General features: G+C 58.0%; 9 protein-coding genes across 26 annotated transcripts in view; 6 read left to right on the plus strand and 3 right to left on the minus strand.

The window, feature by feature from the left end:
- Positions 1-3,050: 3,050 nt before the first annotated feature.
- On the plus strand, positions 3,051-93,890 carry FARP2 (FERM, ARH/RhoGEF and pleckstrin domain protein 2). Of its 2 annotated transcripts, none has more exons than XM_068966687.1 (26): positions 3,051-3,239; positions 34,863-34,967; positions 37,618-37,660; positions 39,093-39,171; positions 41,301-41,398; positions 46,038-46,152; positions 54,024-54,171; positions 61,729-61,824; positions 63,459-63,622; positions 63,952-64,020; positions 64,620-64,677; positions 66,434-66,659; positions 74,106-74,302; positions 76,560-76,649; positions 77,205-77,338; positions 82,304-82,385; positions 83,226-83,475; positions 84,248-84,378; positions 87,408-87,476; positions 87,969-88,058; positions 91,076-91,158; positions 91,825-91,934; positions 92,115-92,299; positions 92,896-93,003; positions 93,107-93,258; positions 93,489-93,890. In XM_068966687.1, exons 1-26 carry the CDS (start codon positions 3,051-3,053, stop codon positions 93,556-93,558), a joined length of 3,141 nt encoding a protein of 1,046 aa, XP_068822788.1. In that variant the 3' UTR covers positions 93,559-93,890. The 2 variants fall into 2 exon arrangements, with proteins under 2 accessions (XP_068822788.1, XP_068822789.1); XM_068966688.1 differs by having other exon boundaries at positions 92,136-92,299.
- Positions 93,891-94,119: 229 nt separating this feature from the next.
- Positions 94,120-103,861, minus strand: STK25 (serine/threonine kinase 25). Of its 5 annotated transcripts, none has more exons than XM_068994244.1 (12): positions 103,780-103,861; positions 103,216-103,339; positions 99,396-99,626; positions 98,837-98,893; positions 97,968-98,076; positions 97,315-97,472; positions 97,043-97,228; positions 96,436-96,581; positions 96,189-96,303; positions 95,949-96,020; positions 94,682-94,818; positions 94,120-94,583 (listed from the first exon to the last, which is right to left on the minus strand). In XM_068994244.1, the coding sequence occupies exons 2-12, from the start codon at positions 103,243-103,245 to the stop codon at positions 94,544-94,546; spliced, it is 1,281 nt and encodes a 426-aa protein (XP_068850345.1). In that variant the 5' UTR covers positions 103,246-103,339; positions 103,780-103,861; the 3' UTR covers positions 94,120-94,543. The 5 variants fall into 5 exon arrangements, with proteins under 5 accessions (XP_068850345.1, XP_068850320.1, XP_068850338.1 ...); XM_068994219.1 differs by having other exon boundaries at positions 103,763-103,840; XM_068994237.1 differs by having other exon boundaries at positions 103,767-103,833.
- Positions 103,862-127,366: 23,505 nt separating this feature from the next.
- On the plus strand, positions 127,367-139,273 carry BOK (BCL2 family apoptosis regulator BOK). The gene is made up of 5 exons (XM_068965427.1): positions 127,367-127,498; positions 128,002-128,253; positions 130,774-130,902; positions 137,787-137,950; positions 138,667-139,273. The coding sequence occupies exons 2-5, from the start codon at positions 128,031-128,033 to the stop codon at positions 138,790-138,792; spliced, it is 642 nt and encodes a 213-aa protein (XP_068821528.1). The 5' UTR covers positions 127,367-127,498; positions 128,002-128,030; the 3' UTR covers positions 138,793-139,273.
- Positions 139,274-148,065: 8,792 nt separating this feature from the next.
- THAP4 (THAP domain containing 4) lies at positions 148,066-183,271 on the minus strand. Of its 6 annotated transcripts, none has more exons than XM_068963966.1 (7): positions 183,152-183,232; positions 181,434-181,629; positions 180,064-181,235; positions 162,168-162,327; positions 160,872-160,981; positions 160,060-160,163; positions 148,066-148,295 (listed from the first exon to the last, which is right to left on the minus strand). In XM_068963966.1, exons 3-7 carry the CDS (start codon positions 181,205-181,207, stop codon positions 148,176-148,178), a joined length of 1,638 nt encoding a protein of 545 aa, XP_068820067.1. In that variant the 5' UTR covers positions 181,208-181,235; positions 181,434-181,629; positions 183,152-183,232; the 3' UTR covers positions 148,066-148,175. The 6 variants fall into 6 exon arrangements, with proteins under 6 accessions (XP_068820067.1, XP_068820068.1, XP_068820069.1 ...); XM_068963967.1 differs by having other exon boundaries at positions 181,425-181,629; XM_068963968.1 differs by having other exon boundaries at positions 181,425-181,506; positions 183,152-183,170.
- Positions 183,272-183,845: 574 nt separating this feature from the next.
- ATG4B (autophagy related 4B cysteine peptidase) lies at positions 183,846-200,099 on the plus strand. Of its 2 annotated transcripts, XM_068963714.1 has the most exons (13): positions 183,846-183,909; positions 190,959-191,060; positions 191,188-191,259; positions 192,334-192,432; positions 192,794-192,895; positions 193,377-193,449; positions 193,938-194,017; positions 196,279-196,472; positions 196,755-196,833; positions 196,986-197,131; positions 198,050-198,106; positions 198,368-198,461; positions 199,078-200,099. In XM_068963714.1, the coding sequence occupies exons 1-13, from the start codon at positions 183,900-183,902 to the stop codon at positions 199,149-199,151; spliced, it is 1,182 nt and encodes a 393-aa protein (XP_068819815.1). In that variant the 5' UTR covers positions 183,846-183,899; the 3' UTR covers positions 199,152-200,099. The 2 variants fall into 2 exon arrangements, with proteins under 2 accessions (XP_068819815.1, XP_068819816.1); XM_068963715.1 differs by lacking the exon at positions 183,846-183,909 and having other exon boundaries at positions 190,955-191,060.
- A 2,185-nt stretch (positions 200,100-202,284) lies between these two features.
- On the minus strand, positions 202,285-209,509 carry DTYMK (deoxythymidylate kinase). 6 transcript variants are annotated; one of them, XM_068965532.1, is made up of 5 exons: positions 209,365-209,509; positions 208,247-208,355; positions 206,117-206,207; positions 204,540-204,665; positions 202,285-202,507 (listed from the first exon to the last, which is right to left on the minus strand). In XM_068965532.1, exons 1-5 carry the CDS (start codon positions 209,492-209,494, stop codon positions 202,316-202,318), a joined length of 648 nt encoding a protein of 215 aa, XP_068821633.1. In that variant the 5' UTR covers positions 209,495-209,509; the 3' UTR covers positions 202,285-202,315. The 6 variants fall into 6 exon arrangements, with proteins under 6 accessions (XP_068821633.1, XP_068821636.1, XP_068821632.1 ...); XM_068965535.1 differs by having other exon boundaries at positions 204,536-204,665; XM_068965531.1 differs by having other exon boundaries at positions 204,540-204,737.
- Positions 209,510-216,592: 7,083 nt separating this feature from the next.
- On the plus strand, positions 216,593-232,014 carry ING5 (inhibitor of growth family member 5). Its single transcript, XM_068964341.1, has 8 exons — positions 216,593-216,629; positions 218,723-218,794; positions 223,996-224,162; positions 225,941-226,052; positions 226,215-226,308; positions 228,309-228,444; positions 229,200-229,261; positions 230,898-232,014. Exons 1-8 carry the CDS (start codon positions 216,593-216,595, stop codon positions 230,938-230,940), a joined length of 723 nt encoding a protein of 240 aa, XP_068820442.1. The 3' UTR covers positions 230,941-232,014.
- A 4,376-nt stretch (positions 232,015-236,390) lies between these two features.
- D2HGDH (D-2-hydroxyglutarate dehydrogenase) lies at positions 236,391-262,138 on the plus strand. 2 transcript variants are annotated; one of them, XM_068964371.1, is made up of 10 exons: positions 236,391-236,405; positions 237,901-238,268; positions 242,566-242,623; positions 243,783-243,922; positions 244,617-244,810; positions 245,827-245,995; positions 247,757-247,900; positions 249,613-249,755; positions 252,062-252,227; positions 261,072-262,138. In XM_068964371.1, the coding sequence occupies exons 2-10, from the start codon at positions 237,911-237,913 to the stop codon at positions 261,329-261,331; spliced, it is 1,632 nt and encodes a 543-aa protein (XP_068820472.1). In that variant the 5' UTR covers positions 236,391-236,405; positions 237,901-237,910; the 3' UTR covers positions 261,332-262,138. The 2 variants fall into 2 exon arrangements, with proteins under 2 accessions (XP_068820472.1, XP_068820473.1); XM_068964372.1 differs by lacking the exon at positions 236,391-236,405 and adding an exon at positions 236,845-236,929.
- A 7,055-nt stretch (positions 262,139-269,193) lies between these two features.
- Positions 269,194-275,446, plus strand: part of GAL3ST2 (galactose-3-O-sulfotransferase 2) — a 17,719-nt gene continuing 11,466 nt past the window's right edge. The window contains exon 1 of the mRNA XM_068963086.1: positions 269,194-269,267. Coding sequence (XP_068819187.1) covers positions 269,239-269,267 — 29 coding nt within the window. The 5' untranslated portion in view covers positions 269,194-269,238. The remainder of the gene's footprint in view (positions 269,268-275,446) is intronic.

Genomic DNA, 275,446 nt, shown 5'->3' on the forward strand with positions numbered 1-275,446 from the left:
TAGAGGAAGCAGTCAGGCTGAGGCAAGACTGTTGAACAAGCAACTTCATGCTCCTACGGGGAGGGTTCTGTCACAGCTGCTCACTCCAGAGTGAGACCAAGGTCGACTGCTGTTTGCAACGCGGCGGTTCCATCTGATTTTCTAAGTTCCTTCCTTCCTGAGTTTTCTTAAGCTAAAAGATGAGTACTCATTAAATGGGAGGTATGTGTCCATTGCTGATGTGTGATAGCAAGCAGAGCCCTCCTGGAGCGTCCGCAGGAGGGTGCCTGTGGGCTCAGGTCCTTTCAGGAGGGTTGTCCTCCGGAGGTAAGCCTCCAGGTGTGAGGGTGTCTTGTGATCCTCAGTCTCGGCTTCAGCCGGGTGTGTGTCTTCCTTTGACCAGGCGGCTATGACTGGGACAGAAGCTTGCTGCTCAGAAGACCTATAAACATGCAGAGGCCATGTTTTAGAATTCCTTGATCCAGGAAAAGTGTTTTTCCATCTATCTAATATGGGTCGGACACGACTGAAGCGACTTAGCAGCAGCAGCGACGTGTGTTTTGTTCTTAAGAGAGATAAAAGAGCGGTTGATTAACAGTGCGCTTTTAAAACTGCACGGATCAAACACACAGCTTGATGAACCACACGGACAGTGACCAGTCGGGCAGGGGAGCTGTGCTGGCCACACCTGCAACCTCTCCGCTGTGCACACCCTGGGGCAGCCCCCCAAGGGGACCCCAGCCCCGACTCTTCTGGGATAGCCTCCCTGCATGTTCTTCTTGCTGTGTCTCACCTGAATGAGTACAGTAGCTTAGTCTTGCTTGATTTGGGTTTTTTGTTGGCTTTTTTTTTTTTTTTTTTTTTGAGAAGTAGGTGTTTAAACATGACTTTCTTGTAATAAGTCAAAGGGAAGAACCTGAAGAAATTTTTTCCATCTAAATGTTTTATGAAAAAATATAAATGAGAATTATACAATGGAATACACAACAGAAGTGATTTAAAACAATACTTTGGTTGTGTATGTTGCTTCAGAATTGTAGCTTTACTTAAAAGGGGAAGGATCGCTTGGTGCCCACCGCTTGTTTCAGAAGGGCCTCTTCTGGTAGTGGGTGAGCTCTGTGAGCCCACCTCGTCTCCCTCTCACCTGTCTGCACACCTGGGGCAGCTGGCAGGAGGGCTCATGTTCCTTCACACCCTTCCTTCTGCGGGAGCTTCTCACGGTTGTGAAGCTGGAATGAAAGCGCTCGCAGTTATGGTTCTTGGCACCTCGTGGATCTCACACTCGGTGATGCGGAAGCAGGTTTCTGCCACGTTGATCAAGCCCGTGGCCTGTGCAGTGCCTCGTGTCCTGACGCAGTGCGTGTTTTTTGACGCCCATGACGTTAACCGCAGTAAGAATTACTTCTCCCAGGGCCATGCAGCCTGGAGGGAGAGCTCTGAAGACGGCCGGTGACCGCCAGCCTGAACTGCCCTTGCAGCTCAGCTGGGTCCGAGCGCGGGGTGAGCCGTTGGCTTGTGTCAGGGGCCGGCTGGGAGCTGTGTCCGGCAGGATGACCAGCTGCCTCGCCACTCTGTTCGTGCTGTGCACGTCTCGCTTTCCCAGCACTCTTGACTCATTTTCTGTTTGCTTATTGATAAACCAGACGTGCAAGTCAGTTCTCAACCGGACGGTTGGGAAGGCCTTAGCTGAGTAGGGCTTAAGCAGGAGGCAGCAGGTCACTGAGAAGCTTTTCTGTCTTAATTCAAGAGATAAAAATTTCATGAGTTAATTTGTCTTGATAACAAAATTAACTTGAAAGAAAGAAGGCCAGGGAACTCAGCAGTGAAGCTGGCATGAAATGGAGTGGCCCAGGGGCCTAGTGAGGTTAGTTCTCCAAAGCACTTACTGCAGGCTAGTCGAAGACTTTTCCAAGATGATTAACCAAACTAAAATAATTTTTGTGGCATCTGCATTCTTTCTTGATTAAACATCTGGCATTTGTTTTTGTCTTACCATGTTTAACCATTAAGTGTGTTTCTTTAAATTGACTTTTATACACGAATAGGCATACTTAAGGGAATTTACCGTTAAGTAGAAGGTAACTATTAATAAGGACGAATGAAAGCAAGCCTGTATTACTAGATTCTAGCAGATACTTAGCCTAGTCTTTCATTGTTAAAGACAGTGATGAGATGGGCTGTTTTCAACTTAATAGCTTAGAGCTGGAGACCTTTCCCCACACAGCAGGGAGGGTTGGAAGGGCACAGGCCCCTCCCGGGGCACCTCTGACCCTCTCAGACCCTCAGTGTCCTCATCGGTGAGGAGGGCGCGGAGGGCGGAGATGACAACGAGGTTATTGCGGGGGTGAGTCAGGGCAGTGCAGGCAACAGCAGAGGCGGGGGCTCCCCGCGGCGTGTGCCCTGCTGCCGTCGGGGCGGGGGCTCCCTGCGGCGTGTGCCCTGCTGCCATCGGGGCGGGGGCTCCCTGCGGCGTGTGCCATGCTGCGGCCTGGCGCCAGGTCTAGAGTCTCCTCCGAACCCCCAGTGACACCTCTGCAGCCTGGAGATGCAGCCGAGAGACCAGGGCTCGCAGGGCTGGCAAAGGCAGCCCCAGCACCTCCATCCACCTTCCTTGCATTGTCCCTGCATGTTGGTGGGGTGGGGACCCATGACCCAAGTTGTGCGTACCCACCTACCTTTGCTAGAAGGCCCTGGGCCGTGCACACAGCGTGTGGGCAGCACCTGGACCTCTGGGCCGGGGGTGGGAGGAGGTGGCTGGGAAGGAGAGGCAGGTGGCTGTAGGCCACCCCGCTCCAGGGGGCCCCTTTGGATGGCATTGCCCGGCCTACACACCCAGGAGACATTGGTCCCGGGGCTGCTGCTGGCGGGCATCTGTGCTCCACCCGCCCGTGTATGAGGAGAAGATAATCTTTCTAAACTGTTTGGAGGTAGTTTAAGACTCGCAGAGGTGCAAAATCAGTGCTGAGAATTCCGGTCTACCCAGTAATTTTCTTATGTTTTAAAACTGAAGTGACTGAAGATGATTGGGGTTTTCCGTTTGTTTCAGCACACTCCTTCTCAGCTGCTGAGGAATGGGGGAGCTGGAAGGAACATACAGAGTCCTGCAGACCCCGGGGGCACGCCTGGGCACCGCAACCCCCGCGGGCGTCAGCACCCTGGAGCCCGGTCAGGGCCCCCCGGCGGGGGTGGCGTGGCCAGCGGCTCGGACGCACCTCCGCGTGCAGCTGCTGGACGACTCCGTGGAGCTGTTTGACGTTGAGGTAAGAAGCCCACTGGCCTGTGCCTCATGCTAGCTGAAAGTCACGGGCCGGATTCCTCGTTGCTGGTAGTAGACTTTGCCTGTTTATCAAGTTGCCTCAAGTAGCTGGGTAACAAAATGCTTGGAAACAGTGAGCCTGGAGAGTTACTTCTGCTGACTTTCCTTTAAGCTTCTGACACAATGTGGGCATTCGGGAGGCTGGCTGAGGGCTGTGCGGTGCGGGCAGGAACCAGCTTGCCCGCTCCTGAGTCTTGGTGGCCCAGTGGCTGGGTGAGAGGTGCCCCTCAGCATCGCCGTGTGTCCACTTCCTTGTCTGCATGTGGGGGCGACTCTGGGCCCTGCTTCTCGGGGTGGCTGGGTGAGGGCTGACCGCTCGCACATGAGGAGCCTGGCACAGACCTCGTTTTTCTGGGTCAGCAGTAAGAACACTTTTACTTTGAAAATTCCCTGTAGTAGCTTGCGCTGATAATATTGGCAAAAACAATTGAATATAGCAAACGCTTGAAAAGATTTTTTTCTGATTTCCTAAATAGCATTAGAGTGAATGGTCTTTTAAAAAATTGCTCATTTTCATAAGTGTGTGTGTGTGTGCTTAGTCACTGAGTTCTGTCTGACTCTTTGCAACCCCACGGACTGTAGCCCGTCAGGCTCCTCTGTCCATGGGATTCTCCAGGCAAGAATACTGGAGGGGGTTGCCATGCCCTCCTCCAGGGGATCTTCCCAACCCAGGGGTCAAACCTGGTGTCCCACATTGCAGGCGGACTCTTTACTGTCTGGGTCACCAGGGGAGGCCATGAATACTGGAGTGGGTAGCCTGTCCCTTCCCCAGGGGATCTTCCAGGAGTTGAACTGGGGTCTCCTGCATTGCAGGTAGATTCCCAGCTGAGCTACCAGGGAATGCAGAAATAAATTATTTTTTCTAATATTTTTTATTAGTGTAAAGTAATACCTTTGACTGCATTCCCCTGCTCTTAATGTGACAAACTAGAGTGAGAATGAACTCTACCTTGAGCAGAGGCTGGCTTGTGCTTGGGGGGAGGTCGGGGGCAGCACAGAAGGCGGGCAGGCGTGAGGGGCTGGAGGAAGCTGGAGCCTGCCTGCAGAAAGCGCTGTGAAAGCAGAGGTGAGGCAGGAGCTGAGGGCGGGGAGGAGCAGGCACTCCCACCCCAGCTCAGAGCCCAGGGCTGGCCGGCCGCTCTTGCTCACATGTTCTGTGGCAGGCATCCGGTGCCTGGGTGCCTAGTGTCTAGACCCTGCAGGTTCTTAGGTCTCACCTGAGGAAGAAAGCAAGTATCACTTAATCGGGCAGGTAACTGAAACTGGCAGGACCTGCCCGTCCGCCTTCAGTGACACGCCTGTGTTGCAAGAGGCTGCCTTTGCAGGACAGGGAGTCTGGAGAAGGCACCTTTGCGCCCCGGGGAGCGGGCGGCTCTCTGCTCCCTCTCACCTTCTCACCGTCCTCCGATGAGTCACCTGGAGGAACCGGTTAAAGTCTGGGAATTAGCTGGGCTTCCAGGTCTCTTCCAGCCCAGTGTTTGGAAGAATCTCCACCATGAAGCTGCCCTGTGGTGAACGCACTCGCTGTGGTCCAGGCTTCAGAGGGGGCTCCCGGGTGCTCAGTGGTGAGAAGTCTGCCCGCCAGTGCGGGAGACGCAGGTGCGACCCCTGGGTCAGGAAGGTCCCGGGAGGAGGGCATGGCGACCCACTTCAGTGTTCTTGCCTGGAGAATCCCACGGACAGGGAGCCTGGTGGGCAACAGTCCGTGAGGTCACAAAGGGTCAGACACGACTGAGCGACTTAGCATGCACGCAGGTTTAGAAGAGCTTTAGGTGTTTGAAAGAAAGGAAAGAAGGAAGGAAGGAGAGAAATGAAGAGAGTTTTGCATTATTTAGGGTTTACTTTCGGAGTGTCTTTTTTGGTCCTGGTTAATAGTCTTTATCAACTAAACCTGAGCTCAAAAAAGGAGAAAAGCAGCCATCTATTGCTGAGTCACAAATAAGATGTGATTCTTCTCTGAGAAATTCACTTGTAAATCAGAGACTTGATTGTATAAAGGTTCAGAATATATCGAATTTGTCAAAGTCTTAATAAATTGAAATTGCTGTTTCCTTTAATCAGATAGAACCGTCATGTTTGGTATTTGGAGATACTTGGCGGAGTCCAGAAATTGAAAGAGGCACATTGCTGTTGCGCGTCATGAGTTGGGTAGGGTACTTTTTAAGTTGCGCCTGTGGTGCCTAAAGTCCGCCTTTCAGGAGAAGCTAAAGTTCAAAATGTATTTTTGTAAATGAGTTGTATTGTTAGTGCCCTATCCTCCACAGCTGTGTCAGTGAGCTTCCCTGAGTAACAAACCACCCCCGGACTCGATAACCTGAGTGAACCTTGAATGCTTCCTGCACGTCTGAGCGCTGGCTTTGAGGGTCTTCTGGCTTGGCCCGGCCAAGGGGCTAGCACAACCTCACTCCTGAGTCTAGGCCCAGCCAGAAGCTGTCTGCATGTGGCCCTCACCCTCCAGCGAGCTGGCGTGACATGGGGATGGGCGTGTGCTCTGGGTGGGAGCCGTGAGGTCCTGGCTGGGGTTCACCCCTGTGGCTTCCGCTGTGTCCCCCTGCTCAAGCAGGCCACCAGCCATCCAGGCTCTGGGGTGGAGAGGTGTGCGGAGTGGGAAGCACTCGTGAGGCCTTCCCAGCAGCTGTTGCCAGCGGTCAGGACCGCGGTCTCTGTGAAGAAAGTGTCCCGGAGCTCTGGTGTTGGTGTCTTGGCTGCTGACACACCTCTCGGGCTGCTTGGGAAGGGCTGCAGAGAAGGTGTGCCTGCCTGCCCCCTTCCCCCGCGGGTCCAGGACGCAGAGTCGAGGCTGGCTTGCACCCGGACCCCCTCCCTGCCCCCCATCACCACCCCCTGTGCCCCCGCTGGCACCACCCCCTCACCCAGCAGGCTGGGCCCTGAGAGGCGCGCTGTGGCCTGCTGGTTGCTCCGCGCTGGGGGCTTGTGTGGACGTGGGTGCCTGGTGGGAGGTCCCTGGCCAGTGGCCTCTCTCGGTAGCTCAGAGGTGGTCTCGTGGGCCTGCAGCCAGGCTCTGCTGCTAAAGGCAGGTCAGGGCAGCAAGGCTGCGTCCACATGTGGCCCAGTGTGGCCCAGGGCCAGGCAGGGCGCAGACGAGCTGGGCAGGGGATGTGCTCTCTCCCGGGGGGGGGGGCTTTGTTTCTCGAGGTGTGGCAGCGTCCTCTGGCCTTAGGGACTCGCTTGCGGTTTGTGGGGGTGCTCTCTGGCCGCCCACGCCTACCCCGTGTGCTCGTTTGGTTTACTTCCCACTGAGTGTCCCGCGGGCATGTCTGTGGGCCCGCAGGGCTGATATGCTGACCTTCCCTCCTGGTGCAGACGGTGGTGCAGCGGGGCAAGGCCCACGGGGACGCCGAAGGTTCCGTCTCAGGGGCCGAGGATGCAGGTAGCAGTTTGGTTACTTTTGAAGCGTTGTCTCTGCCTCTGTGAGAAGCCCCCCGGGCCGAGTCTCACGGGCAGCCCCCGCCCTGCTCCCTGCCCCCCAGGCCGCAGCTTGTCCCCTCCCCGTGGAGCCCCGGCTCCGCCCACCGCCCACGGGCCCCCTGCATGTCCCTGGACCCCATGCTGCTGCCCGGGCGCCCCACAGTCAGCCTCTCCGAAGCTGGGCTGCTGTCTCCAGAGCAGCGTTGCACACGCCGAGCAGCTTCACTGAGGTGTTCAGAGCAGCATTGCACACGCCGAGCAGCTTCACTGAGGTATGGCACTCACAGCCGCACGGCGGCCCGCGTGGAGCGCACAAGGTGGCTCTGCCACAGCCGCGCACAGCCGCCGCCACGGCCAGCTCCCCGAGGTCCCAGCCTCACGGGGACCCCCGCGCCCTGCAGCTGCCACCCGCCTCCCCGCCAGTGCTCCACCCTCGGCCCTGCCTCTGAGCGTCCGGGACGCGCGTCTTGTCCCCCGAGACGTGAGCGCCGTGGGCTGCTTCTGAGGGTTGTGCGGGGCCCTCTGTGGCTGGCTTCCCCGAGGCGTGGTGTGTTAGGGTCTCCTCTGTGGGACACGGTGGGCAGTACTGTTTCCCTTTTGCTGGTGGAATCACACTCCATGGCGCCTGTGGGGAGAGAGAAAATCAGCCAAACGCCGCACTGTGTCTTGCTCCCGCCCGTGACAGCTGAGCCCACTGCCCCTGGGCGTGCGTGTCGCCACCTCCTCGCATGCCTGCAGGTCACATTTGCTATGTAAACACGTGTAAGCCCCGCCCGAGAAGCCGTGTGTTGCCTTGTGGCCGTGTCCACTGCGCAGCCACGAGAGCAAGCAGTGTGTCTGCCTTCCCTATGGCCCCTCGACTTTTCTTCCCGTTTCCCCGCTCACGCCTTGCCTACCGCAGCTTTGGCGAACCGTGTGAGCGGCAGGACGGTACCGACAGGCCCGTTTTCTGCTCCACCGTCAGCTGGGGTCGTTCCCCCCGGGCTGCGGCGGACACTGCTGCTGTGAACGGCCGTGTGCACATCGGGGGCACGCTTGTCCGTGTGTCTGGACCGTCACCTGTGCGTGAGCACTCAGGGGCCCACTACCTTCCAGGGGGGCTCCCTGTCTCCCTCCCACCAGCGAGGCCTCCAGTTTCTCCACGTTCTCACCTGCACTGAGTATTACCTGACTTTTTGAGTCTAGCCGTCCTGGTGGGTTTGAAGTGGTGTCTCACTGTGGTTTCAGCTAAAATTTTTAAAATTCTTAATGGCTTAAGAAAGGAAGCTTTTGAGCCCCAAATATGAGAATTGTACCATTAAAAAGTCCCCTTTTGGAGTGGTTCCTTGGATTGACGGTGAGTCATTGTGAAGCTCAGCGTCTTGCTGAGCCCATGACCTCACGTGGAGTGAGCGGCTCTACGCCCCAGAGTGGTGAGGACCGCAGGGGAAGCAGGCCAGAGACAGGGCCTGCAGGCCTGGGCACTGAGGCTGGCAGACAGCAGGGGCTGCCTTGGGTGATATCTGAAAATACTGAAGTTCCATTTAGCGTGGTCATGCAAATCCCATGGGCGGAGGAGCCTGGTGGGCTGCAGTCCACGGGGTCGCTGGGAGTCGGATACGACTGAGCGACTTCACTTTCACTTTTCATTTTCATGCATTGGAGAAGGAAATGGCAACCCAATTCAGTGTTCTTGCCTGGAGAGTCCCAGGGATGGCGGAGGCTGTGGGCTGCCGTCTATGGGGTCACACAGAGTTGGACACAACTGAAGCGACTTAGCAGCAGCAGCAAATTTATAGAAGTAGGACCATTTACTGACACTGTATTTTCAGCTCATGTGTCATTATAAGTAATAGCTGCCAGTATCTATGAGTAGCTTCACACATGACGCTCACTTGTGCAACAAACTTAAGTTTATTACATTCAGGTAAGATGATGGAGCAAGATGTACTTTATGGTTCTTACTAGTTACTAGTTCAGACACCTCTGTTTCGTGTAGAAGGGCGGGCAGAGGAGGCATAAGTCTGTCTGACGGAGGCAGGGTGGAGCTTCAGCTGTGACTTATTTTAAGCAACATCGGGCATTTATCGATAGCATTCCTAGCTCCCCGGTCGGTCAGCAGCCAACTTCTTGATCTAGCAAAGCCATGACTTGTTTTCAGTTAATTAACTGAATTCCATGGTTTTAAATTAGAGGTCTGGCCTCAGCTCCGGAAAGTCTTTGTTCTCATCCATGAGAGGAGCTGTCTGGAGGCCGCACCAGGCCCCTGGCCGTGCACACAGAGGCGGGCAGTGAACAATGCCCAGCTCCCTGCCCTGTCGGCGGGCACCCTGCAGGGCCTCCCCCAGGCCGTGGGCGCAGCGTCGGGGAGGGGCACAGAGCAGGCCCTTCGCTAGCCAGTCAGGGCCCGAGGTCAGCCGTCACTTCCCTGTTGCCTGGTCTGTGGGCAGAGTGCTACTTGGGGACTGAAAGAACCATCTGGGGCGCGGTTGGGCAGGGGCACCTCTTCCCGGAGTGAGTGCCTGCTTCTGCTGCCAGCTGGGGGTGGGGGCCCAGTGAACACAAAGCTTGCTCATGTTCCCTGTTTCCTAACACACTCAGAATTTCCAGAATGGGCTTCCTTTTCTGTGAATTGCAAAAGCTTTGGCTTGACTATGGGACAAGTAGGAGGACAGATGCTGGTCATGAAGTCCCATTCTGCAAGACTTGAAGTTGCTGTTCCAGTAAAAACTTGATGTTTTCTTTCTGGCCAGGAAGACATAGCCAGAATTCCAGAGAGTACCACGGCCAGATGTCTGTCGCTGGTCCCGCACGCACACCCTGAATATGGCAGAGAAACTGCCTCGGAACTCATTTTGGTCTGATCTCAGGAGAAGCCAGTAATTCAGCTTCTGAGGTGGGGATAGTGCAGGCTTCTCCCAGAGCCCTGTGTCTCCAGCCCACGCAGCCTCCGTGTGGTCCTGCCAGCTCTGGAAACCTGTCATTTGGTTTTAGAAAGCTGGTCTCCATTTTCAACCCTGAAGCCCAGGAATGTGGCAGGATGAGATGGGCCAGGGGTGTGGACGTTTCCCCAGCTGTGGCATCGAAGCACCAACACACATGCGTGCGCACGCCTGCACACGCGCACGCCTGCACTCGTGCACACCTACACATGTGCGCACGCCTGCACTCGTGCACGCCTGCACACACGCATACCTGCACTCGTGCACGCCTGCGGGTTGGCACGTGCACTCTGTTGGACGGGCCAGCGAGGATGACCAATGGCAGAGGGAAGAGAACCTGGAGGCGGCGCCCAGGGAAACCCGTCCCCGCGTTGTGTTGTGGAAAACAGCCACTGTCTCAGTGTCTCAGCAGAGGGTCCTAGGAAGGACACGCGCTGACGGTGGTCTGCACCTGGGAGCTGATCCCTGAGGACCTGAGACGCCCAGTGGGCCTGTGTCCTTGGCCACCCTGGCAGGAGATGGGCAGCAGAGGTGGAGTGGATGCCCGGTGACGCGTCTGGCCTGTGAGCCCCTACCCCGGCTTCACACACTGCCCCCAGAACCCTTGCTCTCCCCACGTGGCACTCATTTCTGACCAGGAAAGGCAGCCTTTCCTTCTGACCAGGGGAGCCCGGGAGAGCTGAGCTGGGAGAGCTGAGCGGACGCGGCTCCAGATTGCTCTGCAGGTGGTCGCTCTGTTCAGCCTCCACCCCGCCCTCCCCAGCTGCCTGCAGGGAGGCTCTGCCCACGTAGGGTGGGTGCCCCGGCTGCCTGGGCCTCTGCGGGGTCACGTGGCCTGCAGCTTGTCCCCCCCGCAGTTCCCTTTCCCTAAGGGGGGCAAGCTGCCTTCTCTCTTCCTAAGGACGCTGGGTGGGGCAGCTTGGGACCAAGAGGTAGGTCTCAGCCGGGGTGGCTCGCGGCAGCGTATGTTCCAAGTGTGGGTGCAGCTCTGCTCAGGGCCTGTCCTGACGTGTCGGCGCCTGTCTGCGCCTGTGGGGGCCGCGTGGACCAGCTGGGGCAGGAAGGCCTGGGGTCTCCGCGCAGGCCTCTGCTCAGCCGCCCAGCACCCTCCCCTGCCCCCATCTGAGTTAGAGCCTGCTCTGCTCATGGTGACACTGTCCGGGTGTTAAGGGTAGGGCTGCTGAGGAAAGCCTTGTGTGTGTTGCACACACGTGTGCACGTGCTCAGGTGTCCCCAGCGTGGCCCCTGCAGCTGAGGGGATTTTCTAGGTCATACTGGTTCCATGATTCCTGCTCTGTCTTAAGGGACTTAACTGAGTCACTGATTTCCTTTCAGTTGGAGGAAGTCGCCGAGGTTCTCCAGAAAGCTGAGTGCAGGCACCAGCTGTCGTGCCCTCTCACAGAGCGCATGCTGGGTCTCCGCTTGTACGGTGTTTACAGCTTGTGTTTTTTGAGTTCATTTCACTGTTTCCCTACCAGCGTGTCCCCCAGGATTAACCTTGAACCCCAGGCTCACCCCAGTGAAGCGCTCACAGCTGGCACCTTGGAGACCAGCCAGGATGGCACGCGGGGCTCCCAATGCTGCCTGTTTGGGTCACAGCCGACACCAAGTTCGTGCAAGTCGTGTGTGTTCGTTGTAGAACAATAAGGATGTTGGAAGGCCCACAGCCAAGGGTCGCCCCGGGCGGGGGCAGCCACACACGGCGTCTAGGTGCCCCCAGCCTCTGCCCGTGCCTTAGCTCAGCACACCTGGAATTGGACCACACACGCTTGTAGGCTCTCTTCAAACTTAACATACTACCTGCGTGTTTCCATGCAACTTCTCCTGAAGGTTTTAATGCCTGTGGAGCTTTCTGGCTTTCAGTTTCTTCAGTGATTCCTCATGCCCGCTCCGCGTTTTCCCTTTAGACAGGTATCTGGAGTCGGGGTTCTGCATCAGCCCGGGGGGGTGTGGCCCCCGGGGCCACAATGGGCAGGAGCCCCTCACACAGCCCTGCCCAGCGGCGGGTGCCCACGGCGGTTTTCATACCATCTCCAGGTTAAGAGGCAGGAGTGAGGTTTGTAGACACAGTTTTATCAGGCTTAGCCGTTTGGGATTTTGTTTTGAGGGATTTTGTGTGTGGGGGGGTGTGTGTGGCCAACACTGTTTTCAGTGGGATGCATGCCCCGCTGTTTTCTCCTTGCACAGTTTGGTGGGACCGGGTCTGTGCACACCGCTGTCGTCCCCGTCACACTTCCACCTGTGGTGCTGAGCTTCCGTCCCCAGGAAACACTCACACACCCCCGCCCCCTGACCTGTGACTCTTCTCCTGTGAGCACCTCGTGAGCATGGCAGAATCATGCGCTTGTTCTCAAGCACGTGGGGTCAAGGTTCGCTCCTTTCTGGGCTGATGGTGTCCCGCGGTGTGGACGGACCACACTTTGCTGAGCCGGTCAGAGGCTGAGGGACAGTTGGGCGGCTTCCGTGTTTTATCCTCTCTGGACGTGGGGTGCAAACGTCGCCTCAAGACACTGCTTCCGCTTCGTCCATTTCCCCCACGCTGGGAGTGCTGGGTTGCGCTGTTCTGCTATAATCGTTGGAAAGTGAAAGTCGCTCAGTCTGACTCTCTGTGACCCCAGGGACTATACAGTGCATGGGATTCTCCAGCCAGAATACTGGAGTGGGCAGCCTTTCCTTCTCCAGGGGATCTTCCCGACCCAGGAATCGAGCCCAGGTCTCCTGAACTGCAGGCAGGTGCTTTACCAGCTGAGCCAGCAGGGAAGCCCAGGATCACTGGCATGGGTAGCCTATCCCTTCTCCAGGGGATCTTCCCGACCCAGGAATCTAGCCGGGGTCTCCTGCATCGCAGGCGGGTGCTTTACCAGCTGAGCCATCAGGGGCACGCTGGCGGGCCCTCCACACTGGTCTCCACGGTGCTGCACCGTTCGCTTTCTCAGCCACAGCGCAGAGGGTTTCTCACTGCTCCATGTCTTTGCCAACGCTTGTTCTTTTCTTTTCCTTTCAAATTTTTCCTTCCGTTCTTTCTCTGCTCCTTCCTTGCTTTTCTGATAGCAGCCATCCTGACAGATCGGGGATGGCATCTCACTGTGGTGTTGCTTTGCATTTCGTGATGATCAGAGACGCTGAACATCTTTTCGTGGGCTTATTGGCCATTTGTGTGTGTTTAGATATGATATTATTTGTGTGTGTATATATTATTTGAGGATATATATGTTATTTGTGTGTGTATATATATTATTTGGATAAATGTCTGTCCAAGTCCTTTGCCCATTTTTTAATTGAGTTGTTTGGTTTTCTGTTGTTGAGTTTAAAAGTTCTCTATATATCCTGGATCTTAACCCCTTATCAAATATGTGATTTGCAAATTTTTCTACATCATATTAGAAGTTTTAAAAAAAACAGGAATTTGATGGTTGGAGAAATACTAAATATATTGTATTTGAAGTAAAAAGAACAAGTCGGGATATTGGAGACACAGCAGCTGACAGCTTACAGTGGAGAGGCAGGAATGAAGGACAGGACACGTCCGCACGAGGCATGTCTACCCCAGGACTGGACGCCTGCACAGGCCATCAGCGTGGCTCTGAGCCACGCCCAGGGGCCCTGGCTCTCAGGAGGTGACGCTGTGGAGCCCGGGCACAGGCTCGCAGTGGACGGTGAGCCGATACACCAGGGAAGCTGAGCCCTCAGGCAGTGGGGATGGGGCAGGAGTGTGGGTCCCCCTTAGACAGGAAGGCCTGGGGACGGACCAGCACTGTGGGGCACAGAGTGTGCACAGGACTCCGGGGAGGGGTCCCCAGGGAGGCCCTGGCCCTCCCGTGCTGGCAGCCCCAGCTCCTCACAGGGAAGCACGTCAGGCAGGTGGCTGGGCTGTGGGCCACGGAGGCTGCTTTAGGCCCTGCTGCTCCGTGACTCCTGGGTCCCAGTAATTCTGGGCTTTCATTTGGGGCGAGATTTTGACTAGTCATTAAAGAGAGACATAAAGAGCGTCCGTAGGCACCTCCACGCTGTTGTTGGACTGCTTTGGGGTGTTCTCTGCACACGTGTTGTGGTTTTGCACGTGTAACTGTGTAGTTTGTGTAACTTTGGGGTGTTCTCTGCACACATGTTGTGGTTTTGCACGTGTAACTGTGTAGTTTGTGTAACTTTGGGGTGTTCTCTGCACACATGTTGTGGTTTTGTGCATGTAATTCTGCAGTTTATATAACTCGACTTGATTTTCCCACCATGGCCGTGAGGATCCAGCCAGCCCGCAAGGGCTTTTTTCTGGTGAAAATCAAACTGACATTTTCTTGCTCAGCCCTCGGTCCCAAACCCCCTCCTGGGTTGAGCTCTCTTCAGAAGCCTCTGTGTAGACTTCCATCCCAGTTTCACTGTCCAGCCTAAGATATCTTTCTTTAAAGTAACTCTGACATTCCTAATTATGAAAAATACATCCTTTCTTACTGTTCTAAGTTTAGACATTTATAGTGTTTTCTCATAATTATATTTTTTGCATATGTTTAATCCACTAATATTTGACCTTGTGCTTTTTTGCATATTTTGATATTTGAATCTAATGAAGTTAGATTTTTGTAGCAGAAGAAAAGCTTTTTTTTTTTTCCTGTTGAAGTAATTCTCAGTGAGTTCAGTTCAGTTGCTCAGCCGTGTCCGACTCTTTGCGACCCCATAAATCGCAGCATGCCAGGCCTCCCTGTCCATCACCAACTCCAGGAGTTCACTCAGACTCATGTCCATTGAGGCAGTGATGCCATCTAGCCATCTCATCCTCTGTCATCCCCTTCTCCTCCTGCCCCCAATCCCTCCCAGCATCAGAGTCTTTTCCAATGAGTCAGCTCTTCGCATGAGGTGGCCAGAGTATCGGAGTTTCAGCTTTAGCATCAGTCCTTCCACTGAACACCCAGGACTGATTTCCTTCAGAATGGACTGGTTGGATCTCCTTGCAGTCCAAGGGACTCTCAAGAGTCTTCTCCAACACCACAGTTCAAGAGCATCAATTCTTTGGTGTTCAGCTTTCTTCACAGTCCAACTCTCACATCCATACATGACCACTGGAAAAACCATAGCCTTGACTAGACGGACATTTGTTGGCAAAGTAACGTCTCTGCTTTTGAATATGTTATCTAAGTTGGTCATAACTTTGCTTCCAAGGAGTAAGCGTCTTTTAATTTCATGGCTGCAGTCACCATCTGCAGTGATTTTGGAGCCCCCAAAAATAAAGTCTGACACTGTTTCCCCATCTACTTCCCATGAAGTGATGGGACCAGATGCCATCATCTTTGTTTTCTGAATGTTGAGCTTTAAGCCAACTTTTTCACTCTCCTCTTTCACTTTCATCAAGAGGCTTTTTAGTTCCTCTTCACTTTCTGCCATAAGGGTGGTGTCATCTGCATATCTGACGTTATTGATATTTCTCTCGGCAATCTTGATTCCAGCTTGTGCTTCTTCCAGCCCAGTGTTTCTCATGATGTACTCTGCATATAAGTTAAATAAAGCAGGGTGACAATATACAACCTTGACATACTTCTTTTCCTATTTGGAACCAGTCTGTTGTTCCATGTCCAATTCTAACTGTTGCTTCCTGACCTGCATATAGGTTTCTCAAGAGGCAGGTCAGGTGGTCTGGTATTCCCATCTCTTTCAGAATTTTCCACGGTTTATTGTGATCAACACAGTCAAAGGCTTTGGCATAGTCAATAAAGCAGAAATAGATGTTTTTCTGGAACTCTTGCTTTTTCAATGATCCAGAGGATGTTGGCAATTTGAGCTCTGGTTCCTCTGCCTTTTCTAAAACCAACATCTGGAAGTTCATGCTTAACCATTAGCAGCATTATTATTAGTTTTTGTCTTATAATTGAGGAAATTGAGATACAGGGAATTTTTAAGTTATGCAGTACTGGGAGTTCCAGCCAGGACAATTAAAACAAGGGAAAGAGTAAGAAAAAATGAAGTGAGGGAATCCATATTGGAGAGGAAGAAGTGAAGCCATCTCTTGCTCACAGATGACATTATCTTTAATGTGGGAAATTCTAAGGCATCTACCAAAAAGCTATTAGAACTATTTGTTGTTGTTGTTCAGTTGCTCAGTCATGTCCAACTGTGACCCCATGGACTGCAGCACGCCAGGCTTCTCTGTCCTTCACCATCTCCCGGAGCTTGCTCAAATTCGTGTCTATTGAGTCAGTGATGCCATCCAACCATCTCATCCTCTGTCGTCCCCTTCTCCTCCTGTCCTCAATCTTTCCCAGCATCGGGGTCTTTTCTAAGGAGTCAGTACTTTTGCATCAGGTGGCCAGAGTATTGGAACTTCAGCTTAAGCATCAGTCTCTCCAATGAATATTCAGGACTGATTTCCTTTAGGATTGACTGGCTGGATCTCCTTGCAGTCCAAGGGACTCTCAAGAGTCTTCTCCAACACCACAGTTCAAGAGCATCCATTCATCCGTGCTAAGCCTTCTTTAGGTTCCAGCTCACACATCCATACATGATTACTGGAAAAACCATAGCTTTGACTAATGGACCTTTGTCAGCAAAATAATGTATCTGCTTTTTAATATGCTGTCTAGGTTTGCCACAGCTTTTCTTCCAAGGAGCAGGCATCTTTAACTTTCATGGCTGCAGTCACCGTCCGCAGTGATTTTGGAGCCCAGGGAAGTAAAGTCTGTCACAGTTTCCATCGTTTCCCCGTCTATTTGCCATGAAGTGATGGGACCACTGCCACGATCTTGGTTTTCTGAATGTTGAGTTTTATGCCAGCTTTTTCACTCTCCATATTTAAAACTGCTAAACAAATTCATTAAGGTTGAAGGATACAAGATCAATATAGAGAGATCAATTATATTTCAACACATTAGCAATGAACAATCCCAAAATAAAATTAGGAAAACAGTTGACTTTACAATGGTATCAAAAAAGAATAAAATTCTTGGGGAAAAATTAAAAGAACCTGAAAACTTATATGCTCCTTGATGGTCAACTGCTAATTTCTTAAAGGGGAAATCTGTAGTTTTAACCCACAAAATAAAAGCAGTGAAAATGCAGTGAGGGGCTTTGCTGGTGGTCCAGCGGTTAAGAATCTGCCTGCCAACGCAGGGGACACAGGTTTGATCCCTGGTCTGGATTCCACATGCTGCAGGGCGGCCAGGCTCAAGCACCACAGCTCCTGAGCCCGTGCTCTGGAGCCTGAAGCTGCAAGTGCTGAAGTCTGAGCATTCTAGAAGACTGTGCTCGGCAACGCGAAGCCCCCCGCAGTGAGAGGCCTGAACACCGGGACAGAGAAGAGCCCGTGCTCGCCTCGCCTGGAGGAAGCCCAGGAGCAGCAATGAAGACCGGACACGGCAGACATTTCAAAAATAAATAAATTCTTTTTTTAATTGCAAATTCTCAAGCACAATAAGTTTCTAATTAAATTAACATCCAGTGATTTTTTTAAAATTTATATAGTCAAATTATTCTCGCTTTTGTATTTATCCATTTTCCTTTATTTTAAAACTTAAATCACAGTGGCATTTATGTTGAATCCAGCTATAAAAATATTCATCATTTTTAACATTGCATTTTTTTCCTAAAAAGTAAACACAATAATATGTGTAACACCCTAAAACAATTGACTCTGTCCATTTGCCTTTGTGTTTGTCTACTAGAAGTACTGATTCGTGATAGAACAAGAGCGGCGTTTTCTCTGAAAAGCTCTATTAATTATGGGGCGGGAAATGCCTCCATGCAACTGAAACGAATTCAGTGAATCTCACTCTGTGTCTCTGAAAAACATGATCTTTAAAGATGAGTTTTAAATGCCAGAATCAAATGTCAGGAGGAACTGAGCTGGGCTTTCTTTTTCCCTTCAATGAATGGCTAAAGATTAAAATTAAAGATTTTGGCTTGGAGAGCATATTCACTGGCATTGTATTAACAGGCGGTGCTTATTACAGTGTCTTGTAACTGCCTATTTGCAATTGTCCCTCGTGCTTCTAGCCGAGGCAGGGAAAGGGAGCTTGCAGCTCAGCTGTGGGAGCCCAGGGGTCCTGCCATATGTCTCACCCCCATTCCCCATCCCTCTGGGGCGACCCGATCCTGACGACCACCAGGGCCAGCTCAGCTCAGTCCCAAACACATTGGAGCTGCAGCGAAACTGGTCGCTAAAAACGAAACAGAGCCTTGGGCACTGACAACTACAAGGCCACTGAAAGAAGTGAAGCACCCACATAAACCAGGGGAAAGATGTTCCATCTTCGTGGGTCAGCTGACATACAGCTGCTACCAGGGCAGTACCCACCAATGACCTACAGATTGTCCGTGACCCTGTGAGACCCCTGCTCTTTCGCAGAATTTGACAAGCTGGTGTTAAAACGTATGTGGGAATTCAGAGACCTAGAATACCAACAACAATCTCGAAAAAGAAGAGCTGGAGATCCCACACGAGCGGCTGGACTGTGACAGCGATCCAGGCCACGCCCTGTGGCTGCAGACTCATCCAACCACAGGCAAACCGTGGACGCATAACCTGCAGACCCGGAGGGCCCCTCGGGGCCTTGAGCATCTGCGGATCCACAGGGTCCGTGGATACCAGGGACGACCGCATAGTCAGTGGAACAGAATTGAGAGCCCAGAAATAAATCCTTCCGTGAAGTCAGACCTCTGCCTCACCATACACAAGAAACCCTCAAAATGGGTCAGTGACCTCAATGTCAGAGTTACTAATAAAACTGTAGAACTCCTGGGAGGAGACGCAGAAGTAAATTTTCACAGCCTCAGGTTAGACAGTAGCTTCTTAGACATGACACCAAAATCACAAGTGACAAAAGAAAAACAGATAAATTGGCTTCGTTTTAAAAAAAATTGTGCTAGAAGTACCACTACTGTGGCAGTGAAAGGAGTTTTCTTTCTTCATTTTCAGTGATTCCAGCAAGAGGCTGAGGAAATGCAAGTCTGCTCTGCCGTCCTCAGGAGAGGGTTTCCCCGCCTTCCCCTCCTGGACATGGCCCTGAATCTGGGCTGTCTTCCAGCTCCGCAGGAATGCCTGTCTGTCATCCACCTGATGCCCACGCGGGCCTCACCCATTCAGTTCAGGCTGCCTGCTGACCTCTAATTTCTGGAGGGAACTTTTATTTTCCCTTTTATTCTTTAGTTGTTGTTTTTCTTTTCTTCGAAATCTCCTTTTATAAATACATTGACTTCTTCCGTTGACCTTTTGAAGGATCTTCATTTTTCATTTATGTGAAGTTGTTCTGGGTTTGGTTGCCACCTCCGCTCTGTTCATCGGGGATTCGTCTTCCTGCTTCCTGGGTCCACACCTCTGTTTCAGGAGTTTGGCGTTAAATATCTGCTCCTTCCTGGTTGTTGGTGCATAAGTTCCAGGGTGATCAGTATCAGTTCCAGTGGCATTTTTAAAGCCCGCAGTTGGGTGTTGCAAGCAGGCCTCTGCTCTGCGGGGCTGTGGGGGTGAGCAGGGGAGCAGTGGGCTCCCCAGGTGCACTCACGTCAGGACCGGCACACCAGCTGGGCCTCCTGTGGATGCGGAAGAAAGAAGAGGAGCGCCCAAGGGGCTCGCCTCGCCTGGAGACCCACGGCTGAGCTTCGTACACCCTCCGTCTTATTTTCCTCTGCTGCCGAGTTAAAGACAAAGAATAAAAACATCGCGGGTGGATCGCCCCGCGACTGAAACCCATCAGAGAGACAGCAGGTTGCTTCCTTGGCTGCCGCCAGTGATAGAACCTGTGTGAAGACGTGGGGAAGCGCAGGCCTCGTTCACCGCCCCGCACTGTGTGCTGAGCCTCAGCTCTGCTGGGGCAGCGGGACGGGCCTTCCCGCCTCCTGCAGGGAGACGGGCTCCCTTCTCGCTCTTCCCTGCCCCCACCGCAGCCCCCCACCCTCGGGGACCGGTCGGGACACTCAGCCCCACCCCTGGTCCTGGAGCTGCTGGGAGATGGCTGGGCCGGAGTAGGGGCCCGTGGAGCAGACGTCTGAGCGGGCCAGGTTTAAGCCTCGCCTGGGCCAGCAGCGTCGTGCTGACGCCTGCGCTTGGACTTAGGCGCTCGCTGTGGATCTGGCTTCCCCCCAGTCTAAGCGCTCCGCTCTAGGCTGTGCCGTCCGCTGTTTGAACTGGGAGACGGGAGACGGTTCACTGCCAGCGGAAGTCACTGGGAATGGGGAGGGCGCACCGCAGAGCCCAGGGCAGCCGGCGGCCCCGCCCCGCCCCGCATACGTGGCCCCAGCTGCGGGGCGCCGTCTTCCCGTGAGGTCCCCGGCGGGTCAGAGGGCACGGCCTGCAGGTGCATCCGGGTCACAGCGCAGGGGGCGGGCCGGGAGCGGACGGGAGGCCGGAACAGAACCGCAGGACGGTAGCAGGTTCGGGGCGGGGTCTGGAGCCCGTCTCGCTGAGTGGCTGGAGGATCTGCCGGAGGAGGAGCAGGGGCACCAGCGGGCCCACGGCCGCGAGAGCTCTCGGGGTGGTCTCCGAGGACACACTCCCTCCCCGAGGAGCAGGCTGAGGTGCCCTGTCCTTGCGCTCCAGTGGGGCTCCAGGACTGCAGCCGTCAGCGCAGGGGGCAGGGCCCCTGCTCACACGGCGCCTGAGGAACCCAGAGACCCTCCGGCTCGAACGAGCTTCGGAGCAAGGGCACAGCGCCTGGCAGAAGCGCTGCTGGCCTTTCAGAGGGTCTGCGGTGCGAGGGGCTCCAGCTGCCTCTGGGTCACGAAGTCACGGTGGCTGTGCCCTGTGATTCACAAGCAGAAGTCTGGGACTGATCTAATTATTCGACGGAAAAACCATATGTCCTGGGGCTCACAGTGGAGACGTGGGTTTGGTAACAGGAGCAGAGACGGAGGTCCTGTCATTCGGCAAACGAGCTGCAAAGGGCACATGGAACAAACAAGTAGAAGGACGGAGTCAAGCATTTTCAAGAAGCATTTTCCCACACTGCGCAGACAAAGAATAAAGAAGTACTTTGTTAGTGAAGCTTCTGTAGCCCGTTTCCATCCAGACAGAATTTTTAATGGTACTTTTGTTGATGTAAATTTTTAACAATATGCTTATGTCTAAGCTTGCAGACGAGCTCTGCTGTGGAGACCATTTGGAAAAACGGAAACTCTGCACCACACACTTGTAGCCGGTATTTTCTGTATTATGTTGTTAGCGCCGTGTCTCTCCAGCTTGGCGTTCGCGTCCCAGTCCCGGCTCAGGCTGTGGAGTCGGTCTCTGTGGTGTCTTGGGGGCGCAAGTTCTCAGGGCGCCTCCACATGGTCAGACAGCCCCATTCCCTCTGACCGCCCCTGTGGGCACAGACCGTGGGGACCGCAGTCCGACTGATGGTCAGTGTCTGCATTCTTAGGGACAGAAGGTGAACCCTGAGTGCGGCAGCCGTGAGGGGCCACAGCTGCGTCGGGGGCTGGCTGCTCTCGCGGAGCTGGCCCGGCAGCACACCAGTTAGCTTCCCTTTCATCGTCTTGACCGTCGATGCCAGGACGGAGGGCCCTCGGGCGTCTGGGAGCAGCCTGGACGCCGGGAGTCTGCCTCCTGCTTCCCTTTCCCGACCTGTGTGCAGCCGGCCTGATCCCTCACACGCTTCTTCTCCTCTTGTTCGCGGTGGATCACTCCATCTTTTAACAAATGGCACTGGGCTGGATGTCAGTATTTACGGTCACAACTGAAGGATCTCAAGGCAAGAATATGGAAGTGGTTTCCATTCCCTTCTCCAGTGGACAACTGCCGGGGTCCAGACCCGGTGGATCCAGGGTGATTCGAAGGTGGGGACGGAGTCGGCGTCTTTGGAAAAATACATATTTAATCACAGATATAGAGAGATTAGAAACGGATAGTGTAGTAGGAAGATTAGTGGAGAAAAAGAGGCTGAATAACTTAGTCTACGTGGAATAGCATCCATGCTCCAGATGGGAATTCAGCCAGAAAAACGGAGCAAGAAAGAAACGACATGAGGGAATCGGTCTTTCCGGAAACTGATCTGATTTCTTTATTTTTGGGTTTGCTTATATGCCTTTTGTTACACATAGGGATGAATACAGAGTCACGCGGGAGTCAGCAGTCCTGACCTTTATCAAAATCAGGTGCTTCACATAAATGTATAAAAAAGGTACATCATCTTCTGGCCATGAGTGAGACCTGCTGACATTTTATGATCCTTTCTTTCTGATAACCAAAAAACTTATTTCTTCCAAGGGTGTTTTTTCTTAAACCAGGCACCACCCTCCAAGTAAAGTTACATTCCTATAGGGTGAGGGTGTAGTGAGTTATAATCAAGAAAGGAATTTATTTAACCCAAGGTTAACATGATTAGTCTTAAAGGTTAATACTTATTTCTTCTATATGTTAGTTATATTCATTATAAGGGTAGGGAACATGGAGATTTAGCAGCAAACATCAGCCCAACAAATGAAAATCCTTTCACCAATGCTCCCCTTAAGATCTATTTGGTCTTAAGATAGTGATAAAGTCACGTTTTTACATAATGAGGACACAGTGATTTATAACAAAGCACAGTGATCTATTACAAAAGAGAAAATCCATTAACTCAAAACGTCTAGTATTACTAACATCAAAAACTACTATATTTCCTTTGCTATATTCCAAATACATTGATTAATATATTCCCAGGTGCCTAAGGATATGGAGGCCCTGGCGGCAGTCATTGACTCAACAAGAAGGAAAAGCCCTGAGCTAATCAAGACTCTCAAAATACTCCAAAACTCTCTGTGCTGTTTATGGTTAAGAGGTAGTAAACAATCATGTGGCAGGAGTATGGATAATCCTGTCACACAAGCTAGTCTGTCAGCAGAGAGGTTTGACCTGAGACATCCTTGTCCCACCCAGAGCAGGGAATTAGCAGCAATTATTGACACAACAAATGAAAAACCCTTCACCAATATAATTCCTAACCAACCCACTATACTAATAATTTCTAACTCCCCAAAAGAATTTGCCTTTAGTAAGTCTAAAACATCTTGTGCCTCTCAGGTTGGGAGGCTGTAAACAATCACATGTGGCCGGACGAACCTATACAGGTGGGCTAGATAACCTTCAGAGGAGTCCGTAAGCTGAAACACTCTTGTCCCTCCCAGGAATTTTTATTGCCTTGGAGCTGCACGTTTACTCCTTCTCCGAGAGAAACGGTTATGGGGGAGACCCCCCTGTAAAGTCAGAGGTGTAGGTGAGAGCATAAAACAGACTCTGGTTTTAGGGTTAGATGCTCGGGAACAGGGGGTTTCCTGAGGCTTGATCACGCCTTTGCGTATGCCAAGCCTCCTTCCTCATGACCTTTGCCATGGGCAGAGCTCCTCACGCTGGCTCCCAGCAGACAACGTTTTGTCAGAACTCTCCACCATGACTTGTCCATCTTGGGTGGCCCTACAGGCCTTGGCTAATAGTTTCATTGAGTTAGACAAGGCTGTGGTCCATGTGATCAGTTTGATTACTTTTCTGTGATTGTGGTTTTCATTCTATCTGCCCTCTGATGGATAAGGATAAGGGGCTTATGGAAGCTTCCTGATCCCCATGAACAGTATGAAAAGGCAAAAAGATAGGACACTGAAAGATGAACTCCCCAGGTCAGTAGGTGCCCAATATGCTACTGGAGAAGAGTGGAGAAATAGCTCCAGAAAGAATGAAGAGACGGAGCCAAAGTGAAAACAACACCCGGCTGTGGATGTGACTGGTGACGGAAGTACAGTCCAATGCTATGAAGAGCAATACTGCATAGGAACCTGGAATGTCAGGTCCATGAATCAAGGCAAATTAGAAGTGGTCAAACAGAAGATGGCAAGAGTAAACATCAACATTTTAGGAGTCAGTGAACTAAAATGGACGGGAATGGGTGAATTTAATTCAGATGACCATTATATCTTGTAGGAAAGACTCTTTTAGAAGAAATGGAGTAGCCCTCATAGTCAATAAAAGAATCTGAAATGCAGTACTTGAGTACAATCTCAAAACGACAGAATGATCTCTGTTTGTTTCCAAGGCAAGCCATTCAGTTTCACAGTAATCCCAAGTCTATGCCCCAACCAGTAAAGCTGAAGAAGCCAAAGTTGAATGGTTCTATGAAGACCTATAAGACCTTCTAAAACTAACAAACACCCAAAAAGGATGTCCTTTTCATCAAAGGGGACATGAATGCAAAAGTAGGAACTCAAGAGATACCTGGAGCAACAGGCAAATTTGGCCTTTGTACTACAGAATGAAGCAGGGCAAAGGCTAACAGAGTTTTGCCAAGAGAACACACTGGTCATAGCAAACACCCTCTTCCAACAACACGAGAGACAACTCCACATATGGACATCACCAGATGATCAACACCGAAATCAGATTGATTATATTCTCTGCAGCCAAAGATGGAGAAGCTCTATACAGTCAGCAAAAACAAGACCAGGAGCTGACTGTGACTCAGATCATGAACTCCTTATTGCCAAATTCAGACTTAAATAAAGTAGGGAAAACCACTAGACCATTCAGGTATGACCTAAACCAAATCCCTTATGATTATACAGTGGAAGTGACAAATAGATTCAGGGGATTAGATCTGATAGACAGAGTGCCTGAAGAACTATGGACAGAGGCTCATGACATTGTACAGGAGGCCGTGATCAAGACCATCCTCAAGAAAAAGAAGTGCAAAAAGGCAAAATAGTTGTCTGGGGAGGCCTTACAAATAGCTGAGAAAAGAAGAGAAGCTAAAGGCAAAGGAGAAAAGAAAAGATACACCCATTTGAATGCAGAGTTCCAAAGAATAGTAAGGAGAGATAAGAAAGCCTTCCTTAGTGATCAATGCAAAGAAATAGAGGAAAACAGTAAAATGGGAAAGGCTAGAGATCTCTTCTGGAGAAGGCAATGGCACCCCACTCCAGTACTCTTACCTGGAAAATCCCATGGACAAAGGAGCCTGGTAGGCTGCAGTCTATGGGGTCACTAAGAGTTGGGCACTACTGAGCAACTTCACTTTCACTTTTCACTTTCATGCATTGGAGAAGGAAATGGCAACGCACTCCAGTATTCTTGCCTGGAGAATCCCAGGGACAGAGGAACCTAGTGGGCTGCCGTCTATGGGGTCCCAGAGTCGGATGTGACTGAAGCAACTTAGCAGCAGTAGCAGCAGCAGAGATCTCTTCAAGCAAATGAGAGATACCAAGGGAACATTTCATGCAAAGATGGGCTCAATAAAGGACAGAAATGGTATGGCCCTAACAGAAGCAGAAGATATTAAGAAGAGGTGGCAAGAATACACAGAACAATACAAAAAAAGATCTTCACGACCCAGATAACCACGATGGTGTGATCACTCACCTAGAGCCAGATATTCTGGAATGTGAAGTCAAGTGGGCCTTAGAAAGCATCACTACGAACAAAGTGGAGGTGAACTAGTGGAGGTGATGGAATTCCTGTTGAGCTATTTCAAATCCTGAAAGATGATGCTATGAAAGTGCTGCACTCAGTATGCCAGCAAATTTGGAAAACTCAGCAGTGGCCACAGGACTGGAAAAGGTTAGTTTTCATTCCAATCCCAAAGAAAGGCAATGCCAAAGAATATTCAAACTACTGCACAATTGCACTCATCTCTCATGCTAGCAAAGTAATGCTCAAAGTTCTCCAGGCCAGGCTTCGATAGTACGTGAACTGTGAAATTCCAGATGAGTCAAGCTGAATTTAGAAAAGGAGAGGAACCAGAGGTCAAATTGCCAACATTCCTGGATCACCGAAAAAGCAAGAGAATTCCAGAAAAACATCTGCTGCTGCTGCTGCTAAGTCGCTTCAGTCGTGTCCAACTCTGTGCGACCCCATAGATGGCAGCCCACCAGGCTCCCCCATCCCTGGGATTCTCTAGGCAAGAATACTGGAGTGGGTTGCCATTTCCTTCTCCAGTGCATGAAAGTGAAAAGTCAAAGTGAAGTAGCTCAGTCGTGTCAGACTCTTAGTGACCCCATGGACCGCAGCCCACCAGGCTCCTCCGTCCATGGGATTTTCCAGGCAAGAGCACTAGAGTGGGGTGCCATCACCTTCTCCGAGAAAAACATCTACTTCTGCTTTATTCATTACACCAAAGCCTTTGACTGTGTGGATCACAATAAACTGTGGAAAATTCTGAAAGAGATGGGAATACTAGACCACCTTACTTTACCTGCCTCCTGAGAAACCTGTATGCAGGTCAAGAAGCAACAGTTAGAACTGGACGAGGAACAACAGACTGGTTCCAAACAGGAAAAGGAGTACATCAGGGCTGTATATTGTCACCCTGCTTATTTAACTTCTATACAGAGTACATCATGCGAAATGCCAGGCTGAAAGAAGCACAAGCTGGAATCAAGATTGCTGGGAGAAATATCAATAACCTCAGATACGCAGATGACACCACCGTTATGGCAGAAAGTGAAGAAGAAGTAAAGAGCCTGTTGAGGAAAGTGAAAGAGGAGAGCGAAAAAGTTGGCCTAAAGCTCAACATTCAGAAAACGAAGATCATGGCATCTGGTCCCATCACTTAATGGGAAATAGATCGGGAAACAGTGGAAACAGTGTCAGACTTTATTTTGGGGGGGCTCCAAAATCACTGCAGATGGTGACTGCAGCCATGAAATTAAAAGACGCTTACTCCTTGGAAGAAAAGCTATGACCAACCTAGACAGCATATTCAAAAGCAGAGACATTACATTGTTAACAAAGGTCCGTCTAGTCAAGGCTATGGTTTTTCCAGTAGTCATGTATGGATGTGAGAGTTGGACTATAAAGAAAGCTGAGCACAGAAGAACTGATGCTTCTGAACTGTGGTGTTGGAGAAGACTCTTGAGAGTCCCTTGGACTGCAAGGAGATCCAACCAGTTCATCCTAAAGGAAATCACTCCTTGGTGTTCATTGGTAGGACCGATGTTGAAGCTGAAACTCGAATATTTTGGCCACCTGATGTGAAGAGTTGACTCACTGGAAAAGACTCTGAAGTTGGGAAAGATTGAAGGAGGAGGAAAAGGGGATGACAGAGGCCGAGATGGTTAGATGGCATCACCGACTCAATGGACATGAGTTTGGATAAACTCCGGGAGTTGGTGCTGGACAGGGAGGCGTGCTGCAGTCCATGGTGTTGCAATCAGACATGATTGAGCGACTAAACTGAACTGAAGCTGTTTTCCCAGTTATTTTGTGGTTTATTCATTTACAGACATCTGAGTGCCTGTTGTGTGAATCAGTCTCCACAGAGAACCCCCTGGTGATGCTTTTATAAATTAAGTATCGGGAACCATCCAGCATTTGTTCCCAAAGAGAGCCTGTTCTGTTGGAAGTCTGCATGTGTGGTGAGTTGTTAATTACTGAGCACGATTCAGAGTACAGTTTCTGCTCTCTGTGAGCCTGTGGTCTAAGGAACCTCTCTGTCCCTCACGTCGAGCACTTAGTGCATTGGTTGTTGTAGACTGCAGGGGACCAGCGTGTGCCTGGGCATCGTCCTGCCCCCAGAGGCCCGTGTCTGCTCAGGTCCAGCCTCCGGGGAGTCTGTTCTAGGTGGAGCGCCGCGCTGGACCTGGGCTTTTCGGGTGTGCTGTGTTCTGGGTCACCTTTCTGAAAGGGCCTTTGACTGGAGGAGACTGATCAGGGTAAGGTTTAAGGAAAGGCATTTGGGCCCAGGGCTGGAAGTCGTTCCAGGCAGTGTCCAGCAGTGGAGCCGGGTGCCTCGGGCGCTGTGCGTCCTGATGCCATCAGGCAGGAGTGATGTCTCAGTGTCTCTGGAGGGATCAGTGTAAAAGCTGAAAGGCCACTTTCCCCAAACTCCCAGAGCTGTTTGATGCCTGCTTTCCCTGTGGCGACCTTTGTACTGAGGAGTCACCTACACAGTTGGGCGCGCGGCCCTTGGAGTGCAGCCTGGTGGCCCGACACGTGTGCACGTGCCCCCCTCCCCCGGGAGCCCGCCAGAGGCCCCCTTGTGCCCTTACAGCCCCCGCAAAGCCGCTGCTTCAGTCTTCAGACCATGAAGTGGTTTTGCAGATCCTCAGTTTGCTGCAAGTGAGATCATACAGCGTGGGCACTGACGCTTTCAGTAATCGGCTGCACAAAGCCGTGGTTTCTTTTTGCTTCATCGCTGGGTCATATTTCATTGTGTCAACAAAACCACATATTATTTATCCACCCTGTCTGATGTTTCCGTTTTTGCTGTAAATAAAGCTGCTGTGGACATCCGTGCTCACGTCTTCTGTTTGCATTGACAGATGTTTCTGTGGCGTGTGTGCCCGGGGCTGACCGTGCAGTCACAGGCACGTGTGGGGCTTCAGTGGAGCCTGTCAGTCACTTTCCCCGAGAGACCCGCAGCCTCACATCCTCAGCCGTGCATCCCTGCGTCCTTGCCGTTCTCCAGGCCCCTTGCCTTCAGGGTCCTGGGGGCTCTGGTGTAGCATGGGCTACCCTGGGTCGGTGCAGCTGGTGTTTAGTTGCTCAGTGCTGTCCGACGCTTTGTGACCCCGTGGACTGTAGCCTGCCAGGCTCCTCTGTCCATGGGATTCTCCAGGCAAGAGTCCTGGAGTGGGTGCCAGACCCTCCTCCAGGGGGTCTTCCTGACCGAGGGATCACTCCTGCATCTCCTGCATTGTCAGGCAGGTTCTTTCCCACTGAGCCACCTGGGAAGCCCCCTTCTCACTGTGTATTGGCTATGAAATATGTTCTTTGAGAGTGCCTATTCAAATGTCTTGCCCACTTCTCTTTAGATGGACTGTCCACCTTTCCCTTATGATTTGTGGACCTTTGTTGGACTTCTGTGTTGCAAACGTCTTCTAGTTTATCAGTTGCCATGTTCATGCCCTGCCGGTGTCCTGTGATGTGCAGACGCCTGGTTTTCAGGCGGTCCATTTATCCAGCCGTTCTGCGGTTCAAGCGTCTTGTGTCACGTGGCTCAACCCTCCAGAACCAGCGGGCATTCCTGGTTCACTGTGCCCCTTCCGAGGAGAACCTGCGTTCCCCTGCAGTCCGCACATGTGTTTACAGGTTGTATCTGTGTCTGTGTCTCCGCGCAGTGGCGCGCGTGCGCTGTTCCATAGCTGGCTGTGTTCTCCTCACAGTTCAGCTTGATGGTCCTCTCACTTCGTGCAGAGAGCGGTTTGGCAGCCTGGCCTGTGCTGCAGTTTGGGGTGCACTAATCGTCTGCTGTGGGAAGCACTGTGGTGACGAGCGTTGTTCCACACACGTAGTTCAGCACCCGTGAAATACTTCTTTTGGGGCCGTTCTGTGTGCCTTGCGGGATCTTAGTCCCCTCCGGGGATGGGCCCGTGCCCCTCAGCAGTGATGGCGTGGAGTCCCACCCGGGGAGGTCCCGAGAGACCTCCTTGGAGTGGGGGCTTGGAGAGCACTGCGGACGTTTCAGTCTTGGTGGCTGGCTGCCCTGTTTGCTCCCCCTGCCCCACGGGGGCCTGTCTCCTCCGCTCCCTGACGCGGCGCCTGCACGCTCCCCACCCATCTGGTGGACAGGAGGCGGGTCTCACTGCAGCTTCTCTGCGTTTCTCTGACTCTGTCTGAACGCCACCTAGGTTTCTGCTTTCTGTCAACAGCCTGTCCTTTTGCCCATTTTCTATTTGGATGCAGTTTGTGTGTTTGAGAGAAATTAGCCCCTTGTGATGTGAGCTCTGAAAGTTTCCTGCTCGTCTTTGAAGAAGTCTTCTGACTACGGTTTCCTTGAGTGCAGGTGTTTCCGTGTCAGGGTCCAGGCTCTCAGTCCACCTGCGGCGGCTGCTGGCTGTGGCAGTGGTCTTCTCCCATGCAGAGTGCCACGCAGGTCCGCCTCACTGCAGGCCCTTCCTGGGTAGGTGCTTATGTGTTTAGGTATTTTATTCATCTTGAAGTTAGTATGTGACATAAGGATACACCTCTTTTTCCAGATGGATGCCCAATAACATTTATTGAACAGTCTGTTTCCTCCCACTGGTTGATCTGAAATGTCACTGTTACCAGACATTCGCCTGTTTTATGTATTTGGGTTTATTTCTTCACGTCTCACTCTGTTCCCCTGATTTATCTGTGCGGACGTGCACCTGATGTTTTCATTACTATGGTTTCTCAACAATTTGACTATCTGCTAAGGCTCATCCTCTCTTACTTTTCTTTTTCAGAATTTTCTTGACCATTCTTGCATTCTAAAAAAAGTAATATATCAGCTGTGGAATGAGCCGACCTTTTCCTTAAAGAACCCTCTTAGTCCTTTTCTTAGGGCTGCCAGGAGTCTGGGGCCGCAGAAGGAGAGCTGACCTTCCTGCAGGTATCTCTCCAGGAAGGTGGAACTCTGTCCACCTCTGCCCCGATTCTGTCTCCTAATCATGTTTTTAACTTTCCTCCATGAGGCTCTCTTTTATCGGAAGTTGATTCCAAGATGTTGCAGCTTTTTCATCGCTGTTCCAGACACGGCTGTCTCTTCGTCTCTGTCCTGAAAAGGCCACTGATGTCTGTACAGTGATTGCCTCATCTCGTACCCGAATCCCATTTTTTTGCAGCGCCTTTCTAGTCGATGTTGAGCCGTGAAGCTCGTAGGGCTGACGTCACAGGACCTTGGCCTGGAAGGCCTGCGTCTGTGTTCTCTGTGAACTGTATCTTCAGGGAGATCACTTTGAGTTCACTTTTCTGTCCTGACAAAGTGCTCGTTCCGTGGTTCTCCGTGAGCATCTCTGCTTATGATGAAGGACAGGTTTTTATTCCTTCAAATAACAGTTCTCATTTTGGAGCCTCAGCACCTCCTGAGCACACAGGGAAAAAATCTGGTGGTTAAATGTGGCTGTGTTCCTCTCACCCCACTTATATGTATTACATCCTAACTGCACAAATGACATGCCAAGCTGATGAAATATTTAGACTTTCACATCTAGGACTAGTTAATAATTGAGGTGAGCGTGGCAGGCATACCCCATCCCCCACTTCTGCTCAGCCCCTTGAGACGCAGCACACAGCCTCCACGGCTTGTCTCTGCTGTGAGTTGGTGGGGTGTGCTGTCTCTGTGGTGTGTTGGTGGGGTGCGCTGTCTCTGTGGTGAGTTGGTGGGGTGAGCTGTCTCTGCTCTGTGTTGGTGGGGTGCGCTGTCTTTGTGGTGAGTTGGTGGGGTGAGCTGTCTCTGCTCTGTGTTGGTGGGGTGCGCTGTCTTTGTGGTGAGTTGGTGGGGTGAGCTGTCTCTGCTCTGTGTTGGTGGGGTGTGCTGTCTCTGTGGTGTGTTGGTGGGGTGCGCTGTCTCTGTGGTGAGTTGGTGGGGTGAGCTGTCTCTGCTCTGTGTTGGTGGGGTGCGCTGTCTCTGTGGTGTGTTGGTAGGCTGAGCTCTCTCTGTGGTGTGTTGGTGGGGTGTGCTGTCTCTGTGGTGAGTTGGTGGGGTGAGATGTCTCTGTGGTGTGTTGGTGGGGTGAGCTGTCTCTGTGGTGTGTTGGTGGGGTGTGCTGTCTCTGTGGTGTGTTGGGAGGTGCGCTATCTCTGTGGTGTGTTGGTGGGGTGTGCTGTCTCTGTGGTGTGTTGGGAGGTGCACTATCTCTGTGGTGTGTTGGTGGGGTGTGCTGTCTCTGTGGTGTGTTGGGAGGTGTGCTGTCTCTGTGGTGTGTTGGTGGGGTGTGCTGTCTCTGTGGTGTGTTGGGACGTGCACTGTCTCTGTGGTGTGTTGGTGGGGTGTGCTGTCTCTGTGGTGTGTTGGGAGGGTGACCTGTCTCTCTGGTGTGTTGGTGGGGTACACTGTCTCTGTGGTGTGTTGGTAGGCTGAGCTGTCTCTGTGGTGTATCGGTAGGGTGCGTTGTCTCTGTGGTGAGTTAGTGGGGTGAGCTGTCTCTGTGGTGTGTTGGTAGACTGAGCTGTCTCTGTGGTGTATTGGTAGACTGAGCTGTCTCTGTGGTGTGTTGGTAGACTGAGCTGTCTCTGTGATGTCCTGGTAGACTGAGCTGTCTCTGTGGTGTGTTGGTAGGGTGCGTTGTCTCTGTGGTGAGTTAGTGGGGTGAGCTGTCTCTGTGGTGTGTTGGTAGACTGAGCTGTCTCTGTGGTGTGTTGGTAGGCTGAGCTGTCTCTGTGGTGTCTTGGTAGGGTGCGCGTCTCTGTGGTGTGTTTGTAGGCTGAGTTGTCTCTGTTGAGCTGGTAGGGTGCGCTGTCTCTGTGGTGTCTTGGTAGGCTGAGCTTTCTCTGTGGTGTGTTGGTAGCATGTGTTTTATGAAAGGGAGTCACAGTATATAGAGACGGAAGCTCCTTTTCTTGACTGAACTGTTGGCTTGAGTCTGTTCCATGATGGTCCATAAGAGTTCCGTGTTCTTCTCAGAGGGCTGTGTAACTTGATTATGGATGCGTCCATCAGTTCTCGTCTTAGAGTTCTCTGCCCGTCCGTCCTTGCCTGTTAGCTCTGCAGCTGCTCTGGGTTACCTGCCGAAGGAAGCTAAAGTGGAGCTGCTGGGGCGAAGGTGAGTATGAGGTGCTTTCACGCCATGCGGGCAGTCAATGTGGTCTCCCGGCAGCCACGCCACTCGCTGGCAGCGCCATCATAACCTGTTTGATGGTTGCAAAGGGATCCCTCGCTGTTTTCATTTCCTTATCGCCAGAGGGCTTGAGTTCCTTTGTGTGCCTGAAGCCATGCGTGTTTCTTCACACAGGTCATCAGAGCAGCGTGAGACACGAGTTTTTCAGCGTGGTTCAGGATTGTAACTTTGATCGGCATCTTTCTTTTCAGAAAATGTTATTTTTGTTTCATCGAATCTGTCTCTCCTTTGTGCTCTGCTTAGGGGACTCTCCTCACCCGGAGGCTGTAGACACAGCCTCCTCTGTGTTCCTCCAGCCTTTGGTCCGCTGGAACTCATCTTTGTGAGCAGAGTAGGGGCTGCCCTCTGGCCGTGTGAGGGGTGGCCAGACACTGCTGGGGTCCCCAGCAGACGTGGACACGAGACTCATTTTTAGTAAATGTCAGGATCCTTTGATGAAATGTTTACTGAGGCTAAAAATGGTTCCTATAACCTTACAGTTAAATAGATTTAACTAGATTTAAGAGCCTAGATCTGATAGATAGAGTGCCTGATGAACTATGGAATGAGGTTCGTGACATTGTACAGGAGACAGGGAGCAAGACCATCCCCATGGAAAAGAAATGCAAAAATGCAAAATGGCTGTCTGCGGAGGCCTAACAAATAGCTGTGAAAAGAAGAGAAGCGAAAAGCAAAGGAGAAAAGGAAAGATATAAGCATCTGAATGCAGAGTTCCAGAGAATAGCAAGAAGAGATAAGAAAGCCTTCTTCAGAGATCAGTGCAAAGAAACAGAGGAAAACAACAGAATGGGAAAGACTAGAGATCTCTTCAAGAAAATTAGAGATACCAAGGGAACACTTCATGCAAAATGGGCTCGATAAAGGACAGAAATGGTCTGGACCTAACAGAAGCAGAAGATATTAAGAAGAGGCGGCAAGAATACACGGAAGAACTGTACAAAAAAGATCTTCATGACCCAGATAATCATGATGGTGTGATCACTAATCTAGAGCCAGACATCTTGGAATGTGAAGCCAAGTGGGCCTTAGAAAGCATCACTACGAACAAAGCTAGTGGAGGTGATGGAATTCCAGTTGAGCTGTTTCAAATCCTGAAAGATGATGCTGTGAAAGTGCTGCACTCAATATGCCAGCAAATTTGGAAAACTCAGCAGTGGCCACAGGACAGGAAAAGGTCAGTTTTCATTCCAATTCCAAAGAACGGCAATGCCAAAGAATGCTTAAACTACCGCAAAATTGCACTCATCTCACACGCTAGTAAAGTAATGCTCAAAATTCTCCAAGCCAGGCTTCAACAATATGTGAACCATGAACTTCTTGATGTTCAAGCTGGTTTTAGAAAAGGCAGAGGAACCAGAGATCAAATTGCCAACATCTGCTGGATTATGGAAAAGGCAAGAGAGTTCCAGAAAAACATCTATTTCTGCTTTATTGACTATGCCAAAGCCTTTGACTGTGTGGATCACAATAAACTGTGGAAAATTCTGAAAGAGATGGGAATACCAGACCACCTGACCTGCCTCTTGAGAAATCTGTATGCAGGTCAGGAAACAACAGTTAGAACTGGACATGGAACAACAGACTGGTTCCAAATAGGAAAAGGAGTACGTCAAGGCTGTATATTGTCACCCTGCTTATTTAACTTCTATGCAGAGTACATCATGAGAAACGCTGGATTGGAAGAAACACAAGCTGGAATCAAGATTGCCGGGAGAAATATCAATAACCTCAGATATGCAGATGACACCACCCTTATGGCAGAAAGTGAAGAGGAACTAAAAAGCCTCTTGATGAAAGTGAAAGAGGAGAGTGAAAAAGTTGGCTTAAAGCTCAGCATTCAGAAAACAAAGATCATGGCGTCTGGTCCCATCACTTCATGGCAAATAGATGGGGAAACAGTGGAAACAGTGTCAGACTTTATTTTGGGGGGTCTCCAAAATCACTGCAAATGGTGACTGCAGCCATGAAATTAAAAGATGCTTACTCCTTGGAAGAAAAGCTATGACCAACCTAGATAGCATATTCAAAAGCAGAGACATTACTTTGCCGACTAAGGTCCGTCTAGTCAAGGCTATGGTTTTTCCTGTGGTCATGTATGGATGTGAGAGTTGGACTGTGAAGAAGGCAGAGTGCCGAAGAATGGGTGCTTTTGAACTGTGGTGTTGGAGAAGACTCTTGAGAGTCCCTTGGACTGCAAGGAGATCCAACCAGTCCATTCTGAAGGAGGTCAGCCCTGGGATTTCTTTGGAAGGAATGATGCTACAGCTGAAACTCCAGTACTTTGGCCACCTCATGCAAAGAGTTGACTCATTGGAAAAGACTCTGATGCCGGGAGGGATTGGGGGCAGGAGGAGAAGGGGACGACAGAAGATGAGATGGCTAGATGGCATCACCGACTCGATGGATGTGAGTCTGAGTGAACTCCAGGAGGTGGTGATGGACAGGGAGGCCTGGCGTGCTGCGATTCATGGGGTCGCAGAGTCGGACACGACTGAGCGGCTGAACTGAACTGAACCTTACAGTTACGAAAGAATGTAACTAAGCGCACTCTGAGAATGTCAGATGGAGGCCTTTTCAGCTTCACTGGACGTCAGTGTCTGGGAAGGGAGAGCCTGTGTCATTTGTTAGCCCTATGACAGTTTGTGAACCTCAACAGAAGGGAGAGGGAAGCAAGAATTTCATGTAACCAAGTTTTGCCTGTGGGGTGAACCTTTGTTGTTGAAGCCATGTGATTAACCCTCCTCCTGCTTTCTGTCTCATCACAGCCTAAGTGCGATGGCCAGGTGTTACTGACGCAGGTGTGGCAGCGCTTGAATCTGATAGAGTGTGACTACTTCGGCCTGGAGTTTCAGAACGTGCAGTCCTGCTGGGTACGTGCCGTGGTGTGTTTTTGAAAAGAGGCTCTGGATGAGCGGCGGGATGCTGACGGCGGTGCTCCTGGGCCAGTGCCCCAGGACCGGCTGGCACAATGCGAGCAGGGCACGCTGTGACCCTCAGACTGTGCCGTCAAAACGCCCTCTGTTCAGCTACAAGGGAACCTCTTCTGCACAAGTTACAAAAGCAAGTAGCACATACCTTCTGCGATGCTTGTTTCAAGAGTTGTTCAGTCGCTCAGTCGTGTCCGACTCTCTGCGACCCCATGGAGTGCAGCACGCCAGGCCTCCCTGTCCTTAACCATCTCCTGGAGCTCGCTCACACTCGTGTCCACTGAGCCGGTGATGCCATCCAGCCGTCTCATCCTCTGTCATCCTCTTCCCCTCCTGCCTTCAGTCTTTCCCAGCATCAGGGCCTTTTCCAATTCGTTGTTTCAAGGCTAGATTTGAGCAAACTGCTTCACTAAACTGGTTATGCTCACTTTACTTAATGGATGAACAGTCAAAGTGTGGAGCTTTAGTGTTTATAGGAACCCAAGTGACCTGCTAGTTCAGAAGCACACCGGCGTCACGGAGCCGTGGCCGCCCCATCACGCAGTGGTCCTCTCGTCAGCTTGCTGTTCACAGAGGCAGTGGGCGCCTGACATGGGCTTGGACTTAGCAGATACCCCCTACATACACACACACCACATCACACACACACACACCACACACCATGCACACATACCACACTCACATCACACACACACTCACACCACACACCACACGCATACCACACAGACATCACACACACACCACATGCCATACACACACACCACACCCACACCACACCACACCCATACCACACCACACACACACACCCCATACTCATACCACATCACACACACTCAGACACACCACACACACACCACACACCATCCACACACACACAGTCACACCACACACCACACCACACACATACCACACAGACATCACACGCACACCACATGCCATACACACACACCACACCCACACCACACCACACCCATACCACACACCACACACACACACACACACACACACCCCATACTCATACCACACATCACACACACTCAGACACACCACACACACACCACACACCATCCACACACACACACTCACACCACACACACACCACACAGACATCACATGCACACCACACGCCATACACACACACACCACACCACACACACACCACATACCATACTCATACCACACATCACACACACACTCAGACACACCACACACACACACACCACACGCCATACACACTCACACCACACACCACACCACACACCACATGCCATACACACACACACCACACTCACACCACACACACACACCACACCACACACACATACCACATGCCATACACACACACACCACACTCACACCACACACACACACCACATGCCATACACACACACACCACACAAACATCACACGCACACACCACACACACACCATACTCACATCACACACACACACACACCACACCACACACACACACCATATTCATACCGCTCATCACACACACACTCAGACACACCACACACACACACCACACACCATACACACACACACACTCACACCACACCACACACCACAAACACACCACACGCCATACACACACACACCACACTCACACCACACACCACACACATACCACACAGACATCACACACACATTACACGCCATACACACACACACCACACACATACCATACTCATACCACACATCACATGCACACACTCAGACACATCACACACACACTCTCACACCACACCACACACCACAGACACACACCACACTCACACCATACACCACACACACTACACAGACAGCACATGCACACCACACAGACATCACACACATACCACACACCATACACGCACACACCACACTCACACCACACACACACAAAAACCACACACATACCATACTCACACAACACATCACACACACACTCAGACACACCACACACACACACCCCACATACCACACGCCACACACACACACATCACACACACATACCACACAGACATCACACAGACACACCACATCACACACACACACACCACACGCCATGCACACATACCACACTCACACCACACACACACACCACACACCATACTCACACACCACACTCACACACCACACCCACACCACACATCACACACACTCACACCACACACACACACCACACGCCATATACACACATGCACTACATACACACACCACACAGACATGACACACACATACCACATTACACCCACACCACACACACATCCACCACACACACACCACATGCCATGCACACATACCGTACTCACACCACACATCACACACACACACCACACACACACACACCACACACACACACTACACGCCATACACACACACACGCAGAGCTCTGGGTCCCCTCGGCCCAGCCACAGTGCGCTCTGTGGCCGGTGGTTTGCAGCCCTCCCTGTGGGACTTGGTGTCTGTTGTACCAAGATTCGACCTGGGGGGATGTTCCTCCTTTAAATGTTTGTCTTAAATATAAATATTTTTGTATTTTGTAATATACTGATTAAACAGAGAAGTAAGTTAATGAATTTGATATCTTTTCTTAAATTCTCTTTAGATCTGGCTTGAACCTATGAAACCCATCATTAGACAAGTACAAAGTAAGTCCTTTTTTTAACTCTTTAAAATTCTGCTCACCTAAGATGCTTTTCCTTGACTGTTCAGATTCAAGGCACAGACAACCGAGGTCATCACCTCGGGGTGGCAGTGAAGCGCCTCCCGCAGCAGCTGTACCTGGAGGCTGCTCTGCCAGTTAGCTTCAAGCTGTGAGACGTGGAGGGCGGGCCATCACTTAACTCAGCTAGTTCTTGGTTACCTGCCTCACCTGTGGGAGAAATAGGATATGCTGGTCAATATTGCTCCCATTTTTGGCCAATATGCAAAATAAGTGTGCAGCTTCTAGTTCTGAAAGGACTTCAGGGTGACATCTCCAGTCATTTGAACTCACCTGTAACATTTTTAGAACTAAGTTGAGGGGGAGAGGATTATGGAAGGAACTTCTGTTCACTTAGAAGCCAAGACCATTTCAATTGCTGTAGCATTTTAGCAAAGCTGCTGCTGCTGCTGCTGCTAAGTCGCTTCAGTCGTGTCCGACTCTGTGCGACCCCATAGACGGCAGCCCACCAGGCTCCCCCGTCCCTGGGATTCTCCAGGCAAGAACACTGGAGTGGGTTGCCACTTCCCTCTCCAATGCATGAAAGTGAAAAGTGAAAGTAAATTCGCTCAGTTGTGTCCGACTGTTAGCGACCCCATGGACTGCAGCCCACGAGGCTCCTCCGCCCATGGGATTTTCCAGGCAAGAGCACTGGAGTGGGGTGCCATCGCCTTCTCCAATTTTAGCAAAGCAGTTCCTCTTTTCTGTTGGTGAAAATTACATGACTGGGTTATTATAAAACTTCAATAAAGCTTAAATACTCAGATGAGCTAATATCTTATGCTTTTTCCGTTATAGTAATCAGGTTGTCCTAGTTTCGTATATTGAATGATAACATTTTTCTTTCTCTACAGTATATAAGGATTTAAAGAATAACAGCCTTTTAATTTTTTATTTATTTTTATTTTTTGGCTTTGCCACTCTGCTCATTGGATCTCATTTCCCTGACCAGGGGTTGAAACCAGGCCCTGGCAGTGAAAGCCCGGAATCATAGCCACTAGGCCACCTGGGAGCTCCCAGGCTTTTTAAATTATTGCTACTACTATTAGTATAAACACTGTAATTTTTTATCACTTTTTTACTCCTAAAATAAAAAGAATATGTTTTAAGATTTTAATATGCAGTCTTTTTTTTTAGGGTTTCAAACTTTCAGTAACCTCTGCTTAATACAAAAGTTCTCATTTTTTTCTTTGCTACGTGTGACCAGTACTTAGGGCTAATAACTCCATGCGCAGGAAGTGTCTTAATGTCCTCTTACTTGAAAAGACTTGCTCTAACAGTCCATTTGAAAGCACCAGCTCAGTTGTGCCAGAACATGCGGAGAGATAGCAAATACGGAGAGTGACTTATTTCTGGACTGTACGTTTTTCTCTCTACAGGACCGAAGAGTGCAGTGCTTCGCCTGGCGGTGAAGTTCTTCCCACCGGATCCGGGTCAGTTGCAAGAGGAATATACACGGTAAGGAGCCTGAGTGACAGGAGCCGCCGTGAGCGGGCCCCGCTCGCCCTCTGCAGCACCTGTGTGTCCCTGGGCGCCTGGTCAGGGCCCTCCACGCAGAGAAGCAGCCCAGTGCCCGTGTCCAAGCTGGGACCGGAGTGTTACAGCTAAAGGAAGCATTGTTGGGGCTAGCTCCTCACAGACCCAAATGCAGATAGGGTTTAGAAGAAAGTTTGTGGTACAAATTTGAGAATTAAAAGTGGGGTGTTAGGGTACTGCTGAACAGACATTCTCCAGATGAGCCTAGATTTGTGTGTGTGCACGAAGTTTGGAGAAGGGCATGGCAACCGACTCCAGTAGTCTTGCCTGGAGCAGCCCACGGACAGAGGAGCTTGGTGGGCTGCAGTCCATAGGGCCGCACGGCGTCAGACACGACTGGAGCGACTTAGCATGCTTGCACGGAGTTTGTAGGCGCTCTGCCCGTTCCTTTACTGTTTTACCAGCGAAATGACTTTCCCTGGGAGAAGGACCAAGTGTGAGAGCCTTTAGGGGTAGACAGAGCAGAAATTCTCCAGGGGGTCTCTTTCCTGCTGCTTTTTTAAATTCACAGTTGATTGTTTGCAGAGATGATTGAAAGTGTTTGCAGTGGTTTGACCTGGGTATTAAGACTATGGAAGTGGTTTTTTCCCTTGTGTTTTATGTACCGACTTTATCACGAGGAATAAAGCAAAAAACCTAAAAATCAAGTGAAAACCCAGACGTGGATGCAAGTGAAGAGAAGACTGCAGTGATGGCGCAGTGGCCACGGGGTGGCTCCCTGGCCCAGCGCGGGCTTGCACCCAGCCCCTCTGGGCCTTGGACCCGCTGCCTGGGTCTCTGCCAACTGTTCCCCCCGTCACGAGCCACACGCTGGGCTGCAGGGAAGCTTAGACCACGCGGCTCCAGCCTCAAGTCTTCACAGGAGGGAGGCCGACCCCAGGGACAGCAGAAAATATGAGTGAGCTTATCCTAACAGTGTATTAAATGCCTGACGTTTACCATGAAGTCCCTTTTCGGGAGCCATTTTAAATATGTATGCCTCGACAACTGTGAGCAACAGGAAGTGTCAGCCTAATTCTGTCCTGAGGCCAAGCCGAGTTTATGCAGAAGGTCTTTGTTTTATTTATTAAAAAATGACATATCTGTGGTAAAAGGAAAAAGCTTTAAGACAAAGTTACGTGGAGTAAAAAGTCGGCATGCCTCTTCACCGCGTGCTACCCTAGTCCCTGAAGCACTGACACGGGGCTGTGTCCTCCAGGTGGAGTGCCCGCGCCGGGCCTTAAATGAGTGCCTTAGAAAGCAGCGTCAGACTGCACACGCGGAGCCGCGGGTGGGTCTCCTTCTCTCCCCTGCGTGCCCACTGCCTGCCCTGGACGTCCTTCGCGTCAGTGTGCGTGGCTGCCTCCAGCGTTGGTGAAGCAGCCTCTTGTCGGGGCGGGTCTGGGTTGTGACCAGCTGTTCTCTGCTGTAGAGCTGCAGCTAAGTGTCCCTCTGCACACATCTTCGTGAGCTCTGGAAACATTTCTGTAGAGAAGTTCATGGGGTGGGATTGCTTGAGGAGGGGGACGCACATTTCCGGTGTGAGCCCAGAAGGCGCTGGTGCTGCCGTTGGCGTGGGAGCCCCGAGAGGGACGGGGCGGCGGCGCGGCTCCCCTGCTGTCTCCAGCGCCTGGAGCACCCGTGTGCTCGGGGCTGCTCACTGCTGGAGTGAGTGGGTGTGTAAACCGTGTCAACCCAGCCCCTGCTACCCTCACCCCCTAATTCAGGGTGCCTGTGTCTCAGGCTCGAGCCAAGACCGGCCGCTGCCCGCCTCTTTGAGACTCTCAGCCACGCCTGCCGCTCTGCCCTCGTCGGCTCTTCCTGCTGCTTCTCGCAGAACCGCGCGTGCGGTTCCGTCTGTGTAACACGAGGAGCGCGGGTTTCTGAGCTGCCCCCTTGAAAGCGCAGCTCCGGGCGGTCTGGTGCCCGGCGTGTGGTGCGCCGCCCGGCGTGTGGGGCCAGGCCGCCGGGCCCCGTCTGCTCCTGCGGCAGGGCTGTGTGTCTCCCTGCGGCGTGGGGGGCGTGTGTCCCAGGAGCCTGGGCCTGATTCCTGTGCTTGTGTCTCCTCCTAGATACTTGTTCGCCCTGCAGCTTAAGAGAGACCTTCTGGAGGAACGTCTGACCTGCACGGACACCACGGCTGCCCTCCTGGCGTCCCACCTCCTGCAGGGTGAGTGTCCCCACGCGACCCGCACTCACGGGACCCGCTGCGCCCAGGTTCTTCTGAGGGGCTAAAGGCTAGCTTCCTGCCTGGGAGGGAGACGGGCCGTGCAAGACCCCAGCGGTCTCCCTTGGCCTCAGACCTCCAGTTTGGGCTCCAGGCTGTACCCCGACTCTGGGGTGACATCACAGCCCCCGCACAAGGCAGGGGGAGGACAGAGGAGACCCTCCAGTATCTCAGCGGGTGATGCTTCAGAGCATGAAGCGTTATGTGACTTCAGACATAAGCTGGGAGGAGCGTGAGGGGAGGCTGTGGGAAGCAGGTGTGTGCTGCCCCTGTGCAGGACAGAAAGGAGGAGACCCAGAAGGCTCCTGGACTGAACCACGTCTTCTGTGTAGAGTGGACGCTCTGGAGTGTGGGCGCTGGACCACATCATCTGTGTAGAATGGACACTATATGGGCTCTGGACCGTGTCTTCTGTGTAGAGTGGACGCTCTGGAGTGTGGGCGCTGGACCGAGTCTTCTGTGTACAGTGGATGCTCTGGAGTGTGGGCGCTGGACCACGTCTTCTGTGTAGAATGGACACTATATGGGCGCTGGACCGTGTCTTCTGTGCAGAGTGGACGCTCTGGAATGTGGGCGCTGGACCGAGTCTTCTGTGTAGAGTGGACGCTCTGGAGTGTGGGCGCTGGACCGAGTCTTCTGTGTACAGTGGACGCTCTGGAGTGTGGGCGCTGGACCGAGTCTTCTGTGCAGAGTGGACGCTCTGGAGTGTGGGCGCTGGACCGAGTCTTCTGTGTAGAGTGGACGCTCTGGAATGTGGGCGCTGGACCGTGTCTTCTGTGTAGAGTGGACGCTCTGGAGTGTGGGCGCTGGACCGTGTCTTCTGTGCAGAGTGGACGCTCTGGAGTGTGGGCGCTGGACCACATCATCTGTGTAGAATGGACACTATATGGGCTCTGGACCGTGTCTTCTGTGTAGAGTGGACGCTCTGGAGTGTGGGCGCTGGACCGAGTCTTCTGTGTACAGTGGATGCTCTGGAGTGTGGGCGCTGGACCACGTCTTCTGTGTAGAATGGACACTATATGGGCGCTGGACCGTGTCTTCTGTGCAGAGTGGACGCTCTGGAATGTGGGCGCTGGACCGAGTCTTCTGTGTAGAGTGGACGCTCTGGAGTGTGGGCGCTGGACCGAGTCTTCTGTGTAGAGTGGACGCTCTGGAGTGTGGGCGCTGGACCGAGTCTTCTGTGTAGAGTGGACGCTCTGGAGTGTGGGCGCTGGACCGAGTCTTCTGTGTAGAGTGGACGCTCTGGACTGTGGGCGCTGGACCGTGTCTTCTGTGTAGAGTGGACGCTCTGGAGTGTGGGCGCTGGACCGTGTCTTCTGTGCAGAGTGGACGCTCTGGAGTGTGGGCGCTGGACCGAGTCTTCTGTGCAGAGTGGACGCTCTGGAGTGTGGGCGCTGGACCGTGTCTTCTGTGCAGAGTGGACGCTCTGGAGTGTGGGCGCTGGACCGAGTCTTCTGTGTACAGTGGACGCTCTGGAGTGTGGGCGCTGGACCGTGTCTTCTGTGTAGAGTGGACGCTCTGGAGTGTGGGCGCTGGACCGAGTCTTCTGTGTAGAGTGGACACTCTGGAGTGTGGGCGCTGGACCGAGTCTTCTGTGTAGAGTGGACGCTCTGGAGTGTGGGCGCTGGACCACGTCTTCTGTGTAGAATGGACACTATATGGGTGCTGGACCGTGTCTTCTGTGCAGAGTGGACGCTCTGGAGTGTGGGCGCTGGACCGAGTCTTCTGTGTACAGTGGACGCTCTGGAGTGTGGGCGCTGGACCGAGTCTTCTGTGTACAGTGGATGCTCTGGAGTGTGGGCGCTGGACCGAGTCTTCTGTGTAGAGTGGACGCTCTGGAGTGTGGGCGCTGGACCGTGTCTTCTGTGCAGAGTGGACGCTCTGGAGTGTGGGCGCTGGACCGAGTCTTCTGTGTACAGTGGACGCTCTGGAGTGTGGGCGCTGGACCGAGTCTTCTGTGTAGAGTGGACGCTCTGGAGTGTGGGCGCTGGACCGAGTCTTCTGTGTAGAGTGGACGCTCTGGAGTGTGGGCGCTGGACCGTGTCTTCTGTGCAGAGTGGACACTCTGGAGTGTGGGCGCTGGACCGAGTCTTCTGTGTAGAGTGGACGCTCTGGAGTGTGGGCGCTGGACCGTGTCTTCTGTGCAGAGTGGACGCTCTGGAGTGTGGGCGCTGGACCGAGTCTTCTGTGTACAGTGGACGCTCTGGAGTGTGGGTGCTGGACCGAGTCTTCTGTGTAGAGTGGACGCTCTGGAGTGTGGGCACTGGACCGAGTCTTCTGTGTACAGTGGACGCTCTGGAGTGTGGGCGCTGGACCACGTCTTCTGTGTAGAATGGACACTATATGGGTGCTGGACCGTGTCTTCTGTGCAGAGTGGACGCTCTGGAGTGTGGGCGCTGGACCGAGTCTTCTGTGTAGAGTGGACGCTCTGGAGTGTGGGCGCTGGACCGAGTCTTCTGTGTAGAGTGGACGCTCTGGAGTGTGGGCGCTGGACCGAGTCTTCTGTGTAGAGTGGACGCTCTGGAGTGTGGGCGCTGGACCGTGTCTTCTGTGCAGAGTGGACGCTCTGGAGTGTGGGCGCTGGACCGAGTCTTCTGTGTACAGTGGATGCTCTGGAGTGTGGGCGCTGGACCACATCATCTGTGTAGAATGGACACTATATGGGCGCTGGACCGTGTCTTCTGTGTAGAGTGGACGCCCTGGAGTGTGGGCGCTGGACCGAGTCTTCTGTGTAGAGTGGACGCTCTGGAGTGTGGGCGCTGGACCGTGTCTTCTGTGCAGAGTGGACGCTCTGGAGTGTGGGCGCTGGACCGTGTCTTCTGTGTAGAGTGGACGCCCTGGAGTGTGGGCGCTGGACCGAGTCTTCTGTGTAGAGTGGACGCTCTGGAGTGTGGGCGCTGGACCGTGTCTTCTGTGCAGAGTGGACGCTCTGGAGTGTGGGCGCTGGACCGTGTCTTCTGTGTAGAGTGGACGCCCTGGAGTGTGGGCGCTGGACTGAGTCTTCTGTGCAGAGTGGGCAGTCTGGAGTGTGGGCGCTGGACCGAGTCTCCTGTGCAGAGTGGACGCTCTGGAGTGTGGGCGCTGGACCGAGTCTCCTGTGCAGAGTGGACGCTCTGGAGTGTGGGCGCTGGACCGAGTCTCCTGTGCAGAGTGGACGCTCTGGAGTGTGGGCGCAGGAAGCAGGGCAGAGAGAGGCTCCAGCATGTTAGGACATGGTGTATGTGCCTTCCTTGGTCCCTCCCTGACACACCATCTCCAAACAGCAAGTGTTCTCAGAGGTTTGCCATCCTGCCAGGTGGGTCTTGTCCACAGTTGGCAACACAAGTGTTGAAGCATCTTTATTGTTGTTTGGTTGTTAAGTTGTGTCTGACTCTGTGTGACCCCATGGACTGCAGCGGGGACCCCGTGGTCGAGCGCCCACACTCCAGAATGGCCAGGCTTCCCTGTCCTTCACTGTCTCCCAGAGTTTGCTCAAACTCATGTCCATTGAGTCGGTGATGCCATCCAGCTGCCTCATCTCCTGTCGTCCCCTTCTCCTCCTGCCTTCAATCTCTCTCAGCATCGGGGGCTTTTCCAATGAGTTGGCTCTTCTCACTGGGTGGCCAAAGTATTGGAGAACAGCTTCGGCATCAGTCCTTCCAGTGAGTGTTCAGGACTGATTTCCTTTAGGATTGACTCGGTGGATCTCCTTGCCGTCCAAGGGACTCTCAGGAGTCTTTTAGTGCTTGCTTGTCCGGGTCATCTCAGATGGAAGCTGGCTCTTCCGTGCACACCGCCATTTGGCGGTGCCTCCTGCCTGAGGGCTGTGTGTGCAGTTCACGTGTCCCTCAGTGACTGGTCCACCTCGGGCCTGTGCTTCGGAGACTGGAGGCCGGTGAGCACGCACGCGGCTAGATGTGCTGTAGGGTTCTACCTGGTCCTTGGCTTCAGAGACACGTCAGGCAGCTTCCAAGGCGCACCGTGCAGCAGCTGAGACTCAGCCGCAGGCGGTCCTGGTCTGGGTGCGGTGTGCGCAGTGGAGGGAGCAGGCCCTGTTGTGCACACACCTGTGCCGCGGCGTGGTCCTGTGCCTGCAGGCCTTCTGTGAGGGTGGAACTGTCTCCAAACAGAGTGCATGCTTATGACTGGGCTTTAGCCACTGTTTTTCAAATAAGTGAAGCCTTAAAATACGTGAAACTAGAGACAGTCGTTGTTTCTTGAGAATTTGAGAAGTCCTGAAGGAAAAAACAATTTAAAATACATTATCCCAAAACGAAACACAGGACCTTATCCTGGGTGCAGTGGTCTTGAGACAGCTGACAGAAAGCATGGACGAAAATGTAGCCTACAGCAGCTCAGGATCTGCCACCCGCGTTGCTCACCAGCATCTTTCCTGTTCAGGACTCAGGAGAAATTCCCTTCACCTGTGTGTCTGCCTCTACTAGCATAAGATATTTGGGGAAATCAAGTTCAGGATTTTGTTTGAGGGGTATATTCTTTTACTACAGAATCAGAATAATTTTTTTGCTTTTAGTTCGTGCATTTACATGCTTGTATTTTTACGCAAGCGCTAAGATGGCCTACTGTTCCTCTCTCGCCTCAGCGGAAGTCGGGGACTACGATGAGGTGCTGGACCGGGAGCACCTGCGCACCCACGAGTATGTGCCGCAGCAGGAGCGCGCCCTGCACAGGATCCTGGCATTTCACCGCGAGCTCGCGTGAGTGGGGCATCGTCAGGCTCGGGCAATGCTCGCGCCTGCCCCTCCCTGGGGCAGACCAGGTCCTGTGGCGGCCACGCCGGGTCGGGGGTCCAGGGTGGGGTCACCTGTGCCGCAGCCCTGGGGTGAGGTGAGGGTGACCGAAGAGGGACTAAGATGGAGAGGCCAGGCCAGACTGGGGAGCTGCTGGCGGGGAGGGTCCTGGAGGCCTGGCCCCGGGGAGGGAGCCTGCAGACGCCCCGACGCCCTGTGGGTGAGGCTCCGCTGCAGGCCCTGCTGTCAGCTCGGCGTGGGGGTGGGTTTGAGTGACGCAGACTCAGGTCAGACCACTGAAGGTCCCCCCCCTTCCTGAGGGAGGCACTTGCCCACGTGTTCTGCTTGCAGCCACAGGGGCCTTCTGCGCGTCTGGTCGGGCAGCACTGGCCTCCAGACCTGTCAGCTGTGACCCATGGGCTGGAGTGACAGGTGGAGCCCACTCTGCGAGGACCGCAAGGATGAACTGCAAAGATGAACTGCAAGGATGCGCCGAGCCCACAGCCTGGGGCCGTAGGTGGCCAGCACCCGAGGCCGTACAGGCGGCCAGCACCCGAGGCCCTAGTCCCGGTTCAAGCTGTGGAGCCAGAAAGAGCCTCGTAGAACCTGAAACCATGAAACCCCTGGAAGACAGCAGACGGTGTGCTCTTGGGCGTGGGCTTGCGCAATACAGCAGGACCCTTAGCAACACAGGCTCGACCTGGCAAGTCCACTCACACACGGGCTGTTTTCAGAAGCAGATGCTCCGTTGGGTGGTCTGAGGCGGGTTGAATTCTCAGACGCAGAACCATGGATACCAAGGGCCGACGGCGGGTGTGTGCAGAGGGTTGGGGCCCCTAACCCCTGATTTGTTCAAGGGTCAACTATCGATCTGGGTCTGTCTCCTCAGGCAAGAGGAACAAGCAAAAATTAGCAAATGGGACCTAATAAAACCAAAAAGCTTTTGCACAGCAAAGGAAACTTATCAACAAAACAAAAGGCTACCTACTGCATAGGAGAAAATACGTCTGGTAAGGAGTCAGCGTCCAAAATACACACAGAAGCCCTACAGCTCAACGTGAACAAGCAAGCAGCCTGATTGAAAACTGAGCGGGGGACCCGAGGAGACGTCTTTCTAAGGAAACACAGGCACGTGAATGGTGCTCGGCGCCACAGGCAGCAGGGAGGCGCACCGCAAAGCCACAGTGAGACACCGCCTCACACCTGCCAGAGGCTGCTGCAGAAGACAGGAAACACCTCAGCAGAGGAGTGGGCAAAGAAGACGTGGGGTGTGTGCATGCGCGCGCGTGTGTGTGTGCACATGTGTACACACACACCGTGGAGCACTACTCAGCCACAGTGAGAAAGAAACCCTGCTACCTGCAACAGTGTGGACGGACCTGGAGGGCTAGTGCCGAGTGAGAGAACCCAGACAGAGAAGAACAGATGCTGCGTGGCCTCACTCACATGTAGGATCCTGCGAATACAGCGAACTAGTGGGGAGGGCAAAGCAGGGACAGACGCGAGATGCAGGCCACAGACTGGTGCATGCCAGTGGGCAGAGGGGTGGGGAGGGGGCGTGGGGCGGGCGGGCGAGAGGGACAGCTGCTGCGTGTAAAGCAGGTGAGCTACAGGCGGCACTGCACACACAGGCAACATAGCCAGCTGCTCCGTTGTCGGTCGCGCCTGACTCTTGGCGACCCGAGGGATGGCAGGCTTCCCTGTCCTTCACCACCTTCTGGAGCTTGCTCAAGCTCGTGTCCCTCGAGTCAGTGCTGCCAGGCAACCATCTCGTCTTCTCGCTCTCCTCCTGCCTTCAGCCTTTCCCAGCATCAGGGTCTTTTTCTGATGAGTTGACTCTTCACATCAGGTGGCCAGACTATTAGTATTGGAGCTTCAGCTTCAGCATCAGTCCTCCCAGTGAACACCCAGGACTGATCTCCTTTAGGATGGACTGGTTGGATCTCCTTGCAATTCAAGGGACTCTCAAGAGTCTTCTCCAACACCACAGTTCAAAAGCATCAATTCTTCAGCTTCCTTTATAGTCCAGCTCTCACATCCATACATGACCACTGGAAAAGCCATAGCTTGACTAGATGGATGTTTGTCAGCAAAGTAATGTCTCTGCTTTTTAATGTGCTCCCTAGGTTGGTCACAGCTTTTCTTCCAAGGAACAGGCGTCTTTTAATTTCCTGGCTGCGGTCACCATCTGCAGTGATTTTGGAGCCCAGGAAAATAAAGTCTGACACTGTTTCCGTTGTTTTCCCACCTATTTGCCATGAAGTGATGGACAAGATGCCATGATCTTAGTTTTTTGAAGGTTGATTTTTAAGCATGCTCTTTCACTCTCCTCTTGCACTTTCATCAAAAGGCTGTTTAGTTGTTATTCACTTTCTCCCATTAGGGTGGTGTCATCTGTGTATCTGAGGTTACTGATATTTCTCCCAGCAGTCTTGATTCCAGCTTGTGTTTCCTCTAGCCCGGCATTTCGCATGATGTACACTGCAAGGAAATCAAACCAGTCAGTCCTAAGGAGATCAGTCCTAAATGTTCATTGGAAGGACTGATGCTGAAGCTGAAGCTCCAATACTTTGGCCACCTGATGCAAAGAGTTGACTCCTTGGAAAAGACCCTGATGCTGGGAAAGACTGAGGGAAGGAGGAGAAGGGGATGACAGAGGATGAGATGGTTGGGTGGCATCACTGACCTGATGGACGTGAGTTTGAGCAGGCTCCGGGAGCTGGTGATGGACGGGGAGGCCTGGCGTGCTGCGGTTCATGGGGTCGCAGAGTCAGACGCGACTGAGCGAGTGAACTGAACTGAACTCTGCGTATAAGTTAAATAAGCAGGTGACAGTATGCAGCCTTGATGTCCTCCTTTCCCAACTTTGAATCAGCCCATTGTTCCATGTCTGGTTCTAACTGTTGCTTCTTGACCTGCATACAGATTTCTCAGGAGGCAGGTAAGGTGGTCTGATATTTCCATCTCTTGAAGAATTTTCCGCAGTTGGTTGTGATCCACACAGTCAAAGGCTTTAGTGTAGTCAATGAAGCAGAAATAGATGTTTTTTCTGGAACTCTCTTTCTTTTTCTATGATCCAGCAGATGTTGGCAATTTAATCTCTGGTTCCTCTGCCTTTTCTAAATCCAGCTTGACTCATCTGGAAGTTCTTGGTTCACGTTTGCAGCCTGGCGTGGAGAACTCTGAGCGTTACTTTACTAGCATGAGAGATGAGTGCAATTGTGTGGTACTTTGAGCATTCTTTGGCATTACCTTTCTTTGGGATTGGAATGAAAACGGACCTTTTCCAGTCTTGTGGCCACTGCTGAGTTTTCCAAATTGGCTATCATATTGAGTGCAGCACTTTCACAGCATCATCTTTTAGGACTGGAAAAAACCTCAACTGGAATTCCATCACCTCCACTAGCTTTGTTCATAGTGATGCTTCCTAAGGCCCACTTGATTCCACACTGTAGGATGTCTGGCTCTAGGTGAGTGATCACACCATCCTGGTTATCTGGGTCGTGAAGATCTGTTTTATATAGTTCTTTGTATTCTTGCCTCCTCTTCTTAATATCTTCTGCTTCTGTTAGGTCCAGACCATTTCTGTCCTTTATTGTGCTCATCTTTGCATGAAATGTTCCCTTGGTATCTCTAACTTTCTTGAAGAATCTCTAGTCTTTCCCATTCTATTACTTTCCTCTGTTTCTTTGCACTGATCACTGAGGAAGGCTTTCTTGTCTCTCCTTGCTATTCTCTGGAACTCTGCATTCAGATGCTTATATCTTTCCTTTTCTCCTTGGCTTTTCGCTTCTCTTCTTTCCATAGCTATTTGTAAGGCCTCCCCAGACAGCCATTTTGCATTTTTGCATTTCTTTTTCTTGGGGATGGTCTTGATCCCTGTCTCCTGTACAATGTCATGAACCTCTGTCCATATTTCATCAGGCACTCTATCTATCAGATCTAATCCCTTGAATCTATTTCTCACTTCCACTGTATAATCGTAAGGGGTTTGACTTAGGTCATACCTGAGTGGTCTAGTGGTTTTCCCTGCTTTCTTCAATTTAAGTTTGAATTTGGCAATAAGGAGTTCATGATCTGAGTCACAGTCAGCTCCTGGTCTTGTTCTTGCTGACTGTATAGAGCTTCTCCATCTTCGGCTGCAAAGAATATAATCAAACTGATTTCAGTATTCGCCATCTGGTGATATCCATGTGTAGAGTCATCTTTTGTGTTGTTGGAAGAGGGTGTTTGCTAGGACCAGTGTGTTTTCTTGGCAAAACTGTTAGCGTTTGCCCTGCTTCATTCTATCCTCCAAGGCCAAATCTGACTATTACTCCAGGTATTTCTTGACTTCCTACTTTTGCATTCCAGTCCCCTATGATGAAAAGGACATGATTTTTTGGTGTTAGTTCTAGAAGGTCTTGTAGGTCTTTATCAGTTCAGTTCAGTCGCTCAGTCGTGTTCGACTCTTTCCGACCCCATGAATTGCAGCACGCCAGGCCTCCCTGTCCATCACCAGCTCCCAGAGTTCATTCAGACTCACGTCCATCGAATCCGTGATCCTATCCAGCCATCTCATCCTCGGTCGTCCTCTTCTCCTCCTGCCCCCAATCCCTCCCAGCATCAAAGTCTTTTCCAATGAGTCAACTCTTCGCATGAGGTGGCCAGAGTACTGGAGTTTCAGCTTTAGCATCACTCCTTCCAAAGAAATCCCAGGGCTGACCTCCTTCAGAATGGACTGGTTGGATCTCCTTGCAGTCCAAGGGACCCTCAAGAGTCTTCTCCAACACCACAGTTCAAAAGCATCCATTCTTCAGCACTCAGCCTTCACAGTCCAACTCTCACATCCACACATGACCACAGGAAAAACCATAGCCTTGACTAGATGGACCTTAGTCGGCAAGGTAATGTCTCTGCTTTTCAATATGCTATCTAGGTCAGTCATAATCTTTCTTCCAAGGAGTAAGCGTCTTTTAATTTCATGGCTGCAGTCACCATCTGCAGTGATTTTGGAGCCCCCAAAAATAAAGTCTGACACTGTTTCCACTGTTTCCCCATCTATTTCCCGTGAAGTGATGGGACCGGATGCCATGACCTTTGTTTTCTGAATGTTGAGCTTTAAGCCAACTTTTTCACTCTCCTCTTTCACTTTCATCAGGAGGCTTTTTAGCTCCTCTTCACTTTCGGACCATTCAATTTCAGCTTCTTTGGCATTAGCGGTTGGGGCATAGACTTAGATTACTGTAATATTGAAAGGTTTGCCTTGAAAACAAACAGATCATTCTGTCGTTTTTGAGATTGTACCCAAGTACTGCATTTTGGACTCTTTTGTTGACTATGAGAGCTACTCCATTTCTTCTGAAAGGGTTTTGCCCACTCTAGTAGATATAATGGTCATCTGAATTAAATTCACCCATTCTGGTTCATTTTAGTTCACTGACTTCTAAATATATAGCCAGTATTTATAACAACTATAAATGGAGTATGTAACCTTTAAAAATTATGACTCCTGTGACACACCTGTAGCCTATATAATATTGTACCTCAGCTGTATGTCCTTTCCTAAAAAGACGGGCATAAGTGTTGGGGAGGCTGTGGAGCTGAAGCAGCCCTCGCGCACTGCTGGTGAGAGCGCACATCGGTGCGGCAGCCGTGGAAGGCACACTGGAGGCTCTTCAAGAAACCAAAAATGGACCCAGTTCTGTGATGGCCTCCACGGGAGAAGAATCCAGAAAAGAGGAGACATACGTATATGCATCAGATTCACTGTGCTCTGCGCCAAAAGCTAACACAACACTGTAAATCAACTCCAATTTAAAAAATCTAAAATTAAATAAAAAATTCCATTCCTGGGTGTTTTTCGAAAGAAAACAGAAACCCTGACTGGACAAGATGCGTCCAGCCCCGTGCTCACAGCTGTGCTCCTTGCGATGCCCAGAAAACAGTGTCCACCAAGAGATGAGCAGGCGAAGAAGACGCGTGCACGCAGCAGGGCCATCGCCTTGCTGAGGGCTTATTAGATTGTCAGTTGATAAGTGTCTAGTCAGATTCAAAGGACGCACATTTTCATCAAAGGATGGAAATTCCAAGAATGGCGTAAGCCAAGCAGTCGTGTTATTCCTAAAAGATCCAAAAACTCAGGCTTTCAGAAGCAAGAAGGAAAAAGAGCTGTTTATGGAAGTTGCTCGTGGAGGCTTTGGGCTGTCCTAAGCACCCTGCCCTGGAGCTGCTCACTGTCTGCGGACTGTGTGCCAGGCAAGGATAACGCCAGTTGTTTTGGTGGTTCTATTTTTGTTCATTTGCATAATTTAATTTTTATAAAGGTATATTCTAATGATTAGCATTGTACCTTTTAAAGTTTTGAAGTGGGTTTAATGAAAGTGAAGTCGCTCAGTCGTGTCCGACTCTTTCCGACCCCATGGACTGTAGCCTACCAGGCTCCTCTGTCCATGGGATTTTCCAGGCAATAGTACTGGGTTGCCATTTCCTTCTCCAGGGGATCTTCCTGACCCAGGGATCGAACCCGGGTCTCCCGCATTATAGACAGACGCTTAACCACTTGAGCCACCAGGGACGTCCGTTAAATACCATTCAGTTCAGTTCAGTTCAGTTCAGTCCAGTCGTTCAGTCGTGTCTGACTCTTTGCGACCCCATGAAATCGCAGCACTCCAGGCCTCCCTGTCCATCACCATCTCCCGGAGTTCACTCAGACTCACGTCCATAGAGTCCGTGATGCCATCCAGCCATCTCATCCTCGGTCGTCCCCTTCTCCTCCTGCCCCCAATCCCTCCCAGCATCAGAGTCTTTTCCAATGAGTCAACTCTTCGCATGAGGTGGCCAAAGTACTGGAGCTTCAGCTTTAGCATCATTCCTTCCAAAGAAATCCCAGGGCTGATCTCCTTCAGAATGACTGGTTGGATCTCCTTGCAGTCCAAAGGACTCTCAAGAATCTTCTCCAACACCACAGGTCAAAAGCATCCATTCTTCGGCACTCAGCCTTCTTCACAGTCCAACTGTCACATCCATACATGACTACTGGAAAAACCATAGCCTTGACTAGACGGACCTTTGTTGGCAAAGCAATGTCTCTGCTTTTGAATATGCTATCTAGGTTGGTCACAATTTTTCTTCCAAGGAGGAAGCGTCTTTTAATTTCATGGCTGCAGTCACCGTCTGCAGTGATTCTGGAGCCCAAAAAAATAAAGTCTGACACTGTTTCCCCATCTATTTCCCATGAAGTGATGGGACCGGATGCCATGATCTTCGTTTTCTGAATGTTGAGCTTTAAGCCAACTTTTTCACTCTCCTCTTTCACTTTCATCAAGAGGCTTTTTAGTTCCTCTTCACTTTCTGCCATAAGGGTGGTGTCATCTGCATATCTGAGGTTATTGATATTTCTCCCTGCAATCTTGATTCCAGCTTGTGTTTCTTCCAGTCCAGCGTTTCTCATGATGTACTCTGCATAGAAGTTAAATAAGCAGGGTGACAATATACAGCCTTGACGCACTGAGATACCATTAAATACCATTAAATACGTGGTGTGTCCCGTCTTTAGTACTTGTCTCTGCCTGTAATGTTTGGACATCACTTTGTCTGTATGAAGATAAAATTATAAAGCTGAGCATCTCAGGAGTGCAAAGAAAGTATCTGCCCCCTGGGGAGTACCAACCGGAAGGAAGGGGACAGCTTCTGTGGCCGCTGTGCAGTGTTCGTTGTGGGTAAACATCTGTAGGGCGTGGCCGGCCCCTCTGAAGACCAGAGCCCCTGTGCTGCTTGTGTGTCCGCTCTGTTTCCTGGTCTCTCTGTCTGAGTTTCTGCTCTCAGGAGCGCTGTGAACTTGCTGTCTTTCATTGCAGGGGCCAGACGCCGGCTGAGTCAGACTTCCAGGTGCTGGAAATTGCCCGGAAGCTGGACATGTACGGCATCAGGTTTCACTCGGCTTCTGACCGGGAGGGGGCCAAGATCAAGCTGGCCGTTTCACACACGGGCGTCCTGGTCTTCCAGGTAGGTGGCGGGGTGCCCTCCTCACGTGTGCTGGCAAGTCTTTGTCGCCGAGTCACCTCACACTGGGAGGCGTTTGGACTGTGCGGTCCCGCCTGTCCCGCTTAGAGAGGTCGTTTCCCAGCCCTGGACTCTGTCCCGGAGCCCACTCTTCCTTCTAATGCTGTTTGGAAGGTCGTCCCTCGGAACCTCACCCGGGGGCTCAGAGCACCCTGCAGGCCGGCGTCTGCCCCGGGGCTGGGGGGGCTGCTGAGCGTGGGGTCTCCGCCGCGCGGGCCACAGTCCCACTGACTGCAGGAGCCCGAGCCACGTGGAGAGCCTCGGGCCGCGCCCGTGGTCCTGGGGCCGTCTGCACCCGCTGGGTGTGAGCGCGGGAGGAGATACGTGAAGGGCCCCGAGCCGTGTTTCTGGTGACGTATCTGCGTGCTGGGCCGGGTGGTGTGAAGCACCCGGAAGCAGCTGCGGGCACCCGCCTGGGCTCCAGGGCCCTCCGTGGCGCGGGGCTGCCTGGGCTCCAGGGCCCTCCGTGGCGCGGGGCTGCCTGGGCTCCAGGGCCCTCCGTGGCGCGGGGCTGCCTGGGCTCCAGGGCCCTCCGTGGCGCGGGGCTGCCTGGGCTCCAGGGCCCTCCGTGGCGCGGGGCTGCCTGGGCTCCAGGGCCCTCCGTGGCGCGGGGCTGCCTGGGTTCCAGGGCCCTCGCTGGCGCGGGTCCCGCCCAGGACCTCGGCACCTCGGGGAACGAGGCCTCCAGCTGCAGCGCCTCCCTCCGAGACGGGCTTCACGCAGCCCCTGAGACAGCCGGTCTGAGCCCAGCCTCCCCAACCAAGAACGCTTAGTTTCGCCTTCTCTTCCTTTCTCTTTTAAAATCAGGCATCAAATTTCAGTTTCCTGTCGGAAAGAATGCCAGGCTTGCACTTAGAGCGTCAGCGGTGTGGCCTCCTCCTGAGCGCCCAGGCCCCGCCGTGCCCAGGCCCCACTCGCACGCCCTCTGCCGGCGGCCCCTGCCCGGCACACAGGGGCAAGCACAGCCCTGAATCGAGGCTGTCATTCTTCCAGAAAAGAACAAGTCATCTATGACCAGAAGAAATTGCAAAAGCAAAGGATTAGAGACGTTGGGTTAAAGGCGGCAGATTGAATCCATTTCCACTCCCTCAGAATCCCCACTGGAATAAAGTGAAGGAATTTTTTAAACTTGAAGTCAGTAAGAGCCAAGAATGGAAGGGAGACGACAGAGAGCAAGGGCTATCAGCGGAGCTGGGAGCTCGGAAGGCGAGGGGGATGGGCGCGGGAGCGGGGCCGGAGGCAGGACAGTTAGAGCGGCCGCCCCACCCCGGGCGGGGGCCTCCCCTTGGAGGTGGAGGGCAGTGCCTGCAAGTGGGCTTCTGACCCCGGGGTCCCCACTCCAGCCCTGGGAGCTGCCGGCCAGCCCTCAGAGCCTCCTCTTCAAAGACTCATCGCAGACGATCTGAAAACACTGAGAATCAGACGAGCATGCAGAGTCCCACGTGCTCATCACACGAGTTCCCCCCAGGCCCGTGTTCTCACTCCCTGCCCCTCCACACACACACACACACACACACACACACACACACACAGATCACATATACAAATAGCAGCACACAGACACAGAACACATATACACACACTGACACACAAATATACACACAGACCACATCCACACACAGACACATATACACAGAGACCACATGTACACACACACAGAGATACACAGACATACCTACAGATACACAGAGACAAACACAGACATACAAACCACATATACACACACATACATACTGATACACAGACACACACAGACAGACACAGAGACACACACATGTACAGAGATACATATATACAGAAACAGACCACATCCACACAGAGACACACTTATATACAAACACCCACAGACACACACACACATACACAGAGAGACACACAAGCGGGACGTACACACGCACAGACACGACACACACAGGTGCACATGTGTGCGCTGGGTCGCTGCCAGCACGTCTGACTCTTCGCAACCCCATGGACTGCAGCCCCCCAGGCTCCTCTGTCCATGGGATTCTCCAGGCAAGAGTGCTGCAGTGGGCTGCCCTGCCCTCCTCCCGGGGACCTTCCCGACCCAGGGATAAAGCCCACATCTCTTAGGTCTTCCACACTGGCGGGCGGGTGCTTTACCACTAACACTGCCTGGGGAGCTGTACACGCACAGACAGGCACACGCATATGCAGAGAGAGAGAGACGTGTGCACACGTACACAGAGACACATACAGACACGCACGTTCTGAAGCCTTGAGGGTACGCTGCCCTCGCAGGGCCCTTTCCCCTGAGAGCATCTGTGTGCCCCCCAGGAGGAGACCACGCCCTGTCGGGGCTGCTGCGCAGCTGTCACTGAGGCCCCTCAATCTACGGGTCTGTCCCCCTTGTCACCTGGCCGGTCATGTCCACGCAGCTCCTGTTTTCCTGCAGGACAGGATGCAGTCTAGAAGTAGCCATAACGTTCAGCTCTCGTGCTGCAGCTGCCTGTGACCCGGAACACTGGATCAGTCCGGGTACCGTTTTCCTGTGGCTAGAGTCAGGGACGGTGCCCAGCTGGGCCACGTGCAGGGGACACATGACCCCTCGGGGGTGTGACCTCGGGCACCACCTGGCCTCTCTGGCGACGCGAACGCTGACCCCATGCTTTCTGGCTCTCCGCCTGCATCGTTACTGCTCTCTCTGTTTCAGCTAATAAGCATCCTTGGAGAGACACTGGGCCTTGACTAGTGCCCCGTAGACCAGCGTCCCCTGGCGGTGCCTGGCCAGGGCTTCCCAGACGGTCCCCGACTTGGCACACCTGGGGCCTCCTGCTGAACTTAGACGGTGACAGGGAGAACCAGGGACTTGAGGAAAGCCTTCTTTCCAAGGAAGATGGTATTTGCAGGGCAGGTGTCAAACTTGTGGGAAGAAGAGACTCAGAGAAGCAGAAACTCGGGCCTGGAGGGGGTGCGAAAGCAGGAAAGCCTGTCTGCCCCACGCCTCGTCCCCAAGGAGTGGGCACAGCTTCAGCATGAGCGTAAACTCTCTCTTGTGAGTTTTTACTCTGGCCTGGTTTGTCATGGTAAAATATTGGTAATTAACTGTTAGAAGGCTGGTTACAACGCACACGGCGCTGCACCCACGTCACAGGGTCACTGGCCACCTGTCCCGAGGATGCAGGCGCTGTCCTCATAAACGGGACGGCCTTTGAGATGCGCTGCTACAGGGAGAGAGTGCTCAGAGCTGTGTGTGCAACTTGCTGCCTCTTGTGGGGAAAAGGGAGGAAATCACACACACACACGATTTATTCCCTGTGGAAAAGCTGGCGTCGGCACCCCTCAGATGGTGACTAGAGTCAGCAGGCTTTCAGAAGAGGAGAGAAAGAAAGTGAAAGTGAAGTCGCTCAGTCGTGTCTGACTGTCTGCGACCCCATGGACTGTAGCCTCCCAGGTTCCTCCGTCCATGGGATTCTCCAGGCAAGAGTACTGGAGCGGGTTGCCATTTCCTTCTCCGGGAGATTTTCCCGACCCAGGAATTGAACCCGGGTCCCCCGCACTGTAGGCAGACGCTTTACCGTCTGAGCCCCCGGGGAAGACAGAGGGGGGAGGGGAACGCTAAGTCTGGACCCAGGGTGGGGCCTTGTTAGTGTGTGACTGTAGTGCGTGTTCTTTCTTTTTTAATTTAAAAGTGCATTGTTGCTAAAAGTGTTAACCGCTATCTGAGCCTTCAGAGAGTCATAATCCCTTTGCAGAAGTAATGTCGAAGATCACTGATGACAAATACCTTAGCAGGTATGATAAGAGGTTTGAAATACTGTGAGAATTCCCAAAATGTGGTACAGAGAAGTGAGTGAACGCTGCTGGGAAAACGGTGCCCGTAGACTTGCTCAAAGCAGGGTCACCACCAACCTTGAGTGTGTGTGTCAGGCCTTCTCGAAGAAGCCTCAGAAGCACAAGCCCACACCTTGAAGCAAGAGCCCGTCAGGCGCAGGGACACAGGGGCCCGGAGAGGCGCAGGCTGGCAGCAGGAGGCCTGGGAGGCTGAGAGCTCCGCAAAGCAGAGAGAGACAAAGGGTGAGAGACGGAGAGAGAAGGAGAGGGAACTCCAGCAGCGCCCAGGCGGCCCAGCATCCCAGGATTCTACAGGCTGGATCCAAATGGCAGCAGAGGAATTGCTACAGACGTTACTGGAGGAGAAGCGTCCAAACCTCCAGGCGCGGGTTTCCAGATGGAAGGTGCCCACAGGCTTTACTCCTAGTGAATGGAGATCTGGCAGGACTTGTCCATCTGAGACGTCAGAACACAGAAGATCAGAGGGCTTCCTGGGGAGAGGCGGGGAGGCATGAAATGCCGCCGGGCTGGACACTGCTGGATGGAGGTTCTAAATGTGAAAAAAAGTCATTTCCAGCGCCTGTGCAGCCAGACTCCTACCCAAGAAGAAAGTAAAAGAATTTCCAGACGTGCCGCTCTTCAGAAAACTCAGTCCCCATGAAGCCTTCTGAGGCCGAAGGTGCAGGAGAGGACGCAGGTAGGAGCCGAGGACACAGGCTGGCGTGTTGAGGAGTGGAGGGGGTGGCCATGCCCGGATGCGGAGAACCTGTGTCAGCAGAAGGACGCAGGGGCTCCAGGGAAGACTGCCAGGAAAGAAGCGGACCTGACCGAGAGTCCCCTGGGGCCCCAGAGGTGAGGACTCAGCGCCTTCGCTGCTGTGGGGCGTGTGTGTGCGCACGCGCTCAGTCGTGTCCAACTCTTTCTGTCCTCCGCGGGACTGCAGCCCGCCAGGCTCCTCCGTCCATGGGATTTTCCAGGCAAAAATACTGGAGTAGGTTGCCATTTCCTCCTCCAGGGGATCTTCCCTTCCAGGGATCGAACCCATGTCTCCTGTTCAATCCCTGGGTCCCAGGTTCATTCCCTGGTCAGGGAACTGAGATCCTGCAAGCCCTATGGCACAACCAAAAAAAAGAGCCGGTCAGAGATGTCATGGTGAGATCACATTGAAGAGTTTTAAAGGTCTGCAGGGAAGTTTTGAGCTGAACCAGTGACGGGCACATAGAAAATTATGGAGAGACAGCAGCACTGGGAGAATTACACAGAAAGGAGGAAAAGGCAGTTGCGACCCACCCCTGCCCAGTTTGCGAGCAGCGCTCACATGACCAACAGCACAGGTCAGATTTGGGGGGCCCGTAGGGAGGGGTGGACGCGGTCCCGTGGGGTGTGGTCCAGGCAGACAGCAGCGTGAGCCAGCTGTGTGGACGCGCAGGCGTTGTCGGACAGACCCTCTTCCCGCCTCCCGTGAGCCCCTGCGTCCAGGGCCGGGAGCTGAGGTGCGGCCTTTCCTTCTGTTGATGTTTTAAGGTTTGCTGGTTTTGAGGATGGAGTTGAGAAGCCTCCCGTGTCTCATTCTGAGCCGCAGGTGGAGTGACTGCGTGTCGGCCGCGCAGGGAGGTGGGGGCTGACGTTTGAGTCGGGAATCTCAGGGACATCTCTTAGGAATGCAAGGAATTGAGACGGAATTCACAGAACGTGAAGTCCACCCTTCAGAAGTATAAGTCAGCGTTTTCAGTATTAATATACTCGCAGAATCGTGCAGCTGTCGCCCCGATTCCAGAACACGTCGATGCCGCCCTCCGGGGCCCTGGTCCCGCCGCCCCCGGCTTCGCTGACCCTCTGCCTCTGTCCGCGGACACGCGTCCTCTGCCCCTGGACACGCGTCCTCTGCCCCTGGACACGCGTCCTCTGCCCCTGGACACGCGTCCTCTGCCCCTCCCTGGGACCGGCCTCGGCGCCTCTGCGTCCCCTCGTTTCGGAGCCTGTCCGTGTTGTGCGTGTTTCCAAACCTGCCTTACGGCTAAAGTGCTGGGCTTGTATCTTGAATGGAGAGCATTCTTCATCTTGCCGTCCCCCCATCCTGAGTTTGTGGAAAAGAGTAAATGGTCACGAAGACCAAGGACAGAAAAGAAAATGCCAGAGAGTGTTTCCACACATTCAGAGTTTTTATTCTGAAAAGCTTTTTCAAGTTCAGACAAGTACAAGCAAGAGTGTACCACAAGCCCCTTCACCGGGGACCCCCACCCGGGTTCCCCAGGCGCGCCCGCCTCATGATCTCAGATGCTGCCACCCAAGCTGAGCTGCTGCGCCCAGCCAGGGTCTGCCCGGGATCGTCAGCGGGAAGTGTCTCCCTCCTCTCCTTGTCCTCACGGCTGCGGTGCCCCAGAAGGTCCGGGTCAGTCATTCGTGACGTGGGCCTGCCCAGCCCGGCTGCTGCTGAGACTAAGCTGCCTGGGCAGCGAGTCACGGGCCGGGGGGCGCGCCGTCCGTCCCTGCCGGGGGCGGCATCCGGCACCTGCTCGGAAGGCGCGGACAGGCCTCTTCGCTGCAAGCTGCCTTACCACAGGCTGTGGCTTTGCTGGTTGGCCGCGCTGGGTCTCTGCCGCTGCGCTCGGGCCTTCTCTGGCCGTGGTGAGCAGGGCTCCTCCTCGCTGCTGTGCCCAGGCTCAGGAGTGGCGGTGCGTCTCAGCTACTCGGCATACGCGGTCCTCCCAGACTGGGGATGGAGCCCGTGGGCCCTGCTTTGGCAGGTGGGTTCTTATCCACTGCACCACCAGGGAAGCCCGCAAGGAGACTTTTGTCCTTTGTAGTTGGTATTTGTGGAGAGATACGTTAAGACTGAACTTCCCTCACGGTGGCCGAAAGGCCGCTTTTAAAATGCCGTTATTCAGGCTGCTGGAGGGGCTTTCTCATCATGTGGACTGTCTCCTGGTCTTCTGCTACTCGGGTTGTGATTCGGGTTGTCTGTTTTATCTCGTCTCTGTGGACGCGTGCACTGTCTCCTGGTCTTCTGCTACTCGGGTTGTGATCCGGGTTGTGATCAGTTGTTTGGTCCGCTGTTATTGTTTCTATTGGTCTTTAAATCGCCCCTCAGGTGACGTCTGTGCCTTTCAGCATCTCCCCACCCTTTCTCAGCACTTATTTACTTTTTCACACAATAACATGGTCGAGGTTCCTTTGTTCCTTGCCTGCCCCACCCTGGAAGAGCAGACAGTCCCAGTCTCCAAGGTGAAGAGTGTTTAGAAGCCGGGGTCTGGGCCCCAGCGCTCACTCTGTCTGAGGAGTCCGGAGTTCAGCCCCAGCTCTGGGTCCATCAGGCACCCCTGGGATCACTCCATCCACCTCTCTTTCCTTCGCTGAGAAACTCAGCTCTGCTCCATCCCTCCACCCCCAAGTCCCTCCAGAGCGCTGTCCTTGCTGGGATGGCTGCAAAATGTTCACTGTTAACACTGACCAAAAAAAGTTTATCAAAGCTTTATCAGAGCAATAAAGTGTTCTTCTTAAAACAGATTAGTATGTTTAGTATTGACATTTTAATTGTCGTTTTGAATGTGCCAACTGTATAATGAGTTCTAAATATAATTTGCTTCTAAATATAACGCTGCGCTTTCTAGCAAGGCTGTAACTCACACCTCTGTCTCATGAGAAAGCGTGTGTGTGCATCTGGATTACATGTGTGCCGTTACTCAGCGTCCATCTCTTGGATTTTAGAGCAGCACCAGAATCAACACTTTCAACTGGTCCAGGCTCCGAAAGCTCAGCTTCAAGAGGAAAAGGTTTCTCATCAAACTCCACCCGGAGGTCCATGTGAGTACCATCACGAGAGCCCCTGAAGTTGAGGGACCATCCCCTCTGCTCAGTGGTTAATTGCTGTGTGTCATTTCAGCATAACGCACAAGGGAATGTGAGAACAGGGTAGGTGGCTGGGGGTGGGCTCTGGGGAGACCTGCCCAGTGGGGCCCGCCTCAGGGTGTGCTGGCAGCCCGGGGTGGCCGAGTGGCCTGAGAGCGTCCACGGCTGACGGGCTCCCGGGCTGCTGAGAACCATAGCTCCCCTGCAGCCGCTCCTCTTTTGGGCGACAGCGCTGCAGTGCAGAGGGTTTAGCTGTGGTCCGAAGCCCCGCAGCAAGTCAGTGCTGGGCTTCTGTCCAGCAGGAACGGAGGGTGTTTCCAGAATTCTGTGTCTTTGACTCAGAAATTGACCCTTCTGTGGTTCTAACTGAGGAAGCCTTGACTTTCAGAAAATAAATGTTCCTTTCTTTTGTGACTCCGTAAGTTAATAATTAAATATAAATTTACAGAGTCGGGCACGACTGAAGCGACTTAGCAGCGGCAGCAGTAAAAAGGGACAGACGTAAATGTCTATACAGTCTGATGGGAGGAAAAAATCCAATACTTGAGACAACTCTTAAGATGCTCACGGTGTTACACGTCCACTGTGCCAGGAAGCTGGGAGACAGATCAGCCAGCCGCTGTGGGAGGGGGCCCTGTGGGCTGCAGCTCAGCCTCACCTTGGAGAGCCTGGGCCAGTCCCGGGAGGGGCCGCCCCTAAGCTTCTCAGAGGCCGGGGATTAGCAGGGGTTTTGTCAAACCAGGGTCACTGCGACCTGCAAGTGTGTTTATTTTGTGCAGAAAGTGTGGACAGATAGCTTAATTGTTTGTTATTCAAATATTTCTTCTAAATGAAAGAGAAGTGTAAAGAATGCCAAGAACACTTATAAAATGCAAGTAAAAGGCTAGATTTTTCCTCTATAAGTTAAAAAAAATGTTTTTGGCAGTTATTCCACAGAGACAGGGAAATAAGAGAATTAGTGCAAAATTCTGAACTGTGTCTATTTCTACACCTGGCAAGGTTATGTGTTATACCGATTCCTAAGCACTTAAGATTTTTAGGATTAAATATAGGAGTTAAAGTATTGCTATTATACTCTATTGGAAAGTAATTTGGTAATGAACATCACAATGTCCAAAAATGTGCGTTGTTTTTGAGTTCAGTATAACATTTCTAGGAATTTATCCTAAGCAATAACCATGAGAGATACGGCAGTGCTTTCTTCATGGTGATGCTCGTGGGCCTGAAAACCTTTGTGTCCTGCTCATGCAAAACACCCTCAGAAAACCCACAGGAAAGTGAGTGGGTGACGACAGGTAAATGTGTCAGCCAGCACAGAAAGATGCCTTGGTTTCCTCTAACGTGGGAAAAGGTTTCAAAGAGAAGCTTCAAAATGTTAGCCCTGTGACTTAGATGACCGCACTCCTCTGATATTTCTACAAAGAAATATTCCACTGTATTTTTCTCCTCTCAACTATAAACGGAACCAGCAGTCTGTATACAACTTTCAGAAAGAAAACCTCCCTAATTTCTAACTTTGGAGTAGCCTGCGGCCTTCCTAAATGTTCTTCCTGCTGTGGCCACTCGAGCCTTTGCCTTTCCACTCGTAGGGGCCCTACCAGGACACCCTGGAGTTCGTGTTGGGCAGCAGAGACGAATGTAAGAGCTTCTGGAAGATCTGTGTGGAGCATCACACCTTCTTCAGACTCTCTGATCAGCCCAAGCCGAAAGCTAAAGCAGTCCTCTTCAGCAGAGGCTCCTCCTTCAGATACAGGTGAGCGGCCGCACTGGGCAGCTCTTTCCTCGTGGCACTGAGAACCCAAACGTCCAGTCAGGGTGCCCGTGGCTCACGGACAGAGAGTTCCGCACAGGCTGCAGCCACAGAACCGCTGGAAGCGCGGCAAATAGAGCAGTGGGGAAAGGGGCCTCCTAACGGTGTCTGGAACAGTGGTTATGCTTATTAATGGAAAGCATACTTTTTAAATGCACATGTAAAGTTAAGACAGAGGCTGGGCAAGTCTTACTTTTCCTTTGCTTCTGCGAAGAATTAGTGCTGTGTATTCCCGTTTATTCTTTCCTGTAAAATCTGAATTTTATTTGCAGTGGAAGAACTCAGAAACAGCTTGCTGACTATGTCAAAGGCGGTGGGATGAAGAGGGCTCCGTATGAAAGGTGAGCGCTCTCGTCCTCACGATGCAGAGTGTGGGCGCTTAAGCCAGCGTTCTAAGTGTCTTAGGCTTTGCCTGAATGAAAGGCGCTTCCGCTGTGTCGACGTGCGTCTTGACACTTGGGCTCCGCCTCTTCTGCTCCGTTTCACGGTGATGGCTCACGCTTTACTGTCACTTAAGTTGTTCAGATGCAGGTGACACTTGCTCCAGTTTGCCTCGCTCCTCCTAGACGTGGTGTTTTTACAGAGCACGGTGTTCACAGTGTTAGACTGTGGACCTGAAGCTCTGTGAGTGTGGGGCTCTCCCCTAATGCCGCCTCTTCTGCACGTGGAGTTTTGCTTGCAGTCTTGTTTTCCATCATCCTGCCGTTTCTAGTTAGATGCCTCAGGGCGTCTTACAAACCCCAGCCTGTTTTCATGGGAGCCCTTCCTTACGGGCGCAGCACGCGCTGCTTTAGAGACGGGCTCGGCACCCTAACGGTGTGTGCTCCAGGAGCTCCTCTGATGATGGCATTCTTATTAAAATGCACTGAAGATGGAAAAAAAAAAGCAGTGGGGTCAGGCAAGCAGGGCGTGGGGCTCACCGCCTGTCCTCTGCTTGCAGGAGACACAGCAAGACCCGGATGTCTCTCCGTGCCCTCAAAGTGGACTTGCCGCGGCAGGTTAGTGCTTCTGCGTAAACGCCCCCGATATAGTCTTCAATCCCCTTTTAGGGAATAGCCTGGCGTGGCTGCAACGGGAATCCTAAAGTTAGCCCATCATTTACGTGGCAATTCCAGTCCTGGGGCCCTGTTTGCAGAAAGGAGTCCTGAGTGAAGAGGAAGCTCTGTGGGCGGACACGTGTCACGGTGTTGCTTGTGAACCTGGAGGCCCTGGCGACCGCCGTCCGGGCTGGTCTGGGTGTGGCCGCCTGTCGGGTGACTCTGGAGCCACTCAGAGTCTCGTTTCAGCAGAGTGGAGCCTGAGCAGGACACGTTCAGGAAACATCAGCAGTGACACTGGCTGTTTGCACAGTGACCCGTGGAGAACCTCTTCCTGGTTTAGAGAGACGGCTGGGTGCTCGAGGGACTGAACCTCGCAGCAGCAAACGTCGTCTCCCAGCAACCGGGTCCCAGGCAGTTTTCATCTTCTTGGGCTTCTCATTTGACTTGGTTTTCTGCAGTGGACACAGTGCTTTTTGTTGTCAGGAAAACAGCTAAGAAATACAACTTCTATAAAAGTGTGAAGTGCTGATAATGCCAGCTGGGGCGGGGAGGGGGGCAGGGGGCGGCGATTTGCTCAGTGAAGCTGTGTTCACTCAGTGGACATTTTGCTATTACATTAAAGGTAAAAAGCAAGGAGCAAATGTGTGCACCAGCATGTCTGGCACGGCCACGGCTACTAAGCCCGGCGCACACAGGCCCCTCGCGCGCTGCCCAGGAGGCGTGAGGCCGCGGTGCCGGACGCGGGCTGGGAGTCGCCAGCTCCGTGTGCCGGTCAGTTTCGCGGTCGTCCTTCCCTGCCTTCACCCCTGCGTGCCGACTGCCACGTGCGAGCCTGTTTTCATGTAGGCGCCTGCTCTTTTCACGTAGTAGTTTTCATAACTGTGTGCAGCTGTGTAGTTTCATATTTATCGGTTTTATTGCTGCACTGCTTGTTTTTGTTGCGCCTTATCATTCATACTCTAATAGTGTTTACAGAGCTGCAGGTGTGCCTCAGATAGTAACACTTCTGTGTCCCAGATTTTTTTAAATTGGGTTTTTAAATAAAAGCATTCTTTAACTCTTAGGGATATGTTTTCTATTTAGGAATTCCTTGTTAAATCTTTGAAATTAAAAGAACTTACCTTGGGATGCACCCACGCGTCTCATCCCCCAGCAGCCCTGGCGGGTTGGGGGCACCTTGCTAGCTGAGGGGTGGCTCAGCCCATCTGCAGCCACCCAGCCCCAGGGGATGCCAGTGTCCAGAGACACCCCAGGGGACTTCAGGGTGACCCGGGTGCCAAGGAGACTCGGGACTTGAGTGGCAGAAGTGGTGTGGTACCGAGCACGCAGAGGACAGTGAGTCACAGGGACCGCAAACAGGCGGTCCTGAGCCCGCTTCAGGCCGCTTCTGCGTTCACAGAGCCGCGGCTCTGTTATTTGTAGAGGAGCGATCTGACCATCACCGCTGTAGGAGCCGTGAGAGGCGCGCGGGGTGCTGAGCCCTCCAGCGTGGCCGGCCGCCTCCGCTGTAGGAGCCGTGAGAGGCGCGCGGGGTGCGGAGCCCTCCAGCGTGGCCGGCCGCCTCCGCTGTAGGAGCCGTGAGAGGCGCGCGGGGTGCGGAGCCCTCCAGCGTGGCCCGCCGCCTCCGCTGTAGGAGCCGTGAGAGGCGCGCGGGGTGCGGAGCCCTCCAGCGTGGCCCGCCGCCTCACGCTCCTGTCTTCTCGTTCTGCCCCAGAGCATCTCACTCTCCGAGGGTGTGAAGACTCCTGCGACGCCACTGCCCACAGCTGCCTCCTTCTGCTCGGCCCCTGCGTCCCCTCCAGTTCCCCCGGGCCCACGCGATTCCCAGGTCGGCGGCAGCAGCTCCGAGACGGGCCCCCCCGCGCCCGGCGCCCGGCGGCCAGCTGCAGAGAGGAGCTCCGTGGCCATGGCCCAGCTCCCCCGGCTGCCTGCGCTCCAGCCTCACCAAGGTGTCGGCTTCGGTTGGGGCGCGAAGAGCTGTGGCCTCCACAGTCCTGAGGGGCTGAGCTGCCCCACCTCAGGCCCAGATTCGGGGGGCGCGGGCAGGGGGCGCCCGGCTGCAGGGCATGGTGACCGCGGTGAGGGACCCCTGACCGGGGGCTCCTCCTCCAGGGGGGGGCACCTGTGCGGCCCACCGGGCCATGGTGGCGGCCCGGTTTTCACATTGACAAGCGCCCAGCTGCAGGTGTCCGAGGAATTCATAGACGACGACCCTGCAGACATCTCCTTCTTTGCCGGGGGCTCGGAGGCTTTCTCCTTCCCCTACGGCGGCCTCAGCCCAGGCTCCGGCCCATCCAGCCCCGAAGGGTCTTCCCTGGAGGTGGTTCCTGGGGACGGGGGCTGTGGCTTTGAGTTTGAGGAGGGCAGCCTCGGTGACGCGCACCCCTTGGACACCTCGGAGCTGCTGGAGGTGAAGGCGCAGGCCAGCCTGATGCAGCGCCTGCTGAGCCCATCTGACACCAGCTCTCTGCGGAACAACCAGTCCGAGGCCAGCTCGCTGAGCAACGCGCCCCTGCCCGGTGGCCTGTCCGCACACACGCCCGGCTCTGCCCCACCGTCCGGGGCCAGCTCCATGGCCAACTTCCCCGCCTGCTCCGTGCGCTCCGAGGCCAGCTCGGCCTTCCAGTTCTCAGACATCGTGGACCAGTTAGAGCAGCTGAGCTACCCGCCCACGGCGGCTGAGGACTCGAGCAGCTCGGACACAGACTCGTGGGGCTCCGAGGCTGCGGTCCCCCTAGACGTGAGCCTGTTCTTCAGTAGCCCCTTTGTGCAGGCCAGGGCAGACAGAGTCGTTTTCGATTTGCAGAGTAACGTGAAGAATTTGATTCCCGGAGAGCCAGTGGGTGAGAGCCTGCCCTGAGCGCTTCCAGGCGACCCCCGCCCGCTCTGGGGCGAGGGCTCAGGCGGCCGGCTTTGGCGTAGGAAGTGATTTGATGGTCACGGCTGGGTATTCTTCATCCCCCCCGGTTCTCTGTTCCCTCTCATACGTCAAGAAATTAAAAGGTGCGCTTGTTACGGTGCTGAAGGCTGTGCAGCAGAGTGGGGACAGACGCGTGTCTGCAGCCAGCCCTCGGGACCAGCCTGTCTCTGCAGCTTTATTCTCCAGCGTTTGCTCTCATTCGGCCCAACCGTGCGTTTCAAGTGGTGCTGGTTCGGGTTCACACTGCCCTTGAGTGGAACACATGCCTTATGCCTGTCGCTGCTTTTTCAGTTGAGACGCTGCCCAGGACTAATTAGGTCATGCTTTTGTCTGATCTGACTGTGCGAGACCCTGAGGGAGCCCCCCGAGACTTGGGGCAGGGGTGCCACAGCCTTAGGGTCCAGGGTGCCTGGTACCCGAGGAGTCACCTTCGTGACTCTGACCCCAGGGCCGCTCTGCCTGGGGGAGGCGGTGGGTTAGCCTGCGATGGAGACGGGGCCGTGTCCTCTATGCCTGCCTTGGGGGGCGCTCTGTGATCCGTTCAGGGAAGGCAGAACCAGGAGCAGCAGCTAGGGCTGACGGGCACCTGCTCCCTGTGGAGACCCGGCGCCCGGGGCCTCGCTGAGCCAAAGGTAGGGGGCTCTACCTTTCATACAAATGCCAGCTCCTCCCTCAGGCCAGGTGCCTGCTGGACACAGCTGCTCCGGTTCTGACCGAGCCCACCCCCGACGCGTGGTCTTGAGGCCCGGCCGGGCGTGTGTGTGGACAGGTGAGGTGGCCGCTCCCCCCACCCCGAGGACGTGCCTGAGATCTGCGCTTCTTTCTGGCTGCACCTGGTGGAATAGCCATGTTTACAGGTCAGTTTTCTGAAAGTCGAGTCTGCCTCAGGGGCAGGGCCTGTTGGCGGTGCCGGGAGGGGCTGCCCAGGCGTCTCTGCAGGTGTGGGTGCCGTCCGGCAGCCTCCGCCCCGTGTCGGTGCTTCGCCTGAGCACTCCTGCTGGGAGTACGGCCCCGCCTGGGCTTCCGGGAACGCTCCCTTCCCTCAGTTCTCACTCTGGCCAGGCCGGCCGCGCAGACGTGGGTGCCGTGCGTCCCCATGCCTTCTCAAGTCACTGGGATGCCCGCAGCCCTTCTACCAGGTAACCCATGTTTCTAAGACTGTGGTAATGATCGAGGTGTGGGCAGTAAAAGCTGTGCGGACAGCCTGCTATGAAAGCCATTCACTGTCCCCACGGTCATCTCGGCCAAGTCACAGCGGTTTCCAGCGCAGACACGTCTCCCAACGCCACATGGGTGGCTGAGCGCCTGGCGAGCGGTGGTTGATCCTCTGGGCACGCAGGCCGCAACCCCACGGCATGTGACGCGGACACCAGGTCTGCGTCTGCAGGGCCCACCCGGTTCAGAGTAACCAAACCCACCTTAGAACGGGGAGGGACACGGCCAGGCTCCGGCAGCGCCCAACATGGGCCTTCTCACATCCGTTCTTAAGGCTGTGGAGGTGCGCGTGGCCGTGCCAGCCTCGCCCCAGGCCAGAGCGTGTGCCTGCCGGCCGCATCTCCTGGTGCCACCTTTTGCGTGAATGCGTCTATGTCCCCAGGAGTGAGGAGGAAAGGGCTGGCATTTTCCTGTGAATCTGAACTTGCTTATTCTTTAAAGACATGTTGACGTTTCCTGGCTTGTGGTTCTTGAAAGTTTGTTTCCCGTTGAAATTGCCATTTATGCATTTGCAGATATGTACTGACTCAGACATCTTTTGTTTACTCAGTAAAATAAGGGAGCGTTTGCTACAGATTTTAGGCCTTTTAGCCCCCTGTGCTCTGCTCGCCTGTGGTTTTGATTTACATGCACTGAAGGTCGTCTCGTGTGCCGAGCCCACCCCTGAGACAGCCCGTGTCTCCTCTGGTCCCACCGATGTCTGTCTGTCCGTGACTGCAGGCAGCCGGCCCCACGCTGCCCTCAGACTATCTCACTGTGGCCGTGAGGGGTGATTCCCCACAGGAGGCCAGCGGGGGAGCCTCTTGCCTTCCTGAGCAGCCCCGCCTGGGCCTGCCGTGGCCCCTGTGATCAGCACGTGAAGGGGTGCAGGCAGCCTGCGGTCTGCCGCTCTGGGCCCGCACGAGCCCCCACGGCGGGGAGGAACCACGTGACCCTCAGGCACAGAACACATGCTGTTGGCGTCTTCTGAAAATGAGGCCTTTATTGCCTCCCTGCAGTCAGATAGACACCTCCCCAATACAGTCCTTGGGCTGAAGTGAGGCAGCTGCTCAGATTCTGGGCCCCCCTTGGCCGCCAAGAGCTCTCTGCGCCTCCAGGAGCCACCCGCCTCTCCAGCCCCCAGTGTCCCAGGCAGCTGCCCCAGTCATCCCGGGCAGCTGCTCCTGGGGGCTGGCTGAGGAGAGTGCCCACAGCACGAGTCTTAGGGAGGGGCGCCTCCTCTCCGGGGTCAGGGGGCGCCTGGCACCCAGTGTGGTGGGGGTGGGGGGCGCCTGGCACCCAGTGTGGTGGGGGTGGGGGGCGCCTGGCACCCAGTGAGGTGGGGGTGGGGGGCGCCTGGCACCCAGTGAGGTGGGGGTGGGGGGCGCCTCGCAGCTCTGGAGCGGCCTCTGTTGGCCCACGCTCCCTGGGAGCCTGCGGCAGGCGGTCACGGCCCTCAGAGGAGAGGACAGTGGGTCACAGGGGTGTGGGTCCTTCCTGTGACTCCACCCCCGTCCCTGACTGGTGCCTTGGTTCCGGCACCCCCAGAGGTTAGCCTGATTGGTCCCCAGGGCAAGCGGTCAGGAGCGTAAAAGCCCTGTGGCCTCACTCTCCAGGAGTGTCCACTCGGGCCTCGCCTCCCTCCCAGCAGCATCCCTGCAGACTGCCTACTGTACAGGACCTTGCCTCCAGTGCTCAAGTGCTCCAGAGGATCGTTAAGGCACAGCTTCTCAAGCTTTAGACAGAAGGTGTCACTTATTAGAGCCTGCTCCCTGGGCCAGCAGGAGTGTCCCACAGAGAAGAGCCCACACATAGCGGGCGTCGGCCGGACAGTCGGCCCAGAGTGGGACTGAGCTGTAGGCTGGGGTGCTTGCTTCCCTCAACAAGGAAAGAGTCATATGTACTTAGAAGGAAACTCCCTGGACACGCCGTGCACACAGATGTCACCGCTGAGTGTCGGCGCCGCGGGCGGACTGCGGCGTCAGCCTCGGGAGAAGGATGGACACAGAGCAGGAGGAAGGGGAGTGGCGCTTGGAACTCTCAGAGCAGCTTTTGCTTCAGGAGCCGCATTTTGCTTGAAAGTGACTCAGAAACCCCTGGGCCAGACGTGGAGCCAGGCCCGGCTTCTGCAGGGTCCTGTTTGCCTGGAGTGTTGGGAGGCCGGGCTCCCCTTCTCTTCCGGGCCGAGGGGCCGCCCTTCCAGCCACCCAGGTGCCGCTGCAGCTTGCGCCCTGCGCCTTCTTAACCTTCACACTCCACCTTGACTTCTCCAAACCGGAGCTGACTCTCGTTCCACTGTGAGGCACAAGGTTTCAAGATAATTTTATTACTGGGTTTTGAAGGAGAGCATTTAAAGGTACAAAGTGAAAGTAGCCAAGCTTCCCATCTAAATGTGGCGTCTCTCTTTTGTAACCCTGTCAGGAGGTCAGGAGAAGGTCCCAGGAGAAGATGACACTGCGGGAGGATTCTTAGGAACAATTGGAAATAGAGCCACGCTCTTCCAGAGTGGCTTCCTGCTGACTGTTTCAAATGAAAGTTTTACATTTTCAGTGGTTTTTCTGAAGACACTCGGGGCTTGGCCCTGCAGCTGTGAGAGCAGAGCCTGCCGTGGCCTCTGGGGGGACAGCAGCTGTCCACCCGCTCCAGTCATTTGCTTTTGGGCCCTGTCACAACATGCCATTTGCAGACGTGGCCCGTCTGCAGGACCTGGGGGCCCCCGAGGCCGCGGGGGAACAGGAGCGCACCCCATGTGCGAGCAGTTGGTCCTGGAGCAGGAGTCCCTCCACTCAGCTGCGCTGCCCCGGCCAGTAGACGCCCTTGCACACAGGGGTCGGCGTTAACAGATATGTAAGGTTCTTCACCATGCCAGTTAGGGCCACACATACCCTGTGGAACCTAAAACGTGATGTTTGGCACCTTGAAAATACTTGAGCCGCCCGTCTGCCTATTAGCCTGTGCACTAAGGCAGGTCTGTGTGGACAGGATTTTCCACGGTCAGTGCCTGGATCATCACAGGGTCCAGAGCAGTGCTCACACACCCCAGGCCCTCCTGGAAGTGGCGGGCAAAGCCACAGCCCCACGGGGGACTCCACGACAGGGACAGTGGCCCGCACACTCCACAGCCTCGAGTGTGGGTGGTTACACGCTTCCTGCCACGTGCCTGAGGACAGCTCCCCACAGATGTATTCGCCTTATCTCCTGGCATCTGAGTTGACAAAACGGATGTCGGTGGAACCTGCAACGTTTCACTGTAGCCGACAGATTGAATGAAAGTAAACGCCCAATGCCAGGTTGCGGTGGCCGTTCGACTGGTCACTAGAGGACGTGCTGGCGGCGTTTGCAGAATAGCAAGCGCAGCCGTCACCCGGCAGTCACGGGGCTGGCTCCAGGGCCCCGAGAGAGCGCAACCCCCCGCAGGAAGGGCCCCCCCCCGCCGTGCGCCCGGACACCGAACTCTCTCTCCGTGAGCACAGCCCCCACTGTGCTGGCGGTGCTCTGAACAGGCGTAGACAGTGTACATTCACCTGCTGCCTTCCGCGGCTTTCTGGAACGTTCTCCCCCGAATAAATTCAGTCCTCACTGGTTGAACCCTCAGATGTGGAGCCCACAGATACAAGGGCAGCTGTGCCCACAGTGACAATACCAGATGGTGGCTCCAACCACCCCAAGCCAAACAGGGGATTCCAAATGAGCCGCCCGCCCCGACCTAGCGCCGTCCGCCCGTCGGTGCCCCTGCTGAGCCCACCCCTGCCCACCCTGGCCTGCCTGTGGGAGGCGTCAGTGCCACCACCAGCCCCTCACCTGTCACCTTCTGCTGCTAAAAAATAAAGGCTCTGTGCGAGACCTTCTGGTAAACCGCACTGCGAGCTTCCTGTGGGCGGCCTCGTGGAGGAGGGCTGCGCGGGGCGGGAGGCTGCTGGGCCGCCCTGTGGACTCGCTCTCAGGACCAGTGAGTGTGAGCGCCGGCCCTCAGGCCGGGAGCGCAGGCCTGGGGAGAACCGGCGCTCGCCTTGCGAGCAGATCCTGCAGCTTCTTCCTCTTTGATTGAAGAACGGCTGCTCTACAATGTTTTGCTGGTTTCTGCCGCATGAGAACGTGAATCAGCCGTCAGCGTTCACATGTCCCCTCCTTCTCGAGCCTCCGCTTCTATGCTCTTTTCTGACGTTTCAGTGGGTCACGGTGTCTCATCACGCGGCTCCAGGCTAAGGAGGGACAGAAGGGACTCTGGAGTGTGGTCTTCACAGCTCGTCTGGGGGGCGAGCCTCTTCTCCAGCCAAAGCAGCCGTGTTTGGGTGTTTGGGCAGACGTGACCTTGTGGGCTTGGCGTGGCAGGAGGGGACGTGGGGAAGTCACGTCATTTTCAGGTGGCTTAGCCGATGTTAAACATGTAATGAAAGCAGCTTTTAATAAACGGGTTCTGTTTCTGTTCTGCGTTGTCCGGGTTTTCCAGTGTCAGCGAACATTTGTCTGTGTCTATATCCATGTGGTGTGAGCAGCCCAGGGGTCAGCTCTACCAGCCGGCCTGGGGAGCCCGTCCCCGGAAGCCCTGGGTGGGGTCCCGGCTCCGGCTCCCCAGGGCTCTGAGCTTGTCAATGTGAAACCGGGCCGCTGGGAGGAGAGCCGCGCTGCGGGGCTGCAGGGCTACAGCACGGGAGCTCTCTGCACCTGCCTCCTTCTCACTGCACTTGTTAGGGTGTCTTAGGTTGCTTTTAATCACCAATTACACATCTTCTCTGAAATTCTACTTTAAGGTAATTGTCAACTTTGGCATTTAATAGTCATTAATTTCTCATAGGAAAACATTATAAATAAACCTTTGAGGATTTTTCTAAATAGGTGAGATAATTTTGTATTGCAAAATGTTGGATGGCATAGAACAAGGCGCAGACTTGGCCTCAGTGTGATCAGGAGCAAACAGCACTTGAAGGAGGGAAGGACAGTGAGCGTTAGCTGCTTTTGTGGTATGATTCTACAACGCCAGAGTAAAGTCCTTGTTGGTGAACAATTCAGGGATGTAGAGAACCGTGCCGGTAACTCTGAGCGACCCAGCTTTCTGGGGCAGGGTCAATGAGTCGGCCTCAGCACACCTGTCCTCCTCCTCGCCCGCCTGCGGCCCCCTCCCTGCTCTGTGGCGGCCCACCTCCCGGGACCCCGAGCCCCAGGCCAGGCCGCCCTGGAGGCCCCTTGGGAAAGTGGGGTCACACTGAGCCGTGCCTGCCGCCGCCGTCCCCGGAAGGGCCTGGTGGTGGTGCTGCCCTTCGGGTCCGCCCTTCCTTATCGCCCCCCATCACCCGTTCACTTCCAGGCCTTTCCGTGGAGAGTCCTCAGCCTTCTCCCTCCACCCAGAGGAGCCCGCCGGGCCTGAGCCCCCAGGGCCCAGCCGCGCAGGGCCCCAGCCCCCTCCTGGGCCCCGTCCTCGCTGACGCCGCTGGAGCCAGGACGGACGACCGGGAGGAGCCGAGACGCAAGGTGGGCGCCCCCGGGATGCGTGCTGCTGGGAAGCGGGGGTCAGGGGCGCCCCAGTCTTGAGACCCTCCCCTCACCTCGGGGCTTCCGCGCCACGATGGGCCTCCCCGCTGTTCTCACGGTTCCTGGCATCCGTTGGTTCCGAGTGTAGGGCTGGATCCCGGAGACCTCAGCCTCGCCGCTCCCCGAACCACTGGCTTCAGTTTAACAGTGGAGGAGCTGGGAGGAGGCCCGGGGGTCAGGGGAGCAGGGGCTGGTGGCTGACGTGGTCCTGGAGGGGTGTCCTGGGGCTGGGCCTGTGGCAGAAGGTGAGGCCCCCGCCTGCAAGTTCAGTGTCGGGCAGGCACGAGGTTGGCAGGCAGAGCCGGGGATCAAGGAGAGACGCCGCTCGCAAGCGAGGCCATGGCCTGAAGCAGGGGCACCCTGGCCTCAGGGCCCCCAGCTTTAGGCAGGGAGCCCCAGTTTCCCTGATGACCCCTCGGCAGGGCTGGGGCCGCCTCCGTGTTCCTAGCCCACCTTGGGCTCTGGCATCAGCATCTGGCTGCCCAGCTCACAGGTTGTGGTGGGGGTGGGGGGCTGCCCAGTCCTCTCCGGAGCCCAGTGCCAGCTTGCTGCCTGAAACCCCTTCCCTACCAGCGTCTCCCACTAACTGTGCGGAAACTGGCGAGGCCCCACAGTACTGGGACGCCTGAAACGGAGCTGGCGCTCTCTCTCTAACGGGTGCCCCTCTGCCTGTTGGCCGGCTCCCCTCGGGCTCTGCGGGAACAAAGCTCGGCCCCTCCCTCTGCCCTGACCTGGGCCCTGACCTTGGGGTGTTGCTGGCGTCCGCCCCACTGAGTTTCCTAGAAGCTGCTCTTCGATCTGGAAATCGGGGCTGGCCCTGGCTACCCAGGCTGGCGTCCATGAGCCACTGCTGCCGCCCTGCTGCTGGCAGCCCCTCGTCACTAACTGGTGGCACCCGCTGTGCGGCTGTGACCTCGGCAGTGATGCTGCTGCGGTTGTTTCCGGGCACCGCCACCTCCCAGCAACGCTCCCTCCTGGACGGGGCATTTCCCTGCAGGCTTTCTCGTCCTGACTCGCTGCCCATAGGGGAGCTGGTCTCAGGCCCCAGGAAGAAGCCCCGGCCCTCAGCCGCCCTTTCCCAGCACGCCTCAGACCCCACCACATTTCATCCCCAAGCTGACCGCCTGCAGCCTTGGACTTTCACCCTTGCCGTACTCTTTCACCTCCTCCACCTGCCTGGGCCCGGACCTCCACAATGTGTGGCCCCCCCCGCCCTGGCTCACCTCCCTTGCACCTCCCGAGCAGCCCCAGCCCCCAGACTCACCTTGGGGCCAGCACACCACCATGTGCTGAGGTAGGCACCAAAGACCCTGCCTTCCCGCCGGCGACCACTTCTCTCACCTCGTACCCACCCCCACCCTTGACCTCTGAGCTGGCCCGGACCACCCACCCTCTACCCCACCTGCTCCCGTCCCGTGCACTTTGCTGCCCAGATGGGTCACTTCCTCAGCAGCTAGAGTTGCTTCCTACCTGTTTCCTCCTGGGAGGCTCTCTGCTCAAGGGCAGGGACCTCTGCACTTGGCACGTCCCAGGTACCTGTTGCCACAGTTGACACTGGAGGGTCAGCCCCGAGTCTTCCACCTGGTGGAGGAGCAGAGGGTGAGCGTGCAGAAACAGTAGGGCCGGGCGAGCACCGGTGGGAAAGCATGGAGGAGGGGCCGCCAAGCAGACCTTGGCTTGCTCGGGGTGGCATGGGGCCCTGCAGGGGCAAGGCACAGCCCCCAGCCCAGGCAAGCACGGGGCCTGCTACTCGGGTGCAGCCCTGCCCGTCCCGCTCTGGAGGGCTCTCGCTGGGGCTTGTCCCTGCACGTTGATCTGACCCACTCTACTGTAACGTTTGCTTGACGGTGGCGGTCTGGAACCCAACCCGCAGCTTCTCTGAGGTGTGCCTGCATGTGTGTGAACCAGCTGCAGTCCTGGGAGCGACATCGGAACAATAATCTCATCACAGAATGAGTAATTAGTTTCAGGGTATGCCAGTGTTTAAGCAGCGATTATTTTCTCAAAAAGAATAACAGAATATGAGAAAAACATCTGAGGGAGATAAAACTGGGCTTATATTTTCACTTAGAAGTGACTCAGGAGTTACACGTGAAGATCACACGACAGTGCTAATTTCAGCAGAAGAGATGGCGTGTTAGGACGGTCGGTAACATGGCCGGCAGACGTTCACTCACGCTGTCTGCGCTTCTTGCAGTGCGTGCCTACGGACGAGGCATATTTCATAGCAAAGGAGATTCTCGCTACAGAACGAACATGCCTGAAGGATTTAGAAGTTATTACCGTGGTATGAAACCTAAATCCTCTGTTACTTTGGTTTTCTGACTACTTCTTAAATCTAGGTCAGAGACAGAACCCCTCCTGATAAGCTGCTCTTGGCCGTGACGAAATCCGTGTATGCATGTCTATGTGTGCGGAGTGTGTGAAGTGTGAAAGTCGCTCAGCCGTGTCCAACTCTTTGCAACCCCATGGAATTCTCCAGGCCAGGATACTGGAGTGGGTAGCCTTTCCCTTCTCTGGGGATCTTCCCAACCCAGGGATCAAACCCACGTCTGCCACCTTGCAGGCAGATTCTTAACCAGCTGAGCCATGTATGCTCTGTTAAATATATTTGCCTTCAAACATGTCTAGTCAGGTCAGCACTGGGTCCAATCTTTGTAAACCTGGCAACACATCCCTGGAAGCTTTTCATCCAGAATCGTTCTGTCATATTGTGAACACTGGGTGGCCAGCCGAGAGGTTGGCCGCAGCACTGATTTGAGCTGTCCTCATGGGGCTCTGCAGTCAGTGCCACATGACCTAAGCTGTGAGGTTCCTGGGTCACCCTGAGCTCTCCCGGCAGTGGTTCCGGAGCGCGGTGGTCAAGGCGGATGCCATGCCTGCAGATCTGATGACCTTGCTCTTCTCCAACATCGACCCCATCTACGAGTTCCACAGAGGCTTCCTTCGTGAGGTGGAGCGGAGGCTGGTGCTCTGGTAATGCCCTGCACACCCCCCGCCCCCCCGCCCCTGGCACCTCCCACCATCACCGCTCTCAGGAGCTTTCCAGCTTCAGGAAATATTTCACAGGGGTCATTATTTCATTGCAACAGATGTTAGTAGACACATAAGTTGCTTTCATTTATCCTGTTCCGGAAGAGAGAATTTTGTTGTTCATTCACTCAGTCATGTCCAGCTCTCTGAACCCATGGGCTGCAGCACACTGTCCTTCACCGTCACCCAGAGTTTGCTCAAACTCATAGTCCATTGAGTCGGTGATGTTATCCAACCATCTCATCATATGTCACCCCCTTCTCCTCATGACCTTAATCTTTCCCAGCATCAGGATCTCTTCCAATGAGTCGGCTATTCACATCAGGACGTCAAGGTATTGGAGCTTCAGCTTCAGCATCAGTCTTTCCAGTGAATATTCAGAGTTGATTTCCTTCAGGATTGAATGGTTGGATCATCTTGCTATCCAAAGGACTTCTCCAGGACCATAGTTTGAAATCATCAATTTTTCAGTGCTCAGCCTTCTTTATGGTCCAACTGTCACACCCATACATGACTACTGGAAAAACCATTGCTTTGACTATATGGATCAAAATGATGTCCTTTTCATCATAAGGGACTGGAATGCAAAAGTAGGATATCAAGAGATACCTGGAGTAACAGGCAAGTTTGGCCTTGGAGTACAAAATGTAGCAGGGCAAAGACACAGAATTCTGCACAGAGAACGCACTGATCATAGCAAACACCCTCTTCCAACAAGAGATGACGCTATACATGGACATCACCAGATGGCCAATACCCAAATGAGATTGATTATATTCTTTGCAGCCAAAGAAGCAGAAGCTCTATATGGTCAGCAAAAACAAGACCGGGAGCTGACTGTGGCTCAGATCATGAACTCCTTATTGCAAAATTCAGACTTAAACTGAAGAAAGGAGGGAAAACCATTTGACCATTCAGGTATGACCTAAATCAAACCCCTTATGATTATACAGTGGAAGTGACAAATAGATTCAAGGGATTAGATCTGATAGACAGAGTGCCTGAAGAACTATAGATGGAGGTTCATGACATTGTACAGGAGACAGGGATGAAGACCATCCCCAAGAAAAAGAAATGCAAAAAGGCAAGATGGCTGTCTGAGGAGGCCTTATAAATAGCTGAGAAAAGAAGACGTGAAAGGCAAAGGAGAAAAGGAAAGATATATCCATCTGAATGCAGAGTTCCAAAGAATAGCAAGGAGAGATGAGAAAGCCTTCCTCAGTGATCAATGCAAAGAAATAGAGGAAAACAGTAGAATGGGAAAGACTAGAGATCTCAAAAACTTAGAGATACCAAGGGAACATTTCATGCAAAGATGGGCACAATAAAGGACAGAAATGGTATGGACCTAACAGAAGCAGAAGATATTAAGAAGAGGTGGCAAGAATACACAGAAGAACTGTACAAAACAGATCTTCATGACCCAGAAAATCACGATGGTGTGATCACTCACCTAGAGCCAGATATCCTATAGTGCAAAATCAAAGGGGCCTTGAAGCATCACTACAAACAAAACTAATGGAGGTGATGGAATTCTACCTGAGCTATTTCAAGTCCTAAAAGAGGATGCTGTTAAAGTGCTGCACTCAACATGCCACCAAAACTCGGCAATGCCCACAAGACTGAAAAAGGTCAGTTTTCATTCCAATCCCAAAGAAAGGCATGCCAAAGAATGTTCAAACTACCACACGATTGCACCCATCTCACACGCTAGAGAGTAATGTTCAAACTTCTCCAAGCCAGGCTTCAACAATACGTGAACCATGAACTTCCTGATGTATGTGGTAGATTTAGAAAGAGCAGAGGAATCAGAGATCAAATTGCCAACATCCACTGGATCACAGGAAAAGCAAGAGAATTCCAGGAAAACATCTACTCTGATTCATTGACTATGCTAAATTCTTTAACTGTGTGGATCACAACAAACTGTGGAAAATTCTTAAAGAGATGGGAATACCAGACCACTTTACCTGCCTCCTGAGAAATCTGTATGCAGGTCAGGAAGCAACAGTTAGAACCCGGACATGCATCAATGGACTAGTTCCAAATTGGGAAAGAAGTACGTCAAGGCTGTGTTGTATATTGTCACCCTGCTTATTTAACTTTTTTCCAGCGTACATCATGCAAAATGCTGGGCTGGATGAAGCACAAGCTTCAATCAAGATTGCTGGGAGAAATATCATTAACCTCAGATATGCAGGTGACACCACCCTAGTGGTAGAAAGTGAAAAGGAACTAAAGAGCCCCTTGATGAAAGTGAAAAAAGGAGAGCGAAAAATCTGGCTTAAAACTCAACATTCAAAAAATGAAGATCATGGCATCTGCTCTCATCATTTCATGGCAAATAGATGGAGAAACAATGGAAACTTTATTTTCTTGGGTTCCAAAATCATTACAGATGGTGACTGCAGCTATGAAATTAAAAGATGCTTGCTCCTTGGAAAAAAAAGCTATGACCAACCTAGACCACATATTAAAAAGCAGAGGCATTACTTTGCTGGCAAAGGTTCATCTAGTCAAAGCTATGATTTTTCCAGTAGTCATGTATGGATGTGAGAGTTGGACTATAAAGAAAGTTGAGCGCCAAAGAACTGGTGCTTTTGAACTGTGGTGTTGGAGAAGACTCTTGAGAGTCCCTTGGACTGCAAGGAGACCCAACCAGTCCACCGTAAAGGAAATCAGTCCTGAATATTCATTGGAGGGACTGCTGCTGAAGCTGAAGCTCCAATAGTTTGGCCACCTGATGCGAAGAACTGACTCATTGGAAAAGACCCTGATGCCAGGAATGATTGAAGCCAGGGGGAAAAGGGGACGACAGAGGATGAGTTGCTGGATGGCATCACCAACGTGACAGACATGAGTCTGAGCAAGCTCCAGGAGTTGGTAACGGACAGGGAGGCCTGGCCTGCTACACTTCTGTGGGGTTGCAGAGTCAGTCATGACCGAGCGACTGAACTGATACGGACCTTGTTGACAAAGTGATGTCTCAGCTTTTTAATGTGCTGTCTAGGTTTATTATAGCTTTTTTTCAAGGGGAAAGTGTCTTAATTTCATAGTGGCAGTCCACCATCCACAGTGATTTTGGAGCCCAAGAAAACAGTCTGTCAGTGTTTCCATTTTCCCCCATCTCTTTGCCATGAAGTGATGAGACCAGAAACCATGATCTTAGTTTTCTGAATGTTGAGTTTTAAGCCAGCTTTTTCACTCCTTTCTTTCACCCTCATCAAGAGGCTCTTTAGCTCCTCTTCACTTTCTGCCACTAGGGTGGTGTCACCTGCATATCTGAGGTTAATGATATTTTTCCCAGCAATCTTGATTGAAGCTTGTACTTCATCCAGCCCAGCATTTCACATAATGCACTCTACATAGAAGTTAAATAAGCAGGGTGACAATATACAACACAGCCTTGACATACTCCTTTCCCAATTCTGAACCAGTCTGTAGTTTTAAGTCCAGTTCTAACTGTTGTTTCTTGACCTGCATACAGGAAGCAGGTAAGGTCTCTGGTATTCCCATCTCTTTAAGAATTTTCCACAGTTGTTGTGATCCACACAGTCAACAAGTTTAGCACAGTCAGCGAAGCAGTTGTTTTCCTGGAATTTTCTTGCTTTTTCTATGATCCAACGATACTTTTTATAGTATACTATATGCTTTGGTGCATACTCAGTCATGTCTGACTCTTTGCGACCCTGTGGACTGTAGGCCACCAGGCTCCTCTGGCCATGGAATTTTCCAGGCAAGAATACTGGAGTGGGTTACCATTTTCTTCTCTAGGGAATCTTCCTGACCCACAGATCAAACCAACGGCTCTTGTGTCTCCTGCACTGGCAGGCAGATTCTTTACCACTGTACCACTTGGGAAGCCTATGATTCAATGGACGTTGGCAATTTGATCTCTGGTTCCTCTGCCTTTTCTAAATCCAGCCTGTATATCTGGAAGGTCTCAGTTCATGTACTACTGAAGCCTAGCTTGAAGGATTTTGAGCATTACTTTGCTAGGATGTAAAATGAGCATAACTGTGGAGAAGGAAACAGCAGCCGCTCCAGTGCTCCTGCCTGGAGAAGCCCAGGGACGGGGGAGCCTGGTGGGCTGCCGTCTGTGGGGTCGCACAGAGTCGGACTCGACTGAGCAACTTCACTTTCATGCATTGGAGAAGGAAATGGCACCCACTCCAGTGTTCTTGCCTGGAGGATCCCAGGGACGGGGGAGCCTGGTGGGCTGCGGTCCGTGGGGTCGCACAGAGTCGGACACGACTGAAGCGACTTAGCAGCAGTGTGGTAGTTCGAACATTTTTTGGCATTCCCCTTCTTAGGGATTGGAATGAAAACTGAGCTTTTCCAGTCCCGTGGCCACTGCTGAGTTTTCTAAATTTGCTGCCATATTGAGTGCAATGCTTTCACAGCATCATTTTTTAGGACTTGAAATAGCTCAGCTGGAATTCCATCACCTCCACTAGCTTTGTAGTGATGCTTCCTAAGGCTCATTTCACTTCACACTCCAGGATGTCTGGGTCTAGGTGAGTGATCACACCATTGTGGTTATCTGGGTCATGAAGAACTTTTTTGCATAGTTCTTTGTATTCTTGCCACATCTTCTTAATAGCTTCTGCTTCCTTTAGGGGCATACCATTTCTGTCCTTTATTGTGCCCATCTTTGCATGAAATGTTCCCTTGGTGCTTCTCATTTTCTTGAAAAGATCTCTAGTCTCAGGAGATGATCCGTTTTTGCCTGGTCACTACCATTTCAAGGATGGTTGAGATATGACAACAGTCTCTGTCAAGTATGGCCTCCCCCTCAGAGCCTCTGGGTGCTGTTCTGAGCCTGGGACTCACCATCACACTAGCAGCGAGAGGAGCATTTCTCACAAGCTGTCCAAGATTTTGACCTCATTTGTCCCTCTGCTCCAGGGAGGAATCTTCTAGCACCCAGGCCACAGGCAGTCACCAGCGCATCGGGGACATCCTGCTCAGGAACATGCTTCAGTTAAAGGTAGCATGGGCTTGTGTGAAGCTCTGGGCCTAGCAGCTGGTGGCGGGGACACCAGCTTCCTCCTCAGGACAGTGTTCTCCTTAGAACGACAGAAGGCAGGACAGACTTCCCCTCAGGTCAGCTCTGCCCTCAGGTCAGGACAGGAGCCCTTCTGAGCCGTGTTCCTCTCGGAGCGCTATTTCCACCAGGACGGGGTTTCCTCGGGTCAGTGCCCCCTCAGAACAGAGCTGCCTTCAGCCCAGGTCCTCTCGGAGCTGCCTCTTCCACCCCAAAGGCATTCTCTTCAGGACACACGCCCCTCAGGATCAACAGCGCCCCCCAGGGCTGCCTCCTGCCTGGCCAGGGTTCCCTCAGCCCGCGCCCCTCAGAGCCGTGGGGCTGGTGCAGCTGTTCCCGCTGCGCTTGCGCCCCTATACAGGGAGCCCGAGGGAGCAGCCTCATCTCCAGCTGCGCCGCCCGCGCTCCCAGCGCTGGGGCTCTGGTTCTCGCGCGACACGCCAAGTGCTCCTCCTCGAGGCTTCCTGCCCCGCCCCGCCCCTGAGGCCCCGCCCCGCCCTGCTGTGGCTTAGGCGCCCCTTTCAGGCTTAAGGTGAGCGTGTTTCCCCCGGACGCGTCTCCCGGTTTTCGGTTCTCAGGGAGGGCTGTAAGCGCGTCCCGGAGGCGGCGTGAGCTTAGACCCACACGCGCGCACACCGTTTGGTGGCGCTTACCTGGCCCGGCGGCCGCCTGTGCGGTCCGCTGAGACGCTGGTTCAGGGGCTAGACCCCGGGGGCGCGGCTCCGAGGGGCTGGCCGGGTGGAGCCGGGGCGCGCGCCGCCGCTCAGCCCGTCCCGCCCGCAGGCGCTCACCGGCCACTTCCAGCGGCTGCACGAGATCCTGACGGAGCTGGAGGCGGCCAGCCGGCGCCTGCGGAGGCTGGAGGCGTTGCGCCGCGACTTCGAGCTGCAGAAGGTCTGCTACCTGCCGCTTGACGCCTTCCTGCTGAAGCCGCTGCAGCGCCTGCGCCACTACCGCCTGCTGCTGCACCGCCTGTGCGCCCCGGTGCCCGGGGACCCCGACCCGCGCGGCCAGGACCACACCGACCTCCGCGGTGAGTGCTGTCTGACGCCGGCGGGGCCTTCTCGAGCCCGGCGGGGCAGGAGAGGGCCGGGCGGCTGCTTCTAAACCACAAACTCGGGGAACACGCTCCTGACCGAAGCATCTGACTCCGTGGACTCTGCCGTTTCTCACTTCTTAAAAAGACCAAAGAATAAACCCTGATGCTTGTGACCTCCAAATAGGACTCGCAGTTGCAGGGTAAACTTAGAGCAGGAAATCACTGCCTCTCAGGTCAAGTCACCACTGTCACCAGACATACCGGAGAGAACTCGGCAGCCCGTCCGTGCTCGGGTCTCCCACGTCCTGAGGACAGAACAGATGCTTTCTGATGTACAAGGCACAAAACGGACCCTACGGTGCCGACGGTGCCCTTCCTCTCCTTCCTGAAAGCAAGTGTGGTTTTGCTAAAAAGGAGAGGACACAATTGTCCCAGTGGCTCTAAGCATTTTAAGGGAACCGTGAAAGAGCCCGTGTCAAATGAGGGTCCACAACATTAAAGAGCTGTTTCCAAAGACTGTCCTGTCTCTTCACCGAGCCTGGGTGTTGGCCAGGAGCAGTTTGGGCTGCATGAGTCCAGGTTTCAGGACCCACACTTGCTCTCCCTGGCAGTCCTGTGAGGAGTTTGAGCGCAGTGTTCCTGGAATTAAAACCACCTTTAAAATGTCACAAGCTGGTCAGGGGAGGGTTTTGTCCCCGCCACCCCAGCCCACGTGTCCCCCCCAGCCCACCTGCCCCTGCCCGTACTGAGGGACCTCTCCATGCAGATGCCCTCCAGGCCATCACAGAAGTGACCTCCGAGCTGCAGCACAGCCTGGTCCAGCTGGAGAGCCTGCAGAAGCTGGCAGAGCTGCAGCGCGACTTGGTCGGCATAGAGAGCCTCGTCGCTCCCGGCAGGGTGAGTGGCTTCATTTGAGACCATTTTTTGAGCTGGCTACGTCACTGGTTTTGACTGAGACATAATTCAGAGTGAACGATCCCGTAGTTGGCTGTGTATTCGTGAGGTTGTACCACATCGCCACTGATTCCAGGACATTTCCGTTCCCCGAAAGAAACCCCATCACTGTTCGCAGTCACCCCCACGGCCGCTCCCTGGTCCAGCAGCTACCGTCCGGCTTCCTGTCTCTGGACTTCCCCACTCGGGAGGTTTCGCACACAGGGAGCCTCACTCTCAGCAGTTTCTTCAGGCTCCTTCGTGCTGGGGCCGGTGGCTTCATTCCTTCCCCGGCTGAGGAGCGGCGCTCCTTCTCTGGAGGCGGCGCATTCTGTTTCTCTGTCATCTGCTAATGGACACCTCGGTTGTGCCCACTGCCTGGCCATTGTGGATCTGTGAACACCGTGTGTAAGGCCTGTGTGCACGTGTGTTCTCAGTTCTCCTGGGCACACATGTATGTGCCTGGGGGTGTAACTGCCAGGTCACGCGGTCACTCTGTGTCTAGCATTCTGAGGAATCGCCCAAGTTGTCCCCAGTGGCTGTGGCATCTTACACACCCACCAAGCGCATGTGAAGGTTCTGATTCCTCCATAGCTCGTCTTTGTTTCTGAGTTAGCCATACCCTTTTGACGGTGCGCAGCGGCGCCTCACCGTGGTTCAATCTGCGTTCCCCCGACGGCTCGCATCAAGCGTCCTTCTGTGGGTTTATTGGCCATTCCTGTGCCTTCTTTGGAGACGGGCCTATTCAGGCCCTCTGCCCACCTTTTTCGCTGGGCTGTTTGTCTCTTTACCGCCGCGAGGCTCCCTCCCACCTCTGAATAACAGCTCTTTACCAGAGTATGACTCCCCAAGTATGCTCTCCCATTTTGTGGGTCAGCTTTCTGCTTTCTTGATGGCATCACGGACAACATGGAAGGTTCTAATTTAGCTGGTGCCTAACTTCTCTGTTTTTCTTTGGTTACTTGTGCTTCAGGTGTCATAGCTAAGAAGCCATTGCCTAATCCAAGGTATGGAGATCTACCCATTTTCTCCTGAAAGTTGCCTATGTCTTAGCTCTTACATGTAGACGTGATCCATTTCGAGTTCACTTTTGTATATGGTGTGAGATAGGGGTCCAACTTCACCCCTTTCCAGGTAGGAATACAGCTGTCCCAGCACTTTTGTTGAACTGTCTTCGCAACTTAGTCAAAAATCAATGGGCCCTGGAGTGAGTTTATTTTTGAATTTTCAGTTTAATTCTATGGGTCTATATGTCTACTGGGCTGCTTACTTTTTGCCATTAATAGCTTTTGCTTTGGAAAGAACTCACCTGCAATGCAGGCGACCCTAGTTCGATTCCTGGGTCAGGAAGATCTGCTGGAGAAGGGATAACGCTGCCCACTCCAGTATTCTTGGGCTTCCCTCGTGCCTCAGCTAGTAAAGAATCCGCCTGCAACGTGGGAGACCTGGGTTTGACTCCTGGGTTGGGACTATCCCCTGGAGAACAGAACGGTTACCACTTCAGTATTCTTCTGGCCTGGAGAATTCTCCATGGGGTCCATGGGGAATATGGACTGTATAGTCCATGGAGTCACAGAGTCGGACACGATTTTCACTTTCACAGCAGTGTTTTAAGGGTTGCATGGGGATGCTTTCTGCCTGCACACGCGTGTGAGAGCATCACACATGCGTGAGAGCATGGGTGTGCAAGGCCTGTTTTCTGTTAGCCTCATTAGAAGGCCCTGAGAACGTAGGACCGTGAGCCTAAGGACCGAGCCTGAAGGGGAAGGGCCTGCCCTCTTGGCGCCAGGCTGACTGCAGCTGGGACGCTGTCCCCCCCAGACCACCCAGCTCCCCGGGGCTGCTCACAGGGCTGGGGGCTCTTGTTCCTGTGGTTTCTTCGCATGCTCCCAGGAAGCTGTCACTCGACGGACACAGACACATGAACAGGAGCAGCCCACAGGGCAGGGGCAAGGGCGGGCTCCCCGGGGACCAGGCTTTGCTGCCATCACCGCTGCTGAGACAGAGACCTGCTCTCCTCACACCGGGGGGCCTGGCCTCCCCGGCAGACAGCGTGTCCCCTATCTGAGGAGCAGGGCTGCGGGCTGGATGTGGCCGGTGAGGCCCCAGGGTGCGTGAAGCCCAGGGTGCAGGACTGCGGCAGGCCCGCCCGCCAGCGCCGGGGCACGGGTGCTGCAGTGCTGGGCTCTCGGGGGCGGCGGGGCTGCTCTGTGGGCAGGAGGGTGAGCCTGCTGCGGCCCCTCCTCCTCCGTGGGGCTGGCCCCTGGCTGGGGCCGGGGTTTCTGGGTCAAGGGTTCCTTCCTAGGCTCCTGCTCAGGGCATCCGAGGGCTGCTGAGGCCGGAGTCCTCGGGGTGTTCTCGGGTCACAGCCCACACTGCCCCTTCAGAAACAGTCCACAGCAACTGTCCAGGGTCCCCAGGCCGACCCTCCCGCCACGGTGCAGGCCGTCAGAGATGTCTGATGCCTGTGCCCCCGAGGCAGGTGTGGGGCCTGGCCTGGCGGCGAGGGCCCCGAGTCCTGGGGGAGTGGGCTGCGGGACCACTGGAAGATCTCGCCCCAGCCACGGTGCCTTCACGGAGGAGCCCTCTGGTCAGGCCCCAGGGCGCCCGCTCATGAGCCCCGTGATCTTTGGTGGGAACCAGGCGTCCCATGCTCCTCCCTGCCATTCTCTAGCTGCCCCACCCGGCTTTCCCCAAAGCTGAACTCGGGTCATCTCCGTGGCAGAACCTCCCAGAAGCACAGCAGTGCCAGCCCTCAGCACAGCCAGCCTGCAGCGGCTCAGGCATGGGGCACTGGGTTAACTGGCAGCAGGCAGGACGCGGGGGACCCCGGGGAGCAGACAGGAGGAGGAGGCTGGAGTGGCAGGCAGGCTCCCGGGCAGGAGGGCGCCACGGTAGGGCCAGCAGGGCCGTGAGGGGCTCGGGGAGCACGGAGGGTGAGGAGCCATCTGCTAGGTGCCCTGGGCCAGCACTCACGAGCCCCTGTCTTCCAGGAGCTCGTCCGCGAGGGCTGCCTCCTCAAGCTCACCAGGAAGGGCCTGCAACAGAGGATGTTCTTCCTGGTAGGTCGGCGGGCACCGTCCGGGCAGGGCCGAGCCGTCGGGGGCCGTGAGGGACGCGGGGACGCCTCGGGCCAGCCCCCACCGCTGGTTCTGGGCACGGGGCACCTGTGTGCAGGCCAAGCAAAAGCAGGAAGGTAGAAAAACCCGTGCGGCAGGGACACCCTGCTCACGCCAGTCCGCAGGGCCTGAGGCCTCTGGGCGTCCCTGCTGCCACCTCCCTCTTGCCATCTCGATGGATTCGCCCCCTCCTGCAGGAGAGCCTCTCAGGACCACCACCCCACTGTGCTGGCCCAAGAGGCCTGCTGTTCACGTAGTACTGGTCACCTCTGGTCAAAATCACAATGGAGTAGAACAAAAAAACAAAAAATGCCTTGTTAGCAAAAAAAAATCTCCAGCAAACTGAATAACCACCCACGAGCCCTCGGAGTGAAGCTGGTCTGACTAGGGCCACTTGTTTTTAGAACTTGCTCACCTAAAGCTCTGGCCCCTCAGTTCTCAGACATGCTGCTGTACGCGAGCAGAGACGCCGCGGGGAGCGGCCACTTCCAGATCCGGGGCCTCCTCCCGCTACGCGGCATGCTGGTGAGTGCGGGCGCCAGGCAGGCGGGCTCACAGCCACTCTCGGTCCCCTCCACACCCCCCGATCACGCCCACCAGCACCTGCAGGACCAGGCCCGGGTCCCCCAGCCCTCCACCTGCCAGCCCCAAGGAGCCCTGTCCTTTGGCAGGAGAGCCCACACGAAGCCTGGGCCGGGCGCTGGGGCCACAGCGCTGCTGGAGGGATGGGGCTGACACCGTGTCTGAGAGAGAAAGCTCAGCCCCTCATCCCTCTGATGCCTCAGGCTTTACTTCCTTAATTTTATTCGCAAATCTCTTCTCTCCAACGGCAGTTTTGGTTGCTTGTGGCGCCATGATCTGCTGTTGCATACACAGTGTTCAGGTGGTGACACAGATGCCCCCACCTGGATGGGTGAGGGGGCCGAGGCCAGCACCCGGCTCGCAGCCGCTCCCAGTGGCCGCCCCCGAGTCCTGCGCACGGCCAGGTGATGAGGCACACGCTGCACGCCGGTGCTGTCCGGGCCTGGACCGCACCGCGTGCTGCGTCGATGCCGCACGCCCGCCGTCACAGGGCAGCATGGGGCATGGACGCTGTCTGACGAGCAGGGCGCCGCCTCGTCCTGACGTGCTGCAGTCCGTCCTCTCCGCGATCACTGGTTTTTGTGGTGAGACACCGCCGCAGACACTGACTCCCTACCGTGTGAACCTCCCTCCAACCTGGAACCCGTCCTGGGACCAGCAAACGTGGGCAGCTGAGTTCAGGCTTCTGCCGTGAGGATGTGCTGTCGGGCAGCGAGCCCGTCTCGCTGCAGCCCCGCCGGGCCCCATCTGCCGTGGGAGGCGGGTGGGCTCCCGTGTCGGTCCAGCTCCCCTGGCGTCTGCTGTGTCCTCCGCCACGCTCTCCCTCGTGGCGTCTGGCCCTTCTTGCCGCCCTCTGCCTGCCGGGCACACATCTCCTTCCAGACAGTGCTAGAACCTCCGCAGGTGTCTCTGACATTTGTTCAGCTTTTCCAGCTCTTAGCATGAAGGGGTCAGTTTCAATAACCTCACCCGCCATCCCTAGAAGCAGATCCCCTCTGTTCTGAAGTATAAGTGACATCATCATAGGAAAAAGGTGAAACTGCCGAGTGGAAGTCACCGCTGGCTGTGGTGCCCGGCAGGGAGCTCTGTGGGCCTCTGGCCGTCACTCAGGAGCGCGTGCCGCAGGCTGGCTGTGCCCGCTGCTGGCTCTGCTCGGCAGCTCATCTCAACAGCCTCTGCTTTCGCCACTGGCTCTGGAGTCCTGAGCACTGGACCAGGGAGCCAGGCCCCAGCTCCCTGCACTGGACACTCTGCTGTGTCTAGATTTTCAGGATGAGAAACAGCACCACCATTTCTGTCTTTCGACACATCCTTAGTTACATCCTTGAGATAAATCGTGGGGGCCGGGGCACTCTTGACTGTTAACACTCCGCAGTTGCAGAAGCAGCTGGCCGGGTAACCTTCCCACCAGGTGTGTCTGCACCTGCCTCTGCCGCAGCCCTGGGCACCGCCCCACCTTCCACAGTGTGGAGCGCTTCCAAACCCTTCCAGGCCTCGGGTGCTCGCCAGGCCAGTCATTGCTTTCCCTCTGCCTTCAGTTTGGTTTACCTCGGAGAATTTAAACTCCACCCAGAGAGATCGTGTTTGTCTTGTTCCTAGAACTGCACGTGGCACAGAGGCCCTACTTGTTGAAGGTGTGAAGGTCGCTGTTTTCAGTCAGGCAGTCTGTCCATCTTTTCCTCTGGGGTTTCTGTCCTTGCTGCGGGCTCAGAAAGTCTTTCCCACACCAAGATTGTGTTGCCAGCTTCTTTCCTGATACACTGAAGTGTTTTATTTTTCTAACTAATCTGCCTAAAATTTGTTTTAGATGTTTTTAGAGAGATGCAACTTTTCCTTTGTGTAGTCAGCTTTCTCATCATTTGTTGAGTCCTTCATGTTTCTCACTGACCCCAAGGCTACCTGGATCGTCTGAAACATTCTTGTGTTTATACCTGGATTCTTTCTGGAGGCTCTGTTCCATTTCTGTCTGTCCTAGCATCAGTCTGCACGCTTCTCATTAGTGGTTAGTCACTGCATCGTATCTGTCCTTTTAAAAGCCCTTTGCTAGTCTCGAGTACGTACGTAAGTTTGCTTACTTCTGAGTAAACTTTGGAGTTATTTGGACGAATTCCTTCAAGGAAAGCGACTGAGACTCCTGTTGAACTGTGCTAACCTATTTGGCTGAGAGGAGATGCCGCCCTGCTAAACCCCGTCCTGATGCCTGCCGCTGCTCAGGGTCTGCGCTGGATTCTTACCTGCAGGTCCTGCGTGGGGCACCCTGGCTGGCGTCCTGTGTGTGGGGGGGCGGTCACCTATAACCAGCTAGTGCTGGGGACAGACACCGCACGCTCACTCCTGACTGTGGCGGGAAGGCTGGCGGCCCTCGGCGGCGGACAGTCACTCCTTGCCGGCATGGCGTCCTCTGCTGGTCTCCGGAGGTCTCCTCGGGCGCGGGGCTTTGGCAGCGGCCCCTGCGCGTGGGAACAGCCGCTCCGCTCTTGGTGACACAGTGGGTCCTGTCAGTCAGCTTCGGAACGGCAGCCCGTCCGGCATCTCTGGAACCACCTGGCTTGCTATAGAACGATGTCTTGTCTCTGCCTTTAGGTCCAATTAGGGAATACTTTTTCCTGGAGTTATTTAATCCCCTATCATCACGGTTAGTCTGTGTGGATTTTCTTTGAGTCTGTTAGGTTTTGGCACCACTTTATATCATGAATTGTCCGACTCTCTTTTCAACAAAACGCTCACCGTCTCTTCCTGTGCTTGATTTTCAGCTGATAGTGCTGGACCCGCCGGTGAGTAGCCGGGTGCCTGTGGCCCTCAGGTCGTCCACCTGGGTGGCAGGGCCCCAGCGGGGGCATCCCGGTGCCCCCTGTAGCCCCGGGTAGAGTCAGCGGGGGCCTGGTGCGCACCTGCATCCAGCTGCAAGCTCGGGTCCCACCAGCCCCGCTCCTGGTCCAGACCCCCCTCTCCGCCCACAGGTGGAGGATCGGGAGAGTGAGTGGTCTGTGCCACACTGTTTCACCATCTACACAGCTCGGAAGACCATCGTGGTGGCGGCCAGGTGAGGGCTGTCCTTCCCTGTCTGCCTGTGGGCCCGTGCCATGCATGTCACGGTCACCGGGACACACGGCCTGATGAGCACTGCTTCAGGGGAGCAGCTTCACCCTCAGTGGGAGCGTGTGGCTGCTGAGACCATCCCCAGGATGGCCCGGGACTGCAGGCTGCCCCCTGCCCGAGCTGGGCAGCAATTGGCCACCTGGGCCACAGCGCAGGACCAGTGGACATTTCCCTGCCCCAGGTCACATCCCCGGGAAGGAGACCCAGGCTCCTGATGGCCTGTGCAGGCCCTCTGTGGGGATCGGCACTGAGCTGTGCCCAGCCCCACGCCTCCCAGAGGAGGGCCTGGGTCCTGCCCCACCCTTTGGGGTCCTGGCTGGCGTCAGAGCACAACACACTCACCTCCCACCAGGAGACCTTGGCAGCTTAACTGTGACCCAGGCTTCAGGCACCCATTTCTGCACCAGAGCTTTAAAATCCCGTGATTCAGGAACATACCACGATGTGGGCTAGCCCCAGCCAGCACGGTGGGTCAGGCTGGGCCGCCAGCAGCCCTGCCAGCCCTCAGAACCTGCAGCACGGGGTGCCTGGGCGGGGCAGGCGCCCCAACTCCCTGCCCCACTGCAGGAGGGGCCCCTGCCCAGCGGCTGAGCCTCAGGCCTGTCCGCAGCACCCGGCTGGAGAAGGCCAAGTGGCTGCACGACCTGAACGCGGCCATCGATGCTGTCAAGACTGGCAGCGCTCCGGTGCCCCCGGCCTGCGTGCTGTGCCCCCTGCCCCGTGGTGAGTGCTAGCCGAGCCCCTGGACACCGAGGAGGCCTTCTGGGGGGGGGGCTGGGGGTCGCCTGGGCAGCCCACCCACTACACCCGCACGCCCTCCTTCCATGGGGCATGTTTAGGGGGTGGCGGGCATGGGCGCTCTGGCAGGGCAGTGTGTGGCCGGGGTTCCCACAGCCTCAGCCAGGGCTGGCCTCTCCCCAGGGTTCCCCAACGAGGCCTCCATGGAGCCGGCGTCCGAGGACGAGGCTGGTGGGGCCCGGGGCTCCGTGGCAGGAACAGGCCAGCTCCGCGCCAGTACCACCGCGCACGTGTGCTGGTGCCGCCAGACCAGCGTATCCAGGGCCGACCACAGCGCAGCCGGCGAGGTGCGGCCGAGCGCGGGCGCCCCTGCTCTGCTCCCTCCCTGCAGCAGCGTGCAGCCTGGTGTGTCAGGCCCCTGGGCGCCCCCAGAGCAGGTGGGGGCCAGGCCAGGGAGTGAGCAGGCAGCGGGCCAGCTCGCGGGGACCCACCGGACAGGAGGTGACCCGGGTGCCCCTCTGCCATCTGTGCCAGCCCCAGGGTCAGAGGTGCGGGGCCCCAGCCTGAGGAGCTGCCTGTGCCGTCCATGGGCTCAGGCCTGGGGCCGCACTTGTGACGCCCAGAGGGATGGGGTGCCAGCGGGCAGCACAGTGGGCACCACAGCGGGCACCGCAGCAGGGCACGCAAGCACCATGCCCCCAGCCTGCGGGTAGACGCCGCTGTGGGCGTCCCGTGGAGCCCCAGCCCTCATCCGGAGCCTCGGCCCATTCCCGTGTCTGTCCCGGGATGCTGGGGACAAGGAGCGCCGGGCTCGTCCATCCTCTCCCTGCCCACTGGACCATTAAGACAGCGGCAGGGCCAGGGGAGGCGCCCAGTCAAGCCTGGGGGCGGCCCTCCGGAGCCGGTGGTCCCGGGACACATGTGCACAGGCATTTCTCTTCAGAACCAGCTTTCTGGATACCTGCTGAGGAAGTTCAAGAACAGCAGTGGCTGGCAGAAGCTCTGGGTGGTCCTCACCAATTTCTGCTTGTTCTTCTACAAAACTCACCAGGTAGGCGGGGGCTCCACCTGTGGGCGCCGCGGCCTCACAGAACCCGCCTCTGGGTGGGCGGGGCGGGGCACCTGCCGAGTGAGCACGCCCTACCACCTTCCAGGACGACCACCCCCTGGCCAGCCTCCCGTTGCTGGGCTACAGCGTGAGCCTGCCCAGGGACACTGACAGCATCCACAAGGAGCACGTCTTCAAGCTCCAGTTCAAGTCCCACGTCTACTTCTTCCGGGCCGAGAGCAAGTACACGTTCAGGAGGTAACTGCAGAGGCGCCGGCCATGCCCACTGAGGACCAGCTGCACACTCCCTGGGTCTGGAGGGGCTGCCCAGCGCTGCTGCCGGGGTTTAAGGGGCCCTTCCCTCTTGACTTGGGATCGTTCTTGGGAAGGTGTTGGGGCACAAGCCCGCCCATCTGAGGACCGGAGCACGCCCTGCCTCCCAGGCGAGCAGTTGGTGCGGCGGTTCTGACCTCTATGCCTCCTCTCAGGTGGATGGAGGTGATAGAGAGAGCCAGCGCCTCAGCTGGGAGGGCCGGGACCCCTGAGGAGGAGGCCTGAGGCCCACCCTGCCCAGACGCAGACAGCTGAGCAAGCAAGGCCAGCACGCACTCCACGACTGCTCGTCCCCCCAGGAGACTGGTGGCAGGCGAGCCTCTGGCGCCACCTGGCAGGGAGTGCTGCCCTGGGCTCTGCGAGGCGCCAGGAGGGTGCGCAGGGGAAGGAGGCCCGCTCTGTGCAGGCAAGGCTGGTGCTGCCCCGCCCTCAACCACCTGCCCTCCTCCTCCTCCTGGGCCGGGCCTCCCGTCAGACTGGGTGACGTGAGGGGTCTAGGCACAGAAGCCTCTCTGGTGCCCCCCGGGCCACACTTCTGAAAAGTGGACAGCAAGCCCCTCTAATTTATCCCAAGAAGTGTACGGTGCTCATGCGCCGAGTGGCTGAGAATAAAAGGCTTCTTCGTGCTTGGTCCCATGTGCTGCCTTGCCCCGCCCGCTCTCCGGCCAGCGGCCGCTCGTGCCCACCTTGGGTGAGGTGGCCTTGGGAGCCTGAGCACCCCGCCCGCCACCAGCACATCTCAGTTCAGGTCTTTATTGAAAGTGGCAGGAGCCTCTCAAGATGCTGTGAAAACTAACACCTTAATCTCAGAACACCTAGGGAAGCAAGGAAGTTTGATTTTCCTAAAAAAACAACAGCCTGGCCAACGCGAGTCCTTATGAGAAGACACAGTGCCTGCTCCAGCAGCACAGGCAAACCCACAGCCGCCAAGGGTGGGCGGGCTAGGTGGGAGGCGGCAGGTCTGCCCCGCGCGCGCCCCTGCCCCTCCGCCTGGCACGAGCGGAGCCCCAGGGGCCAGCCCGGCCTCGGGGCCTCAAGGAGACCAAGCCCGCCGCCTCCGCCGCCTCCGCCGCCTCGGCCTAGCCGGGAGGGGATGTGGGAGGGGGCGGCCCTCTGCGGGGCGAGGCCAGGACGGCACAGGGCCCTGGTCAGCACAGCCCCGACCACACGGCTCCAGGTGGAGACGCTCCTCCCGGGTGCAGACAGGGCTTCAGCGGGTCGAGGTCAGGTGGTTTCTGCTGTGGGAAAACCTGCAGACCGGAGGCCGGGTCACTGCTCTGCCCTGGGCGCGGCCCAGCCCCACCCGGCGAGGAGGACCCACAGCCGCCCACCACCCCCAGGCCCTCACCTCTGCACCCGCTCCACCAGGTGGGCCATCAGCTTGTCCGAGATGCCGGGGCAGGACTCCTCGGCCAGGCTGAAGGCGTTCTCCAGCTCCTCCAGCGCGCCCGCGCCCCCGCCGCTGAGCCTGCGCTTCTCTTTCAGCTGCACGGACACCCCGGGCATCTGACGGGGGCCGAGGGGCGCCTCCCCGCCCCACCCGACCCGTGACTCGCAGCAGGAGGCAGCGCTGCCCCACTGTCCCCCCGAGCGCCGAGGAGGGGCTCCCAGGACGGGCGGGGCCTCCCAGCCTGCCCTGGCCCCCGGGCCCCCCTCCTCCAACCACGAGCCTTCTCCCAAGTCCAGTCGCAGAAGCCCGCAGCCTAGATGTGCGTGAGTGGCCCGGCCAGCCCCGCCAGCCTGGCCACTGGGACTAGGGGCCCACTCGCACCCCATGGCTGTGGAGGCCCCACGAGGAAGCAGCCTGGCCGAGGGGCTGGAGACGGGTCAGCCTGCTCGCCCAGCACACAGAACAAAGGGGCAAAGGGCACACACCTCTCTGGACACCCACCCGGCAGCCTGACCTCAGGCCAGCCCACAGAACAGGAACCCGAAGGGGGCCCAGCCAGCCAGGGTGTGGCCATGCCTCCCACCCACCTCACACCCCAAAGGTGCCAGCCCCAGGAGCGCTGCTGCGTGGCCCCAGGAGCCCCCGTGCCCATGGACAGCCCACCTCCACCAGCTCCCCTCCCCACCTGCCCTCTTCCCCTCCCGGGCACCACGGGCCCAGGGTGGGAGCCTGCCCACCCCCAGCTCCCTTGGCGCGGCTCCGCTGCCTCCTCTCAACATCCACCCCTGCTCCCGGGCTCCAGGGCCAGCGTCACCCGGGGTGTGAGCCTGGCCGCAGCCCACTGCTGGCGACTCACTCCTGGGGATGCTACTGACTGCCCCTGAGCAAGTGACACAGACGCTGGGTCACGTGACCAACGGGGAGTGGCCCTTAAGGGCTCCCTGTCCAGGGCCTGACGCCCAAGACAGAAATCTCCCAGGCTCCCACTAGACTAAGGATCACCCCGTGTCTGTGGTTCTAGATGGAAGGTCCCAGGATAGCAGCTCATGTTCAAAGCCCCCCAGGGCCCCAGAAGACCCTGGCAGGCTCGGGATCTTGAGGGTCACCTGAGGCCGGGTTATCCCAGCCATCTCTGGTCCTTCCACTCAAAACGCCGGGTCCAAGGGGCCAACCTCATGAGCCCCGAAGGACCCAGACACCCTGTGCCGCACCAGCTTGGCCTCACCTCTCCAAAGACGGGCCGGACCAGCGTGGACAGGCACTGTGACCTCGGCTGCCTCTTGACGGGCTCTGTCGACTACAAACGCAGAGCGTGCGGAGGTGAGCAGGGCAGAGGTGGCGGGGTGTGGGCAACTGCAAGCCACCTCCCAAGTCTGGTCTCCTAAGAGCCACCCTGGGGGAGCGGGCGTGCCCAGCAGGTGTCCCCACAGCCCGCTCCCTACGGCACGCCCGGGGCCAGGCCGACCTTCTGGGGGCCATGCAGGGCCGTCCCCTTGTGCAGCTTGCCGTGTGGGCTCGGCCGGATGGTAGGGGGAAACGTCCAGATGGGCCCCTGCTCTCCATCCTCGGGGTCTCCGTCTCTGAAGGGGACAGTGGGAAATCACACGGGGCTGGGGGTCAGGAAGGCCCTGAGGTGCACTGGTTCACAGCCCCGAAGGCCGACCCCTGCCCTGGAGAGCCCGCCTCGGCCCCACGGGAAGAGCAGGCCCTACGTGTCAGAGTCCTCGGAGCTGGACTCCTCGCCATGGCCCTCCGACCTCCAGCGCTTGTAGCGGTCGATGAGCTCCGTGAGGAAGGAGGTCTTCTTGGTATAGCGCGTGATGAACTTGTGCTTCAGGAGCTCCTTGGCGGTGGGCCGCTGCCGGGGACGCACAGGGGTCACCAGGCGCCGGGCAGCCGAGCGCTGCCTGGGGAGCCCCTGGCGCTCAGAGCAAGGAGGCCTGGGCTAAGCCCAGGGCCTCAGCATCACTGCCGCCGCTGGGAGCCTGGTCAGAGGACCCCAGGTGGCAGGGGCGCCTAGGGGGCTAGGGGGCTGGGTGGCTGCACACCGTCTTCCCCAGGGGAAGGGCCTCCCTCCGGACCCTCCTGGCCTGGGCTGGGGGCACAGAGGAGCCCGCCCTGGCACAGCGGAGGGGCCTCTGGCCCTGTCACCTCTGAGCTCCCACTACAGACAGACAGCACGCCACTCCATGCACGCACATGTGCGTGTGCACACACCCCACCCCAACTGTCCTCTGGAGCCCAGTGCCAGGGGCCCCAACTACACTCAGCCATGCAGGCCTCCTCACCACTCACGAGCTGGGGGCAGGAGGCGCTTACAAATCGGGGGTCCTTGTTGAGGCAGGCCTCCACAAACTCCTTGAAGGGCTTGCTGTGGTGGCCCTCGAGCGTGGGCGGGCTGTTCTTGGGGATCAGGAACAGGACGCGCATGGGGTGCAGGTCGGAGTTGGGAGGCTCGCCCTTGGCCAGCTCAATGGCTGTGATGCCCAGCGACCAGATGTCGGCCTGAACAGAGAGCCACGGGGCGGCTGCAGCGCAGGCCGCCCGCGCCCCACCGCCCCGCGCCCGCCCCACCCCCCGCCCCAGCCCACCTTGAAGTCGTAGGCCGACTGCTTGATGACCTCGGGCGCCATCCAGAAGGGGGTGCCCACAAACGTGTTCCTCTTGATCTGCGTGTCCGTGAGCTGCCCTGCCACCCCGAAGTCTGCCAGCTTCACATCGCCCTGCTCTGAGAGCAGCACATTGGCAGCTGCGACACAGGACCGTGGGCGTCACCCTTCATGCCACCCGAGGAAGCGGCCCCCAGCCTCCGGCCAGTCTCCCAGGGAGGTCCGCCCTCAGCCTCAAGGCCATGGCACACTGCCGCCGGACGCCCGTGGGGCCCACGCACACGCGCCCTCAGCCAGCCCCAGTGCCCGTGACAGACCCTGCGCACAGGAACCGCCCTCCCGGCCAGATCGCTCAACAGGCGGCGGGGGGCCTGACTTCCCTTGCTCTGCCACTCACGCCCCTGCAGGCTGGCCTGGCCACACGTCCACCCGCAAGGCTGCCCTCAGCCCTCCTGTTCACAGGCTACGTTGGGGCCCCCCAGCCTACGTGCAGAGCCAGCTATGCCACGTGCAGGGACACAGCGCTGAGCCGGCCCTGTCAGTCACTGGGAACGGGGACTGCCAGGCCTCCGGGGCCGCAGCAAGCAATGGGCCCCGCGGGCCCCGCGCCCACACCCCCGCGTGCCCCAAGGCACCTTTGATGTCGCGGTGGATCTTCCGCTCCGAGTGCAGGTACTCCAGGCCCTTCAGGACCTCCCGCAGGATGGTGGCGATGCAGGTCTCCTCCAGGGGGCCCGGCTTCAGCTGCAGACGGGGCCAGCTGGGCCTCAGGCCTCCCCACAGAGCCTGCCCAACCCCTCCCCACCACCCCAGGCCCAGCACTGACCCTGAGCACGCCCGCCTCAGCGCCGAGGGCGGGGACCCCCTGGGCGTGGGCGCCTCCTCTCTCTGTACCCACTGTGTTTTGACTGCACAGGTCTCGGTTACACCACATGAACTCTTAGTTGCAACACGTGGGACCTAGTTCCCCAACCAGGAATTGAACCCAGACCATTAGAAGCGTGACGTCTTAGCCTCTGGACCACCAGGGAAGCCTCTTCACCCACTTTTGAAATTAAAGTTTCAGACAGCTGTGTGGGAGGTAACAGCTGACACCGGGGACGTGGCCACACTCCTGAGCCTCCTGCTGGGGGCCTAACCTCCTCCCCACAGGCCAGCAGAGGACCTGGAACCCTCAGCACCAGCTGGGTCCTGAGGAACAGTCAGCCACCACGACAGGGAAGCAGGGGAGGCCAAAGGAACCCACGGTTCAAGGACAATCCCCAGACAACTTCTTCAGTCTGGCCCTGCCCACCAGGCCCCCCAGCTCACCAGGCCCCCCAGCCCCCGGCCCCCAGCTCACCAGGTCCCCCAGCTCACCAGGCCCCCCAGCCCCCGGGGCCCCCAGCTCACCAGGTCGCCCAGCCCCCGGGCCCCCCAGCCCCCGGGCCCCCAGCTCACCAGGTCCCCCAGCCCCCTGGCCCCCCAGCCCCCGGGCCCCCAGCCCCCGGGGCCCCCAGCTCACCAGGTCCAGGGCGGAGCCGCCACCCAGGTACTCCATGATGATCCACAGCTTCGTGCTCTGGGGCGGGGAAGCGCGTCAGCGGGGGCAGCAGGTGGCATGGGGCCCAACGCGCGCCCAGCTGTACTGACTCAGCCAAGACGCCCACCGGGGACAGCGGCGGCCGCCCGTCTGGCTCCCCTCACCACACCCCTGCGCAGACACTGCAGAGGGGCCGAGCCCGTGTCCAAAGCCCCTGGGAAGGGCTCCGGCTCCAGGGGGCCCCCCCTGCCCCAGGAGGGGCACCAACGGGCCACTCCAGAGCCAGCCGCTCCCTGCTCACACCCTGCCACCCCCAGGCTGCCCTCAGGACACAGCCGGGCCCCTGGCCCTGGGCGTGGTCATCCCCTGGGGGCCCAGTCCACAGTCCCTCCCGTGGGGAACCCCGCCCTGCAGACCGGGCCCGGGGGGAGAGAGCCAGCCAGGCCTCCTGAGCAGACAGGGCCCGCTAGCCCCGTCCCCACGCTGGCCACAGGGGTCCCAGCAGCGCCCCGGTGCGGGCGGGGCGCCGTCTCGGGGGCACCTTGAGGTAAGAGCCGAAGTAGCGCGTGATGTGGGGGCTGTCGCACTGGCTGAGCACGGCGATCTCCTGCTGGACGTCCTCGATCTCGTCCTCCGCCTCCTCCAGGTCAATGATCTTGATGGCCACCACCTCCTTGGTGCGGTTGTCGATGCCCTTGTACACCTCCCCGAAAGAGCCCTTGCCGATGCGGTCGAGCTTGGTGAAAAGCTCCTCGGGGTCCACTCGCGAGTGCTGGGGACGGGGGCGAGTGGCTGGGTCAGGGGCGGATGACCAGGGAGTCCCCCCCCGGGCCTTTTCTCGCTTCTTACATCCCTTTTCATTCAGAAAACCTAAAGTTACCTCCACTCAGGGGCAAACGTCCCCAGAGAGGACTGAGAGGCTGAGGCTCTCGCCAAGAAACCAGGGTCACAGGGAAGGCAGATGGGCCAGGCAGCTCACCCCTGTGTGCCCACAGCCCAGACGTGGGGAGGACCCAGGGAGGCAAGTCATGGATCAGGAGGGACAAGGAGGTGGAGCACGGGGAGCTGAGGGCAGCTGGACAACGGTGCTGGGCAACGCTGTGAGCACAGGGGGCCGGCCTCACGGGCCGCTGGCTCCGTGGGCAACAGCCTGGCCACGCTGGGCCATCAGTCATAACCAACTCCAGGGAAGCCTTGCGGGGTGCAAAGAGCTCTCTCACTCAGCTTTCTAAACCAAAAACTGCTCTAAAAAGGGAAAAACAAAGCAGGTAGTGAGTGGGCTCTCCCTGCACACCTGGAAGCCACACCCCTTAAGGAGAGCCCTCAGGAGAGTGATGCCCTCACCCCAGCACGGAGCTGCAGACCCACGCTCCCCTGCACGTGCAAATGCACAGAGAACCACCCTTCTCACCTGGGGCTCAGACTGGAGCACAGACCCACCCGGCGAGGCGCAGAGCCTCAGACAGGCTCAGCGCCAGGACACGCCAGCACAGGGGTGTCCACAGAGCAATCTGGCTTTCGACCTTGACCCTCAGTGTCCAGGCCTGAGACAGCTCAGCGTGGGGCTGCATGGAGGACAGCGGGGCATCCCTCACCCCCACCTGCGTGGCCCCCTGGGGGCCGAGGTCACCGTGCACCCCCACAGCAGGCGCTGGAGACCCAGGACCCCAGTGGCGCTGGTCGGCTAGCAGGGAGCCTGGCATCTGGTCCACACAGGGGCAGAGAGGGTCCCCCAAGCGCGCTGGGCCACAAGTCCACCAGACATAGCTCCCTCCAGACTGCACCGCTGCCCCAAGGGCGCCCGGGCACCCCCCCGAGGCGGCACCATACCCACCCGTCCGTGCGAGCGCCCTGGCGCTGAGGGGGCTGGGCCAGGGCGGCCACTCACAGGCTCTGAGCAGAGTCCAGGGGCACAGGGCTCCCCCCGAACAGGGCACAGTTCAGGGCCCACTGGCTCCAGACCGAGAAGACATGTCAACCCGAAACAGCCAAGAGCTGCCTCCCCCGGGCTGTCACCAGCAGGGAAGAGCTCAGCCAACCTCAGAACGCCAGGTGAGCGGGAGAGGGCGCAGGCGGCAGCCTCAGGAGGGACCCAAGCCAGGGAGCCCAGGAAGCCGCCTCCTGCTCCCCCTCGGCCCCACCCAAGCCCACGCTGTCTCAGCCCAGAGCACACCACCAGTCCAGCCCATGCTCCAAAGACAGGCTCCTCTCCCTCCGAGGTGGCCTCAGTGCAGACGTGGGGCAGGCTGGCCTGGCAGCACTAACGGGCACCATCGTCCCCCCAGCGCTCCCTCGGCCTCCCCTTCCCACCCTCAGGCCTCTGCCAGTGACACCCCCACCCCCAGCCCAGGCCAGAGTCGGGTCTGGCCCCTCAGCTATCCACAGCCTCGAAGGGGGCCCAGGGCAGGCCCTAACCAGAGGCCGGGCCCGGCAGGGGAGCGGGGAGCCTGGCCCGGCTCTCAGACTCTTCAGGTCCCCATGGCTGCAGGCCGGGCGCCTGAGTGGACAGAGGCCCCAACAGCACACCCTGGGACAGCCTGCTCACAGCCTCGCGGGGGAGAAGGGAGACAGGGCCCGGGGCTGGGTTGCGACGGCCCTTCTGAGACCCGGGTCTGGACAGCCGCTCGGGCTGCTCGCTTGGCCCAGACCACCGTGCTCTGAACCTGCCCTGGGGTGGCCCAGTCTGCGGTCACCGCTCAGCCGCCTGCACATCCACTTAGCACCATGCCCGCCGCTGGCATCACCCCCCAAGTGAGGGCTGGCCAGCGGCCCCCATGCACCCTACGACACATGGCAGTCACTTGCACAGGGCGCTTTCATAGCTGCACAGGCCTGGGCAGGAGTCACAGCCCGGCGGGGGCCCGATGCCCAAGGTTCCCCCATGGGGAGCAGGCCACCGCCCCAAGCACACAGGGACCGCCTCACAGGACCACGATGACAACCATCTCAAGGAAAACAACGTCCTGCCAGGCTTCCTGCCACCGACAAAGACCAAGCGTCTCCACCCCTGAAAGGACAAAAGGGGCTTCCTTCCTCTGGGGTCCCTTCCTCAGCTCCCCTGAGCCCCGCTCCGTCCCCGGGCAAGACGCAGCCACCCAGGCCCCGCTGCGAGCACCACCAGCACCCAGGTGAGGGGCCGCTCACAGTGCCACGTCCGCACACGGGGGCCGTTCCTACAGCCCTTGACTTGGAGCCAGACTTCTCTCCCAGCATGTTAGTCCAGGGACTCGGAAGACGCACGTGTCCGAGGGAGCACGGGCCTGCAGCGGCCCACCTGCAGCATCAGCGCGGCACCCTGGGCTTCTCCGAAGAGCCCAGGCATCTAGAGCCAACGTGACTCCAGCTCCTCCTCCCCCGCGAGGACACACACTTTCTGTTCCTCCCAGGCTCCCAGTCCTCCCAAACTGGGCTGACCGGAGTGAGCCTGAGGGCTCAATTCTCTTCGAGAGGCACTCCCACCACCTCACAGCCGTCAGCCTAAACCGCACCCGAGCTGACCAGCTAAGAAGAGCAAAACCCAACAGCTGGGGTGAAGGACCACCGCACCAGCTGGGCCGTTTACTTCCCAGCAGCTTCCACTCACACCTGCCTTGCAGTAACAGAAAAGGGGGGGAAGTGTGTCCCACAAGCCCTGGCGGCGGCTGCCCCAACCCGCCTAACTGTAGCCATCAGCCCCAGGGCACATTGTGGAGGGTCCCCTGGACTCAGGCAGTTAATGCACAGAGCCAGACCCCTCAAAGTGCTGTGGCGTTGGTAATTTCGAGAACCAACCAGCCAAAAAACAGTCGGCATCTCCCAGGCAGGCCCCTCGCAGCCCAGTGGCAGCCCTGTCCACCCAGCAAGAGAAACACACAGGCATGTCCTCTGCCTTCCCTGCACACAGACACTCCCAGCCCCCCTCGTCCCCCTCAGGGCCGAGGAGGCCCCTGTCCCCCAAGCCAAGGTGCTGGTGGACCCTGACCCTCCGCGGCCCTCCAGACGCACAGACCCAGTTCCTGGGGCCCAGCCCTGTAACAGCGTGGGTCTCTGCATACCTCCGGCTGACCCTGCATTGAGGCTACACTTTGACAGGCTGGTGGGCTCCTGCCCCACAGGACGCTGCCAACGGGCGGACCCCAGTCAGCCCTGCACCCACCAAGTCTGAGCACCTGGCGACTGCTCCCGCTTTGCCCAGGGCTACGCATCACGGGCCTCCACCCCTCCTCGCACACGCGCCCTAAGAGGGGCTGCTCTTCTGAGACCCCCGGACCACTTTTCAAAAGACAGTCTCCTTGGTGAAACGGCCTTTCTCGAACTCTGCAGCCGGCGCCCCGTCCCAGGCAGCGGGCATACCCGCGCACCGTGCAGACGCCCACCCTTACCTGGTTGGCAAATCCCCTGAGATGAGCCATGTCTGCGCGGCCCTCAGACCATCCGCCGCGCCCCCGGGAGGCCCCGAGATCCCGCCTGGAGGCTCTGTAACCCGCTTCAGGCCGCTTCAGTCAACTGGAGGGAGAGCAGACCTGCTCGGGGCCCTGTTCCGGGTACGCGGGGCTCCCCGCCCCCCGGGGCCCGGCGGCAGCCCCCTCCTCCATCTGGGGACCAGCTGGAGATGGGTCCCCCGAAGGGCTCCCGCCGCGCACCCTCCGCGCCCGACCCTGCCTCAGGCCTCCCCGGGGAGCCCCCCGACGCCGCGCACACCTCCCCGGCCCCCACCCTTCCTCAGACCCCGGCCCCCGGCCAGGGCCGGCCCTACCCGCCCCCGGGGCGCCTCGCCCCGCCTCACCCCCGGCCCCGCCCCGCGGCCGCGCCGCCCGGCCCCCTCCCCAACCGGCCCAGGCGCGGGCCAGCCCGGCGGCGCGCCCACCTCCGGGGGGCTCCATCCCGGCCTCCCCCGGCCCGCTCCGCAGTGCCCGCGAGGGCTCCCACCCACAGCCTCCACTCGCCCGCGGACGCCTAGGCCCTCAGCTCGCGAAGCAGCGGCAGTGGCGGCGGCAGCCGGAGAAAGCTCGGCGGCGGCGGCGGCGGCGGCGGCGGCGAGGGCACGCGGCGTCGCGGCCCAGCACGGGGCATTCTGGGACAGCGAGTCCCTCGCTCGCCCCGCGCCGGGGCGCCCGCGGGCGCCGGACTGCAAATCCCGGCAGGCCACGGGCTGGAGCGCAGAGGAGGCCGCAGGCGCGCCGCGGGGCGCGCTGGGACTCCGAGTCCGGCTTCCTGAGAGGCGCTGGCCTACGTCTCCCGGCAGGCCGCGGGGCGGGGCGGGGCCAGGCGGCGCCGGGGCGGGGCGGCCGCGGGTGGGGCCGCTCCGCCCTCCCGCCGCCTGGCCGCACCTGGGCGGACCTGGTCCCGGGCTCCGGCCGGGTCCTGCAGGCCTCACCCCTCCGGCGTCCGGGCTTGGGAGGGTGGACCGGGCCTGGAAGTGTCTTGGAATGTTATTAAGGCTGAAAAAGGAAGGCGCTTTTGACACAGGTCGGCCTGGGTAGACCTTGACGACGTGGCACTGAGTGACAGAAGCCAGACCCAGAAGGACAAACACGGTTTGCTTCCACTTGTATGAGGTCCCCAGAGTGGCCAGATTCATCGGTACAGAAAGGCGAAGTGTGAGTGTAGGGGGAAAGGGTGTTTAATGGGGACGGAGCCTCAGTCTGAGAAGATGAAAAGAGATCTGGAGATTGGCTGCATAACCATGAGAATGTATTTCCCGCTGCTGAAATGTACAGTTCAGTTCACTTCAGTCGCTCAGTGTCCGACTCTTTGCGACCCCATGAATAGCAGCACGCCAGGCCTCCCTGTCCATCACCATCTCCCGGAGTTCACTCAGACTCACATCCATCGAGTCAGTGATGCCATCCAGCCATCTCATCCTCTGTCGTCCCCTTCTCCTCCTGCCCCCAATCCCTCCCAGCATCAGAGTCTTTTCCAATGAGTCAACTCTTTGCATGAGGTGGCCAAAGTACTGGAGTTTCAGCTTCAGCATCATTCCTTCCAAAGAAATCCCAGGGCTGATCTCCTTCAGAATGGACTGGTTGGATCTCCTTGCAGTCCCAGGGACAGTTAGGATGGTAAATTTTATGTGATCTGTTCCATTCAGTTCAGTCGCTCAGTTGTGTCTGACTCTCTGCGACCCCATGGACTGCAGCACACCAGGCCTCCCTGTCCATTGCCAACTCCCGGAGTTTACCCAAACTCATGTCCATTGAGTTTGTGATACCATCCAACCATCTCATCCCTTGTTGTCCCCTTCTCCTCCTGCCTTCAATTTTTCCCAGCATCGAGGTCTTTTCCAATGAGTCAGTTCTTCGCATCAAGTGGCCAAAGTATTAAAGTTTCAGCTTGAACATCAGTCCGTCCAGTGAACACCCAAGACTGATCTCCTGGTTAGACTCCTTTGGATGCCCTTGTAGTGCAGAGGACTCTCGAGTCTTCCCCAGCACCACAGTTTAAAAGGGCCAATCCTTCGGTGCTCAGCTTCCTTTATAGTCCAACTCTCACATCCGTACATGACCACTGGAAAAACCATAGCCTTGACTAGACAGACCTTTGTTGGTAAAGTAATGTCTCTGCTTTTTAATATGCTGTCTACATTGGTCATAACTTTTCTTCCATGGAGCAAGCGTCTTTTAATTTCATGGCTGCAGTCACCATCTGCAGTGATTTTGGAGTCCAAAAAATAAAGTCTGTCACTGTTTCCACTGTTTCCCCTTCTATTTGCCATGAAGTGATGGGACTGCATGCCATGATCTTAGTTTTCTGAATGCTGAGTGTTGAGCCAAATTTTTCACCCTCCTCTCATCAAGGGGCTTTTCAGTTCCTCTTCACTTTCTGCCATAAGTGTGGTGTCATCTCCATATCTGAAGTTATTGATATTTCTCCCGGCAATCTTGATTCCAGCTGTGCTTCACCCAGCCTGGTGTTCCGTGTGATGTGCTCGGCATAGAAGTTAGACACGCAGTCTTGATGCAGTGCTTTCCCGATTTGGAACCAGTCTGTTGTTCCAGTTCTAACTTGCTTCTTGACCTGCATACAGATTTCTCAAGAGGCATTTGATCTGTATTTTACCACAGGTAAAAATGAAATGAAAAACAAATTAAGTTCTGACATACGCTACAACGTGGATGGACCTTGAAAGCGTCGTGTTACAGGAAATAAGCCCCTTATGAAGGAGCGAGCGTGGCATGACTCCATTCAGACGTGTGCCCTCAGCAGTCCACAGACTGCATCCCGCCAGCCGCCTCTGTCCGTGGCATTATTCCGGGAGGAATACTGGAATGTGTTGCCATTTCCTAATCCATCCGCTTAGGTGAGGTATCAAGAACAGACCAAGAGACGGAAAGTAGAATTGAGTTTCCAGGGGCTGGGGGATGCGGAAGTGGGGAGATACCGCCCAGTGGGTACAGAGTTCCTGTTTGGAATGATGACGAAATTCTGCAAATAGAGAATGATCATGGTTACACAACATGGTGAGTTTACTTAATGTCAGTGAATTGTACACTTAAAAACGGTTAAAACGACACATTTTTTGTCATCCATATTTTACCACAAGTTTTTAAAAAGCAATGATGAGTTGGATTTCATCAAAAGCTTAAATTTTCCTTTCAGAAAAACATTTTAAGAGAGTGTAAAGGCAAGCTATAGAGTGGGAGAAAATTGTAAATCATATCTAACTATATGTACTGAAAATATATACAGAGCTCTCAAAAATCAACAGTTAAGAAAAAGCATGGGACTTCCCTCGTGGTCCAGTGGTTAGGAATCCATTGCAGTGCAGGGGACAAGGATTTGATCCCTGGTCAGGGAACTGAGACCCCACATGCTGCGGAGCAGCCAAGCCCCCGCACGCCGCAGCTGGAGAGAGGCCATGCCGCCCAAGGGCCCAAGGCAGCCAAATCAGTAAACATGGTTTAAACCCAGTAAGAAAGAATTGAGAGCAGCTGGGCAGACACTTCACCAGGGAGATGCATAGATGGTGAATGGCGCGTGAACAGGTGCTCAAAACATAGCTCTCAAGGAAATGCCAGTTAAGTCCATAATGACATACTGAGTACTCACATATTAGAAGGGACAAAATAAAAATCAATCTGATTTCAGTACTGACCATCTGGTGATGTCCATGTGTAGAGTCATCTCTTGTGTTGTTGGAAGAGGGTGTTTGCTATGACCAGTGTGTTCTCTTGGCAGAACTCTATAAGCCTTTGCCCTGCTTCATTCTGTACTCCAAGGCCAAACTCGCCTGTTATTCTAGGTAACTCTTGACCTTCAACTTTTGCATCCCACTCCATTATGATGAAAAGGACATATTTTTTGTTGTTACTGCCAGTTCTAGATGGTGTTGTAAGTCTTCACAGAACCGTTCAGCTTCAGGTTATTCAACATTAATGGCTGGGGCATAAACTTGGAGTATTGTGATGTGGAATGATTAGCCTTGCACATCACTTGCTGAGTTCATTCTGTCACTTGAGATCGCACCCAAGCACTGCATTTTGGACCCTTTCGCTGACTATGAGGGCTACTCCATTTCTTCTAAGGGATTCTTGCCCACAGTAGTAGATATAATGGTCATCTGAATTAAATTCATCCATTCCCATCCATTTCAGTTCACTGATTCCTAAGATGTTGATGTTCACTCTTGCCACCTCCTACCTGACCACGTCCAATTTACCTTAATTCGTGGACTAATCAGGGCTTCCCAGGTGGCGCTAGTGGTAAAGAACCTGCCTGCCAATAAGGAGACGCAAGAGACGCAGGTTCAGTCTTTGGATCAGGAAGATCCCCTGGAGTAGGAAATGGCAACCCACTCCAGTATCCTTATCTGGAGAATCCCATGGACAGAGGAGCCTGTGGGCTACAACCCACGGCGTCGCAGAGTCTGACACGACTGAGCATGCGTGCATGCGCATAAGCATGGACCTGACGCTCCAGGTTCCTATGCAACATTGTTCTTAACAGACCTGGAACTGACTATGGCTCAGATCATGAGCTCCTTATTGAAAAATGCAGGCTTAGATTGAAAACAGTAGGGGACACTGTTAGCCGTTCGGGTATGACCTAAATCAGGCCCCTTCTGACCATACAGTAGTAGGAGTCGTGTTAGTCACTCAGGCGTGTCCGACTCTGCGACCCCGTGGACTGTAGCCCGCCAGGCTCCTCTGTCCATGGGATTCTCCAGGCAAGAGTACTGGAATGGATTGCATTCCCTTCTCCAGAGGATCTTCCCGACTCAGGGATTGAACCTGGGTCTCCTGCATTGCAGGCAGATTCTTTACCATCTGAGCTTAGGGATTATCCAGTGGCGGTGACAAATAGATTCAAGGGATTCGATCTGGTAGACAGGGTGCCTGAAGAACTGTGTGTGGAGGATTATAACATTGTACAGGAAGCAATGACGAAAATCATTCCAAAGAAAAAGAAATGTAAGAAGGCAAAGTGGTTGTCTGAGGACGCTTCACAAATAGCTGGGGAAAGAAAAGAAGTGAAAGGCAAGGAGAAAGGAAAAGGTGCACCCACCTGAATGCAGAGTTCCAGAGAATAGCAAGGGGAGATAAGAAGGCCTTCTTAAGTGAACAAGGCAAAGAAAGAAGAAAACAACGTAATGGGAAAGACTAGAGACCTCTTCAAAAAGAATTAGAGCTGTCAGGGGAACATTTCACGCAAGGATGCGCATGATAAAAGACAGAAATGGTAGGACTTCACAGAAACAGAAGAGAAAGAAGCGGCGGCAAGAATACACAAAACTGTGAAAAAAAAAAAAAGGTCTTAATGACCCAAGTAACTATGATGGTGTGGTCATTCACCTAGAACCAGACATCGTAGAGTGAGAAGTCAAGTGGGCCTTAGGAAGCATTACTACGAGCAAAGCTAGTGGAGGTGATGGAATTCCAGCTGAGCTGTTTAAAATCCTAAAAGATGATGCTATTAAAGTGCTACACTCAATAGGTCAGCAAATTTGGAAAACTCAGTAATGCCCACAAGACTGCAGAAGATCAGCTTTCATTCTAATCCCCAAGAAGGGAAATCCCAAAGAATGTTCAAGCCACCATTTGAACCGTTCTGCTCATTTCACATGCTAGTAAGGTAATGCTCAAAATCCTTCAAATACTAGGCTTCAGCAGTACGTGAACTGAGAACTACCAGATGTACAAGCTGGATTCAGAAAAGGCGGAGGAACCAGAGATCAAATTGTCAACATTCATTGAATTGTAGAAAAAGCAAGAGACTTCCAGAAAAGCACCTTCTTCTGTTTCATTGACTACACTAAAGTCTTTCACTGTGTGGATCACAACATACCATGGAAAATCCTTAAAGAGACGGGAATACCAAACCACCTTACCTGCCTCCTGAGAAACCTGTATGCAGGTCAAGAACCAGCGTGACGAGAAACAATGAGCTGGTTCAAAGCTGAGAAGGGAATCGGCAAGGCTGCATGTTGTCCCCGTGCTTATTTAACTTATATGCAAAGTACATCACGCGGAATGCAAGGCTGGATGGAGCACAAGCTTCAGTCAAGATTGCTGGGATTAAAAAAAAGATTGCAGGGAGAAATATCAACAACCTTAGATATGCAGATGATACCACTTTAATGGCAGAAAGTGAAGAGGAACTAAAGAGCCTCTTGATGAGGGTGAAAGAGAAGAGTGGAAAAGCTGCCTTAAAACTCAACATTCAAAAAACTAAGATCATAGCATCCTGTCTCATCACCTCATGGCAAATAGAAGGGGGGAAATGGAAACAGTGACAGATTTTACATTCTTGGGCTCCAAAATCACTCTGGACGGTGACTGCAGCCATGAAATTAAAAGACGTTTGTTCCTTGGAAGGAAAAGTATGACAAACCTAGACAGCATATTAAAAAGCAGAGACATCACTCTGCTGACAAAGGTCCATGTAATCAAGGCTATGGTTTTTCCAGTGGTCATGTATGGATGTGAGAGATGGACCATAAAGAAAGCTGAGCACCGAAGAACTGATGCTTTTGAACTGTGGTGCGAGAGAAGATTCTTGAGAGTCCCTTGGACTGCAAGGAGATCAACCCAGTCAATCCTAAAGGAAATCAACCCTGAATATTCATTGGAAGGACTGTATTGAAGCTAGAAGTGAAAGTGAGGTCACTCAGTCATGTCTGACTCTTTGTGACCCCATGAATTGGGGCCTACCAGGATCCTCCATCCATGGGATTTCCCAGGCAAGAGTACTGGAGTGGGTTGCCATTTCCTTCTCCAGGGGATCTTCCCAACCCAGGGATCGAACTCGGGTCTCCCGCATTGTAGGCAGATGCTTTACCATCTGAAGTCCCAAAAGAACTGAAGCTGAAGCTCCAATAATGTGGCCACCTGATTCAAAGAGCCGACTCATTTGAAAAGGCCCTGATGAAGGGAATGGGGAAAATTGAAGGCAAAAGGAGAAGGGGGTGACAGAGGATGAGATGGCGGGATGGCATCAGCGACTGAATGGACGTGAGTCTCAGTAAACTCCGGGAGACGGTGAAGGACGGGGAAGCCTGGCGCGCTGCAGTCCACGGGGTCGCAGAGAGTCGGGCACGACTTACTGACTGAACACCAGCAGCAACAAAATAAGGATCGCTGAGAAAGCAGGTGCTCACAGGACAGGCTGGCCAACCACCGTGGCTTCCCAGCTCCAGGACTGAGAGTCCCCTGTCCTGGGAACCCCAGGTCCTGGGGAGGCAGGCTGGTCGGTCACTCAGGCCGTCAATGCTGAGAATGCAAAATGGTGCGGCCACCCCGAAGAGCATGTGGCGATTCTTAAAAAGTCAAGCAGAGATTCTGCACACGATCCAGATTGCCGCTCCTGGGTATTTATCTTGGAGAAATGAAAGCTTATTTCCACACAAAAACTTGTACGTAAGTGTCTACAGCATGTCTGTTCACACTCAGCCCAAACTGGAAACAAGCCAGACGGACCAACGGCGTGTGCATGCTGACCGCGGTCCGTCCCTGCCCTGGAGCATCCACGCAAGAAGCAGGAACAAAGTCCTGGGACTTCAGCACCTTGGGTAGGCCATGGGCATCCTGGGGGAGAAGGGAGCCGGCAGCTAAAGGCCCCGGGCCCGGCCCAGGGCTCCGTTTGGGGGTCTGGGCCGTGGGGCTGCTCGGCGTCCCGCCTGTGCTGGAGGGGACCCAGACCCATACTCACGTCCGTGAGAGAAGCTCAGAGAACTGAGAACTCTACACTAAGAAAGACTGTGCTAGTATGCTTTTTCACCGATAAAGGTTTTACATTGACTCCTTAATATCAAATATAGAGTCTGTGTTCAAATGTCACAGACGTGTGTGACCATATGATGTGGTTTCATGTATGTGACCACACGCAGTTTGTTCAGATCAAGCTCCAGGGAGGCCCCCGCCTTACGCCCTGCCTCTGGTCTCCCCCTTTCCCTTCGCCGTTCCGGGGCCCCTTGTTCTGTGGAGGCCCCCAGGCTGCACTTTGCTGATTGCCCCCCGATGTCGCCTGCCGCTGTCCCCTCCTGGAACCTCATGGGGGACTCCAGGCCCCTGGCTTTCGTGAGCAGCTGCAAGTCACCCTTATCGGACGGCACACCCCCTCCAAAGTGGAGGGGACCCAGCATGTCCCTCTGGGAAGTCCTGGAGCCCGGGGTGCTGAGGAGCCCCCCAGACGCCCAGCCCTGCAGCACCGCCCAGGCCAGCCCCACCACAGCCCGTGGCACTGCCCCGAGGTGTGCAGAAGTGTGTCTGGGGAGGGTGTACCCCCAGGGCCTCTTCGTGCGGGACCCCGAGAAACTAGAGGAGAAGATGACGTGGAGACAGAGGAAGCAAGGCTGCCCCAAAGCCATGGTGCGGGGCCCTGGACCCTGGATGACCCTCCCACCTGTGCCCAGACCTCAGGTCAGGAGAGCCACAGCTTCTGGGCAGACCGGCGGCCTCCTGAGCCTGCTCACTTGGCTTTGAGGCAACCAGCCTCCCAATGGACCTTTTTGTCCAGGGCCAGACTTCAGGGCAGGACAGCATGCTGCTCGCAAGCTCAGAGATCAGGACCCCAGGCTGGGGAAGGCCAGACCTTGGGAGCCACCCGGTCCTACCTGGTCCTTCAGCCTCCACTTCTGTCCAAGGAGCAGACTCACACATAAACCATAACCAGTGCAGGCCCAGAACCGGAGAGGGGCTGGCCCTGGGTGCCTCGCTCTCTGCAGCCACACCAAGGGAGGTGGAGAAAGTGCTAGAAGACCCCCCAGGGCGAGAGCTTGGGGGACGGTGGGGGAGGGTGGAAGAGGTGCGTCCCAAGGCTGGAGATTCAGCCTCCAGGGGAAGCTGGGAAATACGGAGGAACTCCTAAGAGCTTGTCCTTCAATTTTCAGGAGTTTTGAGAGCCGGGCGTCACATGCAGTCATTACAAAACACTAAGGCAAACACTTAGAAAGATGCTCAAGAACGCATCTCGACTTGATCATTTTGCTCCATTTTCCTATTGTCGTCTGTGTCCTGAGTGTGTCAGCACGGAGGGTGTCACACTGGCCGCCGGGGGCTACATCTTGGAGGGGGCAGCCCTGAAGCTTGGAGCCGAGCCGGCCCCTCCTGGGGGTAGGGCTTCAGCCTCCGGTTTGGGGCACAGACATGCTTGGGTGACAGTGACGCGGAAACAGAGAGTCCAGATGACGGCTGGGTCCAGACTCCCAGGACAGACCCACAGGCCGGGTGGCTCAGAGGGTGGACGGGTATTTCCCACAGCTGGAGGCTGGGCGGCCAGGTCAGGGCCCAGGCTAGGAGGACGTTTCCCGGGAGAGCCCTCTTCTCGTGTGAAGGCGGCTCCATTTCGGCTGTGTCCTCACACGATGGACAGGCACACGGATGGAGCTGGGGCCCTCTGGGGTCTCTGCTTGCAAGGGTGCCAGTCCTATCTCAGGGACCTCATCAACCCTCGTTACCTCCACGGGCCCATCTCCAAACACCACCACGTTGGGGTTCAACATATGAATTTGGGGGACACAATTTCGTCCACAGGATTCTAGAGGAATGGCGGGCAGGCAGGAGTGGAGGGCAGGGGAGGGGCAGGGGTGCCTCCAGTGGAGACGGCCTGAGCCCGCGGCGAGGCCACTCAGGGAAGGTGCTATGGGGCCTCCTCCCCGCCATCTAGACTGCCAGGCTGACGGCACGGATCTGGTAGGGATCCACCGGCCAAAACCACCTGCTTCGGCCGGCCTGCTGGCCTGAGTCATCTCTCAATAGGAAGACCCGTGAGGACTCCCCAGGAGAATTCGGGAGGGGCCGGAGAGGGAGGGGACAACCAAGCTCCCAGGACCCTCCCCTGGACTCCCGCCTGGCTGAGTGATGCTTGCACCACCAGGGAGGACCCTGAGTCAGAATGATTGCTGTTGCTGTTCAGGCGCTCGGTCGTGTCCGACTCTTTGCGACCCCATGGACTGCAGCACTCCAGGCCTCCCTGTCCATCACCAACTCCCGGAGTTCACTCAAACTCCTGTCTGTTGAGTCAGGATGCCATCCGTCCATCTCATCCTCTATCGTCCCCTTCTCCTCCCACCTTCAACCTTTCGCAGAATCAGGGTCTTTTCCAATGAGTCAGCTCTTCTCATGAGGTGGCCAAAGTATTGGAGTTTCAGCTTCAGCATCAGTCCTTCCAGTGAATATTCAGGGTTGATTTCTTTTAGGATTCACTGGTTTGACCTTCTTGCAGTCCAAGGGACTCTCAAGAGTCTTCTCCAACACCATAGTTTGAAAGCATCAATTCTTAGGCACTCAGCCTCCTTTAAGGTCCAGTTCTCATACCTGTACGTGACTACTGGAAAAACCATAGCCTTGACTATATGAGGATCTTTATCGGCAAAGTAATGTCTCTACTTTTTAATATGCTGTCCAATTTGGTCATAGTTTCCCTTCCAAGAAGCAAGCATCTTTTCATTTCATGGCTGCAGTCACCGACCACAGTGATTTTGGAGCCCAAGAAAATAAAGTCTGTTACTGTTTTCATTTTTTCCACATCTATTTGCCATGAAATTATGGGACTGGATGCCATGATCTTAGTTTTTCCAATGCTCACTTTTAAGTCAGCGGGCACGAGACAGCGGGCCCTTGGGCTGGAGCCCGACCACCTTCCACCACTCTCCTTTTCACCCTCATCAAGAGGCTCTTTAGTTCCTCTTCACTTTCTGTCATTAAGGTGGTGCCAACTGCATATCTAACTTTGTTGGTATTTCTCCCGGCAATCTTGATTCCAGCTTGTGCTTCATCCCGCCCAGCATTTCACGTGATGCACTCTGCATATAAGTTAAATACACAGGGCGACAAAATACAATCTTGAAGTACTCCTTTTCCAACTTTGAACCAGTCCACTGTTCCATGTCCGGCTCTAACTGTTGCTTCTTGACCTGCATACAGAGTTCTCAGGAGGCAGGTCAGGTGGTCTGGTATGCTCATCTCTTGAAGAATGTTCCAGTTTGTTGTGATCCACACTGTCACAGGCTATAGCGTAGTCAATGAAGCAGAAGTAGGTATTTTTTTGGAGCTCTCTTGCTTTTACTTAGTGCATGTTGGCAACTTAATCTCTGGCTCCTCTGCCTTTTCTAGATCCAGCTTGTGCATCTGGAAGTTGGCAGGCTCTGAACGTGTGCGTGGGAAAATGCTGGTGCGTCTTCCTGAACGCCACGGAAGGCTGGGACAGGGCCCGGGCCTCCGCACAAGGCTGCTCTCACCGGGGGGTCCCGGGGCAGACGCCAGTGCTGGCCGCCTCAGGGGCGCCTCTGCCACCAGACCTCGTGCTGCCCTTGGCGAGGCCCAGCCTGGCAGTGCCCGGGAGGCCCCGCACTGCCCGTTCCAGCCGCCCCTTCCCACCGCCCCTTCCCGGGCTCTCTGGGCTCCCGTGGCCTGCGGTGCTCCAGTGGCCAGGCGAGCCTGGTGCTGGCGCCAGAATTCTGCAGGGAGCCCGGGTCTGGGGCCTCGGGGTGGGGTCGGTGCCCCGCCTCTGCTCCACAGGGCGGCCTCTTCCAGACACACTGGGATCTGCCGGCTCACCTCGGGGTGTCGGAGCAATGCATCCTGAGCGGGGACAGCTGCCCAGCGGGGCCTCCCAGCCCCAGGAGCGGGTCCCTGAGGGAAACCGCCAGGCCTAGGGCTGAGTCTGGAGGTGGGCCCTGTGGAGAGGGGGCAGAGAGGGTGCAGAGGCCGTGCTGGGCGGGCAGCGGCAGAGCCGGCCTGGCCTGCTCTCCTAGGGCTGAACCCGCCCCTCTGGCCTCCAAGGACGCGCGCAGCCGTGGAAGGGGGTGCAGAGGGCTGGACCATGCCTGGGGTCCCCCCAGCACCACCCCCTGGATGCAGGGATACAGGAAGGGGTGCTGCGGGAGCAGAGGACAGCATGTGTGGGGAGCGGGGACGCCGACGGCTGGCACCACGGGATCTGCAGGGCCATCCATCCTGCGGTGACACCGGGCGGAGCAGCCCCTGGGCGGGCGATGGGTGGAACCAGGCAGCAGGCACCTCAGGGCAGAGGGCTGCTGGGACCCCGGCCGGCCAGCACGCAGGCCTGCAGGCACCGTGGGCCCCTGGGGTCGCTGCCCACTACAGACTCCAACCCTGCTGCCCACACACACCCATGCTGAGCCTGAGCTTCCCCTCGCTCCAGCAGGGACGGTGAGCGGGCCCCCAGCAGAGAGAAGAGGCCTCCCAGCCACACACGCCCTGGTGGGTCCCCGGGACCGGAAAGCTCTCTTTGGAGCCAAGTGCCCAGTCCCTGCAGCAGGCTCAAATCTAGATCCTGGGCAGACCTGGCCTTGCCAAGGGTGATATGGTGCGCCAACTCTCAGAGCTGGGGGGCACTGCCTGCAGAGGCAGGGCTCTCCCAGGAAGGCTCGCCTCGTGGGTGAGGCAGGAGCCTCTGGTTATGGGACCGGAAGCCCACAGCCTCCAGGCACTAAAGGGGTGCCAGCGGTGCTGGCGCCCTGAGGGCAAAGCAAGGTTTCAGAGCCATTGGCAAGCGTGTGTGCTGCTTGGACGTGAGGGCAGGCCGAAATCAGACCTGGTCTCTAACAGCAGCACAGACTGAAACCTTTCTTTCTCTGCACTTTCCTCGTTTTCCAAGCATACTTACTGACCAGGATTCACTGTTACAGTGAATCAGAAAAGTATGTTGTCTTTGGCGGCTGGCCGTGACTTTGAAATCTCAGAACAATGCAGAGTGCTTCAAAATAGCATATTTGTGCATAAAGAGGGCCTCCAGACCTCAGGAAGGGGGAAAAAACGGAAGAAAAAGAACTTTTGTCTGGAAAAGGGATTGTCCCGAGAGGAGGAAGAGGGCCCCGTGGTTGTCTGGCCCTCAGTGCCTGCCCCTGCTGCTGGGGCTGCCCGAGGACCCTGCTTTCTGTGCCGCGTGGGCTGCGGGCCGGGGGCCCCTGGCTGCCCCTGGCCCCACAGGGGTAGGCGTCACATGCGGGCTACCCCCAACCCATCCACCCTGCTGGCGCCTGGTGGGCAGGTCCACACCTGTGGTTAATTTGTTTATCACAGACGAGAAGAAAATCATACACAGTTTATGGCCTCAGTGGAGCGGGTGTCAGGCTGGCTGCAGGGTCAAGGTCAGAGTCGGGGGAGGGGGGTGCCCTGGTCTCCAGCTCCACAAGGAGGTGGGCAGCGGCAGGGGGGCCCCCCGGCGTGCCCTGCTGCCCCTGGAGCCGGGGGTGGGGGTGGTCAGGGCCCCTCTTCACTGGATCCTCCCATGTGTGGACACTGAAAGGGAGGGAGGCAGCCCGTGCCCCTGGCAGAGCCCTGCCCCGGGGCCTGCCCTCCGCCTGCCCATCCCTGGGCCCTCTCCCACTCTGCGGGAGCCCCACCTCCTCCCACCTCTAACCTTCCCTGAGAAGGTGCAGCGGTCACCAGCTGCCCCCTGCCCACCTCCCAGAGCCCCTCCTCACCCTAGCCAGCCCCTGGGCAGGTGGGCAGAGTTGAGACCTGACCCTTGGGACGCCCCTGAGGGCTGCCTGCCTGTTTCTCTCTCTGGAGCTCGACCTGGGCCCAGCCTCGAAGCAGCCTGGAGCCCTCCCTCTGAGATCGGGGCTGGGCGGGGTCCCGAGGGCAGGCCTTCCCTCCCCACCGGCCTCAGCTGGCCTCTCCTAGGAGCCGCTCAGCCAGGAGTGTCCACTCTGGCCAAAGGTCAGCCAGTATGTGTGGGAGCTCAGCACCCAGCCTGCAGGGCCCAGGGTGGCCCTGGGTGAACACCCAGAACAAGCTGGATGAAGGGTGGGGTGCAGGGGACAACCTGGCCTCCTGGAGACCGGGACTGACCTGAGCCGCGCTCCTCTCTGCCCACGTAGGCGCTGCGTCTGGAGCGTTGGGGGCACACGGTGTTTCCTGAGTCTGCACCCCAGGGAATCCTGCCCCGGGCAGGCGGCCTGCAGACCTGTCAGGACAAGCGCCCAGGATGGCCAAGAGGCAAGCGGCACCGCCGGCCACTTCCACAGGCGTCCCCGGGGCCTGGGCCGCCTTCTCCAGCCTCAGGCAGGCAGCTTCACCTTCCAACACTGAAGAACGTTGCTGTTCAGTCGCTAAGTCGTGTCTGACTCTCTGTGGCCCCATGGACTGCAGCACGCAAGGCTTCCCTGTCCTCCACCATTTCTTAGAGTTTGCTCAGATTCATGTCTATTAAGGCAGTGACACCATCCCACCATCTCATCCTCTGTCACCCCCTTCTCCTCCTGCCCTCAATCTTTCCCAGCATCAGGGTCTTTTCCAGTGAGTCGGCTCTTTGCATCAGGTGGCCAAAGTATTGAAGGATGTTTGGAGATGGTCAAACCCAGTTTGGTGAAGCCGGTGCTTCCTGATTGGCACGAGCCTCTGCCTCCTGAACGCTGCCAGCACCGTCTCTCTGGAGAAAGATGGTCGGGCTCCAGCCCAAGGGCCTGCTGTCCCGTGCTCGCTGGACAGAGCCCCACCTGCTGGCCCTGTTTGGGCTCAGATCCTGGTACAGACCTCCCAGGGGGTCCCACAGCACGGCCCAGAGGCGGAGCTTTCAAATTGCCCCTTCCTGCTGGCGCAGGGATGCTGGGCATCAAGGCCAAGAAAGTGACCAGAGATGCGCGATCTAGCTCAACCGTGAAAAAATGTGAACTTCAAAACCCAGTGACATGACTGAGGGAGTAAAAGGCCCGTCCAGGGGAACGTGGTACAGACGCCAAGCTGCTGCTGGGATGGTACAGTGAGGCTTAGGCTGAGTGCCCGCAGGGGAAACAGACAGAACCCCTCCCCGCAGGGCTCTCCCCTCCCCTCTCCCCGCCTCCCCTCCCCGCAGGGCTCTGCCCTCCCCCTAGGCCCTCTCCCCTCCCCCCAGGCCCTCTCCCCTCCCCCCAGGCCTCTCCCCTCCCACGGGCCCCTCTCCCCTCCCCCTCTGTGGCTGCCCTTGAGCCAGAGCATGAGTCTTCAGTGCAAAATTTTAACATGTTTTCTATATTTTCCAGAATGTATCAAATGAACCAGTGTGAGTTTTATGACTAAGCTCCTGGGGTCAGAGGCCGGCAGTGCAGAGCTCTAAGCCCCCTCCCCCAGCAGGCTGAGGAAGGCAGGGTCTAAACACCAAGATGAAGCCACAGTGCCGTGTTTCCTGCACGTCCTGGGGCCGCAAACCACCACAAACTGAGCTCAAGACCAAGACAAGCCCGCCTTATCAGACAGCCATCCACAGCTGGGGAGGGGGGGCTTTAAAACTGCCAGCAGGGTCGGTTTTCCTGGAGACTCCGGAGAGAGTCTGCTCACTGGCTCTTCCAGCCTCTAGACGTGCCAGCGTCCCCTGGTTTGCACCCTCCCCCCCGCCTGTGACGGGGTCTCTGTCATACATCCTCCCGCCCTCTGAGCCGACCCCTCCTCCCTGTCACAGGAGCCTCCTGACGGCCCTGGGCCCACCTGACCATCAGGATGCTCTCCCATTCAAGACCCTCATTCAATCCCACCTGCTCGGGGCCGTGCCCGGTGGGCGCTGTGGATTGGAGGTGTACCCCCGACAAGGCAGCTGCAGCCCTAGCCCCAGCACCAGTGGGCCTGACTTCATTCGGAAGTGGAGACAGCGGATGTGACCGAGTTAGGATAGGGTCGCCCTGATGTCCTACATACAGTGATCAGCATGCTGGTGAGGAGGACGCTGAGGGGCCACGGGATGGGCAGGGCAGACAGAGCAGTGACTCGGTGCCAGGCCGTGGCAGCGGGCACAGCACACCCCTGCCCCACCGCCCATAGGGCACGGTCCTGCCTTGCCTGGGTGTTCAGACGTCCGGTCTCCAGACCTGGGGGAGAACAGGTGTCTGCCATTCTCGGCCAGCAGGGTCGGCTCTGTGAAGCTGAGAAAGGGGTGAAGGGCGGGGGTGGGCGGGGGTGGGCATGAGGGGGAGAGCACAAAAGTCAGGCTGGCGGGCACACCTGGAGTGTGAAGCCAGCGGACGGCACTCCGGATTCCACTCTAGCCACAAGCTTTCGAGCAGCCCAGGAAGAGGACCCCCTTTCAGGGACCCCAAGGAAGAGGCCGCCAGTCCCCAGGCTCTGCTCAGACCCCACGGGGACCTGCGGCACCCTCTTGTTCTCGTGGAAGGACAGCCAAGGGTGCCACCCCTGCCCCCAAAGGGAGGGACCAGATCACGCGGAACAGCTGGAGAAACGGGGACCAAGCAGGAGGCCTGGGACGCCGGCCGCGGGCAAGCCCCTGAATCCACAGTCCCCGCAGTCCCCCAGACGGAGCCCAGCGTCCTCTGCTGAGGCAGCAATCGAGGAGTAGGAGGAGGCGTCAGAGGCCAGGGGACCGCGGGAGGTGACGCTGCCCGACTGTCTGGAAAAGCAGCTGACACGTTTCTGCAGGGCCGTGATGTGCCTGGCACATGGATGCAGGGGGGAGGCGGCGACTATACCCCCGGGCAGGGAGCGCGTCTAATCCGCTCAGCAGCGAACAGCACAGACACGGGGGCAGCCAAGGCTAATGGGGGGTCGCTCTGGGAGGACAGGGGACGTGGGGTGGTGGGGGGAGACTCCATTCTCGCCCACTGTGGGGGCTGTCACCTTCAGCTCAGTTCAGCTCGGTCGTGTCCGACTCTTTGCGACCCCATGGACTGCAGCATGCCAGGCCTCCCTGTCCATCACCAACTCCCGGAGCTTGCTCAAACTCATGTCCATTGAGTCGGTGATGCCATCCAACCATCTCATCCTGTCGTCCCCTTCTCCTCCCGCCTTCAATCTTTCCCAGCATGAGGGTCTTTTCCAATCAGGTGGCCAAAGTATTGGAGTTTCAGCTTCAGGATCAGTCCTTCTGATCTTTAGGATGGACTGGTTGGGTCCCCTTGCAGTCCAGGGGACACCTTCAGTGTGGATGATTAAAGGGCACCATTGCACGTGCTTGCTCCGTGTTGCCCTGTCTTTCATCGGACAGGGTAAGGGGCTTCCCTGGTGGTCCAGTGGTTGAGCATTTGCCTTGCGAGTCAGGGTCACCAGTGTGACCCCTGCTCCCGGAGGACCCCACACGCCTGTAGTCTAGGCCTGGAAGCCCGGTGCTCCGCCGGAGAGGCCACTGCAACAAGAAGCCTCCTCAGGACAAGGAAGAGCAGCCCTCCCCTCCCCACAGAGGGAAAGCCTGTGCATCAGCGAAGACCCACCACAGCCAAGAAATTCACACAAAGATAAATCTTAGGGGAAAAAGCATGATGGGGTAACAGCAGCCCACAACACTGTGGTCCTGAGGGTGTCCCGAGGAAGTGAGGGACCGTGGGATGAGGGCCCACGGACGCTGGGTGTCGTCACCTGAGTCCTGGGAAGCCTGGGTGCTCAGACGCACCTGGGGGGACTGTGGGGTGCGTGGAAGGCCCCGAGAAAATTAGAGCTGTGAGCATGACTCCGAATCTATTACACAGAGCAGAACCCTCCAGCAGCCTATGGGAAAGAAGAAGCTGGAAATTTTAAAAAGAAAGAGAGGCCAACAAGAAATAAACCCACACACCTACAGACAACTAGTCCTTCTCAAACAGGTAAGAATATGCAAGAGGAAAAAGACCTTCTCCTCAGCAGGTGGTGCTGGGAAAGCTGGACAGCTGCATGTAAACGAGTATTCCCTCCCACCATACACAAAAATAAACTCAAAGTGGGTTAAAGGCTTAAATATAAGACAAGACACCATAAAACTCTAGAGGAAAGAAAGTGAAGTTGCTCAGTCATGTCCAGCTCTTTGCGACCCCATGGACACCAGGCTCCTCCGTCCATGGGATTTTCTAGGCAAGAGTACTGGAGTGGGTTGCCATTTCCTTCTCCAGGGAACTTCCTGACCCAGGGATCGAACCCAGGCCTCCCACATTGTAGACAGACGCTTTCCGTCTGAGCCACCAGGGAAGTCCCTTAAATATAAGACAAGACACCATGTAATTCTAGAGGAAACCACAGGCAAGACATGCTCTGACGTAAATACACCAAATGCTGAAACCTGTCTGAGCTGAGCCGCCCGAGGCAACAGAGACAGAAGCGAAAGTAAACAAGCGGGAAACTAACAAGGGAAAGTGATCAACCTCACAAGCTTCTGCACAAGAAAAGGAAACCATGCGCAGAAGAGGAGGCCAGCCTACAGACTGGGAGAAAATGACTACAAATGATGTGACCAGCGAAGGCTTAATCTCCAAAACATACAAATAGCGCATGGGACTCAGTGACAGAAAAACAAACAGCCCAACTGAACAGTGGGCAGAAGACCCGACCAGAATTTCTCCAAAGAAGGGATCCAGGTGGCCAGTCGGGTGCCAGTGAAAAGACGCTCAACATTGGTGATGATTAAAGAAATGCAAATCAAAACCGCAGTGAGCTACCCCTCCCCCCACACCGGTCAGAATGGCCATCATTAAAAAGTCCATCAGCAGTAAAAGCTGGAGAGGGTGTGGAGGAAAGGGAGGCACCGTCGGTGGGGAGATAAACGGGCGCGTCCACTGCGGCGCACAGTCCCTGAAAGAAACGAGAGCGAGCGCTTCCCAGCAGCTCCACTCCCGCCCGTGCTCTGCCGCTGTTGCCTGTCAGTCACTGCATCGTGTCCGACTCCTTGTGACCCCAGGGATTGCCGCCCGCCAGGCTTCTCTGTTCACGGACTCCTCCAGGCAAGAGTACTGGACTGGGTTGCCATTCTCGTCTTCAGAGGATCTTCCTGACCCAGGGATCGACCCCAGGTCTCCTGCACTGTAGGCAGAGTCTTTACACTGAACCACCAGGAAAGCCTGGCATATATCCGGACAAAACTATAATTCAAAAGGAAGCATGCCTCCCAGCGTTCACAGCAGCAGTATTTATAATAGCCAAGACAAGAGGCAACTTAAACTTCCATCGACAGATGCATGGATAAATAAGGTGCAGTTTGTATTCTGTATGTGTGTATATATATATATAAAGTGGAATATTACTAATCTGTTCAAAAAGAGTAAGAACAATGCCATTTGTAGCCGCATACTAAGTGAAGTAAGTCAAAGAAAGACGAACACCTTACGCTATCACATTTATGAGGACCCTGAAATACGACACCAAAGATCTCCCCAACGAAGCAGAAACACTCACAGGCACAGGGAACAAGCTGCTGTTGCCGAGGGGGTGGGGGACGGTGGAGTGGGAGTCTGGGATCAGCAGGTGCAAACTATTGAAGGGAGAAGCTCAGTCCCCAAAGAACAGGGAGCGCTGCAGTGCGCTGTGCTAAACCGTCACGGAAGGGAGCACAGAGGGGCACGTGGTGAAGCAGCTCGAGGCCAGTACATGTGAAACTGCTCTTTATCTGCTTGGCTGCACCGGGTCTTAGCTGTGGCCTGGAGGAGCTAGTTCCCAGGGACTGAACCCAGCGCCCCTGCGCCGGGAGCATGGAGTCTCAGCCACTGGTCCACCAGGGAACTCCCTCAATAAAAGATTCTTGAGAAAGAAAGTGAGGGGCCAGGAGATAGGAGTGTGGCTGGGGGAGCTAGTTCCTTCCCCACCCCGCACCCCGCCCTGTAGGCGCCCCGCTGAAGAATGATACAGTGGAAGCAGAGTCACTCAGAGGAGGCGCCTGGAGGAGCCACGATTTGCAGAGTGCTTGCCTGGGACGTGGTCTCCAGACGCCTGCTGGTCGTGGAAAAACACTCCCCAACCGCTGGATTCTTTCGATTATGGACACAAGAAATGCACACAAAAATGCCTGGAGTTGAAATTCCTGTGCCAGATATCAATTCACACCATAAAGGTATAGGAAGGGTGACGGCCTGAAGCCGGGGTAGGTCAGCTCGGGGGGTTAAGTCCTGGAAAAGCACAGGCGTCGCCAGCAGGAAACGCAAGACCAACTGCCAGCCTGATTTGGGGCAGAAAAAGAAACAAGCCTCTTTTTAACAGTCACAAAAATGGATTTTTAAAAAGCACAGCAGAAGGCCAAGAACAAAGCCTGGGTGGCTGGTTTAGGAGTCCTGGAGGCGGGATGGGGGTGGGGGACATTTGCAGGCAAGAGATTAACACCCAGAAAATAAAGAACAGGGCCCAGCCAATAAGAGAAAGAGGCCAGGCTGGAGAAACCGAGAAAAACCCCTACCGGGAGCTCAGAAGGATGACGGAAGGGAAGATGCTGGGCCCCACTGGCTGCTGGGGGCCTGCGAGCGCATCACAGAACACGGCACCCGTCCACACTGCAGACATACGACTTCACCTTACTGCTACACCTTACAACTACCCCAGGGTGCTGCCGAAGCGGGCAGGCACGGCCTGGCTGTGCCCGGGGCAGGAGGCCACACCGCCCTGGAGCCCACCCTGCCAGCCTCCCCTGCACACGGCGGGGTGCACTGGAAAGCCAGGCACGTGGACCCCTCCCTTGGCCATTCTGCCCTGTATGCTGCAGGCTCCAGGCTGTTTATCTCACTCTCCTCCAAGTTTATACAAAACCCTCTCTCTGGCCTGGGCTCTGATTTCCCATGAAGAATGAGCTTCAGGCAGAAAACAGACAGGGAGGGGCTGGCCCTGGACAGTTCTGAGCCAGTGATGCTGAAGCCCCCAGGCACACCCTGCCCTCAAGCCCAAAGCCTGGAGGGGCTGCCTGTGCCCCGGCCCCAAGGGGCAGCCCCGTCGCTGTCAGCCCCTCCGACCCCCGGGAAAGCGGGACTGGTAACCCCAGGCAGCACCCTCAGGAGCAGGGCCCGCTCCACGCCCACACAGCTCTGCGGAGGGGACAGTGGGGGTTCCGCAGCGGGACCCCCAGCACACCGGGAGCTGCGTGGGAGCCAGACTGCGGCCCCATCTCTTAGTCTCTGGGGTGGGTGGGGGCCGCAGAGGCACGAGAGGAGACCCCTGAGAGTCAGCCCACTCTGATCCCGCAACCCTGTGTGTCCCCTGTAAGGCTCTCAGCGGCCTCCAGGGGTGAGGGCTGGATCTTCCAGGGCAGCGGGGTGGGGGTGACCCTGTCAGGGGGGTTGACGCCTCCCACTTCTGTGATTCTTTAAGAGTCTCAGGGTTCGAGGATGCCGTGAACAAGCTCAGGGTTGGGCTCCTCCATCCCCGGGCACGTGGCTCCTGTCCTGAAGGGGCCGTGCTGCACAGACGTGCCCATGGCTCCCGGGTCAGGGCCCGCGTCCCTCCTCAGGATCCCATTTCTGGCAAGAGGAAACAGGCCTAGAGCAGAGCAGGAAGCTGCCCGAGGCCACATGCTGGGGGAGGCACTGGTTCCTCCGGGGCAAAGGTCCAGTCCATCGGCCCTGGAACCACGTCTGGCTCTGCTCAGTCCTGCACTGGCGCCTTGGCGAGTCCCTCCCCGCTCTGAGCTTCCGTATTTTCATCTATAAAATACGGGTAATCCCAAATCTCACTATGTACTCAGTCACTCAGTCATGTCCGACTCTTTGCAACCCCATGGACTGGGGCCCACCAGGCTCCTCTGTCTGTGGAATTTTCCAGGCAGGAATACTGGAGTGGGCTGCCATTTCCTCCTCCATCCAAATCTTAGGGGTCTTCAGAAATGCCACAGGCAGACTCTGTCCTGCTCCAGGCTCTGTATTAGAGAGTGTGTTAAATGCACACTCACATTTCAGGGTTTTTTCTGAAAAAACAGCTGACAGTTGCTGAGCCCCTGCTCTTCAGTCGATAAGTCGCAACCGAGTCTTGGGCCCCATGGACGTCAGCACGCCTGGCCTCCCTGTCCTCCACTATCTCCTGGAGCCTACTCAAACTCATGTCCGTTGAGTCAGTGATGCCATCCAACCACCTCATCCTCTGTCGTCCCCTTCTCCTCCTGCCTTCAGTCTTTCCCAGCATCAGGGTCTTTTCCAATGAGTCACTTCTTCGCATCAGGCGGCCAAAGTATTGGAGCTTCAGCTTCAGCACCAGTCCTTCCAATGAATATTCAGGGCTGATTTCCTGAGCCGTTCCTATATGACAAGTTCCTTCATACACGGATTCACTGGCTCTGTCCACAGAATGTAGGTGTTATCATTTTCTCTGTTCTGCAGATGGGGAAGCCAAGGCAGACAGGCTCAGCGCCTTCCGGCAGCATCAGGATCAGTGTCATGATGGGCTCACAAAATGAGGCGGGAAAGGCTCCCTCATTTTCTATTATTTATACAGGTTTGCACAAGGTCAGTGATACTTCTTCAACTGTTTAGAGAAATACCTCAGTGAAACCATCTGAACCTAGAAGTTTCTTTGTGGGAAGTTTTAAATTTTGTGAATTAAATTTATTTAAGTGTTACAGGACTATCCAGAATTTTCTATTGCTTCTAGTGTCAGTTTTGGTGAATCATTTCATTTACGTTTTGAATTACTTCTATGAAGTTGCTCACACTGTCCTCTCGTCACCTTTGAAGACTGCTTTGACTGTGCCTGGCCTTAGCTGCAGCATGGGGCTCTGAGTTGCAGCATGTGGGATCTAGCTTCTCGAGCAGCGATCGAGCTGCAGCTGAGGCAGCTTGCACTGTGAGCAGAGTTTCGACCAGCGGATCCCCAGGGGAGCCTCCTGCCTTTTTAATGTTTGCTATGTCTGTGGTCATGTCCTCTTTTTCATTCCTGACATTGGAATTTATGGTTCCTTTTTTTAATCCATTATTTCCAGGGGTTTATCCATTGCATTCTCTTCAAAGTACCAACTTTTGGCTTGATTGATTTCCCCTGAGTTTTGCTTTTTTTCCCCACCAATTTCTGCTGTTATTTCCTCTCACTTTGGACTTTAATTTGTTATTCCTTTTCTAGCTTCTTGAGTTGCAGCTTAGAGCATTAATTTTCAAACTTTTTTCTAAAGCTATAAGTTTTCCTCAAAGGACTGCTCTATCTGCCTTCCACAGCATTTAATGCGCCATATTTTCACTACTGTGCATTTCAAATTATTCTACAACTTTTCCTGTGATTTATTATTTGGCTCATTGATGATTTAGAAGTGTGATATTCAATTCCAAGTCCTTGGAGGCTTTCTGGTAGTTTTCCTGTTTTTGAGGTTTAATGTATTTCAGAGAGGACACACGTGTATAATTTCAGTCCTCTGAAATTTGTTGAGACTCCCTGGCCCAGGACATGATCTATTTCGTTTAACATCCTATGCACACATGGAAAGAACATGCGTTCACAGATACCGGGTGCAGTGTTGTACACATGTGAATTCAGGCACGTGGGCACATCCTGTTTGTTGTTTGAACTGTGGGATGCTGACTTGCGGACAGAGAAACAGGGATGTCCCTGGCTGCCCACTGGTTAAAGCCACTCTTCCACAGTGTGGGTTTGATCCCTGACCTGGGAAATAAGAACCCACATACCAAGAGAGAGAAATGGGACAGGGGGACAGAAAAGCACCCAGAACAGAGCCTCACGCACACAGTTGCTCGGTTTATCCTGCCGACTGTTCTCCACATCAGTGGGAAGAGGATGGTCTTTGCAATAAACAGCGATGGTCCACTGGACATCCATATGGAAAAGACGAGCTCTGACCCCTACCACAATATTCACAAGAATTAATCTGCAATCCATCACAGAAATAAATGTGAATGCTAAAACAATTAAGCTTCTAAAACAGGGGAGAATGTCCTAATGGAAAATCACTGAAGGTGAGAAAAGTGATAAATCGGATGTCATGGAGAAAACTGTTCAACATAGCAGCACCAAAGATGGCAGAGGAGAATGGCATTAACTCCAGTCAAAGCGCGCACAAATGTGCGTCTGTCGGTACGATGCCCAACCACGCGCAAGGGCAGGGACACAGCTCCCGGAATATATAAAGGCTCTCTAGAAATCAATAAGCTAATGGAGCCGGGTGCGAGCCCACGCGGCTGGGGCCCGCGCTAGGTCCTGCTCACCGGGCCAGGCGGGGACAGCTCCCGCCCCCAGGCCCTCCCAGAGCGCGCCTTGGGAACTAGCCGGGTCCTCCTTAAGCGGGGAGGCGGCGGGGAAGCTCCGGCCGCGGCTCCGCCCCGGGGTTGCCTTTCCCTTAGAAGGCAAAGCCCCAAGCCTCGCCTCTAGCCGGAGGAGAGTCGCGCAGTGCTACCCAAGCTCCCCTCGCCCCCGACGCCGCCGCCAGAGCCCCGGGAGGGCCCGAGGCCCCGCGCACTCGGCGCTCCAGCCGGCTCGGCGTAGACTGGGCGGGCACCGGGGCGGGGCGCGCGGCCTCGCCGGTTTGAATGGAAGGATCCCGAGCGGCGGGGGCGGCGGCTCGCAGGTCCTGAAGCCAGCAGTCGTCCCCCCCACCCCGCGCCCGAGACATGCGGCGGGAGAGGTGAGCGGGCGGGCGGAGCCATGGGGACCGCGAGGCCGGGGACAGGCACCGAGGATCGCGAGGCGCGGAGGCGGGCGGCCCAGGACGCGGGGCTGGGCCGGGGTCCCGGCGGCCGCCGGCTGGGCGCAGGTCGGGCCGTGCCCACGCCTCCGTCGCCCGCGCACTAGTCTTCGCGCGCGGGTGCGGCGGTCCCGGAGCAAATCGCCATTTCGCCGCGGTCCCTCCTATCCTCGGCGGCCGCGAGGATCCTTGTGGTTGAGCTCGGCGTCTGAAAGAATGTGACTCCGCGCTTTTAAAGATCTGGAGCACCAACCGGAGCGCTCACCCGCAGCCGGCCGGAGCCCTGCCCCGGAGCCCAGCCCCGCCCGGCCTCCCGGTGCGCCCCGGCGCGCGCCGCGCCCCCTCCCCGCGCCCCACTGCCCGCCCTCCGCGCGGCCGGCCTTCCCCTTCGCAGCCCGGCCGGGGCGACAGGGTGGGCCCGTCTGAGCGCCGTCTGCCCGCAGGTGCGGCGTCCCCCGCCCTCGTCCCCGCCATGGAGGTGCTGCGGCGCTCCTCGGTCTTCGCCGCCGAGATCATGGACGTCTTTGACCGCTCGCCCACCGACAAGGAGCTGGTGGCCCAGGCCAAGGCGCTCGGCCGCGAGTTCGTGCACGCGCGGCTGCTACGCGCTGGCCTCTCCTGGAGCGCGCCCGAGCGCGCCGCGCCGGTCCCCGGCGGCCGCCTGGCGGAGGTGTGCGCCGTGCTGCTGCGCCTGGGTGAGTGCGGGCGCCGGCCGGCCGGCGGGGTCCCCAGGCTGCCCCTTCCAGCCGGTCGGGCGGACACGCAGCGCCTCGGGTACAGCTGTCCTTGCACTGGCAGCCCAGCGGGTGGCCGGGCCTCTGTCTTCCCTCCGGGGCAGGGAGGGGACTGGTCCTGGTGCCCTGAGGAATCTATCGCGCAAGGCGGGCGGGGGTTCCCTCCAGCACCCTCCTCTCCTAGCTCCCCAGTCAGCTGGCCTGTGCACCCGCCAGACCTCCCATCTGCCTGCTGAGCCCAGATTGCACACATCCTGGCCATAAAGAATAGAAAACTCCGGGAGGAATGATGTTTTCTTGGCTAAATTTCCAGAGTGACCCTTGTACTCAGCTGGGCACAAAAATCCTTTGTCGGACCACGTGTCCTGATGTTTGTTTTGGAAAATAGGTCCTCACAGTTACTGGCTGCAGTCCTGCGTGGGCTGCTCTTTTCTCTGGGTTTGGAGGCCTCCGCCGGCTCCTGCGGAAATAAGCGCCTAGGAGAGCAGAGATGGTGCGAGGCTGGGCCGCTGCGAACCTCGCCTGCACAGCTTGCTGTGTAGGCGTGGGTGGGTCATCGGCTTAACTGGCTCCATCTTCTCCAAGGACCGCAGAGAGGGAGGGACCCTTTCAGCTGACTCATTCAACCCATCTCGCCACGGGGACTAAGGTTGCCCAGTTCTACACCGCCCAGTGTGACCTTCCACGTGGGGAGTGTGCACTGAGGGGTGTGGGGGCACAGCTGGCACCCTGACTGGGTGGCTCTCCAGGCAGAGTGGGTTGAGAGACTGGCCCAGGACCCTGGGTTGGAGGCAGTGCCCCGTGGAAGGGGACGCCTGCCTCTTCTCGGGCTGGCCCTTGTGTTCTGCGGACCCTGGGGGCAAGGCTGTGCAGACCTGGTCTGCCCAGGAGTGTTGGCGTGGTGTGCAGCTGAGGGCTGCAGGAGGGTGCTGCCCGCCTGGGTCTTGGGGAGCACGTGAGGCTTGAGGTTTCAGCCGAAGGTCCAGACGGCCTGTACTCCCCTGAGGCCAGGGCCCAAACCGTTTCTTCCAGCTGGGCTGTAGGGACAAGCCTGGGCTGAGCGTTCCAGAGGGCCCTGGGGAATTTGGTATCTCGGGCTGCTGAGAGGCCCCTGCAGTGGCCGGGAGAAAGTCCTTCCTTTGTCCTGGCCTGCCCTGCGGCCCTGCTGGCCCCCAGCTCCACGGCCTTGCCTGGAACAGGGCCTTGGGCCAGGGTCCCTGTTGTTTGAACTTGTCTGGAAAGCCCCGCTGTGGGCTCCGCTAATCACTGTCCCTTCCGAGCTGTGACCTCGGATCCAGGGAGCCTGGGATGCTTCCGGCCTGGACTGGGGGAGCAGAGTCCAGCCAAGTGCCCCACGCTGGCCCTCTGCAGGGCCAGGCCTCAGGGCCCTCCCCAAGCTGCTTTCACGGCCAGTCCCTGGGCTCAGCATCTGTCAGGCGGCCGAGGGGTCCCCGGAGGGAGGTAGCTTGGACTCCCAATGTGTGGCCCTTGTGAGCTGCTCCACGTGAGCCCCCCCCGCCCCCACCGCCTCTTGTCCCGGCCTGGAGCCGTCCCTTGCCCTCAGCACCCCCAGCCCCTCCCTGCACAGATGCCCCGCTCTGAGAGCAGCAGCAAACAGGAAGAGGCGGGGGGCGCGCCCCCGCGCCTGGTCTCTTGGGGCCAGTCCCCGGTCGCCCCCCGGCTCTGTGCGTGGGAACGGCTGGCCAGGCCCGCCCTGGGAGTTTCCATGCCACCGCCCCCGTGGCCCCACCAGGCTCAGTCCCGCTCTGGCTTCAGATCTTCCTGAACTGGACGGAGTGCAGCTGGCTCCAGGGCTGACGCGTCGCCCTTATCACCGGGACCTCCAGTGGGAAGCATTTCCCTGTTTGCTTTGGCTGGAGAGGCGGCCAGGCTGGGGGACACCCAGTGCGTGGGCCGAGAGGGGTTCCGGCGCGTCCCTGCGGACATGGTGTAGACGGGGCCCTGCGAGGGCGTTCCTCCACTGACGGGCATCCCCGCCTGGCACCAGGAGCCCAGGCCTGGCACCTCCGGGCAGTGGCTGGGTCTCTGGTTTCCTGAATGATGCTGGGCCTGGCGAGGCTGCCCCTCCCCGAGGCAGCCTCGGGTTCCCCACCTGTGTGGGGTCGCTGGCCCCCACCCTGCCCACGTTGGGGCTGGCTGCCCGCCCGGGCAGCTTGGTGTGTGCTGTGAGTCACTGAGCAGGCACGCCCGGGATTCCCGCCGCACCGGCCCAGCCGGCTCTGCCCCGGGGGGGGGGGGGGGGGGGGCGTGGCTGACTTGTCAGAAGGGCAGCCCTCAGGCAGGTCTGGGGTGCCCACACCTCCCTAGCCTTGTCCCTGGGGACCCTGGGGGTGGTGTCAAGTGGGTGGGCATGGGACAGGTCGGGGGTCAGGGATCAGGCTGGGGTCAGGGCCCCTGCTGCGGCTGTGGGCTGGCCCCCGGCCCATGGGACCCCTCTGACCCACCCCTGTGCTTGAGCAGCGGACGAGCTGGAGCTGATCCGGCCCAGCGTCTACCGCAACGTGGCCCGCCAGCTGAACCTCTCCTTGCAGTCGGAGACCGTGGTGACCGACGCCTTCCTGGCTGTGGCGACCCAGATCTTCTCTGCAGGTGAGGCTTCGTGTCCAGGCCGGGGACCCTCGGTGCCAGCGGGGCCTGGGGCCTGGGAGTTGTCGGGGCCGGGGCTGCAGCACAGGTGGGCTTGTCGGGGAACCTCCCTGGGTCCGAGGGCGGTGGGCCCCTCGTGGGGTTCTGGGGCTGCACTGGCTGAAAGTCCTGGCTGGCGGCGTGTGTCAGGCCGCCAGCTGGCACTGCTGCTCACCTGGGCTTCTCGAAGTGCGATGCCCACTCCCTGGCAGCCGGCGTGGGCGCTGCCAGGCTCCTGGAACCTGAAAAGTCTCGGGGTTGCTGCACCGGAGTCTGCTGGGCAGAGGCACGTTGCCAGCCGCGCCCCCCGCCCCCAGGAGTGGCGCTCTGCAGTGAGGGTGCCTCACCTGGGTCACCTGGCTGGCCCACAGCCCCTGTGGGTTTCCCAGAGCCTCCCTCTGGGCCCCGGCAGTGGGAGACGTCTATCCCTGTCACCTCCTTCCCTCACTTCCTCACCTGAGAGCACCTCCTGCTGCTCCTGTCCACACACCTGCCTCCAGGCTCACGGGAGACCCCCGGACTCGTCCCCAGCGCGCCCCCCCCATCCCCACGTCCCCTCCTGGGAAGCCTGTGGGCTCCCTGTGGTCCACCTGTGACCCGGTGCCCAGCTCGGTGCAGCCACCGCGGTCCCAGGTCCTGGTATGGAGCAGGTGCCAGGCGTTGCCGGGTGTCCAGGAGCAGAGCCCCACCCGGGACAGCACCTTCTCCTTGGCCGACCCGGCATGCCCCCCGGTGCCTGGAGCCGCATTGGCCGGGGCCCCTGAGGCACGGATGGTGGTCCCAGCCTCCGGGAGGGGTCCATGCGGGCCCACAGCTGAGTGCTCCGGGCTGCATCCTGGCTGGAGGACAGGTGTGAGTGGCCAGGCAGCATTGAGAGTGGGGAGGACCCCCTTCCCCCTGGGGCTTTGGGGCCACAACCTGCTGCAGAGGAGGGCCCCAGGCAGCCGGGAGGCCTCGAGCCCTTAGCTGACTGGTGATGTGACCTGGTCCTCTCCTTGCCTTTGCTCAGCCGAGGCGTGCTTAGCACCAAAGGGCTTCGGGGCAGAGGCGCCAGGACCACCATCCCTGCCCTGAGAGGGACCCTCCGCTCACCCACTGAAGATGGGGCCAGATGGAGGGGCTGCAGGCCCGTCAGAGGCCCCGTCTGCTGACCCCACCCTCAGGGTGTTGCCTTCCCATGTCCCCCTCTGAGGGGCCTCCCGACCCCTGGCGGGCCGGCCAGCACTGACGGTGTGGGACACGGGACCGCCAGCTATGGGCCAGCCTCATAGGGTCAGCGCACCACGGGCAGGACCCCAAGGGGTGAGGAGAGACCAGGGTGCCCTCGGGTGGGGCTTGGGGGCATCCAGGCTGGCCTGGTGGAGAAGGCGGCTGGAGGGGCCAGCCAGGAAGGAGCACGGCGGGCACCAAGGGCTGCCCGCCATACTGGGCTCCCCTCCATCCCCCGGGCCCGTCCCGGCCTGACGCCGGCATGTGGGTGGCCGCCTGTGTGTGTCTCCGAGCTGTCGGGCGGGCAGCTGGTTTATGAGCCGAGGGCTGGCTTTAAAAGGAAGGGTCATTTCTGGGAATGCGGCCGGGCAGGCGCGGGCCAGGGCCCAGGGCGGTGGCGGGAGGGTGGGGGCCCGGCCGGAGCGTCCAGCCCTGCCTGCCCAGACCACTCAGGGCCGGCGACCAGAGGCGAGCCCAGAAAGGCTGTGGGTTCCAGGAGGGCCCGGGAGGCCGGGAGGGAGGCGTGTCCTGCGGACAGAGCGCCGGGGCATGTGGCGCCAGTGGCTCCTGGGGCCAGGTTTGAAACCGCCCAAGCCGCCCGGCTGCCGGCACACCCACCCCGGGCCGGGCTCCGCCCCCAGCTGGCTCCGCCCCCAGCTGGCTCCGCCCCCCAGCTGGCTCCGCCCCCTCCTCGCGGCAGCCCCCTCCTCGCGGCAGCCCCCTCCTCGCGGCAGCCCCCTCCTCGCGGCAGCCCCCTCCTCGCGGCAGCCCCCTCCTCGCGGCAGCCCCCTCCTCGCGGCAGCCCCCTCCTCGCGGCAGCCCCCCACGCCCGCCTGCCCCCTCATCGCTGTGTGTGTTGCAGGCAGTTTCTCGACCTCTCTGGACCCCAGAACCCCTGCGGCCTCTCCCCGCAGCGGGGCCTGGCCTGCTGACCCCGGGGCTGGGCCCGCGTCCCCGTCACCCTCCTGGGCCAGCCTCTCTGCTCTGTGGCTGTGGCCGGTGGGGTGGGCGGCTCGAGGACTGCAGGGTAGGGCTTGGGTGCCCCCACGTGCCGGCACCCTGATGCTGCCGAGCCCCCCACAGGCATTGGCGGGGTGACGCTCCCACTGCGTCTTGGCTGGAGGGGCTTCTCGGTTCCCTTACGTGGGAAAACAAAGTTGGCAAGTATTTTCATTTTTTTACTTTTCATTACAAGAAGAAAGTATTTTACCACGGAAAGATCAAAAAACACATGAGATAAACACTCTCAGAAATCTGTGCTAAAAAGGCAGCCTCGTTTAAACATGCGCAAAGGATCTGAATAGTTGTCTCTTCTGAGATGTCCGTGAGAAGTCGCTGACCTTCGCCAGTCATCGGGGAAATGCACGCCCAGCCACGAGACTCCAGCTCGCACCCCTTGGGGGTGGAGGCAGGCCGTCGGAACCCAGCGCGCAGGAGGCAGAGCCGCCGCAGTGGACCTCCTGTCGGCGTCTTCAGTGGGGCGACTGACGGCGTCCCCGCCTGACCCTGCAGCTCCATGCCCTGGGGTTCGCCCTGAGAAGGGAAGCCACGTGTCCACATGAGGGTGTGTCCATGAGCCTTCAGACCCTCCGCCAGCAGCAGAGGGACCCCCGCCCAGGCTCGTCTCCTGGTGGGTGGTCGGTCCACGCAATGGAGCCTTGCTCCGCCGTAACAAGGAGCGCGGTGGTGATGCACAGGATGATATGAGGAACCTGGAAAACGTTTTGCTCCCTGGCTGGAGTCAGACACAAAATGGGACCTACTGAGTGATTTGATTCGTGTGAAATGTCCAGAACAGGTCATCCACAGAGGCGAGTAGAGGAGAGATTGCCAGGAGGTGGGGTGACAGGGACGCTGTTCTCATGGGGAGAGGGATTTGGAGTAAAAATGCCTGGTATTCAGCAGCGGTGGTGGTTGTGGAACATTGTCAACATGCTAAGAACACTGGATCTCACTCTTTTTTTTGCGCTGAAAGTGCAGTCTTGACCATTGGACCACCGGGGAAGTCCCATCTGGGTCTTCTTTTTGAAATTTTTGGATCTCACGCTTCAGAAGGATGAATTGATGGTACTGAGACTGCTGTGTGCCTAGTTGCTTGGTTGTGTCCACCTCTTTTTGACCCGATGGACTGCAGCCTGCCAGGCTCCTCTGTCCATGGGGTTCTTCAGGCAAGAATGCTGGAGGGAGTTGCCATGCCCTCCTCCAGGGGATCTTCCCGACCCAGGGATCCAACCCAGGTCTCCCATGTGGCTGGTGGATTCTTTACCACCTGAGCCACCAGGGAAGCCCGGTAGTGAGACCCTATCTCCATAAAAAACAACGCTAAGAGCTCAGAGAAAATAGGACATACCCAAGACCCACGTGGGAGACCAGCCTGCTGGCAGCTCCCAGACCAGAGCTTTTCTCTCCAGGTCCAATGTGGCTGTCGCGTGGAGCCCACATGTCCACCTGGGGTGCCAAGTCCGGGGGGGCCTGCCCAGGCTCGTGTGCCGTGAGCAGCTGGTGAACGGGGAGCATGGCGTGATGGCGCCATCCCCAGGACGTGGTGCCCCCGCGGCCTGGGTGCCCCCTGGAGGGGGCCTGTGAGCAGAGCCCTGAGGGTGGGCAGCGCTGCGGGCGGTGCTAAGGCTGGCGGAGTGAGGCCTGGGGACCAGGGGCCGGCGCGGGGGCTTTAGACGTTGACCTGCTTGGAAGGGGGTGGGAGTCAAAGCAACAGGTGGGCCTGGGGCGCGACACGGCCCGGTCCATGGGGTTTTTACATTTTCGTTTAATTGAAGTGAAATTCATGTGGTGTCTGATTAACCGTTTTGTTCATTGTTTGACCTCACCACGGGGTGCGTGTGGTCGAGCTCCCCGACACCTGGGCCTGCACTGGGACCTCGGCGTCTGGGTCACTGAACCCTGCGAGAAGCCCCAGTCAAGCGTCTAGAGTGTGCGATTCGGTGGCATCGGTCCACCCGCAGGGCTGCGCAGCCACCGCTGCCCAGGCCCGCTAAGCTGTCACTGCCGGCCCCGGGGCCCACCGCTCTGCCCCCCGTCTCACGGCCCTGCTGGCCCCGCTGCGTCAGGAACGGACTCACACTCGAGTCTGCACCCTTCAGGGACGTGTTGTTTCAGCAGGCGTGGCCCTGGCCCCATCAGAGCTCCTGCCTCTGGAGGCCGAACGACCTTCTGTTGTGCAGGTGGCCCACCTCTCGCTCTCCCACTCCTGTGTCTTCCTGTCTTGCCCTTTCCGCCTCTTGGTGACCGAACAAGCGTTCCATTTGGCTCACTTGTGCTCCTGTGACCGACTGTCCCCGGCAACTGGGGTCCGGGGCCTGCTCTTCCCGCCTGCGCTGCTCCTGCCGGGCCAGGGCCTGGCCCCCAGGGGGTGTCACCTCACCGGTGATGGCAGGTGCCCTGAGCTGCCCTTCCCATCACAGGGGCCAGGCTGCACAGTTCCCTGGGTCCGCACGTTGCCACTCTGAACTTTCACCCTGGTAGACGACCCTTCACACCTCGTTTAAATTGCCGCTTCTTTGAGTATCAGTGAGGGTTAGCGTTTTCCACATGCCTAGTGTATGCAGTTCAGTGCAGTTCAGTTGCTCGGTCCGGGGCTCGTGTGCCGTGAGTTTGCTAAAACTCGTGTCCATTGAGCCGGTGATGCCATCCAACCATCTCATCCTCTGTCATCTCCTTCTCCTCCCACCTTCAATCTTTCCCAGGATCAGGGTCTTTTCCAATGAGTCAGCTCTTTCCATTAGGTTGCCAAAGTAATTGGAGCTTCAGCTTCAGCATCAGTCCCTCCAATGAATATTCAGGACTGATTTCCTTTAGGATTGACTGGTTGGATCTCCTTGCATTTCAAGGGACTCTCAAGAGTCTTCTCCAACACCACAGTTCAAAAGCATCAATTCTTTGGCAGTCAGCTTTCTTTATAGTCCACCTTTCACATCCATACATGACTACTTGCAAAACTATAGTTTTCACTAGATGGAACTTAGTTGGCAAAGTAATGTCTCTGCTTTTTAATATGCTGTGAAGGTTGGTCATAGCTTTTCTTCCAAGGAGCAAGTGTCTTTTAATTTCATGGCTGCAGTCATCATCTTCAGTGATTTTGGAGCCCAAGAAAAGTCTTTCACTGTTTCCACTGTTTCCCCGTCTATTTGCCATGAAGTGATGGGACCAGATGCCATGATCTTAGTTTTCTGAAAGCTGAGTTTTAAGCCAACTTTTTCACTTTCCTCTTTCACTTTCATCAAGAGGCTCTTTAGTTCTTTGCTTTCTGCCATAAGGGTGCTTTCATCTGCATAGCTGAGGTTATTGATATTTCTCCCGGCAATCTTGTTCTTCATCCAGCCCAGCATTTCGCATGATATATTCTGCATGTAAGTTAAATAAGCAGGGTGACAATATTCAGCCTTGACGTACTCCTTTCCCAATTTGGAACCAATCTGTTGTTCCATGTCCAGTTCTAACTGTTGCTTCTTGACCTGCATACAGATTTCTCAGTGGCCACAGTACTGGAAAAGGTCAGTTTTCATTTCAATCCCAAAGAAAGGCCATGCCAAAGGCTGTTCAAACTACGGAACAATTACACTCATCTCACAGGCTAGCAAAGTAATGCTCAAAATTCTCCAAGCCAGGCTTCAACAGTATGTGAACAGTGAACTTCCAGATGTTCAAGCTGGATTTAGAAAAGGCAGAGGAACCAGAGATCAAGTTGCCAACATCTACTGGATCATCGAAAAAGCAAAAGAGTTCCAGGAAAACGTCTACTTCTGCTTTATCGACTGTGTCTATTGTATTGTTGGTGTTTTTTATTTTGTGAATCAGCTATTCATAATTTGTGTTCCTATTTCTTTAGAAAATGTTGAAAGTGAAAGTGTTAGCTGCTCCGTCATGTCTGACTCTTTGGGACCCTGTGGAGTGTAGACTGCCAGCCTCCTCTGTTTGAATTTCCCAGACAAGAATACTGGAGTGGGTAGCCATTCCCGTCTCCGGCAGATCTTTTTTTTTCCCTTGATGTACAGAATCTCTTTATGTGTTAAGGAGCTTTTTATGACTGACAGGCGTTCGTCCCCGGTTGTCACGGGTCTGCCCTTCCCCAGGGAGGCTCCGTCTCAGCTCTGCCCTCCGCAGCTTGGTGCTTGGGGACGGCCCTTCCTGCTGGGCCTCAGCTTCTCTCCATGGCGAGCGCCCCGCTCTGTTCCGGGGACAGCCAGGCTGGGGCAGGTGCAGCTCAAAGCTGCTTGCTGTTCAGTGCCTCCAGCGCCAGGTCCCTGAGCCCCGTTGACCAGCTCAGGTCCCTCTTTGCCGAACTGCTTTTCTCCAGCAGAGGTGGGCTGGGTCCTCGCCAGGCTCTGGCCCAGGTGTGCAGGTGTGGAACAGAAGCTTAGGACACCTAGGAACGGCCCATGGGGCTGGCAGAGCTGACCTGAGCAGATGGTGGCCGGGACTTGCACGGCGACCAGGTGACGTAGCTCCCTGTCTGATTGGAGCTGGTGGTCAAGGCTAGCCCTGGGTGCTGACCCCAGTCACCTTTGGGGTGGTGGGCGCATGGCTCCGGGAGGCTCATCCCTTTCAGGTGGCGCTGAGGGCTGGCCTTAAGCGGGGTCTTGGTGGCCTTTGGTGGCCAGCGTCCCTCTCTCTCCCTGCAGGCATCACGTGGGGCAAGGTTGTGTCTCTGTACTCGGTGGCTGCGGGGCTGGCCGTGGACTGTGTGCGGCAGGCCCAGCCCGCCCTGGTGCACGCCCTCGTCGACTGTCTCGGGGAGTTTGTGCGGAAGACGCTGGCAACCTGGCTGCGGAGGCGTGGTGGATGGGTGAGGGCCCCCGCGGGGTGGGGGGGAGGTGACGGGCTGGAGGGGAGGGGGTCGCGGCTGGGGCTGCATCCCTGCCTCAAGGCTGACCCGGGGCGTGCCCGCCCCCCAGAGCTAAGCCTGCTGCCCTGCCCACTGGGGGGTCAGAGCCATGTCCCACCTCTGTCTCTGGATCCCCCCTCACCTGCCCAGCGCTGGCCTGGCCAGGGGGCTGCTGGGAGCGGTGCCTTCTTTGTAGAGTGGGTGGTGGCAAAGGTGTGTGCAGCCCATCGGCCATGGGGGCGGCGGCCAGCCCTGGACTGGGGTTGGGGCCCCGGTGGAGGCGGGGCGGCAGGGGCAGGGAGGGTCTGACTGCCAGGGCGACTCATGGCAGGTGGGACACGGGCAGCTCCGTCCCCTGCCTGTCCTGTCCTCGGGCCCGGCGGGGCTGGGCACCTGGGCAGCCAGAGGTCAGGCTCCGGGGCTGCGCTCCTTGGCAGGACTAGGGAGAAACAGGGAAGTGAGGAGTGGCTGTCCACTGGGCTCCTGTTCTAAGGGGTCGTCCCCCACGGCGTCCGCAAGGGGACACGGGGAGCACCCTGCTCAGACTCCTGCCTCTTCACGTCCAACCTCGGGCCTTCGTCCAGCTGGACTGCAGGCACCCTGTCAAGCGGCGTGGCCGCCTCAGATGGGGCGGGACTGCGCCCCGCACGCCCTGACTGTGCCCTCTCCCCTCCCAGACAGACGTGCTCAAGTGTGTGGTCAGCACCGACCCAGGCCTGCGCTCTCACTGGCTGGTGGCCGCACTCTGCAGCTTTGGCCGCTTCCTGAAGGCTGCCTTCTTCATGCTGTTGCCGGAGAGATGAGATGCTGGCTCAGGCAGGAGCCCAGGGGGCCCTCTGCCCCACCCCAGCTGGGAAGACCCTTGGAGCCGCCCCTGAGCGGACGCTGGAGGCCCTGCCCTGAGCCCCTCCTCCAAAGCCCAGGCCCTCTGCACAGAGGCGTGAGGGTCTCCCCCAGGCCTGGAGCTGGGCTTCAGTGCCGACCCTTCCGCCTCGCTGCCCCTGGAAGCCCTGCCTGCCCCGTTCTTCCTGGGCCAGAAGGCTGCACCGTGTCCCGGCCCTGAAGCAGGAAGTGGGAGCCCCGTCCATGTCGGGACCACATCAGGACTGGAGCTGGCCTCGGTCCTCAACGGAGGTGCCGTGGGGCCGGCTGACCCTGCACACCGAGTGTGAGGCTGCTGCGGTGACTCCTGACCCACTTCCGGGGGAATGTGTGCCCCACGCGTGTGTCAGGGTCCCCGTATGGCAGGGAACCGTGGATGTGAGAGCCCGTGGATGAGGACGATGGTGTGTGTCTGACCCCAATAAAGTGCAGTGGCTGTGGAGGGCGCCCGTCTGCCTGCCTGCAGCCCCCTCCCGCGATGGACGGTGGCAGCCCCACCATGACTGATCAGCACGGCAGAGCCGCCCCGGGCCCCTCAGGGAGGCCGCCTTACTGCCCTGTGCCTGCCGGGCCCACGTGGACACGCACGTGCGCATGCTGGCACCTGCGTGCACACAGCCCTGCCCTCCATGGTGGCCAGCCTCCCCAGCCCGTGCCTCCCCACGCCCTCCCACTGCGATGTCCTGGCCCTGATGGGGGCGGCCCGGCCGCAGGCACACGGCTGCATGTGGCCTCTCTGCCCTGGCTCCCTTTCTGTACCAGGCAGGGGCCAGCAGACGGCTACGCCGGCCGCCTGGCCCGCCTCCTGCGGGAAGAGCCAGAGGCCAGCCCCTGTGCACAAGGGCAGCCCTGCGCCCCTCTCGGGGCCCACCTCCCGGCCCCAGGCCCCCCGGGACCACTCTCCTCAGCTCCCTTCCTGCGGAGCGGACGGGGGGCCAGCACCACCTCCCAGCTCTGCCTGCTCCATCCGTGGGGAGAGGGCGTCTCATGGGTGCCCAAGGCAGGAAGTCGGGGGGGTGGGACGGGGTAGAAGAAGGGTCCCCCAGCGCCCTGCTTCCCGTCACTGGGATCAGCCCCCTGGGACATTTCCAGCCCTGGGAGCTGGTGCCACAGACACAGAGTCAGAAAAGCAGGTTTCAGTCCCTGTGGGGAGACTGGCCGCGGGGGCGTGCTGGGCAGAAGACAAGGGGGATGCACCCTTTCCGGCAACACAGAAGGTGACTTTGCGAGGGAGAGATGGAGAAGAAAGGTGAACCCGTGTGAGGCAAACTCGAGCTTCCGCAAGGACACCTTGGACTTGGTCAGACGGAGGAAACCCTTCATTCTAGAAGAAAACAGTCTCATAAAGCCATTTCTCTACAAGCAAGGAAGTTTATAAATTTAACATCATTATGAAACTACCTGTTCCCGCAGATGGTGAGGATTCTGCCTGCAGAGCGGGGGACGCGGGTTAGATCCCTGGGTCGGGAAGATCCCCCCGAGAAGGAAATGGCAACCCACTCCAGTATTCTTGCCTGGAGAATCCATGGACAGGGGAGCCCGGTGGGCTAAAGTGCATGTGGTCACAAAAGAGGGGGACGAGATTGAGCAAAGCATCTTCCTCTTAAGAAAGTACTAGAGTGTGTTTCCCTGTCTGGATCTAAAGCTAATTATAAAGTTCACATGAGGAGGGGAAGGACAAAAACAGCTGAGGAAACCTTTCCAAGAAGAGAAAGGAGGAAGGCCTGGACTTCCCTGCCTCTGGGTCTGCCCCTGGACCCCGAGGCCCCGGGCACATGCAGACACGCGAGCACAGGGACGCGGGGCCCACAGAGAAAGACCCTGGAGCCTGGAGAACCAAGTCCACGATGAGGTGAAGGAGACCAGGTCGTCAGCAAGCGATGGGACGAGCAGTCAGCACCTGGAAAAAGACCAGATCAAACCCAGGCAACACACCAGACGAGACAAATCACACGTGGGTCCAAGAGCAAGTGCGAAAAGTGAAGCAAGTGCCAGGAGCAATGTGTGAATTTCTTTGTAACTGGGGAGTGGGCAAACCTTCCTAAATGTGATTTAAAATCCGAGAACAAGCGGATGTCCCTGGTGGTAGAGTGGGTGAGAATCCGCCTGCCAGTGCAGGGGACAGGGGTCTGATCCCGTCTGGGAGGATCCCACACGCCGCAGTGGGGCAGCTACTGAGCGCAGGCTCCGCAACGAGAAGCTGCCTTAACGAGAAGCCCGGCCTCTGCAGTGAGGAGCAGCCCCTGCTCACTGTAGAGAGAGCCTCTGCAACGAGGGAGACGAAGGGCCACTGTGAAACAATACATGAGGGTTTAAGAAATAATGAAACATAAAATCCAGGAACAAGAAAAGAATATATTTGATGGGGAAAAGTGTTTATGACATTTATATATATGTTTATAACATATATATCAATATATTTGATGGGAAAAGTGTTTATGAGGTTTAACATTTTCAAAAGCTGCTGCAGCCTGAGGCAGGAAGCAGAGGGTGGTGTGCGGGGTGGGGAGGGGAGTGACTGGGGGCCATGGGGCTTCTTCCCGGGGTGACAGGCTATCCTGGAAGCAGACCGAGGTGGCAGCTGCACGCACGCGAGTGTACAAGTGCTGCTCAGCCGCACACGTGTGGACGCTGTGGAACAGTGAACTTCATGTTGTAACCATGTGTTTCACCTCCATTAAAGGCTGTAGTTTAAAATCAGGAAGATTATTTATAATTCAAAAGAACTTACTCAGCCTCAAAAGTCAAGAAGGAAAGACAAAGTTGAAATGCAGACCCAAACTGCCCCAGGACCCCAGCACCCCAGTCCTCACCTACCAGGTCGGCCGTGCCCAGATCTGACCACAGACTCGCTGGGGGCAGGGCACCTCACACTTGCTGTGGGAGGCGAGACAGCGTAGTGCCCGTCGGGAAGGGCACCACCTGGACCAGCCCCGCACGCGCTCGCCCTTGGGCTGGTAATGCTACTTTGAGAAATCTGTCCTGAAGAAACACTGGCAGAAGCCCAGAGTGACATGTGTGTAGTTATTCATCGTGACGGTATTTGATTAGCAAAAGACTGAGACAGCCCAGAGACCCAGCGTCAGGGCGTCTGCTGACAGAGCGGGGCAGGCCGGCCTGGGCGGGCTCTGCACGCACGTGAAGCGGGACGAACCTGGATTTACAGGGTTTCTGTCCTTATTTCTCTGGCTGCGCTGGGCCCTTGCGGTGGCCGGGCTTTGACCCTCCTCGCGGCGTGTGGGACCTTTGGCCACAACATTCGGGTTCCCACTTGCAGCGTGTGAGGTCCAGCTCCCTGACCAGGGACGGAACCCAGGCCCTCCACACCGGGAGCGCAGAGTCCCAGCCCCTTGGCCACCCGGGAAGTCCCTGTTTTACACTGTTGACAACAGGGTCCCATCTGTGTTTTGCATAAGCAAAGCTAACTGAAACAGTCAACATTAGAAATAAATGAGTTTGTAGGCTGACTTGGTGACGTAAGCAGCCAGAGAAATCAGTTATTCCAACTATAATATTTTTTAACACTATATACTCAGTGTGAAAGCTGTGAAAACAATAGAAAACACTGACTTCAGTTAGTAGTTTATTGACAGCATCACTATTCTGAGTTAGCCATACGTGTCCCGTGGAGGTGTAGCCGCTCAGGGGCGCCCAACTCTGGGGCCCACGCGCTGCAGCCCCAGGCTCTAGTCCTTAGCACTAGTCGCTCAGTCGTCTCTAACTCTTGGCAGCATCATGGAGTATAGCTTGCCAGGCTCTTCTATCCATAGACTTTTTCGAGCAAAGGTACTGGAGCTGGTTGCCTTCTCTTTCTGTGGGGGACCTTTCCAACTCGGCATTTAACCTGGGTCTCCTGTGTCTCCCGCACGGCGGGTGGATTCTTGACCACTGAGCCATCAGGAAGTCCTAAGTATCCTGTAGGAGAAAGTAAATAATGATAAAGAAGATTTTTTCTTAAAAGAGGTGAAATAGAAGAATTTAAGTAAGAAAGTGTATAATCTAAGAATCAGGTTGGGAAATATCAGTGTGGATGCAGTTTTTTTTCGCTTTCTTAAAGAATACACATGTCCCATACTGAAGCACTAGGGAGTGAAGGGCCGTGTGATGGCAAATAGTTCAGTGGAAGTACCTGAGGAAACTGTGTGTAAAGGGAGCTGATCCTGCCCAGGCCTCTCACCCCCACCCCTGTGGGAGAGAAGGGAGGTGCCGGGCAGGAAGTGGGCACAGAGGCCATCAGGGTCTCCGTCCGGCTAACTGTAAGGTCACATGGGCCCCTGCTTCTGCCACAGAAAGACTGGACTAAGAGTGTTGGGTTTGTAGCAGAAACAGGAGAGGGAGGCATGGCGTGAGAAGGCTGGTCCCGGGCCAGCCCCGGCGTCCCTGCACGCTTGCTCTAACACTGGACATCAGAGGGAAGACATGAGCGTTTCCACTGGCTCCAGCGTGAACTGTTTCAGAGGAACTGAACCTGAGCCTAACTGGATGGAGGGAAGATTTTCTAAGAGAATTCTGCCACCGAACGTAGGCGTGAGGACAGGCTTAGGAGACGGCCCCTGGGCAGCTCTGCTGAGGTGCTGCTCCAGGCGGGTGGGGTGATCAGCCCTGTGAGGCGGGCGGACACTGCACAGGCAAGCTGCTGGGCAGCCCTTGGGAAGGGCGACCCAGCCTCCGGGCTGCAGGAAGCAGGGCAGAGGAACGAGGGGGCTGGGAATGCCCTCCAGTTCCCCAGCCCGCCAGCGGCACGAGTTGGGTATGGAGGGGAGGACAACCAGAGGGCCGTGTGCACTACCTGCTCCTGTCTCTTATGCCCCACCTTGTCTGCTCTGCTCTGGGGCTGCCCACCCCTCCCGCACCCAGCTGAGAAGGGAGGAGCCTGCAGTGTAGGGGGGAGGGAGTGGACTTCCTTGGTGCTCCCAGGTGCTCTTAGCATCATTCCAGCAACAGAGATGGCTCTGGCCTTAGCCTCCAGGCTGAGCTTGGTCTGACCTTAGAGCTGTGGTCTGGATGTCTGTCTTCCCTGAAATTCATATGTTGAAGTGCTAACCTCAACATCATGGGAGGAGAAGGTGTGGCCTTGGGGGGGGGACTATGTCCTAAAGTCACCTTGTGACTGGGACGAGTACCTGCCTGGGTGATCCCAGAGAGCCAGCCCAGCCTTTCCGCACATGAGGTCCAGTGGGCAGCTGTCCAGAAGAAAAGTCCCTTGTCAGCCGGTCACCAGCACTGTGGTCCTGGGCCTCTAGGACGCTGACAAGTAAATTCCTGTTGCTTAAAATCCAGCCAGTCTGTGGTATTCTTGTTAAAGCAGTCTGAATGGACCAAGTCAGAAAGTTGTTACTGAGACGTAGTTCAGTTCAGTTCAGTCGCTCAGTCGTGTCCGACTCTTTGCGACCCCATGAACTGCAGCACGCCAGGCCTCCCTGTCCATCACCATCTCCCGGAGTTCACTCAGACTCACGTCCATAGAGTCAGTGATGCCATCCAGCCATCTCATCCTCGGTCATCCCCTTCTCCTCCTGCCCTCAATCCCTCCCAGCATCAGAGTTCTTTCCAATGAGTCAACTCTTTGCATGAGGTGGCCAAAGTACTAGAGTTTCGGCTTCAGCGTCATTCCTTCCAAAGAAATCCCAGGGTTGATCTCCTTTAGAATGGACTGGTTGGATCTCCTTGCAGTCCAAGGGACTCTCAAGAGTCTTCTCCAACACCACAGTTCAAAAGCATCCATTCTTCGGCGCTCAGCCTTCACAGTCCAACTCTCACATCCATACATGACCACAGGAAAAACCATAGCCTTGACTAGACGGACTTTAGTCGGCAAAGTAATGTGTCTCTGCTTTTGAATATACTATCTAGGTTGGTCATAACTTTTCTTCCAAGGAGTAAGCGTCTTTTAATTTCATGGCTGCAGTCACCATCTACAGTGATTTTGGAGCCCCCAAAAATAAAGTCTGACACTGTTTCCACTGTTTCCCCATCTATTTGCCATGAAGTGATGGGACCGGATGCCATGATCTTCGTTTTCTGAATGTTGAGCTTTAAGCCAACTTTTTCACTCTCCACTTTCACTTTTATCAAGAGGCTTTTTAGTTCCTCCTCACTTTCTGCCATAAGGGTGGTGTCATCTGCATATCTGAGGTTATTGATATTTCTCCCAGCAATCTTGATTCCAGTTTGTGCTTCCTCCAGCCCAGCATTTCTCATGATGTGCTCTGCATATAAGTTAAATAAGCAGGGTGACAATATACAGCCTTGACGTATTCCTTTTCCTATTTGGAACCAGTCTGTTGTTCCATGTCCAATTCTAACTGTTGCTTCCTGACCTGGATATAGGTTTCTCAAGAGGCAGGTCAAGTGGTCTGGTATTCCCATCTCTTTTAGAATTTTCCAGTTTACTGTGATCCACACAGTCAAAGGCTCAATTATCTAAGCATGTGGAGGTGGCTGTGAGCTCAGAGCTGTGAGTGGACGGCTGGGGCGATGCTGGGGACGCAGGAAGAGAGGAGAGCTGTGCAGGAAGCCTCCGCCTTCTTAGAGGAAACCCGAGTGGCCGGAGCCGAGCGCGAGGAGAAACGTGGATGTGCGGACCTGAAACAATCAACAGCAACTTTTTATCGACAAAATGGGTTCAGTCAGGAACAGCAAAGCATCGGGTTTCAGGTCAGAAGCTGGTGAGCCACAGGCAAGCCCAGGGAAGAGGAGAGGAAGCTCTTTCATGGGAGACAGAGGTCGGCGCGGCTGCTGTGAACAGTCCACTGGAGGCGCGCGGGCCTGAAGCCTGGAGGCTTCTTGTTGGCTGGGCTGTTGCCAGGCAGGGAGAAACTCTTCCCTCTGCAGCGGTGGCCAGCTTCTGGCTGGAGGCCAGGTGGTCCCCTCCTGTGGGGACGTCCAGTAGGGCTGGCTGAGAGCGCCCCCTGGGGGCCTGCCTGCTCGACACTTCTTTAATTAACTGGGCCATGCAGTGCAGCTTCTGCGGTTTGAGCTTCCTGCCCAGGGACCGGCCCCAGAACCGGGGCAGTGCCAGTGGGGCCCTAAGCCCTGGGCAGTGCCAGTGGGGCCCTAAGCCCTGGGCAGTACCAGTGGGGTCCTAACCCCTGGACCACAAGGGAATCCCTCCCGGCTCCAGCTCAGCACGGCTTCCGTTTACCGACTTGGACAGGTGTAAAGGCCAGTCTGATGAGGTCTCAGATGGAAGCGGGGACTGCTGTCAAGAGCTTGGCTCCAGGGTGTCCTAGGCTGCAGGAAGGCAGAGCGTGTGGACAGAGGCCCGGGTGCCTGGCTGGGCGTTCCAAGCAAAGCGCCAAGCGCCTTGTTCCCCTCGGACAGTCAGAGCCAAGAAGATGTGAAGACAGAGCTGTGAGCCAAGAAGAAAAGTGAAAGTGGAACGGAAGGTGCTCAGTCGTGACTGCGACCCCGTGGACTGTAGCCCACCAGGCTCCTCCGTCCATGGGATTCTCCAGGCACGAATACTGGAGTGGGTTGCCATTTCTTTCTCCAGGGGATCTTCCCGACCCAGGGATCGAACCCAGGTCTCCCGCATTGCAGGCAGACGCTTTAACCTGTGAGCCACCTGGGAAGCCCATCAGCCAAGAGGAACCAGACCTGGAATTTGGAAAACCCCCAGCCTACTGACATTGAGAGCTCATTCAGACAGATCACAGTGTGGCCCAACTTGATGAGGAGGTTGGTGCTGGTCAGCGACAAACAAGTCCCCCAGACGGCAGGGTGACAAGCAGCCACCTAACCCGAAGTCAGGGCCTAACATCCAGACTATGGAGAAATGATTCCCGAGGTATGTCAGAGACTGTGCGGTGGGGTGTCCGTCCACGGGGCCCAGAGGATAAGGCTGTGCCTGTCCCCCATAGTCCTGTGGACGGCAAAGGTGGCTGCCCCCTGGAGGGGGTGTCTGTCTCCGCCAGCGTGCAGGACGCAACAGCCCTGGGGCCTTGCTGGTTGCTGTTGTGTTGTTATGTTGTGTCTGACTCTTTGCGACCCCACGGACGGCCTTGCTACCTTCCCTGGACCCTGAAGGATGGGGCCTCCTGGAGCCTCAGGTTCACGACCTCGGCAGAGCCCCACCAGGGGGACCCCAGATGGGGGCTCGGGGAGGACAGGACCCCACGAAGGGAGGGGGAGCTGCTCCGGCCCAGCCACGGGGCAGGACCAGAGTGGGGCCCGGGGGACAGGCCTGGGCCAGGGGGGACCCCTGCAGCCTTGAGTTCCTCGCACACCAGGCACTGGCAACTCCAGCTCCCGCGACGCCTGTGCCCCTGGGTGTGTGACAGCCATGTGGCTGCAGCGCAGACCCCTGCCCTCGGTACAGCCGCCCTTGCCCCATGTCTACTTATGCTCCTGGTGAAACCAGCTGTGCCCCCGCCCCCTCCAAGAGGGCGAAACAGGAAGGAGGGTGTGGTGGAGGCCGAGCCACAGAGAAGGAGAGGCTTTTTTCTCTTTTGCACACAGGCTGAAGCGTTTCAAACGGCACAGTGTGGAATTCACCGTGAGACGCTTCAGCCACCAGAGGGGAGAGAGCACACGTGCCACGGGCGTGGGGCCCGTGCTGGCGGGCGCGGGGCGAGGGCCAGTGTGTGTGTGGAAGATTCCACTGTAAATTAGACACAGGAAGAAACGAAGGTGTGTGTTAGAATTAGCTCACATCTACGTAACGACGCTTAGGCTCACAGCCACCCTCATGCCTTGGGAACGCCCTCTGTCCACTAGGAAATGGGGGTCTTACGTGCTCAGCTCTTAAACATAACCTCTGTCTTCAGCTTATTACTGACTACCAAATGCTCTTAAGTGTTTTGGTGGTGGTGTAGCTGCTAAGTTGTGTCCGGCTCTGGGAATCCCATGGACTGTAGCCCACCAGCTCCTCTGTCCATGCGATTTTCCAGGCAAGAATACTGGAGTGAGTTGCCATCTCCGTTTCCAGGGGACCTTCCCGACCCAGGAATTGAACCCAGGCCTCCTGCATCGCAGGGGGATTCCTGCATCGCAGGCGGGCTCTTTACTGACTGAGCTATGACGGAAGCATATTGTCAAAACTGCAGGAAAAAATGAGAGAACGTCACCCTTTCTAAAGTTTTTAGGGAAGACTCTGGAAACAAAGAATCACCAGCAGATGAAAGAAATGTAGTCTACGCAAGTGACGGCATTGACGATGCTCACCCATAAAAATAAAGGCCTTTTATTTGGTTTCTCTACGTCATTACAGGAGCCGAGGCCACACCCTCGACCCACGGTGCCGACCTGTGGCCACGCCCACGCCTGCAGTGCAGCGTCCCCAGGCAGGCAGCTCCACCCGGGGTCACGGGGTCACCTTCTTGTATGTGACGTGCAGGTGTTGAGTCAAGGGCTGTGTAGTGGTTGCCATGGAGACTGTCTGTTCAAGTTTGCCTTCGGAATTCAGCCTGAATTTTCGGGTAATCTGAGCAGAAGAAAACAAACATTTTGGTTTTTATCGTCCAAAGATTCCACAAGGGCTGCCGGGCCAGCACAGGCCACGTGCTCCTGCAGTGGCCGCGACACCCACCTCGGCAGTCAGGGGCCCGTGAGCCGGGCAGTGGCCCTGCCAGGGGGCAACAGACCCTCGGCTGGCAGCCCCGACGGGCGTCCTGACCCCCGGCTTGTGCCCTCCGCCGCCCCCCCCCCCCAGCTGCCCCGGGACACTGGAGGTAGGCACGGGCACTGTCCTGCTGTCTGGCCACAGGCTGACCCCAGGGTGTCCTTTCAGCTCCTCCTGCCTTCTCCGCACAGCTGGCACGGAAGCCGGAGGTGGGAACCCGCTCCACCAGCGCCAGACCTCCAACAAGAACACAGAGCCGAGGCAACCAAGCCCGGAAGGGAACCGGGGCCAAGGCCTGCTAACACGGCTTCCAGGTGGCGCCAGTGGCGAGGAGCCTGCCTGCCGGCACAGGAGGAGGAAAGGCCGCTACCAGAGGCAGAGTGCCCCCAGCTAGTGTCACCTGGTGCCGAGTGGGGCTGGGGACCCCCGAGCGCCACAGCAGGCGTGCTGGCCAGGCCAGGCAACTGCTTCTCACTCACCAGCCTTCCGCAGAGAGAAGAGCAAAGCCAGATTTCAGAGAGTCCACTTAAAGGCCTCAGAGAGCCAGCCGGGCGGCAAGGCCACGGCCTCAGGCAGAAGGGCGTGCGGGGGAGACAGCCTGCAGCAGCTGCCCTCAAGGCCTGAGTGGAAGCCGCCTGGAGCCTGGGGAGCAGGCGGGGCACCCGAGCCCCGGGGCTGCGCGGCACAGGTCGGGACCCCCGCAGGGCTGCACCCCGGAGTCAGAGTTACCCAGAAACACACGGGCAGCTCTGTCTCTAGTGAGCAGGACCTGCCCTTCCTGGCCCACCTCGGAGAAGCAGGGGTCTGCCGGCTGCGGGAGGTAACATCAAGCAAAGCCTCAGGTATGCACTGTTCCCATACACGAGTCTGCCATTCAGGGAAGTCACGGAAGGGAAGGGACCAGAGGAGAACGGAGGGACATCCTCAAAGCCATGAAAGTGAGCATACCCCTGGTGTTCTGGCTGCAAAACATCCTTCAAAGATGACACCAAACAGACACTTTCAGACAGAGATCCAGAGAATTCATCACCAGGAGGACCCCCATCTTCCTCACAGAAAACACTAGAGGAAGTTCTTCAGGTTTTACAGAGAGAGGTGGGGAATCCTGTGACACACAGTCAGACCCCTGTGTGGTCTCCTGTTTGCCTGAGGGCAGCAGAGGCCACATGGTCAGGGGTCCAGGCCCACCCCCTCCAGGCTGCAGGAGAGGTGGGGGCTCAGGCATGACCCACACCTGCGGCCTCGGAATCCGGCCCCTGCACCCAGTACAGCAGACCCCGTTCCAGATCCATCAGCCCCAGGGCCCTGGACACCCCCGGGCACCATGGGACATGCCCCTGGCCCTCCTGCTGGCCACCCGCTGCCGTACTGCAGGCAGGGCACAGGGGGACGCAGGTGGGCCCCATGCTGCGGGCCTTCCCAGGGCAAAGGGGAGGTGTCTGCTCATCTGCCGCACAGAGCCTGCCCAACGGGCTGAGGCAGCGTCTGGCTTCTCAGCAGGGGCGGGGCGCCCAGCACCCGCAGTCTTGTCTCCGCGCTGCTGCAATGGCGTGTGGCCACACCACGTGGACACAGCCCGCTTCACTGATGGAGACCCGTGTGGCCTCTCCTGTGGCCTTCAGCTGGAAGCTGTGAACACCCAGTAGCAGGCCCCTCACCCCAGAGCCTGTTGCCGGGCAGCAGGAAGCGGGAGACAGTCCTGGGGGGCCCTCAGCCCCAGGCCCCACCGAGGAGGGTGAGGGACGGCTGCCTATCCGGGAGTGCACTTGGGGCTCTGCTCACGTGGCCCACCACCAAGCAGGACTGCAGGGATCACCTGCTTGGCTCCTCTGGGCTTTGTGGCCCCTTGGATGAAATTTCCTCTTCAAATGAAAGTTCTTCGAACAATCTACAGTTGGGGCAAGTTGTACCTTACATCTCTCGTGCCCCATGGCCAGTGCGGGGCTCGCCAACAGCGACGGGCGGTCACCCCATGTTTCCGCTCAGGGTGAGGATCCCTCTGGGCTGCAGACTGACCTCCTTCAAACAAGGCAAGGCTGGAAGCAGCTGTCTGCCTCTACAGCCTCAAAGCGGAGCTTGTTCAGGCTCCAGGGTGCTCGGAGCCGTGGGGGCCTCTTTCTGCAGAGAACGCTGCCCAGCTGGGAGCTCAACTCCACTGGCAGACGATGGGCCAGCAGGCCCGGGAGCCTCAGAGGCGCAGGAAGAGAGTCACCGCGATGCCGACGCGCATGCCCATGTCAGTCAAGCGAGCGGGGCCTCCACGGCACAGACCCAGAGACGCGACTGCGAAGGTGAGCCTGACTCCGGAACTCCTCAGCATTCGACGCTTTCTCAGAGTGGCTTCTCTTCCTGCCATGTCCTGTCCACACAGTTAAAGGCTTTAGTGCAGTTGATGGAGCAGAAGTAGGCACTTTTCTGGAACTCCTTTGCTTTCCCTGATCCAGCGAATGTTGGCAAATTGATCACTGGTTCCTCTGCCTTTTCTAAATCCAGCTTGAACATCTGGAAGTTCTTGGTTCACTTATTGTTGAAGCTTAGTTTCAAGGATTTTGAACATTACTTTGCTAGCATGTGAAATGAGCACAACTGTCTGGTAATTTGAACACATTTTGGCATTGCCCTTCTTAGGGACTAAAATGAAAATTGACCTTTTCCAGTCCTGTGGCCACGCTGAGTTTTCCAAATTTGCTGGCATATTGAGCACAGCACTTTCACAGCACCATCTTTTATTATTTGAAATAGCTCAGGTGGAATTCCATCACCTCCACTAGCTTTGTTCATAGTGATGCTTCCTAAGGCCCACTTGACTTCGCATTCCAGGATGTCTGGCTCTAGATGAGTGATCACACCACTGTGGTTATCTGGGTCATGAAGATCTTTTTGTACAGGTCTTCTCTATATTCTTGCCTCGTCTTCATAATCTCTTCTGCTTCTGCTAGGTCTTTATCATTTCTGTCCTTTATTGTGCCCATCTTTTCATGAACTCGTCCCTTGGTATCTCTAATTTTCTTGAAGAGGTCTCTGGTCTTTCCCATTCTATTGTTTTCCTCTATTTCTTTGCATTGTTCACTTAAGGCTTTCTTATCTCTCCTTGCTATCCTTTGAAACTCTGCATTCAGATGGGTGTATCTTTCCCTTTCTCCTTTGCTTTTAACTTCTCTTCTTTTCTCAGCTATTTGTAAGGCAGGTCAAGAAGAATAGTTAGAACCAGACATGAAACAGTGGACTAGTTCGAAAAGGCGTGTTACAAGGCTGTACATTGTCATCGCGCTTATTTAACATCATGCTGGGCTGGATGAGTCACAAGCTGGAGTCAAGTTTGTCAGGAGAAACAGCCACCTCAGACACGCAGATGACGCCACCCTAACTGCAGAGAGTGAAGAGGAGCTGAAGAGCCTCTGGATGAGGGTGAAAGAGGAGAGTGAAAAAGCTGGCTTAAACCTGACACTGAATAAGAGAAAGTAGAAACAGTGACAGAGTTCATTTTCTTGGGCTTCAAAATCACTGTGGATGGTGACTGCAGCCATAAAATTAAAAGACACTTACTCCTTGGAAGAAAAGCTACGACAAACCTAGACAGTGCTTTAAAAAGCAGAGACATCACTTTGCCAACAAAGGTCCGTCTAGTCAAGGCTATGGTTTTCCCAGTGGTTGTGTACAGAATTGAGCGTTGGACCATAAAGAGGGGTGAGTGCCAAAGAATTGATGCTTTTGAACTGTGGTGCTGGAGAAGACTCGAGAGTCCCTTGGACTGCAAGGAGATCCAACCAGTCCATCCTAAAGGAGATCGGCCCTGAATGTTCACTGGGAGGAGTGATGCTGAAGCAGAAGCTCCAATACTCTGGCCACCTGACAGGAAGAGCCGACTCACTGGAAAAGACCCTGATGCTGGGAAAGACTGAAGGCAGGAGGAGAAGGGGACAGAGGACGAGATGGTGGGAGGGCCCCGCTGACTCGGTGGACGTGAGCTTGAGCGCGCTCTGGGAGGGTGCAGGATGGGGGGCTGCCCTGCTGCAGTGAATGGGCTTGAGAGAGCTGGATGGCACTTTGTGACAGAGTGGCACCAGTGTCTTGTCCAGCAGGAAACACGTGGAGGAGGACAGGCTGGGAGAGAGCAGGATAAATCTGATTTCATTCGAGGTCCTGAAATAAACCAGGAAGCCACCCCACACGACGCGTGAGGTGTAAGTGAGGGCTGAGCCGTGGAGAGAGGAGCTGGTGCGCACGGGGGCCAGCTGCCGGAGGACTCGTGCGAGCCGCAGTTTCTCTCCCTGGTGAGCCCCAACACCCGCTCCCTCCCCCGCTCTGCCCCTGCTTTACTGAGCTGAGACTGACATGTGACACTGTTCAGGTTCAAGTTTAGACGTGATCGCTCCACATGTGTATATGGCCCAATGTTTACCACAATGTAGTTAGTTAGCACATCTTTCCTGGGTGTGGTGAGGTCGTTTAAGGTCCACTCTCTTAGCAAACTTCACGAATGGAATGGAGTACTGTTACCTGCCGCCCCGTGCTGCCCGCGGCACGCCCAGAGCCGACTCATTTCCCACCTGGAAGCTCACATCCACTGAGTAACGTCTGTCCACTGCTCCCACCTTCTTGTCTATTTCTGTGAGTTTCCTTTTTTAAATTCCATTTTTAAATGAAATCATGCAGCACCTGTCTTCACATTTCACCTAATGCGACATCCTCGAGGCTTATCTGGCCCGCTGCAAATGCCAGAACTTCCTTCTTTGCCGCAGCCGCGGCACACTCCCCTATGGCGTGCGGAAGACGTGCCGTCCTTGTAGTCCACTCACCTGCGCACGCAGCGGCATCTCCTCACCTCGGCATCATGTGGGCTCCCACCCTGGAGAAGGCGTGCCCTTGCCCCAGCAGGTTCGGTGAGCACAATCTGTTCTACAGCCGTGGAGACAGCTCCTGGCTGTAACCACCCCCTCCCCCAAGGCCGGCAGGACCGGCGACCCCTGCAGGGGAGTGCTGAGAGGCAGCGGGAGCAGACGGGAAGGAGGCCCAGGGCCAGGAAGGGGAGAAGCAGCAGCTGCAGAGAGAGGAGCCCAGGCGACGGAGCGGCAGAGGAGACAGGCGGAGACTGGAGCGATACTGAGAAGCCTGCGTGTCTAACGGCAGCTGCGCAGGGAAGACGGTCACAGGGCCGCGGGAAACTGCAGCAGCGCCAGCTGGCAACCCCCACACCTGGCAAGACACGGCACAGGCGTTACAGGCCTGGGCTCCGACGTGCAGACAGAGGCGGGCGGCCCTCGGGGCCCTCCTCTCCAGGGGCTCCCGGGGGCTACCAGGCCAACGCCCCTTCCCCCGGCTTCGTATTTCCTCCTGCCCCTGTCAGGAGCCAGACGGCAAAGGCTGGCTCAGAAATAGTGGCGCCAATGGGAAATCAGCCAGTGGCTGCACACGGTGGGAGGCTCAGGAGAGACCCGGGCAGACCTGAAGCTCACCCTGTGGGTACCTCGTCAGCACAGAGATGCCAATGCTTACGAGAGGCCCAGAGGGCCAACAAGACCAGCAACGCACCCAGCGGCCCCCGAAGAGGGGTCTCGCCTCCAGGCCCCACACAAGCAGAGCCACACGCCCAGTGTTCAGAAAGAATACAACCACAGCGCACATGAAGAAACAGGGAGGTCCAGCCCATTTGAAGGGAAAATAGCCACAGAAACTGCTCGACAAACAACTGCCAGGATCCCAAAGATGCTCCAAGAACTGAAGGAAGATGCGGAGAAGCTCAAGAAAGTAGCGTATGAACAAAACTAAAATACTGATAAAGAGGCAGAAAACGAAGCCAAGAAAAAGTTCTGAGGCTGAAGAGCACGGTTACACGAAAAGTTCACCCAAGGGGCCTGGAGGCGGCCGAGCAGGCAGACGCAGCAGCAGACGCGGCGGCGGACAGGCGCGGCCGCAGGAGCAGAGGGAAGGCAGGCCGGGAAGATGCGGTGGACAGATCCGCCTGTCTCGGAGGAGCTGCACGTCTGACCGAGTGGAGGCCTGTGGTGGCCTCAAGCCGTCTTCCCAAACACGTCTGCTCACTTCGGTCACGCTTTCCCTTTCAGTAGTCCTCACAGTCCAAGTTTTTTCATTGTTATGGTGCTTGTGGTGGCATCTGTGATCAGGGACCTCTGATGTCACAGCTATGACTTGCTGAAGGGTCAGATGGCGGCATTTTTAGCAGTGAGGTATACGCATGCGTCCAGACATCACGCTGTTGCACACTTAAGAGAGTCACTGTGCGCACCGGGGAAGCAGAGATCCTGCGCGCCTCGCTTTACTGCGACACTGCCTTTTCTGAGGCGGTCGGGGCTGGACTGCAGCCTCTCCGAGCTGGGCCTATGAACAGAAGCTTGCAGAGAGCTCAGGGAACCCTACCAGGACGAGCTCTGACACACACAGACACACACAATCTAATCTGAAGCCCAAACCAGAGAATATCAAAAGCAGCAAGAGAAGAGCGACTCGTCAGAGACAGGGTGTCCTCGCTCACACTGTTGGCAGCCCCTCGTCAGAAAGCCTGGAGGCCAGGAGCAGTGAGCCAACACAGGCAAAGTCCTGAGAGAGGACGCTGTCGCCAGAGAACCCTGTGTCCAGTGCAACTGTCCTGTAAAGGGAGGGAGCCATCAGGACGTCCTCAGGCCATGAGCTGAGGGGATTCTCCCCAGCAGATGGCCTTGCAAGAAACGCTGGACGCGGTCCTGCAGGCGAATGCAAGGACGGCAGACACGACCTGGAGAGACAGACAAAGCTGTCAGTAGAGGGAAACGCACGGTGAGGCAGGAGAGCGGCTATGCAGCAACTTCAGGCCAGTCACATGCGGTCCCCACCGTAACCTCAAAGGAGATAGCCACAGGGTGTGCACAAAAGGAGACGAGAAGGGAATCGAAACAGTCCAACACAGACAATCAACTGGACACGGAAGACAGTATGCAGGAAACGAAGGACAAAAAGGCCATGAGGTGCATCAGAAAAGCACAGCACGATGACAGAAGTCCCTCCGTTACCAGGGGTTATTTTAAATGTAAATGGTTAAACTCTCCAATCAAAAGACAGAGACTGGAAGAATGGGCAAAAGCATGCTGTCCACAAGAGACCAGCATTAAATCCAAAGACACCAAGAGGCTTAAGGTGAAACGATGGAAAAAAAACATTTCATGCAGTCACGAAGAGACAGCAAGAGCAACTATACCAGCCTTAGACAAAGCAGACAAGCGGGTTACGAGAGACAAAGACGGGCGGCCGTACTAGTCACGGGCTCCAAGAGCAGGGAGATGTGCGGAGCGCAAAGCGACAGAACCACAGGGAGAAACGGACGGGGCGGCAGCAGTGTGCACAACGGGCGGAACCACGGGCGGGCAGCGGGCTGTGCCGACAGCGTGACGCGCAGCCCACGTGCACGGGCGCTGCTCCAGGGCAACCCTGAAACGCGGAGGCCGGCCGCTCGCTCAGTTGCATCTGACTCTTGTGACCCCATGGACTGTAGCCCGCCAGGCTCCTCTGTCCATGCGATTCTCCAGGCAAGAATACCGGAGAGGGTGGCCACGCCCTTCTCCAGGGGGTCTTCCCGGCCCAGGGACTGGACCTGGGTCTCCTGCCTTGCAGTCAGATTCGTTACCATCAGAGCCACCAGGAAGCTCTGGGACACACCACATGTTTAGTGAAAAATAAACCCTCAATGCATTTAAAACGACAGACATCATACAAAGTATCTTCTCCAATTACAATGGGACAAAATTAGAAATCAGTAAGAGGGAAAACTAGAAAAATAACAAATCTGTGGAAATCAAATAGCACTCAAAAGGACCAGTGGATCAAAGAAGAAATCAAAGAAGGGAAATCAGAACATACTTGAGATGACTGAGAACAAAACCACAACATATCAATACTGAAGGGATTCAGCAAAAGCAGTGCCAAACGGGAAATTCATATGCCATGTGCCTGCATTTTTAAAATGAAGAAAGATCTCCAGTCGATAATCTCACTTTACAACTTAAGGGACTAGAAAAATAAGAAGACACTAACACCCACAGCTAACAGAAGGAAGGAAATAATAAAGATATGAGCAGAGGTAAGTAAGTAGAGAACAGAATAATAACTGAGCGAAAGTTGCTTCTTCAAAAAGATCGACAAAAACGACACAGCTTTAGCTCAGTGGACAAAGAAAACCAGACGGAAGACTCACACTGCTCAGCTCAGAGACTGCACACCAGACGGGAGACTCACACTGCTCAGCTCAGAGATTGCAAACCAGACAGAAGACTCACACTGCTCAGCTCAGAGACTGCACTGGGCGCTCTGCTGCCACGTGGGCAGGAACGAGGGTTACAAGAGCATATGAACAGACCAGGCTCAGACCCCTGAGAACAGAGAGCCCACCAAGCCTGAACCGTGAAGGGAGAGAGACCCTAACAGACCTGCACCGTGCACGGAGACGGGACAGTAATAAAAACCTGATGACAAACGAGAGCCCTAGGTCTGATGGCCTCGTGGTGAATGGTTAGGGATCTAAACGTGCAGAGGACTGACACCAGGGCGTCCCTGGCGGTGAAAGCCCCCACGCTCCCAGCGCCGGGGCCTCGGCTCGGTCCCTGCATGCTGCAAGCGAGACCCGAGATCCCCCATGCCACGGCTGAGACCCGGCACAGTCAAAAAAAATCCACCTTTCTCAAACTGTGTAAAAAAATAAAGACGAGGGACTACTTCCTAACTCATTCTAAGAGGCCAGAACTGCCCTAATATCAAAGCCAGACACAGACAACAAGCAAACTACAAACCAACATCCCTTACGCACACCAAAACAAAAATCCCCAACAAAATAAGCAAATTAAACTCAGCCGGGTAGTAAAAGGGTTACACACCACGACCAAGTGTGGTTTATTCCTGGAATGCAAGCAAGGATGCTTCCAGCTGTGGAAATCAGTCAATAGGACAGGTCACATAACTACAGCGAAGAAAAACCACAGGACCATCTTAACTGACGCAAAGAAGCGCTGACAAAGCTGAGCATCTTCACGATAAAAGGCTGCGCGAGACAGGCCCCCAGGGGACACTGTGCCCCTGCAGAGGCTGACAGCTTCTCCTGGAGACCAGGACCAAGGCAAGGACGCCCACTGCCGCCTTCTCCACGCTGCTGCACAGCATTGGAGTCCAGCTGGAGCGACGCGCAAGGCACGACAGGGGCCACGGGAAAGGAGGGAGCAGGACCATTTCCGCAGATGGGCCATACATGACATCTTAAGGCTTCCACACACAAAACTATTAGCTCGTAAGTGAATTCAGCAAAGAACAGGATACAGTCAGCACACAAAAATCAGCTGCATTTCTGTAGGTTAACAGTGAACAGCCCAAAAAGGAAATTAGGAAAGCAATTCTATTTCCAATAGCATGAAAAAAAATTCAGGGATTAACCAAGGAGGTGAAAGACATGTGTAAGGAAACTACATTAATATTCCAGAAAGAGATTAAAGAAGACACAAATAATTGGAAACACATTCTGTGTTCATGAATTGGAAAACTTGGTATCATTAATAATAAATACTACCCAAAGAGACTTACAGAGTTGACAAAATTCAAATCAAAACGCAAATGATTAGTTTGTAGAAACAGAAAGATCTATCGTAAAATTAGACTATACAAGGGGAAAAGGACAGTCTTTTCAACAAATGGTGCTGGAAAACTGGGTGTCCCCATGCAAAAGAATGGAACCATACCCTTACCTAACAGTAATACAACACCCTCAAAATAAACCACAGCCTTGAAAAGCTAAAACTGTAAAACTCTTAGACGAAACCACAGGGCAGGTTTAATGGCCTTGGATTTGGCACTAATTTCCTGGGCACCAATTTATAGCCAATGAAGAAAAACCAAACCGGCATTCATGAAAATCAATCAGTATCATCGGGCAGATGAAGACCGAAACCCCAAGAGGCCACCTGGCACCCACCAGGAAGGCCCCTACCAAACCCAGGGAACAGCGAGCGCTGACGAGGACGCAGAGAGGCTGGAGCCCCGCGCAGTGCCGATGGGGACCTAAGATGGTGCAGGCGAAGCGGGAGAGTGCAGAGCGGGTCCTCAAAACATTACAAGCAGAGTAGGCCTCATGCCCGCAGAGCCCCACTCCCAGGCACACCCCCAGAGAACTGGTGAGCAGGGTCTTGCAGAGGTGACTGCACCCCCTCAGGGCAGCGTCCAGGAAGAGAGGCACACACACGGCAAGGGGTCCTCGGTAAATCTACACACTTCAACGAGATAAGGCTAATCTTTTAAAAATGGTGCTAGAACAACTGGGAAAAGAAATGAAAGCATCTTGACCCCTACCTCTTACAACAGAAAAACATAAATTCTCAAATCAAAACCTTAACGTAAAAGGGAACACTGCAAACATTCTTAAAGAAAACACTGGTGCAAGTCTGTGCCTGTGTTAGGCAAAAATGTTAAGATGCCACAAGAGACAGTACCTGTGAGAGGAATGCCTGGGCACAAAACTTCATCAAAAGTAATACACCTGTTAAAGAAATGAAATGGCAGCCCTAAGTCGAGAACACAGTCTTAACACATCTACCTGATGGAGGACCTGTGTCCCGAATATACAGCAAACTCTTATACCTCAAAGGCAAGGCAAACAACCCACCGGAGAAAAAGGAAAAGGATCTGAACGTTCACGTCAGGAAACAAAAAATTCAAGTGGCAAATGAGCCCGCAGGCTGAATGAGCCACACTCAGCCACCACGAAATGTAATTAATACCACAAGGGAACGGAAGACCACTTGGCAGCCAGAAGCACAGCCCCCGCTTGCGGCCTGGCCCGAGCGCCCGTGGTGACGAGCCCCAGGGCACTCAGCATTCACCGCGGCACCGCGGAGGCCTCCGTGATGGGCGCTGAAGGGTCTACTGGAACTCACGCAACAAGGTCCGAACGCCCTGCTGACATCCCGTGCCGGCGCGCTCGGCCACCTGGGGCGTCTTTGGCGCCCACCATGCAACCACAGATCTGAGAGAGACGAGCAGGCCACAAGCGAAAAGGAAAGCTGTAAAAGCACCAGGAAACGGAAGGGAAATCTTGATCACTTTGCAGCAGAAAACACCTTCCTGAGCAAGAACCCAAACTCGGACAGCGTTACGGAGAGACCCTGAGGGGCCACTACAGAGAGGCAGGCGTGCACCCACGCGCAGGACCCAGCAAACAGCGGGCTGGCGCGAGACCCACACAGAGAACGGCAGCGCGGCGTCCACGGGGCGTGAAAGCCCATCGTGAGCCAACACGAGGCGGACAGCACAGAGGCAGCAGCCCTGAGCACTGAGCACCCAGACAAGCACACGAGCGCGACACGCCCCTCGCTTGTAAGCGGCAGCTCCAAGCAGAAGCAAGACACTGCCTTTTATTTCCCTGACTAAGAAGCCCAGAAGCCCTGAGGACACACTGTGCTGGCTGAGGGGCAGGAAGCCAGGTCCCCGGCAGTGCTGGTGGGCAGGTGACTGTTCAAGACACCTGAGTGCACACGGCAGGGGCCGGGCGATCACACCGCAGTGTGTGTGCGCGCGAGCAGAGCGCTGCCTGGAGGCGGCCCAGCCCCGGAGGAGGGGGAGGCCAGGCCCAGCTGGAGCCACGGGCCCAGTGGCTCACCTGCTCCACGTGGGGCTCCTTGGCGAAGGAGATCCTGGCAATGGAGTGGGACGCGATGCACAGCTCCTGCCCGTTCACCTCGCCCTCCTCCACCTCCACGATGCCTGCAAGGGAACGCATCAGCCCCGTGGCCTGCGCCAGCCGCCCACCTCTGCGGCCCAGCGCTCAACCCATCTCAACGCCGCAGCCGCGGAGGCAGCCATGGCCCCTCGCCTGCGAGGACCCCCAGGCATCAGGAGGGAAGACACCGCTCCTCCCATTGCTGAGGCCGGTGACGTCTGGGGTGACCCTGCACTCCTGCTCCCAAGAGACCTGACAGGAGGGCGTGCGGCCAGAGGAGGGGACCTCCCCGCCCCCACCACCCTCCGGGCGCCAAGAGACCTGACAGGAAGGTGTGCGGCCAGAGGAGGGGACGCCCCCGCCACCTTCTGGGCTGCCAATCACCGGGGCAGCGCGGCTGGCCCTGCTGGCCTATGAGCTTCAGGAAGCGAGCGCTCACTTGAGCCAGTGAGCGAGATAAGGGTGACGCAGGCAGGGTCTGAACTCATGGACCTGGTGAACTCTCCCGGGGCAAAGCAGACTTCCAGACAGGGCTTTCATTCCCGGTCGAGGTCCCCTCCGGAGGCCCACCGGCACAGGAGACATGGGGCTCGCACAGACATGAGCGGGAGCGCTGAGCCAGGAACCAGCTGGCTCCCGCAGAGGTGCTCCCGCAGAGGGCCTCCCGCAGCGCCCCGGCCACCTCCCCACCCCAAAGGCGCCCACAGGGCCCGGGCAGGGCGCGAGCAGGGGCAGCCCGGGGAGGCGCCTACCTGTGTTCTGGGCGCTGACGAAGGCCACCTTGTTGGTGTCCGGCTGCAGGCGGATGAAGCCGCACTCCCGGTGCATGGGCTTGCGCGTGTCCGGGTGGAAGGCGCTGAACCTGGACCGGGAAGCGACAGTGGAGCCCCGGCACCCGGTGCCCAGCAGAGCACGTGCAGGCGCGGCGGGCCACCCTCTCCTCACCCAGCGGCCGTGAGGCGCCACACGGAATAGACACGTGAAGGACACAGTGGAGACACGGGGAGCACGGGGACGGCCCCCGCTCACTCGGGTCTCCTCTCCCGCTGCAGGGCCTGCCTGGACCCTGCCCTCCCTCAGGGCGTGCCCGCCCAGGGCCCGCCAGCACCTCCCACACTCCTCAGTCTGAGCCCCGACCAACACCGTCAAGTCCATCCCTCCCACGCGGTCTTCCTGCCGCTGAGCTAGGATCCTGCTCAGGGGCGCACAGGCTCATGTGTGAGAAACGGGGTGCAGTCCGCGCCTCGTCACCCCATCTCCGCCGCAGGCCCACGGCTGGGGGGCAGTGCCAAGCCTCAGCCTGAGCGCTGGCTCACGACTCACAGCCTGCGGGCTCAGCAGCACTGGGTGGGAATCCCCTGCCGACAGCATGTGACAGGCGGGGACCCGGCTCATACCCCCGCTGTGAGCACGACCCCTCCCGAGAAAGACATCCACTGTCTGCCTGCACACACAGTATCACACTGACCAAAGCAAGATACTACCTTTTATTTATCTGATTAAAAAGACCAGAAGCCCTACTCTCCTCCCTTTCTGGTAACGGCAGCCACCGAGTGGCCAGCACCAAGAGGAGGCTAACGGATGCTGGTCACGAGTCCCGCTAAAAGGCTGTGGCTCACGGCTCTGCTTCACGCGACCCAGCGTTTCCACCTCTTGGTTCATACACACGCTGTTCTTTCTTCTCACCCTTGCAGTCAAGAATAAAATGAAAAGGTGCGAGATAGCACCTCCTCAGCTACCCCCGCCCGGTGCCACCCACCCGGGCGCCCTGCTTTGAGCTGCCCCCTGCCCCGAGAGTGGCAGGAGGCCCGGTCAGACTCTGAGACCCGTGATCCCCCAGCCTCTCTGAGACCCCGGCTGGCTCAGGGTAGGACCACAGGAAAGCCAGGCCTCGGGTGGCTGATCTCCACAGGGCGCCATGCATGCTTCCCATCTGCATTAACAAGCTTCCAGCCCGTCCCTGGGGGCGGACACGCATCCTCCGGGGCGGGGCGGGCACACATCCTGTGGGGTGGGGTGGGGCAGGGCGGGGCGGAGCGGGCACTCACGAGAAGTTGAGCATGGGCTGGCCCACGTGCGAGATGTGAGCCTCCTCCAGGTACCGGAAGGGCTGCAGCGTCGGGAAGGTCCCGGCTCCCGGCGGCTCTGATAGCCAGGTGCCCAGCATCCAGGACAGCGGCTCTACCACGGGGCTCATCCTGGGGGGCTCTGTGGACAGAGAGGGGCATCAGCGACTGCTGCTGGCCGTCCTGGGCAGCTTGGCGTGGATCGCACACCATATACCTGCAGGCCCTGGTCATCACAGCTTGACCCGCAGGGCCTGACCTCACCAGCGGCCAACATGAGCCTCAATGTCCTCTCTTGGTGGGGAGAGCAAGGCCGCGCCGGCAGCAGACCCCGTCCTGCTGGACGAACTCCAGAGCCTGCAGCTCCCGGGACGTGGAGGACGGCAGGGCGGTGGGGGAGGGCAGGGGCCCAGGGCCTCAGAGAGGGCTGGAAAGGCAGCATCGCCAGCCCCTGGGCTGGGCAGGATGCCCCCGCATGGCAGCCTGGCGCTGCGGGTGAAGGCAGGGGGAGACTGTGGGCAGCGCGACAGGGGCCCTGGGCCAGGAGGGCACACCCTGCCCACCAGGAGGGGCCCACGCAGCAGCACCGGGCAGAGACTGCTACCCGCGGGCACCAAAGGGCCCTGCCACTGAGGGGGAGGGCGACAGCCGGCCTCAAGGGCCGAGGGCAGGTGGGCAACGGGATCAGACGAGTGTGTGTGTGCAGACCACTCTGCCTGGTGCCCAGGCCCCACACCCCCGCAGTCAGGGTGGAGGTGCTGCTGAGCGGCTTTCCAGAAACCAGCTCGCGGGGTCCTCTGGCCTGTGGGACTCCCTGAGGCTGCGGGAAGGTGGGGCTGGGCCCGCACGGGCCACCGGGCATGGGGACAGGAGGTCTGACTCCCAGTCTGCCGGCTTCCCACACCCGGTTGCACCTCAGACTGAGTGTCTTCAGGCAGACAGTGCACATGACACAGAGGAGAGGAGAGGAGAGGAGAGGCGGGCGCCACCGAGCCCGCCAGGGGCCACACTTCTTCTCTGCTCAGCACAGGGCCTGTGGGATCTTAGCCCCCCATCAGGGGTCGAACCTGGGCCCCCTCAGCGGGAGCATGGAGTCCTACCCCGCACCCCAGGGAGACCTCGGACCACACTACCGAATGGCAGCTTCTGACAAGCCCCGGACGCCAGCACAAAGGAACCCGCCTCTCAGGCGTACACACCTCAGGGACGTGTGTGCTCCAGAAGCCCCTCTCAGGCGTACACACCTCAGGGACGTGTGTGCTCCAGAAGCACCTCTCAGGCGTACACACCTGGGGGATGCGTGTGCTCCAGAAGCACCTCTCGGCGTACACACCTCAGGGACGCGTGTGCTCCGGAAGCACCTCTCAGGCGTACACACACCTCGGGGACGCGTGTGCTCCAGAAGCACCTCTCAGGCGTACACACCTCAGGGACGCGTGTGCTCCGGAAGCACCTCTCAGGCGTACACACACCTCGGGGACGCGTGTGCTCTGGAAGCATCTTGGCTCCTAAGATCACACGGCCTGCGACTGCTGCTGGAATGAGGTCTGGGAGAATGACCGTGGGAAGCTCAAAGGGCTCTGGCGGTGGAGAAGCAACCCCCTTGACTGAGAACGCTGGGGACGGCGCGCAGGGGGCCGGGCTCGAGGACCGGCGGGTGGAGGGCAGGGTGTGCCCCCCCGGCGGGCGGAGTGGCCCCTCTGACTTGAGATCCCCAGGCAACAATGGGGCGGCCTGGGGGTGGGGGTGGGGCACGTTCCTTCCTCCTCCAGCCTGGCTTTCTCTCCCGGGACTCCCTTTCCAAATCGCCCGTGGAAAGTCAGAGCTGAGGATGGTGACGCTGGAGCTGACTGACAACGCTCTCACGTTTAGACAGCCAAGAAAAACCGAAATCAGGACTGCAGTCACAACCTCTGGTGGAAGTAAAGACCAGGAGCTTCAGACTTGGCGGTCCTGGGGCCAGCAGACCCCGCTGCTCTGATCTCTGGCAACACATGGCTCTGTTCGCTCCTCTGGGTGACGCAGCTGACGCTCATCCACGGAGAGGAACTCAGCAGCGAGCTGACGGGAGCTGCACACACGTGCCGGGGGCACACGCAGGAGTGAGCTCACAGGGTGGCGTCTCAGGGACAGAACGGGCAGCACGAGTCCCTGGCCGGCGGGTCGGGTGGGCGGGGAAAGGCCGGCCGAGCCTCCGGAAGGGCCCTGGCCTCCTCTTTGAGCAGAGCCCTGAGGCCTGGTGGAAGGGCTAAGGCACCCGGCTGCAGGAAGCAGCTGGAGGAGGATGCGGCCCTGCGGCAGCAATGGGGGCAGCGGCAAGGGCAGGAAACCAAGGCCGGCAGCCCTCCGGCCCTGGAAGCCGCCCCAGAGGGACAGAAACGCAGCCCCGAGGCCTGAACACACAGCTCACCCAGAACGCCCCGAATGCCCTCCCATGTCGGGAGGCCAACAGAACAGGCAGACACGGCGTGACTTGGCTTCAGAGGAGGGAAGTGCCAGCAAGAAGCTCCACGAGGAAGGCCTGGAAAACATGCCTGGGAGAGGGGGGCCAGACCTACGCAGCGCGCAGCTGCAGGGGGCAGCTCCCCGGAGGCGGGGAGGGCAGGCGGGTCCCCACAGCCTTTCTCCCCTGACACCCAACACCGAGCCTGTGAAACGCGGCTGCTCCCGAGACGCATTTCCAGCACAAGACCCCCTGTGGGATTTCAAAACCTCACCCTAAAATACAGAACTTCACCCACCCCAGCAATCTTGAAGTACTGGTGGCTACATGTTCAAACGTTTCGTACAATATTGAGTTTAACAGTTTATCAACGCTAACTTTACTCATTTCCCTTTACGTTTTTGACACATTTAGTAGAAAATTTAAATTAGGTGGGAACTCACACCACGTTCCCATTGATAGCATTGGAAAGGAGCGTTCAACACTCCTGGGATGCTGTGCCGTGAAATCTGCCAAGAGGTCACCACGAGCCTTCACTGAAAGACGTGAGAGCAGCTGCGGAAGACAGGCGAGGGCGCTGGGCTCGGCTTGCACAGGAGGAGCATGTGCCGGGGAGCGGGCCGGGCCCACCAACTTCCGAGCCACTGCCTCCAGGCTGCCCGCCCGAGAGCAGATCTCGCAGGGAAGACTCGCTTTAAAAGCAGAAGAGCAGGCGCACCACAGACGGTGAGACACAGCCAGCACCCCCACGCACCCGGGGCCACGCATTAGAAGAAACAGCTGCTTAGACGGAATCGCAAAGCAAGACCCTCAACGTCTGCTGTCAACAAGAGATGCAGCTGAAGTAATCTGGAAAGGCGTCAGAAGGTGGGGCCAAGGCAGACAGCCGGGATCAGGCATCAGGACCCGACATCAGGCAGAAGGCAGGCCAAGCCCAGCGTGCACAAGCGGATGCGGAGCGGCCCCGCAGCACGCGGGGCACGGTCGCCATGGAGGCGTCTGTGGACACTCAGGCCCCAGATGCAGCAGCAGCATTTATACAGCAGAGGCTACTGAAGACGCGGAGGGTGACAGAGAGAAACTACAGGAAATCTCTGCACGTCTCTCCATGTGCGAGCATGCAGGGTCCAAATAACGAAACAGAAATAACTACACGTGGAGCATAACGAATGAGGCGGCTCTGAGGACAAACGCTTTGCAGCTTGAAACGAGAATACTCCTTTAAGCTCCTCTGAAAGACCCATGAAGACTGACTTTTAACTGGTCAGAGAGCACTTGTAACTTCCAAAAACTGAAGCGTTCTCTTCCCTGTCCAATCACAATGCAACGAGACTAGAAATTAAAACGGTCCAGACGTTCTTTGAAACAAATCAAGAAAGAGATGCCAGACACAGAAACGTATGGGTGCCACGCCTCCACTGGTTGGAACCATCCGGAACAGGCACGTGGATCCGGCAGGGGAGCTGCAGGCACAAGAGAACGGGCTGCCGGCTCGCCCACACACAGCTCTGTCTCGTCCCTGTGACCGCTGCGGTAAAGCTGTTCACAGCGAGACGGCCACAAAGCAGACGAGCCTCGGGAGAGAGCAGGCGCCACCGCCTGGCCCTCTGCCCGCGTCACAGCAGCACAGGGCCGCCCCGGGTCTGGTGTTTTAAGGACACAGAAACGCTGGCGTGGGTGTTACACCCCCCGACTCCTAAAGACGTGCCCATACTAACACCAGAGGGGTAGGCTGCGGCGCCTCGCACACCCTCACCCCAGTGGTGCTGGCATGAGCCGCACGGCCGTGGCCCGTGAGGGGGTGGGGGCCTTCTCTGCCTCTCGCCCCCTCCCTCTTCCAGCCAGAGCCTGAGGCTGCTGGCACCAGAGACCCCGTGCGCCCCAAACCAACGGCTCCCAGAGTGCCGAGGGAAGCTGCAGCTGCCTCGGCTGGGTTTCCAAGCGAGCAGGGCTCGGGGTTGTTGGAGACACACAGGGAGCTGCTGTGGACAGAGAGGTGCTGCCCGCCCAGAGCAGGACAGGCCGGCAGCCCCTCGTCCCCATGAGCCCGCCTGCCTGCCAAGCGCAGCGGGAACAAGCCATGAACCTGCTGGGGCGCGTGCAAGAACATGGCTGAGGCAGGCCTGCGGAAGCGCAGGGCTGCGGAGCCCCTGAGCTCTGCCTGCTCAGATTCTCCGCCGCCCCGGGGGCCCAGGGACTCACTGGAACCCCAGCGCCTGGACGGCGGCAGCCATGGAGCAAAGGCGGATCAAAGACGCCCCGAGGGGTCTCGACTGTAGGCTCCTTTGCTTGGAGGCAAGAGAGGTTTTCATAAGCGACTCCAGCAGAGTGCAGGGGCTGTCCTGGGACAGAGGTAAGCTGGGAGGAGCCGGGTGGACCGGGGCCCTCGGCGCGTCCCCTGAAGACAGGTCTCCCGCAGACTGGGCAGGGAGGGGGGGTCGGCAGCTTCAGGATGGCTCGGCACATCCTGAGTATCGGGCACTTATCTCTGCTGTTATTAAGTCAGCTCCACCTCAGTCCCCAGGCGTTAGATCCGAGAGGCTGGGGACTCTTGCTCTAAAGGGATAGGATTCCAGCTGCTCCCGAACGGGGAGGTCAGACATGGGGGCAGCGGGTCCCCAAGGGGAGGGCCCAGCTGGTCCCAGGAGAGCTGGGCTGGGGCGCCTGGGGCCGGCCCCGACTGGGCTGTTCACACCACAGGGTCATGGGACAAGGTGACGGGTGTCTGGAGGTCCACTAACACTGGTCCTCCCCCCCATCTTGCTCCCTGACCTCGGCCCTGGGCTGGGTCTACACAAAGGCCACCCACCTGGCGCAAGGCTTGGTGGGGCTCAGGCAGGGAAGGAGCTGGGCGTGCAAGCCACAGCCGGGGCAAGAGGAGGGACTGACCAGCTCAGGGGGTGGGGGCCAGGGAGGTGGAGGCAGGAGCTCGAAGAGTCCCAAAACCAGAGCACGAGAAGCGAGGCTGCAGACTACACAGGCTGGAGGTGGGGCGAGCCCGGCGCGGCTGGCGTGCTGGGGGCAGCGCGGCCACAGGAACCACGGTGGACGCAGCCCCCAGGACAGGCCAGAAGCCCTAGAGGCCCGGCCCCTGGACGGGGGGTGGGGGCGCTTCAGGAAGAGTGGGCTGGGGGACTGCTGAGGGTTGGGAGCCCGGCCTCCAAGAGACTCAACCTCGTGCACTGTGCACGGGCCGGCAGGCAGGAGTGCACACGAGGGTGCAGGACCCCAGCCCAGGCAGCGGCCGCGGGGCAGAGCGCCACCCTGAGCGCGGGGGCAAAGGAGGCCTTCTGGGCGGAGCGCGAGGAGACATGGCTAAGCCGGTGCTTCTTTCAGTGCCGGAAGGAGCCGTGTGCGGCGGGAGTGGAAGGGCAGAAGCGCGCTGCTGGCCATCAGGAGAGTCTTGGTGCCCTCCGAGCGCACGCTTACAACCACAGGCTCCCACGTCCGGCTCTGCTCTGAGAGACACTTCGGACCCAGTCCTCTCCACTTGCCATCACGAGCTCTTAACTGCAATGAATTTAACGCGGGCCAGAACAACACCGGGGCTGGGCAGGTCCCGCTGGCTTCCCGCCCGCTCTGCCCCCTGGAATTGTGTTCGACTCTTGGCCACGGGCCCGTTCCGTGTTTTCACTCAAGTGTTGCAGGACAGAAAGACCAACACGAGGCTTCTGAAAGCCGAGTGTCATGGGACACGAGCCCAGACACGTGCCAGCGCCGTCCGGCGACACCCGTGAGATCTGTGTGTTCTACTCTAATCGCACTCCACTACGGAGGCGAAAACAACACGGATTAAAAGTCAGGCAAAGGGAAAGCACGACAAACAGGCACCTGGCTGGCCTACTTGCCATTCCAACCTCTCAGGCAAATCAGACAGGCCTCTATGTGCTGTTTCCCTAGTTTCACTTTTCTTTCATTAAGATCTCAACCAATACGCAGAATCAGACATCTAAATTTTCTCCAAGGAATTTAAACCTTCATCTTTGGGCCTGGGACAGTGAGCGCAGGCTTACCCATCCCTAAGCTTCCTATACTCCAGGCGCCGCCAAGGTCCTTCAAGGTTGTTTTCTGCCAACACACGGGAAACGCTGCACCTGGCCGCCAACAGCTCACAGGAAGCGACTGCCAAGCCTGCAGGAGGCATGCTGGGAACTGTAGTTCCACAACACAGGGGCCTCTTCAGGACAAAGTGGAACAAAGCGGGACCCGAGACAGCCAAACCATTGAGCTGAGAGGAGCTGTGGAGGCCGAGGCAAATTCATGAGAGTCAGCCAGGCCAGAGGGCCAGCCGCCTGGGCAGACTGCGGAGTGGACCTGGCCCTCTGACTGGCACTGCTGGCCAGCAGGGACAGGCCCGTGCAGCAAGGCTGGCTTGTGCAGCCAGTGTGCAGGAAAGCTGCTTCTGGAACACACATTCTGGAAACTCCTGGCACACCTGCCAGCAGAGGCCCACGGCCCCCAGGGCAGGAAACAAGCAGATCTGTCCACTGGGACCTAGGGCCAGACGCCGTTGAGGTACTGCGCACCCCACTATCGCCTTGCGAGACTCCAGTGTTCTCCGCCAGGGCACAGGCAGGGTGGAGAGCCTTGGTGGCCTGGCAGCGCTGGCTGTGCCAGGCGAAGGGCCTCATGCAGCACGGGAGGTCCGGCTGGCTCCCCAGGACAGGCACCCAGGGGAAGCTGCTGCTTTGGAATGAGGGCGAGGCCCTCGCTTCATCACCCAGGAGATGGAAAGGCCCCCATGCACACCCAGGAACACAGGATATGTCAGGAAATAGAGCATATCTTCCATAAAATACAAAAGACATAATAGAAAGGGGCCAAATTATTATTACTTGCAGATAAACGTTATCGTTGGTTATCTAGTTAATCCCAGTCTCAACTGAGGAACTATTAGAACTCACGGGGACGGCAGGCCGGTGGGAACGCAGGAGGCAGCCTGCACGGGACTCCAGGCCAGGTTCACACGAATGTGAGTGAGCACCTCCCGGGGCTGCAGTCCCAGGGGTCCCACGGTGTCCTGGGGTTCACTTCCAGGAACCCGCCTGGTTCTCACCAGAGAAAGTAAGAAAAGAAAGGAAAAGAAATCACCAGAGTCCCTGGCCGCAAGCCCTGTTTCTCCAAAACAAAGGCCTGGGCTGTGGTGTGAAGACCTCCCAGATCATCTCATGGGGTGGGGAGGCCCTTCCCCACACTGGCCCCTGGTCTCACCCAAGGAGCGGAGAGGAAGGGAAGAAACACTTGTGAAGGTCACAACCCGGGAACACCAGCCACTAAAAGGCTGAACTTAATCAGAAGATTAGAAATGCTTCCCCTCCCCCAGACCACTCCTCAGGGCTCTAGCATAATAACAGGATTACAGGGGAAAGTGCCGCAAGGTACAGACTCTATGAAAAGTCTTTCGAGAAACCCAGAATCAAGGAGGAGGAAGCAAATAAGGATGAGAAGAACGTGAAGCACTGACATGCGCAGCTGCAGGAGGTGACCGGGGACCAGCCCCAGTCAGGGCACCCCCACGCGCCACGCCACGCACCTGCCTGCCGCAAGTTCCGTGATGACACCATGACCAGCCCCAGTCAGGGCACCCCCACGCGCCACGCCACGCACCTGCCTGCCGCAAGTTCCGTGATGACACCATGACCAGCCCCAGTCAGGGCACCCCCACGTGCCACGCCAAGTACCTGCCTGCCGCAAGTTCCGTGATGACACCATGACCAGCCCCAGTCAGGGCACCCCCACGCGCCACGCCAAGCACCTGCCTGCCGCAAGTTCCGTTATGACACCACGTCCGTCTTTCTACAAAACTACAAGGCAGGCTAAAAGGCAAGAAAGAACAGTTTGAAGATGCAGAGCAGAAATTCTGGAATTCTCAGAGTTGGATCTGAAGTAACTGTGATTAATATGCTAAGGATTCTAATGGGAAAAGCAGATAAAGTCTAAGAACAGACACGTAACGTAAGAAGAGAGAGGGAACGTGGACAAAGCATGGAAAACACCGAGGGCAGGGCTGAGGAAAGAGGGGCGGGAAACACCTGTCCATAAGACCCTCCCCTACTGAGATGCAGAGAGAAAGACGAGAAGAGAGGATCAGGGAGGTCTGTGACAACAGAAAGCGGTCCACGCAGATGAGCAGGGAGAAAGAACAGAGAGCGATATGTGAAGGAAAAACAGCGGAGAATCTTTCAACGTTAACAATAAACATCAAACTGCAGACCCAGGAAACTCGGAGAACACCAAGCACAGCGAGTGCCACAGTATCTGCATCGGCGCATCACACCCGGGCTGCAGCGGGCCTGAGACAGGAGGACCTTGAGGGAGGCCACAGGGGGAACCTCGTCTGCAGAGCAAGGACGCTGAGAACCGCAATGGACTGCTCCTCGGAAGACACGCAAGCGGGACAAGGGTAGAGGCCTGCATCCAGTGACCCGACCCTCACAAGGAAAGAGGAGACACAGACTTTCCAAACAGAGACTGAGAGGGTCTGCTGCCAGTACACATGCCCTGCGTGAAATGTCAGAAGTGCTGCAGAGGGAAGGAGAATGATACCGGTCAGAAAACCCGAGTCTCAATAAGAGAAGGGCACCGGAGAAGGAATAAATGTAGGCAGCAAAGAAATGCTTCCTTTTCTTAACTGGCACAGTGGACAAAGGTTTGTTCAAATCTTTGGCAGTACCAGGGCGAGGACAGCATTAACGGGGAGAGATGACCGCAGATCCTCAGGGACGAGAGGAGGAGCTGGGACCCTCTGTCAAGGCGCCCGCACGGCCATGAAGCAGCGCCGCTGTTTGAAGTGGACACAGGTTGGCGGTAAATGGACAGTGTGAACTTGTGGACGACTACTAAAAATCAGCATTACTGACACCCTAAGAAGGGAGAGAAATCAAGCGAAACGCTCGAATGAAACCAAAGGCTGAAAGGAGGAGCAAAACGAAAGAAGCCAACGGCAAGCAGATACAAACGGGGCAGACGGGAGTCCAGGGGAGGCAGTGCCCAGTGGGCGCTGGAGCGGCCCGAGGCGCCCCGCCCAGAGATGGCGGCCCCTGCAGCTGACTGCAGACGACGGCCCACTGCCATCTGCCCACCTCACACACAGAGACAGGCGCACCAGCCAGCAAGAGTCGCAGCCCGCTGCACGCTGCCATGAGGCCCACCTTACACACAGAGACAGGCCGCAAGCAAAGGGAGACGGACAGCTGCACCAGCCAGCAAGAGTCGCAGCCCGCTGCACGCTGCCGTGAGGCCCACCTTACACACAGAGACAGGCCGCAAGCAAAGGGGGACAGACAGCCACACCAGCAAGCAAGAGTTGCAGACCGCTGTACGCTGCCGTGAGGCCCACCTTACATACAGAGACAGACGCAAGCAAAGGGAGACAGACAGCTGCACCAGCCAGCAAGAGTCGCAGACTGCTGGAGTAGCTGGAAAGCAGACATTAGGGCGAGAAAAATCGGCGAGGACACAGAACAGCGTCATCACATAACAAGCTAGGGGTCAGTTCTCCAAGAAGATGTAATAATTCTCAATGCTTACATACCTAACAACACAGCATCAAAGCAAGAGACAAGGAGAAACAGAATCGCAAAGAGAAATGCTCAAATTCAGTTACAGTGGGAGACCCCAACACGCTGCAAGGAACAGGCAGGTCCGCAGGCGGCCGCCAGCAGGGCGCACGCGAGCTCCCCAGTCACGGACCACTACGCCAGCTGATTTTAGGCGTCAGCTTGGCTGGGCTACGGGGCTGCTGAGCCAGCTGGTGGGACACTGTTTCATGGGGTGTCTGTGAGGGGCTTCTAGGAGCAAGTCAGCATCTGAACGGGGCGCTGTAAGCCTGCGGCCCTCGCACGCGGGGGGCACTAAGGGCCTCACAGGGCAGAGAGGTGGAGGGGGGCAGACTCGCTTTGCTTGCACGGGGGCCTCCAGGTGGACCAGGACTTCCCCACCCCCTCCCAGGCCTTGGAGCACGGGCTGAATCATCCCAGCAGCCTTCCGGGCTCTCCAGCTTGCCATCCGTAACCGTGGGAGACAATTCCTGTACCAAACTTCCGTATACTCACAGACACCCTACTGGTCCCATTTCTCAAAAGAACCCTGACTAACCGCTACTTCAGTCAGTATCAGTAGAGCATACATTATGCTCAGGCGCAGGTCACAAGAGCCATTCAGCACGACAGGCCTCATGCTGGGGTCGCAGAACACACCCAACACGTGCACAGAGCCCAGCTCTCACAAGGCCGCCCTCAGACCACAGCAGAGCTAAACCAGAAACCAGGAACAGCAAGAGAGCTGAAAGACCACCAACAGCTGGGGGTTAGACAAGACGCTTCTAAGTATTAGGCGGGTCAAGGAGGAAGTCTCAAGAGAAATAGAAGAACACTTAAAGTAAATGGAAATGAAACCACAAAACTACAACTTACCAAAATCTGCGGCATGCAGTGGAAGCAACAGGCGGAAAGAAACGCATGGAGCTGAATGCATGTATCAGAAAGGAAGAAGCACTGGAAACTGAGAGCACAGAAGGAAAAGCAGTGAAGCTGAAAGCAAGCAGAAGAAAAGGAGGGGGATTAGAATAGAAACCACTGGAACTGAAAACAGGGAAATAAAGTCAGCCAATCACATCTGAATGCGTAGGTTAGAAAAAGAGACATAACTGCAATTGATCATGTAAGTTTTCACCTTAGGAAAATAGAAAAGGAAAAGCAGTTAAGCTGAAAGCAAGCAGAAGAAAAGGAAAATAAAAAAAGAGCAGAAACCAATGGAACTGAAAAGAGGAAAATAAAATCAACACAAGCTCGGCTTTTTCAATAAGATCCATAAAGCTGTACCACTCTAGCTGAGTTAACTAAGGAAAGAAAACGCAAATTGCCAAACCATAAATAGAAGAGGAACCTCCACTGAAATCCCACAGACGTTAAACTGTTTAAAGGAGACTGTGAACAACTTTATGCCTACAAATTTGATACTTTAGGTAAAATGGATCAATCTCTTGAAAGACAGTACTACCAAAATTTATACAAGGAGAAATAATCTGAATAGGCCTATATCTATTATATCAGAGAAACTGAATCACTAACCCGCAGGAAGCATCAGTCCTAGACGGCCTTCTAGAATATCAGCGAATTCTATCAAATGTTTCAGGACAATTTTACCTATTCTTTACAATCTCCTCTGGAAGGAAGAAGCAGAGGGAACCCCTTCTAAATGAGTCTATGAAGCCAGAATCACTCTACTGTCAGAATGAGACAAAGCTATGAAAAGAAAGTAGAACTACGGATCTCTTTCATCAACACAGACGCAAAACTCAACATGAGCAAATACTATCTAACAACATAAAAAATACATATATACTATGATCACTTGGGTTTATTCCAGTATGCAAGCCTGGCTCAGCAATCTAAAATCAATTAATATAACCCAAATGTCCATTGTATGATGACTGGATAAACAAAATGTGCTCCATCCATACAGTGGAATATTACTCAGCCTCCAAAGGAAGAAAATTCTATAATATGCGACAACATGGACGTACTTTATGGACATGAGGCCAATCACAGATGGACAAATACTGTGTGATCTCACGTACACGAGTCAAAATTACAGAGACAGAAAGCAGAATGGTGGCTGCTGCCGTCTGGGTGAGGGGAGGACAGTGACGCACAGGGACGGTCTCAGATGCAAACTGAGCTGCAGGATGGCCAGCGTGACAGCTGTGCAGCAGCGTGCAAGGGTTTAACGCCACTGCACTGAAGGCGCAGACTGTTCCGGTAAACATTTGTTGTTTATATTTTAACTCAATATAAAAAAAGGCACAACAATGATAAAAAAAGAAATGAGCTATCAGGCCATAAAAAGACACAGAGGAACTCTGCATGCATGCTGCTGAGTGCAGGAAGCAGCCTGAAGAGGCTGCGTGCCCGAACTCACGGCATCTGCCCTCCCAGTCCCGGGACCTTCCTGAAGAGGCAAAGCTGCAGACAGTCCCAAGACCAGTGGCCGCAGGGGTTGGGAGGGGCAGCATCAGCAGGCAGGCAGAGCTTCAGGACAGGGACGCGACTCTGCACTGCTGCTCCGAGGACACGTGGCCTACGCGCTCGTCAGACTGCAAGCAGGAGGCATCCCGCGGGCCGACCTGCCCGGCATCCCTGGGGTGTGCCTGGACCCCGGCCGAGCGGCCTGCAGTGCTCGCCTTCCACCAGGCCCTCACCAGGGCAGGGCTGGGGGCTCCTGCATTTGCATTCATTTAAGATTCCTTTCTGTCTTTTCCCCACTGTGTTTTTTTTGGTGGTGCAGATTCACCTTCAATGGTCCGAAATTCCAAAATTTCTATCTGTCCAATATTTTGTTTTCTTCTACAGAGTTGGTCTTAAGTAAGATCCTCTTAAGATTTGTATCTTTGAAAGATATTCTTTTTTGTTAACAAGTTTGTCAGTGGGTTAAAAAAAAAACCTCAAATATAAGACAGTGACCCTAAATGTGACCTCTGAGACTTGGTTACTAGCAACATGTCAGAGCATGGGCTCATAGCTAGTCAGAGTGAACCTCGAGCACAAGTGGAAGTGTGAGATGCTAGCAGTAGGGAAATAGCGGGGAAGGGGAATTCCTGTGCTGTCTGTTAATTTTTCTGTAAACGTAAAACTTTCCTTAAAAGAAAAAACCCAAACTATTAGAAAATAGGTCTTCCCTGGTGACTCAGCTGGTAAAGAATCTGCCTGCAATGCGGGAGATCTGGGTTCAATCCCTGGGTTGGGACGATCCCCTGGAGAAGGGAAAGGCTGCCCACGCCAGTATTCTGGCCTGGAGAATTCCAAGGACTGTACAGTCCATGGGATCGCAAAGAGACACAACTGAGCGACTTTCATTCATTAGAACATCATCAATGGAAGGCAGGGGGGAGGCAGAGACACAGATGAAATGAGAGTATCAGAATACTGCTAAATGCGGAAGCTGGGGTGGGAAGCTGGTTCAGCGGGCTCACTATACTCTTCTGGTTCGTCTGTCCATGTCCAAGATTTCCACGATAAAAGCTTCTAAGACTCCAAGTTAATTCAAGAATTGAACGTATAAGGAATAAAAGAATAGAAAACAAACTCAGATAGGTTTGAGGCAAGTACTGAATTACTGACCTGGGGCACAGCTGAATCACACTTGGCAGTGGACATCCTTGCCTGTGGGGCACTCACAGGGCAGCGAGCACGGTGGGAACAGCATGGCCAGGGCCGGGCAGCGATGGGACGAGGCGCGAAAACGCTCACCCTTGCTGGGCCACACAAATGCCTGCAACATGCCTGGTGCAGCCGCACACCCGGAGCGAGCCTGGGCTCGGGGAGAGCGCCCATTCTGCGGAAATGCCACTCAACAGCAGCTTCTAGGGGGCAAGCTTCCCAGACCCAGAAGCTGCAGCCCCAGTGGCCCGGCTGCTGTTGTGGCTGTTCTGCCCAAAAGAGGGGGCCTGGCTGAAGATGAAGGACTGAATAAACACGTGCGCAGTCCCTTCAACACAGAATCCCTGCAAAACGACCGGAGAACCCTGCACTGACGAACAGTTGAGAGAGCAGCCAGTCTGGAGGACAGTGGGGGGAGCTCGCAGGCGGGGACTCGGGGCACCCGCTCCCCCCCCCCGGGCCCCTCCCCTCCCCGGTGCCCTCTCCCCGGTGCCCCCCTCCCCAGGACCCCCCCTCCCCGGTGCTCCCCTCCTCGGGCCCCTCCCTCTGGTGCTCCCCTCCCTGGTGCTCCCCCCGGGACCCTCTCCCCAGTGCTCCCCTCCCTCTGGTGCTCCCCTCCCCAGGCCCCCCTCCCTGGTGCTCCCCTTCCCGGGGCCCTCTCCCCAGTGCCCCCCTCTCCGTGCTCCCCTCCCCGGGACCCCCTCTCTCCGGTGCTCCCCCCGGGCCCCTCCCTCTGGTGCTCCCCTCCCTGGTGCTCCCCCCGGGCCCCTCCCCCCAGTGCTCCCCTCCCTAGGGCCCTCTCCCTGGTGCTTCCCCCACCCCCAGGGGCCCCCTCCCTCAGTGCCTCCTGCAGCCCCTCCCTCAGGCCCAGCCTGCTCTTCTCAGTCCTCAAGGCTCTTCCTCAAAAATTCCGTTTTGAGGGAAGGGAGCCACGCTCTCTCCCAGCTGCTGCCCACTTTCCCCAGGCCCCTCACGGCCAACCCTCTTAGAGCTTGGTCCCTGGCCACCCTCAGTGGGCCCCTCCCTTCACCAGGTCCCCACCCAGCTCTGTCCACACCAGTCCAAGGAGACTGGTCGCCAGTGACGGCATGTGGCCGAGGCAGCCATCTCTCGTCCACTCTGGTTGGAGCTGCTGCAGCCCAGCTGAGCATCCCCTTTCTGCAACACCTTCCACCTGACGCTGCAGACACACGGGTGCCACTTTAAGCGGCTGGACGCTGGCTCTCTGGCTCCAGACCTGAGGGGCGTCTCAAACTCGACTCCTCTCAAAACGTCACTGTCACGGGAGCTCCCCTCAGATCATTAACTATTTTCCCCCAAAAGGGCAAAATCGCTAGTGATGCACAGCGGTGGGAAAAGCAACCAGCACGGCGCACACACGCATCCAGTTACGGGGGCAACGGGGACCCGCAGACACAGCGTGCAGATCAGACACGACGACACCCGGGCGGGAGGGCGGCTGGGGGCCGAGTCACTCAAGCATATACAGAAAGACAGGACGAGCGCTGGCAGTCACCCACCAGCGTGGAAAGCCTAACAGATTAAAGGGTGAAGAAGCAGGCCCAAGTTTCAATTTACCAATCATCCCAGTTGTAAGTGTGTTAAGTTACTATATAAGATGGCTCTTGGGTTGAGTTAAAATATAGGTACAAAATAAAGGCACAGACTGGTTCCAAATAGGAAAAGGAGTACGTCAAGGCTGTATATTGTCACCCTGCTTATTTAACTTCTATGCAGAGTACATCATGAGAAACGCTGGGCTGGAGGAAGCACAAGCTGGAATCAAGATTGCAGGGAGAAATATCAATAACCTCAGATATGCAGATGACACCACCCTTATGGCAGAAAGTGAAGAGGAACTAAAAAGCCTCTTGATGAAAGTGAAAGAAGAGAGTGAAAAAGTTGGCTTAAAGCTCAACATTCAGAAAATGAAGATCATGGCATCCGGTCCCGTCACTTCATGGCAAATAGACAGGGAAACAGGGTCAGACTTTATTTTGGGGGGCTCCAAAATCACTGCAGATGGTGACTGCAGCCATGAAATTAAAAGACGCTTACTCCTTGGAAGAAAAGTTATGACCAACCTAGATAGCATATTCAAAAGCAGAGACATTACTTTGCCAACTAAGGTCCGTCTAGTCAAGGCTATGGTTTTTCCTGTGGTCATGTACGGATGTGAAAGTTGGACTGTGAAGAAGGCTGAGCGCTGAAGAATTGAAGCGTTTGAACTGTGGTGTTGGAGAAGACTCTTGAGGGTCCCTTGGACTGCAAGGAATTCCAACCAGTCCATTCTGAAAGACATCAACCCTGGGAATTCTTTGGAAGGAATGATGCTAAAGCTGAAACTCCAGTACTTTGGCCACCTCATGCGAAGAGTTGACTCATTGGAAAAGACTTTGATGCTGGGAGGGATTGGGGGCAGGAGAAGGGGACGACGGAGGATGAGATGGCTGGATGGCATCACGGATTCGATGGACATGAGTCTGAGTGAACTCCGGGAGCTGGTGATGGACAGGGAGGCCTGGCGTGCTGCGATTCATGGGGTCGCAAAGGGTTGGACACGACTGAGCGACTGAACTGAACTGAACTGAAAGGTATAGAAAAGGTTTGAAAATAAGGAGAGAAATAAAACTTTAAATGGGACAAAACTGGCTTTTCTGTCTGATAACATGCAGGCACACTCACACACCTAATAAATGCAGGTGAAATTGCAAAGACTTTCACGCAGCAGCAAGTGAGAGACCTACCTCCCTTCTCAGAAACCCAGAGCAGTGGATACAATAAGTTAGGAAACAGATCAGCTGACCAATGAAATAAGCTAGATTCAGCGCTGACAAGAACAATGTAACCAGCCCGGGGAGAACACAAGCTCTCCTCCCTGCTGGGGAGGCTCAGGGAGGTGGCCACACGCAGACTGTACTGGGCCTCCCTGAAACCTCAGAAGATTCTCTAAGGTTGCCAAAGCACTGGGCCTGAACAATGAAACACAAATCAGCTCCCTTCCCCCAGGCTATGCAAGCAAGAAACCATGGCACCCTCCTAAATAACGCAGGTTAAAGAGGGAATCAGGCTAAAATTACAAATGCTGTAGAAACCAACTGCCCAGAAAGCAGCGGGAGGTGGGTGTGTGGCGCACAGCCAAAGCGGCAGAAGGGGCCAGCCTCACCTGCAGGATCGGGAAACACGCACCGTCTCAACCCAGTCAGCACTGCCCTCCTGAGCAAAAAAGCCACAGACATAAGAGGGCAGAAAGAAATGAGGGTGAATGAAGGAGAAAGAGCAGCAGAGACCTCATCAGTGCAGGCGGCGTGGAAAGAACTGCTATAGTGATACACTGAGGGCCGTTTGACCAAGAAGAACAGAAAAAGTGCCAGAAAGCAGTTACTAGGTACGAGAAACTACAAAACCGCTTTAAAACACTAGGAGAGAATGCAGTGTGTGACTCTGACCAGTACATCAGGATGGGTTTGGGTTTTGCTCATTTTTGGTTGTTGATCTGGGTGGGCGGTGGCGGGGGGGTGGGGGTGGGGTTTAGTCCAGGAAACCGTGAAGACCCTGTGTCACACGCCAGCCTTTCCTCACCTGCAATTAGTTACAACCTGGAAGACAAAGGCGGATTCAGACTAAATGCACAACGTGGGAGGAAAATGGTTTCCACCTTCATCTACTTAATGGGCAAGAGACACTATCCTCAGAACAAATTTTCCAAGAAACAAATAGTAAACTAGGAGGGAAAGCAGAAACATAAGTGATAACATATAAAATATATATCCAACCTATTTGTATAGATACAAAAATACATAAATAAAAGCATAAAAGCTAGTCTAGCCATCTGGGAAGCCCAAATGGGAAAGTGGAGTCTTCACCGTTTCTTGGGTTACGAATTCCTGAATTTCCGTAGTGTTCTTACTAGAACGTACTCTAATAGGCATTGGCAATTTCAAGGTTAGTACTGACATTCAAAACCACCTAATGTCAGGGATAGTCATCACAATGCAACCGTGAAGGACCTCCCTGATGTAGACTCTCTTCTCACCTCTCTAGCAGGTTGAGTTCTGTCTTAACTTACACTCAGACCTAATTCCCCAGGACTCTGCCTGCAGTGTGCACCGGAAGGGGCTCCCTGGCCAGGCCCCTCCCGGCGGCCCTGGGTCTCCCGCACCTCCTTCCGCGCTGCCTAAAGCCCTCAGCTCCAGCCGCCGCCCCGGCTCCCATCCCTCCAGCGGGGCCTGGAGACAGCGCACGGGGGCCCCTGGGCCGGGGCTCGGGTACTGACCGCGGCCAGGGGGCAGCAGGCTGCTCAGGTGAGGCAGGCTCAGCCTCCGCAGCTGGTCCAGCTTCTGGCGCAGCTCGCGCACCTGGCTGTCCGAGCGGCTGACCCTCTGGCGCAGGGTCCGCAGCTCGCCGTTCTTCTTCTCCACCTGCTCCCGCAGGCAGCACACTTGGCTCTTGCTCTGGCGGGAGGAGAAGCAGTAGGAGTGCAGCGAGTCGATGAGCTTGCAGGCGCCCGACGCCGACAGGATGACCTCGTTGATGGACATGGGGCTGGCGTCGCTGTGCTCGCACTGGACGGCCTCGGCCGCCGGCTTCGGGGTCACGTCGGTGGGAGGTGCCGAGGCGCCCTGGGCTGGCTTCTGCGGTGTGGCCGTGAGCGATGAGCTCGTGGAGGGGCAGGCGCGCGGAGGGCTCTGCGCCGGCCCCTTCTCGGGCCCGGGGCTGCTCCCGCTGTGGCCAGGCTCAGCGTCTCTCCTCAGCCGCTTCCGCTCCACAGGCTCCCGGGGGATGGCCGGCTTCTCTCGGGCATGCTTGGAAGAGAAGCTATAGGAGTGAAGCGAGCCGATGAACTTGCAGGCCCCGGAGCCCGGGGGCGTGAAGTCGTCCGCGGAAACGCCGCTCCTGTCCACCTGGCCGCCGTTGGCGGGGTCGCCAGCATCCACGGCCCCTGTGCCGGCTTCTCCCTGGCTGCTGGAGGTGGCGGCGGAGGCCGGACCGTCCTCCGCGCGTCCTTCCGGAGGCTGCCGCGCCCACTCCTGACCAGCGGTCTCCCGGGCGACCCTGGCCGCGGTTCGGCCCTGCGGTACGGCCCGCTTCAGCCTGCGGGGCTCTGGCTTGGCCATTGGGCTTGCGCTTGAGGACGACGGTGCCCCTGCAGCTGCCTTCCCTACCGCGGTGTCACTCGCCTGTGCCCTCAGACCCGCCGAGGCCCTCCCGGTGTCCCTTCTCCGGGGGCGGCCATGACCTGCAGCCCCCCTTTTCTTCTCCGCCAGGTGGAAGATGGACGGCACGGCCGTGGGCTTGAGCAGGCGGTGCTGGTCCTCCAGTCTCTTGGAGAAGCTGTCTTTGGTGAAGTGCTCACTGCAGAGGAAAGAGTACTTGGTGGGGGTCCAGTTATCCCTCTGAACAGCCTTCAGCCACTGCATCAGCCGCTTTGAGTCCTTTAGGGGGAATCTGCAGGACAAACAGCAAGTTACGAAAAAATAATTAAAAAGCCTCGCCTAATACTATCAACTGTAACAGGAGAATAACAGTTTTCACAAATACCCAGACCTGTACTGACTTTCCCATTTACAAACTTAGCAAAGATCTAAGGAACACCTTGTACTCAACTTATTAGTGGAACAGAAAGATGAGACTCACACTGCCTACCCTTAAGAAGCTAGAGTCCATGGGCAAGTCAGAAGTGAAGGCGAATACCTCTTCCTAGGCTGCGGTAAATAACCTGCAAGGGCAGAGTGCTGGGAGAGACAGAGCCGAAGGCATCGCGACAGCAGGAAGGCTCCCGGAAGTAGTTCCTGGAAGCTCGCAGCAGGCCAGCCCTCATGGTGAACTGGGATGCAGGACTCTAGGCGCCAAGAGGAGGAAGGATGGCTGCCCATAGGCACCCCGCCCCCCCATTTAAAAGCCAGGTCCGGAGTCAGCCAACAGAGATGGGGGCAAGAGGCCAGGAGAGCACTCCACCCCAAGGTGCCCCCAGCTGCCGCTCACGGAGCCGAGGGTGTGAGACAGCTCTAAGAGGGGGCGCCTGCGCTCCCGACAGACGTCCACCACCAGGAGTAAGACCACTCCCTTTAAAAAGCAACCAGCCCCCGGCAACCAGCCCCCGGAAGATACTGAATAAAATACTTAACTTTTTTTTCTTCATTCAGGCAAGATCTCTATTTAGAAAACTCTAGTGAAACTGCACCTGCAAGTGTGGGGGTGGTGCGGCCACTCTGGACGGCTGTTCGCCACATCTGATGCCACCTAACCCACCTGAGCGCTGCGGGACCAGAGCCGGCGGAGAGTGGGGTGGGCTGCTGGAATACCAACTCCTCAGCAAGTCCCAACCACTCCGACCTTCTAAATTTCCTCGTTGCTTTGGGAGCCCATTACCCTAAGACTCTCGCCCCACCCCCAGTTCCCAGGTGAGAAAACTACTGGCTCCGGAGGGAACGTGAGAAACCAGGGAGCTGGCATCTGCAATAACCTATTATATCTTAGCAGACTGTGACGATTTGAGACTTAGCGCTAACCAACTTCAACTTCCAGTGAGATTCTAAAGAGCCTTCGTGCAGGTATTGGAAACTTAAACATCCCCCTGAAGCAGCAAAGAGAAAAGTCTGCGGCGGGAGGCTGTTCGGGCAGAGGTTTTTCTGCTCACGTTCTGATACTGCAGGGGGGGAGGTCGCAGAAAACCACTCGCTTTTGAAAAGGGCTGAGTCCCAGCGCCTTCCTGGTGCGGGCCAGGCCAGAGAGAAGGCCGACCCCCACCCCGTCCCGGGCCACCCTCCGCGGCGCCACGACTCGCAGCGGGGCCCCGGCGGGGGCGGGCCGGGCCGGCAGCACGCGGCCGGGCGCCCCCCGGGAGCCGGGGGCGTCCGGAGGGCCCCCAGGACACAGCGCCCGAGGGCGCGTCAGTCCCCGGGGCGCGGGGTGCGTTCGCTCGGCCTCGTCCCGATCCAGAGGTCCAGGCGGGCTCCCCGCGACCGAAACGGGAGCAAAGTGACCGCGGGCGGAGAGCACGGCTGCGCCGAGGAAGCGCGCCCCCCGCGCGCCCCGTCTCCGGAGCCTGGCGGCGGCAGCCCGAGCCCCGGCGGCTCAGGGCACCCGGCGGCCTACGACCGCCCGAGGGTCGCGGGCTCCGGGGGCCGCGGTGGCCCGAGGAGCCCGGCCCAGAGACGCCGGCGGCCCAAGGTCACACAGCGCCGCGCTGACTCACTGGCGGGGCCGGCGCCCTGAGCGCCCCAGCGTCCGGCCGGGCCGCGCCGCACCGCTCGCCCCGCAGGGCCAGGCCGGGCCGGGTCGGGCCGGGCCGGGCCGGGCGGGGGCGTGGCCGGCGGGCCGCGCGGGCGGCGGACCGGCGGCGGCAGGCGGAGCCCGCTTACCTGTGGAAAGAGACGGCGCGCTTCTCCCCCTTGCCCTGCCGGTTGGAGCAGTTCGCGGCCGCGCAGCAGATCACCATCTCGGGCCTCGGGCCGCCGCCAGGCTCCGGCCCTCGTCTAGCCGCGCCGAGCCCCGAGCGGGACCGCCCCGAGGGGAGGGCGCGCGGCGACACGGCTGCGGGACGTGGGAGCCGGCCCCGCGGCCCCCGCCGTACGGCAAGATGGCGGCGCCCGGCCGCCCGCCGCCCGGCCGCCCGGCCCGGCTCTCGGCGCGCCCGAGGGCCCCGGCGCCAGGAGGGGCGCCGCCCGAGACGCGCGGGGCCGGGGGTGTGTGTGGGGGGGCGCCCCGGGCCCGCGGCGCCCGCCGGCGACATGGCGCCCGGGGCGCGTCCGTACGGCAAGATGGCCGCCCCGGCGGGCGCGCGCGCGCTGCCGGCCCGCCGCCCGCCCCGGCGCCCGGCGGCTCTCTGGCGCCGGCCTCCGCGGCCGCGGGGAATCGCCGCGGGGATCCCCGGGGGCGCGGCGCAGGCCGCCGGGAGGCCGCGCGCGCGCGCGGGCCCGGGCCGCCGCGCCGGGCGCGCCGTACGCCAAGATGGCGGCGGCGCCGCGGCCGCGCACTTCCGGCCGCGCACTTCCGGCCCCGCCCGCGCCCGCGCCGCGCGACCCGGATTGGCCCGGGCGGCGGCCCGTCGCGTCGCGCTGCGGGGCCGTCGGAGCGACGCCGCGCTCAGTCGGCGGCCCTGGAGCGAAGATGGACGCAGGTGAGGGCCGGCGGGGCGCGGGTCGGCCGGGGAGGCCCTCGCCGAGCGGCTGCGCGCCGGCGCCTGGGCTGGGGCCTCGCGGGCGCGGCGCGGGGCGGGGCGCGGCCCTGAGGCGGCGCGGGGCGCGGGCGGCCGGCGAGGCGCTGACAGCCCGGTCAGGGTCGGCGTGTCTGGCGCCCCGGCGGCCGCTCCCGGAGGCCCGACGGCGGCCGGGACGAGCAGGGGCGGCGCGGGGCGCGGGCGGGGGCGCTGGGCGGCGCGGCGGGGCAGGCGAAGCCGGTCTCTGACGCGGCGGCGGGAAGCTTTTGTCCCCCCACCTCGCCCGGAGTTGAGAAGGGGAAACTTCAACTCTCACGAAGTTAACGTGGGTAGGCTGCAGGCGAGCGGCATACCTCAGTACGCACAACGCACGCATGGTTTCTTCTTCAAATTCAGTAACCAATAAATGATCCCAGCGTTCCCCTTGATTGAAAGGACAGACGGACTCCGCCTCATCGTGTCTCAGCTTCTTGGAGCTTAACAGCAATGCAGAATGTGTGGGGACTGGGTTGGGAGGGTGTGCGCGCATCCGTGTATCTCTGTGCGCTGTTTCCGTCTGTTTTCATTGTGTTTCTGCTGCGGAGGGGTCACTTCTTTAATTTTTGCTGGCACGCTGTTGGGGATCTTTGTCCAGTATCCTTGAAAGCATTCTTACACCTTGAAAGGCCTTCTTTTTCCATCCCACAGCAGGGTTACTCCTTTTATAAAATCTGTAGGAAGTGATCTGTGTTAAGAACCCTCCCAACGGTACAGACTCTCCTCTGGCTTAATTCCCCCTGTTATCCTGGATGACATTGTTTTTGCTTCATTTTTTCTTCCTGGACAGCAGCTGCAATGGGCATTTACTGGACTCTCAATTTGGAAGCTGTGGTATAAACCTTTATGGCCAATATTTCAGTGATTTGTGGCATCTTGTTAGTTCAACGTGTTAGGTAGTAGTAGGAGATGGTAGCCATGATTCCCCAAATGTGATGTTAACCAGATGTGTTGTGAAGTTGTTTAAAACAAAAAGGACTACTCCCCTGGATGGGGGAAGGAATAGAATTACTTACTTACTAAGACCATCCCTTGAGAGACTCGGTTAGGGTGGAAAGCACGGTGTTATGGTGGTCATTTTACCTTAAAGGTGGAAGCCGTCCTGTTCAAGTTAAGAGCAGCCACATGATGGAGGCTCCATGGAACCCTGATCCCTGCTTCAAAGTAGAGCTGTTTGCATGTGAAGGCCTTTGCTGATGCTGACAGAAACGTCTAGGGTGTGTGGGTCAGTTTTCTTTCTGACTTGACGCTGTGCGTCCTTTGGGATCATTAATGTCCAGCCTGCCCTGATTCCTGGAGTCCTTACAGGTTCCGCCTTCTTGGCCAAACATTATGCAGTTCTGGTGGTTTTTACAGTCATCTGTTCAATAGCTATGTTTATTATTGAGTGTGCGTTTGTGTCCGGCATTGTTCTACATCTTGGGACTAGAGACGTGAACGAAGTAGACAAAAAGTGTGTGCTAACTGACGTGTTAGACGTGACACCCACCGAGTGGCTCGCGGGAGAGTGCTGTGGGCCCAGCAGGAGGGAGTTGGAATCACCAGAATGGCCTGGAAAGATCTCACCACAGAGGCAGCCAGTTTTGACTGGGACTCAAAAGCGGTGCAGGGGGAAGGGCCTGTGGCCTGCTCCGCCAGTGGCCAGGGCGCAGTGGGTGGGGGTGAGCGAACTGAAGGCGGGGCAGCGAGAGGGCCCGGTCGCTGGCCTTGCTGGCTCGTGGCGTGTGCGTGGGACGGGGCTGCTTCAGGGCCTTTCCAAGGGGCAGCGCGGCTTGCACTGGCTGCTCTGCTGCAGAGGGGCAGGAGGCCCGTCAGGAGGCCGCCGCAGTGAGCCAGGCGCGGGCCTGGAGCACTGGGTCCTCCCGGGGAGAGGGGGTTGGAATCTGGTACCTCTGCAGGTCGGGGCAAGGAGGACAGTGGTGGTGGGAAGTGTGAGGGCCAGCCACGTGTTGAGAGGGGTTTGAAATGCCGCAGTCTATGGCTTGAGCTGGGAAATGCACGCGGGGAGACCTGGGGAGCCCCGCTTGCTAGGGAGATGTTAGGAGGCGGGTCTTGCAGGGGGTGAGAGTGAGGCACCTGCTAGACGTCTGTGTTGTATCGTCCAAGGAGCCTCGGGTCTGCGGGCCTGGAGCTGAGAGCAGAGGCCTGGGCTGGAGGTAGAAGTGTGTGGGGCCGGTTTGGGCAAGGGCTCTAAGGGCCTGAGTGGGAGAGGAGGCAGGGCTGGAGGCCCAGGGCTGCTGCCGGGCTGCGGGTGGCAGGTCAGACCCCAGGCCCGTCCTCACAGCCTGCTCTGGTTGGCACTGGACCTGACATGCTGTCGGCTCCTTGAGGACAGAGTTGGTGTCTTGTGCTTCATCTTTGGGCTTTGCCTGTGTCTGACAGGTGGTTGGTGATGGAAGAAGCAGAACTTGAGTTGCTGGTGATGCACACGGTCCTGTCCTGTGGGTGTTCCCGGGCTGCAGGGTTTGTGTATAATGGAAATCCGCGTGTTGGTGTAATGCGTAGGGGATGAGGAGGGCAGTCAGGCTCACTGAGGGCCGGCTGGAGCCCGTTCTCTCCGGTGTGTTCACTGGGGTGCCCTGGGCAGTGTCCTGGTGCCCCTAAAGTTGCAGCTTTTCTTTCCTTCCATCGATCTCCTTCCCTTGCTTCATCTTTTCATTGAGAACTGTTGTTCAGTTGCTCAGTCGTGTCCCACTCTTTGTGGCCCCACGGACTGCATCAAGCCAGGCTTCCCTGTCTATCAGCAACTCCCGGATCTTGCTGAAAGTCATGTCCATCGAGTCGGTGATGCCATCCAACCATCTCATCCTCTGTCATCCCCTCTCCTCCTGCCTTCAATCTTTCCCAGCATCAGGCTCTTTTCTAATGAGTCGGCTCTTTGCATCAGGTGGCCAAAATATTGGAGCTTCAGCATCAGTCCTTCCAATGCCAGCATTTTCATATAAACTATTTGGGATTTGAAAAAAAACTACTTGCAAACTTGTGATTTTAAACATAAGCATTTTCGTATGGAAGAAGAAAGGGAAGACCCTTCTTTTGGTTTTATTTTAAAAGCATACATAACACATGTTTACAAAGCATAATACATATTTATAAAATATAATCTCTCAGAAATATACACGTTGGGAAAACGTCTTTGAAGTGTGGTACGTTACACTGAGCTCTAAAGAATTCTAATGGTGTGTACTTCTGTGTTTTTCCCTGCTTGAGTTACTGTGCAGTTGAGACCAAGTCATCTGGTTAAGTGTATTGAGCACAGTTTGCTATTTTTCAATCATGTTAATAACATTAAATTGAAACATTCAGAATTGCCATCCTATTTGTGGACTTTCTGTTTTCTCTTCCTGGTGTGATCAGGGACACCCTTGGGAGGAAGAGGTGACTGGGTAGAAAAAAATGTTTCTAAAAGCCTTCTTTCTCAAAGTGGATGACACGTGTCTTGCTTCTACTGTGTTCTCTTACTTCAAATCAGAGTCACTACCCAAGCATCTGGAGACTGGCATTCTTTGGGAAGTCGGGCTCCTTTTAGCTCAGGAGGCCTGTGAGCTTCATAGATGAGGATCCCGAGGTTCCCCTTGCGGGTCTGTGTTGTGAGACGAGGCGCCCTCCGGGCCGAGTGTGGAGACTGCTGGTCCTGAGCTGGTGGAGCTGGTCAGTCTGAGGACGAGTCAATGCAGGAACTTCTGAGGATGGACTCCTCTTGTGGGTCGGTCTGTGTGAGGCTCAGCGACTGTGAGCGCCCATCTAAGAATGGAAAGGCGTCAGGGTTCCTGTTGGAGTCCCTGCTGACCTTGTGCTCTGCAGTGCTTTCTGACCTCCAGAAGCACGGGAACATACTTTGCCGAAATCAATACTGAAAACGAACAGCAGTGGCTTTCAGTTCGGCGGAGGGCGATTGAGTTTCCTCGGACACACCTTACGGCCTGAGCTCACAGGGAGGGGGCAGGAGGGGCTGAGAGCCGGGCTGGGGTCCTGCGTCCCTGGCGCCAGCCTGCGATCTCATCCTGTGGGCAGAGCCGGCCGCTCACCCTACTTCCTGGGTGAAGAAACGGAGGCTCAAAACTGCACGTCGTGTGTTGGCCAGCAGGTGGTTTCTCTGCTTGCAGAGTCAGATCACAATAGAAAGTCGAACAGCAGAAGTGACTGGGATTCGGAGAGGCCTGTCCTTCCTTCACCGCAGAGGCCGAGCCTCAGGTCAGGGGTTGCCGGGGGCTTGTGGCGGGTGTCGGGGGCAGGGGGGCTGGTCTGTGCCCCCCAGGCTGAGAAGCCCTTAGCTCTGCCCCTCTGGCTGCAGCTGCAAGTCCGCGGACTCCGTACTGGCGCTGGGGGCGGGCCTGTTCTCGGGGCCAGGGCTGCTCAGATCACCTGGGTGACCGGGCTGATTCGGAGGACGTTGTCCCGGGTGTCGCAGCTCAGACTGGACTGTGGGGACGGGTGTGCTGCCCTCCCTGTGCCCCCCTGGGAGGACCAGGGCCTCGTTGCACTTGCTGATCCGTTTCTCTCTTTGGCTCCAGCTTTGCCAGCGAGTTAACTGGCATAGGGGAGAAGGGCGTGGGCAGAGACCGCAGGGTGCAGAGAGGGGAGCCGGGCCTGGGGTGTCCTAGGCCGATGTCATAGGAGCCGTGACCTGTGCCCAGAAGGGTCCTGCCTCCAGGAGGAGTGGGAGGTGTGGGCTGCGGGACCCCTGTCAGCTCGCGGCTGCCCAGCCTGGCGGCTTTCTGCCCACGTGGTTCCTTCAGGAGCCTCGGGCAGTGAAGGCTGCGAGGCTGCCCAGCCTGTAATGTTGTTAGTCACGGCGGGGGACTCAGTGACATGTTAACAGGGAGGACACGTGTTTCCCCTTCCCTCTGAAGTTGGCTGTGTGGCCTGTAAAGTCGGCGCTTTACCCTGAGGGCCGTGCCTGCTTCCTCGCGTGTCCCTTCTTGGGTGAGAACCCGCCCACTGCGGGCGGCTGCTGTCACCGGCGTCAGAGCAGCTGCGTCTCCTTTCCTTGCTCATCTCACTGGAAGCTGGTGTCTCTGGAGCATCCCAGAGCCCTCTGATGTGCGCGTGTCCCGCTGCCCTCGGAGCACTCCGGGGCTTAGTAGGCAGGGCCACCTCGGGTTCTGAGCTCTGATCCTGCAGGGTGAGCGTCACTGCCCTGCAGCGCTGTGGGCTGAGATCAGACAGGTCCTCTTGGCCCTGCACCCTTGGAGTCATCCTGGCGGGCGTGAGTCCACAGGTGTGTAAGCCTTGAGGTCTGAGAAGGCCGTGCCCTCTGAAGATGTGGGGATGGCTTCCACAGGCAGAGACACAGATGTGTTCTCTCTTTGAGAAGACAGAACTGTAGCTTATTCCTGCTCGGTGTTTACAATCACGTGCACAAACAACCCTACGTGGAAAGGGCTAGAGAGAAACTTGGAGGTTAAGTTACTAATCCTTGATCGCAAGCCAGCCTGGTGGACGCGAGGGACGCGCGGACAAGGCAGGCCCTCAGAGCAGGGCAGCCCCGCCCCGGGCCCTTGGGAGCCGCTATGGAAGCGCAGGGCCCCTCTGTGCCCATGGGGTTCCGGGCGATGGGAAGGAGGCAGGGCTGGCCCCGGCGCCGAGGGCTCCTGGTGCGCACTGAGCACAGGGCCTCTCGCTGCGGGCGTGTGGTGTCGCAAGCGCCCTCCGCAGCCCTGGGGCGCGGGTTGGTTGAGCAGCAGTGCAGCCGTTCAGGGCCGGCAGACCGCGTGCCTCCGTCCTTGACGTTGGTGACGCATGCCGCCCTTGGAGCCCTTTGTGTGCAGGCCTCTCGTGAGCCCTTCTCGGGAAGGGCTCAGGACTGCGTCCCAGCTGTGCTGCAGGGCATCTTCTCACGTGTCCTGGGTGATGGGCGAGGAGCTTTCCCCACCCAGAGGCTGACTGCCCGGGCACCGCCAGCTGTGAGGGCTCCGCAGGGACCTGTGCCTCTCTGCCCGCCTTTCCTGGGGCTGGCGGTGCGGCCAGGACGCTGTGAGGCGCCAGGACTCCGGACAAAGAAACGCAGGTGAGTCGGCACAGACGGCTCCTGCAGGGAAGCACGCGGCTGCAGCTGATGCTTTACGTCCTGTGGCCTTTGGATTGTTTTAGTAAACTCTTGTTTATCAAAAGGTAGGGCTGTCATTGAAAAATAAAGTCACGTGTGGGAGAAGCTCATTCCATGTCTTTGATTTTCTGGAGAGCTGAGTGGAGGTGCAGGTGGAGGGGGTGGGGGCGCTGTTGGAGCTGGTGAGGTGGCAGCCGGGAGTGGGGTGCCCGGGACGCCCCGTGGGCGGTGGCTGAGCTGCCGCATCGGGAGCCCAGGGCAGAGAGAGGGTGTCCGCCAGGCTCTGGCCTCTGTGAAGCTGCGCGGTGGGTGGGCCGCAGGCGGACACAGCGCACACGCAACTCGGCGGGAAGCAGGGGGAGCGCGCCGGGTTCCAGGGCGCCGCAGCCCCAGGCCCCGCGCTGGCCCCTGCAGTGGCGGCCTGCCGGGTCAGGTGGCCCGGCCAGACTGCTGCTGCTCCGCCGTGCGTGCCGTCCAGGTCAGCCCCGCGTGCAGAGACGGAGGTCTGGGCCCGTGTGCGTCTGTCTCCGGTTCGAGTCTGAAACAGTTAGGGGCTTAAAGTGTTAGTCGCTCAGTTGTGTCCCCGTGGACTGTAGCCGCCTGGTTCCTGTGTCCGTGGCGCTCTCCAGGCAGGAACACTGGAGTGGGTAGCCACGCCTTCTCCGGGGGTCTTCCTGACCCGGGGATCAAACCCGCGCCCTGTGCACTGCAGGCGGCCCCTCTGCTGTGCGGGCCACTCCTCCTGCCCCTCTGTGCCTGGGCCTGGCCCCTGCTGCCCAGCGCCGAGCACCCCCTTCTCCCTGTGGTGGCCGCACGGAGGCCCCGAACTCCATGTGGGCTCTGTACAGAGATGCTGTACGTGATCTCTGATCCTCGTTTATAAAATCAGGAAACGGCCATCAGAGTGTGTCTTTGGTTTCCATAGCTACTCTGACCTACGACACGCTCCGATTCGCTGAGTTTGAGGATTTCCCTGAGACCTCGGAGCCCGTCTGGATCCTGGGGAGGAAGTACAGTGTCCTCACAGGTATGGCCCGCGGAGCTGCGCTGCTCTCCTGCAGACAGCGGCGTGACGGTGAGTTGCCTGTGACTCCCTGAGACCCGGGTCTGGGCGCTCATTGCCGTGTGTGCGTATCCCTTCTCTCACTCTCTAGAAAAGGACGAGATCTTGGCCGACGTGGCGTCGAGACTGTGGTTCACGTACAGAAAGAACTTCCCAGCCATTGGTGAGTGCCGCCTGCTGCTGGAGAGCTTCGAGCGGGAAGCGTAGAGCTCAGCACCTGGGCTCGTCCCCGGTGTCGCCCTCAGGCAGCCTGCTGGCTGCAGAGCTCGACCGCAGCCCAGGGCCCCGGCCCTGCCGCGCCAGGGATGCTTTCGACAGTGAGCCACGCTTGCTCCCTGGGGCCTGGGGCCTGGACGATGAGCCACGCCTGGCGTGGGCAGCGCAGAGTGGAGCGCAGCGGGAAGCGTGCGGCCCCTCTCGGTGCTGAGGCCGCCTCTGCTCTTGGAGGCTCTGGGCCTCCGTGCTGGGCCCGGGTTGGAGCTGGTGGCGCTGTGGGTTGGGTGCTGGGAAGCCCTGGTCTCACCCCTTAGCTGCCCTCACGGGTCCCACTCTTGGTTGTAGGCCCTGAAGGGCAAGGTGAAGCTCCTCTCTGTGTCCCTGGCGCCCGGTCTCCATCAGCTCCCTCCTCAGGGGGCTGCCATCTGTCCCCAGAGCTCAGGAGCCTGGGGCGCCTCCCTATCCAGGGGCCACGTCCTGTGGCGGGCTTGTCAGACACCTCAGGCGCTCTCTCGCTCCTGCTGGGCCCCGATGGGGCTGGAGCCGCTGGGCTGGCACCGCTGTCTGAGCCCCAGGGCAGGGCAGCTGGCGGCAGCCTGCGCAAGCGGCAGTCGGGGGCGCTCGGTGGCTCTCCTGGCTGTGGTCTGTGCCGCTGACCGCCGCACGAGACCACCATGCGCGGTGGGGCAACCCGCGTGCTGCTGAGGCTGCGCCTGCAGGCGCTCGGCCCGCTCTGAGCCCGCCGTCTGGGGCAGGCTCTGTCTGCTGCGTGTCTGCAGGTCCCACTGCCTCCACCTCGGGGCCTGGCGCACACCCAGGGACGCCGCTCCCACTCGGCCCCCCTTGTGAGGCTGAGGTCTCTTCGCGTGTGTCTAGACATTCTGTTTCTCTGAGACGTGTTCACACGTCGGCCCCTGATGAGGGGAGTGAGGGCGTGTCCCTCGGCGGGTCGTTGGCGCGGTGAGCCGCGCGGGCCCAGCCTGGGCCTGACGGTGCACGCCTCTCTCGCCCTCCACGGCAGGGGGCACCGGCCCCACCTCGGACACGGGCTGGGGCTGCATGCTGAGGTGTGGACAGATGATCTTCGCCCAAGCCCTGGTGTGCCGGCACCTGGGCCGCGGTGAGTCTCCCAGCGTCAGCGCGTTCTCGGGGGTGGGGGCATCGCCATCACTCTCGGGGCTGTGGGGTTTTCTTTGTAACAACCTGCGAGTTTTCGTTGATTAAAGAAAGTGGCTCTGAAGACGCTCATAAGCGTTTGTGTTTCAGAAGCCATTTTTAAAGCACCGAACCAGTCTTCATTTTCAGGTGCATCTGGTTTGATGTGTTGGCATGTGCATATTTGAGATCCTGAAGAACTTGGTTCTCCCACTCGGGGAATTTCTCAGGAAGTTTGGGCACCACGTATGTTTCGAGTGCTTTATAGCGATGACGGCCTCTTGCCTGTGTTTGGGGAGACTGAACTTGCGTGTCTTCCCCCGTAGACTGGAGGTGGACTCAGCGGAAGAGGCAGCCCGACAGCTACTGCCGCGTCCTGCAGGCGTTCCTGGACAGGAAGGACAGCTGCTACTCCATCCACCAGATAGGTGGGGGCGCGGCACGCTGCGCACGGGCCTCGAGGGCGCCTCTGTGCTGAGGGCTGGGGGTTCCGTGCGCCTCTCTGCCCGAGCTCCCATGCTGTCAGCCTGGCGCTGGTGAACAGCAGCTCGCAGGCCTTGCGGGCTGCTCCTCGGCACCCGCGATGGCAGCACTGCCTGTCCAGACACCCGCCGTCTAGGCCAGGTGGTCGTGTTCTGCCTCCACCCACGTGGAGGGGGCGGAGCTCTGTGCTCACCGCGCTGCACGCCACCTCGGTCCGCTCCCCCGACGGGGCTAGGGGTCGGGGTCTGAGGGGGCGCACCTTGGAGAGAAGGGTGTCCCTGCGGGTGGCGGTGGCGCATCCTGGCACCAGTCAGGAGCTGGCTGAGGCAGGCTTCCCGGCCAGTGTTCCCGGCCTCTCGGCCGGGTAGGGGGAGGGGTTTCAGGATGCGGGGGGCGAGGGTCGCTAACCAGCTCTGTTTCCTGCAGCACAAATGGGCGTTGGCGAGGGCAAGTCCATCGGCCAGTGGTACGGGCCCAACACCGTCGCCCAGGTCCTTAAGTACGTGCCCGGGGTGTGTGGACTCGCCTGGGCCTCTGCTGCTGAAGGGAGTGAGGGGTCTCTTAACTCTCTCAGTCTCTGCAGAACCCTCAGGAGGGTCCTCAGAAGTCACCGTGCTGAGTGGTCTTAGGGGTCGGAATCTGTTTCTAGTGAGGGTGTGCCCACCTGGGTCCTGGGAGCCCCTGCAGAGCCCCCCGATTAGACAGAGCCCCCTCCCGTCAGGCCATGACTCCTCGGCCACAGGCGCCCGCCCAGCGCGGGGTCTCCCACTGCGCTGTCAGCTCAGCGTCTCACGGGGCACAGGCGGGGCTGATTGGGGTGGCCGGGCTGCCTCAGGCTGGGCAAGGCCTGGGCTTGGCATCTGACTCTTGCCCGTGTGCTGGCCTGATTGGGAACGGCTGCTCGCGCGACCTCCCCTGCACAGCCGCGGCTGGCAGAGGCCAGGAGGCTCGAGCCGGGCAGGCTCATCGGGGCGCCCTCCCCGGCAGGAAGCTGGCTGTCTTCGATGCCTGGAGCGCCCTGGCTGTGCACGTAGCGATGGACAACACGGTGGTGATGGCGGACGTCAGTGAGTGAGTGGGCCCCGGGCTGAGGGCCCTCGCCGGCCCCGGGCAGGGCGGGAGGGCGTCGGGTGCCCGTGTGCCGGGCCTGTGTGTGCTCTGACGCCCTGCGAGGAATGCCGCCGCGTCTTGCCCCCAGACGCTGTGAAAGGTTTAGAGGTCCGAGGAGCACCCGGGTTCACAAGGTCTGGAGGCAAAGACGTGGTCTGCCTGTCGTCTCTGAGGGAAGAGCAGAGCTCAGGCGCGCTGACCTCTGAACGGGGCTGGAACGCACAGACAGGGTCTGTCGGCGCGGCGCGGGGTGGGCTGTGTGGGGTGCGAGCCGCTTCTGTCTTGGGCCAGGCGTGGGGGGACCCCGTGCCAGCAGGAAGGTGTCCTCCTCACAGAAGGGCCTCTTGGTTGGCAAAGCAGAACTGAGATAGAGTTGAGAGACGGCGCAGCAGGGCAGATGCGTCCACGGGGCAGTCGCGTGAGCCTACGTGGAGCAGGCAGGAAAAAAGGACAGGACCTGAACTACCTAGAAATGTCAAGCTTTCTGTCTCAGCTTTTGGGTTGAAAAAGTCAAGCTTAAAAGTTACACGTCAGAAGCTGATTTGTACAAGACTCAGGGAAGAGCACGTACCTTTAATGCTGGTGACGGCACAGTGGACAGTGATGGCGTGAAGAAGTCCAGTTCAAGAGCCTAGGAGAGGACCGGTAACAGCGACGGAAGGAGCTTCAGAAACATGGCGTTAATAAGGCCGCGTGCAGAGAGAACGCTTTAAGAGGAGGTGTGGTAGCAGCACTACCTTTTAGAGCTGGCTCTTGGGAGCAGTGTGCACCGCACCAGCAGCTGCGTCAGGGGTAAGGGGAAGCCCAGAAATGTGTTTGGAAATCAGGAGGGGAGAGCCTGACGCCGACCCCGTGCGTGGGTTTTCCCAGCCCAGCAGTTCCGCAACACCCACTGGGCGTGGTGCAGTTCAGCTCAGCTCTGAGCCCGTCTGCAGGCCTGCAGAACCCCCCGCCACACACACCCCCCCCCCCCCACTGAAGACCCCAGGGTGAGTCCAGGTGGTGGACTTGTGCCTCGACAGGCTGGCTGGAGGCTCCATGACCATGCCCTCGGGCTGGAGGCTCCATGACCGTGCCCTCGGGCTGGAGGCTCCATGACCGTGCCCTCGGGCTGGAGGCTCCATGACCGTGTCCTCAGGCCTGTGACTTTGCTGGAGCAGCTGAGAGACTCGGGGGCACTGTACTCTCGAGAGCATGGGGGACCCAAGGACAGGGCTCGGAGGCAGCCAGTGGGAGAGGCGCTTGGAGTCCTCTCAGCGTTTATGGAGGCAGCACCACCAGCCCCGAGGGACCGGGTCGTCACCTGCTGCCGACTGAACGGCCCCCTCCCTGGAGCTGCGTGGAGGGGTGCCTGCGTCCAGCCCCTCCCTCAAGGCTCTCCAGAGCCCCCAGTAACAACCAGGGACGGCTCCATGGCGCTCCTCAGGAAGGTCTGAGGGGTTGGGGGCCCCTGCTCAGGACGCACCCCTGGCCCCTTCTGATTTGTGAGTGGACTCGAGAGGGTGTTTGATGGGCTCTGAGGCGGTGCCCAGTGGGGTCTGACTCCCCAGTGCACCCATCCCTGCCTCGGGTATCTGTTGGCCCTCTTCGAGCACCTGGACTCACGGACCTTTTTCTAATTCAAGGGGTTTTCCCTGTGGGTCGTGCCTCCCGCCCCAGGCGTGGCTGGCTCCCTGACAGTGGCCTGTGTGCTGTCGCAGCCCCTTTCCTGGCACATTCTCACCCTGTGCTTTCGGCCCGTTAGGGGGGAAGGGTGTCCAGGAGCCATGGCTGGGTGCCTGGGGTGCTTGTGGCTGCTGGAGGGTCTCCTACACTGAACTCGGGAGTAAACCTGTTCCCTGAGGGATTAGCGGGTGTGTTTAGACGGAAGAAAAAGCAGAAACGTTTCCGCTTGATGCTGTCCTTGCTGAGGGGGCCTCAGGCCTGCGGTCAGTGCTGCGTCCGCCTGGCTGGTGGCTCCGCGGGGCTGGCTTTATCATGCTTCCCAGGTGCACGCAAGTGTTCCCTTGCTGTGTGTGTGCTGCGTCTCACAGTAAGTTTCCAGCTGCACACGCGCAGGGAGCGTGTGCTCCGTCTTTCCCTGTAGTGGCAGCTTTACCTTAGGCTCAGTTTCCAGGTCTGAGCTGTACTTGGCGCACTGGACTGTTCACAGCTGTGTCTTGGCGGTGGACTCCCGCCTCCTCCCGTTCAGGCCCTGAGAACAGTCTGCCTCTTGCAGGGAGGTTGTGCAGGAGCGGCCTTCCGTGTGCCGGGGCTGAGGCCTTCCCCGCAGACTCCGAGCGGCATTGCAACGGCTTTCCGGCGGGGGCCGAGGGCGGCGGGTGCACAGCGCCCTGGAGACCCTTGGTGCTGCTCATCCCGCTGCGCTTGGGGCTGGCGGACGTGAACGCGGCCTACGCGGGCACGCTCAAGGTGGGTCTGTGCCGGCCCCTCCCCTCCTGCGGCCGGGGCTGCTCCCCGGAGCCCCCCGCCATCCCCTCTTTGCGCCCTGGTCGTGCCAGCTCCTCCCCACAGCAGCCTGCCCCACCCGCGGCTGGGCCGACCCGTGTGCGGCTGCTTGCTGCCCTGCCGTCCCCGTCACCCCGCCTGGGGCTCCCCCGAAGGATCTGCGCCTCGGGGTCGGGAGCCGCGCTCTGCGAGGCTGTGCTCGCAGCCAGCGGGGAGGAACCCTGCTCACAGCCCTGCTCCCCGCAGCACTGCTTCCGGATGCCCCAGTCCCTGGGGGTGATCGGAGGGAAGCCCAACAGTGCCCACTACTTCATCGGCTACGTTGGTGAGTGGGGTCTGCTGCGGTTGAAGGAAGAGGGTGGTCTTCAGGGTGCTCCCCCGCCGCTGGACGTGAAGCCGCCTCCGCGAGGCCAGCGTGGCTTTGGGGGCTGCGGTGGGGTCGCCCTGCCCTCGCTGACCCGCCCGCCGCCCACCCAGGGGAGGAGCTCATCTACCTGGACCCCCACACCACGCAGCCGGCCGTGGCGGCCGCTGACCGCTGCCCGGTCCCGGACGAGAGCTTCCATTGCCAGCACCCGCCCGGCAGGATGAGCATCACGGAGCTCGACCCGTCCATCGCCGTGGTGCGTCCCCCGTGTCCGCCGTCAGCGCTGTCCTGCTGCTGCTTCAGGAGGGAGGCCCCCGGTTCCCGGAATTTCACTGCCATGCGCTTAGCGTGACGTCACGCGGTTCAGAGCCCGCGCAGGGCGGCCCTGGCCCCGCCCCCGCCGCGGCTCCTCCTCGGGCTCCCCACCCCGCGCGCTTCGGGCTTGGTTTCTGAGCTGCTGTGTCTGCTGGGTGGCCCCTAAGAATGTACCTGCTCGCTCACGCTCTGCTGACGGCAAGGCGGGAAGGGTTGGTTCGGCTCAGAAAACATTCGCGGGAGGCCAGGGACCCCTTGGAGAAGGCAGTGGCACCCCACTCCAGTACTCTTGCCTGGAAAATCCCGTGGATGGAGGAGCCTGGTAGGCTGCAGTCCGTGGGGTGGCTAAGAGTCGGATACAACTGAGTGACTTCATTTTCACTTTTTACTTTCATGCATTGGAGAAGGAAATGGCAACCCACTCCAGTGTTCTTACCTGGAGAATCCCAGGGACGGGGGAGCCTGGTGGGCTGCCATCTATGGGGTCGCACAGAGTCGGACATGACTAAAGTGACTTAGCAGCAGCAGCAGCAGCAGCAGCAGGGACCCCTAGAAATCAGAACAATGTACGGGTCACCCAAGCTATGGACACGAGGCATTTGGTCCTGAGAAGGGGCAACCCCAGACGCACTGCCTGTGGGTCTGGGTCACTCCCAGAGACCCGTGGCCCCTGGGAGGGCATTGGCAGGGGTCTCGCAGGAGCCCGCCTGTGAGCTCGTGAGAACGCGGCTGGGTCTGAGTCTGTCTGGGCAGAGGGGGGTGGGCACCGCGGCCAGACACCAAGGCAGGCCCGGTGTGTCCAGGGTGCACCTGAGGGCCCACGGGCCGGGTAGCCCTGCTTAGTGGGTGTTGGTTGCAGGGGTTCTTCTGTAAGACTGAGGATGACTTTAACGACTGGTGTCAGCAAGTGAGAAAGGTTGGTGGTGGCTCCCGTCCCGTGGGGTGCGGGCTGGAGGCTGGTTGGGGGTCTGGGGTCCAGCTTCCCACTCAGCTGCCCCGCCCTGTGCGGGGCCACACTTGCCTTGCCTGCCTCGGGATGCCTGGCCATGCTTGCTGTGGTCACAGGCCCCCTGGGATTCCCATCCCTGGGGTCGCCCAGGAAGGCCGCCCGGCCTGGTGGGTCCTGCCTCCGCTTGGCCCTCCCTCCGCCGTGGCCTGATGCGTAGTCTGCCGACAGCTGTCCCTGCTGGGAGGCGCCCTGCCCATGTTTGAGCTGGTGGAGCAGCAGCCTTCCCACCTGGCCTGTCCTGACGTCCTCAACTTGTCCTTAGGTGAGTCCAGAGGCCCAGGGTCTCGGCCCGGGGTGCGGTCTGTGTGACGCTGTCCTCCCCTGCCTCCCCAGGGCCTGCTCTGCTGAGCCGTGGTCTCTCACGCTGGCCTGAGCTCCAGCACAGTTCCCTGGGGCTTTGTGAGGGACCCCTGGGGGGCACAGCACGCGAGTCCGCTTCATGCTCCCCCGGGCTCCTGGGAGCCGGGATAGGCTAGGCCTTCTGCCGTGAAGCAGCTGCTGGGGCTCGGTCCCTGCAGCCCTGTGGTTCTGGGGACACCTTCCCAGTGTGAGTGGAGCTCGTGTAGAGGGGGCCCGCGTGGTGCGGCTGGGCGCCCTCCTGTGGGGGGCCCTTGTCCCTGAGTCTCAGCGCTGGGCTCTGCTGCCTGTTCAGACCCCAGCAGGAGCAGGGCGCCCCAGCTGGGCAGTCTCGGTTGCCCCGCCCCCCCATCTGCATCCAGGCCGCCCTGACAGTCGGGCCCTGGGCAGGACGCGCTCCTCACGGGGCACGGCGGGTGGGACGTGGGATGAGGCCTGTGCGCCCTCGGGCACTTGACCCTCAGCCCCAGACTGAGCGACCCACTCCTTCGTCTACTGAGGCTTTGTCTTGCTTTTTCTAGATTCTTCTGACGCGGAGCGACTGGAAAGATTCTTTGACTCAGAAGACGAAGACTTTGAGATCCTGTCCCTCTGAGAGTCCTGCAGGTGGGGATGGTCTCACTAGCCCTGCAGGGGCGCTTGGCCGCCGCGTCTCATCCACCCGCTGCCCTCCGCCCAGCGCCCCAGCCCAGCTGCCTCCACGTGACGGAAGCCCCGGGCGCACGCTCCCGCCGCACTGCCAGCCCTGCCCGGTGCCCCGTGCCCTCCTGGCCCGGCCGCTCATCTTGGAATTAAAGCCCTGTCTGAAGCTCCATGACGGACATGGCTGCCGCTGGGTGTATCCCTAGACGGGCTCTGAAAACGCAGTCTGCAGGGTGCCGTGGGAAAAGGGCCAAGGAGCACGGTGGGCGTCCTGCACTAGGAGGAGAGGCGTGGGGGCAGGCGGCCAGGCCCACAGATGCCACTGCGCACCGTGCCAGACAGCAGTGCCACCTGGCCGGAGCCCCAGGGAGGCCATGGGCCCCGGCTGCCGCTTGCTTGTCTCGCCAGCTGCCCCCGGAGCACCCCCACCTCACCCCTCGTCAGGGCCTCCCTCCTGGTCGGCACAGCTTCAGATGGTTTGGGGCCCGAGGGTCAAGCCTTCCGCTTGTGGCGTGAGGCAGGTGTGCCACCCCTCACAGCGGGGGCACACCCGGACCTGCTCACATTGACCCAGGGCCACCTGCCACCTTCAGCCTGCGTTCGGGCCCCACCGACGGCCTGTGTCCCACCCGGGAGTGCAGACCGGCTGGGAGCTCAGGTGTGGGCAGCCTCCCTCCCAGGAGCCCCCACCCGCCGGGTGTTGTCCACCTAAGTTATTTCGTCTCCCTTTGTCTCCTCCCCCTCTCCGTCCCTCAGGCAGAGCTTGGGGGGGGAGGTCTCTGTACCCGCTGGCGCACGGGGTCTCCTCTGCTCAGCCGGCAGCAGGAGTGCCGGACGGGACCACAGACCAGAGGGGACTGTCTCGTGTTGGGAAAGGCTTATTGAAGAGTATTCACTCTTAATGATAGAGTTCGTGGTTCCTTACTGCAAATAATAACAGTTTCAATAGAAAACAGAATTCGTGTGTGTCTTGATTTTCCCGGAGCTGGAATTGGACATGGTGAGAACAGGGACGGTGTTCTCTCAGTTTGTCAGGACCCCTGGGAAGGACCTGGTGGACACGCATGGCGAGCTCATGGCTCCCAGGCCTGGGCAGGTGGTGCCCCCTGTGTGGACCTGCTCTGCACGGCACTGGTTCTTGTGTTCAGTCGCTCAGTCGCGTCTGACTGACCCCGTGGACAGCAGCACACCAGGCTTCCCTCCCACCACCATCTCCTAGTTTCCCCAGATTCATGTCCATTGAGTCAGTGATGCCACCCAGGCATCTCATTCTGTCACCCTCTTCTCTTGCCTTCAGTCTTTCTCAGCATCAAGGAGTTAGCTGTTTGTATCTGGTGGCCCAAGCATTGGAGCTTCAGTATCAGCATCAGTCCTTCCAGTGAATATTCAGAACTGGCTGGATCTGCTTGCAGTCCAAGGGACTCTGAAGTCTTCTCCGACACAATTTGAAAGCATTAACTTTTCAGCGGTCAGCCTGCTTCATGGTCCTGCTCACATCTGTGCACGACTGCTGGGAAAACCAGCCAGTTGCTCGGCGGTAAGGAATCCGCCTACAACGCAGGAGAACGGGCTCCATCCCTGGCTCGGGAAGATCCCCTGCAAGAGGGCATGGCAAGCCACTGCAGCATTCTTGCCTGGAGGATCCCATGGACAGAGGCGGCTGGTGGTGGGCTGCAGACCACGGGGTCGCAGAGTTGGACATGACCGAGATGGCTGAGCACCCTTGCCCTCCTGTGGTTTGCGTTTAAAGCAGGACGTGCAGGGACGTCAGACTCTGTGTTGCTCCCTCACGGGTGGAGGAGGCCTCAGCTGGTCACCCCCTAGTGAGTCACCAGGAAGGGCTGAGCGAGGCCACTTGCCACGCCCAGGAGGTCCTGGCGGGAGTGCTGGAGCTACACTGAGCCCTCCCGCGCCCTGCTTCTGCCCACCTGCCCGCTTGTGGTGGGCTTGCGGGGACCAGGGCCAGGCAGGAAGTGCTGCGGCCGGAGACTGAGGCCTGGCTTCTAGAAGCAGCCTGTTTGGCTTCTGGAGCCTCCACACTCTGGCTGAGGATCCTCTTAGAACCCTGGAGGTCAGTGGTCAGCAGTGCTGTCCCCGGGGCCCCGGCTCCTTCCCTTGCCAAGCTCCCACACCCCACACACTGCACGCAGCAGCATCTCCCCTGACCAGACCTTTCTGCCTCCAAAGCCTGCGGGGCCCCGTCCTAACCTGGGCCAGAGGGCTGCCCGGCAGGGGGCTCCCGCCCAGACCCATGGCCTCCGTGATGGCCAGCCCTCAGGACCCCTGCCCCCGCTGCGTTCTCTTCCCCCAGCATGTGGCCTCAGTCATGTGAGAGGTCAGAAGGCAGGTCAGGGTTCGCCCACCATCCCTGCGGATGCCCTCAGGACTCTTGAACGCAGTGGTCCAGCTGCACGCGTGGCCCCTACCTGCTGCCCCGACCTCAAGTGTGTGCTGCCAGGTGCGTGGACGCCCCCGAGGCTGGCCCAGCACCTGCGGTGGGGCCCTCTGTGAAGCAGCCACACGGCCGTCCAGGTGCAGGGACCCTGGCCCCTCCGCCCTCCCACGAGGGCTGGGCTGCTCCTCCTGCCCAAGCCCGTGGGCGGGCAGCCTCGTCTGTGCAGCTGGGCTGGGGGCGCCTTTGCTGTGCAGGAGCGGGGCCTGGGCACCTCCGCCATGCAGGGGGCATGGGGGCCTTCCCCCAGCTCCAGACCCTGGACCTGGCACATGGTCTCGCTCTGCTTGGGACCCAGCCTCCGGCCCACCCCCTCAAAGCGCCCCGGGGCGCCCTGTAGACAGGGACGCTGCCCGCCTCCCACCGCAGGGCTCGTCCTGGAGTAACCGCGGGACAGGATGCAGAGGGTTACACAGCTGCGTCTTCCATCTCAACAGAATGACCAACATGTATCAGACGCATTCAGATGAGACAGATGCTGCCCTGTCAAGGCTGGGCTGGGCCCTGCAGGCCAGGTCGTGAGGCTGGCACTCAGCCCAGGCACGGCCAGGCCGGCTGACAGCACAGGGGCCCCAGGCAAGGATGCTGCACCACACTGGGCCCCCAGCCGCCACTGCTGTCTCCATCTGTCTTTATTGATGGCACCTGAGGACACGCTGAGGGTTTCAGCGACCCCGATGCAGCTGTGAGACCTCCGTGAGGAAAGCATAGTGATTTACGAGCGTCTCTGGGGCACAGGGGGCCGGCCTCCTATGCCCACAGCTGCCCCAGGGGCCTGTGTGCGGCGGCTCGGATGGCGTCTTCAGACAGAGCGCGGATCTCCCGATGGACGTCCTCGATGCTTCTGGAGGCGTTGACTGTCTGTGCGAGGCGGGGGACACAAGGCATTAACGTTCTCAGTGGGCGGGCTAGGCCAGAGGGCATAGCTTTGGCTCCTCACCCCCAGACTTGCCGGGGGCCCAAGCTGCCCCGCGGCACCCTGGTGCCAGCAGCAGACGTGCTAAGGGCAGCCACCCCCTCCATGCTGCGCCTGGACCACCCGGAGCCCCAGGCAGGCCCGCGTCCGCTCCTCCCCACCTGCATCCCCACTGCTGAGACCCCGCCGCCCAGTGAACAGCACGGGACCCTTGGTCACCAGGGAGCCAGCCCACAAGGAACCGCTCTCTGCCTGAGAGAGGGCCACGCACTGGGCACAGCCTCTCGGCAGCTGCAGGGCAGCAAGCTCTGGAAGAGCCCCAGGAACAGAGGCCCTCAGCTACCGCAACCCCCAGCGCGGGCCTCAGAGGTGGCGGCTCCCATGTGACCTTGTGCGTGGTGCCTTGCGGCCCCACACAGGGCGGAGCCAGGGTCACTGCAGACGCTGGGCCGGGGAGGCCCAGGATGACCCCGAGACCGTAACGCGTGGGACTGGAAAGGGCCCCGAGGTGAAGTGGCCTCCTGGAGGCCAGACCTGGGCAATGTGGGCCTCGGACGGTGAAGAAGGCAGGTCGCTGGTGAGTGAGCCCTGCACACCAGTCTGTGGGTGCTGTGGTTTCATGTGGACTCAAAGCCCCTCCTCAGAGGGACGCAGCGGGACGTCACCGGGAACCACCTGACCGAGGTGGAGGGGAGCACGGCTGGAACGGAGGTGCTGAAGGCGCGCGCCCCATGACCTGGCAGCAACCACCCAGCAGAGGCAACAACCTGACCCCAACCACGAGGCAAGCGGAGGCTCCGCGACGAGGAGCCCGTGGGCTTCAGAAACACCGAGCTGAGACGCTCAGAGGCAGGAGGCCAGCGACGTCCGTGGTCACAAACGTCAGCCCGGGTCCCGCGTCCGGGCCACGGGAGAGGCCCCGTGTGAACGGCCCAGGCCCACATGGGACGGCGGCAGGCACTGGCACGTATCGTCAAACGGTCCCAGGAAGAGTCTCCTCTAAGTCTGTTACTGCTTTAAAGATGTGAAAAATGCTAAAGTAAGCTTCAGATCAACAGAAGCCGAGACTCTGCGAGGGGACCTGCCCTACGAGGACCATCAGCGAAGCTCCTAGAGCTCTGGGAACCCAGCTGAGAGGACAGCTTGGCAGAAAGGCAGCCGCGGCCCGCTCCCCCCGCCTCCCGAAGCTGTGGGTTCCTGTCTTGTTCCCAGGAGGTGCCAGAGCACAGCGTGAGTCACGGATCGTCTACACCACGTACAACAGAAAAAAGCCAGAGGGGGAGTTCCCGGGCGGTCCAGGGGTTAGGGCTCTGCAGCCTCCACTGCAAGGGGCTGAGTGCCGCCCCTCATCGGGGAACTGAGACCCCACGCGCCGCAGGGCACGGCAAAAAATAAAGAACTGGTGAGAACAAACTAAGGAAAAAAATGAAAGTGAAGAAAACCAAAAAAAGAGAGAACTCTGGCATTCGGTAGCTGATGGAACCGTCCAGCAGAGGGCAGGGCAGCTGAGGCCCCACACTGCAGCCTCCGCCTGGGTAAAACCACGCCCTTCCCCCAGCCCTGAGCACCCCGAGACACAGCACGGTCAGGGGGTGCTTTGGACCTACACGGGGAGCCCTGGCCACACCACGCAGCAGGGCAGTCGGGAGGCACGGACACAGGACACGGAGGCGCGCGAGCCCAGCTGGCAGGTGCGGCCCGCTGCAGCCATGGGCACCGGCTTCAGGGAGGCTGGAGACGGGCCGGGGCTGGGGAGCGCCCTGAGGCTGTGCGGGCCACGGCAGAGGTGGCGGCCGGGGCAACGGGGGAGGCCCCTGGCCCGCACAGCCCAGCGCTGGAACCATGCTGAGGGCCTGGGAGGTCCCGCGTTGGACCCAAGCACGCATGAGCTGCTGCACCGCAGCCCCAACGCCCCTGCCCTGGCCTGGCGGCGGCCCCTCCTGCACCAGCTCTGGGGCCCGGGCGGCACTCACCTTCCAGGGCAGACTCGGGTCTGCCAGGAGCTGCTGGAAGCGCTGCAGGGCACGCTGCTGGAAAGGGCCACTCTCATAGCGCTCGCGGCCAAACTCGCCCCGCGCCGCTGCCTCCGCAAGCTGCAGCTGCAAGAAGACGACCAGGTCGGGCTTGGGGAGGCCCACGTCCGGCTGCTTGCACCAGTCCAGAGAGAAGTTCTGGGGACAGAGAGCCACCCTGAGAGGGAGCCAGCGTAACGCGGTCTCGTCTCCGGTTCCAGACTCGCCAAGAAGGGGGAGAGGGAGCTGGGGTGTGGGGGGAGAACTCTCACTCGACAGCGGGTGTCCTTTAGGCTGCGTGTGGTTTCTCTTGAAACAGTGCTCTGTCCATGGGCGCCCGGGGCCCAGGACCCCATACCCTCCAGCCACGCAGCAGCCAGGCCAGGGCGGCCCCCCGTCCTGAGGAGAGGGGGAGACCCTCACCAGTACCCCACGTGCCCTCTGCAGCACATCCACTCTCCTTCACCCTTGCAATTCTAGGAGCAGTCTTTCCATTCTCCAGGAAAACCCAGGATGCGTGTGACCTGAGGCCACAGCGAAGCCTGAGGGTTAGAAGCCAGCTGTGGGCTCAGAGCCCCGTGCACAGGACGAGGGCACCTGTCCACCCTTCCCGAGCCCGTGTGACGTTCACAGATGGAGCCGAGGGGCCAGATCCTCGGGAGGACTCTCCTAAAGGAGGACCCAGCTGCTTGTGCCAGAAGACAGGCAGAATTAAATGGTCAGCATTCTGCAACCTTTTGTGAATTAACCATGATCAAAGACCGTTACAAGACTATCGGGCACGGTGTGCCTCTTGGCAGGAGCCTTGCGAACATCAACAAACATTTAAATAGAAGCAAAGAGAGGCAGAAACCTACATATTAAGAGTGTCAAGGGACATTTGAAGAATGGAACTTAATTAGCCAAACTCTGGTTCAACCTAACTGTAAAAACCTAAGGTGAACAAACAGTATCTGGGCGCCGGGACCCCTGAGCACGGACTGAAGGACTTTGGGGGATGGCTGCCCACTCGCCGGGGTTGGGACGAGGGTCTGGAAAGCACTCCTGGGGACGTGCACCGAGACGCTCACGGGGGCCGACACCGTGTCTGGCGGGTCAGAGACGAGCGCGCTGAGGCAGGAGCTGGTGCTGAAGGTGCCCTTTCTCTGCTGGGGTCTGTCTGAACATCCTCAATAAAAGGCAGGACAAAGGGCCGTGCGGTCACACGGGCCATTGTACCTGTGAAACAGCAGCTCCCTGGAACGGGGGTTCAGGAGAACAGCACCCTAGATACTCTCACTGTCTCTCCTGAAAACAAGGCGCTGGATGAAACCGGTCTGCCCACCGACCCCTGCGTGACTGATGTGAACTGTGTCGGCCGTGTCTGCGGGGACAACCCGCACCTACAGAGGCTGCTCGTCCTGTCCTCGTGGCCGGGAGGAGGGGATCACAGGGCCCTGGGGGCTGACGTGGGGCCTCCGCTCTGATGGCGCTGCACCCAAGGGGACCGCTGAGCCCACACGGGGCGCAGACTACGCGCCAGGCCGAGTGGCACTCACCTCCTTGGCGCTGGTGAAGGCCACCCCGGAGAAGGCGTATCTGTCCACGACCAGGGTGATGCCCTGGCTCAACTTCTCCTTCATTAACGGCCTACGAGAGAGGGGATGCCCATGAGCCCTGGCCCCAGCTTCTCAGCTCCCGAGTCTCAGACTCAGAGAGCCCTGCAGACACAGAGCAGCTCAGGAAGCAACGTGGACAGGGCTGCACCCAGGCAGCGTGTGGCCGGGCTTTCACTCCCTGAAGCTCTGATCCTCCCCCCAGGATGCCACGTGGACAGCCCAGCAACAGCAGGTGCAGAAAGGCAAGTCCACCAGGGCTGTGAACACAGCTGGAGCTGGCAGAGGCCCAGGGGCAGCTCGGCCGTCGGGCACAGGGGGCCAGGCCCTGCCAGGAAGGGAGAAGCCGGAACAAGGGGAGAGAAGGGTGGGCGCGGCCCGGAGGGGACGACAGATGCCCGTGTCTCCTTCTGGGAGGGGGCTGAGGGCAGGAGGGGCTGAGGATGCCCTCCACAGGGGGCCCGGGGTCTCAGGAAGCCGGGTACTCAGTGGGCTCACATGGGGACTTCCTGCCCTCGAGAGGACCCACGTCACTTCTGTGGTACCGCGCCAAAAATGCAAACCCAAATCCACTCGGGAGGAAACATAAACCCAGCACTCCGCTAGCAGCCTGCGGCCTTCACAGAGAGGAAAGGGTAAAACAAACGTGGCAGCGCACTGTCGCAGGCGAGGCTTGGGAGGCGCTGCTGGGCTGCGCGGAAAGCGAGAGAGCCTACTCCTCGGGATGCATCCTTGGACGGCCCTGGAGGACCAGCGGGTTCTGATAGGCGGGGAGGAGGTGGAGGCAGCGCCGCAACACAGCGACCGCGGGCCAGGGCGCTCTGCCCACGCACTGCCCGGGAAGCTCCGGCTGAGACGCCGAGCAAGACCAACGCCACGCAGCCGGCGGACGACAGTGCCAGACAGCGGCCCAGAATCCAACCCGTCAGCCAAGGACTTCCGCGGGTCAGAAAACTGCTCTGATGGGAGTGGCTGGGGCGACCTGAAGGGGACTTGTGGCAGACAAATGGGCCGGGGCGCACAGGCTGGCACAGCTGGGCAAGGCCGGGGCTGAGGCGGCGAGCGGTCCTGTTTCTCATTCTGAACTGATCTGACGTTATTTTCTACTAACCCACAAAAAGCTAAAACCAAAACACCCAGGTCAAGAAACCCTAGATGTGCTAAAGATTATAAATATGACCTCACTGGGACTTCCCTGGTGGTCCCAAGGAAGCGAGATGGTTAAGACTCTGTGCTTCCACCTAGAGGGCACAGGTTCAATCCCTGGTTGGGGAACTAAGATCCCACAAGTCTGAGTGCAACCAAAAAGAAAATTAAAAACAAATAAACCTGGCCTCCTTTTCATCTAACACGTGGAAGGGGTAGGACTTTCCAGACAAGACTCTGGCTCAACCAAGGCCAGAGGGAGCGGTGCCAGCCTGCTTGTGGGAGGGCGCCAGGCACAGCCCCTCGCACGCCCACCCGCAGGAACTGCTCCATCCACAGCGGGGCAGCCATTCGGGACAGTAGGCCGCAGGAGCTGAGAGGAGAGTGGAACGCAGATAGCGAGGCAGTTAGGAAGCACGCCGTGAGGTGATCTGTCCCCAAGGACCCCGTTTATTCGTTAGAACACCTCCCGTGACATACGTATTGCTGACACACACGTGTGCAGATGGGAACAGAAGCACCTGGGAGTGTGCCCCACAGGCTGTCAACAGCTGTGCTGGGTACAGAGGGATCCCACCAAGGTGATGTAAAGCAAAGAGGGGGCGGGAGAGGGCAAACCCCAACATCAACTGTCAGCCTCAGTGACGTGTCACACCGGTCCATCCAAGGCACAAATAAGAGAGACTCCGGGTGGGGGAGGACAAGCTAGGGACGCTCTGTTCGTCTCCATCAGCTTTTCTGTGCACCTGAAACGACCTAACGTCACAAAAGGAGTGGGGTGGGGGTATTAACTAGAGCTTTGGGGATCTGTGAATAAAGAATGTGTAAAGGGACAGCCTCCAGCCTGACTCAGCCACTCAGAAACAAGAGCCCAGGGTCGCGAGGGCAAGTACAGAGCAGGAAGGGTGGCAGGGCCAAGGTGTTTACACGTGCTCCCAGCGATTCGCAGAGAAGAGAAGGTGCACCGAGTGATCTTCCACCTCGCTTTTCTTCTCCAAGTAGGAGCTGAGCAGCTTGCCAATTTCAGTTGATCTTTCTAAAACAAGAGAGAGTAAACACAGAAAATGAGATCAGGCTTGCCATGGACATCAAGAACAGTTTGTGCGGAACTTCTGGCCCTGACCCGTCCAACTTTGAAGTTTATTTTACTGCAGCTCTGGACAGGCTCACACCTTTACCCGAGGAAGGGCAGCAGCGAGCAGCCACTGGGATGAACAAAGCTTGAGGAGGAAGGAGCTCAGGCAGGAAGCAGCAACCAGAGGCAGAGCCAGCCAAGGGGGACTGCTTCCAGGACCTGCCTTGACACCACAAGGATTTTTAAGTGCTGCAGCTGGCTCTTAGTATCCGAGGTCCTCCGTCCCTGCAGTCCACCAACCCAGGACTGCAGAGTACTGTTTACTGAAAAAAGGTGTCTGTGTGGACCCAAGCGGCTCATACCTATGTCATTCAAAGGGTCAACTGTATAACATTTGCAGATTGTCTCGCTTAAAAATTAAAACGATAAATATTCAAGGAAGCATTTTCCCTCTACCGCTGCCACCTCTGGTTAGTAAACCTTGAACTTCTCTTGAATACCTAAGTATTGATGATATTCTTATAAGCGTTTTCAAGACCAATGTGTTACGTTAAAAATTAAGAATATGACACAAAACCAGTCAGAAGGTAAACACTCAAGGGCGGGCGGGCGGAGGAACCCCAAAACAAAACGGAGACTTGGGTTACAAAGCAGCGCCAGGGAACTTAGGGGTTGACGGTCATTACTCTGGCTGTGAAGACGCCTTCTGGGCTGTACACGTGTTGAGACTCACTAAACACAGGACTGATTGACTGCACGTCAGCCGCGCGTTAATGACCACAGACGCGTCCGGCTGAGGCTCAGGAGCCATCACACGGGCCCGGCCCCTGCGCCCCGACCCGCGGATCTACGAGGGCGGGCCCGGCCCGCGAGGCCTTCGCTTCCCACCCTCAGGGCCCGGAGAGGCCCCGGGTCACGTCCCCATCCCCGGTCCCCCGGAACCCCCGCTCGCCCGGCCCGCCGCGCCCACCAGGGAAGCGCAGCAGCTCGGCGCGGTGGCCTTCGGCGCACAGCGCGTCCACCAGCTTGCGGCTCTGGGTGCTCTTTCCAGCGCGGTCCACGCCCTCCAGCACGATGAGCGCGCCGCGGCGGCCCGCCATTGCCGCGCCTTCCCGCCACCACGGCCCCGGACCATCCGGACTGCCCATTGGCTGTGGTCGTCCGCGGCGCGCACGGGGATTGGCTCACGCGGGCCGGCGTCCGCGGCGCGCACGGGGATTGGTTCACACGGGCCGGCGTCTGCGGCGCGCACGGGGATTGGTTCACACGGGCCGGCGTCTGCGGCGCGCAACGGGATTGGGTCACTTGGGCCGGCGTGGCCGGATTGGCTGGGACTGGCACAGCGGAAGCGGGGCGACTGGTCGGGAGTGCCTCTGTCGCACCGCCTCTTCCGGGTCAGAATGTCGGCGCGCAGTGTTCCGCGCGGGCCGCAGTCTTTGGCGCGGGCGTCCGCTCTTCCAGCGAAAGCACGGGGCTGCAGCCTTGGGGCCTGCCTGTTGCCCACTCGTCGACGGCGGGAGTCTTGAGGGCCAGCGGCTCGGCCCCCGGAAGCGCTCCGTCAGCGCTGTCGTCTTATGGGCGCGAACACTGCCTTCCCGTCTAGGGGTCCTGCTTTCAGGGCTTCGTGGCCTCCGACGGCTCGTCCCCAGGCACACTCGTGGGGGTTCCGACCTCACCCTAGGAGTTTGGTGCGGATAGCAGCGTCAGGCCCGTTACGTGCTGGGAGCCGCGTTTCCCAGAACTTACTCGAACGCTCGAGTTGGCCGCGGAGGACTTCGGAGACGGCCGGAAATGTGGCCGTGGACTTGAGCGCTGCCCTCCGGGGAGTCCTCGAGAAGCGCCGGCTTCCCGGACGAGAGGCGGCCGAGGGTGCTGGGGGCAGCCGCGGACGCCCGCGAGCTGCAGACTGTCTACCTCAGTGCTGAGGCTGAGGTCCTGGCAACCCCCACCTCACTTGTGCAAGCCCTTGATTTCGCTGTGACCCAAGACCCCTGTGGTAGCCTTCCGTTTTCCTGATGGGCCCTTACTTGATTGCGTTGTGGATCCTGGAAGGGTGGTAGATTCCGTTATTCCCAATTATTGGCTTTCGTCCTTCTTGTTGAGCTTGTAAAGTAACCGGAGCCGACTTTCAGGAAGAAAGCTGTTGTGCAGGTCACCACCCTCGTCTTCCAGTCCCCAGTCTGAGAACTGCGCTTGCACAATTACGGCTGCTTTTTCACGCTGGGTTCTGGGCTTCCCTTGTAGCTCAGTTGGTAAGGAATCTGCCTGCAGTGCAGGAGACCTGGGTTCAATTCCTGGGTTGGGAAGATCCCCTGGAGAAGGAAGTGGCAACCCACTCCAGTATCCTTGCCTGGAAAATCTCATGGACAGAGGGCTGCAGTCCATGGGGTCGCAAAGAGTCGGGTACGACTGAGTGATTAACACTAACTTCTGGAATGAACACAGCCAAGCTACACCAGTGCCGCTGACAGGGAGCACCAGCTGGAAATAAACAATTTTGAGCCGAGTCCACCGCGACTCTGGGGCCTTTTGTTACTGCGGTACAATCTACAAAAGGTCGCTGATACGCTAACAGCACAATATTGCCTTAGATTAACTTTTTCTGAAACTTAACATCTTGCCTTCAAAAGGATGATGGGCTTACAGTAGAGACCCTCCTGAGGTTGGACAGCCTTATACCACATCAGCAGGATGAGTTCACCAGGCTGACAGGCAGGAACACAGGCAGTACCTCAGCTTGTGAGAGCTCAGCCTTCCTGGTCGCCCATGGAAATGGGGGCAGCCTGGCTGGTCTGCCCCTGCATGCTGGGGAGCCGTGGATGCCCTTTTAACAGCAGGAAATACTAGCAAACGTACAGCGAAATTTCTTACTTGGCTAAAAGAAGCAGCGCTCAGCGACTAAATGCCACCAACAGCCGGAATGCCAGCTTCAGGGGCTTCAGTCATCAGGAAATCCAGTTATTTCGCATAACAGAGTCCAGAGTTAGGCCAAGAACTGTCTCTGCTGCTAGTCATATCGGACGCTGGGTCAGCAACGCACCTGTCCTCTTAGCTTGTCCCTCAGCCCCAGGGTGGCTGCAGCACCTCCACGCATCCGGTCCTGACCTCACACCCCTGACACAGGAGTAGGAGAGCCTAGGCATCTGTGTGTCCAGTTCCTCTGTGCCCTGCTGCGCTGACAGTTAAGTTTCGTGGCAGGTTTTTAGCCCAGTCTGCCCTGAACAGTGCGAGTCCACCGGGGAGGCCTGACAGGTGGGCAAAGCGCATTGCTTTGTGCAGGAGATCCTGGCTAGGGTGCTGGGCCTGCATGTGCATGGAGGCAGGTGAAGGGAAGTTGGTAATTATGCTGAAACTGGCCCATGGGCACATGGAGTCCGTTAGGTTCTCTCTGCTTTTGTGGGTTTGAGACTTTCCATTAAGTAGAGGCCCTATAGCCCTGACTATACCTGTTGCTTGGTGCACCTTCCATCCCAGGGATCGGTCAGTCTTCACTACTATCCACCAAAACCTCTCCCTGTCTCAGCTGGGTTGCAAGAACAAAAATGCCACAAACTGGGTAGCTTAAACAGCACATTTTCCTCACAGTTCTGGAGGTCCAAGTTCAAGGTGCCAGGAGGGCTGATGTCTCCCTCTGGATTGCATGCAGATGACCACTTTTTCACTGGGTCCACACACAGCCTTCCCGCTGCACAAATGTGGAGAGGTCTGGTTTCTCTTCCTCACATCTCTCAAACACAGTCGCACCGCGGGTTCAGGGATTCAGCCTGTGAATTCTGAGGGGGGATATTCAGTCTACAGCACTCGTGTACTTGCAGAAGAACGAGATGCGCTGGGCACGCCACTGCCCTGTGGGACGCCGCCTCCCAGCCCTGCCTGTGAGTAGACGTGGCCCTCTGGCTATCCTGCCCGGGAGCCGCGAGCAGCTGTGGGGTGTCTCCTTCATATGCAGACTGCGCCTCTGCCTCTGCCCCCAGGCCTGTCTTCGCGTTTCCAGGGTTGATGCAGAGACAATGGCGAGGCCCTTTGGGGGCAGATGCCACACTGGGAGGAGTCCAGGTCCCCGAGTGACCCCATGGAACATCGCTGCCCGCCTCCTGGACTGTTCCAGAAGAAGTAAAGCTCCACTTTTTCTGCGTGACTGAGCTTGAGTGGGTTTCTCTGTTAGAGTAGCTTAGCCTTACCCTCAAGCACCGGCTCTCAGCTGGGGGACATTCTGACCATCACGACTTGGGGTGCAGGTCTGACAGCATCGAGTGTGAGAGGCCCGGAGTGCTGCTAGCCCCCGACCCCAGCACAGGCCTGCGGGGCTGAATGTCAGTAGTCCTAAGGGTGAAATCTGTTATCAGAGATTTATCCAGAGCACACAGAAATAAAAAGCAGGGATGAAAAATGCTGCCTGCTGTATCAGTCAACAAAGGATGTGGCAACCGTCAAGCCAGCAGCAGCTGCAGCTGCCCCTAAGAAGCAGGATCCTGGCCCCAGAGAATTAAGGCGCACACCAGAGGAGTGAGTCCAAGGAGCCCACGCTTGCATCTTCCCATACACAGAAAAGCGTTAAATCGACTCACTTGAGATGTCTGGTTAATCAATAGTACTCTCTTGATGTGTTGACTATGTGGTTTTTGCTCAAACACTCTCATATATCCCGGTTCCTTCCTCACCTCCTCGAAGCAGTCCCTCAGTCCTCCAGATGGAGCTTGATTCTTAGCGTTTAGCTTGTGCAGCTTTTCCTTCCGTCGACAATACTGAGGGAATCATCGCTCATCTTTGCAGCTTCTAAAACGGTCTTTGGGCTTCCCTGGTGGCTTACTGGTAAAGAGTCTGCCTGCCAGTGCCGAAGATGTGGGTTTAAATTCCTGGGTCGGGAGGATCCCCTGGAGAACGAAATGGTGGGCCCACTCCAGTATCCTTGCCTGAGAAATCTCATGGGCAGAGGAGCCTGGCGGGCTACAGTCCGTGGGATCGCAAAGGAGTCGGACCTGACTTAGCAACTAAACAGCAAAGTGGTCTTTGTAACGGAATGCATCAAGTCTTCTTATGTGAACGAAAGAAGACAGATTGTTTGTGTCTTTGATATGTGAAGGCCACTACCCTTTGTTTCTCCACAGATGATGGGGAAGAACATACCATGATGGAATAACTACAAACAGCCAACAAATTGTGAGAATCTGCTTAGCCACACTTAGAATCAGAGAGATGCAGACACTGAGGTTCTTTTTTTTTTTTTTCCCATATCGTGTTAAGCAAAGATAATAAAGCCTGATGAAATCTAGGGTTCACTGTAGTAGAAACATCTCAGTTGAGTGTCAGTTTAACTGTCCCCTCGGCCAGTGCATTTAGAAATACCAGCACTTACAACATGCCCTCTGAGCCAGCAATACAATTTCTGAGCTTAATCTTAAAGACTAATAAGACGGTGTGCTGACTAATATGGCCACAACAGCGCTACTCCTCCCATTGAGAAGTATGGGTCTACCTTCCCCTCCCCTGGAGTGTGGGTTGGCCCCAGGGACTCACCTGACCAACAGAATGTGGTGAGGTGTCATCTTGGGATGACCCAGGTGAGGTCACAGAGTCTGGCAGCTTCCACTGGGGCCTCTCAGAACTCTCTAGAAGCTCTGGGCTGGAGAGGCTGCACTCTAGGTGCTCTGGTGCAGGTACCAGTTGAATGCCACCTTCTAGCTGCTCTGGAGATCTTTACCGTATTGCACAGAACAAAACAATAACCCAACTGAGCCTTGCTGGGATGCCTGACTCATACAGGTCTACCATGCAGCAGTAGATAACTAAACAAACACAAGCAGCTGTCTGACCAAATGTTCACCAGAACATTCATGGAGGTGAGAAGCTGGAGACCATCCCCAAAGTGCTCTTCTATAAGGGGCCTGTTAGAGTATGGCACAGGGACCCAGTGAGACGCGTCCAGTAACCAGGATGACATGAAGCTGGGTGAAACATGAGATGGCTGGCTGGCATTGCTGGCTCAATGGACATGAGTTTGGGTGAACTCCGGGAGTTGGTAACGGACAGGGAGGCCTGGCGTGCTGCAGTTCACGGGGTCGCAAAGAGTCAGACATGACTGAGTGAACTGAACTGAACTGGCCAGAATTTGGGAAGAATATTAAGTTAAAAATGTAAATGGTAGAAAAGTGGATAGTATGACTCACCAGTTAAGAAACCCAACAGCTCAATTTTAAAAACTGGGCAGAAAATCTGAACAGACTCCTCACCAGAGACATACAGGCAGCAAGCAATACGCATGTGAAAAGGTTGCCAACACCACATGTCATTGTTTAGTCGCTAAAACATGTCCAGCTCTTTGTGACCCCATGGACTGCAGCATGCCAGGCTTTCCAGGATTGGAAATAAAAGGAGATACCACTACACGTCTTTTCACACGGCCCCAAACCAAAACACTAACAACACAAAATGCCGGTGACAATGTGAGCCACAGGGACTCGCATTCATTGCTCGTAGAAATACAAAATGGTGCAGCTCACTCTGGAAGGCCATTTGGCAGTTTCTCACAAGGCTAAACATCTCAGTCTGATCCAGCAATGATAGTTCTTGGTATTTATCCAAAGGAATTGAAGTGTGTGCACCCAGAAACCTGACATGTATGATTATAGGAGCTTTATCCCTAATTGACAGACCTTGGGCGCAAGCAATTGGTGAAGAGTAATCTGTGGTACAGACCATGAAATGTTTATCAGTGTTAAGAAGAGATGAGCAGGACTTCCCTTTTGGTCCAATGGTTGACAATCTGCCTTGCAATACAAGGGATCTGGGTTCAACCCCTGGTCAGGGAACTAAGATCCTACCTGCTGTGGAACAACAAAGTCTGCTTCCTGCAACCACTGAGCCCAAGAGACACAACCAGAGTCTGTGCCGCCCAAGGACAGACCCCACGTGATGCAGTGAAGACTGTGAGGGCTGCGATGCTTGACGCAGTCAGATGTATTAAAAAAAGACGCTGTCCGGGCAGGAAAAGGAATGGAGGAGACGTAGAATGCATGTTACTAGGTGAAAGAAGCTAATCTGAAAGGGCTACACATTCTATGATTTCAACTATATGATTCTGAGAAAGGCAGAACTAGAGACAGTGACAGGATTAGCGTTTGCCAGGGGCTCCCCAGTAGGGAGGAGGGAGAAGCAGCTGATTTTTAGGGCAGAGCAACTATTACACTTGATACTGCAACGGGTGCCACTTGACACAAATGCACAGCACAGAATGAACCCTGATGTAAACGTGGACTTCCTTTTGTTGTTTAGTCGCCAAGTCGCGTCCGACTCCTTTGTGACCCTACGTAGTGGAACCCGCCAGCCTCCTCTGGTCCATGGGTCATCCCATGGCAAGAATACTGGAGTGAGTTGCCGTTTCCTTCTCCAGGGGATCTTCTTGGCCCAGGGATAGAAGCGGGTCTTCTGCGTTGGCAGGTGGGTTCTTGACCAGAGTTAGCAGGGAAACCTTAATAATAATGTATCAATACTGTTTCATCTATTGTAATAAATGTGCACCAGCCACGGAAAATGTTCATAAGGAAAACTGTGTATGCGTGGAAGGGGTATAGAAGAACTCTTGTATTTTCTTGTCAATTTTTCTGAGAGCCAAAAACTGCTCTAAAAATAAATTCTATTAATAAGAACACTTATCTACTCGAAACAATAAAATAGGGGTGGTGTGCAACAGTGCTCTGGAGCGTGCGTGTGATTTTCACACCAAGCATTAAATGGAGCGGGGATGGTTGCACAGACATTGGTATCACTTGGATCGCAGGGTGAGCAAGACGATCGCAGGCCCGCGCCTCCGGGAGTGGGGAAGCTGTACATCTCCGTACAGCCTGAGTTTGTATAACGCAGGTAAAGCCGGCAAAACAGTGAACGCGTTCCCCCTTTTACATGTCTGCCTGGGGTTTAGAACGCCGGCCCCCGCCCCGGAAGTCGCCCCGCCAGGCGCTAGGCGCGCTCCCGGGCCCCCCGGCCGAGCACCAGGCCCGCCCGCCCGCCCGCCAGGGCCGCCCAGCCCGCCCAGCCCCCGCGCGAGGTCGCGCGCGGCCCGGCCGGAAGCCGAGGCGGGGGCCCCGCCCGGCCGGCGCCCAATCAGCGCGCGCGGCTCATTAATAGTGACTAGCCGGCCCCGCCCCCGGCCCTCGCGGCGCCGCCGCCCGCGCAGACCCGGAGCGCGGCCGCGGACGAAGATGGCGACCGCCATGTACTTGGAGCACTACCTGGACAGTAAGCGCCCCGCGCGCCGCCCCAGCCCGCCGCCCGCGCCCCGCCGCCCCTGCCGCGCTTCCCCGAGCGCCGGGCTCCGCGCGCGGGCCCCGGGGCACGCGGGGGAGGCGGGGTGGCCGGGCGGCGGCGGGGGCGGCGGGGGCGCGCGGGGCGGGCGGGGCGGCGAGGGAGGGGCGCGGGGCGGGCGGCGCGGGCCCCGCCGGCACGGCCGCGCCAATTCCAGGTGCGTCACGGCGGGGCGGGGCCGGCGCCAAGGGGCGGGGTCCGCGCGGCCCGGCCCCGCCTTCCAGGCGGCCCCGCCCACTTTCCTGCAGGCCCCGCCCTCCCCGCCCTTGAACCCGGCCTCCTGGGCGGGGCCCCGCCCCTTATCGGCTGGGCTCCGCTCTCTTCCCTGTCGGACCCGCCCCCTCTGGCCAGGCCCCGCCCCTCAGAGCCCCGCCCCGCCTTGGGGGCGGGACTGGCCCACCAAGATGGTTGAGTCCCAATCGCCTGGGACTCTGGGTCGGGTTTGGGGGGCCCAGGGCCTCGGAGTTCGGGGTTCTGTGCCTGCTTGTGATGTGACTTAGCTTGTGCCTCAGTTCGAGGCCTCATTTCATACATTTGCGAGGCATGCAGGCGCAGAGGGTCACTGAGGGTACCGGTCCGAGCCCAGGGGCTGGGGGCGCCGAGGTTAGGGTGTTCAAGGCAGGGGTCATCGTCGTGGCCAGATGTCCCGACGCGTTGCACATGTTGCCCTCTCTGCAGAACTCCTGAGCGGCTGGCTTTTTTCCTCCACATTTCACAGAGCAGGTGATGCCGCCTGCAGAAGCCAGGTAGCTTGTTAAGGTCTCTTGCTGGAGAGCGGCGATCCCGCGTTGGAGTCCTTCGTCCTGACTCCAGTCTAGCCTCCACTGGGGCGTGGCCTGGGGAGGGTGGGGCTGGTGGGTGTTGGGCCCCGTGGCTCTAGAGCACTGTGCTGTTCTGGGGATCACAGCCCCCAGACCCCCACCTGAGGGTGCTGAGAGTAGGGATTGAACCTCTGCTCTGGGGAAGACTCTGGTGATCCGCAGGGAATCACCCAGCCCTGGTCCAGCCTGAGCACAGGTCCTGGGTGGGAGAGCACCCAGGTGCCTGTAGGGGGGGCACTGCGGCTTGCCCTCCTCTTTCCTGGTGCTTGCCTGGTGGGGCCCAGGAGGAGAGTCCGAGGAATATGATCCTGGCCTTTGCGGGGCACCCGTGTGAAGGCTTGGGGATGGAAGCCCCTGCTCACTCCCTAAGCACCTGCTGTGCACCAGGAATTTTCCTGGGACATGCTGTCAGATGGGACACAGGAGTTTAAAGGTCACAAAGGAGCCTAGCACGTCTGAGAGTGCAGGGGTACTGCTGCAGTAGGAACCCCGGGGGGGCAGGATCCCACAGAGAGGCTCTGAGGGGTCCGCTCAGTGTCTGCTGAGCCAGGGTGCCATGGGGCTTAAGCACCAGCTTTGTTTGATGAGAGAGGCCCATCCTGGCTGCAGGCAGGGGCCGGGCTTGGCCCAGACCAGGAGCCTGGCAGTGGGGACAGGAGACCAGTGTGGTGCAGGGTCCTCCCTGTGCTGTCCTTCCTGGTCTGTTTAATTTTAAATAAACTCTCATAAAATGGGAAACTCAATCCGTCTGTGGTACTGGCCCCATTTCAGGTGCTCAAGTAGCCCCATGTGGCCAGTGCCTCTGTGTTGGGCAGCTACATCTTTGCATCACTTTCCCCCACACAGCCCCGGTTGGTACTTCCCCATGCCCCAAGTTCAGAGTAAAGTTGGAGGAGGACCCTGGGGTTTGGGCTGGTTCGCTGTGACGGGGTGTCTGCAAGGGAGGAGTGGCCTGGGGTCTGGGGTGGGAGAGTCGCATGGGCACCCTCTGTCCTCTGTTTGAATCTAACTTCTTGAGTTTCTGACAAGTGCTCAAACACTTGTACCAGGGTGTGTTCAGTGTTTAGAGCACGTCGCTGGGAAAAGATACCCTGATTCTTCTTGTTTCCAAACCCTAGCAAACAGAAGCTGGAGTTGGCTTACCCCTTGTGGCCTTGAGCTGTGAGGCTGGGAAGGTGAGCTTTTGTCCTGCTGTGTCTGTTTCAGGTATCGAGAACCTTCCCTGTGAGCTTCAGAGGAACTTCCAGCTGATGCGAGAGCTGGACCAGAGGACAGAAGGTGGGTGCAGGCCTTTCAGTGCAGCCAGGGTGGGGAGAGCAGCTCCCCAAGGCAGGACCCTGGGGGTGGTGCTGCGCTTCCAGGTACCTGGGGCAGAGGTGCTGCGGGCATGGGGTGACGTCTTAGAGAGAGTGCCAAGTCTGTGCAATCAAACTGAGTGCCTGGCGCTCCTGCGTTTCGTCCTTATGACCCTCATCCCCTCCTGCAGGTAAGTATTTGTTACCTGCTCTGTGAAAGATTTTCCCTTTCCACACTCTGTGTAGTTTATGCCCTGCTTTTGGGTCTTTTGGTGTTAACTCCTTATTTCTACGCAGCTCGTTTTTGCTGCATTTCTTTATTTCCTTTTGGTTTTAGACTTTAGCTGTTCAGTTATTTCAGAAAGTGAAGACTGACGTCTTTGGTTGCGCCCAGCCAGCTCATGTGCACACAGCTCCTTCCCGCCATCTCCTGGGTGTCGTGGGCCAGAGTTCACACTGTCCTGACGTTATGTCCGTCAGGGCCCCTGTGTCGGTAGCTGGCCGCCTGCTGTGCGCACGTGGCCTGCTTGGCCTGACTTCCTCTCGGCGTCTCTCACTGCTCTGCTGGTCGGTTTGTCTTCCATGCTCCCTGGTGCGCGGCGCCAGGCACCTGCCAGCCCTCTGTGTGCCCTCCGCAGGGGCCGCCGGAGCACGCCAGCTGGCCTGCCATGCACACCTGGCCCCAGGCCTCCCTCTCCCTCGGCTGCTCTTGCGTGTGGGGCCCTGTTTGCTAGGCTGTTAAGCATGCCGCGTCTTGATTTGCCCCTTTGTTTCAGGGGAGCCTTTAAACGGTAGAGGGGAGGGTGAATAATGTTGCGTGTCTGAAACCGCAGCAGTGAGCAGTTGGCTGGGTGGAGAACCCCGGGTGGACCTGCATTTCCCCCCGAGCGCGGCAGCTGTTCAGCATCGTCCGCCGGCTTCCGCGCTGCTACTGAGGAGGCCGCTGTCATTCGGATTCCGGACCCTTTGAAAATGTGATCTTTATTTCCACTTTCCTATTTAGAAGGTTTTAGGTTTTCTCTTTATCTGTGAGGTTTTACGTTTGATGATGACGTGCTTAGGCGTGGACACTTTTATCACATGTTGTGTTGGGCACATATTTTGTGAGATTGGAATAACTGTGGTTTTTGACTGAGGTACAGCTTTCTGACTAGTGAATACAGAGACCTGTTTTATTGTGAGATAGACCACTTATATTCAGAAATAAGCGTTCAGTTCAGCTCAGTCACTCAATCGTGTCAGACTTTTTGCGACCCCATGGACTGCAGCACGCCAGGCTTCCCTGTCCGTCACCAACTGCCGGAGTTTACTCAAACTCACACCCATCGAGTCGGTGATGCCATCCAATGATCTCATCCTCCGTCGTCCCCTTCTCCTCCTGCCTTCAATCTTTCCCAGCAGCAGGGTGTTTTCCAGTGAGTCAGCTCTTCGCATCAGGTGGCCAAAGTATTGGAGTTTCACCTTCAACATCAGTCCTTCCAATGAATAGTCAGGACTGATCTCCTTTAGGATGGACTGGTTGGATCTCCTTGTAGTCCAAGGAACTCTCAAGAGTCCTCTCCAACACCACAGTTCAGAAGCATCAGTTCTTCTGTGCTCAGCTTTCTTTATAGTCCAACTCTCACATCCATACATGACCACTGGAAAAACCATAGCCTTGACTAGATGGACCTTTGTTGGCGAAGTAATGTCTCTGCTTTTCAATACGCTATCTAGGTTGGTCATAGCTTTCCTTCCAAGGAGTAAGCGTCTTTTAATTTCATGGCTGCAGTCACCATCCATAATGATTTTGGAGCCCCAAGAAATAAATCTGCCACGGTTTCTCCATCTATTTGCCCTGAAGTGATGGGACCAGACGCCATGATCTTGGTTTTCTGAATCTTGAGCTTTAAGCCAACTTTTCCACTCTCCTCTCTCACTTTGATCAACAGGCATTTTAGTTCCTCTTCACTTTCTGCCATAAGGGTGGTGTCATCTGCATATCTGAGGTGATTGATATTTTTCCCGGCAATCTTGATTCCAGCTTGTGCTTCATGCAGCCCAGCGTTTCTCATGATGTACTCTGCATATCAGTTAAATAAGCAGGGTGACAATATACAGCCTTGACGTACTCCTTTTCCTATTTGGAATCAGTCTGTTGTTCCATGTCCAGTTCTAACTGTTGCTTCCTGACCTGCATATAGGTTTCTCAAGAGGCAGGTCAGGTGGTCTGGTATTCCCATCTCTTTCAGAATTTTCCAGTTTGTTGTGATCCACACAGTCAAAGGCTTTGGCATAGTCAGTAAAGCGGAAATAGATGTTTTTTGGAACTCTCTTGCTTTTTCCATGATCCAGCGGATGCTGCCAAGTTGATCTCTGGTTCCTCTGTCTTTTCTAAAGCCAGCTTGAACATCTGGAAGTTCACGGTTTACGTATTGCTGAAGCCTGGCTTGGAGAATTTTGAGCATTACTGTACTAGCATGTGAGATGAGTGCAATTGTGCAGTAGTTTGAGCATTCTTTGGCATTGCCTTTCTTTGGAATTGGAATGAAAACTGACCTTTTCCAGTCCTGTGGCCACTGCTGAGTTTCTAAATTTGCTGTCATATTGAGTGCAGCACTTTCACAGCATCATCTTTCAGGATTTGAAATAGCTCCACTGGAATTCCATCACCTCCACTAGCTTTGTTCATAGTGATGCTTCCTAAGGCCCACTTGACTTCACATTCCAGGATGTCTGGCTCTAGGTGAGTGATCACATCATCATGATTATCTGGGTCATGAAGATCTTTTTCGTACAGTTCTGTGTATTCTTGCCGCCTCTTAATATCTTCTGCTTCTGTTAGGTCCATACCATTTTTGTCCTTTATTGACCCCAACTTTGCATGAAATGTTCCCTTGGTATCTCTAATTTTATTGAAGAGATCTCTAGTCTTTCCCATTCTGTTGTTGTCCTCTGTTTCTTTACACTGATCACTGAGGAAGGCTTTCTTATCTCTCCTTGCTTTTCAAAGGAACTCTGCATTCAAATGGGTATATCTTTCCTTTTCTCCTTTATTTTTCACTTCTCTTCTTTTCACAGCTATTTGTAAGGCCTCCTCAGACAGCCATTTTGCTTTTTTGCATTTCTTTTTCTTGGGGATGGTCTTGATTCCTGTCTCCTGTACAATGTCACGAACCTCCGTCCATAGTTCATCATGGACTCTGTCTATCAGATCTAGTCTCTTAAATCTATTTCTCACTTCTACTGTATAATCGTAAGGGATTTGATTTAGGTCATACCTGAATGGTCTAGTGGTTTTCCCCACTTTCTTCAATTTAAGTCTGAATTTGACAATAAAGAGTTCATGATCTGAGCCACAGTCAGCTCCCGGTCTTGTTTTTGCTGACTATACAGAGCTTCTCCATTTTTGGCTGCAAAGAATATAATCAGTCTGATTCGGTGTTGACCATCTGGTGATGTCCATGTGTAGAGTCTTCTCTTGTGTTGTTGGAAGAGGTTGTTTGCTATGACCAGTACGTTCTCTTGGAAAAACTCTCTTAGTCTTTGCCCTGCTTCATTCTGTGCTCCAAGACCAAATTTGCCCATTACTCAAGGTGTTTCTTGACTTCCTACTTTTGCATTCCAGTCCTCTATAATGAAAAGGACATCTTTTGGGGGTATTAGTTCTAGAAGGTCTTGTAGGTCTTCATAGAACCATTCAACTTCAGCTTCTTCAGTGTTACTGGTTGGGGCATAGACTTGGATTATCGTGATACTGAATGGTTTGCCTTGGAAATGAACAGAGATGATTCTCTCATTTTTGAGATTGTATCCAAGTACTGCATTTCAGACTCTTCTGTTGACCATGATGGCTACTCCATTTCTTCTGAGGGATTCCTGCCTGCAGTAGTAGATATAATGGTCATCTGAGTTAAATTCACACATTCCAGTCCATTTTAGTTTGCTGATTCCTAGAATGTCGACGTTCACTCTTGCCATCTCCTGTTTGTCCACTTCCAATTTGCCTTGATTCATGGACCTAACGTTCCAGGTTCCTATGCAATATTACTCTTTACAGCATCCGACCTTGCTTCTATCAGCAGTCACATCCACAGCTGGGTATTGTTTTTGCTTTAGCTCCATTTTTTTCGCTCTTTCCTGAGTTATTTCTCCACTGATCTCCAGTAGCATGTTGGGCACCTACCGACCTGGGGAGTTCATCTTTCAGTGTCCTATCTTTTTGCCTTTTCATACTGTTCATGGGGTTCTCAGGGCAAGAATTCTGAAGTGGTTTAAACATTTATAAATTGCTTAGCAAATAATACCCAGAGACCCTTTCCCCAGAGGGACAAATAGGGCCCCTGGTGCCCAGGGCCTGTGAGACTCCTGAGCAGGCCCCCTTCCCGTGAGGAGTGCACCCTGAGTTATCACCTGCAAGAGTGGCCTTTTCATTCTTCTAAACTGAAGCATTAACGGCTGCGTCTGTTTCCACCCTTAATGATAATGGGATCGTCACGTGGGGTGTGTTTTCCTTGCGTCAGTGGGGTTGGCTGGTGTCGCCCTGTCTTCTTACTGCTGGCTAGCGCTAAGGGTCGGGCACGCTGAGCAACTTCCCTTTCACTTCTTACTTTCATGCATTGGAGAAGGAAATGGCAACCCACTCCAGTGTCCTTGCCTGGAGAATCCCAGGGACGGGGGAGCCTAGTGGGCTGCCGTCTGTGGGGTCGCACAGAGTCGGACACGACTGAAGCAACTTAGCAGCAGCAGTGCTCTGTTCTGTGAGTGGACCGCAGCTTATTTGTTTCATCCTAGATTGGACGTTTGAGTTGCTTCTTGTTATCTGTAGTTATGACTGTTTCCCCGTGTGTATCCTGGCCTCTAAATCTTCAGGGTGTGTCCCGGAGAGTAGCATGCTGGTCATAGGTGAGGTGAGCACGTCACTTATTGAAGCGGGGACTCCTGTGAGCCCAGAGAGGCGCAGTGAGCCCTCCTGGCGAGCGGCGCCCGCTGGGCTGTCCTGGGCACGCTGCCCCGGCGGGGTGTCTGCCTGTGGCCCTGAGCCACTGTGTCTGGGAAGGCTGCTCCCCTTGCCTCACAGGCGGCCGGTTCGAGCCAGCCACTTCTTTGCTGGAGCTCGTCATCGGCAGGTTTATTGGTTGCCAGTCTGGTGAGCTTGTCCCGGATTGCACGCGGGGAACAGCTCTTCAACCGTTTCTCTCTCAGATAAGAAAGCTGAGATTGACATCCTGGCCGCGGAGTACATCTCCACCGTGAAGACGCTTTCCTCGGACCAGCGCGCGGAGCACCTGCAGAAGATCCAGAGCGCCTACAGCAAGTGCAAGGAGTACAGCGACGACAAGGTGCAGCTGGCCATGCAGACCTACGAGATGGTGAGCGGGCGCCCCAGGGGAGGGGGAGCCGGGGGAGCCGGGGAGCGGGTGCCCCAGGTGGCGGGGGAGCGGGGAGCGGGTGCTCCAGGCGGAGGGGCAGCGGGGAGTGGGCGCCCAGGTGGCGGGGGAGCGGGGAGCGGGTGCCCCAGGGGAGGGGGAGCGGGGAGCGGGCGCCCCAGGCGGAGGGGGAGCCGGGGGAGCTGGGGAGCGGGTGCCCCAGGGGAGGGGGAGCGGGGAGCGGGCGCCCCAGGCGGAGGGGGAGCCGGGGGAGCCGGGGAGCGGGCGCCCCAGGCCCGCGCCGGGGACCCGGGGAGCGGGCGCCCCAGACGGAGGGGCAGCGGGGAGCGGGCGCCCCAGGCGGCGGGGGAGCGGGGAGCGGGCGCCCCCCAGGCGGAGGGGGAGTGGGGAGCGGGCGCCCCCCAGGCGGAGGGGGAGCCGGGGAGCGGGCGACCCAGGCGGAGGGGAGAGCGGGGAGCGGGCCGCCCCACGCGGCGGGGAGAGTGGGGAGCGGGCCGCCCCAGGCGGCGGAGAGAGCTGGTGAGTGGGGCCGCTCCAGGCCCGCGCCGCGCCCCATGCGCCGGGGAAGGCTGCCCCGGGCGGCAGGGCAGGCGGAGGCCAGGCTGGGGCGGAGCGGTGCGGCTCGCAAAGGTGCGCCGTGGAGGGGTCCTCCTCCTGGGAGCCTTAGCGGAGCCTCGCGTTCTGTGCCCTTCGGCTTGTTCCCTTACGCCTGTGTATATACATTTGCTGTTCATTTTTATCACCTTTCCGTGAGGCCCTAGAGCTTGTTCTGGCCACCTCCCTCTCAGGTCTGCCTCACTTGAGGCTCACGAAGTGGCTCACATGAGGTTCTGTCTGAGGTGCCCCATCCTCACCTGTAGGAAGACAGTAGTGATTTATTAAAGCCCGAATTTGGTTGTGTTTGAGAAAGAAGCCTCTCAAAGGAGAGCTTAATGCTTATGTTTGGGGTTTTGATGCTCTAAAGCAGTAAGTCCTTTGAGTAAGCAGCCTGTCTTCCTAAGAGTTAGGTGCGATCAGCATCCTTAAGGCAGTCCTGTTTTCTCTTTGATGTATAATGAAGGTGAGGATTCTGGTTCACTCGCAGGAGGGGCTGTGTGGCTCCTGCTTGGGAAGCTGCCGCAGGGGGCGTTGGGTGCCTGTTAGTGCCAGCAGGCGCTTTTCTTGTGATGTCCCTGCAGCTGCTCAGCAGGAGCATCCCCTCCCGTGTTATCCTGTGTGGTCACGGGTGATGTCCCACCTCTTTCTCCTTCCTTCCAGCTCCATCCGGAACCTAAAACTTAAGTCATTTTCTACGTAAGGACCTGTGCGCTCTTCACATGTTACGTTAAGATTCGGTATCTAGTGTACGCAGCCCTTACTCCACATCTCACAGCTGTTTCTCGTCCCTTCAAGCTTTTCTCCCCAGTAGGCTTTATTCTCAGAGAAGGCAGTGGCACCCCACTCCAGTACTCTTGCCTGGAAAATCCCATGGACGGAGGAGTCTGGTGGGCTGCAGTCCATGAGGTTGCACAGAGTCGGACATGACTGAAGTAACTTAGCAGCAGCAGCAGCAGGCTTTATTCTGTTGATGGGTCATATGTGGAGAAAAAAGACCTTTGCATCAACTAGGAAATAGTGGGCCTTGTTCTAGCAGAGATTCGTTAACTCAGGACTCACCCGAGAGCAGACGGCACTCCCTGGCTGGTGCTGGGAGCGTCTGTGATCCCCAGGGCGTTTGGCCCCGAGAGCCACGTGGACTGTGTGACTGTCCTTTCGTGCAGGTGGACAAGCACATCCGGAGGCTGGACGCAGACCTGGCTCGCTTTGAGGCGGACCTGAAGGACAAGCTGGAGGGCAGCGACTTTGAGAGCGCTGGAGGACGGGGGCTGAAAAGCAAGTCTTAATTTTTCTTCATTTTGTTACTGTTAACCATGGACTTTTGAAGAAGTTTGTCTGATAAATGTGTTAGGAATATCACGGTAAATACCATATTTGGGTAAACCTTGTCCTGCTTCAGGAATTCGGTGAACAAAGTTGAGGTCTTTCTTGTTTCAGAAGGTCGAGGTCAGAAAGAAAAGAGGGGCTCCAGGGGTCGCGGCAGGAGGACCTCAGAAGATGACACACCAAAGAAGAAGAAGCATAAAGGAGGGTGAGAGGTGCTCATTTTCTTTTTCCCCAGAGAACGTTTGTGTGTGCTCAGGATGACACCACCAGTCACTGCTGAGGCTGCAGATGTGCTCACCTGTGCAGGTGCGCCGTGCCTCCCCCCTCACCTGTGCAGGTGCGCAGCGGCTCCTCCCCCTCACCTGTGCAGGTGCGCAGCGGCCCCTCCCCCTCACCTGTGCAGGTGTGCAGCGGCCCCTCCCCCTCACCTGTGCAGGTGTGCTGACCTGATATCCTTTTGAATTTAAGGTTCCACATCCAAGGGTCACATAATACTGTAGCACGTATTTACTGAAAAAAAATCTACATGTAGGTGAAATCACACAGTTCAAACCCATGTTGCTCAAGGCTCAGCTGTTAATTTCACATACTGTGGTTTTTGTTCTAGAACATCATTTGACTCCTTTTTTTTTCACAGAGTTTAGTTAAACGTCTCCATACATGAATGTCTTAGTTACGCTCCTTTCATAACGTGTTTAAAGCCCTTCTTTGCTCATCGAAACCTCTGGTCTTCTGTGCGTTTGATGCTTTTTGTACACACTCCTCCTGGCTGGTGGTGTTTAGCCTCTTAAGTCGTGTCTGACTCTGCAACCCCATGGACTCTGCCCGCCAGGCTTTTCTGTCCATGGGGTTTCCCAGGCAAGAGCCTGCCGCCCAGGGGTCAAGTGTGTGTCCGCTGCAATGGCAGGCAGCTTCTTGGCCACTGGCCCAGCAGGAAGGCCCTCCTGGCGGCCACTGCTGTGTTCTCGGTCCCTCAGGGCACACGGTTTGCTCCTCGTCTGACCTTGCGGGCGCACGCAGGTCGTGGAGAGGGCAGCACCTGCGCGTCCCCGAAGGCTCGCCCTTGTGCGGTGCAGGTGGACGGAACCGGGTGGGGGCTGGTGGGAAGGTGGTGAGGCAGGGAAGCCAGAGCGCCCGTCTGCCGCCTGCGGGCGAGGCTCTCCTGCTCCTGCTCTCCAGGTTGGTCACGGGGCCTGGGAGAGGCTGGCTGGTTGGAGTCCAGGGGCTGGGCTCTGCAGCCTCTGTGTGGCGGTGTGCGGTAGATGGACCACGGGTGTGGCTGTGTGCGGGGCCCGCGGTGTCGGAGCGGCCCCGTGGGTGCGGGCCACGTTGGGGGGCTGGGGTGCAGCTGACCGGGGCATGGTGCCCGAGGAAGGGGCGAGCAGTCAGTCCCTCGGGGACCTGGATCCCTCCCGTTTACCCGGTTGGTGTGTTCACGTTGCCCGGTTGGCCGCTGCCTCTTAGCTTTCCCTTTGCTGCGTCCCTCGTGTGACGCGCCGTCTCTTTAGCAGATGAATATCTGAACGTGCCTGTAGTTTTTACCTGGGGGTAGGGGAGGGAGGATTTTCCTTCTGTGCTGATGGGAAGGTACTGTTTCACTCACTGAGCTCATGGGATTCTTTTAGAAGGCTGAAACCCAGGCGAGTCGAGTCCCCCCGAGCCCCTTCCCTCCCTGCAGCTGCGGTGCCGTGGGCAGCGGTCTCGGGGGTGGCCTGGGTGCTGTGGGGGCCTGGGGGTGGTGTGGACGGCCCTGGTCTGGCTGGGCTGCTCGGGGGCCCTGGGGCAGCCGCCAGGTGCAGGGTGGAGGGCTCCTTCCTGGGGCCGGCAGGTGAAGTGGCCCCGCACACAGAGGGTGGCTCTGATGCTGCTTGGTTCCCGAGAGGCAGAGCCCAGGGGAGGCTGGGGCAGGGATGCTGCAGTTCTGAGCTGAAGGTGCTGGTGGAGTCAGGCGGTGGGTGGGGCTGCAGGGCTGCACGGACACCGGGCGTCCAGGTGGGCTCGGGGGTGCTCTCGGGTGTCGCCGGGCGCCCACGTGGTGCCTCGGCCTTGGGGCGGGGGCGGGGCTGGAGCAGGCCTGCTTCTGGGGGACTGCTCTGGACTCGTGGTGAACGCCTGCCCCACACCGGCCTGCGCCGTTGTGCCGCGCCCTTGCCAGGCGCTGTCGCAGGCAGTTTGTCCCCAACCCCCCACCCGTCACCCCCGCAGGTCGGAGTTCACCGACACCATCCTGTCTGTGCACCCCTCCGACGTGCTGGACATGCCCGTGGACCCGAACGAGCCCACCTACTGCCTGTGCCACCAGGTGTCCTACGGGGAGATGATCGGCTGCGACAACCCAGACGTGAGCGCGGGCTGGGCTGGGCCGGGCTGGGTGGCGGGTGGGCGGGCAGCACTGACCGCCTCCTCTGGACAAGAGCGCGGGCCGTGGGCCGGGCTGGGCTGGGCGGCACTGACCGCCTCCTCTGGACGAGAGCGTGGGGCAGGTGGGCAGCGGGCAGGCAGCGTTCACCGCCTCCTCTGGACGGGAGGGCTGGGCAGCAGGTGGGCAGCGCTCACCACCTCCTCTGGATGGGAGTGCGGGGCAGGTGGGCAGCGGGCGGGCAGCGCTCACCACCTCCTCTGGACAGGAGGGCTGGGCGGTGGGTGGGCAGCGCTCACCGCCTCCTCTGGACAGGTGTGCGGGGCAGGTGGGCAGCGGGCGGGCAGCGCTCACCGCCTCCTCTGGACGGGAGTGCGGGGCAGGTGGGCAGCGGGCGGGCAGCGCTCACCGCCTCCTCTGGACGGGAGGGCTGGGCAGGTGGGCAGTGGACGGACAGCGCTCACCACCTCCTCTGGACAGGAGGGCTGGGCGGTGGGTGGGCAGCGCTCACCGCCTCCTCTGGACAGGTGTGCGGGGCAGGTGGGCAGCGGGCGGGCAGTGCTCACCGCCTCCTCTGGACGGGAGGGCTGGGCAGCAGGTGGGCAGCGCTCACCGCCTCCTCTGGATGGGAGTGCGGGGCAGGTGGGCAGCGGGCGGGCAGCGCTCACCGCCTCCTCGGGACGGGAGGGCTGGGCGGTGGGCGGGCAGCACTGACCGCCTGCTCCCTCTCCTTGCAGTGCCCCATCGAGTGGTTTCACTTTGCCTGTGTGGATCTGACCACGAAGCCCAAAGGAAAATGGTCAGTGTGGCGCCGGCCTTGCTTGTGGGCTGGGCGGGGGGACTGCCTGCTGCGCCCATCCTGGTGCCCGGGGCTGAGCTGCAGAGGGGCAGCTGCCCACCTCACCGGGTCGTGTCTGTCATCACCCCTGTGTGACAGCGACCTCGAGTCACGTGGGTTTGAGCCGCTTCCACGCGGCTGTTTCTCAGTGGTGAACACCACAGCACCGTGAGCTCCCTGGTGGGCGGAACCCGTGGGTGCGGGACGGGTGTGAGGAGCCGGGGGTGGGGCGGCTGGCTGAAAGTTACTGTGACTTTCGACTCTTAAATACTGGTGCCCTGACCCCCGCCTTGTGCAAGCTGGGCTTCCCTCCGGCAGCAGCCGCTCTGGTTCTTGAGGGAGGCCGAGGTGACTGTGGGGCTAGACAAGGCACAAAGGGCTCTCCCTGGGGAAGCTCTGATGGCAGCTGAGGGCCAGGCTCGGGCTGCGCGCCTTTGGAGCTCGGGGCCTCTGTCCCGGGGAGGTGTGGGCGGCCGCAGCTCTGCTGTGCGAGAGAGCCTGGTCCTGCTGGCTGTGCCGAGCGAAGGCCTAGGGACGCTGCCCTCCACGCGTCCGTGCGTGCCTGGCTCCCTCCAGCAGCACCCTGTGTGGACCCAGAGCGTGGGCCGTCCGAGGGACCGTCCGTGTCGTCTGCCTGCAGTGGACGGCCGGGCAGGGGGTGCGGGCGCGCCTCAGAGCCACGTGTGGTGTCCACCCGGCTGGGCCCTGGCAGGCAGAGCCGGTGGAACCTGGTGGCCCGGAGCAGGCTCAGTGTGGGATGGGGTGGGGTCCTGTGCTGAGCTCCCCGGGAAGAAGGGGTGAGAGGGCTGGCCCTGGGGCGGGAGGCAGGGAGGGCGACTTGGGTTTGATTTTGCACGTGGTGGGTTTGAGTTGTTTGCAGGACTTTGCTGGTAGGCGCTAGAATATTGTTCCCTTCTGTGTAGGCGAATGCGCGCCCCACTGGGTGCAGGGAGCAGGACAGACAAGGCGGGGCGGGGCGGGGCCGGGCCCAGCCACCCACCGCCTGACGCTTGGCCTCCCTGTCTCCCTTCAGAGGGGGCAGAGTGCAGGCTGCTTCCCAGCTGGTCTGTGACCCTCAGTGCAGCGAGGCTCCTGGCCCCCCACCCCGGGGCTGGTGGGCTGTGCTCAGGCCCTGGACCAAGCGCTGGGAGCCGGGGGTCGGGCGGCCGCATCGCAGGTTCATCAGCCATTCCCTGGGAGGGGCCTCGGGAAGCTGCGTGCCCAGGGCCATGGGGCCGCTGAGCCCCCTGGGGAGGGCGGGGGTCTGCGCCTGCCTGGTGGGGCTGCCTGGCACCTGCAGCTTGCTTCCCGTGTGCTGCTGGGGCGCCATCCTCGCACAGGGAGCGCCGATGTGCTCTGGCGACGGGAGTGCTTATGTGTGCACGCCGCTGCGCTCGCTGCCTCGGGTCTTCCCCGGCCTCAGCGCGTCAGGCTGACCTTCCCCCACGGCAAGGTTGCGCCGTCTGCGTCTGGGTCTCCGTGCTGGCACCGGCACCGGCACCGGTACTGTGGCTGCAGCGTCCCGCTGTGCCGGGAGACTGGGAGGGGCCGGGCCTCCTGCCTCTCGGGGCCCCTGACGGTGCCTTTCTGGTCGCAGGTTCTGTCCGCGCTGTGTTCAGGAGAGGAGGAAGAAGAAGTAAGGCTGGGCGGACACTGGACCGGAAGAGCGAGCTGACGGATTCCCTCGTTCATGTTGCAATATTTTACATTCATTTTAAAACTACCTTGTTCCTGACGATATTTAATAACTCAACGGCCAGTTGTCATTCTGGATGTTTCCTCGAACAGACGAGACGCCACCTGAGCCCTGTTGCACAGAGAAGCAGTCTTAGGGGACTTGCCTCAGCGACTGATCTCGTGACTTTCGCACAGACCCCGGGCCCTGCGCGTGGTGGCCAGCCGCCGGCCCCGGGCTCCGTGGGTGCGTGGCTGGGGCGCTGCCGTCACCTTGCATCTGGAGCCATGAGCCCTGGCGTCCGGCTGGCTTTCTGGGGCTGCTCGCCGAGGCCCCGGTGGCCACCGCGGGCACCTCTGAGCCTTGCTGGGAGCCCAGGACGCGCCTGGAAGCGCCAGCTCTCCCCGGGGGCTCCGCCTCGCTGTGTACTGCCTTCGAGTTTGAACTGCCTGTTCCCTCCGTGAGGGGTTTTCTTTCCGGAGTAAACGACTCTCCACTAGCAAATGGGCTGTCGGTGCCGTGACCGGTATGGATAAGAGACGGCCCAGCGGAAGGGCCGATGGTCTGTTTCTCCGGGAATTCTGACTGTACTGTGAAGATGAGTTGTGGTAGCATGAAGATGGTGGTCTGTGTGAGTATGAGGTGAGCCCAGGTGCCGGAAGCTGGCCTGAGACCTGCTGACTCGCACGGCAGGCCAGTCGCTTAGACTGGGGCGTGACAGTCATGTGATGTGATTTCTGAGCCTCCCGTGCCGCAGGAGCAGTTCTGGGTGAATCGAGGAAACCTGCATGTCTTTCCTCCCCGATCGGCACATGGTCTTGAGCGCGCCTTGCTGGTCACAGTAGGGGTGGTCCACGCGTGGACGCCTCATGTGGCTTCTGCAGGCGCCCTCTCCCCTGAGGCCGTCCAGGCGCGCATTTGGAAGGCGGCGGGCACAGCGGCTCTGCCTCAGGCCCGGAGTCCGCGACACAGACTGGAGGCCCAGCTTCCCGGCGTGGACGAAGCGCGTCCTGTCTGTGAGGAGGGCCATCGACAGGAACCCACCTGCTTCCCCCTGACGGCCGCCCGTCCTGTGCGCTCCCAAGAGAGGAGACGGTGGGCAGGAGCTGCAGAGGCCGCGTCCTGTGGGGCCGCTGCCCACGGGTCAGCTACTGTCCGGCAGGCGACGGGGGGCCGCCCTGAGTCCGCATCCGAGCGCCCTGCGTCTGACCCTGTCCTCGCCAGAGGGAGCTGGGAGACTGCAGGCGGTCTGTGCAGCGTGCGGCCCCTGGGGCTCCCGTGGGCCAGCGCGGGGTCTGGCCGCGGCTGCCCCTCGGCCCCAGGCTCATCCAGGCCATGCGGCGTTCCTGAGGAAGGGGCCGCTGGCACCCTCAGCCTCTGCCTCAGCCAGATACCCTGGGGGGTTGGTGTTTAGCGACTTAGGTTTTTGTTAGCACGGATGTTTAAAGATTATGGGGAGTAAACTGTGGGAAGGCTCTTGCTCTTCACTCCTTTATGCGTTTTCGTGGAGAAGATAGGTAAGTACAGTACGTTTGTGGTGATTCCTCACAAGCTCATTTCATCTTCGACCCGTTCACAGCACTGTTCCCACGGGAGGGGGGATTTGTGGACGCAGCTGGACGGCGGTCCTGAGCCTCAGCGGGGTGCCCGCTGCCCCGGCTGTTCCCCAGGAGGGTGACTGGCTTCCCTGCTGGAAGCTTTCGTTTAAAGTTGGATGGTGTCACCCTGCTTGTCACCGGTAACATGCCATCCATGGACCTTTTTTGCAAAGTTTCTGTGCTTATATGTTTCCAGCGTTTACTTTAGCTGGTTACAGTAATATCACCGAAATAACATGCACGTAGCTTTGGAGAAAACGGAAAACACGAGCAGAACAGAGAGCATCCCTGGAACGTGTTTGGGCCCCGGCCAAATGCCTCCTGACCATGCGGCTGCCCGCGAGGCGGAAGACACTGGGGAGGCCCTGTGGCCGGGAGTGCCCGGCCCGCGGGGTCGGCGGGAGCCCGCGCTGCTCGCCCCTCGCCTGCCACCCCCGTCAGGATGAGACGTTCGATGATCTCGGGCACTGGCACCGGGGGCAGGCGGCCACTGCCGTGGCATTCCTGAGCCAGCGAGAGTGCGGGCCCCCAGGGTCCTCCTCCGGGTCTGCCTGTGCGGGAAGGGGCTTCTCGTGCGGAGAAGGGGTGCCGCCCGTTGCCACTGGTGCTCGTATCCGTCAGCAGTGGTTGAAACATCCTTGTTTTCCTGCAGGAGAGCACGCGCTGCGCTAGTAGGGGCAGGTGTTAAGCCGCGCCCCCGCCTCTGCGGCAGAGTTCGAGGGGCTCACGGCTGGCACACGAGGCCTGTGACCGTTCCTGCCGTGGGCTGGGCCCCTGAGCAGGCGGACGCGACCCTGGTGCTGTCGGGGCCTCCTGAGCCGGGCGGCCCCCGTCTACCCCGAGGCGGCAGCCGCCTGGACGCAGCCCCTGGGCAGTTGCGGGGGTGTGTGGGACACTGGCCAGCCGTGCGTCAGTCCTGCCTCCTGTCCTGTCGCCGGCAGCCCTTGGTGAGGACTGCTTCGAGCAATAACACTGTCCAAAGAGCAGCTTCCCCGTGTGCCCACAGCCAGGGACTGCCCTGTGCGGGGCTGGCACGCTTAGGGTTTCAGGCTTTCCTCAGCTTTTTGTGAATGGTGAGGTTGATCTTCATTACCTGTGCCGAGAGGAATTTTAAAATGGGAAGTCTAAGAAAAGCGTTCTCATTCAGGAGAGAGTTCTGTGAAGTGTCCTCCCCGCTAGTATGTATTTGTGGTATTCATCTTACCACATCTCATCCAAAAAGACGATGCAGCTTTAACCTGAATGTCACATTGTGTTTTCAAGGAATTGTTATTGATGTTCTCTTTGTAAAAGAAAGAAGTATTGTAAATCTTTTTATCAAATAATGTAAAGATGTATATCTGTATTTTTGGATCATGTTATAGATGATGGATATATTGTTTAATGAATAAAGTATTTTTTGGAACAAACATCTGAGAACGCATCCTTTCTGGAAATAGGACTTCAGTGTCGTGTCGAGAGCTGGGACTGGATGCTGTGTGGACTCTTGAAGGGGGCGTGCAGTGGGCAGAGTGGGTGAGTCCCACCAGGGGCCTGGGTGGGATCCTGGGCCTCAGTTGTCTCATGGCGTCAGAAGGCGGTCCCAAGCTCACGAGAAAGACATGTTCTTAGTGAGGGCACTGGGGGTCGCTCCCTAGGGGCATAAGGTGCCTCCTCTGGAACAGAAGCTTTGCCTTCTAGACCTGCTTGGGTGCCAAGGCCCTGAGGAAACTAAACCTCTCTGAGGACATCCTTGATGAGTGCTGACAGTTAGTGTCCAGAAAGCCAGCTCCGTCAACCACGGTGAGAGCATGGCTGGGCACCCATTTTCAGATGATGCCCCGTTCCCAGACTTAGCTCCTTGCTGGAAGGGAGACTGGCTCTGGAGGAGGGCCTGTGACCTGCCTCTGCCCACACTCCCCCACATGCCCCAGTGGTGCCTGTCTGGGAGGAGGAGGAGGCCAGGTGCTTTGCTGCAGGACTGGGGAGCTCAGGTGCATTGCTGCAGGTTCCCAGGGGCCAGGACGCCACCGGTCTGTGGCCAGAGTGAGGCCTGTGGCGATCGGGTAATAAGGTGACATTGGATGGCTGTCCAGGCCCCTCTGGTTACCTTCCCAGTGTCTGTGTCATTCAGATAGATGGACTTGACCACTGGCAGGATGGCCACGTCAACCTGTGGAGCGAGGACTGTCACGGTAGGAAGGGCCAGGGGGAAGTCTCTCGAGTGTTCTCTCCCTGCCAGGGCGTAACCCAAAGGCAGGGTGCGTCCTAGCGTGCCCCCACTGACTCACTGTGAAGAGGCAGGCAGATCTTAGGGAAGAAGGTTTACTGGAGGTGGTGAGGGCCCCGCTGCAGCTGCTGTTCCTGATAAGGCATCCTTACCAGAGCGGAACTCGCGCTCTTGGCGGGTGGCGGGTGGCGGGTGGCAGGTGGCTGGTTGTGGATCCAGTCCTCGCTTGTACTCTCTGCCAATCTGCAGGGACCACCTGGATCTCTGTTCTACTTGGCAGAACCTGCAGCATGCCTTCCCAACCTGGCCTTGGGCCATGTACACACTCTGTCGTGCCCTCCGCCAGGGGTCATCATCTTAGCGTCCCACAGAACGCCCCTCCTGTCTGCCGCATCGAGGACTCTGGAGCTGGTGAGCCAGACGTGTCCTGGAGCCGCCTCGGGAGGACACGGGGGCCAGAAGGTGAGAAGAGAACTCTGCTCCGGGTACCAGTGACTGTGTCAGCCATCAAAGGGTGCATGGAAACCACTGTGAGTACTGTAACTATTTAATAGAGGACATCCAAGGGCTGAAGAAGCAAAAAGGGACATTGAGGTAGCAATAATTGGAGGAAGCAGGTTGAGTCTGTGGATTTGACAGCTTGGAGGAGGCGTGCTGACTGGGATTCAGAGGAGGAGGAGGCCAGCTGGCTGCATGGCCGCCTTGGGTACCTCAGCCCCAGGAGCGCTGGGAAGAGGAACTCCACGGAGCTGGGGCTCAGATGTCTGCGGAGACCTGCTGCTCAGCCTCTGCTGGCGCACCCGGGGGAGGGGGAGGCAGCTGGGAGCTGGCCGCTGGGTGGCTGGGGCGGGGAACACCTGTCAGGCCGGGAGCCCCCACAGCCTGGTGCCCCAGATGGCAGAGCCCAACGGGCCCACAGAGCAGATACCCTGGAGCCGTAGGTGGCAAACTGGCACCGGGCGGGCACGAACTGGAGGGGCTGGAGGAGGCGGCAGTCCCGAGAGGCGGACTCTGTGTCCCCCGGGGCGGAGCGGGTGGGGGTGGTCCGGGCCTTCCTGAAGCGGGATCGCCACCGGGCGCAGATCCTAGGGCCCCTCACTTGGGGCACTGGGGTTCTCAAGCGCTTCGGGGCGCCCTCGGGCTCTGCCTGCAGCCTCGCAGGGATGTCTGCCCTTCTGCCAGGGGCGGGGCCAGGGGACCGGGGCTCTGCGTGCCAGCGTTCCCCGAAGCTGAGAGGGTGAGTCACGGTCCTCTGGGGACACTTAGGAGGACAGAGTGACGCCCTGGGGTCAGGAGGGATGTACACGCGGGCCAGTCCTCGTGGAAGGGGTGGGAGGCTGTGCAGGGACCACGCTAGGCAGTGCCAACGCGACTGAAGGCCAGCTGTGCTCGCGGGGGAAGCTGGATGAAGCCGGGCATCACGGCGAAAGGGGCGGGGCCCTGGGTGGGCCGAGTCCGGGCAGAGGGCGGGGCAGTGGGGCGGACGGAGCCAGCAACAGGGGCGGGCCCGGGTGGGCGGGGCCCGGGCGGGCGGGGTCCCCGAGGGCTTCCGGCGCAGGCGCAGTCCCGCTCCGCCCCGCCCTCTCCCCACGGCGGCGCGAAGCCTGCGGCGGGGACGCGGACGTGAGTGCGTGCGCGCGTCCGCGCGGGGGCTCGGCGGAGGGGCTGAGGGCCGCTGGCTGAGGGCCGCGGGCCGGGGGCGGCGGAGGCGCGCGGTCGCGGGGCGGCGGGCGCCCGCGGGGCCCTCGGATCCCGCCGCCCGGGCCGATCCGGTCACGCGATCGCGCAGGCTGCGCGCCCCGGGCCTTCCGGACGAGCCTGGGTGAGCGCGCGCGCGCGGGGCGCCGGCGCTTGGTCGTCGCCCCCTGGCTGGGGCGGCCGCTCCTGGCCCCCGGTGGCCCCCTAACGGCCGTGAGCCCAGGCGCCCGGCCCCCGGCGGGAGTCCGGCCCCGAGCCGGCTGCTTACCTGCCGTGCGCAGCCCTAAACGGGGGGGTTGGCCTCCGCGCCTCTAAGCCTCACCCCCGCTGGTGCGGCGCCCGCTGCCTCCAGGCACCCGGGGCTCTGGTCGTGTCCGCAGGGTCACTCGGAGGTGTGACCCCGCGAGAGGGCGCTGCCCCTCCAGCCGCCCAGGTGGTCTGAGCGCCAGGTGAGCTGGAAGCAACCCGAACACCGGTGCTCCACCCCGCTCCCGTCCCCGGGGGTTTCCTGGCGAGTTGCGCACTCCCGGGTCCCCACGACGGGGGCCCAGAGGAGCTTCCCCCTGCCCCGCGCTTTCTGTGAACTTGTAGCCTATCCACAAACATGAGGTTTATCATTTTAACCACTTGTTCCCTGGTGGCTCTGTCGTAAAGAACCCACCTGCACGTCCAGGAGACCCTGGCTCACTCCCTGGGTCAGGAAGATTCCAGGGAGAAGGAAGTGGCAGCCCTCTCAAGTATTCTTGCCTGGGCGATCCTAGGGACGGAGGAGCCTGGCTGGTCTCAGAGTCGACGCCGCTGAGCGATTAAACCACCACCTTCATGCGCAGGCGCGCTCAGCCGTGTCCAGCTCTGCGACCCCAGTCTGTGAGCTGTAGCCTGCCGGGCTCTTCTGTCCAAGGACTTCTCCAGGCAAGAATACTGGAGCAAGTCGCCATTTTCTTCTCCAAAGGATCTTCCGGACCCAGGGATTGAACCCGCATTTTTTGCATGGCAGGCGGGCTCCTTACTAGCTGAGTTACCAGGGAAATGGCGTCTGCCCCTCACAGCACCGTAACTGCTCCTTCCTTGTGAAGGAAGAGGGGCTGAGAGGCGTGGTTGTTGCAGATGTTAAAGCTAACACAGGGGTGGGGGTGGGGTGGCCTAAGGCAGGGGTGTGTGTCTCGTGACTTGTCAGGGGGGGTCACTCCTGCCGGGTGCCATGCTGCATCAGCTGAAGGCCTCGTGTCCCTGGTGCCCACCCAGCCCACCTCTTCCGGGTGGTCTGAACCTCACTCTGCCCCCGCAGCCGTGGAAGCCAGTGTGGGTCTCTGGGCCCTTGAGGGCCCGGGGCCCTGCTGAGCTGCCTCCCCCCCGCAGGTGCTCTCCTTGTGTCTGCTCCGAGCTGTTCCAGAGTCAGGTCCACTCACTTACTTTGTAGGGCAGGAGTGATGATGCCCCCTCTGGTGCCCAGGTGGCCTGCGTGGCTCTTCTGCTGGCGGGCAGCCTGCATTCAAGGAGCCTCCGTGCGACAGAGGATGTGGGTGGGGCCGTCCAGGATCCCTGGGCTGGGCGGCCCGCGAGGGGCCTGGGGCACCAGCCCCCTGGCTCCACAAGGCAGCTGCTCGGCCTCCTCCCGCGCTCCCGAGGTGACGCTGACCCCGGAGCGCTACCCTGTGCGGCGGCTGCCCTTCTCCGTGGTGTCTGAGGACGACCTGGCTGCCCTGGAGCAAGTTGTCCCTGGCAGGGTCATCACAGACCCGGAGGAGCTTGAGGCTCCCAACTTGGACTGGCTGAGGACGGTCCGAGGTGAGTGAGGGTCTGTTCACACCTTCATGCTTGGGGTGGGCAGGGGTTGAGGAACAGCCTGGGATTCCATGCGGCCAGCGGTGAGCACTGGGTGCAGGAGCTCCGGGCGGCGTCACAGACGCTTTTCTGACGCAGGACATCTGCAAATTAAGATAAAACAGCTGACCACCCCCCCTGCCCCCCCAGCTGCTCTGAGGGGTGTGTGTGTGTTAACTGCTACTCACTTCCTCGCAAGGCGTCAGGTCAGTTCAGTCGTGTCTGACTCTTTGCGACCCCATTGACTGCAGCACATCAGCCTCCCTGTCCATCACCAACTCCCGGAGTTTACTCAGACTCTTTTCCACTGAGTCGATGATGCCATCCAACCATCTCATCCTCTGTCATCCCCTTCTCTTCCTGCCTTCAATCTTTCCCAGCCTCAGGGTCGTTTCCAGTGAGTCAGTTCTTCGCATCAAGGTGGCCAAAGTATCAGAGTTTCAGCTTCAGTGTCAGTCCTTCCAATGAATATTCAGGACTGATTTCCTTTAGGATGGACTGGTTGGATCTCCTTGCAGTTCAAGGGACTCTCAAGAGTCTTCTGCAACACCACAGTTCAAAACCGTCAATTCTTCGGCGCTCAGCTCTCTTTATAGTCCAACTCTCACGTCCGTACATGACCACTGGAAAAACCATAGCCTTGACTGCTGCTGCTGCTGCTGCTAAGTCACTTCAGTTGTGTCCGACTCTGTGTGACCCCATAGACGGCAGCCCACCAGGCTCCCCCGTCCCTGGGATTCTCCAGGCAAAAACACTGGAGTGGATTGCCATTTCTTTCTACAATGCATGAAAGGGAAAAGTGAGTGAAGTCGCTTCTGTCATGTCCGACTCTTAGCAACCCCCTGGACTGCAGCCCACCAGGCTCCTCTGTCCATGGGATTCTCCAGCCTTGACTAGACGGACCTTTGTTGGCAAAGTAATGTTTGCTTTTTAATATGCTGTCTAGGTTGGTCACAGCTGTTCTCCCAAGGAGCAAACGTCATTTAATTTCATGGCTGCCGCCCAAGGCCTGGGCTAATGTATAGCGAGGAACCGCAATCTGGGCTCGAACGACTGGAGTGTCTCCTCTCGGGTCTCAGCTGAGGGTAGGACTCCCTCTAGTGGGGGGTCCTCCCTGCCTCTTCCAGCTCCTGGGGCTCCAGGCGACCTTGACGTGTGGTGTCTTCCGGCCCTTGTCCCCCTCACGCAGCCTCTCCTCGTATCTCCCTCTCTGTCCTCTTATGAGGCCGCTGTCCTTGGATTGGGGCGCCACCCTCACCAGGATGATCTCAAGTTTAGGCCTTCATTGCATCTGTAAGGACCCTTTCTCCAGGGAAGGTCATGCTCATGGGTTCTGCGGGGTGGGGTGTCTACACGTCTTTTGGGGGGCCTGTTGTCCCCTCTGCAGCTCGCTTGGGCAGGATGCGGGCCCTGCAAGATGGCCTGGCCGCCCACACCCCCCACACCAGCTTGGAGATTCTTCTGGACTCAGCTTGCCTTCTTAATAGCAGGTTTCCTAAGGCCCTGTGTTGTCTTCCCTGGTGCTCAGATGGTAAAGAATCCGCCTGCAATGCAGGAGACCCAGGTTTGATCCCTGGGTCAGGAAGGTCCCCTGGAGAAGGGAATGGCAACCCACTCCAGTATTCTTGCCTGGAAAGCCCATGGACAGAGGAGCCTGGCGGGCTACAGTCCATGGGGTCACAAAGAGTTGGACACGACCGAGCGACTAACACTTCCACTTTTGTGTTGTCTCTCGAAGTGATTTCAGAGGTCACGTGACCTACTTAGTTACAAAACCCAACAATGTTTCTGCTGCATATTAAGAAGATATGGAAGAGAAGCAGCTTACCGCCCGACGCCATGTTTCAGCCTGAACTGCCAGGATGCGCTGGGCGCCCAGGTCCTCAGGCTGGGCCCGGAGCCAGCGCAGCCAGGCTGAGGGCGAGCTCTGGCGGGTGTGCTGGGCTCTTGGCTCAGGCACGGCGGGGCCCTGACAGCGGCAGGAAAGCTGAGCGAGGCTCCAGACCAGACTGCAGCGTCAGAAGCAAGTGCAGTTGGGCGTGGGCGCAGGTGCTGGGCCGGCCCTGCCCCGTGGGGAGGCTGGAGGCGGTGGACACCCGTCTGCTGGGCTTCTCTTCCAGGGTGCCCTTGAGGAAGGCGCCCAGGCCCGCCCCGTCCTCATGGGCAGCCGCGCCCCGCCCTGCCCCGCCCCGCCCCGCCGCAGGACCACGTGGTGTCTCTGATACCGAGACAGGAGGGACGCCCCTGAGGAACGTGGGGGCCCGCGGTCCCATGGGCAGTGTGGATGCTGGGCACAGCCTGTTCTGCGGGCCACTTGGCTCGAGAAGGCGGCTCTGAGTCCTGGAGCAGAAAATCTCCACGGCCTGATCAGCAGGCTCCTGCTGAGGGCGGGGCGGGAGGTGTCAGCTCTGCAAGGTCCTGTGGGAGCAGCCCCGAGGCGGTCGGTGCCGACCCCGAGGTGCCGTGCGCTGACCCCAAGTGATGTGTGCTGACCCCCTAGGCTGTGTGTGCTGACCCTGAGTGGTGGGTGCTGACCCTGAGGCGGTGTACGCTGACCCTGAGTGGTGGGTGCTGACCCCGAGGCAGTGTGTGGTGACCCCAAGGTGCTGTGCGCTGACCCCCAAGTGATGTGTGCTGACCCCCTCGGCGGTGTGTGCTGACCCCTAGGAGGTGTGTGCTGACCCTGAGTGGTGGATGCTGACCCCGAGGCGGTGTACGCTGACCCCAAGGCGGTGTGTGCTGACCCCGAGGCGGTGTGTGCTGACCCCAAGTGGTGTGTGCTGACCTTGACTGGGGGACCAAGAGCCAGGAGCAATGCTGTGTTTGTGTGTGGGATGAGGGTGCCTGGATGAGGCCCTGAGGTGAGGAGGGTGCCTCCCTTTTCTCAAGCCCAGAGGCACCTTGAGTGAGAGAGGGGGCTGCAGCGGAAGGGAAGCAGAGGCAGGAAGGCTCGGCAGCGGTGGGGGCAGCTGCTCCAGGGACAGTGGGCAGACAGCCTCCGGGAGGGCTGGGAGGGCCGGCAGGGGGACGGTCCACTGAAGTCAGGCCCTTGGAGCCCTGGGGATGTTCCTGGCAGGCGGTGTGCAGGGTGAGGAGGGCTGGATCAAGGGTGGCCCGCCTGTGAGCACAGCAGGGCGTTCGGAGGGGAAGGGAGGCTGCAGTGGGGGGTGGGGCGGTGGTGGGGGGTGGGGGGTGATGGTGGCGGTGGCACCCCGACCCTGTGTGGCTGGCCCTTCTGCCTGCCCCCTTGCCAGCCTCTCCAGGCTGGACGTCCCTTCCCTCCAGTCCTGGGGGCTTCCCCAGAGTTTGCCTCTGATGGCTTCTGCCCTGGGCTTTGCTCTCTTTGTGGCCCCCCCTTATTAACACATCAGACCATTTTCTTATCCTTTTCCCCATTAGAGAGGTAATCCCTAGGGCGGGAGAACTTTGCTTTTCTCTCTGTGCCTGGGCCTGGGCACACGGTGGGAGCTCAGGTATGAGAAACACGAGTGAATGAAACCAACAGGAGCCTCGCGGATAACCAGGGTCCCTGCACTCGGCCGCCCGGAAAGACCTGGAGGCCTGACGGCCAGGCACCTGGGCAGACACGGTTCATTTGATGAAAAGCAAATGAGACATGGCTTTCATAATAAGAAAGTAAGCTAGAAACTACAGCCCAATCTCAGAGCACCGTAAAAGTCAGTGACACAGCGGGAAACGTGCAAGACAGCCTCCTGCTCTCCTGCAGCCTCTTAGCTGCTTGAAGCACTTTCCGCAAAACTGAGAGCTAGAGAGAAACTTGATTGTCTTCGAGGCAGTGGTCAGGAATGCCTACAGATAAGGCCGCGACCGGGCATCAAATAACTTGTGATAACCAAGCACTGAGAGTCCACAGCCTGCACTGCTGTGGACGGATAGCCAAGATGATAAACACGCAAGGTGGGGAAGGCCCCTTCCTGGAGCAGGAGGTGGGTTCGTGAGTGCAGGTGAATGGGTGCGTTCGGAAGCTGAAGCTCACGGGGGTCGGCTCGCAGGGCGCCGGGTGTTCACGTGGCCTCAGGTGTCGCCACACGATACAGGTTCCTTCCCGGGGAAACCCAGTCACTTGCAGTGAAGAGGACTCCGGGCTCCTGCCGCTGAGGTCCCCAGGCCCAGCTCCAGCCCACGGGCTTCCCGGGCGGGCCCTCTTCCTTTGAGTCAGGCTCTAGGCGGGAGGCCGGCGGGCGGGCTTCCCCAGGAGGCGGGACGCCCCTCCTAGGTGGCCGTGGCTTCTGTCCCACAGGCTCCAGCAAGGTGCTGCTGAGGCCGCGGACGACCCAGGAGGTGGCACACGTCCTCAGGTAGGCGCCCTGCCCGCCCCACCGCCTCGTCACCAGCGCGGGGCGGAGAGCACACGGACCCCGCGGCCAGGCAGGCGGGGGCGGGAGGCGGGCAGAGCCGGAGACAGAGGGGCCGAGCAGGCTGAGCAGAGCCGCGGCCTCCAGGGGGCGCCAGGCAGCCTAGACACGCAGGGCGGCGGTGGGCACAGGCCTTTTCTTGAAAAACGCCTGCTTTGAAGTTTTCTATCCCTGTACCCTCGTGTTTACTATAGAAAAATTGGAAAACATAGAAAGCCATCAAGAAAAAAAAATTGCAAAAGCAAAATTTTCCTCTCCAAATATAACCGCCGATGACATTTTGGTTTGTCAGCTCAGCGCTTTCCTGCGCGTGTGTGGGCTGTTAAGCATCATCACATTGTATCTCCCACGTCACGGCCTTTCCCTTCCATGTGGCTATGCCCGTGGTCTGATTCCTATTCCACGCCACTGTCGATGCGTGGAAGGTGAGCGCCCGAGAGTGCTCTGTCCCCGCCGCCCGTGGAGGTGTGTGCGGGGCCCCGGGACACCTGGTGCTGCTCTGTCTGAGCTGCGGCTGGAGGCTGGCTGCCTGGCAGGTGGCTCACGTGACGCACGTGGGCAGCCTGCCCCTCGGGGTGGGGGCCCCAGTGCCCAGATCTTGACCCATCAGGGCCCGGTCCCTTCAGGTCCTTGCTCGGTAGGAGGCTGGCTGGGGACGAGGTGCTGCTGGTGACTCTGACCTGCCTCTGAAGGGCAATGGGCAGGGGAGGGGTGGACAGCCCAGGATAAAGGGGAGCAGAGATGCGGGGTGGGGGGCGGGAGGGGCCCTGAGTGCCCGGGGCTGCAGCTGTCGAGATGAACAGGCAGGGCGGCAGCGGATGCTCTGTCTGCGCTCGGAGGAGCAGCCTCGGGGTGGCCCGGGCCTCGTCTGTGACCTGGGAAGACCATGACCGCCTGTTCCCCCCGCGGTTTGCGGGGTCACTTGCCCCTCAGACTCCTGTCGTGTGTGGGGATGGAGGAGGCACCCCCTTGAGGCTGCGGCAGGAAGTGGCTTGGCTCGGTGGTGGGAGAGGCTGGGCTCTCATGGCCCTGACGGCGTCCTCCCCGGGTGCTGGCGTGGGAGTCGGAGGCAGCCCTGACCCTGGTCCTCGGCGTGTCCCAGGTACTGTCACGAGCGGAACCTGGCCGTGAACCCCCAGGGGGGCAACACAGGCATGGTGGGCGGCAGCACGCCGGTCTTTGACGAGGTCATCCTGTCCACCGCCCTCATGAACCAGGTCCTCAGCTTCCATGACGTGTCGGGTAAGGCTGGCCGCCCCCGGGACTTCTCTCTCGGCTGCTGGGCCGGGCTGGGCTGGGCTGGGCTGGGCTGGGCTGGGGAGGGGGGCCCGGGTCCGGGGTGGGGGGACGAGCAGGCACCCAGGCCCCTTGGTCCTTGGGGCGACTTAGACCTTGGACTTGAGCTGCTCTGTGGCCCCTCCCAGCCACGCCGACCCTCCCTGAGGCCTGCGGGGTGTATAAGGGGCTCCACAGTTTCGAAGCTCCAGGCCCCACAACTGTGTGGGTGCCTCTCGGGCAGGACCCCTGGGCAGAGCACGCTCTCTGGCCAGGGCACCTGGACACTGGGGGGCTGGGCGGGACCCCAGGATCCACCCACTCAATGCCAGCAGCATCTCCAGCCCAGATTGTCTCCAGACTTGTCACATGCCCCCTGGGGCAGAATCCCACCCGCACTTGAGGGCCCTAGCCTTGTAGGAACCCCTCTTCACCGCTCTCTTTCGTGAGCCTGTGTGTGTGAGCCCTGTTCCCCCGACGTGGCCCCACTGGCCTTTCCTCTTTTCCCATAAAGCCATCTTCTAGGGGAGGGATGAGGGACACCCGTTTTCCTCCTCACCTTGGTTCCTGGATGGGCAGATGCCCCTCCCGGGGTTTTTGGCCTGCTGGGCCCCCTGGGCTGAGCTTGATGGCCCCCACGGGGGCTCTGCTTGCTCGGCAGGGGTCCTGGTCTGCCAGGCGGGGTGTGTTTTGGAGGCGCTGAGCCAGTACGTGGAGGAGCGGGGCTTCATCATGCCTTTGGACCTCGGGGCGAAGGGCAGCTGCCACATCGGGGGGAATGTGGCTACCAACGCAGGCGGCCTGCGGTTCCTGCGATACGGCTCCCTGCGGGGGACGGTCCTGGGCCTGGAAGTGGTGAGCTGGGGACACTTGCCGCCAGGCGCTGGCCCTGCTTCCAGGGACCTGGCCGGACCTGCTCTGGCTCCTGGGTTGGTCCCAGGGGCCTGGCCTTTCCCAGTGGTCGGCATGCAAGGTCTCTGGTGAGACACCCCTGGCTCAGAAGTCAGGTGCACCCTTGCTCCCATACACGGGCACCCAGGGTGCTGCAGGCCCAGCCTTGGTGCCACCTTCTCGGGCCTCAGGTGGGCAGGGAGGCCACCTCGGGGTGCGGCCTGGTCTCCCCTGGGCCTCACCTGGGCCGTGGGGGTTACACGCGGCACCCCGCTCTCTGGCTTCCCACGAGGCGATGATGCACCTCCTGCCCCCACGAAGGGCTGCTGTGGGGGCTGTTCCCCTGAGCAGGTTCCCGGGTGGTGGCGTTCTGCCCGCTGGCTCCCCGGGGGCCCGTGCCGCCACAGCTCCAGGGCTTTTCTAAAGCGCGGCCCCTGTGTTTGCCCACTGGGGGCGGGGGAGGCGCTCCTGTCTGGTGAGCCGCGGGCCCCTGAGCTGCTCTCCGGCTGCAGGCTGCTTCATCGCAAGTCTCCTGCTGGCTTCTGCATGCTGTGCTGCTAAGCTTCTGACTAAATTCACCAGAGAGAGCATGACTGAGGCGCCTGTGGATGAGGAGCGCAGGGATGGGCACTGGTGCACTGCCTTTCCCTGCCTTCCTGCACCCTGGGTGCTTCGTGCTCCACCCGGGTGCTCCCTGCCTTCCTGCACCCCGGGTGCTCCCTGCTCCACCCGAGGTGCTCCCCGCCCCATCTGGGTGCTCCCTGCTCCACCCGAGTGCTCCTGGCTCCACCCTAGGTGCTCCCTGCTCTACCCGAGGTGCTCCCCGCCCCATCTGGCTGCTCCCTGCTCTGCCCCAGGTGCTCTGCACCCTGCCCTGGGTGCTCCCCGCCCCCCTCCTCTGCCCCAGGGCTCGCTCTCGGTGCACAGGGTGGGTTGGCTACCCCAGGGCAGCGTGGGGCCAGTGCTGACGCCATCTCTAGGTGCTGGCCGACGGAACCGTCCTGAACTGCCTCACGTCTCTGCGGAAGGACAACACGGGCTACGACCTGAAGCAGCTCTTCATTGGGTCAGAGGGCACCCTGGGGGTCATCACGGCCGTGTCCATCCTGTGTCCGCCCAAGCCCAGCGCTGTGAACGTGGCCTTCCTTGGTAGGCGCCCTCCCCCAGCCTCTGGGGGATTCTTGGGCAGCACTGCCTGCAGCTACGCAGGCCGCCCCTCCCGTTCCTCCCGCCTCTCCCTCTGCCCGTAGGCTGGGACCTGGCCTTGGTGCCAAGGTGGGGTCTGGACCGGGTGCGCTTTATTCTGTAAAAGGACCGGGGCTTCCTGCGTCTCATCCACCCGGTGTTTGTTATTCCTAAATAACAGCTCACGCTGTGGGGTAAAGACCGAAAGGAAACAAAACCAAAAGAAGACAAATCAGGAGAGCCGGGTTTGACCCCTGGGTTGGGACGATCCGCTGGAGGAGGGCATGGCAACCCACTCCAGTGTTCTTGCCTGGAGGATCCCAGGGACAGAGGAGCCTGGCAGGGTGCGGTCCCTGGGGTCACACAGAGTCGGACGCGAGTGAATGACTTTCCTTCCCTCTCACTCACTCACTCATGCCGGAAGGTTCGCAGGGAAGCAGCGTTTGGTGCCAGGTCCAGGGCCGGGTCCGTTCATCTCAGGGCCGTTAGTCCACCTGGGGGGGCCAGCGGCTCGCCACCGTCTCTGCAGGCGCGTCGGGGCCCCCTCCGGCCGCGCGGCTTCTTGACTCCCCTGCCCCAAGTCCCTCTCCTGCCCCGTCCCCATCCACCCGCGCCAGGCTCTGGCCCCACGACCTTGTCGTCCTAATGCCGTCTGCCCGCCCCTTCTGTCGCGCTGGTCGTCACTGTAATTCCACGTTTGCTGTCCTGCGTCGGGCTTTCCCGGCCCGCGCTGTGAACACATCCTGGTTGCTCTGTCACGGACGCCTGGGGCTGTGAGTCCCTGTTGAGTCCATGTGAGTCCATGTGTGTCTGTCTGGCACGTCTCCCTCCCCTTTCCTGGAAGGTGGCCCCAGCGTCTGGCGTCTCCCGTCCTGTGGGAGCGGCGCTCCTCGTGGCTCCGGTGGTGGGTTGGCGTCCCCTGCGGCCGCCCTGAGCGGCTGTTTCTCTTTCTTTGGCCAACGCAGAGATTTCCTCTTTTCCTTTGGTCTCTTATGGGTTCCAGTATGTCTCCTGTGAGAGCGCGTTTCTTTTTCTTTCTGGAGCTTCCTAAGCGCCCCACTTCCAGAAGCTTCCCTCCACCCCGTCCTCAGCAGCCACCCAGCCCTCTCTCCTCCCAGCACGGTGATGAGACGCACGAGGGGACCTTTCAGGCTGTCGGTCTCCACGTGTCGTAACCACGCGGCTTTCCCTCCTGTCCCGCTCTGTGTTGTCTTCTGGAAGATTCCCTCCGATCTGTCTCCAGTTCGCTCAGCTCCCTTTGCTGGGGTTCACAGGCCACCCCTGGCTGCTCCTTGGCCCCACGGGTGGGTCCCACCCCCTGACCCTCCTCCCTGCCCTTCCCGGGACCCCTCAGGGCCTCCTCATCCCTGCCGGGAAGGGCCGAGCTCACCCCCGTGCCCACCAGGTCTTCTTGGCCCGCCCCGCCTGCCTGCACATCGACGTCCGTGCTCTGCCTCAGGCGCCTGGCAGCCAGCCCCGGGTGCTGGGGCGCCGCGGAGAGCTGGGTGCCAGGAAACGTGCCCTGAATGCTTGCGGGACCCGGGGTGTCAGAGACACAGCCGAGTTGCTTCCCGAGGGGCCCGTTTCTTCCCGCGTGTTTGCGACTTTCCAAGTGGCCGTTGGCCGGGCGGGTTGGTTTTGCTGCCTGAAGGGCGGCTCGGGTGGCCCGTGGAGGCCCCGTGTCTGCCTGCCAGTCTGCCTGTTCTCTCACCGTACCTGTTGCAGGCTGTCCGGGCTTTGCCGAAGTGCTGCAGACCTTCCGTACCTGCAGGGCGATGCTGGGCGAGATCCTGTCTGCGTTTGAGTTCATGGATGCTGAGTGCATGACGCTGGTCAGGCTCCACCTTGGTCTCTCCTGCCCCGTGCAAGGTACTGTCCCTGCCTGCCTGTGGGCAGTGCCCGCCTCACCTTTGGCGCCATTTGGCATGTGGGCTGATGGAAGGTGCCAGGCCTCCAGCCCGTCCGTGGAGTGGAGGGGGCAGGAAGCACGGCGGTTCTGGCCTCCCCGTTGCTGTTGAGGGCAGGGCTCTCCCTGAGATCCCTTCCCCAGCAGAGCTGGGTCAGATGCTGGCAGTTGTGCCAAAGCCCCGGGGTGTCTGGAACAGCTGGACACAGTCAGGACCCTCCGCCGGCTCTTCAGCTGGGAGAAGTGTCCCCCCAAAACGTGCCAGCCCCCAGAGCTCAGCCAGCTCCTTCCAATTTAGCTGACGAGCTTGTCACACCTGGTTCTTGAGTCCACGCACTGTGTGCGTCTGGGTAAACCTGCACAGCTGCAGGTCCTGGCACTCTCACTCCTGAAAACGACCAGAGGAAGCAGCCCTGGTCTCACCCCAGGCCACCCTCACGGAACCGCAGCCCTCAGCAAGGGCACTGCTTTTCCCCGTTCTGGAGGCTACAAGCCCAGGACCAGGGCTCCACGGGGGCTGGGTGAGGTGGGGGCTCTCACGTGGCATCTTCTCTATATGTGAGGGCCTGGAAAAGTGGAGGGTCCCTTGGGGTGGGGTGGGAAGGTCCCTGGGTGGGAGGGGAGTCTCTAATGGGATGGAGGGCCCCTGGGGGCGTAGAGGTCCCCTGGGGGTTTTGAGGGCCCCTGGGGGGTGTGCAGGGTCCCTGGGGCTGTTAAGGGCCCCTGGGGGTATGGAGGGTCCCTGGAGGGTGTGGAGGGTCCCTGGAGGTGTTGACAACCCCTGGGGGGTATGGAGGCCCCTGGGGCGTGGAGGGTCCCTGGAGGGTGTGGAGGGTCCCTGGATGGACAGAGGACCTCTGGGGGTGTGCAGGGCCCCTGGGGGGTATGGAGGGTCCCTGGGGAATGTTGAGGGCCCCTGGGGGATGTTGAGGGCCCCTGGGGAGTGTGGAGGGTCCCTGGGGATGTGGAGGGCCCCTGGGGGCATGGAGGGTCCCTGGAGGGTGTGGAGGGTCCCTGGGGGTGTGGAGGGTCCCTGGAGGGTGTGGAGGGTCCCTGGGGGTGTGGAGGGCCCCTGGGGGTTGTGGAGGGTCCCTGGGGGTGTGGAGGGCCCCTGGGGGCATGGAGGGTCCCTGGAGGGTGTGGAGGGTCCCTGGGGGTGTGGAGGGCCCCTGGGGGTGGTGGAGGATCCCTGGGGGTGTGGAGGGCCCCTGGGGGTGTGGAGGGCCCCTGGGGGTGTGGAGGGCCCCTGGGGGTTGTGGAGGGTCCCTGGGGGTGTGGAGGGCCCCTGGAGGGTGTGGAGGGTCCCTGGGGGTGTGGAGGGCCCCTGGGGGTTGTGGAGGGTCACTGGGGGTGTGGAGGGCCCCTGTATGCACAGAATGCCCCTGAGGAATCATCCACCACGGCAGGCAGCACACCTCCACTCAACCTGTGGTTTGATGAGAGGAGCCCTGCCCTCCACTGCACAATCCCGGCCCCAGCATTCCGGCTCTGCCTTGTCTCCGGGGGGCACTGTTTCTCTTACAGTGAAGGACCTGTCTTTAGCCACAGTAGCCGGTGGCTGCTCTGTGGGTGACCCCAGCACGTCGGGAGGTGCTGGAGCTCCCTGGCCCCAGCGGTCCCGCCCCGGCCTTCCCCTGACCGCCTCCCCCTGCTCACCCTGCCTCTGCGCTTCCAGAAAGCCCCTTCTACGTCCTCATTGAGACAGCGGGCTCCGGGCCGGGGCATGACGCTGAAAAGCTGGGCTGCTTCCTGGAGCAGGCGCTGGATTCAGGGCTGGTGACCGACGGGACCCTGGGCAGCGACGAGAGGAGGATCAAGGTGGGCAATGACCCCCCCCCCGCCACCGCTGAAGTGAGAGGGGCTGCGGCCGGGACCCACCTGCCGGCCGCCTCACTGAAACACACTCGGTGTCTGCGCCTGTGGACAGGGGGTGGCTGGGCAGGGCGTGGGGGGCTCCCTGGGAGGGGCTTCACCAGAGGGTGAGGAAGGTGGGCCTGGCATGGAGGAGGCTGCTATCACCGTGTGGGCGTGGGAGCTGGGGGGCCACGGTCACCGTCCAGGGACCTGGGGCCTTGGAGGCTGCTACCCATCCTGTTCCCACCTGGCCCTCCGGTCTGGGTTCCTCAGAGGCCCTCACCTCCTGACACAGGATTTCAGTCCTGCTCCTAGTGACCCGCCACCTTCCTGTCCTTCCTGTCAGCCACTCCCTCCACTCCTTGCTGTGAGGCTGGGCTTGCTGGGCTGAGTCCTGGGGGTGGGGGGGATGGGGCTGAGTCCTCGGGGGGGGGGCGGTGGGGGCTGAGTCCTGGGGGGGGTGGGGGCTGAGTCCTGGGGGGGATGGGGCTGAGTCCTGGGGGGGATGGGGCTGAGTCCTCGGGGGGGTGGGGGCTGAGTCCTGGGGGGGATGGGGCTGAGTCCTGGGGGGGATGGGGCTGAGTCCTGGGGGGGGGTGGGGGCTGAGTCCTCGGGGGGGTGGGGGCTGAGTCCTGGGGGGGGGTGGGGGCTGAGTCCTGGGGGGGGTGGGGGCTGAGTCCTCGGGGGGGTGGGGGCTGAGTCCTGGAATGATTGGGCCTGTGTCCTGGGGGAGATGGGAGCTGAGTCCTGGAGGGGATGGGGGCTGAGTCCTGGGGGGGGTGGGAGCTGAGTCCTGGGGGGGATGGGGCTGAGTCCTCGGGGGGGTGGGGGCTGAGTCCTGGGGGGGATGGGGCTGAGTCCTGGGGGGGATGGGGCTGAGTCCTGGGGGGGGTGGGGGCTGAGTCCTCGGGGGGGTGGGGGCTGAGTCCTCGGGGGGGTGGGGGCTGAGTCCTGGGGGGTGTGGGGGAGATGGGAGCTGAGTCCTGGAGGGGATGGGGGCTGAGTCCTGGGGGGGGTGGGGGCTGAGTCCTGGGGGGGATAGGGGCTGAGACCTGGGCTATGTCCTCCTCTCCCCACCAGGGCCCAGTGCTGGGGCTTGCCTCCCATGCTTCCCTTGATTCCCACTAAACGCACTTGCCTGGGAATGAGGAACCTCTGGGCCTCAGGCCTGAGAGCCGGGCCCTGCCTGCTCTGGGCACAGGGCCCACGTCTTCTGATGGAGGGCCCAGGTCCAGCGACCCCGGCTCTGTCTGGGTGCATCGAGCTCCAGGCTGCTGTGTGGGGTGGGCGGAGCTAGAGCAGGGCTCCTGGGCCGTCTGCCGGGGGAGGGGTCCCACCCCAGGGGTCATACCGCCTACCTTGATGCCCCGTTCTCAAGCGTTGGTGTCTGGGGCCCTGGTGGAGACACGGGGTGGGGGTCGGGGGTGTTTGAGCCTGGATGGGTGACGGAGCAGCGTTAGCTGTGCAGGTGCACAGAGGTGTTGCAGAAGGAACGTTCTAGAGAGACTGGGTTCTAGAGAGGCTGGGTTTGGAGCGGTGGGCGAGGTGGGTGGACAAGGGGCCTACAGCTCTGTGGGCTTGAGGAGGCCGCACAGGGCGGGCGGGGCTGCTGGGCTCAGGCCGGGCATGTGGCCGGGCCCCAGGCACGGGAGGAGCGTCAGGTCACGATGAAGTTCGGGGCGCCCAGGCGTGGGAAGGGCGCGACCCACAGTGCTGAGCAGTTGGGGAAACGCAGACGCCCAGTGGGTATCCCGTGCTGGCGAGGAACTGTTCCTTACTCAGGGGTGATTATTGCACTGTGGGCTTGTTAAAAAAGAAATGAAGAAAACGATGTTTTCCCTTACCCAGAAAGCTGCCTCGCCTCGATGTTTCCTGAGACATGGAGGTGGGACTGGGAGGATGGGGGGTGATGAGACGGGACAAGCCTGGGGACCCCCTCCCGGGCCGTCTGTGACGAGACAGGGCGTCGTGGGGTGCTGGGAAGGGCGCTCGGCCATGCTGAGGTCTCCGCCTGTGTCCCCAAGCCCCCCCCGCCCTGCCGGTCCTGAGGTCACAGTGTCAGCACTAATTGTCCCCGAGGGGCCCTGGGTGTCTGCCCTCAGGGGCCCGCCTGGCCACGTCTGGGGCCCCCGTCCAGTGTGGGTTCTCAGATGGAACCCGTGCCCTTGTCATGGCGTGGGATGTTTTTGTCACCTGAGGGTTCTCTCCCGACCCTGGGGTCACCCCGCAGCCCTGCCCGCTCAGGGTAACGGTGCCCGTACCCCCTCCAGATGCTGTGGGCACTCAGGGAGCGGATCACCGAGGCCCTGAGCCATGACGGCTACGTGTACAAGTACGACCTCTCGCTGCCCCTGGACAGGCTCTACGACCTCGTGGGTGACTTGCGTGCCCGGCTCGGCCCGAGTGCCAAGCACGTGGTGGGCTACGGCCACCTGGGTGAGCACAGCCCGCGGGATCGGGGGTGTGCCTGGGGCGTCCCGAGAAGGCCTGCTCGGGAAGGCCCACCCTGGGAGCGCGGGCTTGGGGCTTGGCTGGGGCGGGGGCCCGGCCTGATCACGAGGGGTCTCCTGTTTGAGGATGAGCTCTGACCCGGCCCTCCCTCCAGATGAAAGGGTCTTAAAGCTAGTTCCGGTCATTATTGTGTGCAGAAGAGTCATGCTTGTAAGTTACTGATTCACAGGAAGGAGCAATTTCATCCCGCTCGATTTTCTGCAGCCTTTGGGACCAGGTGTCCCAAAGCCCCGTCTGTTCACAGGTGTGGGGGTGACTTCTGCCTGGGGCCTCCGCTGTCCTTTCCATAGGGTGGGTTCAGTTCTGCCTCCCGGGACTGTATGTGGGGGCCCTGAATGCATCACGTGGAGGAATTCCACTCTGGAAATTGAGCGTGATTGCTGATTTGCTGAATGCTCTTTCTGCGTCTGCTCGGGTGCCGGGCTCTGGTTTCCCATTGACCCCCGGGGCTCATCTCTCTGGACCTGGGGGCGAGTGGGTCTGTGTGTCCGGGTCAGCCCAGCGTGACCGGGACCCTTCTATGTCTTGTCTGACCCGTTTACTGACCCCGTGGAGGAGCTCCTCCATCCTGCCCTATCAGGTTCCCTTTGTCTGTCCAGGCTGGAGGTTGGTCTCAGAGTCATAAAGCAACCTGGGGGTCATCTCTGGAAGCGTCTGGCAGGTTGAGATTACCTCCTCTTTGAACATTTAGTAGCTTGCAGGTGAAGGTACTTGGGCCTGAAGTTTTTGGTGGGGAATTTTTTTTTAGGAGTTGGACTACAAAGCACTTTCTTTCATAACTTCAGGACTCTCCCAGCTTACCTTTTCTTCAGCATTGGCTTTGTTCATTTTTTTTCCGGCCTTCTGTCCGTCTCTTCTAAGATCCTGAGTGTTCTGGCATTGCGTTGTTCTTATTATCCCTTGTGCCGTGTCCAGCACTTGCGGAGGGGACCGTCTAAGTCCCGATTTGGATGGTTTCTTCTCTGTACAACCCGAAGGTTGCGAGTTCAGTTTTATCTGGGACCATACTGAGAGCTCTAGGCGGGGAGCGGGCTCTCGGACGGTGCAGAGGGACTGCTCCCGGAGGCAGAGGAGCAGCCAGGATACATGGGAGCGTTGTGCTGGGGCAGAAAGGCCCGTGAGCCAGACATCACAGTTACTGCTCCTCACAAGCAGGCGTGCCAGGGTGCGGGGGAGACGCGGGCGTCTGGGCGGGAGAGCCCCATTCCGCGTGGCTCTCAGCTGTCTCGGGCCAGGGTGTGTCCTGGCTTCCGCACAGGGCTGTGGGCGCAGGGGCTGGTGGCTGGGCCCCCGTGAGTGGGAGAGAGGGGATGGCCGCAGGGGCTGGTGGCCGGGCCCCCGTGACTGGGAGAGAGCGGACGGCCACAGGGGCTGGTGGCCAGGCCCCCGTGACTGGGAGAGAGGGGATGGCCGCAGGGGCTGGCGGCCGGGCCCCTGTGACTGGGAGAGAGGGGCGGCCCCGTCCACACCGTTCTCTCTTGCTCGGGTGCTTGTTGATTTTGCAGTCTCTCCACGGTCAGCGCTGGGCCTTGCTGGTCTTTTCCATTGTAGCTTTTGTGTTCGGTGCTTTTCTCTTCTCCACCTTCAGGTGTCGCTGCTGCTTTTCTGACTATAATTAAACACGTAGCTCACTGATTTTCAGCCTTTCTGCTCTTCAGTGTATTTAAATTTCCCTCCATGTAAGCACACAGGTTGTGTTTGCTGGTTTTAAAAAGTACCTATTTCTTGCCTCCTTAGACTTGGCAGCATCCAGGAGCGCCCACAGGAGTCACGAGGGCCAGACCCGGCTCCAGGCCGTTGTGTCTTGTGACCGAGGCACTGGCCCTGCACGCCCGGTACTTCCGCCCACTCGGCATCTGCTCCCCTGGGCGCTCGATGCCACCCCTCTGCAGAGGAGTGGGTCGGGGACGCAGGGTGCCTCCCTCTGTCCCGTCTCTGCCACTGGCCGGGGGCTCCCCCTGTCTGAGGGCGCTCTCGTCATCTTTCTGTTCTGAATGCTTTCTGATTTCCCTCATCATTGCTTCTTTGACCCACGAGGTGGTCAGAACTGTGTATTTTAACTTCCAAACATGCGGGAGTTTTCCATCCACTTGAAGGCCGTGGGCTTGCTGTTGACCGTGCGGTGGATGGGGGACTGGGTGGAGAGCGCTGCGGGTGGAAGTATGGTCCCTGCCCGGGGCACCGCCCGTCTCCCCAGCCATTTGCCTGGTGCTGAGAGCAGACCCTCTGGATCCAGCCTGCTCTCTGTGCCGCCGGCGGCCGGAGCCTGCTTGGCTGTCAGCTGCCGAGCGAGCCCCCTACCCCTGCGGTGAGGGTGGGCCCCCTTCTGGTGCCTCGGCTGCTTCTGAAGGTGGAGACTTGGGCTGTCAATTCGATGCCGAGAGGCCGGCCTCTGTGCACCAGTGCCAGATCGAATCTCAGAGGCAGAGTTGGGGCAAAGTAATAAAACATAGATTTATTGCTCTGCCAGGCTGGGGTGGCACGGTGGGCTCCTGCCCCTGAACTGTGTCCCAAGCTGGGAGGATCTGGTGAGGAGTTTATGGGGACAGTGCAGGGCAGGGTTGATGATAGGGACCAGGGTGTGAGCGGGGCCTGCACTCCCCTAGCCTGGCCTCAGGTGTCTCCTGAGCTTCTCCAGACTAGCAAACTGGGATCCTCTGTGGAATGAAGAACCTGACAGCTTCCACTTACAGGGACGCTTAGTTCTGCAAAGCTCAAAGATACTGTCAAATGCGTCCCTTGAGGTGCAACTGAAACCACGTCCCTCAGATTTGGACTGGAACCCATGTGGTGGGGGCAGGGAGTCGAGCCCAGGCAAAACCCACGGTCTTTTGCTCTTGTCTTTTTAAATTTCTTTCCGTGTGCCACGTGACTTTGGGCTTCCCCACTGGCTCAGCGGTAAAGAGTCCCGCCTGCAGTCCAGGAGCGGCAGGAGCCTCAGGTTCAATCCCTGGGTCGGGAAGACCCCCTGGAGGATGGCCTGGCAACCCACTCCAGCATTCTCGCCTGGAGAATCCCAGGGACAGAGGAGCAAGCTGAATATAGTCCATGGAGTCACAAAGAGTCGGGCACGGCCGAGCCACTGAGCAGCAGCGTGCGTGTGGCGCTGAGACGCCACGGGTTCGCTTTGGGCCGCGCTAGGCTTTCACTGCCGGGTGGGCCCCCGCCAGGTGTAGGGAGTGGGCTTCTCTCGTTGCAGAGCACAATTCTAAGGGCGCCTCTAGAGCGCACAGGCTCAGGAGCTGCCATGCTTAGTTGCCCTGAAGTGTGTGGAATCTTCTGGGACCAGGGATCAAGCCCACGTCCCCTGCGTTGGCAGGCAGAGTCTTAACCCCTGGACCACTGGGGAAGTCCACCCATGGTCTTTTAACTGAGGTCGCACACCTGGTCTCAGGACTTAATGATGCTCAGGTTCTTGATGTCTCATGGCAGAAAGGATGCAATGAGAGACAGAACGGTCGGAAAGACGCCGGTTCGTTTAGAGAGGGGCGCGCTGCACAGTGTGGGCCATCTCAGAAGGGGAGAGTCCCCCATCTGTGGGGCGGCCAGTAATCTCACAAGCTAACGAGTGGGAGGGTTATCCCAGCTGTTTCAGGGGAGAGGCGGAGGCTTCGAGGAAGTGGATCACGGCCGACTTCTTGGTCTCTATGGGTCGCCCTTGGACCTGTCGTGCTGGGACGAGTGCTGACGTGTTGCGATGATGTGTACCGAGGCCCAAGGTCTAGTAGAGGCTGACTCGTGGCCATCTTGGTCCCACCTGGCGCCGATAGGCCGTCTCATTCTTTTCAAGGCCGCGCCCGTGCCCTGCCCCTGCTGCTCTGCGGTTCTTGCCTGCTCCTCCCTGTCTCTGCACCCCTCCCCTCCCTGATTAGCAACCGTGCCAGTCTGCCCTTTGGAGCTCAGGGAAGGTCGTGGAGGCCGAACAGAGAGACCCCACAGGGTGCTGCTCATTCTCAGGTAGTTCGACTTGTGGGGCATTTTAGCAAAGAACAGTACCTCTTTGGAGACAGCATGGATGAAGGAAGAGGACGGATGTTCAGGGGCAAATTGTGGGAAGGTTTATAAACACGCAGGAAACTGGCGGACACGAGTCTCATGTAGGCCAAGCCCGGAGCTGTCCCGGGTGGTGGCCCAGCCCTTGCTGGGGCCTGGGGACACCTTCACACACTCTCGTCCTGCCCTTGCTGGGGCCTGGGGACACCTTCACACATTCTTGTCCTGCTTCCACGTGGATGGAGGGCAGGGGGCTGTTCTGTGTCTCTTTCTTCTCAGTTACCTTCAGCTCAAAATAATCCTTATGCCAAAGTGGCCCGTCTTGAGGTGGCATATTTTGCTGCCCTTCATTTACAGGGACTGTGCAGTGACCTGGATTGGCCTCACTTTGGGCCTTCTATTTGTCCCTTGTTTCTTCTATTTTTTTTGCTCTGAATTGTTACCTTCTTTGCCAACAAAGGTCCGTTTAATCAAAGCTGTGATTTTTCCAGTAGTCATGTATGGATGTGAGAGTCGGACTATAAAGAAAACTGAGCGCTGAAGAATTGATGCTTTTGAACTGTGGTGTTGGAGAAGACTCTTGAGAGTCCCTTGGGCTGCAAGGAGATCCAACCAGTCCATTCTAAAGGAGATCAGCCCTGGGATTTCTTTGGAAGGAATGATGCTAAAGCTGAAACTCCAATACTTTGGCCACCTCATGCGGAGAGTTGACTCACTGGAAAAGACCTTGATGCTGGGAAGGATTGGGGGCAGGAGGAGGGGGGACGACAGAGGATGAGATGGCTGGATGGCATCACCGACTGAATGGACATGAGTTTGAGTGAACTCCAGGAGATGGTGATGGACAGGGAGGCCTGGCGTGCTGCAGTCCATGGGGTTGCAAAGAGCTGGACACGACTAAGCGACTGAACTTAACTGAACCGAATTACCTTCTTTTGGTTGGTGTTTTATCTCATAGAGTTTGTTTCCATTTACTAACAAGAAATTATGCCTGTCTGCTCTTTCAGCAGCATCCCTAGAATTGTATCTTTATCAGGGTGGTGGTGGTGCTGTTAAGTCGCTTAGTTGTGTCTGACTCTTTGTGACCCCCTGGACTGTAACATGCCAGACTTCTCTGTCCTCCACTGTTTTCTGGAGTTTACTCAAATTTGTCGGGAGCCAAGTTAGGCATTACTGACAAAATGGAGGCACAGTCCCAACCCCCTCTCTTTGTTCTGCAGGCATGGACCCGGCATGAAGGAGTTAGGCCTTGTGATTTTGACTTGTTTTTTCCTCTTCTTGGCTGAGTTGACTGAAAAGGAATATTAAGGTGCTTATTGTTCTTGCGGGGAGTATGAGAAGGTACAAAGCCTTCTGCAGCTGTGCTCAGAAAATAATCCATAAAGTTAGTCACTGACATTTGTTCAAGGACTTTTACAAAAGAGTGTTCCAGGATGAGCACATAGGCCGCAGCTTGAGGCCACGGGAAGGATTGCTATCTGAAGCCTGTTTGTGAGGAAAATGTTTATGGCAAAGGAGTTTACGGTGTTTAGGGCTTAGAAATAATTAAAATAGTTAGAAGTTGAAGATTTAAGGAATGTTTTAATGTTAGCATGTTTTACTATAGCTTATAGAGGTTAGGAATTTTAGAGATACTATAGCTTATAGAGGTTAGGAATTTTAGAGATACTATAGCTTATAGAGGTTAGGAATTTTAGAGATACTATAGCTAGAAGCCTTTTTAAGAGATAGTGAGCTCAGGATGTTAGGGGTTAAACAGGATTTAGAAAGATAAGAAATAAACTGAGGAGTGTAGCATGAGTTGCAATGTAATCACAAGTTACCTATAGGACAGTAGGAGGTAGATAATAGATGGTAAAGCTGATTCCGAGAGAATCCCTGAGGCAGGAACTCTGTTTGAAGGGCAACAGTCATTTACGGAGATAATAAATCTGGGTGAGGGGGATCTGAGGATGTCAAACCTCTACCTAATGTTTTTGTAAAAGCATAAAAGAGAATCTTAAACTTGAAATAAGCAGGCAGTCCAAGAAAACTGAGAGGCTGTGTCGTTTCTCGCCGACACCGCTCACCCCTTGAGGTTGAATCCCTGGCTCCTGGAGCTGGACTCCAGCACAAACTCATGTCCTCTGAGTCGGTGATGCCATCCAGCCACCTCATCCTCTGTCGCCCCCTCTCCTCCTGCCTTCAGTCTTTCCCAGCATCAGGGTCTTTTCCAGTGAGTCAGCTCTTCTCATCAGGTAGTCAAAGGATTGGAGTTTCAGCTTCAGCATCAGTCCTTCCAATGAATACTCAGGACTGATTTCCTTTAGGATGGACTGGTTGGATCTCCTTGCAGTCCCAGGGACTCTCAAGAGTCTTCTCCAGCAGCACAGTTTGAAAGCATCAATTCTTCAGCGCTCAGTTTTCTTTAGGGTCCAGCTCTGCCGTGTGTACATGACAGCTGGAAAAACCAGAGCTTCGACTATGGGGACATTTGTCAGCAAAGTGATCTCTGATCTCTAATACACTGTCCATATTTGGCATAACTTCCTTCCAAGGAGCAAGCATCTTTTAATGTTATGGTGCGTCACCGTCTGCCATGATTTTGGAGCCCCCCTGAAATAAAGTCTGCCCGTTTCCACTGTTTCCCCTTCTGTTGGCCATGAAGTGATGGGGCCAGACGCCACGGTCTCACTGAGCCTCAAGCCGCTACTTCAGTCTCCTCTTTGACCCTCATCAAGAGGCTCTTCAGTTCCTCTTCACTTTCTGCCATCAGAATGGTATCATCTGCATGTCTGAGGTTGTTGATATTTCTTCTGGCAAAGTTATCAGGGTGTCCTACCTTAAAAGAGGTGGAGATTAATCAGTATCATGACCCTCTCCCCAAACAGTGTGGCGATCTGTGTGTCAGCTTGGCTGGGCTGTGTGCCCAGCTGCTTGGTCAGACGTCAGTCTGGATATTGTGAAGACAGTTTTAAGATGAGATTAGCATTTATCCACAGACCTTGAGTAAAGCAGGTCACCCTCCCCATGTGGGAGGGTCTCACCTGATCAGCTGAAGGCCCGGGCCACAGGACACGGACGTCCCCAACAGAAGAGGCCTTTGGACTGGAACTGCAGCCTCAGCTCGTCTCTGGGTGTCCACTTGCTGGTCGGCCCTGCAGATGCTGGGCTAACCATGTCCCCACAATCATCTGGGCCAGTTCCTTAGAGTCAGCTCTCTGTCCCCCACCGCCAGGACACTGCTGTTCCCCTGAGAGCCTGGGCCTGGGGCCTGCCCCTTGGGTGCCGTCACCCGCTCCTGGTTGCTGTGTCTGGAGTGTGCCCCAGCACCGTGAAGCTCCCCAGCCTTGGTGGTGGTGCTGTTGTTACCGCCGTGTGAGCCCGTGTCTGACCAGACTCAGCCACACTACGGGTCCGTCTCTGACCTGGTGTCACAGCCCTGCCTTTGGAGCTTCCTGTGGTCTGGGGAGGCAGGTGGCAGCGCGCCGCGGGTTTTCTTGGCCTGAACGTGTCTGCACTCTGCTGTTCAGTGGCTTCTCCGCAGTGAACTGTGAAACTCTGGTCTGACAGTCCCGCTCTCTGCAGAGTGCAGGCGTTGCGGGGCCAGCCAGCGGTGCTCCACGGAGAGAAGTCTGCTCTAAGATCTGTCCCTAGTCCTGGGGTTCCTTGGCTCCTCTCAGCGCTGTCCAGCTGGGTCAGTGTCTGTCAGCTGGAGCCTGTGGGCTCTGCCTCCGGACGCCGCTCCCCTGTTGTCTCTGCGGACACCGTCTCCCCGCCCTCCGGGGCGTCCCCCGCGGGCTCACGGCGCGTCCCCTCTCCCGTCTGCGGCCCCAGGCCTCTGCGGGCTTGTCTGCTTTGCATCTCGCTACGTCTCTCTCTGGTCGTTGACATTTCAGTGACCTTCTTTTTCGTTTCTAGAAGATTGACCTGGCTGTTTAAAAGCTCTCTCTGGTCCGTGTCTCATACGTTTTCTCTTGTGTTTCTTTAAGCACATGAGCCATTTATCTTCTTTTCGGAAGTCGCTGCATCGCAGGCCCTCGTGGGTCTTGCCATCATGGCTTCCTTTCTGCGTGTTTGTGATGTTTGTCTTAGGCTTTTTGTGGCATGTGTGTGTCTCAGGCTGTTATCTGTGGGGATTACTGCAGGCTGAGTTGGAGGCAGTTTGCGTGTGCAAGGTGTGGGGAGGGCCCCGGGGCCGTGTGGCTCCCCCAGGCCCTGAAGGGGCTGCTGGTGTCGGCGAGGATCAAAGGAGCCCAGCTTCTCTCTGCAGGGCTTCGCTTGTTTCCAGAGCCTTCACCCCGGCTGTGTTGTGGGAACCACGTTTGGTGGGAGACAGGTCCCTGGTTTGCTCCCTACATTTGACAGACGTGCATGGAGGAGGCGGCATAAGAAGTCTCAGGTCGTAGGGTCAGTGGTCCAAGGTCACTGGGTCAGAGGCTGCAGGTCACCCGGTCAGAGGCCTCCTGGGTGCTGGGGGACCTGGGTCTGTGGCGGCCTCAGTGGTCCAGCTGGGCTCATGCAGGTTGGGCAGATGTTTGTCTCAGGCAGGGGCCCTCGGGGAGGGGGCGCTGTGCGGGTGGGGTGGGGGGCTGCGGAGAACTCAGAGAGAAATGTGTGTGTAGCCGGGGGCGCTGCAGCCCCCGGAGCAGGGGAGTGACCACCCCAGGTCAGCGGCCAGTGGTGTGAAGGGCGGCGGGGTGGGGCAGGGGGCCCTTGGGAGTGGGGGCCTCGGGGAGGAGAGGGCCTCAAGGGGCCGAGGAGGCCCTGCTGACCTGTGCATCCCTGCCCCTCCAGGGGATGGCAACCTGCACCTCAACGTGACGGCCGAGACCTTCAGCGCATCCCTGCTGGGCGCCCTGGAGCCCTACGTGTATGAGTGGACGGCGGGGCAGCGGGGCAGTGTTAGCGCCGAGCACGGCCTGGGCTTCAAGAAGAAGGACGTCCTCGGCTACAGCAAGCCCCCCGAGGCGCTGCAGCTCATGCGGCAGCTCAAGGCCCTCCTGGACCCCAAGGGCATCCTGAACCCCTACAAGATGCTGCCCTCCCACTCCTGACGGCCCCCTGCAGCCAGACTGGGGGGCCTCCATCTGGTCTTGGTGTTGCCCGTGGGGTGGCCCCGCAGAGCCTGCAGCAGGCTGGATGACTGGCCGCTTGGTCCAGGGGGCCAGAGCTCAAAGCCCAGGCCACACAGCTCTCTTGGCAGGAGTCTCCCAGAGCCCCGCTGTTCTATTGGGTGGACAGAGAGCTGTCCATCCACTACGCCTGCCTGCTGGACAGACATGCCATCCCTCCGCAGGTCCTGGACAGGCTGGGTGGGCGCATGGTTCTGCCCACTCGGGGTCAACCAGGTCACCCCTGGTTGCCTGTGGCCCGTGGGATCCTGCCTTGTGGGGTACATCCCTGAGAGGGCGGTCGTCCTACTGGTCCCCCACTTGGCGCAAGCCTCTGAGGGGCCTCAGGCAGAGGGGACGAGCGCCACGTGGGTGACGGGGCAGAGGCGGGTCCATTCGCGCTCTGACCAGCAGAGCCGAGATATCAAGCAGTTTCTGGACGACAGCTGGTCCCCTTTGAGCCAAAGGAACAGGCGTGCCCACCCTGGGTATGTTGCGTCCCTGTTTGCTAGAAGGCCCAGAGGTTCAGAAGCCAGCCACCCGTTTCCCACACTTGCTGTGACGCGTCCATGGAGATGTCTTTCCGGTTCTGCTCTGCCCACAAACGTCAGTAGCGCCGGGTGAGAAGCCCCGCCAGCCACAGGCATCCTGTCACCCCGAGCGGGTGCTCCCCTGGGGCAGCTGCTGGGGCTTGGAGACAGTCTGAGAGGCTGCACTCGCCTTCTTTCTGGTGCCGTGAGCTTCCAATAAAAGTGTAGTTAACCGGCATCCTCTCCTCCCTTTTGTTCCTAGGAAAGTGGCCTCACAAGCTGGGTGGAGGGCCCGTGTACTGCGTTCTTGAGCGCTGGGAATTCGAGGCCCTGGGGCCTGACCACCTGTGTGTGGGGGCATCCCTGCCCCGGCCCCTGGCCCCACGCCATGTCCCCCGTCCTGCGCTGTGTGACTGGGAGGCCCGCCGCATCGGGCCCTGAGGTGTGGCCTCTCGTGGCTTCCTAAAGCTGCCAGAGGTGGTCAGGTCTGTTTGCAGTGTGCAGTGGGGGCTTTGTGGTGCAGGGAGGCTTCCCATAAGAAGTGTTAAGGCTCAGCACGTGTATCTTAGAGAATTTAAGCAAAATGCATAAATTATTAGAAGGCTTAACAATTGGAGGCAGTTTCTGCTATAGCAACAGTGGGGCTTTGAGAAGGAGGCTTAGTGACTGGGGGTGGGGGGAGCAATGGCAGGGGAAACCCCCGCTTCCTTGCAGGACAAAGCTGGCCCACCCGAACGCCAAAAAGTGAAGCGGCGACCACTGGCCCTGCAGTTTGCCACTGGGGCTCACCCTGCAGTGTTGACCTGTGCACACACACAGCACACGAGTGCACATGGCACGCAGGCACACACGGCAGTGAGCTGTGCCCTCAGGCCATGCACGGAGCACTGTGTGCAGCTGGGCTCAGTCAGCGGCTGGTCGCTGGCCGTGCGCCTGTTGAGGAGGAGGCGAGTGTGGCCCTTGAGGCCCTTGGGGGAGAGGAGGGGACAGAGGGCAGCTCACTGCTGCTTCCAAGTAAGGATGCTGACCCTTGGACACCACTTCCAACAGAACGTTCCTGCGTGGAGACCGTGGCTGGGACTCACTTTGCGGAGGGTCTGGATGTGGGGTCTGGTGGGGAGGAGACGTCGTCTATACTTCTAGAGGGTTTGCCTTCTTTTTCTGCTGGGAGCAGGTGCAGTCGTATTATCAAACCTGGACGTGCCAGGCACAGGCTGACTCGGGTCCCACAGCTCTGCTGGGCTGGATGGCTGAGTCAGCCCTGGGCTGCAGCCTGCCCTCAGCTGGCTCCAAAGGGGCTGTGAGCCCAGCCCCCAGTGCCACGGCTGGCTGGAGGCCCCCTGCTTGGTCAGGGCCCCCTGGCTGTGGAAGGGGTGCGTCCTGGGGGAGATGGGTATTCTCCTTGGGGGGGTCTTGGCTCAGCAAGACTTCAGGGCACTGGCCAGGGGCCTCTGTCCAGGCCCCAGGCCCCGAGAGGTATCAGGTGACCTGTGAGAGCCTTCTTGGACTGGGGGCTCTGGGCCACCCAGGGGCTCTGGGGCCCTCCTGCCTTGCTGGCCCTGGCGGTGGGCTCCGTCCCCTTCCCGCCATCCCGGGCTCGGCCCACGGCCCACGGGGCTGCCCGAGCGCCTTGGGGCTGGTCTCTGGTCCTCAGCCTCCAGCGGGTGGCCCTGTAGCTCGGCCTCTGACTCTGGAAGCCGGGCTGCAGCCTGGTATTTCCACCTGTTTCAGGGTTGGGATGGGGGGCACAGGCAGCTGACACCCCAGTGGAGGAGGTGGCAGAGGCTGTGCCCTGGGAGGCAGGCTCGCATCAGGCGTTTCCTGCTGGGGCAACCCCGAAAGTGGGGGTGACCCCTAGGGTGGGGAGCGGTGACCCCAAGGGTGGGGGTGACCCCGAGGGTGGGGGTAACCCCAAGGGTGGGGGCATGATGAAGATGGGGGCGACCCCAAGGGTGGGGGCATGATGAAGGCGAGGATGACCCCGAGGGTGGGGAGCAGTGACCTTGAGGGTGGGGGTGACCCCGAGGGTGGGGGTAACCCCGAGGGTGGGGGTATCCCCAAGGGTGAGGGCATGATGAAGGCGGGGGCAACCCCGAGGGTGGAGGGCATGATGGAGGTGGGATGTGATCCTGAGGGTGGGGGGCATGATGAAGGTGGGGGCGACCCCGAGGGTGGGGGTGGCAAGAGTTGGGGGTCTTGTTCCTGGGCTCACAGCTTCTGGGGTGGGGGCTGCTGTCCTCTCTGCCCACCCACCCAGCTGATGACGGTTCACGTCTGCCTGTGAGCCCCTGACTCCTCTGTGCTTTGGAGTGTCTCAGTGGACAGTGTCTTGGAGTCAGTGAAACAAGAGGGAAGGCGCCAGGCAGGCTGGACTGCGAGAGGCCCGCCTTCCAGACCAGACGGGAGCCCTGTGTCTAGCAGGAGAGACCCCACACACCTGTGATTTCCCCGGGATAATCCCCTGAGGTGCCTGGGAGGGCTTGAGAGTGTATTGTATTTGGATTAGAGAAAGCTGATCTTCACCTTAAAACATCTAAGCTGCAACCGGAGAAGAGGTTATGTAAGAGGAGGGCCTGCTGGAGGGGCCCAGGGTGGTGAGGAAGGGGCTGCAGACAGCCCCCAGGCGGGAGGAAGCTGCAGGCAGCGGTGGGAGCTGCTGGAGAGCCTGGGGGTGTGAGAATGTCCCACTGCTCAGCCCCTGGGATGGGGTGCGCCTGGGCGGGAGGCACCCTGCCCAGGCCTGCAGGGGGCAGAGTCCCCATCCTATAAGCTGGACTTGAGTTCCGGAGCCCAGAGGCTCGGGGGGAGACTGGTGGCCTCGTGGCCCTGCAGGTGGGTGACCTGAGCGTGTCCGTCAGGACGCTGACCCCAGAAGGGTGCAGGTGGCCCTGACCCCTGACCTCACTCACGCTAGATGCTGGCCCCGGCCTGCCCCGCTACCCGTCTCTTCCCTGACCTCCGCCAGGACCAGGGGTGGCGGCCCCACCAGCCCCACTGCTGCCTGGCCCACGGCCTGCCGTCCTAGGCTCCATGCACCTCAGACCCCGCGGGCCGAGAGGCCAGGCTGAGTTTCCTCCCGTTCACCGGCGGTGGGGACGTGGCCCCTTCTGGGACAGTCTCCCTGGTGAATGCACTCTGGACGGCTCTTGCTGACTCCTGCTCCCCCAGGGAGCCTCGGCCCTCCTTGCTGCGAGCCGGTCCGTCCTGTCAGGCTTCCCGAGTGGCTTCTGCAGGGGCGTGTGAGAAAGCAGCTGCGGGCATCCCTGGAGAGCCTGTCTCCCCGGGGCCTCTTCCCCTCTCTTCTCCCCCGAGGTGGTCTGGGCGTCCCATGGGGCGGCAGCCGTGGTCAGCCGTGTCCCTTTGTTTCTGGGCAGGGTGAGCAGCAGCCGGCTCCATGGCCCGGCTGTTGGGTCAGTAAGGGAGCAGGGCGAGTGGTCCCAGGGTGGCTGGCTGGTGGCTGCCAGGTCCTCTGTGGGCCCTGGACTCAGAGGCGGAGGGTGGGGCAGGGGTGGGGGGCCACCCTGCGTGTGACCCGAGCCAGAGGGGCTGCCGGTGGTCAGCTGCCTGGCCCTGGGCTGGTGAGGGGGGTTCATCCGCGATCTCTAGACCGGAGGCCCCCATCTTCCAGCCCCCTACCCCCGTTCAGGGGGGAGCCCAGGGGTGAGGCCGCACTCTCAGGCTGCCCTCCTGGCTCGTCCCCAGTGCTGCCCATCCCACAGGCCCCACACCTGCCGCCCAGCGAGAGTGTGGGCAGCCCTGGTGGGCAGAGCCCTGCGGGGTTAAACTGCCCCTTGCAGGAGGGGAGCGGACCCCAGGGCTGGGGCACGGCCTCAGCCCTCAGCCCAGAGGCAACCACCGGCCCTCGGGCGCGGCTCTGCCGGCCGCGCCAACACACCTCCTCCCACGCTTTGCTGGGTCTTCTTGGAGTCCCATCGAGCCCCGGGGCCCTGCAGGGTGAGCAGGAGCCCCCAGACCCGGGCCTCACAGGGGCTCCCACTGTGACTGCCAAGCCCGGGCAGCCCCTGCCTGTGTCCCCAGCCCCCGGGCTTTGTGTCCCGTTCTGGGTGCCAGCCTAGATCCGAGCTGGGGCCGCAGCAAGGGCCCCTGGGCTGCCCACCTTGACCTGCTCCTAGTGCTTGGATCTGGGTGCTGGGACCCCAGCTGGGGTGCAAGGCAACACCCCCTCCCCCGATCTGTGGGTGTAGGGGCAGGAGAGGGGGTGGGTGGGGAGAGAGCGTTCCCTTGAAAGGTGGGGCCAGCCTGAGCCTTCAGGCAAGGAATGCGGAGGCCGCTGGGCGTGTGAGCAGGAGACACCCCCGCCAGCAGCACCGTGCCCTCGGGACGCGGGAGGAGGTGAGCAGGGCACAGCGGGCATCTGGGCCTCCGGGGCCGCTGGATGCTCCGGGTGATGAGGGCTGTGGCCGCCGGGCCAAGGCCTCTGACGCCAGCAAGGCCAGGCCGTGGGGACCCAGGGCGGCACGGCTGTCCCCCACCCAGGCCCCGCAGAGTGGGCGCTAGGGCCTGGGCAGCAGCTCTGTCTGCGGGGTGGCCTCCGGTTCGGCCGGCAGGGTCGCTGGCACAGGGCAGATGGCACACGGAGATGCCCGCCTCTGCAGGGGCCCCCGTGGCCCCCGAACCAGAGCTCCCAAGTCTGCAGGGCAGCCAAGGGCTGTGCTGCCTGGGGACCCCTGTCCTGTCCTGGAGGTCAGAGACAGGCCGTCTAAGGAGACCGAGAGCCCAGTCACGGGCAGGAGGTTCACAGGACCCAAGATGGGCTCCTGATGACGGGAGGCCAGGAAGGGGGACGCGGGGTTCCTAGCCGTCCTCTGGACCCTGACCCTGAGGGGCTGTGATGGGGGCGGGGCACTCAGTGAAGGCACCTGGGGGAGTTCACAGAAGCTGCGAGAGGGCGGGTTGGGGTGATGGAGGGTCTCTCTGGTGCAGACAGGCCACTCCCCACCCCTCGCTGTGGGGGCTCGGTTTGCTCTGGAGAAAGGAGGCCCAAGTCCCCACTGTCCTGCAAGGCAAACACCCAGCCCCCACACCCCAGTTCCCCAGTCCCCAGCCCCGCAAGGTCATCACCTACCCCTAGCCCCCCAGGGCTGTCCCCCCAGCCCCCAGCCCCCAGCCCCCAGCCTCCAGCCCTCCCCTCACAGCAGCCAGGTCGGGCTTGCATGTGGCAGCGTCCGCTCCCTGCCCCATCCGGCTCCCCATCCAGGCTACTCGCGGGCATCTCCCCTCCCGGAGGCCCCTCCTGCTCTGGCCCTGTGGCCCATCCTCGCCCTGCTAGTGGCTCCTGACAGCTCACCTCTGAGGCGCTCTGATTTTGGCCAGGCCCGTGATCCACTCCTCCTCTCTGCTGCCGGCCGTGCCGGCAGGACCTGCCGGGGGCCCCTGCCTTTGACAGCAGACGCTGACCACTGTGGCTCTGGGGCCCAGCAGCCTCGTTGTGAACTGGCGGTGCAGCCGCTGATCTGTCTGGTGCCTGGCCCCCCTCACCTGGAGCCAGCACCCCAAGACCATCTGTGTCCCCGCAGGTGAGGCCCCAGGGGATTCTCAGGGTCTCTGCTCAGCAGCCCGTCCCCCAGGTCCATCAGTGAGCATCTGGGGTACGTTTGGAGGAGAGCAAACATTTGTAGCAACAACGAAGCCTGAGGCCCGGCGGGTAGGAGAGTGGGGGGTCTGCCCCGAGACCTCCTCATGTGTGGCCCTTAGCGTTACCCACCCCTGGCCAGAGGTGGGGCTCCTCACCCCGGGGGTGCTCAGGGAGGTTTCTTGTTCCCCTGGAGCCACGTGCTGCCTTGCTGTGGGAGGAATGGGCCTCTGAAGCCAGAGCTGGTGATGGCTGTTTACCTGCCCAGCCCCGACCCAGAGGAGCCGGGCAGACAGCTGCCTTCTGGCCCAGCGAGGGCCCTGAGAAAGTCAAGGAGTCCCGCAGGCCTGCACCATGGGGAGGACCAGCCGCCCAGCCAACCGGGGCCTCCTGTGCCAGGAGGGGGCCGCGCCAGGACCCCAGGGACAGAGGGCGGCTGCGGGCAGACGATGCCCTGCCTCCCGACCTTGGGCTGGGCTGTGTGGCTCCGCTGGCGTGAGGTATGCTGGGCGGTCTGTCCGGTGAGACGAGCACGTACTTGACCCCGTGAGTCCTGTCAGCCGCGCCCTGGAGCCTTCAGTGGGTTTGGGTGCTGCGGGTGGGGCTCACCCGGGAGGTCAGGGCTGGGAGCACAGTGCCTCCGTCTCTTTTCATCCCCCACCCCCCGCAGATACGAGGTACACGGTGCAGGGCCCAGCTCCCCCAAGGAAGGCCCTCCCAGAACCCCCGCTGGGCAGGGAGCGGGGCCCCAGCCTTCTCCCCACCCTTTCAGCTGAGCATCTTTTTTCCTCGGGTGCAGGCTCCCTGAACTCCGCCCCCGCCCCCCAAGCTCTGCTGTGTCCAAGGCGCCATCGAAGAGAAAGTGAGTGTGCCCCTGAGGCCTCTCCACCAGCTCACCAGAAAGGCCTGGGAGGGTTCTGAGCACACGTCTGCACGTCTGCCCTTCTGCCCACCCACCACGATGGGTCATACCAGGCTGGGGAAGGGCCTGTGGACAGGCAACTCCAAAGTGCCTGGCCACTGTGGCACCCCCCGCACCCACGTGCAAAGACCCCGGGCTGGCCGGGGCTGGGGTGCCTCACGGTGCAGTGAGGAATTTTGTCTTTCCTTATGGACCTAACATTTGGTTAAAATGCTGCAAATATTTCTCTCGGTCTGCTGTCTTTGAATTGTATTTATTTATTTCCAAAAGAAAGAAGTGTACTTACATGGAGTAAAATCTTCTAAATTTAAAATTTTATAGCGCAATGTCCTCTTGAAAGTTCTTTTCCAGCCCAAGGTGTGAATAACAGCTAAGTTTTCTCCTGGGGTGAAGGTTTTGAGGAGGAGGAAAAGGAGAAAAGCCGTTGACTTGGCTCCTGCTTTCTTCCTTGTCCTCAGAGCTGCCCACCGACCCTCAGCAAGATCCGCATCTCGCCCTGAGTTCTGGACCCAGAGGCCTTGTCGCCACCCACAGCTCCCTGCAGGCCCCCTGGGCTGACCTACCCCGCACCGGGGCAGGGTGAGCGGGCGCAGGCTCGTGGGCATGTGCCAGGCGCCGGCCTCTTCCGGGAAGGCCTTGACTCGGGTGCGGGTGCAGAGTGTGGGTGAAGGGTGCGGCCCCACCCCAGGCTGGCAGGTGCGCGCCTCGAGTTCCTACCCTGCCCAGTGTCACACCCCGCAGTGCCTGCCCTGCAGCCGCCCGCCCAAGTGGGGCAAGGGGCCAGGCCGAATTGCCACCCGCCAGCATGCCGTCCTCTCTGGGGGGCTTGCAGAGGTAAGTGGGGGCTGTGCCATCACAGGGGCCAAATTCCTTCTTCAGTCCTGGGGGCCTGAGCGCCTGATGGACCAAGTCCTCCTGGGGCATCGCCCTGGACCAGGCATTTGCTCTGAGTTCACCCTCGTGGGCTTCATTTCAGGCAGTGGGGAGCCCCCCTCTCCTGGCCGGCCGGCCTTGTCCCGGGCCTGCTGGGTGATTCGGGTAAGAGGAATGTGGGCAGAGGAGACGGGCATCTGGTGTCTGGGCTGGAGGCCTGGGTGGGCGGCTGCTGGGGGTCGGGCTCTGCTGGCCTCAGTCCTGCGGTCACCTTCTGGGAGGCTGGCCGTGTCCCCCACCCAGCTCCTGCACTTCAGCCCAATCACCCATCTGCGCAGTTTAGGGCGCTGGCCAGGCCCCGAGCCCTAGAGCCCACCCATGCTGCGGAGGTCAGGAGGGGAGGGGCGTGGCGTCTGCAAGTGCCCCCGTCGTCTCCTGGCCCGCGGGGGCTGCTGTGCCTCCACCACCGCTCCCTGAGGGCGGGGGGACACGACCAGCCTCTTCCCGGGGCCTCCCTGGAGGGCCAGCTGGGGGGTGTTGCTCCGCTATCCGGGGTCCAGCCCTGGTCCTGCGGGCTGTGCCAGCCCTGATGGAAGGGTGGGTCCCGTGGGGGCTGCTGGGACACACGGCCCGGCCCGCCGCTGTGCTTGTCTCAGACTTGCGGGTGCAGTGCAGACCTCAGGGAGGAGGGCAGTGTGCAGGCTCACACTCGGCGGCCCTGAAGGCCCAGAACCTTGGGTCAGTTTTCTGTGACTTGTGGGAATGCCTGGGGCCCATGTTGCTAGGTCAGCGCCCTGGGCCTGTGGGCAGACAGGCTGGCTGCCGCCCAGGACAGGGCACCTGCCGGCTCGGCCTTGCAGCACGTCTGGGCACCATGGGAACCGACGGGACGGGCATGGGCCGGGGGCATCCAGGGGTCCACAGGGAGGAAGGCTCCCTGGCATGGGCCGGGGAGCTCAGGGGTCCACGGGGACAGAGGGGATGAACGTGGGCCGGGAAGCCCAGGGGTCCACGGGGACGAGAGGGAACGGGTGTGAGCCGGGGGAGCCCGGTGGCTTGTTTGGCTAGACGGGCCGCCTGGAGCAGAGACCAGGCCTCTTCCACTAGGCAGGGTGAAGGGTCTGGGTGAGGCTCCTGGCCTGAGATGCTGGGGCATCAATCTCCCTGACTGTGTGGGAGCTATTGTATGGTCCCTCAACTCCACACCTTGGCTTCAGGTCTTTGGAAACTTGTGTTTCTGGTTGTTTGAGGTCAGCTTCTCGGGACAAAAATCTCCTGGGGGGCTGGGACCAGGGAGTAGCTGTGGGGAGCCATGTGATCCCAGGGGTTGTGTGACCCACAGAAGGCTGTGACCCTGTGAAGGCTGTGTGACCCATAGAAGGCTGTGGTCCCTTGGGGGCTGTGTGACCCTGTGGGGGCTGGGTGACCTCGTGGGGACTGGGTGACCCCGTGGGAGGCTGTGTGACCCCGTGGGGACTGTGTGACCCCGTGGGGGCTGTGTGACCCCATGCAGCTGTGTGATCTGTGGGGGACTGTGTGGACCCTTGAGGGGGTGTGTGCCCCACGGGGGCTGTGTGACCCTGTGGGGGCTGTGTGACCTTGTGGGGGCTGTGTGACCCTGTGAGAGGCTGTGTGACCCCATGGGGACAGTGTGACCCCGTGGGGACAGTGTGACCCCATGTGGGGCTGTGTGACACCGTGGGAGGCTGTGTGACCCCGTGGGGACTATGTGATCTGTGGGGGGCTGTGTGATCTGTGGGGGGCTGTGTGATCTGTGAGGGACTGTGTGACCCCATGGGGGCTGTGTGATCCCGTGGGGACAGTGTGACCCTCTGTGGGGACAGTTTGACCCTGTGGGGGCTATGTGACCCCGCAGGGGCTGTGTGACCCCATGTGGGGACAGTGTGACCCCGTGGGGACAGTGTGACCCCTTGGGGGCAGTGTGACCCCTTGGGGGCTGTGTGACCCCATGTGGGGGGAGTGTGACCCCGTGGGGGCTGTGTGACCCCATGGGGACAGTGTGACCCCGTGGGGACAGTGTGACCCCTTGGGGGCTGTGTGACCCCGTGGGGACTATGTGATCTGTGGGGGGCTGTGTGGACCCTGTGGGGGGCTGTGTGACTCTCCTGGCCTCAGGCCCGCTCTTAGGGTAGCTACAGAGCACACGCGGGAGTGCAGGCGGGGAGGGGACGGGGCAGGGCGTCTGGCAGCGCTCTGCTGGTGCACAGCTGCGGGGCCACGTGCGGGCTGGATGGGGGCCAGAAAGAGTCCAGAGGGGGCCAGCCAGGACGCCTGCAGTGTGCTTTTCAGTGGACAAGGGGACGCTTTGGCCTGAGCATGAGGTGACGGAGGCAGGATGGCAACTGAATGATGAGGAAGAGTGGACCTGTTTCCATGGTGACCGGGCAGAAGAGTGGACCTGTTTCCATGGTGACCCGGGGGAAGACAGCACGCAGCGTCGCTGTCTGGGACACACTGGGATCTCCGTGTGCTGTGTCTGTCTGAAACATCTCCCCGCAGCCATACTGCCTCCCGCATGCTCAGATGCTGTCTCGTCTGCTCTAGTCTGTGTTTATTCTTGGCCAGTCTGTATCCGGTGGGGCAGTGGTAAAGAATCCGCCTCCAGTGCAGGGGGGTCCAGAAACCCGGGTTCGATCCCTGGGTCGAGAAGATCCCCTGGAGGAGGAAATGGCAACCCACTCCAGTGTTCTTGCCTGGGAAATCCCACGGACACAGGAGCCTGGTGGGCGACAGTCTACGGGGTCACAAAGAGTTGGACACGACTTAGCGGCTAAACAAGACTAAGCTTATTGACTATTCTGTATCTACTCTATTCTATTCTCTGCCTACGCTTTCCCCTCTGTTCCATTTGATTCTGTTCCACACTGTTCTCTAAGAGTGCTGGCTGCAACCTCCAGCCCTCATAGTGCGACCCGCTGAACTGACTTCAAGGCAAACGTGGTGCCACCCGGAGGGGAGGAAACACCCCCAGGTTGTAGAGCACGAAGCAGTGCCCTTTGGGGGAAGGACTCAGAGGGCCCTGTTGGGGTTGGGTGGGGACGTGGGCCACCCTGGGCTCTCCTCATATCAGCAATCTTGTAAGCAGTCCCCAGAGATCTGGCTGCACCAGGCCATGCTGACCTATCTCTCGGGCTCAGTGTCCCGCCTGGTGATGCCCTGCCCCACCAGGAGCTGCGCCCAGCTGGACAGCTGTGGGGCTGGAAGGCCCTGGCCGCCTCCTGCTCCCGGGTCTCGGCTGCGGCATCTCGGTCCTCCTCCTGGAAAGTGGCACAGCAGCTTCCTGGGGGGTGCCGTCTCAGGACAGTGTTGAGGGAGTAGGAGTGAAGTTGCGAGGCTCTTCCGGCCAGCCTCAGACTCCAGCCAGAGCAAGGCCCCGCCACGCCCGATTTGGCGGGCGGTGACAGGTGGGGGCTGGGTGGGCAGGCGTCTTGGCCACGTTTCTTCTCTTGCACCCTGCAGGGAGCGACAGAGTGACGTTCCTTTCTGTTTTAGCAGGATCCCCTGGGTGGAGGGTGCCCCCACTCTTTCCCTCTATTTGGGGGATGTTGAGTTTGGGCATCTGGGCCCCGTCCCTGCTTCTTTTTGGTTCGATCTTTGTACGGATGGCGGTGTGCCCTGGACTCACTGGGCGACGGCCTCACCCATGCTGATCACAGGGTCCCCAGGCCCAAGGAGACCTCCAGCAGCCCTGTGCCAGGCCTGCTGCTGGTGCATCTGGGGGTGGGGGGTGGGGACCGGGGCCAGCACCTCCTTGTTCTTCTCAAGCAGCCGAGCCAGGGCAGGGGGGCAGGGCCTGGTTTCCCGAGGAGGCAGCCTTCCCGGCCAAGGGCTTATCTGTGAGGAGGGAGCCCTGAGTAACTGTCCAGTCTTGTCCTTGGCCGCTGCTATTAAATGCTGCCACTGTACCCACCCCTTGGCTTGGCCCCACACCCAGTAGGGCATTTGGGGCTAAACAAGGGCCACTTGAAGGAATGACAGATGGACAGGCCAGTGGAGGCCACTGTGGGCATATTTACTGGCCACTTTGGGTCCTGCACAGCAGCCCTGCATTGGGCCCTGGGATCAGCCAAGGGAGATGAGTGCTTATCTTACACAAGGTTTTCTGCCAGTCATGAGGAGCTGATGTCACCATGAAGGAATTCAGTGCTTCTCAAGATGAGGGGGTGCGAGGCTTGGGTTCATAGAGCCGGGCTCTGAAACTATCTATGCAGAGACCTATTCCGCCAGTTTACTGGAGCACAGAGTGTTTCATTTCAGGGAGTGTCCAAGTCAGCAGCTGCAGCCATACAGAATTCCATTCCCGAAGGCAGATGGCAAATGCCGGGGACCCTGTCTCCCTGCCGGGCAGAACATCCCTCCTGTTGACAGCCCCAGGAGTGGCCCCCTGAGCGCCCCCTGAGTCCCGCTGGGTGCACTGCCCGGCCCATCCCACACCCACACCCCGCTGACCCCATGGGTGATGGGACCAGAGGGTGTTCTGCAAAGCAAGAGCCTCTCCTTAGAAAGGAGGCATTTCTCTGAAGACATTATTTTTCTTGGGCAGCTGTTGTTGCCACCAAAAACCTTGGATTCTCTGCCCACCGAAGCCAAATAAAAAATTACAGAGACAGAGTTTGGAGGAAATAGAAAGGTGGCTTTAATCCTCAACCGGCGAGGGCAGACAGAACAGAACAGGCTAGTGCCTCGAGGCGCGTGCCCTCCTCCGCGAGGAGTCGGGGGCCCCTCTAGGTGAGGGCTCGAAGCTTGAGTGGCGATGGGACGAGGACGTCAGGCTCTTGTATCCGTCTTCCTCCAGCCTTGTTTCGGAGGCAGTCGTAGGCTGGCGTCGGGTTGTTGGGTCCATCGCCTTTTGTGTACTGTGCCGCGGCCTTCTTTCTGAATGCAAAAAAGGAGAAAATCTACACGGGGTGGTCGGCAGAGAGAGAGAGTGCAGTAACGGCGAGCACCAGAGATAGGATGTGTTCCGTAGAGTCAAAACATAATAGGTGCAGAGATAGCTCACGCAGAGTCAGAGGGTGAAAAGCAACCTTAGTTACAGATACAGGTCGTTGCAGCTCAGTAGCTCAGGCGTGTCCAACTCTCTGCCACCCCGTGAACTGCAGCACGCCAGGCCTCCTTGTCCTTCACCAACTCCCAGGGTTTACTCAAACTCATGTCCATTGAGTCGGTGATGCCATCCAACCATCTCATCCTCTGTCGTCCCCTTCTCCTCCCGCCTTCAATTTTTCCCAGGATCAAGGTCTTTTCCTGTGAGTCAGCTCTTCGCACAAGGTGGCCAGAGTATTGGAGCTTCAGCTTCAGCATTAGTCCTTCCAGTGAATATTCAGGACTTATTTCCTTTAGGATTGACTGGTTGGATCTCCTTGTGGTCCAAAGGACTCTCAAGAGTCTTCTCCAACACAACAGTTCAAAAGCATCAATTCTTTGACGCTCAGCCTTCTTTATGGTCCAACTCTCACATTCATACCCGACTAATGGGAAAACCATAGGTTTGACTATAAGGACCTTTGTGGGCAAAGTAATGACTCTGCTTTTTAACATACTGTCTAGGTTTGTTATAGCTTTTCTTCCAAGGAACAAAAATCTTTTAATTTCATCACCATCCACAGTGATTTTAGAGCCCAGGAAAATGAAGTCTCTCACTGTTTCCATTGTTTTCCCATCTGTTTGCCATGAAGTGATGGGCCTAGATGCCAAGATCTTAGTTTTTTGAACGTTGACTGCAGATTAGGAACCAAGTGAGAACTAGGAGTGATCAGCTCTGCTCCCTATTCTCTGTATCTTCGTTCTCAGGGAAGGAGAGAACCTCACTCCTCTTATCCCTTTTCCCTGCAATTCTGTGGGGAACTTGCTCCCTTAAGGCCAAAGCGGCTATTGTAAATGCGTAGCAGAAATCCCCAGGAAGCCCTCAGTCCGGCTCCTCTGAAGGGGCGGCGGACACCCAGTGTTTGCTGAAGGGAGCTTTGTGTGTCAGAACAAAGTCAGGCCGGGGGCAGGCTGAGGGGAAAAGCCGGGCTGTTAGCGTCCCAGGAGGGCCTCACCCAGCAGGGGTTAAACTCTAACTATATGGGAGGGTAAAGCCCTGTGTAAAGTAAACAGCCGGCGGGGGTTAAACTCTA

The sequence above is a fragment of the Capricornis sumatraensis genome, chromosome 2 (assembly GCF_032405125.1).
Source record: "Capricornis sumatraensis isolate serow.1 chromosome 2, serow.2, whole genome shotgun sequence".
NCBI lineage: Eukaryota > Metazoa > Chordata > Mammalia > Artiodactyla > Bovidae > Capricornis > Capricornis sumatraensis.

Coding starts and splice junctions, on each gene's coding strand:
- FARP2 (XM_068966687.1), top strand. CDS start 3,051: ATGGGGGAGCTGGAAGGAACATACAGAGTCCTGCAGACCCCGGGGGCA. Junction 61,825..63,458: donor AACTCCACCCGGAGGTCCAT/GTGAGTACCATC, acceptor TTCCACTCGTAG/GGGCCCTACCAGGACACCCT. Junction 63,623..63,951: donor GGCTCCTCCTTCAGATACAG/GTGAGCGGCCGC, acceptor TTTTATTTGCAG/TGGAAGAACTCAGAAACAGC.
- STK25 (XM_068994244.1), bottom strand. CDS start 103,245: ATGGCTCATCTCAGGGGATTTGCCAACCAG. Junction 97,473..97,967: donor GATCCACCGCGACATCAAAG/GTGCCTTGGGGC, acceptor CCTGTGTCGCAG/CTGCCAATGTGCTGCTCTCA. Junction 96,304..96,435: donor AGCTCCGAGGACTCTGACAC/GTAGGGCCTGCT, acceptor TGTCCCCTTCAG/AGACGGAGACCCCGAGGATG.
- BOK (XM_068965427.1), top strand. CDS start 128,031: ATGGAGGTGCTGCGGCGCTCCTCGGTCTTCGCCGCCGAGATCATGGAC. Junction 130,903..137,786: donor GACCCAGATCTTCTCTGCAG/GTGAGGCTTCGT, acceptor CTCTCCCTGCAG/GCATCACGTGGGGCAAGGTT. Junction 137,951..138,666: donor TGCGGAGGCGTGGTGGATGG/GTGAGGGCCCCC, acceptor CTCCCCTCCCAG/ACAGACGTGCTCAAGTGTGT.
- THAP4 (XM_068963963.1), bottom strand. CDS start 181,663: ATGGGCAGCCATCCTTCCTCCTCTTGGCGCCTAGAGTCCTGCATCCCA. Junction 181,236..181,481: donor TTACCGCAGCCTAGGAAGAG/GTATTCGCCTTC, acceptor TTTGTCCTGCAG/ATTCCCCCTAAAGGACTCAA. Junction 160,982..162,167: donor CAGCCCATGCTCAACTTCTC/GTGAGTGCCCGC, acceptor TTCCCGGTCCAG/GTTCAGCGCCTTCCACCCGG.
- ATG4B (XM_068963714.1), top strand. Junction 191,260..192,333: donor AAAGAACTTCCCAGCCATTG/GTGAGTGCCGCC, acceptor CCTCCACGGCAG/GGGGCACCGGCCCCACCTCG. Junction 198,107..198,367: donor GGTGTCAGCAAGTGAGAAAG/GTTGGTGGTGGC, acceptor GTCTGCCGACAG/CTGTCCCTGCTGGGAGGCGC.
- DTYMK (XM_068965531.1), bottom strand. CDS start 209,494: ATGGCGGGCCGCCGCGGCGCGCTCATCGTGCTGGAGGGCGTGGACCGC. Junction 206,208..208,246: donor GCGAATCGCTGGGAGCACGT/GTAAACACCTTG, acceptor CCTCTCTCGTAG/GCCGTTAATGAAGGAGAAGT. Junction 202,508..204,539: donor ACCCGAGTCTGCCCTGGAAG/GTGAGTGCCGCC, acceptor TCGCACAGACAG/TCAACGCCTCCAGAAGCATC.
- ING5 (XM_068964341.1), top strand. CDS start 216,593: ATGGCGACCGCCATGTACTTGGAGCACTACCTGGACA. Junction 218,795..223,995: donor GCTGGACCAGAGGACAGAAG/GTGGGTGCAGGC, acceptor TTTCTCTCTCAG/ATAAGAAAGCTGAGATTGAC. Junction 224,163..225,940: donor CCATGCAGACCTACGAGATG/GTGAGCGGGCGC, acceptor CCTTTCGTGCAG/GTGGACAAGCACATCCGGAG.
- D2HGDH (XM_068964371.1), top strand. CDS start 237,911: ATGATGCCCCCTCTGGTGCCCAGGTGGCCTGCGTGGCTCTTCTGCTGG. Junction 243,923..244,616: donor CAGCTTCCATGACGTGTCGG/GTAAGGCTGGCC, acceptor CTTGCTCGGCAG/GGGTCCTGGTCTGCCAGGCG. Junction 245,996..247,756: donor TGTGAACGTGGCCTTCCTTG/GTAGGCGCCCTC, acceptor TACCTGTTGCAG/GCTGTCCGGGCTTTGCCGAA.